This window comes from Saccopteryx leptura, chromosome 3 (assembly GCF_036850995.1).
Source record: "Saccopteryx leptura isolate mSacLep1 chromosome 3, mSacLep1_pri_phased_curated, whole genome shotgun sequence".
NCBI classification, from domain to species: domain Eukaryota; kingdom Metazoa; phylum Chordata; class Mammalia; order Chiroptera; family Emballonuridae; genus Saccopteryx; species Saccopteryx leptura.
The window spans coordinates 95172960-95389608 of record NC_089505.1 but is presented as its reverse complement, the minus strand read 5'-3'; the positions used below and the strand labels follow the sequence as shown (position 1 = coordinate 95389608).

The window sequence follows — 216649 nt, the reverse complement described above, 5'->3', positions numbered from 1 at the left end:
ACAAAGTGTGGCCTTGGGAGGCTCCACAGAGCCCCCGGCGCATAGAGGACACGCGGGACACATGCCATGGATGCTTGGCAGTCCAGGCTTTGACTCTGCCCCTGACTCCCTGAGTGACCTTCAGCAAGTTGAGCAGCCTCTCTGGGCCTCCCCCCACCATCTGCTCAAGGAAGAGTATAGACAAGATGAGGGGTTTTCAGCACCTGTTCCTCCGCACACTATGGGGTTCCCTGGATTGGCCTCGGGACATGTTGAAAGGGCGGAAAAGAAAGTGGAGCTCTGCCCCCCTCCCCCCACTGCCACCAGACCAGACCCACTTTTATCTGCTTAACGTGCTGGGAGTCCGTGTAAGATGCCATTTCAACAAAGATGTTCACAATTTTCAAGGAATCTGTTGAAAGCCTAGAACAGATGAGCCATGAAGACCATTTTGGGAGTCGAAGGGAGCCAGGATCAGAAGGGGGGGGAGACAAGAATGAAAGCTACGTGATGGGGGAGGGGTGTTAGCACCAAGAAGCATGCAGCCCCCCTCTGGCAGAGCTTCGGTATCTGTGCATGTGCATTCTCCACCTCCTTCTAGCTCAGTATCTGCCCCGTGGCTCCCGCTGCTGTCAATTTCACCGCACGCCTCCCACACGGTGCTCTGGCCCCAGCACAGGGAGGACGGGGCCAGGGGGAGGCACGCTGGCCCGGAAGGCTGAGCTGCAGAGGCCGGGAGTGCGAGCCAGCAATGACTGGGTGCAGCAGGGAGAAGGTCTGGCTGTCAGCCCCAACCCCACTCTTCCCAGCTGTGTGAGCCCGGGCCTGGGTCTTCACCTCTCTGAACCTCCATCTCCTCCCCTATAAAACGGGGAAGGTAGCAGTGCCTCCCCTATAGAATTGTGAGGATCAAATGCAATGTTCAAATGCTTAGCAGGGGGCCTGGAACAGAACAGGAGCACATTGAGAAAGATACAAAATAACGGAAGCCCAGCCATGATCTTTAACTCTGGACCAGGAAAGTTTAGACCCCTGGAGCTACCACAGCCACTAGGGGACAGGAGTGGATGAGGAAGTGCTTCTTCCTCTGTCCCCCAGGGACAGTTCACAGATGCATTTCCTAACTCTTCCCAGAAGGCTGCAGTCCAGCGGAACAGCGGTCCCCAGTGCTAAAGGATAACGTGATAACACATCCATCTCTACTCCCCTGGTCCTTGGGATCAGATCCCAAATAAACTACCTGTATCCAGCCTCTTTTTCAGCAGCTGCTTTCAGAATTGGGGCCAAGGGGCGGGACTTCAACTAAGACAGATATACTCCGGGAGGTGAGTCTTGGCAGTAATGAGGCTGGGCAGGCTTTTGGGGGTCTCCTGAGGTTACTACGTGGTGGGGAGCTGAGCTGGGAGCTCTGATGGGATGTCTCCCCAAGTTCGTTTCCCGGCAGACTCCTGAAGAGCCCCGTGGCCTCTGCAGGGAAGACTCTACAGGCTCGGAGGAGGCTGGGAGAACAAAGATTCGAGGCAGTGGTTGTTTATGTCTCAGGCAGAAGCACGAGGACTCACGCCCTCGCTCCCCTCGCTGCCCGAGCTCACCAGGAAAAAGTGGTAGTGGATGGTCACTTCCTGCAAACACTGAATCAGGTTTCCTCTCGAGGCACTGCATGGGCTCACAAGTACCAGGGCCACAGCCCAGGGCAATGGGGACACAGAAAGAGAAGGGCAGGGGGAGCTCTGGGCATGTGAGTGAGGCCAGCTGAGTCCTGGCTCTGCCACCCCCAGGTCGTGAGACCTCGAGCAGGTGCCTCAACTCTCCAAGCATCCGCTCCATTGGGCTGGAATGAGAGTCAAAGAAGTTAAGGGTGTGAAAGGTTAGGATGGTGCTGAGTACATAGTAAGCGCCCGATGAACCTGGCTAAGGTTACATGTGGACTTTGTACATTGCTATCCCTACAGGATCAGGAAAGGCATTATTATACCCATTTTTGAGATATAAAGCCCCCAAATTAAAAAGAATAAAGAACTGGGCCCAAACCACACACCTGGTAGCAAGTAGAGCTCACGCGAACCCAGAGCCCATCACCGGAATCTCAAAGCAGGCTTATGCGTGTCTCCAGTCCCCCTCACTCACACAGGTCCTTTAAGAGCATCTCCACAGGACGTTCTCCTGGATGCATCAGACAACAGCACACAGGTTCCTCGGCTGGGAGCTCACAGAGCCTCTGCCCAAAGCCAGCCCCACGCCCCACAGGGCCCAGTCAGGTCTAGAACTTAAAGGTGAGGACCACATCTCCTATTTGCATCCCTGATGGAATGTAATGAGCATAAGCCAAGCTGTCCCCTTCTGGCCTTGTTACCTGGGGTAGGTGACTTCCCCTATCTGAGCCTCCATTTCCTCATTCGTAAAAGGTGAACCATAACATAGGGCTGATGTGAAGTCCAGTGAGACAGTGGATAGAGAGAGCTCACAATAGATTCTTAGAACTGCACCCCCAGCTCAGACAGCAGGTTTGAATGTGAGCATGGGAGGAGGCTGCATTTCCTGGGACCACCACAGGAGGATCTAGCCTCCAAAGCTCCCATGCAAAATTTATCCACTACCGGGAGCCTTAAGATGTGGCTCATATGGTGATCAAACAGGCAGAGCTGAGGTCAAGGCCAAGGTCACCACCAGAGGACACTGGTCCACGCACATCCCGGTGCGGGGTTCAGCCCTTCCCAGGGGAAGGGTGGTTCATGGCAGCAGGGGGTGGGAAAGAGACCCGGTCTTGAACTTCTTACTCCCCTTGATTATCCCTGAGGACTCAATCCACCTCAGCCCCCCACTCACCACTATCACCCCTTCTAGCCCCTGCTGGCTACAGGGGGAACGATTGGTAGCAGGAATTTGGAAATTGGATTGCCTGGGTTCAAAGCCACATCCTAACCAATCCCTACTGTGTGATCTTGAGTAAATTACTTCCCTTATCTGTGCCTGTTTCCTCAACAATCAAAGTAGGTGTTAAGTTAAATAAATGAGCTGGGGTCCTCCTTACACACCAGCCCCCCTCAACCCCACAACCAATCCAGGCAACTGTGCTATCTTGGCTTCTGATATGAGGCAGATGATGCAGAAGAAGGCAGGAGAATATAAAAGCAAGGATTCCCACCCAGATTGACTAGGAATGCCCTGGGCTAAGCACAAGGGTATTAGAGAGGGCAAGAAGGTACTTAGAATGTGGTGGAACCTCCATAAAAGTGTGGGATCTAAGACAGAGAGGCAAGAGGACCCCAAGTTTCCTGCATCAACACAGGAAATGAGAGCAGGAGAAATGTCCTCCTGCAGGGTCCAGGCCGAGGGCCTGTGCTTGCTGTTCGCCAGGTTACCACACCCCAGAGCCGGAATGTTCCGCACAGAGAACCACCAGATCAGGATCACAGGCAGTGACTATACAGATTAGGAATGAACAACCACACCACACCAAGAATATCCCCGCTATACAATGTTGCAGTGGGTAGACTTGGGTGTGTGCCAAAGACAAAGGCAGGGAAAAACTTGAGATCATGATGTTCCCAGATTTCTCCTGCTGCAGGTAACACAACCCTGGGCAACTTTATGTATCAATATTGAACCCAACTCCATCATGTAAGAAGGATTCCTGGAAGTAAAATTGCTGGCTGGGAGTCCAAGGCTCCTGACTGCTCAAAGCTCTTACAAGATAGAAGCCCTCTCGCCCTGGCCGGTTGGCTCAGCGGTAGAGCGTCGGCCTGGTGTGCGGGGAACCTGGGTTCGATTCCCGGCCAGGGCACATAGGAGAAGCGCCCACTTGCTTCTCCACCCCCCCCTCCTTCCTCTCTGTCTCTCTCTTCCCCTCCCACAGCCAAGGCTCCATTGGAGCAACGATGGCCCGGGCGCTGGGGATGGCTCCTTGGCCTCTGCCCCAGGTGCCAGAGTGGCTCTGGTCGTGGCAGAGCGACGCCCCGGAGGGGCAGAGCATCGCCCCCTGGTGGGCAGAGCGTAGCCCCTGGTGGGCGTGCCGAGTGGATCCCGGTCAGGCGCATGCGTCTCTCCCCGTTTCCGGCTTCAGAAAAATACAAAAAAAAAAAAAAAAAAAAATAGAAGCCCTCTCTATCAGAAAGCTCATATCAATTTCTACTCCACCAGCCAAGGGTGAATAACCTCCCCCCCATATTTGGGAAAAATTAAGGTCTCACAGTTTCCACCTGCATTCTTTGGTTAGTAGAACAAGTTGTTACGCTGTGCTTTGGGAAAGTCAGAAGCGTTAGGATTACAAGAACCTTGTGAAGCACATGTGTGTGTGCAGGATTTTTGGTGTGAGCAGCCACAATGGCGAGCTGTATGTTCCTCTTTCGAGCAGTCCCTCCCTCGTCGGAGCATCATCCTATCCTGTGGCTGCTCTGATCCTCAGCTGCCTCACCCACTAAATGGGGAGAATAACATCTAAGGTGTAAGAAAGGCTAGTGGATATTTATTTGTAGTTAGCTTCCTTGGTGTGTTCTTTCTTGCCTCTCCCTCCCGTTGCCCTAAATTTCCTTGCCCTGTGATTTGGCCGTGGGAGGGCTTGCCTGGTTTAGACCAATCAGAGTCTGCCTTTTCCCTGGCCACAGTGATTGATTCAGGAATGGGCACATGATCCAAATCTGGCCAACCACAGGCCAAATTCTGGGACTTAGCTTGAGCTGTTCGGTGATGTGGACTAGCGTTTTACTCACAGCTGTGAAAGAGAAGCTGCTGGAGGCAGGAGGGGCGGGTCTGCTGTGAGTGACACCACACTGGGGGAGTGGAGCCGGAGCCAAGAGATGGATAAAGGGAAAATGCACATATCCATACCAATCAGGGCATAGAGGCTGGATCAATCCTTGCCTGAAGCAAGACATGCCTCTTTTTTCAGTTATATAAACGAGAGTCCCCTTTATTACTTAAACTAGCTTGAGGTGGGGTTTTGGTTACTTGCAACCCTAGTTGCAGTATGGAAGATGGGTAGTACTGCAGGGGCAGTGTCTGAGTTGGCACATAGAGGGCACTCGGGAGACCACAGCCTGGTGCGCAGAGGCACAGAACAGAAACATCTGCGTTAAATCACAGCTCCAGCCCCTCTGAGCTCCGCTGCGGAACCCTGAGATTGCTCTGTGGAGGATAATATCTGCTTTCTCAGGTTTTTGTGAGAATTAAAATAAAACCCATGTAAAGCAATTTATAGTTCCCAGCCCATAATAAATACTCAACAAATTATCATTATTATTTATTGACTGTCTTGTTGTTACAGACATTTTATTATCACCTGTCTCCCAGGCTTCAGATTGAGCTCCTTGGGAGCCGGGCTGAGTTTGTGTTGCCTTGTCAATCCCAACGATCTGAATTCCCACGTAATTGTTGATTTCGTATTGTACATCGCCTCCTTGAACCTGGTAGCAAGCTCCCCATGGGCAGGAGCTAGGACTCCCCTGTGTTCTGCGGAGGGTGGATGGGTGAACCACGTGTCCTAAACCCCTCATCGGTGCTAAGTGAACCAATCATAAGAACAGCTGTGTCTAAGAATCAGGACGCACTGCAGGACATCCTCACCATTCTCCACTCTGGATGGATGAGGACACTGAGGTTCACCACACTGATGGGGAGGGCAAAGGCCGCCAGGCCACACTGGCCATGGTGGAGCCCACATTTGATCCAAGATTTGATCCAGGGTCCTGTGACACACTCCAGGGGTAAAGCGAGGAAGACAGAACCCAGAGCAGACTGCACTGTGCTTGGAAGGAGCAAACGGCAGAGAGGATTAGTGGGGAGGGGTCGGCAGGGCAGATGGGAGAGACTGGGGTGCAGAGACCTCCTGTTTGGGGGCTCGGGGGCTCTGGTAGGTGAACAGGCAGGTGAGGAGCTTGAGCTCACTGCCCCCCACCCCCAAGGCTGCTCATTCAGAACCAGCAAGAACCCCTTCCTCCAATGCAGGCTGTGAACACACAGACAGGGCAGTGGCCTGAGAAGCCCTAGAAGGACCTCAGTGGGAGATTGGAGAGATCCCCTACCCTTATAAGCCAGAAAAATAGGCATCACAACAGCTCTGGCGATTGAGCGGGGACACTGGAGAAACTGAGGCTCAGAGAGGTTGAGCAGCTGGGCTTTGAAAGGGCATTAGACTTGGAGCTGTGCTGTTTCCTAGCACCAGGAGTGTCCCTCTCAGGGTCCCCAGTCAGAACAGGAGACACGGGCAGGCAGGTACCCCTCTTGCTCCCGCTCCCTCGCAGGCCCGCCCGGGGCTGCCTGCCCTGAAGCAGCCAGCGTTTGGTTCCCACATCTGTCTGTAAGTCCTCAGTCAGGAAGTCCCGCCCCCTCTGCAAGGCTACGGCAGGCCTGAGGGACTTAGGACGCCCATTGTATAGATGAGGACACCGAGGCTCAGAGAGGACCACAACGTGCCTGGCTGACAGGAGGCAGCGGAGATGTTAGAACCTGTCTGTCCCCACCTCCGCGGTTCCTCCTGGGTGACCTTCTCTGCAAAGAGGAGGGGGCAGCCGCCTTCCCGCAGGGCCTGCGTGTCTGACCGGCCGGGAAAGGCCCAGAGCTTCCGCAGGCGCAGGCAGCCGAGTTCCCCAGGATGTGGCAACACCAAGGGGTGAGGCCAGACACTCTCCCCCCTCCTCCGAGGCCTACGGAGGCAGAGGTGACAGTTTACGAGCACCTTGGGATGATGGGAGAACCGTCTCTATCGACATCCAGGACCTCTAAAAGCAGTTTATTTCCTCCCTCTCCGCAGCCTTCCTCTCTCCGGACACACCATTGATCCACCGCCGTCCCCTCGGTTCCTCCCATCCCCACACGCACAGCCTCTCTGCTCCCAAACTGCTGGGCTGCCTGGGCAGCAGCACCTCCAGGTCTCTGAACCCGGGTCTCCTCATCTCAAACTGCAGGGGACAATGAGCATGCCCACAGGGCTGGTTTCTGGAGGGCTCCTTGCACTTCGTGAGCGCTTAGGGGGGTTTCCATCCTGAGGAAAGCAGCCAAAAGCTCAGGCCCGGCCACACACCGGCCTCTGAGTCCCTCGGCCTCCTCATCCCAGGCTCTGGGGACACCCTCACTGCCCTTTGCCTCTTGTCTTCCTCTCCCTCCCTTCCCAGAACCTGGAGGCAGGAACATCAGCTTCCTCAGCATGATTTCCCCCATCTTGTTTCCCGTTGTCGTCCAGGGGCCTAGAGCAGAACCGGGAGTGTTCTGAGCGCAGGGAATAACTGCTGAATTAACATGGAAAACTAGGGACCTGGGCTACCAAGAGCCCCCTCCTCCAGGAAGACTTCCCTGACCCAGCACCCAGGCTGTGTAAGAACTCTTCAGATGAGCTCCCTTGAAGCCCAGAATTTTTTTTAAGTATGGGTTCTGGGGTTCAAGCCTTGGCTCTGCACTCACTAGCTGTGTGCCTCTGGGCAAGTGACATAACCTCTCTGGGCTTCCATATCCTCGCCTATAAATTGAGGATAACAATAGCTTCTGCTGTGGAGAATTGCTCCGAGGTGTCCTGAGACAGGTACCACACACAACATGGCACCAGGTACATCATGAGCGCTCACAGGTGTGAGTTGTGTTTATCAGCGGTCATGAGCACCACACAGTATTGTCTCATTCACCTGTCTTTTACCACCTGTGAACCCATCAACACCTATAGCCAAGACTGTCTGGTGCTTTCCCTGGGTATTGTGTCCCGACCTGTGGACGGAAATAATGACAGTACCTGGCTGGGAGAGTCCCTGGAAGGGTGCGATGAGGCAGGGCATGGCACACAGTCAGCCTGCAGAGCATGCTCTGCTCTGGCTTCTGCCTCTAATGCCTCCCCCACACACACACACCTGTCTCCCACCCCGCCTGTCTTCCCTCAATCCCTCACACCCAAATCCTCGTCTCCCAGCCACCTAAGATGGGCTGATGTCCTGCTAACCCCCCATGCTAGCACAGTGCCCAGACACGGGGCACTGGCCAGTGTGGGTGAACTGTTCAACTTAGTGCCAATAAGAAAAAGATGTTGCGAGTCAGACGAGGGAAGCCTGGGAGAGAGAGAAGGCGAGGCTGAGAGCCCACCGTCACCCTGGGACCCACCAAGGCCTGTTGGCATGCAGCCCCTCGCCTGCCCACACTGAGAGCCACCTGCGGCCATAAATGTTCAATGGACCATAGGGTCATTAGTGCCTGGGCCTTGAGCTGTGCAAACAAGGTCATAAAACTTAAAGGCAAATCAGGCTGGGATCCCAGGGGCAGCTACACTGATGTCACAGCATGAGCAGGACTTGCTCGGAGGAGTAGGAGGAGGCTCTCGACAGCATCACGTCTGGCGTGGGAAGGACAGGCGACTTGGCCCTGACCAGTGGTTGCTTTTGTTTGTTTTGCAACTGTTAGACCTGAAATGATGGGAAGTTAGCCCCACATCTAGATTATCCTACACTCAAGGGGGTTAGTGTTTTGTTTCTTCCGAGGAAAACCCATCCTCGTTTCTGCAGATGAACAACAAACCCAACACTGGACCATAGGTGTTGGGTCTTCAGCCTTATTCAAATAAGATGAGCCTTTGTCCCCCAGAGATTACATTCTGGGGGGGGAGGGGAATGACAAGTAAGTCATAGCAATTTTAGATACTGATCTATAGTTCTATAAAAATAATTTTGGGAGCAAGCCTACTTTAGATTGGGGGGGCTCACAAGCGGAAGATACATGTTTATCTGGGTGAGGAGGTGGCATGGGCCAGTCTTTGCTGCTGACCACAGGCTGGCTGCTCCCTCACAGCCGTTCCCACCGTCTTCCCTGCCCCCACCCCTCACTGCAAACTAGGCAGCTGTTTCCGATCAGATCCGTCTTATGTGAGCTTGCCCCCGGGGGTTTCTCACCCAGCTCCCCAGCCCTGCACAACACTGGCGAGGAGTGTGGGCTCGGCAGCCACAGTCCTGGGTTCAGATTCCAGCTCTGGACTTGCTCACTGTGTGGCCCTGGGCCTCGTGTCCTGATCTTCAGAATGGACACAATGACAGTGCCTGCCTGGTGGGGCCCTTGGAAGGGTACGATGAGGAGGGGCATGGCACACAGCCCGCCATGAGGGCCAGTGACTTTTGCTGTTTTTGTCATTATCAACTGCCTCCTGACTGTGTCCGAGATGGCTCTACAGTCAACGAAGCAGACTCCGCAGGTTGGGAGTAGGGGTGAAGCAAGGAGCAGGGCCGCAGGAAGCCTACGGCAAGGCTCTGACTGAGACGGGGAGAGAAACAGCCCATCCACTGGAAACAGAAGAAGCTGGGGTCGGAGAGAGGGGCCCGAGCCTGTGGGGAGGGGCCTTGAGGACTCACAGGTCAAGACAAGAAAGAACATGGAGCCAAGCAGGGGCTGCACGACCTCACTCAAGACATGCCACAGAGGGACTCTGATCGGGACCGAGGAGGCTTGAACCCACCTGTTGGAAGTTACCACAATGTCAGAGATGAGGGAGGTCTTGATCAAGTCCTTGCTTCAGCCACCTGGAGGCAATGTGACCCTAGCACTCCCTACGCCTCGGTGGCCTCATCTGTAAAATGGGGACAACCCTAGACTCCACCTCTCAGGGTCGTTGCAAGGATTGAATGAGGTGGTGCATGAAGTCCACTCACTTAACGGACATTAATATGTAGGATTATAGTCTCTGGTAGTAAGATTCAGTGACTCCGAGGCTCAAGGTTTTAAGACTCTTAAGCATATATGAGTTTAAGACTAAATCTTACTAGAGTGTTGGCTCAATGAGGACAGAGAATTGGTTGACCTGTTTTGTTCAAGGTTTTATCCCCAGTAACTGGTTCCCAGGGCTTGGCATATAGATAAGCAATATGTGTACATGTGTGATTGTGTGTACTGGATGAATGAGCGAATGAATGAATAAGTGAATTGTCAAGACTGACCACTATCTCTCCAGCTGCCCAAACCAGAAACAAGGATGTCACCCCTGACCCTCCATCAGCTCCCAGCCATCACGCCAAAGGAGCAGCTCTCCTGCCAGCCCCCGCCTCTCCTCTCGTGTTGGCAGCCCCTCGCTCATCGGGAGTGACCTGCCGCAGCCCCGTAACTGGCCCCCTTGCCTATCCTCCCCTCCTGTCTCAAACATCTCATTTACAGAAAAAGTTCATTAACCAAATCAGGGGCATTCTGCCGCAGGGCTGAGCCATTATCTGACACAACAGAAAGTCTTATCTGTGTCACTTACAAAATTAACTACGAGGAGCCCGGGCACTGCAGGCCACAGCACACCTCCTTCCCAGAAAGCCCCGGAGGGCTGAGCGGGCACCGTGGCAGGCAGATGGAGAAAATGACAGGTGCTGGTCACTCACAGCCCTGGACTGGGGCTGAGAGAGAACCCACAGCAGTCAGGTCACGCTCAACACCTCCTCCCCTCCTCGCCCCGTGACACTCTGAACCTGAGTCCAGCCGCTCCTGCCTCATTAAGCAGCCTGCACAGGGCCCTGGAAAACATCTTAATTAGGTGGCCACACTGGCTCGCGTAAATTAATTTGATAAAGCTAATGAAGTTCAGCAGAGCAAAGCTGACCATGCTTCCGAGAGCAGCTGCCCTGAGGCCTGAGCTCGACAAATTAGGATCTGGTGAGGGGTACAGGCTTGCGGACAGCGCCTCCCAGGCACACGGTCCCTCCCCTGTCCATGCATTCCATCCCCCGGAGGCCAGAGGACCCAGGCGACCAATCTTGTTCTAAAGATCTCTGGAAACAGGCTGGGTTTCCATGGGAGCCAGGCCATCCGATCCCTGATGCCTCAGTTTTCTCAGTCCTGCCTACCAGCACAGATTAAATGAGATAATACACATGAAGTATTTAAACACACCTGGAGTATACAGTGGGTCCTCAGTAAGCAGTAGCAACTATATTTATTACTAAAATAAAATAATTGACCCCCCCCCCCATTTACCTCATGTGTCCTTTTGGAGAAATGTTTCTTTTGAATAAACCATTAACTCCTGATTTTCATGAGCCCTCCCTCATTCTGAGCCTTCTGTTCCCTTTAAGGCTCAAAGGGTGAAAGAATTTGATCAAAGTCACACAGTGGGTAAGTGGTAGGTATAGGATTCAAACCTAGTTTTTCTGACCGAGGAGCAAAGCCCTTCCCACCACACCCTGTGCTGAGGGAGGGCCGCTGTGCCAACGCCAGCCTGCGGACGCGTGGGTTGCACCGGGTCTCGAACACCTTCCGTGACTCTGTTTTCCTTCTGACCCATATGTGCTTCCCCATCCAGCCGGTTGCCCTGGAGACTCAAACACGCTGAGTTAGCAGCGGCCATGAGTGGTGAGGGAAAAGACTGTTGAATAGGAAAATCAGGAGACCTGGGGTTCAGGCACAGCTCTGCCACAAAACCCTCTAGTGGCACCTCTGCCAGGTCACGCCCCTCTCTGAGCTTCCTTCCCCCTCTGCAAGGGGGAAGAAAGATTTCTGAATGACCCCTTCCAGCTCAATTCATTCCACAGATCCTCCTGGGAGCCACCCGCCCTTTGGCTTGGGGGTGCCTGAGATTTGCAGCCTCGCACAGCGCATAGGGGCTGAGCACACTGGAGCCACCTCACTCTGCTACCTCAGCAGCAAGAAGGACTGAGGATAGATGTCAGGGGTTCCAGCAGTACCCGGGGGACAAAAGATCCCCAAAACAGAAGTCCTCCTTGGGATGTAAAATCCCCGAGCTGCGCACATGACAGAGATAGTGCGAAGGTTTTGTGTCCCTTGTTGTAAACCAGAGAGATGCATTGGGTGTCTCATTAGCAAAATATTAGATAATTGGTGTAATCTGGTACTAGTCCCTTTTTGGCAGCCTCCACTGTGCTGTCCCATTTCAAGCTTGAGCTGCCAGTAATATCAGCTGATAATTGTAATAGTGAAAATGAAAAATCAGATCAGAGTCATCGGAGGCTCCCATTAAATTGATTTAGGACTGGAAGAATTAATGGGATTCCCCTGCCTCCCTCTTCCTCCCCCCGTGCCCGGTCTCTGCCTCGCTCTGCCCCAGAGCTGCGCTGCCACATGGAGAGAGGAGGGTGACTCTGCCACTCGGCCTCTGACCTGCTCCCCCACCCAGCGAACCAGCCAGGGGCCACCTCCTTTGAAGTCAGAACAGGGTAAAGCACCCAGCGGAGCTTCAGACAGAGTGAATCTAACTCCTTTCCCAGGAAAACGGAGCTTCTGAGAGAGAACAGCACAATCCCTGCTGTTTCTAGGTTTGATAAGACAGAGATATGATGTGTGTCACATCAGTTCAAGTGACAGTAACCAACTCAACCAGCTTAAAAGGAAGAAGAAAACATTTATGGGCTCATGAAATTGGGATGTCCAGAGGGAGAGCTGGCCCGGAGACTCCAAAAGCCCCAAGGTGTCAGCACACCGGCTCTTCCATCCCTGCCGTAGCCTCCTTCTCGCCGTGGCGGGCTGGGCTTGCTCCACGCTGAGCTGGCGTAGGGACAGGGTGGGGAACGTGACCACAGACAGCTTCCGGGTTTACATCATCCCTGTTTAGTAACCCCAGAAGTAACAGAGTTTCTGTTGCCCAGCATCAATATATAGAGCCCAGGGTAGGGCCCTGATTGGTTCATCCTGGGTCACATGTCCATCTCTGGGCTAAGCACTATTGCCAGGGAGTGAGACGTTAGCCTGGGTACCACACCGACTCCTGTGACTGAAGGAAGAAAGTATTATTATGATTGGCACCTTTACTGCGTAAGCAGGTGAGGGGGCATCCCAGAGGATGCATTTAGTACTGGAAGAGGTGGAGGCATGGGGTTGTAGGACACAAGCCACCCCAAACTTAGCATCTTAAAGCATACACTCTCTTTGTTTCGATCTCTCTTGATTCTGTGGGTTGACTGGGTTTGGTTAGTTGGTTCTTCTGCTGGATGTGACGTCATCTGGATCTGTAGTCCTCTGGGGACTCAGCCCCAGGCAGCAGTGTCCAAGATGATGGGTGCATGTGCGCCCACAGCTGGGACTCTGTCTCAGGGCCTGTCTCCATGCTTCTGTCCCTGACATCCCTCCATCAGGGTAGCTGGACTTCTCACTTGGCGCCTCGGGGCTCCCAAAAGCATGACAGCAGAGGCTGGCACAGTGTCACTGCCGTCATATTTCATTGTCAAAGTATATAGTTCAAGGCTGAGTCTGATTCAAAAGAATGGAAATGAACGCCACTTCTCAGTGGAGGGAGCTGACCAAGAATCTTCACCCAGGAGGGCTGTGCCAACTGACGTCCATTCATCTATGCGTTAATTTAGGAAGCACTCACGGAGGCCCTGCTCAGTGCCAGGCTCGTGCCAGCGGCTGGGGCTGAGGTTCCTTCCCTCAGGGAAGCCACTCTCCCACCCCTCCCTGGGATTGGCCTGCCACTGGACTGTGTGTTTGTTGTCATGGAGACCAGGCCATCCTGGAGTCATAGGTGATCCTATGGTTCCTTCTTCATGAGGTAGTGCAGCAAAACTCAGGAAAAGAAGAGAGGGTCTTCCCCTGGGAGAGAGATGCTCAGGGGACCCCAAGGTTGGGTTTCTCCTTTCCCTAATCAGTCAGAAAGGTCTGGAGCCAAATTGGCTTGTGTTTGAGGCCAGGGTCTCTAAACACCAGTCATGTGGCCTGGGATGGGTCGCCTCAGCTCTCTGCACATGTTTTCTCATCTCTAACCTGGAGTTAGTAACCCACCTCCTAAGGCTCCAAGGAGAAAATGTACTAGCACGGGGAAGGAGTCCAGCACGGCGCCTGGCACACAGTGGATGCTGAACGAGGACCATCAGAAAGGTCACCACCACTCCCCCTGCCCATGTCTATTCTGTCGAGGACAGCCTGCCCTGTGGATTCATCTGTGTCTTTATTTTCTCTGTACCCAGTTGCCCAAAGCTCTTCTTCCCTTCTCCGTCCTGAGCAGCCCTGGGGAGAGCAGGCCCCAGAGCCCTGCCTTGGTCCAACCCCCTACCCTCTGCGGAGACCATCAGCCCCGCTGAGTTCCTTCATCCCCACCTATGGGGTTCGAGCCAGCTGAGGGGGGAAGAGTGAGCTCAATACACTGATTCCACGTCATACACATTAAATGTTGGTCTCTTAAACTTTACATCCAGCAAAACATGCAAATGAATGCAAATGAATTCCTGGTTTATGCAAAACAGCATAAAAATGCATGTCCCTAGATTTGCCAAAGAAAAAGGCCTGGTCACCTAATTCAGCAGAAATAATGCTGAGTGAGGAAAGATCATGTCTGTCTGTCAGAGTTAAGTTCAGGCTGACAAGAACTCAGACCTTCTGGAATGGAGCTAGGGGATCCCCAACCTCCCTGAGCCACAGACCCCCAATCTCCAGAACCAGGAGCCCACAGCCCTAGGTCTGCCAGCATAGTCCAATGTCACAATGGACTTCCCTTCCCTTCAGAGGGGGCCCTGGAAGAAAATGCTCCCCCCCTCATAAAGCCACGCGCTCACTGCCAGGCGGGCCCATTATTAACATCATCACTATTAAAAAGTCCTAACAGCCTGACCAGGCAGTGGTGCAGTGGAAAGAGTGTCAGACTGGGATGCAGAAGACCCAGGTTCGAGACCCTGAGGTCACCAGCTTGAGTGCGGGCTCATCTGGTTTGAGCAAAAGCCCACCAGCTTGAACCCAAGGTCGCTGGCTCCAGCAAGGGGTTACTCAGTCTGCTGAAGGCCCGCGGTCAAGGCACATATGAGAAAGCAATCAATGAACAACTAAGGTGTTGCAACGCACAATAAAAAACTAATGATTGATGCTTCTCATCTCTCTCCATTCCTGTCTATCTGTCCCTGTCTATCCCTCTCTCTGACTCACTCTCTGTCTCTGTAAAAAATAAATAAAATTAAAAAGCCCTAACATCGAGTGAGCAGGCCAGGGTAAGCAACTGTTATCACTGTCTTACAGCAGGAGAAACTGAGGCCAACAAGTGGAAGACTCCACATCTGTAAGCCCCCCCCCCCAAATGTTCTCATCCCTGCATGTTGAGCCTTCATGAAACTTCTCTTTTCAAACCCGTGTTGCCCATGAAGCTGGGGGCGCTGCTCCAGGAAGGCAGAGGCACCGTCTGCCCATTTACTGTCCTGACCTCAGAACCCCACCTTAAACCTGGACACAGCAACCAGTGGTAGACATCTGCTGAATGAATGAATGAATGAACAAATGCATGCATGCATGAGTGAGTGAGTGAATGAATGAAGCAATACATGAAAGCTACCCTGGGATATCGCTTGCTCAAACACAAGAATGTTTTCTGCAAACATATACCATCTATTTTCCCAACCCAACAAACAGCCCAAGTTGGAATGTCTATCTGTCACGATGATGTTCACGGCACATTGCCCTTATTTCTCAAAGTGTTTGGTGAGTGATGCCAGCGTCAGTGAGTCCTAAGCCAGCAGAATTATTAGAGGCTTCTGCACAAACCGCTGGGTTCTCCAAGCTGGCTGAAGCACAGCTATACCTCTGTAAAGGTGCTGGTTGTTTTCGCAACATGCCTGGCGTTTAACGCTCTGCCGGGAGCATCCTGAGTGCAGACACTGGGCAGGGCTTCTGCTTGAGATGGTAATCAAGTTAATGAGGACTCGCTCTGGGCCAGGCACGCTCTGAGTATTTAACATAAATTAACTTCTTTTGTCCTCAAGTCAACTCAGGCAGTCAATGCTGTTAATACCCCCCCCCCCCCCCCAGTTCTAGAAGAGTAGACCCATGCTGAGGGTTTTGCAAGCATTCTGTGGTTTGTATTGGCTTCAGGGCACCTGTCCTCACACAGGGTCCTCGGGTGGCAGAGTAGAAGAGGGTGGCACTGGGAAATGAGACAAAGAGAGGACAGCAGGGTTAAGACCCACAGCTTTGGGATCTTATTCTGTGCTGTGTGACATTGGGCAAGTGACTTTACCTCCCTAAGCCTCAGTTCCTTCATCTGTAACATAGGGATAATAATGGAACCTTCCCTAGGGGTGGTTGTGACAATTCAGTGAGGTCAGGGGTGTATAATGCACTAATTATCATCCTTGGGCCCAACAAGACCTTGGCATGTTTGGGCAAGATGTGGGTTCACAGAGGTGCAGAAACCTGTGCATCACCTTCGAACTGGTGCCAAACCTTGAACCCATGTCACCTGACTCCAGGCCCAGGCACCCTCTCACCGCACAGTCTGGCCCATCTGTCGGGGCGGGCTGGCTTCCAGCACTCGCTTGCGCGGGGCACCTGTAAGAATCTGTCCCCTGCAGAGAAGGCACCAGCTGTCTGCCTGGAGGAAAGAGCCCGTAATGACGGCGCTTCTTCCCAGGAAAGGTTTGTGGTTTCTGTTGGTACTGAAGAGATGACAAGAAATAGCTCAGGTAATTATATTAATTTTCCTCAACTTACACATTCTTGCTCTTTGCCTGTCCAGGGGAAAGTGTAAATGAGGAGTTTAGAGTAGTTTGGCAGCACTGTAATTAGGTCTGCGTTGTTAAAAAGTTCCTGTTGTGCCTCTTATTATTAAGTCACTTACACGGTTGAGGGTCCTGTCTCCCCTTTCGGACCAGGAGCCCCAAGGGCAAAGCGTTCATCTCCCGCTTCAGCCTGGAGGACTCTACCATCAAACTAGGGTGTTCTCCGGGCAGAAACTATATTTTTCCCATCACACTGGCAAGTCCCTGAGAGTTAAGCTAGGTGCTCCCCCATCAGATTTGGGGGCTTTAGGGGCAGGCCCATGTCTCCCCATCCAACTCGCAGCTCCCCCGTCAAACTAGGTGAGAGGGGCTTGAGTCCTCCACCAGACTGGGAGGTTCCTGAGAACACGGACCTCTCCCCTATCAGACTGGGAGATTCCTGAGAACACGGACCTCTCCCCTATCAGACTGGGAGCGTTCCACGTCGTGGCTCTGTCTCCCCCATCAGACTGGGAGATTCCTGAGAACACGGACCTCTCCCCTATCAGACTGGGAGCGTTCCACGTCGTGGCTCTGTCTCCCCCATCAGACTGGTAGGGTCAGCGTTGTGAGCATCCCCAAATTCAGTGGCTGAAGCTCAGACTCTATCCCCACGTGACCACCACCCACATGAACACACATGCATGTGCTTTGCTATCTGAAGAAAGTAGGCATCGGGCCTGCAAGAAAGCAGGCGTCAGAGGCTGTTACCCTCACGAAACGGTAAGGCAGCTCCTGGGCTTCTATGTGTGTGTCCTCGACTTTTACAGAGTGGCACAAACATTTTGGTGGCCTGAGGGTGGGTTCCCCTCTGACAAGGCAAGAGGGCTATGTCCAGGAGCCTGACACAGTCCTGGCCCCAGGGAGGGAGAGCAGGGGTCTCCGCCTGAGCCCAGGGTTTGGAAACAGGCCAGCAAAGCTCAGGCCAGAACACAGTCCCAACCCCCACTTTGACCCCAGTCCCTTCCAGAACTGCAGACCCTCCCACCCTGCCCTCGTCCCCACCCCAGGCCGTGGGCACTGCAAGTTACTGCATCCTCTCAGCCTCCATATTTTGAGGTTTCACTGGAGTCCTGCTTGTAGGAGTAGCAGCAGGATGAGAAGTCATAGCAATAGTGATAGCCAGTGCCTAAGGCCAACTGGGTGCTCACAGCCGCCCCACAGGGAAGGCGTTGTTGACCCATTCATTCAGCAGAGAACATGACAGCACAGATGGTCACTTGTCTAAGGCCACACAGTAAACACATGATGGAGCCAAGATTCAAACCCAAATCTGCGTTCCTCCGAAGCCCACCTTTATTATACCACACTTCACTGCCTCCAGGGAGCCTGCCTCAATTGAATCTCCTTGGCACGGGTGTCCTGCTTGCTGGACTGTTTGTCTTGTGAGCAAAGGGACGGTGAGGACAGGGACAACAGGGCAGAGGAGAAGCTGGGAATGCCCCAGGTGGTGAGTGTCCTGGGTGGAGTGGGGAAGGGCAGCAGGGAAGGGACAGCAGGCTGGGTCACCCATGGGTGGCATCAGCCTGAGTTCCCAGTCAACAGGTGTACAGAATCCCAGCTGGGAGCCAGGCTGGCTCGAGGCTGCCTCTTGACAGGAGACTTGTCTCAAGTCTGCGCCCGCTCATCAGAGGGGAAGAAAGCCTGGTTTTCCCTCTCAGGCGAGGGCGAGGGGACAAAAGCATGTGGACTAATAAACTCTGGGCGCTCTGAGCTGTGGCATCCACATCTGTCACTCCCTCCACCCCAATCACAGGGGCCCCGAGAACCACGCAGCCCCCCTCGGCCTCAGAGCCTCAAGCCAGGCCCCTGCTGCTCCCATGCCCTACCCTAGCCCCAGACCAAGCGGTTCTTCACCTCCCGGTAGCATGAGCTCACTCCCATCAGGCCGTTCCCACCACTCTGCCCAAACCCTCCTTCAAGGTCACTAACGGCCTCCATGTGGCTCGATCCAAGGTCAGTTCTCAGGCCTCATCTTACTGTCCCCACAGCATTTGACACAGAAGATGGCTCCCTCCTGCTCCAATGTTCTCCATGTGGCTTCTGGGACAGCACACGCTCTTGGTTCTCCACCCTCATCCCAGGTCACACACTTCCTGTTCATCTCCAGGCCTCCCACCTCCGGCTTCCCCTGTGCTCAGACCACACCTCCTCCATCCCTCCCGCTTCCTCTCACTGTCCTTCTTGCCCGTCCACCCATATGTTCGGTGGCGTGCCCCAAATCCAATTCCTGATCTTCCCCTAGAACAGTGGTCCCCAACCTTTTTTGGGCCACGGACCGGTATAATGTCAGAAAATATTTTCATGGACTGGCCTTTAGGGTGGGACGGATAAATGTATCATGTGACCAAGACAAGCGTCAAGAGTGAGTCTTAGATGGATGTAACAGAGGGAATCTGGGCATTTTTAAAAAATAAAACATCATTCAGACTTAAATATAAATAAAACGGAAATAATATAAGTTATTTATTCTTTCTCTATGGACCGGTACCAAATGGCCCACGGACCGGTACCAGTCCGCGGCCTGGGAGTTGGGGACCACTGCCCTAGAACACCTGCCTTCCCGCCCCAGTAAATGGAAGTGCTTCCTTACCATTGCTCGGGTCAAACTTGGGGTCACCCTGGACCCCCCTTTCCCTCCCAGCACATCCATCGGCAAACCCCATGGGCTCTAGCATCAGAATCCACCTGGAACCTGAGCTTTCCCATCACCTCCATCACACCCACCTCGGTCCCAGCCACCAGCCTCTTGAGCCCGGATTACAGCAACAGCTCCCACGGTCGGTCGTCTCCAGCTCCACACTGTGGCCCCTGCTCCCTAAGGATTATCCTCAACTTCATAGCCAAAGTGAGTGTTTGAAACCCAAAGACAGGTGCTGAAAACCCTCCAATGACTCCCCATGTCACTGAGGGAAAGGCAAAGTCCCTCCACGATCCGACCCGGTGACTTTACAACCATCTGCCAAGGGGCCCCTCACTCCCTCCGCTCCTGCTGCGCTCCTGCTTCAGCACTTTGCACTCACTGTTCCCCCTGCCTGGAATGATGTTCCACATCCGGTGTCTGCTCCTCCTCCAGGTCTTTTTTCAAACGTCACCTTCTCAGGAAGCCTCCCCGGACACACCATGTGCCAGCACTATCTACCACCCCCACCACTGCGCCATTGTCTCCAGAGCACCAACACCGTCCGACACATTTGACTTCTTGTCTGTTCCCTCTGCCCCTGTGGGTACCATGGGGCGGCAGGCTGTGTACAGTATTCATCTTGTTCACGGTCTCCCCAGTGCCTACCTGGATCCAGGTCCCGGCACATAGTAGGCTTTCAATAAATACTGAATGAACGATGCTCTGTTCCTGTGGCAGGGACAGTTTCTTATCCCTTCTCTGAGACACAGAGAGGTGATGACGCCTGCCTGACGTCACAGAGCTATCATAGTACGTGGAGAGAGCATAGTTGGAACTCGGGTGTGTTTGTGTCCACAGTTTTGCTCTGGGAGGTGGAGTCGCCCAGTGGCTAAGAGTCTGGCTCCGGTGGCTGACAGACCTCAGGCTTGGCCCGGATGCTTACTTGGGAATTTGCTTCCCTGGGCCTCAGATTCTCCACCTGCGAAAGGAGGCGAGGAGAGTGAGTGGTTGGAATGAGCTCACGCGCCCAAAGCGCCACGGGTCTCATTATTGCGATCAATGTCTAAAGCGGGGCCTCCTCTCCGACCCACGTCCCGGAACCGCGTCCGACACCCTCCATCCTCCTTTGCTGCTGTCAGAGACTCGGAGATGAGTGTTGACTGATGTGATAATTCCCCTATAGTAGCAAAGTTGTCATTTTCTCAGTGACGGATTTCACGGGCCCATTGATCTTCCAGGTCCCCTTCCGCTGAGCGATCTACAGATCTGGGATCTAACAGACCCACAGAGCTCTCAGGTGCCAACTTCTGCACAAAAGGGGGGGCTTCTTAGCAAAAACAGTCTGTCTCAAATACTAGTTTGGAACGAGGCAGGCTGTGATGATATAAGGAATAATCACAGAGCTGCCATTGGAGGGCCGTTCCAGGCGTGTTCTGCGGAATTGTTACAACTTGTCCTCAGCAATTGTGCCAGGTGCCGTGGCCCCCATTTTAGGGATGAGAAAACCGAGGCTGGGAGCCACACAGCAGGTCTTCGGCGGAGCTGGACTTGACCGCAGGCTTGGCGGATCCTAGACTTCAGGCTTGCTTGTCATCCCAAGCAGCCTCAACTCACTAGTCATTATTCTGGGAAAAGTCTGGATGGGCATTTGATGACCGGTATGAAGGCAACTGCTGGGAGCCCCACCCAGGCAATTAACCTGAACAGTACAGTTTGTCCCATGCGAGGTGGGCAGGATAGTAGTGAGTCTCCCTTTGACACAAAGTGGGAAACTGAGGCCCAGAGAAAATGGATTCAGCTGGAATGGACTGTCAGTGGTCAGTGTCATGGCCATGGTTCCTCCATATACGGCTTCCCACCCCCTCCTGGGGACTCACAACTTGCATTCTAGCAATAACTCCAACCACTACACACCCCGCTTTTGCATAGGCTGCCCGCCCTGAGAGGCCTCCCCCTTTCTCTCCGCCCCGCCCCCTCCCCCAAGCCCACACCTGTTGGCACCTATGCCTGCCCTGCCCTCTAGCCATGCACTTCCTGGGGGCAGCAGTGACCACTGCCTTGATCACCTCCAAGGCCCCAGCAACGAACACAGTGCCTGAGTCTAGCAGAAGTTCGAGGGGTTTTCAAAGAGGTGAGTACATGACTCCTCCGGTGGGTACAATCCCACCAGGTGGTTAGGACCCAGCTGAACGTCCTCTCCATGGTGGCTCTTCTCGCGTGTTCCCAGAGCGTCATCGAGCTTCGTGGCCGGGTCCAGGTGAGAGGTTTGCCTCCCATCTCCGCTGAGCCTTGCTTCCTTCTCCCTGCGCCCTGGCTGCTGCTGTCAGCGAGTATGGAAGGAAGAACAGATGGATGGGTGGGTGGACAGACACGCAGACAGATGACAGAGGGGTGGATGGGTGGGCAGGTGGAAAAAACACTTCCCTTTTGGGTGGTGGGTTTGGGTTTTGTTTTATTCCTGTAGGCAGCTCTAGAAATATAAGGATGGAGACGGAGCCAGAAGAGGAAAGCCAGAGCCCCAGGCAGCCCTACCTGCCAGCCTGGGCTCCGCTCCCACCACCCAGAGCTCACCCCACCCCCCTCACACCCAGGGCCCTCAGCTGCCTCCTTGCCTTGCTCTGTTGCCCATAGCAACAGCTCCAGACCCCACCTTCCACAGTGAAGCTTCCTTCCCGCCCAGGTTGGCAGAGCTGAGGCCTCCTGCCTCCATACCACTCCGGAGCTGGGGGCCCAGACATTTTTTTTCAAAAAATATTCAGAAAAGAAGCTCCCAAGAGCCTCCTCTCAAGTAGAAGGGACCTGTCTGGGACGATGGAGACAGTCAACTCAGTGCTGTCCAATGCAGTTGGCTGTCACATTGTGGGGCTCTCCAAGCCACGCTAGAAATGTGGTTAATGGGACTGAGAAACAGAAATTGTCATTTAATTTAAATTAATTAATTTTAAAAATTGAATAGCCGTTTTGTGGCCCATGGCGACCACATCGAACAGCACAGGTCTGGGGCCTGCTCTTGTGGCAGGGTCTTCCCGGTGCCTGGCCTGGGCCACTCCTGCTGACAGTGTCACACCTGGCTCCAGAACAATCCCTGTCCAGCAACAGTAGCTCTGTCCCTGTTCCGACCTCATCTCAAAAAGAACCCCTCAATTCAAGTACTGTCATTATTCTCGCCTTTTATTCCAGCATCTCCCAGAGCTCCAATATGTACAGACTTGATTTATACACAGATAATATACACCATATATACGTATTTATATATATATTCACACACCAGCCCACACGCTCTCATACACACACACGCCCCTCCCTGGAGGGGCGCGTGGCCACCTCTGAGCCCCGCTCGGCCCCTACTAGAGGCGCTGGGCTTGCCAGGCGTTTGTGAGGTTTTGAGTTTTGTTTTTAAAAAGGCCATTTCTTCCAGAGGAGTCTTCCCTCTCCACAAACCCAAACCCCTCCCCCAAACACTCTAAATTTTATTTTTTTAAAAAACAAGGAAGAGGTTTTCCTCTGCTCTGTCAATATAGCTACTAGAGACCCAGGCCCGTGCGCCTGGGTGGTTCCTAGAGACCTGGGGCTGTCCGCATGCCCCACACGGAGCCCTGGAAGGAGATTCCTCCCGCACTCCTGGGGGACCCTGGACCGCCGAAGGGCCATGGCCAGGGAGGGCCCGGCATGGCTGCAGCTGTGCACCCTGGGGGGCGGGGAGCGGAAGGCTATAGCGTCAATGGCACCTGCCAGATGAGGAGGGTGCTGTCCATCTCCCCACACGGGGCCGGCCTCCCGCCCACACCCGAGGCACTGCCAAAGTTCCGGTAGCCCTGCCCGCCAGAGATGATGGCCATGGAGCAGATCTCCTTGCGATGGGCATCGCGGGCGCAGGGCCGGCTGCGCACCCAGACGTCGGGGTCGTCGGCCATCTCATAGATGGAGCCGTCCTCCTCGCTGTGCTCCAGGGCGGAGCCGTCGGCAGCCGCGGGCTCCCGCACAGAGAGCAGCGGGCCGGGGAGGTGGGCCGTGGAGCGCAGGCGGTACTGCAGGAGAATGCCCTTCTTGCGCGTCAGCTCTCGGCCCACGTGACTGGGGGGCGCGGGTGCCGGCTCAGGAGCCTGCCCGTCTGGCTTGTCCTCCTCGGCTCTGGGGCCCTCAGCCTCTTCTGGCTCACTCCGCAGGATGTCGAGGGCCAAGATGCTGGTGGCCACTGCCAGGAAGGTCACAGGCCCGCAGTGACCGTTAAGGGAGACCATGCCTTTCCCTGCAGGAATGGGGCAGAAAGAAGGGGCCCAAAGGTCCCAAACATTAAGTGAGGCACCCATACAGGTCTCTGGGAGAACTTTCTGCTTATTGGTTTTTGCTGGGGTTTTGTGTTTGTTTCTTTTGGTAACTGTAATCTACGTTGGCACCTTGCCAGGGGGCCATGGGTCTGGGGTAGGGCTCTCCCGTGCTCCAGGTCTACTGTCTTTGGAGGGGTGGATGAAGCAGCACAGGAGTGACCCTATAAGCCACTTGGGGAGCCTCAGTGTGAAAGTGCCGCAGCTCCCTGCCCAAGCCACCCTCACTGAGGCTGTGCCTTGCCCGAGCCATTGCCTCCACCTGGAGAGCCCTTCCCGCCCACCCGATTCTGTAACTCATCCTGGAAGCCCAGCGCAAGCTCCGCCACACCACGTCCTTCGGGAATTCACCCGCAGAGAGCGGATCGCTTGGGTCTCTGTGCCCTCAGTCCTAGGCTTCCCACCATCTCAGACCTCACCTGTGATCTTAGGGATGCCTTCCAGCCGAGGCACAGGCAGCAGGACGATGACACCCTGGTCGGTGCCCACCCAGAGCAGACCCTGGCAGATCAGGAGGCTGGTGATGCAGAGCTGCTTCTGGCCTGCAGAGACGGAGAGGCCAGCATGAGCAGCACACTCTCCTTGGGGGACAGCAGTGGGTTCTGGGGAGCCACCTCAAATTGAGGAAATGGTACAATCCAGGCTTCTCCAGGGAAACAAAGGAGAAGCTGGGAGGGGCGTGGTTAAGAGCTGGGGCTCAGGAGGCTGACCTGGCTGGCGTCCAGCCCCGAGACCCTGAGCTGAGTGCCCCCTTCACCCAGCCTCCTTTTCCTCCCGAGTAACGTGGGGCTGCCGCGAGGCTGCAATGAGGCAACGCCACAGAGAACCGTGCGGACCCACGTCAGCTCCCTGCACGCACTGGCCGGGTTCTCAGACATAATGGGTACGCCCAGGCCAGCCCACATCGGGGTCACAACCAGCCACCTGGGGAGTGACGCCAGGGAGGCCTGTGAAGGTGCGGGTTTGAGGGTGAGGAGGATGTTGGTGCAGGCGGGATGCATGGGGAGGGGGCCAAGGTGGATACGAGAAGCAGGGCAAACTGGTGAATGGTTTAGGCGGCAGCCCCTAAATTTCTAGCCCAGGCTTGACATTTTGCCCACGTGGGCCCTTCCTCCAGGGAGGATGTCAGCCCCCGTTAGTTCTTGTTGCCCATTCCCTGGGTGTGGCCTCTTCATTTTAGCCAAAAGCGATGGCAGGGAGGGTCCCACTGCTCTTCACAGGGAGGAAGGACAGTATGGGCTGCATGGCACACAAGGCTCCGGGGCCAGACGCTGGGTTCAAACCCCAGCTCTGCCACTTCCTGGCTATGCGACCTAGGGCCAGTCTAGTCTCTAAACCTCTCTGGCTGTCATTTCCACATTTGCAAGAGCAGACATTGATGACATTACATAGCCTTGTCCTGAGGATGGAATGAGTCAATGACTACATCACAGAGGCCAGTGCCGGGCACGTGGTGTGCACGGGCAGGCGCCGTCTGCCATTATCACGACTGTTCCATCGCGAACGGTTCTGGTCAATGAGATGGGTGTGAGGGGGAGACTGGGAGCAGACCCCTGCCTTTCCGGAGGGCTGCCTCGCTTCTGGCCTGAATCCTCCTGCCCTGCTGAGAGGGGCCTATTCTCCCCTCAAAGGAAATTCCAACTCATGCCACATATCTCGGCAGTAACAATGCCACAGCACAGGTGGTATGATGCTGAGAGCAGTGGTCCTCAACCCAGGCATGCACCAGCACCCCAGGGGGGCTCACAAGCCAGGGGCCAATCCCAAGAGGTGAGGCCCCGAACCGCATTTCTAGCAAGTTCCCAGGTGGCACCGAGGCTGCCGGTCCAGGGACCGCACTTTGAGAAACACTGCTTTGCAGTGTGGACAGCACTCACGTGCTTGCTCTAGTGTGACGGAAGCCTTGCAACCACTGAGAGGCAGTAGTCGGCAAACTGCGGCTCGCGAGCCACACGTGGCTCTTTGGCCCCTTGAGTGTGGCTCTTCCACAAAATACCACGTGTGGGCGCTACCTCGATAAGGAATGTACCTACCTATATAGTTTAAGTTTTAAAAATTTGGCTCTCAAAAGAAATTTCAATTGTTGTACTGTTGATATTTGGCTCTGTTGATTAATGAGTTTGCTGACCACTGGATGTTATGCCCATTTTTCAGATGAGGATATATATATATATATATTTTTGTATTTTTCTGAAGCTGGAAACGGAGAGAGACAGTCAGACAGACTCCCGCATGCGCGGGATCCACCCAGCACGCCCACCAGGGGCGACACTCTGCCCACCAGGGGGCGATGCTCTGCCCCTCTGGGGCGTCACTCTGCCGCAACCAGAGCCACTCTAGCACCTGGGGCAGAGGCCAAGGAGCCATCCCCAGCACCCAGGCCATCTTTGCTCCAATGGAGCCTTGGCTGCGGGAGGGGAAGAGAGAGACAGAGAGGAAAGGGGGGTAGAGAAGCAGATGGGCGCTTTTCCTGTGTGCCCTGGCCGGGAATCGAACCCGGGTCCCCTGCACGCCAGACCGACGCTCTACGGCTGAGCCAACCGGCCAGGGCCCAGATGAGGATATTAAGGTCTGAAGAGTTCTCCCAGCTGGTGAGTGCCAGGTCAGAGCCAAGCTCAGGCGTCTGCTTACTACAGCCAGGTGCTCCCACTGCCTCTGCTCTTGAGCAAACTGCCTCAGGTCCCTACATATCAGTGTTCGGGCCTCTTCTGCAGGGCAGGCAGTCTCAGAGGTGGATGGTAGGGCTGCACAGTCACCCCAGAAGCAGGGTTTCCATCTTGGGGCTCACATCGCTCATCTAATGCAGTGTGCTGTATCGTCGCCAACCCGTCCACTCTGCACCCAGAACATCCTGGGTACCTACACTGTGCGGGATTCTACACTCGGTGCTGGAGGCGCAGCAGGAAGGAACTACACACACACACACAAAGTTCTGCTCTTGAGGAGCAAACACTCTAGAACTTTCTGGTTTGATGCTCATGTTCTCTACTAAGCTGTCCAGTTATGTAGCCATTACCCATCTGTGACTACTGGTCACTTAAAATGTGGCTAGTGGGGGCCCTGGCCGGTTGGCTCAGTGGTAGAGCATCAGTCTGGCGTGCAGAAGTCCCGGGTTCGATTCCTGGCCAGGGCACACAGGAGAAGCGCCCATCTGCTTCTCCACCCCTCCCCCTCTCCTTCCTCTCTCTCTCTTCTCCTCCCGCAGCTGAGGCTCCATTGGAGCAAAGATGGCCCGGGCGCTGGGGATGGCTCCTTGGCCTCTGCCCCAGGCGCTAGAGTGGCTCTGGTCGCAACAGAGCGACGCCCCGGAGGGGCAGAGCGTCGCCCCCTGGTGGGCAGAGTGTTGCCCCTGGTGGGCGTGCCGGGTGGATCCTGGTCGGGAGCATGCGGGAGTCTGTCTGACTGTCTCTCCCCATTTCCAGCTTCAGGAAAAATACAAAAAAAAAAAAAAAATGTGGCTAGTGGGACAGAGAGACTGAATTTTTAATTTCATTGAATTTTAATAGTGGCTACCCCATCAGCGCAGCCCTGTGGAGAGGAAAAGAGGACGTGAAAACATAAACAAGAAACATAAATACTAGGCAGAAGATTCCCATGGGGTGACAGGGCAGAGTGAGGGAAGGATTTCTAAGTCTTCATGCCTCAGTCTGCCTCCAGGAAGGATGGGGAGGCTGGTGTGAGGATGTGAGATCAGGATGACAAGGAAGAGGCAGCCACACCAGGACCTGAACAAAAAGCCCTGGAGACAGCATGTGCAAAAGCCCTGTGACAGATATGTGTTCAGCAGGTCAGTGGAACAGACTGAAGCCGGCGCAGCTCGGGGACAAAGGCAAACCAAGATGGCTGGATGGAGGTTAGGAGAGTAGATAGGTGAGGGGTATGGACTATGACTCTTAATTCTGAGCGTGATCAGAAGCTACCAGGTGAGTGATAGACCTGATCTTGGAGGAGTGTTTTAGCAGTGTGACAGAGGACTGGAGGGAGAAGGGGGTGTGCAAGATGGAGGCAGCCAAGACACAGTGATGTCAGGGAGATAATGAGAAGCCAACAGGTTCAAGATCTGTTTTGGAGCAGAATCCCAGACCTGTTGACAGACTAGAGTGGGAGGGGAGAAAAGGAGAGGAATCAGGGACAATTCCGAGAGTTTTTGTCTCTAGCAGCTGGGTTCACGGCAGTGCCATCGACTGAGATGGGGGAGAAGCAGGCCTGGGGGGGGGGGGGGTAGTCAAAGCTTCCTACCAGATGTGTTGTTTGAGATGCACACTAGAAAGCCAAGTGGAGCTGTCAGCACACAGTGGGATATATGAGTCAGGCGATATGATGCAAACTCAAAAAGTCATATTCACGTTATTGATTCAATGTGGAAATGCAAACCACACTGAAAAAAAAAGCCTGTTCATCACCTGACAACAGGGACTATTTCATAAACAGTATCTGGGGGTGGGTGAAGCTGGGGCTCTGCCTCACACCTGCGTCAACCCAGAAAGTGTGGGCTCCAAACTACTAGGACACCTCCCGTCCCAGAGTGGCACTACCACCCCCAGGAAATCAGAGCAAGAAGCTCCGGCTTTCTCTCGCCACCAGCCATCTTCCCTTCTCGCCCCAGCCAGGGTCTATAACTACCCTCTTTTCCCCTTTGCTTATTTACTATTCGCCGATCCAAATGCAAGCCTCCTGAGGGCAGAGGTTTATCTGGGCGCTCAACACCGATTCCCTAGTACGCTGGCCCACGGCAGACACTCAAAACGTATCTGAGCAAATGGGTGAATGAATGAACGAGAGAGGTGAAAAAGGACAGGGGTGTTGATGTCACTTACTCCCTGTATGAATTAACAAGTACTCCCATTGATCAATGAATATTACAAACCCACCTTGCTCCATTTTATGATTATTAGAAATATACATCTATATCCAGAGAGAAATAATATAGATACACAGTTGAGCACAGCTCTTAGCCCTACTATACAATCAATAAATGGAAGCTATTAGGATAACAGCTGTAATTATTAAAAGGACCTAGACTCTTACGTCTTAAGATCAGTTCCACCAGAGCCATAAACCTGCCAAAACGATACAGCCAAGAGAGGGAACAGTGGCCAATGTTTCATTTCGTGTGTCTCACCTCCTTTTTCCCCGGGGCCCCCGGGGCCCTGGGAGACCAGGAGGAGACCATTTCCAGATGTCCGTGCATCCTCGTGGCTCAGCCCCCCCCCCAACACCTCCCCATCCCCCAGACAGCCGAAACCCGGCCTGCCAGCGAAAGGAAGGCAGCGAGAAATGAAAGAGATGCCGGAATTGAGAAATGACTTCATCATCAGACCTCATTCCGGGGCCCTTCCTCCTCCCCGCTCCGCCTGGAGGAAAAGAGCTAGGCACTTCACAAACAGTCCGAAAGGGAAAAAAAAAAAATTCTAATGGTGGATAAATATTTTATCACAGAGACTTTAATGCAGCAGTATTCAACTCACCCAAGCCATCTATCTGGAGATATACAACTTTAAAAAGCTCAGGCTCTCGGAGAACATTTTATTAATGACCTGTCTAGTTTAAGAGGAGGAGGGAGTTTAGGTTCAAAAATGCATTAATACCAGTCGGGTACACGAGTGGAAGACAGGGGTCGGGGGAGGGAAGGAAGCCTGATAAATTTTTAACGTTCCCTTAAAAAAAAATCCACGCTTAAAGGAGGAACAAATTTATTACTAGTTATGCAATTATTTCATTTGCTGGTGCGGGGGGAAGAGAAAATAGTTAAAAAGCCTTTTAAAATATTTCTAATAAAGAATTTAAGAGTCCTGCTCTGTGGTTCTTTGGCAGGGGCACAGGGTGGGGTGGGTTTGAAGGCCCCCTGTGGCCCAGCTTCCCTCGGGGTTGGAGGGCCCTGGCCTGGCAGGCCCTGGGCTCCCTGGTGCTGTGATGAGGACTGGTCAGGCCTGGGGGAGCAGGCCAAAGGCTGTAAGTCCAGGAACCTCGGCCTCCGCCCCAGACGTGCCCAGCAAGCAGAGCAGTGGCTTCTGTCTGCTCCGATGTACCGGAGGGAAGGGCGTGGACTCGGAGGGTGGGGAGTGAGCAAGGAGCCCCTCTAATGCATGGCTGACGGGGCCCAGTGTGACGGGGGGCAGGGATGGCCCAGAAGACATGATGGAGACGATGGCAGTGAACAGTAGCACTGGGGACTGAGGCTTACGCAAGCCCGGGATTGCACGGTCTCAGGCCCACACCCACCTCCCCGAGGGGCAGGGACGAAGGGTCAGAGAGGTTCCCCATGGGCTCCCAGTCACAGGGCTGAAAGGCGGCAGAGCCAGGACCCCAGCAGGACCTGTCCAACTCCGGGCTCTCTCTGGTCTGCCGAATGCGGCTTTGGTCAGGTTCTGACTCAAATCTCGGCCCCTCGTTGTACAGATGGGGAAACTGAGGCCCGGGAAGGGGGACGCTGCACAGTAAGTATGCAACCTGCGTCCTGGCTCCGGCCACATTAGCAGTGTGACCTTAGGCCAGTCACTCGCCCTCCTTGGCCTCAGTTTACCTGGCTCTGAGAAAACTCCACAGGGATAAACGCTCTTTCCATCTTTAAAGGGTAACTGCAAAGGACAAGTCAGACTGTGGCTGAGAGAACACGTTTAAACCCACATGGCGGGTCAGCCGCGTGGTGGGAGCCCCCTCTGGCCACGTGATAATTGCCACGCTTCCTCCCTGTCTCCTCCGTGCCCACGAATGACACTGAAAAGATTAGGAAGGCCCATAAGATTATCCATTTTTCTCCTTGTTCTACTAACTTGAAATAATTTAGCTATCAGCATGAATGTGGAAATATTTTTGCGATATAGAGACACATTTATCGCAGTTAAAATTGATTTACTTTGTATAATGACTAAATCCTAAGAAATACAATAAAACTAAAACTGCAAAAAAAAAAAAAAAAAAAAAAAAAAAAAAAAAAAAAAGATAGATAGAAAAAGAAAAGACCCATTACACGAGTTGCACAAGTCCCTACCATACCCCAGGGAACATTCCGCACCCGAGGGAAACTGTTAGGGAGGTATTTCTTCTCCTGGTGTACCTACCAAACCCCAGATCTGGGGAAGGTGTCTGCCCAGCCTGATGGCATTTACCCAGAGCCAGGAACCACCTCCAGTGCCACGAGGGGCCAGAGGCTCCAGGGGGCGAAGCGACCAGCCGGAGGCCCAACAGCGGTGGAGCAGGGACTCTGGCCACCTCTGATGTCATGCCTTCCCTATTACACACAGCGGGGCTCTGAAGTGAGTCTGACCTTTTGTAACTTCTAGTCCTGCCTCTGACTGGCTGTGTGACCACACAGCAGCCTCTCGACCTGCCGAACAAACCCTTAGTTTCCACATCTGTGCAATGGAGACAACCCCCACCTCCAGGGGTTCAGATGAAATGAGATCCTGTAGGTAAAGCGCTTGAGACCTAGCTCACTGTAGGGCTCATGGCTGGGTGGTAGTTAGAGACTACTGCTCTTTGTTGTTGATCTGGTTGTTAGTAACCAGCAGATGCTGTGACCACAAGTCCAGACTCGAGGACAGTCGTGACTAGCCGGGAGGAAGCAGGAGCCAGAGTGATTTCCAGGCACCCTATCTGAAGTTAGGGACCAGGCCTCTGGTATAAGACAGAGCCCCACGGCCCCCAGGTGCTGGCTGGCCTGCCTGCCCTTGGCCCAGCCTCACAAGACAGGGAGGTCAGTCTCCTGGCTCAGCACACACCCAGCCCACCTGTCGAGTCCTGGTATGGTTAGCTTTGGGCCCCCAGCCTGCCATGCCTGCTCTGTGTCCCTGGCCCCAGCACCCTTCCAGGGCTAAACCAGCCCACCCTGCAGTGTTCGCATAAGACAAAGTTTCTAGATCCTCCCAGACCAGCCATGGGTCAGTCTGTCTGTCTGGAGGAAGATGGGCCAAGGGAGGAGGCAAGGTAAACTGATGCCTGCTGGCTCTGTGGACTGCTCTAAGCAGGACTGGGCCTTGAGCAGTGTCCACTCTGCCCCCCACCCCAGCGCAACCTGCGGGGGTCTGGGCGGTGGCCTGAGCAGCACATGGGAAGGGTAATGCCTGGAGCCGATTCCATCCAGGCCTCAGACAGATGGAGGGTGCAGGGGTGGACAGGTAAGTGCCCTCCAACCCTAACCCTCTCCACCACGCCTCACAAACAGCTGTGCAGGAGGACGCTCAGGCCCCAGGGGGACGCTATTCAAGCCTTAGGCCCTCCCCCGACCTCCAAACCCCAGCCAGTGATCGGAAAGGGACAGCTGCCTTCCTTAGCAAAACCTCTAAGGAAAGAGCCCCTTGCTCGGCCTTCTCTCCCCCTTCGCCTCATCCTGTAAGTGACTTGAGGCAGAACTGGGTTTTTTGTCCACCTGAGGAGTGGCAGATGCAGACAGGCCTGACTTGGGAGACCCTGCTGAGCTGGGAGCCTCACTTCCTGTGAGCTGGAGCCCACTGTGCTGCAGGGAGGGGACACCTGATGTCAGCAACAGGGCTTTAGCATGACAGGCCTGGGTTCACATTCTAAACCTGCCACGTTCCCCCTTGGAAGCCCAGTTTCCAAGGCTGACCCAAGGCTACTGCGGGGGGTTAATGAGATGGGCTGGACCAAATGCTCCCCTGCCTGCCCGGCCATGGAAAGTGCTCCTCCAATGTCAGCTGCCTCCCTCCCTTCACAGGCCCAGGACAGCCGGGACAAAGCCCCCCACCCCACCCCCCACCCCGACCCCTTGATGCCTCACCCGGCAGGAGGAAGGTGGTCCTGGTGGCGATGTTGATCTCCTGCAGGTGCTCCAGCGTCTCCGTGTGGAAGAGGCGGATGGAGGAGCCGGAGGAGAAGGCCATCCAGACGCCGCTGCCCGCCTTCACCATGTGGGTCACGCTCACGGCCTCATCCTGGTGCGCCTCGAAGCTTTGCTGCGACAGAGTGGCAGGTGTTGGTGCTGGGCCAGGCTTGCCAGCCAAACACCTGGGGGCCAAGCTAGTCCAGCCTCTGCCTGAACAGTCGAGGCCAGAAGGAAACCTCAGAAGCCCGGCAGTGGCGTTTGGTAACTTTCACAGGCAGGGGCATCCTGGTATGTCATGTCTGCCAGTTCCCGTGGTGTAAATACTTCTAACAGGGCCAGTCTCAAGCTACCTACACAATAGCACTAAACAAAGAGCAGGGAGAAATTCACCCACACTCAACCCTTGGGAGTTGACAGGACCAGGCTTTAGCACATCACCATGACACGGGAGGACGACAGCCGAAAGTCAACGGGAAGAAGTAGCTGCCTACGTCTTATCTAAGTTACGAAGGCAACCAACACGACTACTGGGAAGGGAGGCAGGTGCTGTGAGCCAAATCCTCATCTTTGACAGCGGGGAAGCAGCACAGAATGTCCAAATCGATAAATCAGGAGCCAGTGGAGAGACAAGGAAGAGACATATGGAAAGCACCAGGTGAATTAAAACAGAAACAGGCCCTGGCCGGTTGGCTCAGCGGTAGAGCGTCGGCCTAGCGTGCGGAGGACCCGGGTTCGATTCCCGGCCAGGGCACACAGGAGAAGCGCCCATTTGCTTCTCCACCCCTCCGCCGCGCTTTCCTCTCTGTCTCTCTCTTCCCCTCCCGCAGCCAAGGCTCCATGGGAGCAAGGATGGCCCGGGCGCTGGGGATGGCTCTGTGGCCTCTGCCTCAGGTGCTAGAGTGGCTCTGGTCGCAATATGGCGACGCCCAGGATGGGCAGAGCATCGCCCCCTGGTGGGCAGAGCGTCGCCCCATGGTGGGCGTGCCGGGTGGATCCCGGTCGGGCGCATGCGGGAGTCTGTCTGACTGTCTCTCCCCGTTTCCAGCTTCAGAAAAAAAAAACAAAAAAAAAAACAAAAAAAAAAAAACAGAAACAGGTGAAAAGTATTTTCTCCCAGGAAAGGAGATGGGATGAACCAATCTATGCTCTTTGATTTTTTTAAAATAGGTTTATGTACAATTTTGATCTCCAAGAAAAAGACCTCTTTTTTAAAGAGAGAAGACAGTCCGCGTTCCCGCCCACTGAGGACGAAGTCCCAGCTCTGACTCGGCATTGCGGGCCCGCCTTGGCCTCAGCTCTCTCCGGTCAGCCTGCCCACACTCCAGGCCAGCCAAGGCCTGTGCCGGACGGATGCTCAGGACAAGCCGTGGGGCTGCCCCTCCACCTATGTGCCACGTACATCACCCACTGCCCTCCCAGGTACAGCTTTTCACAGCATCTCAAGACTCCCCTCGGGGTGACATCTCTCTTCCATGAGGCACCCCCAGCCATGTCCTTCTGCACGCCATCCTCCACTGTCTGTCCTGCCCGGTGACACCTACACTATGTGTGGCTCTGCTCAGCCCCTCCCACCCGGACTGTGAACTGCAACGACAGACAGCGAGCCACGGGCCCTCCAGTACCCCCTGCTCAGCGCAGGGACCAGCGCACACTAAAATCTGGTCACAGAGGGAATGGGTGGACACTTGTGTTCCATCTACAACGTCTGGCTGGTACTCAGATATGGACAAGTCCAGGACAGCAGGCTGGCAACAACCTCAGTGTCCCGCCACTGGGGACAGTCAGGGAACTCTGACGCATCCACGGGGTGGACTGTTCCACATCCGTTCATGGACAGCGGCTGGGTAAAGAACACAGGAGAATGTGAATGCCATAGAAGCTAAGTGGGGGAAGAAGTGAGTGCCAGGGAGGAGAAACCTGAACACTGAGGACTAGTCCAGGGCAGCACCCAGTGCGTTTCCTCCTCCCCAGTTTTCCGTTGTTGCCATCTTATCTATAAAGATCATAGAACCCGAAACTGCAGGAAGACATTGGACAGAACGTGCATGTATTTGATATCAGATCTGCTGTTAAATCTCATTTCCTCGATAACTTTACAAGCCTGTGCCTCAGTTTCCCAGTTGTAAGTGGAAGCTGCCATGAGGATTATAGGCACCTGGGTGAAGAGGAGCTCAGTGCAGGCCCAGTTCCTATTATGGTCTAATTCAGCTAACAGATGTCCTTGCGCTCCTACTATGTGCCTGGCGTGAGTCTAGGTGCTGGAAAGGTAGTGATGAATGAGATAACCAAGGGGCCTGTTCTCAGCTCATGAAGGGTGTGTTCCCAGTGAGGAGACGATCAAAACAAATAAACAGATAAAGATTACTCCAGCCCTGGCTGGTTGGCTCAGCGGTAGAGCGTTGGCCCGGCGTGCAGGAGTCCCGGGTTTGATTCCCGGCCAGGGCACACAGGAGAGGCGCCCATTTGCTTCTCCACCCCTCCCCCTCTCCTTCCTCTCTGTCTCTCTCTTCCCCTCCCGCAGCCGAGGCTCCACTGGAGCAAAGATGGTCCGGGCGCTGGGGATGGCTCTGTGGCCTCTGCCTCAGGCACTAGAATGGCTCTGGACACAACAGAGCGACGCCCCAGAGGGGCAGAGCATCGCCCCCTGGTGGGCATGCCGGGTGGATCCCGGTTGGGCACATGCGGGAGTCTGTCTGACTGCCTCCCCGTTTCCAGCTTTGGAAAAATGAAAAAAAAAAAAAAAAGATTACTCCAAATAATGATAACCGCTGCACAGGAAAATAATGTTGGGAGCCACTGAGATTGGGTGGCCAGGGAAGGTCTCTCTAAGAGGTAGCATTTAACTAGAGTCATAAAAAAATATAAAGGAATCAGGCCTGGGATAATAGGAGTGGTGAGGGGGAGAGCATTCCAGGCAGAGGGGCACAGCAGGTACAAAGGCCCTGGGGCAGGAATGAGCTTGCCATACTTGAGAAACAGAAAGGTGGTCAGTATACAGAGCATGGTGGTTAAGACAAAGCAGGGAGAGGTTGTCAGGGCCAGGTGACACCAAGCCACCTTGAAATCCACAGTGAAGAGTCTGATTGTATGTAAGGGCTGGAGGGGGCTGAGGGGGTAAGTGACATGACTAGGTATACCTTTGAAAGAAGGTCAGTTCATCAGCTGTGTATGGCAGGAGGCTGGAATGATGGGCCTCAAATGAGCTTAGTGAACAAGTGGTGGCAGTAACATGACTCGGTTTGTTTTGCTGTAGATCTAGCCAGTCCTTCAGCCCTGACTCCATCCTGACTCAAAGCACCAAGAGGTTTCCCAAGGAGATAAAGAAGCTGGTGAGGGCTAGGGGGTCGTCCGTGGGGAGCTTGGTTAATGAACTTAAAGCTTATTTCTACTCTGAATGCAGGGCCCAGGAGACCAAGACTTTGAGATGGCCAACAAAATTGCTTTTTCTAAGCTCATCCCTGATGGCTGAGCTCTGAGGCCCAGGACGGCGTGGCCCGAGGGCTGTGGGAACAGGAAAGCCAAGGATCCCAGAGGAGGGGTGGGGAAGAGGCGGAAAGAGGTCCTGCTGTCGGGAGGTGGGGCTCTACAGCTCCCCTACTGGGGGGACCCTGAGAGAAGCAGCTTAGCTCCCTCCCAGACAGGAAGTTCCTCATCTGTGACTGGGGTGGGGGGCACATGTGTCCATCGAAGTGGGGGATCCCCAGGGGCGAGAAGGGGGTCTCATCAGGCTGGGCATGCTCAGAGGCCAGGGAGCTGTTTCCTCCCTCAGATTGGGGGCTCCTTGGGGGCCAGCTCTGTCCCTCTTTCCTTGGTGCCCGACCCCCACCCCAGCGAGGGCCCGGGTGCTGGGAGGCTCAGCCAGGGAGCCTCTGGAATCTGAGGGAGGACAAACCCCTCCCAGCCGCCGCCACAAAGCCGGGCCCCGTCCATTGAAGTATGGGGCTGGTGGAATTTCCATTTCTCTGGCCTTCTCCTCAAATTTGCTGCCCAGAGCCCTGGCAGTGCTGCCTCCTAGTTCCTTTCCGGTTTTTAATTAAATTTATCGGGGTAACCTTGGTTAACAAAATTATATAGGTTTCGGGTGTACAATTCTATAACACATCACCTGTACATAGTATTGTGTGCGCACCGCCCCTGGTCAGGTCTCCTCCATCACCGTCTGGCCCCCCCCCCCTCTTCTCCCTCCCCCACCCCCTCTCCCTCTGGCTGTCACCACACTGTTGTCTGTGTCTGAGTTTTTGTTTGTCGGTTTGTTTTGCTTAATCCCGTCCCCTTTCTCACCCAGCCGCCACAGTCCTCTTTTCTTGAGAGGCTCATCCTTCGGGGGAACCCTGGTGGGGGGATGTTACCTTCCTGGACCAGCCGGCACTGCAGACAACCTTCCCGAAGGCCCACGCACCGGCAGAACACCTGGTTCACCTGGTTCTAACAGGACACCCCCCCCCCCGAGGGGCCCTGCTGAGAAAGGGCCACCGAGGAACCCCCAACCCCAATCACAGGTGAGACACTCGAGTCCAACCTGACCTCCCATAGTAGCGCCCGCCCTCAGCGAACAGCTGGGCAAGCGGATGGGGACCAGGATGGAAGGGGGTGCCCAACACGCCTTGTCCAGGCTTCTGCAAAGGCAGCTCGCACACACTCGTACACGAATGTGCCGACACACGCACCATCAGGAAGGCGATGCGCGCCCACACGTGTGCAGCGAGACTCCTGCCCGGCTCCTGCGGACAAGTGAGCACTTCCTGCCTCTGAAAAAAGCCGAACCGAGAGGCCTGGAACCACAGAAAGCTGCACCTGAACTTGCAGCCAGCCAGCCCTGCATGCTGCTGTCAGAATCTAATTAAAAGAGAAGTCAGCAGTAGAAATCCAGGCTCATTTCTCCAGAGGCGTAACAAGTCTGTCTCCGAGCCCAGAGGGCTTTGCATGAGTAGGGCGGGTGGGGAAGGGCAAAAGCACATATGAACAGCAGTGCCGTGGCCCCAGCCCCCTGTACCCGAGTTCTCTCTGCGGTCCCCAGCACCCCTCCCCGTGCCAGGAGCCTGCTCACAGGAGCCAGGTCTCCAGAGTCCTGGCTGGGGCTCCTGGGCACACAGGACAGGAGCAGTGACATGCCAGCATCACAGGTGCCCAACAAGGGGGGCTGAGGAAGCCGAGCACAGCATCCGGGGGTGGGGGGCGGCACGAGGCCCAGCCCTGGCTTCCCCCGGGCTCGGTGCTGACAAGCCACACAGCTTATTTTGTCTCCCAGCTGGGTATTCACTTGCCCAGAAAGGAGCTCAGAAATTGCCAAGGGAGGCTGCCTGCCCAGCCAGCTCTGCTGTCCTCCTGACCGGGGCCAGGTGAGACACTGCCCACCTGTCACCCCAACCCAGCTCGTGGCTGCCTATTTCTCACCTCCAGACCCCTCCTCTAATCTTTGGCCAGTCTTGGGGACCCAAGAGTGGGGGGGCCACCTTACCCTCCATGTGGCCTCTATCCTGCTTGTCCCTGAGAAAGGCCTACCACCATCAGCCCAATCGTGCCCCTCCTCTGGGTTCCGAAGGCCCGGCACCTCCTGGCCACTCGGCCCCTACGGTCCTGGTATGGCTAGTCACCACCTGCTCACCCTGTGCCAGGAACTGCTGATGCTCTGGGCCAGAGGGCTGCCAACAACGACCCTCGGGCGACGCCAACCAGCCGCCTCTTTCGGTGAATCAAATTTTATTGGAACATGGTCACATCCACATAGAAAAAAGTTGATTCAAGTGGCCCGGTGACTCAGCGCTTGGAAGATACACCCTTCGTCCTTGTTTAAGGACAACAAAGTCTGCAAAGAAATCCTGAACTCTGCTCAGTGGGCTTGGGAAGGGAGGGAGACAGGCACAGCTACTCTAAATCCACGAGGGGTGACTGAAGTACGCTGGTGTTACTGTCGGGCTACACAGGGAGAAAGGAGCCACGTGTGGAACGACAGGGGTCAGGGTGAAGTCCTACAGTCTCGGTACGGACTTCTGATTTTCCTCCTGGCTCTGTGCACTGAAAGGGTCTGGACGCAGTGTCTCACCAGCAGCAGTGAGCACCAAATCTTGATTTATACACCCCATCCCCGCAGACGGGAACCGGTCAGGGTACTCCGTAGAAATGGATGATGAGGACAGGGTGGATACAGTGGAGCCCAGAATTGCTCCCCATGCAGCAAAGCAGGGAAGAGCTCAGGGAATGACAGGGAGTGTCCAAAGGACCAGCAGCCAGAACCAAGGGGTTCCTACTGGTCAAATTTGAGACAATTTGAACATCAAAAATAATAGTGACAAGGCCCTGGCCAGTTTGCTCAGTGGTAGAGCATCAGCCTGGCATGTGGATGTCCTGGGTTTGAATCCTGGTCAGGGCACACAAGAGAGGCACCCATCTGTTTCTCCTGCCTTCCCCCTCTCATTTCTCTCTCTCTTTCTCTCTCTCTCTTCCCCTCCTGCAGCCATGGCTTGATTGGAGTGAGTTGGCCCCGGGCGCTGAGGATGGCTCCATGGCCTCCGCCTCAGGCACTGAGACGAGCTCAGTTGCTGAGCAACAGAGCAATGCCCCAGATGGGCAGAGCATCGCCCCCTAGTGGGCTTGCCAGGTGGATCCGAATTGGGATGCATGCAGGAGTCTGTCTCTGCCTCCCATTCTCTCGCTGAATAAAAAAATAATAATAATAATAGTGAGTGCCTTAGACTATAACACACAAGACTTTTAAAAGATCCTACTCATCTATAGTACAAATAGTTAAAGGGGGTGGGGGATAAAGTGGTTGAGTGGGAGAAAAGAGAACTCTTTAAACAATGAAAGTTTGGGGTGACTGCTGAGAAACAGGATGTTCACAGATTCTCCAAGAACCACCTGCAGGTGACCTAGTAATTACAAAGGGAGTCTGGGTACCTTTATGATGGGGAGACCTGGCGGACCCACCATAACCCCGTGACCAAGGACGGGGCCATGCTGCACGTCCCGCCTCCTTGGGTGATGCAACAGGAAGTGGCATCTGTCCAAGAATCTGGCCAAGCATTCAAATCTCATCAGGAAGAAACAATCAGGCCATATTCCAGATCATGGTACTTTTTAGAAGACGCTGGTTTGGACGTCTCACAAAAGTCCACATCATGGATGCACACACACACAAGCAGAGGGATTATTCTAGATCAAAGGGAGACTAAAGAAACATGACAACCAAATGCAATGTGCGGTCCCAGCTGGATCCTGGGTGGGGCTGGGGGAGAAGCTACGAAAGCTATTTTGGGGACAACTGAGAAAACGTGCATATGGACAGCACATTGATGTTAAATCTCTCAGGATGGTAAATGCTACTGAAGTTATGGAAGAGAGCCATGCGCAAGTGTTCGAGTGTGAAGGGCAATGATGTCTACAACTGACTTTTAAATGGTTTACCCGAAAAGAAGGGTGTGTGCGTAGGTATAATATGGGGGTGGGGGCAGGAATTACAGCAAAATGTTAACAGTTGGTTTACGAGGTGAAGAATGTATGTCTGCTCATTGTACTATTCTTTCAACTTTCCTGTAGTTTTAAATTTTTTTATTTTTCAAATAAAACATTGGGATAGGGGAGTAGGCAATGTTATTAAAATATAATAATTAAAAGCTGGCAGCCAGCAGGGGAAGGGGGAGGGGGAGGGGCACAAAGAAGACTAGATAGAAGGTGACGGAGGACAATCTGATTTTGCAACATAATTGATTGACAAGATAAGCTAGACATGGTTTTTTTGAACACATGTACCCTGATTTATTGATGTCACCCCATTAAAATTAATAAAAATTTTTAAAAAGTCAGGGTAAATTATAAGTATATACAGCATAACTGTTCTAAAATGTATGCACTGGAAAAATGTCTAGAAGGAAATAAACCAAAATTGCAATGTGAATAATAAAAAAAAAAAGCTGGCAGCCAGCAGGGAGGGGCTGGGTGTGCTTCCCAGTACCCGCTCATCTCTGGCCAGGTGGCTGGTCTCCCCTCTCATCCGTCCAGGGACGGAGCACACACCACGAGTGCTGCAGGCATGCTGGCTGAGGTCGGGGCTGGTGGGCGGAGCCCGGGAGAAACCAGGGGTCCCGCGCCCACACCGTCCCCTGTCCCCTCCGCCTCCTCCCTGCAGCCTCACGGCAGCCCCTCTGCAGGCGTCTGCACAGAGGGCTTCGGGTGAGCGATACCGCCCCAAATAGTGCTGACACAGCCCAACCTCCTGTTCGTACAATATTTATGTGCCTCCAGGTGACACTTCTGTGCTTGGTTTCTATAAATTCCCAGGTGAGCGGCTCAGAATTCAAAGTCATTAGAGCTAAGATGACACCAAGGAGCCGGGGAAGAATGTTGTGGCTTTCGGGGTGGGGGTGGGGCTGCCGAGGCAACGGCAGAGAGCTGGCAGCTGCTGCTTGCTGGGCACCTACTGTGCGCCGGGCCCTTCCCAGGCTGCAGTATCCCATACTCGCAGAGACTCCTATGAAAGACGAGGAACACACCCAGGAAAGGGACGCCATGAGCCCAGGAGGCCCACTAGGCAGAGGACGAGCTAGGCACGGGCCTGACCTGCAGAACCTAAGCTCAGTGCTCACGCCTGGCACTCTCCGGCCGAGCGCCCAGACGGGGTGTGTGGTGAGCAGGGGCTCTTGCCTCCCACCCTCTGCTCAGTCAGAACACGCTGGCCTAGGAGGCCCCAGCGCGGACCCTGAGATCAGCCCCAGAACACCCGCCAGCCGCTCAACACCTCTGCCTCCACTTGTCGCCACTGCACCAGCATTCCAGCCTCACCTAATGGGCAGGACACTGAAGCTTCCAGAAATCAGCAGTGTGGGGTCACTCCGTCAGCCAGAGGCCGGGCTGGGGACTGAGACCCAGAGGTCACGCTCCGGCGGCTGCACTGAGCAGGCACGGTCCAGCTTTAAAGACAATTAGCACAACAACCTCCTTCCCTTTATCTGCCTTATTCTTGTCAACATTTCACAGCCGAGGGGACAGAATGAGAGGGTAAATGACAGTCACAATGTCACCGTGCTTAGCCAATGTGGGGGGGGGAGCCAGTGTTTCAGCTTAGGGTGACCGACTCATCGCAGTTTGCCCAGGGAGACCCCGGTTGTAGCACCTGGACATCCAGCCCCTCTTCCTGGGCAAACCTGGACAGCTGGTCACCCTACTGGGACTCCAAAGCTCACAGCCCATCTGAACCATGCACCAACACCTTCACGTGGGTCCCATCTGGTGCCTAAACACTCTGCCTTCAGAACCCGGTCAAGGTCAAGGGGCTTGGTGTCCAGAGCAGATCCGTCCTTCCTTGTGCATTTCTGATGGAGGCACCACCTCCCCCCTCCCCGCGGTCAGTTACATCTCTGGATCTCAGTTGACTCATCTGCAAAGCGGCGGTAAGGTCATTCCTGACAAATAAGAAACTTCACCGAATGCTGGGCTCTCCTAACTCAGGGCCACCACAGAAATCAAGAAGGGACAGAAGGATAGACGTCCCCATCAGCTCCAAGCCTGAGAGCCAGTCCCAAACTTTCAACATCCCATTCTGAAATTGATTGTGCAAACTTTAGTGTCTCTGGTGTCTTTTCCTAGAAAGATGGCCAAGCAGCCATCCCAAAGTTAAACTTTCCTGCGTTAAAGCCTATTTGTCACATAGCACATAAGAAAGGTAGGTACAGAGGTTGGGGTTGACCCCTGGCTACCTAACCATGGCCCTGACCAAGGCACAGAAAGTGCCACTCCAGGGAGGCTGTCCTGCTGCGGCCACATGGGCCACGCTGACCTTCTGCCTTTAAAAACAAAACAAACTGAGAAGGAAAGCGGACAGAGGGGAAGGGGGTGACAGGCTGATAGGATGGGATGAGAGCAGAAAAGCAAATCCTGGAGGGAAGGGGGGAGGGTGCTACGGGGAGGGAGACAGGGGGGGATGTGCTGGGGCACACGGGGGAGGGGAGGATGAATTCGGGGGGGGGCACTAGAATCTATGTAAACACAATAAATTAATTAAAAAAACAAAAACTGAAATCCTCCTGCGCACCCGGCTGTTCAGGAGGAAGTGGAAAATAAAAGCATCTCAGAACCTGGGCTATTGATATTCTACTCGTTAGTACTATTTAATCTCCTTTTGTTTCCTTCAATTATGTAAGCCAGCGTAGCGGTCCCTCTCCATGGACACCTGAGGAGGGAGGCTGGGCCGGCGGCCACCAGGGCCACCGAGCATCTTGGCATGATCTTGTGTGGCAGCCGCTCCAGCCTTGCCCCGTACAAGTAGGTGCCCAGGCTGAACTGGTTGGTGGTCCGCCAGGTGCCTGCCCCTGGCCCAGCCACTGCGGGGACTCCGTGAAGGCCAAGCAGTAGAGACAGGACGTACATCTCCGGCACCTGTCTGTGCCCGGGTGGCAGTCACACAGCTCAGCTCACCTCACAGGGTCTGCAACCCCCACAAGGAGGAGGGAGCCCTGAGCCCCCGCCCAGGTGAGACAGCTAGGCTCAGAGCCAGAGCGAACGGTCCTGGACACAGCAGGCCGAGCGCAGTGTGCCCAGTCCGCCTTCTGGATAACTCTCACTGCGGCCTGAGAGCAGTGCTTCCTGCTTGGGAGAGGCAGTGAGGCCACAGGCTCAGAGCCAGACTATCAGGGTTCAAGTCCCGGCTCCACCACCTCCTGCCTCAGTTTCCTCAACTTTAAAATGGGCGTAATGAGATGACTACCGCAGAAGGATACTGTAAAGGTTACATGAGTTGCTGCTTGCTAAGAGCCTGGAACAGCCACGGAGACGAGTGAGTTTCAATAAGGGTTAACTCACTAGGAATGGGGGTGGTCTCTGCCAACCCTGGGACCTCCCCACCACACCCACCCCAGAGGGGCAGGTTCCTCAGGACAGGGACCACAGCTGGAGCCCAATGCCAGGACCAGGGACTGAAGTTCTGCTCAGTTCCCACCCCTGGGCCAGGAGCAGGAAGAGGCGTGGCTGGGTCTTGGCTCTGGAGAGAGCCGCAGCAGCAGGCCTCAGAACATGATCCTTAGTGTCTACCTGTGGCTGCTCTGTGCTCTGTTAGCTCCCCAGCTCCGAGGGGCAGACCCAGCTGCACGTGTAGACCTAGCCTGGGTCCTTTGCCTCTGGCCATCAGAGCACAGTGGCATGCAAAGGCCAACAGGTGATGGGGCTGGGTAGCTGGGAGCAGCTCAGAGCATATGCAGAGGGAAGAGCTGGTACAGGAGCGAGGGAGGGAGCAACGAAGGGAGGAAGGGAGGAGGGCCGCCGGAGGAGAAGGAAAACAAAAGAGAAGTCAGCTCAACACCTGCACTTGCACCATAGAAAAATATGGAGGGAACCAGACAGTGTCTCTGCTCACAAATAATCTGCAATCCTATGGAAAGGTGAAGGCAGACTCACATCTGCCAAACACCATGGACCGACCACAGGCCTCGGGCCGGGGCACGGGAGTCATAAACACCGAGATCCTGGCTCCACCACCTGCTGGGTGTTCCCTGTGACCTTGACCAAGTCCTGTAATCACCATGGAATGGTTGCTAGCACCTACTCTGTGCTCTACATACATCAAGCTTAGTCCTGGGGTAGGTTCTATAATTAATCCCATTTCACAGGTGGGGAAACTGAGGCAATCAGTGGTAGAGCCAGGGGCCGAAGCTAGCCAGCTCAGGTCCCGAGCTCACAAAGACCACCACCCAAGCCAGCTCAGACAAGGCAGCAGGGGAAATCAGAAATTCTTCTCCAGCAGGTCCCCACCAGGCACATCTTCCCCCAGCCCGGATGCCAGCCTGCAATGACAGCACCAAACGGCTTGCGTGAGCACTAAGCACCGGACGGCCCGAACCTCTGCCCGTGTGACTGTATCCAGTCCGTGATTACACCCACGGCCCAGCTCTGGCTCGCGACCTCAGCCTCCACTGTGTCGAGGCCCAGCACAGGGCCGGACATCCAGCGGGTCTGTCCATGGCCCTGTGTCCTTGCCAAGTCCCAGGGGGTCGGGCAGCTGCTCCTTGGGTGTCTGTCCGCCCCGACCGCTGCAGCAGTGGTCAGAAGGCAGAATGACAGCAAAGGGGTGGGGAGACGTGGAGGAGTGGTGTGGAGAGAAGAACAGACAGACCCTGACAGCCAGAAACACTGAGGAGGCAGGGGCCCAGGAGGACTGCCATCGTCTGCCCCCACTCACCTCCGGCTCCACCCCTGCCCATTCTCTCCATGAGGTCCCCTCTCATCTGCCTTCCCCCTGCTGTCTCCCTTTTCTCCTCCATGGCTTCACAGAACTTGTTCCTGAGTGAACAGCTTCAAACCACTTTTCTTTTCAACCACGAAATCCTTTAACCAACTAAACCTTCCAGGACTGGTGGTGGGAGGGACCTAATACAGGGTACAAGAAAGACCTGAGCTCTTCCAGATGAGGAGAGAAGAGGCCTGGAGCCCTGTACTTAGACATCCCCAGCCCCACCACACATGCCCTGAGATACTTCCTCACAACCTCAGACTGGGGAGCAGAGTCAGCAACCATGGTCCTGAGCCCCCCTACCCCCGGCTCTCCCAGGGGCCCCAAACCCACCCCCACACGCTGTCCTTCACAAGCGACCTGAAAGGAAGTTCTTCTTAACATCTAACTTCAATCTTTCATGCTGCCAGAAAAATGCTCACCCTCCTGGAACTTGTTACTGGCGGAGCCTCCAGGGAAGTCTCCACAACCTTTGGAAAAATCGATTTCTCAAGTTTCACCTGCCAACTTGTAATTTGAAAAAAAAAAAGGATGACAGCAGTAACCATCACACACACACACACACACACACACACACACACACACACACACACACAAATTAAGGCAAGACTCTTGAACTGAGATGCCTGCGTGGAGTGATGTGACCCTAACCTGCAGGCTTCGTGGCCCGAACATGGGGCCCCGCCTTGGCAGCTCCCCCTGACCAGAGAACTTGGTGAATCTTTCCGCCCTCGTGCTAATTTGCATACCATTACCCAAGAAGCCCTGCGCCTGGATTTCGCTTTTGCAAATTCCCACCCGTTTTGTGTCATAAATAAGATAGGAGACAGAAAACTAATACAGCCCAGTGATGCATTATTCATGCCGCATCACACTGTTATGATAGATTTACAACAGCTAATACATGCAAACTAAGTTTGGGCACTAAACATGAAAATTAAGGGTGGGGAAGGCGCGTCTGTGGGGGGCAGGGGGAAATCTGAGGGCCGCTGGTGTCCTCGGCTGATGTGCTTAGTGACAAAAGGCATCAGCGTCGGTATCAGAGGCAGGTGCTCAGGAGACGATGGGAGGCGCGCGTTAGGTGGGCTCGGAAACCAGTTAAAACCAAGCCCTGGGTCAACTGCTCTGCCTGCATCTCCCTCCCGCCCTTAGCTGACCCACCACAGCAGCCCATTTCCCAGAGGTGAGAGCCCTCTGTCCTCCACAGCCTCTCACTGAGCACCTACTGTGCGTCAGCCTGGTCTCGGCACCAGGGCACCTCGAGGCAGTGAGAGCAAACCAGGCGTGTCCTGATCTACAGAGCGGACACCAGGTTAACCTGGTGATTGTCCCCAAAATGTCAAAGTGCTACTGTAGCCACTGATGCGAAAGGGAACGGAGGGTGCTGCAGCAGCCGGTGGGTCACAGGGGTGTGACCCAGGGCGTGCGGAGGAGGGGCGGTGGTCCCAACAGGCTTCTCCAAGGGTGGGGAGCCGGGTCTTAGGGAAGAAGAGGGTTGCCTCGATTCACCCCGGGAACAGCCCCGACGGCAGGAACCAGGCCTGGTACCCAAACATGGGCACAGCTTGTCTATGTTCTGGCACTTTCCAGGCAGAGCCGGAGCACCAAGGGGGCTCTGGGAGAAAACGGATTGCCATGGAAACATCTCAAGGCTCTCTGGGGAGGACACAGGTCAGAGGAGGGACCCCTGTGTGACACAGCTGTCCCACCCACATATGTCCCCCCTGCCCAAATCACTCTGCCCTGTGGTAGTGACTGCCCTCGGGCACAAGACCCTCTGGCCAGCTCTTTACCAAAGTCCCTCCCGCCTTCTCCAGGTGTGACCTGTCTGCCCTGCTTCTTCGAAGGCACAGTCCCTCCCAGGACACCTCTCTAGCTGACCGAGGTGCCTTGAGCCCCCTCCTGCCCAGATTTTCAACCTCCCACCCAGAAAGAGTACGGTGTCACAGCACATTCCCCCAGCTCCTCCTGGGGACCTGCCCTACCGGGGAAGGACATCCTCGTGCTCTGCCACCAGCACGGGCGGAGAGGCGGCGCTGGGCCTGTCCCCGAGGCACACCCGCGGACAAGACCGACCAGGCCCGGTGGTGGGAAGGAGCTTAATATGTTCAGAGGCCAACAGAGGGATCAGCATGGCTGAGTGTGACAGTGTGACAGAGGCCGCAGACCGTGAGTCCAAAGGCCTGCCTCCTGGTCCACTTCCCCGTCTATAAAATGGGTCCAGCTGTTCTCTCTGCAGTGACAGAAGGCTCCAATCACATAGAGCACACTCACAGCCCAGCCCCCATCCTATGATGGGCATCCACTCATGCCTATGAGCAGGAGTGAGGCAGAGACCCCAGCCCAAGCCATATCAGGGAGCAAGCCTTGCCCGGTGTCCAGACCCCCAGCTGGCAGAGTATACCCCACACCCCTCCTTTCAGGCTGTCCCCAGTAAGTTTTCTTTAATAAAGATGCCACAATCATCCCACAGCCGGTTTTCCCCTCCAGCAATCGGTTAAAATGAACTCCAGACGACTGGATTAGACTTTGAAGGTGGCCGCCGATCTCGATAATGAACACGGAGGATGCGGTGTTGACACAGGCCCGGGCGAGCTACATTATTATTTAACAGCCTCGCTGCTGCCTCCGCTGGGATCAAGGAGCTGAACAAGCAGTTGGTGGGCAAGTGTCAAACCCGGAGACAGACTGCAGGCGCTGCTCCACGGGAGACAGGCTCAGCAAGGTCAGGGACAGCCAGCAGGGGCCAAGCGGGCCTAACGGAGACAGCCCAAGGTGGGCCCACCTGGGAAGCCCCTCCCCCAGGGGGCCATCCACACCACCCCGAGTGCCACACACCCCGGCTGACCTCTGGCCCCGGCTTGGCCCACGGGGCTTTCTCTGCCCAGAGCATCCTCCCTGCCTCCTCTCTCCCTGCACCCTCGGTGCCCAGCGTCCTCGGGGATTCTGTCCTCCAGAACCTCCCCTGCTCCCATCCCTGCCCAGCTGGGCTCCCCATGGGCCTCCTCATCCCGGCTGACACTGACCATCCCACGCTGGACTCTGATCTCCCGAGGGACAGCGGCCAGGTCCCATTCGTGTCTATCCCTCCAGCACCCGACATGAGGGCCTGGACAGCAGGACACCACCTGTCCGTCCTCCACGACCCGCCACGTGAGCTACATGAGCTAGACAGATGCTGGGAAAAGATGTGAACAGGATGCAACCCCAGGTCTGGAAGACACGTTGGTGGAAAAAGCAGGTGCATAAACAAGTGGGCATTCCCAAGAGTTACCATAAGACGAGACAGACACCGCAGGGGACGATGCAGCCCAAAAGAGACCGAGCCTGCAGCTTCCCGGGGTGGCCGGCACAGAGATTAAGAGCACAGGTGTGGGATGCCTGTGCTCAGAGCCCAAATCAGCCTCCCTCTAGCTGTGTGACCTTGGGCAAGTCACTTAACCTCTCTGTGCCTCTGTTTCCTCACCTGTAAGGTGGGAATAATAATAGCACTCATCTCAGAGTGGTTTGAGGATCAAATGAGGTTATTCACGCAAAGTACTGAAACCCATACCTGGTCCACATTAAGTACTCAATACGTGTTGGTTATTATTACTTCCTGGACATGAGAGAAACCAAGGAGCACTCCTTGGAGGTAACACGGTCCCCGGATTAACCCCCTATGTCTTGGAATTTGGGCCAGAGCCACACCAGCTACACCCTCAGTCCGTAATACACTTCCCCAGGCTTGGAGCCCTGAGCAGCTCCAAGTATCTCAAATCCCCAGGCGGACTTTTCCGGGCCATGGGGGGATCTGCAGTAAGCAGGTCCTCCCTCTGAAGAGAGGCAGGCATTCTGCTGCAAAGACCGCCCGGTGCCCTTCCCTGCAGGGGCTGAGCCCTAGGCACACGTGCCCAGCCGCAGTAGCCCCATCTCCAGGCCCCCTCCGAGCCTGTCTGGCCGTGCAAGGCACCGAGAGCAGACAAACGTGGAGCGGCCATGCAGATCGGGAGGTCATTAGCGGCAGCCAGACCAAGCTGTTTCCAGAGCCAGGGCACTAGGGCGGGAGGCTTTCTCTCCCTTCTAAGCAGCAGCGGAGAGCGGCTTTATTAAATATGCATGGCGACCACCTCGTTACCGTGCCCAAGGATTGTGTGTGCGGAAGGCGAGCTGCCCACACAAACCCTCCCATTTCCCTGGCTGCAGCCCGGGTGCCTGCTCCCTCTGGCCCCCTTCGCAGCCTCCCTCACCCCCTCTCCTCCATCCGCCCTCCCCCTCCCGCACCCAGCACTTTCCGGCACCCTCCATGGTGTGCAAGGCAGGTGAAAGGCCATATTGATCCCCGTCGTAGGAGCAGCTGGTCCAGAACTAATCTTAAATCACTGCAGCCTCAAGTTGGAGCCTGGTGGCTGCTCAGCCCCAGGGACAGTACGGCCAGAGCTGAGGCGCGGCACTGGGGCAGGACTGCTCGGTGGCTGGCAAGGGGAAGACTCCACGAAGGTGGGCAGGGCCCGGCCAGGCCCCTGTGCTTCCCTGCGTCCGTCTGTCTCCGCTCCTAGGACGGCTGTCGGCGGGAGGAAGCACTCCTGCCCGTGCGGGGAGAAGATGCAGACCCACAGTGAGCTGTGGACACATGCCCAACAACACGGAATCTGAGGAAGCAGCTAGATTTTCCAAGTAAACCACATAATACAGCAACAAGGACTCAAATTAGGCAAATAATTATAATGATCGCCAGTGTTCATTGAAAACTTACTTTGTGTCAGGCGATGTGTGAAATAGTCCTTTCACGTAAACATTCTCACCCACTCCCCCAGGTCCCCTTCTACAGATGGAGTCACTGAGGCCCAGGAAGGCTCGGTTGGTGCCTTGTCCATGGGCTGAAAGCCTGGCAGGGGCAAGGCCAGGGTCCCAACTGAAGCGGCCACTGGCAAACACACACCTCCAAGGGCAGGGTGCCCAGCGGACCCAAGGTGGGCACAGGCAGGAAAGAGATGGAGGCTGAGCCTTTGATGGTGCCTCCCACATCCGCCCCCTCCGGAGTCTTGTGGCCTGGGAGAGGCCACATGGGCCCGGCTTTCCCCAGCTCCTCAGACCCTGCTGCCTACACCCCTCCCCAGCCGTCCACGGCCAACTTCTCTGCTCCCTCAGGACTGTGGTTCCCAGGTCCGCCAGACCTTCCTCGGAAGATCCTTCCAGAAACACCTGTCAGTTCCCAGTCTGCCTCACAGTTTCTTTGGCTGCCTCCTCCCCCTTCTGTCTAACTCCCCCTGACGGCAGAGCACAGGAGAATGTCCCCTGAGAGCCAGTGCTGTCCCATCCAGTCCTCTCTGCTCCCCATTCTCCGCGTCTCTGGGCTCAACGGTGTCTCCTCCACCGGTCTGGGGAACGGGCAAGGGCACACTGCGTCTCCCTCATTAGACTGGAGGCCCCCTGTGGGCAGGATGCCTCTCCGCCATCACAGTGGTGGCCTCTGAAAGTACCCCCTGCCGCCACTGCCCTAACCTGGGCCCTAGCGTTTAGCTGGGCTCCCCTCCCGGGCTGGGTCAGAGCCTGTGCAGGGGGCCAGCAGGAGGAAGCTGGGCGGACACACCTGGGCCTGGCGTGAGGTCGATGCGGGGACGCGCAGGGAAGGGTTGCAGGCCAAGGCGCTGGAGACGGGCCCCGAATGCCTGAGCCCGAGGTGGGCCCAGGACCCCAAAGGCCCTGGGAGAGCCAGCCTTCCGGCTCAGCTTCCTCTCCAGAGGCTGAGGAGGTAAGAGGCCCTTGGAGACAAGTGATGGGGTGGGCATGAGGGTAGCAGGGAAGCCACACAAAGTGAACCAGGGGCTGTTGCAATACTTCCTGGTGCTGGTCAGGACTGTGGCTCCCAAGCACCAGCTCACTCTGTGGGCAGGAGGACCCCAGGAAGAGATGCTCACGCTCCTTTTACAGACAGGAAAACTCGTGTTCCCAAATGGGTGCACACAGGCCCCCACCGGTGAGAGGCAGACCCGGGACGCAGAGCCCGGCATGCACTGCACTGAAGACCGCGCTGCGTGCTTCAATCAAGATGAGGCTCAACCCGGATCCTGGGGCTCACCCACTGCAACCTGAGCCTGTTTCCCCCACCTGCCGCCAAACCAGGACTGTACCATCCAGGATCTGCTCTGGTCACCTGGGATCCCACAAGGGCCCGACTCCACTAGCGTTCTAGCCTGGCTGCTGAGTAGCTGATTTGTAGCGGCACGAGCGACGACCATGTGGGTGACGGAAGCTGGCCCTCGAGTGGAAGCTTGCCCGGGGGGCCTGTCTGTTCTGATGGCCAGCCTATACCCAGAGCTCCACTCGGGGCTTGGTGGCATTCCAAACTGATAATGCAAACAAATTAAATGACTGCAATGTTGCCAGAACACCACTGGGGAGCCATGCCCATGTCTCCTGTCAGCCTCCCAGGATGGGCCCTGGGGTGCAGAGAGGCAAGGTGAGCAACGCTGTTGGTCAAGGATAGGCGTGGGCCCCACTGAGCCAGGACCGAGACCAGGGACCACCTCTCACCTCGGGGACCAAGGCAAGGGCAGTGCTCGCCACAGGGCAAGGCAGGTCCTAGCAGCCTCCTCCACCACACTGTCTGAAAGAGCCCAGCCTCCAGGATGGCTGGGTCCACACTGACTGTCCCCTCCGCACAGCTGAGGCCCAGGCACCAGTGTGAGGACAGCCACCTCCACTGGCAGCGACAGAGCTCAGGACACGGGTCACAGTGTAGGCGGGACCCTTCCGCTCACGGCAGCCCTGGGGATGCGGGTGGGGGCAGAGACACGGCCCGGCAGGGGTTGTGGGACCCCCCTGCTCTCTGACAGAGTCTGACCGATCCCTGGGACCCAGATGGGAGCTGAGAGCAGTGGCAGGAAGAAGGGAAGAAGGGTCAGCATAGGTGTGTCCTGCTGATGGCCCCATGCGCAGGGGCCAGAACCACGAGGAAAGGCCAGTACCTGAGTCTGCAAGCTAGTGGCATCCAGGACGGTGACCTGAGGCCCGCAGCTGGCCCACACGGCGTCCTCCAGGCTCAGCAGGGTGCGGATGGGCCCTGGTCCCACCGTCAGGCACACGGGAGGGCTCTCCAGGTCCCAGGGAACATCTCCTGTTGGGAGAAGAAGGAAGCAGGTCAGGGCCCAGGGCTCCACAACCCTCGGGGACGTCCACCTACAGCAGTGGGCCTGGCCTGGCTCCACATGACCTGCCTGCCCATTTCTGTGGCTCCTCCCCCTCCTCCCAGGGGGACGGTGGCTCTTCCCATCTGCCTTCATTAATGTCCCACCCCGCAGGGGCTGTACTCCCCCGGACTCTTCCCTCTTTCCCTCTCTCCCTCTCTCTCCTGTCCGCTCCTGCCACACACACTTGCCTTCTCACAGGTCTGCTCGCCTACCACAAGGCACTCCGCCACCTCTGCCACAATCTCTGATGACCCTTCTCCTCCAGAGACGCCACCGCCCCCAGGTGTGGAAGGAGGAAGTCTCAAGAAGAAACCAGTCCTAGTCCGCCACCCCTGAAGATGGAGCAAACCAAGGGACCTGCCTGGCACTGCACACGGCTCTCCCCTGCCCACCCCTAGGGTGCTCGCTCAGCTCACCCACCAGCCCAAGAATCTTCCCTGGCCTGCGAGCAGTGTTCGCTAAGGTTGATTTTTCTCTCAAGTCACACAGAGCCCCAGTGGCCGTGCTGTCTTGCCAGGGTGCCCAGTGGGAAAGGGAGGTTGATGAGGTGGAAGTGGGGCACCCCCCCAGAAAGACAGGAAGAAGTGCTTGGGCCTGGTGGGCAGCATGGAGCCCGCTGTGGACTTGCCAGTGCCTGGCCACCCCACAGTCCCTCCACTGGGTCCTTGCCCTCCGAGCCAGCCGCTGGTGACATGATTGGGCACAGTGGACTGCTGTCTGCCGAGCTGGAGGGGCTGCCAGGGTATATGGTGGGAGCCGCTGCCTGGGGTGTGGCAGGAACAGCCCTTTGAGGGGAGACCAGGTCCCCCACCACGACCACACCCCCCTCCACACCCCATCCCCCACCTGTAAAGCAGGTTTGCCTCCCCCTCTCTGTCCTACCTAGAATCGCCCTGGCTGAGTAGCTCTGCTGGTTAGAGGTCCTCTTGATACACAAAGGTTGCATGTTTGATCTCTGGGCAGGGCCCAGACAGAGATGAATGTTTGTTTCGCTCTCTCCTCGCTCCCTCCCTGCTTCTCTCTCTAAAATCAACTTTAATTAAAAATTTTTAATAAAAGATTCAATGAAATTGGCAGACTCCCAGCTCAGCTAAGAGCTGAGGAATAGGGACCCTCCTCCCAACATACACCCGGGTCTCTCCAGCCCAGGCACATGAGAGGCGGCTGGGCCAGAATCCTAGCTGCAGCCTCTAAACTTCCACACAAACTAGGACAGGTTACTTCACCTCCCTGAGCCTCAGTTTCCTCATCTGTAAAATGGGCATGATCACCATGCCTACACCTGGCCTGTTGCTGCCGGGATCAAATGAAGAGTGTTAGCACAGGGTTGGCACACAGTGGGGAGCGGTGACAGCTGTTGCCACATACCGTTGTGTATCTGCACACCAGGCACTGTTTTCATGAGCTATTTCCTTAACTCCCAGCCTGTGCATTCTATTCTTATCCCTGTTTTACAACTGAGGAAGCGGAGACACAGCTTAAATAGCCAGCCCAAGTCACACAGCTAGAAAGTACCCGGTGCTCGTTAGCTCAGAGGGCTTGGTGCCATTTGCCATAACATAACAGTCTGTGGAAACAGGTGTTGACTGTATCTGACTAATGTGACAATGACAATAGGGACCAGAGTGGTGAGAATTTGCCCAAAGTAGGGAGAGGCCAAGCAGGATTGAAATTTAACTGACTCTGGACACAGCTATCCTCTCCACCCCCTGCTTCTCTCTTAAGTTTCCAGAGCTTCCAAAGGGCTCTGGGGCCACACACACCTGGGGCCAAGGAGCAGTGAGTGAGCACAATGCAACCAGGCCTCCACGAGGCACACCTGACCCTCACCTGAACGCCAGAGCCACAAAATGCAAAGCTTTGGGCGCCCTCCAGTGGCCACAGATGAGTAGTGCTGGCAGCCAGACGTTGGCGATCCCCCACTATAGCTAAGGTGGGGACTGCGACCTCCGCCTTAGGACCACCCACAAACTAGGAAATGGGGGCACAGTGGTGATGGCTTCCAGAACCCTCGCAACCTCTACCCTGCACTTTCCTGGAACAGCATGGCTGTGGCTGCCTGGGGTAAGGGCTAGGTAGGGTCTGAGACCCCTAAGGGTCACATGCACACTGGCCACACCACCACTTGCTGGGTGTGGGGAAAACAGCTGTGTTTGGCTTGCTGGCTGGTTTGCCAGCTGCAAGCACTTTGCCTGATTAGTAGTGAGCATGTTGCAGCACCATGTGTGTATAGTCCACATGAGGCTCCTGGTGCTTCCCTCAGGGGCGATGCTCCCAGGTTGCTCTCCAGCCACTGCGAGGCGCAGTGTTCCTGATCCCTGCCCTCCACTGCGAATAGCGGTTTTCCTTTGTTTATTCGCTCGCCTGTCTTTGTGAGCCTCGGATAAAGGGGTAATGGCCCGACGCTTTCCGCTTTCTGGCTCCGCAGTTCCCCTTCCGTCCGTCTGAGTGCAATGCGAAACCGCCTGGCCTCGACCATCAGCTTCACACTGGGCTTTTCCAGGAATCTCTAGCAGGGGTCGTCAAACTTTTTATAAAATCCACCCACTTTTGCAGTGCTGGTCAACCTAGTCCCTACCGCCCACTAGTGGGCATTTCAGCTTTCCATGGTGGGCGTAGCAGAGCAACCAAACAGCGCTGCGATTGGCCCACCATGAAAGCTGGAACGCCCACTAGTGGGCGGTAGGGACCAGGTTGACCAGCACTGCAAAAGTGGGCGGTTTTTATAAAAAGTTTGACAACCCCTACAAGGTGTCCTACCTCCAGCACAGAATGATAAACTGTGATAAAGTTTACTACTAATATTGTTATATCAAAAAGAACTCTGGACAGGAGTCCCTGATTAGAGGGCCCACAGTGGGACCATGAACAAGAGGCTGCCCCTTGCTGGGACTCAGTTTCCCCACCTGCACCTCAAGGGGACAGGACTCTGATCTCCCCGGTTCCTCCCCGTCCTCACGGGCCACAGTTCTAAGATTTTTTTTTTTTTTCATTTTTCCGAAGCTGGAAACGGGGAGGCAGTCAGACAGACTCCCGCATGTGCCCGACCAGGATCCACCCGGCATGCCCACCAGGGGGCGATGCTCTGCCCCTCCGGGGCGTCGCTCTGTCGGACCAGAGCCACTCTAGCGCCTGGGGCAGAGGCCAAGGAGCCATCCTCAGCGCCCGGGCCATCTTTGCTCCAATGGAGCCTCTGCTACAGGAGGGGAAGAGAGAGACAGAGAGGAAGGAGAGGGGGCAGGGTGGAGAAGCAAATGGGCGCCTCTCCTGTGTGCCCTGGCCAGGAATCGAACCCGGGACTCCTGCACGCCAGGCCGACGCTCTACCGCTGAGCCAACCGGCCAGGGCCAGTTCTAAGATTTTATACACAATCACTGAGGTCTGTGCAGAGCGAGCCCTCTGCAGCCTGGCAGGGGATCCACCCTCCACCCCGCTCCCTGCCCTCCGGGCTTGAGGAGCACACGCACATGCTCCAGAACACGCATGAGCACTCATACGCGCGCGTGCGTGCGCACACACACCCACTCCCTGCGTGACAGCCTATTTGTCTGGGCCTGTCACCAGCTCTCACGCTGCCAGGCGTAGAGAGATGAAGGCCTTGTCTCAGCAAAGGCACCTTCAAGAGGCTGTAGCCCCTCCTCCCCCAGGGGAGAAAGCCCAGACAGTTTTCTTCGGGGGCCCAGACCCAGCCAGGAGGCCGGACACAGAGTAAAAGCCACTGAGACCGAGAGGGACCCAAAGGGGAGCCCGTGTCTGGTAGTCAGTCATATGGACGGTAACAACCAGTGAGATGGAAGGTCACAAGCACAAGCCCACACTCCAGGCTCCATCCGGGCACCTGTGTAACTGACCGCACTGGCCTCCACAGCCAGCCTGTGCCATGGGGCTGCCTCTGTCCCCATTTTACAGGTAAGGAAACTCAGACTCCAAGAGGTGACGCAGCAAGCCCAGTCACAGAGCGGGGTGCAACCCCAGGCCACCTGCCTCCCCAGCCCAGCCCCCTACCCATTCCATCATCCGGCTCCTGCAGGGGGGGGGGGGCCTGGCCCATACCAGCATCTAATCAGGGACACCCCACCCCTGCACCCCACCCTGGTGATGCTTCTGTGCCTCCGCAGAGATGAGGGGACAAAGGGACCCAGGGAGCTCTGCTTAAACGCAGGACTGGGCAGTGATAGTGGCCACCTGGCTCCTCTCTGGGTCCTGGGTCCTGGGTCCTGCTCAGTGCTCGACACCTCAGGGCACTGAATATGTGTTTGATGAGTGAGTAAATGAATAACTACCATGGTGTTGGGAAAACAGCTGTGTTAGGCTTGCTCACCCGTACTTTGCCTGATTGGTGTATGAGCATGGGGCAGCACCATGTGTGTATAGTCTATGTAAGGCTATGGGTGCTTGCCCTCAGGGCGGTGGATCGGGGATTGCGGATTGCCTGCACGCCACTCTGAGGGGCCATTTTGTCCGTTTGTCTGACAAGTGGTTTCCTCTGTTTGTTTGCTCGGCTGCTGTTGCAAGACTTGATTAAACAGGAATGACCCAGTGCTTTCCAGCTCTGCAGTTTCTCTACCGTCTGCCCAAATCCAATGTGGACCTGCCTGGCCTCGGCCACCGGCATTGCACAGGGCCACACTGGTCTTGACCTCAGTTTCCCCATCTGTCAGCTGGAGGTTGAACTCTGACGCCCCTCCAGCTCAGACAGACCAGGACTCCAAGTGACCTGGTGGCCTTGGATTCCTCACAGTCACTTCCAAGCTGCTGGTTCCACAGGTCCTCCAGGACTTGGACAAATCCGAGGTTAATATTTCTAGTCCTGCTTGCTTGGATTGAGCCAGAGTGTGGGCCAGGAATGTCAGTTTTATCCAGCCTTGGTCTCCACCAAACCCAGGCAGGACGGTAACCTCTGATCCTATACCAGCTCCAAGTCCAAGATAAGGGTCTGGATCATTCACAACCCCCGGACCCTCCCGGCCACCAGGGGGCACCAGAGGTGGGTTCAGCAGGCACAGGGCTCCAGGGCTGGGATTGAACTGGGGTGTCTGAGGGTTATCCAGGGCCTTGGTGAGTCTGCAGGAGGTTCCACAGCTTGGTCATGGGTCAGGCTGGTGACCCCAGTCCCAGCCTCAGGCAGCCCAGGTGAAAGGCAATAGAGAGGAATCCCCCGCCCCTGACTCTGTGCATCATGTTCTGAGAGCCTCCCTTCCTGCCCCGCCACCTCTGAAGGGCACCACAGGAGGGGGAAGCACCAGGCAAGCCTCTCCCATAGGCTTTCCTGGACAAAACAAACCAAAGGCGCCGAGGGTGGGCGCACGAGGACAAGGACGGGGTGACCCAGACTCGCCGCCCAGCTGGCTGTGGCTGCCCAACCTCCCAGCTGGTCTCCCTGCCTCTACTCCTGCCCCCTAGCCAGAGGGGGCACAGTGCCTACCACTTCCAACACCTCCCTCCGCTCCCCACAGACAGAGGCAACCCCAAGGCCCATAGGACCCAGTATCTGCTCCCAGGCCTCGCCTCACACCACTGTCCCCTCTGGTTACTGCCCAGCAAGACGGCCCCCTCTCCGGGTCCTCCCACCAAACCAACCCCTCTCCTGCCTCCAGGCCTTTGCACATGCTGGTCCCTCTGCTGAGAACACCATTCCCTCAACTCTCCACGTGCCTGGCCACCTCCTCTTCAGGACTCATCTCCGGGATCCTGCTCCTTGGAGAGGCCTTTGCCGACCGGCTCAGAAGGATCAGGCTCCAGCCTGACACCCTGTTTCTTCCTTAAGGACCCCCGGCATGGTACACAAGTGTCACCTCCCCTTGTGTTCACTTGACGACTGCCATCTCCCTCTATAAACTCTGCGAAGGCAGAGTCATATCGGTTCTGCTGGCCACCATATCCGTGGCACATAGTAGGTACCCAGTGAACAAATGTTTGCAAGGTGGGAAGGGCGCCTCAGCCTTCTCCTCCAGGCCCCGCGGCCGTTGGCTCTGCTCAGGGAGGTCCCGGCCCCCTTCCGTGTGGAGGGGGCTCTAGCCCCAGACAGAGGACATGTGGGTTCAGGTCTCAGTTCACCTCTGAGACTTTGGGAAGTCCCTTTCCACCTAGAAAATGAGAGTGTGGAGTTCAGTGGTGTCCGGTGGCCGGGCTGAAAGCCAGTGGTTAAATCCGAAACCCCCTATGGGTTGAAATGTGTCCCCTAAAAATGTATGTGTTCAACTTCCAACCCCGAGTACCTCAGCATGTGACCTTATTTGGAGATAGGGTTATTGCAGATATAATTAGTTAAGATGAGGTCATACCAGGGTAGGGTGGGCCCCTAATCCAATGTGACGGGTGTTATTATAGAAAGGGGAAATTTGGACACAGACTCGCACTCAAGGAGAACATCGTGGGAAGACTGGAGTCATGTGCCACAAGCCAAGGAACTGCAGAAGCTGGGGACAGCCCTGGAACGGTCCTTCCTTGTGCCTTCCTAGGTAGCGTGGCCCTGACAACCCCTGACCTTGGACTTCTAGCCTCCAGACCGTGAGACAACAAATTTACGTGGTTTAAACCCCTCGGTCTGTGGTCCTTGTCAGGGCAGCCCCAGCAAACCCATATGCCCCCCTCCTCCTAACCTGGGCACCCCGACTGATGGGTCAGGAACTGGGAGGAGAAGGGGCAAATGCAGCCCACACTGGGGACCAAGAGGACCAGAGTGGGGCCAGGTGTGTGTGGCTCACCGTGTTCAGTGGGGGCCACAGGCTGGGGGTCCCTCTGGAACCCCTGTGTCATCTCCCAAGATCTGAGCTCATATTCATATTTGCATTCACATGCATACTCTGACGGTGAGAGGAGTTTTTTTCCCTCCCTCTTCCCCCTTTAATTAAAAACTATAAATGCCTTATCAAAAGCTAATTAAAAATACCAACACAGTGCCAAGTGGCAAAAAAAAAAATAGCTCAGTACAAATATCCGTTTATAACCCCGCAACAGGCTGTGATGACGCAGCAATTAGAGGCTCGTGGGAGAGAGATGGAGGGAGATGGAGGGAGGAGGAGGGAGGGGGAGGAAGGGAGGGCTGGACAGCCACAGAGCTTCAGACCTGTCAGCCCTCTCTGGGGGGCACAGGGGGCACAGGGGGCAGCTACCCTCTCCACCCAGCCCGTCATCATCAGACTGGGCGCTGAACAAACCACAGGGGACAGGGGACCACAGCACCTGTGTGGCTGCGGACAAGCCCCACCCCCTCCCTTAGCCTCAGCATTTGGGCCTATAAAGAGGAGGCAATTCTCAAGGGCCCTGGCAACAATTAAGATAACGCGCAAACAGGAAGCACTTTACTGGGTTTCTAGAACACAGCAGCTCAGACACCGTTAGCCCTGTGCTCCGGTCGTCATAACCTGTGCCCCAGTCGTCATAACCTGTGCTGTCGGCGGCTTGGTAAAATCAGAGAGACTAAGATGCTCGACCCCACTGGGCACTCACTGTGCCAGGCCTGTGCTTGGCCTTCACTGGGTGGTTTAGTCTGCCGGTACCCATACGTGGCAGGTTTGTGTTAAAAATGGGGGACGAGGCATGAGGAGGAGAAGCCGCTCACCCGTGGACACAGCTGTCATCAGGGCAGAGCCAGGCCCAGAAGCCAGGCCTATCAGAGCCCAGAATCCCTGCTCTTATCCACAAAGTCTCCCACCGATGGGCTGAGCTACATGTGTAGTAGTGAGCACCCCGTTCCTGCGGGCGCCCCCCCATGGGGATCAGGGGTCTCCAGTCCCCCCAGCTCTGAGACACCCTGATTGGTTTCTGAGCTTCCTCCCTGGCCTGCCTCCCACAACCATTCCGGTACAGGACCTGGCTCCCGGCCGGTGCCCAGGGCCGCCCCCACCACGCCCAGCCCCGCGTCCTCACCGCTGGTCCGAGGGTAGGCGGCGAGGGTCCCGTCCTGCAGGCCGGCGAGCAGGTGGAAGGGGCTGTGCCGCAGGCAGAGCACGGGCTGCAGGCCGGGGCTCCTGCAGGTCGCCAGGCACTGGGTGCCCGTGTCCACGCTGCTGTAAACCAGGATGCTGCAGGGAGAGGCCCGAGTGACTGGCTGACCCGCCACACGCCCGCCAGGGGAGAAGGCCTGGGGCTCCCTTCTGCCAGCGAGGTCCCCTGCTGTGTGACCAGCCCTTCTGTCCACCTTTGGGGAGCTCATGGGTGGCCTTCTGAGGATGGTTCTCCCGGGCCTCTGTCTTGTGGAAGACTTAGGGGGCTGCTCCAGAGGCAGCACAGTAAAGGTGCTGACCTGGGTTTTTAGGGTCACACAGACCTGGGTGCAAATCCAGCCAAGCCACCGCCCACCTGATCGACCCCGGACCACCGAGCTCAGTCCTCTCCAAAAACGGGGTGACGGTGCCTACCCCGCACCATAAAGAGGCAGGAGGCACGGACACGTGCACGTGAATGAACTGGACAGCGTGACGCTGAGCGAGACGCCGGCGTGAAGGCCGCACACTGAGTCCACGTGGAGGAAACGTGCAGGAGAGACAAGTTCACAGGGACAGGAAGCGGAGGGTGGTTCCCGGGGGGAAATGGGCGTGACTGCTTAACCAGGACAGGCTTTCTTTTGGGGATGCTGAGAATGTTCTAGAACTGTAGAGTGGTGATGGTTGTACATCATGAACGTACTGGAAGCCACTGAACTGTATGCTTTAAAACCGTGACGTTTACGTTATATGAATTTTATCTCAGTAAGAACAAAAAAAGGTGTTATTCCGGGCCCCTCCTCGGCACTGGGCTGCCCACCTAGACCCGGACTTCCTGGAGCCTCAAGTCTCCAGGTTGGTTCTACATGTGTTAGCCATTTGCTTCTCCCCGAGTTTCTTCTGCAGGAAACAGAGGAACCGTTCACAGCGGGGCTGCTGTGAGGCTCACAGGCCCTGGCCCAGGGAGCAGCACACAGTAGGTGCTCAGGAAACCTCCCCCTCCCCATGTCCTCCCACTGGAGGACAGGAGCAGACAGCACAGAACTGCAGGGAGGACGAGGAGTGTGGCCCATCTCAGGGTCCTCATGAATCTCCACCTTCACCTGCCAAGTATCCGGATGGAGGTTCATTCTCCACCCGCACCACTGGACGTGGCCATGGATCCCAGCGGGCTAGAGCTCTGGCTGGGGCTCCCCTTACTGCACGGACGTGTTTGCTGACTCAGCAGCTCGGGGGACGTCTAATGGGGAAGCCACTCCGCCCACGGATGCATGCCCGGGACCCTCACCTGAGCAGGGAGGTGGACGCCATCAATAACAGCTCAGTGAACTGAAGGCTCACGTGTCCCACCTCTTGGACTCTCACAGTGGCCCTGCGTGGAGGAATTCTAATCCCCACTTTACAGAGGGGAAACTGAGGCTCAGGGTAGTTAAATGGTGAGCCCCAAGATCGCAGCAAGGAAAGGGTGGACTCAAGCCCAGCTCCAGCTGATACGAATGCCAGAGCTCACCCCACGGTTCCCCTGCCCCGGAGGGAGCCAGTGTGCAGGAAGCAGTCCAGGAAGGGTCTCGGCTAACGTGACAAGGATTCCTGACACTTCGGCTCCCACATCGGGCAGCCCTAGTCCCCCCCTCCTTCTCCCAGGAATATGGGTGGGCAACAAGCTGACCAGAACAGCCGGCCCTGCCCGCCCGCCCTGCCATCTCAGCCCTCTCCACCCTAGGCCACTCACCTGCCGTCCTGGAGCCCCAGGCAGATGGTCGGATGCACAGCAGCCGAGGGGTCAGCAGCCGTGTGGCTCTCCTCACTGTCTCCGTTTCCACTCTCCCCCTCGTCCGGCTCCGGGATGTACTCCATGCAGAGCACCGGGGCCACCAGTGGGAAGGACTTGACCGTGCGGGGCGAGGGCCGGTTCAGGGAAAAGATCTCGACCTGGCCTCCTGCACCCTCCTGCCCACCTCCGACCTGGGGCAGAGACAGACCCAAAGAAGCCGTCAGGAGGAACCGTGAGAGCAGAGGCGGAGCTTAACTGCTGCCCTCCCAGTGACCTGTCTCAAACTTCTACTTGCCGCTGATAATTGAGAGGAGCATACCCCTCCTGCCCACATGCACCCTGCTGTCACTGAAGGCCACTTGTCCCCAGCTTCCATGGCAGCAAGTTAGATTCAGGGCCCAAAGGAAGACAGGTAAGAAGTTCAGGTGGACTAGTTACCCAGTCAGCTTTCTAGTTCCTTGTCTTGAGGGTAAATTTCAATCAACAAATAGTGAATATACACTCTGCCCCTTTTAAATGTCCTCTGCCTGTTCATTGTTTTACTTCAGTGTCTAGCACATGTTGGTACTCAACATATACTTGCTGAATGGATGGAGGAATGGATGAGTGGATGGATGGATGGATGGATGGATGGATGGATGGATGGATGGATGGATGAGTAGATAGATAAATAGATGGGTGGATGGTTGGATGGTTGGATGGGTAAATGATTGATTGGGTGGATGGTTGGATAGGTGGGTGGGTGGATGGATGGATGGATGGATGGATGGATGGATGGATGGATGGATGGATGGATGGATGAGTGGATGGATGGATGGATGAGTGGATGGATGGATGGATGAGTGGATGGATGGATGGATGGATGGATGGATGGATGGATGAATGGATGGATGGGAAGGAAGAAGGGAAGGAAGAGGGAGGAGGGAGGAAGGAATGGAGGGAGGTAGGAAGGATATATGGATGGGTAGGTGGATGGATGGATGGATGAATGGATGAGTGGATGGATGAATGGATGGATGGATACTTGGATGGGTAGATGGATGTAAGAAAGAGGAAAGGAGGGAGGGAGGGATGGATGGATGCAGGGAAGAAGGAAGGAAGAAGGAAGGAAGGAAGGAAGGAAGGAAGGAAGGAAGGAAGGAAGGAAGGAAGGAAGGAAGGAAGGAAGGAAAGAAGGAAGGAAGGAAGGAAGAATATATGGATGAATGGATGGATGGGTGGGTGGGTGGATTGGTGGATGGATGTATATACCATATGCTAGATATTGGAGAAACGGTGAAGAACAAATCACCCTCAGAAGGGACATTTGAATTGAACTCTGAAGGGTAGGCCAGAGTTTTCCTGCCAATTGCCTGCTTATTCCAAGACAGGAATAAGCAGGAAACTTAAGAGGCTGGCTAGAGGGGTGGTGAGGCTGGAACCTCAGGGTGTCCACAGGAGGGCACCACAGGAAGCATGGGGGTTATCAATTTGAATCAAGGGAGGCTCTGCCAGGAACCCCGAGGACAGAAAGGTGGGCTGGGATCCCTATGGGAGAGGGCAGCACCGGCCCTGCGTCCCGGCCCTGGGAGAGGAGAGGGCAGCACCGGCCCTGCATCCCAGCCCTGGGAGAGGAGAGGGCAGCACCGGCCCTGCATCCCGGTCCTGGGAGAGGAGAGGGCAGCACCGGCCCTGCGTCCCGGCCCTGGGAGAGGAGAGGGCAGCACCGGCCCTGCATCCCGGCCCTGGGAGAGGAGAGGGCAGCACCGGCCCTGCATCCCGGCCCTGGGAGAGGAGAGGGCAGCACCGGCCCTGCATCCTGGTCCTGGGAGAGGGGAGGGCAGCACCGGCCCTGTGTCCCGGCCCTGGGAGAAGGCCCCACCGCCCGGCACTCTGCACAGCTCCCATTCATGTCCATCCTGGGACTACAGCCATTTGCAAGAGTCATGCTCCCTTATATATGTTGTGCCTGGTGAGGCTGCACCTGCCAACTCCACGCACAGAGCCTGGGACAGAGGTTCCCAGGAAGACCTTGCCGGGTAAAGTATACAAAATGGGAGCTTTCTCCAGCACCCCCTCCCAGGTGCTACCCTCCCTGTTCCTGTCCTGAGGCCAGAACTCCTGGCTGGGGACAGGGGTTACTCACCCAGAGGTAGCCCTGTGGGAGGGAGGTGCTGACTGCCGAGAAGCCCAGCAGGGGACAGCTGACAGGACTGTGGACCAGAGCCCCAAGCTGTGGAGACAGAGACGGACACGTGCAGGGTTAAAGGTCAGGCTGCCCTTATCTGGACCATCTGCAGGGGTTGGGAGCTGTTAGAGCTACAGATTCCTGGGCTCCCCTTTGGCCCCAAATGAGAATCCCTGAGGGCGGGCCGGCGGAGGGGGTAGTTTCCCAGGATCTCTGGGAGGTGCCTGTGCACCCGCATTGGACCATCACCCCCCTAGAACCTTCTGGCTAGAGGGAGCCTGAAGGATACCCCGGGAACCCCAAGGATTTCTCATACTGACCAGCCTCCAGTTAAGGTTCCCACCCCACCCCCCTTTATTTTACAGATGGGGACAATGAGGTCCACAGGGGACCCGCAGCTGCCCTGGACCACAGGGAAGGTGAGTAACAGGGCCTGGCCCGTGCCCACCTCCCTCCTTGACCTTCCTGCATGCCTCCAGAGCAGCACAATGGAGGGACCCCCAGGTCATCAGAACCACTCTGCAGACCAGCCCGACAGGACAGAGGGCTAGGTGGCTTGTGCAGGCTTCCCACAGGGGCCGGGGGCTCCATCCATCTGTGACAGGCTGTCACCGAGAGCCACCAGCTGCTTGCTCCCCCTGTAACCGCGTCCCCCAAATCCACGCCAGGGGGCTCTCTGGGGCCTGTTTCCTGAACTAGATCCTGCCAGTCTGTCTCTCTGGCTGAGACAGCAATAGGAAGAGCTGACCTGGCCCTTTCAAGGGCTTTGCTAGAAAACCCGGGCTGATGGCAGGGGAAGGAGGCAGAGGGGGCACTGCTCGAAGGTGCCCCTCTGAGGAATGCGGCCACCACTGGACCCTTCGCCTGGCAGGTGCTGCCCTCTGCTGGTGCTGAAGGCCCAGGCAGCACCAGCCCGGTTGGAATCCTCTCACAAAATTTCTAATGGCCATAGGCGAGGGGCCCCAAAGAGGTTACCTCTAGCGCCTCATTTAGGAGTCAGCAACCTTGAAAGGAGGGGAACGTGACTGGCTCCCCGTCACACAGCAAGTCGGTGGAAGAGTCGGGGCTGGAATTCAGTTTCAGCTCGCACCCCAGGGCCCCTTCTGATTGAATTCTACCCAGAGGCCATGCTGGAGGCCTGGGTCCTCTGGGGTCCCACCTCTGCCCAGCTGGCTGCCAGGTCTCCTGGGCACCCCAGGCCTCTGCTCCCCATAATTCTGCTTCTTGGCCACCTCCAGCTGGGTGCCCAGCCCCTCCTGCAGGGCTGCTCCCGTCCTCTCAGGTGGGGAGGGAGTACCTGCAGCCCTGGCTCAAGCGTTCCCATGGCAACGCCAGTGGGCCTGGATGTCAACAGAGCCCAGGTCCAAGATGATGGCTAAAACTCAAATGGCTCCTGGACCCAGAAGTCCCATCCGTGCCAGGAAGCGGACTCCCCCAAATCCAGGAGCCCGGGCAGTACAGAGGGAGCGGCAGGGGCTGGTGAAAGGAGCAGGCTGTGGAGGCAGCCAGCCCGTGCCAGGCCCAGCTCAGCTGCTACCGGCTGGGTGACCCACAAAACAGTTCTCAGGGTCACAGGGACTGGGGGCAGCAGGGGTAAAGCACTTGGCACAGGGCTGGGCCCCTGGCGGCAGCTGCTGCTTACCGAGGACTTTGGCAGAGTACTCTCGCACTTTACCTACAGTAGCTCACTTAATCGGCACAACGCTGTGAGGGGAGGGGCTGTTACAGGTGAGCAATGGTCACAGTCAGGAGACAGGGACCCCGCAGCTAGCTGGATGGCAGTCAGGACGGAGGCCATTCAGGTCACGTGCTGACTCCTGAGCAGTCCTGGCTAGATTCTCCGTGGGTGTCAGATACAGCGAGAGCCCCCAGTCCCCACCCCTACGCTCGCCCTCCCTCTCCCCAAGGTGCTTGCATTTAAAGCGCCCCAGAGCAGGTGGTCCCCCATCCCCTTCCCCAAGCCCATCCCCGGGCAGGCCTGTTGGCCGGATCTCAGCCCCCCCAGGGAGATGGGTCTGTGATGGGCCCTCCCCTGGCCCTCCAGGGCGAGGCCCCCAGTCTGGATAGAGCTGGGGGTCCAGCCAGTCTCCCGACACCTCAGCAGTCAGGCCTTCAGAAATCCCCGGAAACAAACACCAGCGGCCTCTCCTTCCTGGGGACCAAAATGCCCTTAGACATTCGCTCCCGTTCCTTGAACTCCGAGTGCAGACCACGCAGCAGGTGCGTTTGACACGAGTCGTATCATTTATAATCCAGTCCAGAAGGCTCTGTGGCCACCTCTGCTGTGACACCAAGGGCTGAGGTAACATTCCTCGTGTCGCTGAGCTGGACATGCAGAGCAGGGTCAGACCCGGGGCAGGTGACTCCCGGCGACGCTCTCTCCCTCTCCCAACCAAGCCCCTTCCGTCAGAAGACCCAGCGTGGGCCCCGCGTGGGCACCAGCCACCTTCAGCGCTGAGAAGAGAAACACTCCTTCCTTCAGCCCCATGTCCTCGTTGCCTGGAGGGAAAACCCAGAACACACCCTCACCCAGCCGGTGTACGAGAGCGCTGGTCACGTCTACACTATGCCAGGGGCTGGGGCCGTGAGCTTTTTGGAGGACAGACTTGGTCATCGGTTCCCTAGGGGGCCAGCTGCCAGAGTTGGTGTCCTGGACGCCTGGGCCTGGGGAGAGGCGGAGGGCTGGGAGGGAGGCCCGGGCAGTGGCTAACACACTCACATCTGTTCTTAAGGTGACTGGACAAGGAGCCGGCACTCCAAGTCCCTAATCCACCTGCTGCCAGCCCAGAATGGAGGGGGCACATCTGTCTGGTCTGGCCTGGGAGGCAGGCGCCGGCAGCGTGATGGTGTCCCGGGCCCAGCAAACGGGGACGTGCACGAAGCAGCAGGTGGCTCCACACCTGGGTGGGGCACGCCCCTGGAGGCGTGTCCTGTGTGTGACTCCACCACTCAGGCGTGACCTGTCAGGGAACCACCCAAGTCCTGCAGTCCTAAGAAACCCAAGGCTGAGGGGAAATGAAGACCACTCACTCCCCCCATCCGGCCAGCCTTCTCCACAGGGCTCCCTACGGCCAGGTGAGCCACGCACAGGGCGGACCCCGAACAATGCCCACTCCACAGCCCACGGACCCCATCCCCACCCCAAGCCCCACCACGAGGGCAGCTGGGAGGACACACAGGTTAAGCCCTGGGAAGGGGCTCATAGAACAGGGCCTGGCACACAGACACCTCGGGGAAGGGCTCGCCACCACGTCCTCAAGGTGAGAGAATCTGAAGTGCTAATGGACACTGTTCACAGGGGTCAGGCTCGGTGCCGGGAAGCCGGCCGCTCTCTCTCGCTGAACCCCCAAGTCACGCCATGGCGCCAGGAACGCTGTCCCCACCTTCTGGTGCCACGTCCCGGGTGTGCACACCGAACGCCGAGGCACAGCCTTTCTTTCCCTCACTCTCAGCCCCCGTCTAACCCTCTCACACTCCCCAAATGTGTCCCCATGTCCCCCACCTACTGCCTCCACCAGGGCCAGGACCAGGGTGAGGACAGGTGAAACTCCTCGGGGTGGGGGTGGGCGGTGTCAGAACACTCAGACATGAAGAAAAATATTTCAATGCAATTTTTTAAAATCGAAATTAATGCAAAAGAAAAAAAAAAAAACCCTGATGAACAAAATACCAAAAGTTTAAATAAAAACAGGACTGGATCCTGTACTTGCATGCCTCTGCCCCACTCTGATCTCTTCTTCACATTAAAAAAAAAAAAAAAAGGCAGCTAGAATAGAACAAGGTCACAATTTGCTGATTTGATCTTTTTTATATATTGCATCAAAATATGACTTATTAGGATGACTGAGATTGTGGGCGCCCGAGGAGAGTGCCTCACTCGCCTCACCTAGTCCCCGCCCCGCCTCTGCCACACCTCCACCTGCATCTGCCCCTGCCCCTGCCCCTGCTCCAGTCCTGCCCCTGCCCCTGCCCCTGTTCCTGCCCCTGCCCCTGCCCCTGTCCCTGTCCCTGCCCCTGTTCCTGCCCCTGCCCCTGTTCCTGCCCCTGCCCCTGTTCCTGCCCCTGCCCCTGTCCCTGCCCCTGCCCCTGTTCCTGCCCCTGCCCCTGTCCCTGCCCCTGCCCCTGTCCCTGCCCCTGCCCCTGCCCCTGCCCCTTCCCCTGCCCCTGCCCCTGCCCCTGCCCCTGTCCCTGCCCCTGTTCCTGCCCCTGCCCCTGCCCCTGTCCCTGTCCCTGCCCCTGTTCCTGCCCCTGCCCCTGTTCCTGCCCCTGCCCCTGTCCCTGCCCCTGCCCCTGCCCCTGCCCCTGCCCCTTCCCCTGCCCCTGCCCCTTCCCCTGCCCCTGCCCCTGCCCCTGCCCCTGTCCCTGCCCCTGTTCCTGCCCCTGCCCCTGCCTCTGCCCCTGGCCCTGTCCCTGTCCTTGCCCCTGCCCCTGCCCCTGCTGGGTCTCAGGCCTCCACCGCGCAGCTCTGTGCTGGCCTCAGTCTCAGCTCACACTCACACAACAGCCAGAAGGATCCGATGACTCTTCTGAAAGCTAAGTCAGACAGGCCAGTCCTCTGCTTGGGCCTGCCCTGGCTCTTCAGTGCTCTCAGAATAAAACCCAAACCTGACCCAGCCTGCGAGGCCGGCATGACCCAGCCTGCGAGGCCGGCGTGGCCCAGCCTGCGAGGCCGGTGTGGCCCAGCCTGCGAGGCCGGCATGACCCAGCCTGCGAGGCCGGTGTGGCCCAGCTCACCCACCCTCGGATCTCACTGCCCAGCCGCTCCTCCTGGCTCCCTGAGCCACAGCCGCACTGGCTTCTCTGACTGCACCTTGGGTGGGCCTCTGTGTTGCTCTATTTGGAATTCTTCTCCTGGGCCTCATGGGGTTGCAACCTTCTTGCCATTCAGGTCCCAGTTTATTTATTTACTTATTTATTTACTTGCTGATTTTCTTTTTAAGTGAGAAGAGGGAAGATAGTGAGACAAAGTTCCACATGCACCCGGACCAGGATCTACCCAGCACCCCCCCCCATGAGGCTGATGCTCAAGTCAACCAAGCTATTTTAAGTACCTGAGGCCAACACTTGGACCAACACAGCTCCCTTCAGCACCCAGGGCTGACACTCAAACCAACTGAACCACTGGCTGCAGGAGGGGAAGAGGGAGAGAGGGGGAGAGAAAAGGGGAGAGAAGCAGATGCTTGCCCTGACCAGGAATTGAACCCAGGATGTCCAAATGCCGATGCTCTGTCTACTAAACCAACTGGCCAGAGCCTCGGGTCTCAATTTAAATGCCACCTCCTTCAAGAGGCCCTCTCTGACCCCCCAATTACGCTAGTCCCATCTCTTTATCTATTATATCTGATTTACTTTCTTTATAACACACGTCGCCCTTTTCTATCTCCTCTTGTCCGCCAGGGTCTTTCCTGTCTCAGTCTAGACTGAAAGCTGCACGAGGGTATGTTGTATGTTCTGGTCACCACTATATTCCCAGAGCCAGCGCAGGGCCTGGCACACAGTAGGTGCTCAACGATTATCTGCAGAATGGATGAACGCACGGATAAATGAATGAACTAATGGACAAAATAATGGATGAGTGAATAAACTAATAAATAAACTGACAGCTCAAGAGCATGTTCTCTTAGCTACTTAGAGCCCCAATCAACTCATCTCTTGGGACTTCTTTATCTAGGTCTAGGTCCCAAGCTTGTTCTCCCGTCCCCGGAGCTTAGAGGACCTCATCTCCCTGGGAAGACAATTGACAGCAGTTGTTCCAGATAAAGAGGTGAGGTTGGCCAGGACACTGGGGACAGATGACCAGTGGAGATTAAGACCACAGGTGTTGGAATCAGATAGAGCAAGGTTACAATTCCTGGACCCGTCCTTACTGTCTGTGTCATTTTTAGAAAGTCATGTCAACTGTCTGAGCCTTTGGTGGTCTTTACCTGTAAAATATATCTAGAAACATCTCCTTATAGGGTTCTCATAAATATTCAAACAAGAGAGTGGCAGCAGAGCAGCGGGGGAGGGGGCACAGTGGGTGCCTGACTAATCGGAGGCCCGACATGCCCCGCCCCGCCCGCAGCCAAGCTGGCTTCTGCCTGGCTCCAGTCCGCCAAGGGTCCCACCCACAGCGTCTGGCACAGCCACTTGGGCATATTTCTGCCTATCTTCTGGGCTGGAGTCATGCCATCCACTGATGAGATCATCGCTATTTGTTAGCTCAAAATAATGGAATTTTCCGTGCACTTGACCCATGGAGGGCATCTACCCCCACCCTGGTGGTAAGAAAGCTGACTCCTAGAGCAATAAAGAGGCCTGGCCAACTCCATCAGTCAGAAGCTGAGGAGCTGGTTCTGGAGCCCGGGCCTCTCCTGCTGTGGGTACGGCCTAGAAACACCGGTTCTCCCAGACGTGAGCTCAGCACAGTCTGCTCCACTCACCTGCAGGCTGAGGCCCCGGGAGGAGAAGGCGGGGATGCAGCAGGCCAGGGTTGGGCACCAGAATGGGGCTTTACTCTTCTTGTCCTCGTCCGGACATCGCCAGCCCGGCTGGTTCTCCTCTCCTACAGCAAAAGGAAGATGGTGAGTGAAGCTGGTCAGAGTCCAAGGACCAAGAGGGCAGGGAGCAGCCCTGGGAGCCCAGGGAGCCACTGCGGGCCCCAGAGGCCCGGCCTGCATGGTGGCCTCGGCGGAACCAGCCACTCACCACCCCCCAGCCCCACTCAGCACATCTGAGATGAAATCCAGCCCCAACCTGTGGTCCGGCTGTGGGTCCCCAGCAAGGAGCCGGGACACCTAAGGTCTGAGTGAGCCCCAGCTTGACCAGCCTTTTGCTTAGCAATCTTATGGAAATCACCCCAACTCTCTGAGCCTCCATTTCTCCACCTGTGAAATGGGGACAATAAAAATGCCTTTTTCCTAGGTGTAAGCATGCAGGGAAACTGAACTCAGTCCAGGCCCAGTGGCCTTCCCCCTTACTTTCTAGAGATGGGAGAACAGTCATAAACCAGCAAGCAGACAAGATGATTTTGGTTTGTGGTGATAATGTAAATTCAGGCTGCTTTCATACCTGATGGTGATGATGATGGTGAAATGGAAGGCTCTTTCTCCTGCTTCCTTTAAAGCTATCCTGAAACCTTCCAATCCCCCACTCCAGCTGGGCATAGAAGCCCCCGGGGACCTGTTACAAGCACACACACCCAAGCCCAAGCCCAGACTCCAGACTCACATTTGAAGATGTCTGCACTCAAGATCACCAGCTAAACCACCTTCTCTGCAGTGTGGCTCCCTCACAAGCTACCTCCTCCAAGAAGTTCTCCCTGACCACCCTAGCTACAGAAGCCCCTTCTCTCAGGGGAAAGGCCCTGATTCTAAAGACCCTGTTTGATTTCTCACGTAGCCTTCACCACAGTCTAAAATCGTTGTGTCTACTCTCTTGTTTATAATCCGTCTCTATATGTCTCTAGAATGTAAGTTCAGAGCAGCAGGATCTGGGCTACCTCGTTGGTCACTGTCTCCCTGGCACTCAGCACACTGCCGGTACAGAGTTAGTGCTCAGCCAACACGGGGTGAAAAAATGAATGAATGGAGTGAAGCGAGTGAGTGGGTGAGCAAATCCCCAATTCTTTCAAAGAGTTCTCCTCTCTAAGGAGCCCAACCTTTACGCTCCACATGGTGACCCTCCATATGCCTTCCTGGGACCCTGACAGCAGGGGCTCAATGTAGCTAAGACACGCCTACTGTGTGTCCATGCATCAGGCACACACTGCGTGCTCTCCACGTGTCCCCTGGCTTCATTTTCACTATAACCAAGCACCGTCAGATAACGATGTTCACTTTACGGATGATGAGATTGACTCTCGGGGATTAGGCTGACCAGGTCACGCGCAAGCCCAGACAACCGAGCCCAGATGGAGACCAAAGTCTGCCTGACTCAAAGCCCAGGTTCTTTGCACTAAACCAGGCAGTCTTCTAGCACCCCAGCGCCCCCTACTGACAGCCATGGGCATGACCCCTGGACATGGTGAAGCTGGACCACTAGGAGGCAGCTCTGCCCCAAAGAACCAGAGGTGCTGGGACACTCCGAGAGGGGCCACTTAGCACAGTGACACCAAGCAGAGGGGAGCTGAGAGCTTTGGAGCTGGGAGGAGAGGCCATCGACTGAATTATCATGTGAGTGGCCTTCCCGCCCGGCACAGAGCACGCACTGGAGAGACGCCGTCACTGGGGAGGGAGAACGAGGGACACCGATAGCACAAAGTGTGGCTTACACAGGGTGACCGAGTCCTAGACCGTCCGTGCGGCACAGTGCCTGTAGCTAGCAGTTCTGTGTTATGTACTGAAATTTTTGCTGAGAGGGCAGATCTTACATTAATTGCGCTTATCACAAAAGATAAGAACTAAGCAGGCAGGAGGAACGTGTGGAAGGGATGGATTTGTCATGGCCCAGACAGCGGTGCTGGGTTCACGGGCACACACAAATCTCCAAGCTCGTCAGGCTGCGCACATTAAATATGCACGGCGGTCTGTATGCCGGTCACACCTCAATAAAATGGCTTTTTAAAGAAAATGCCACTGCCACCAGAGGAAGGTGGCACCGGAGTGTCAGTCACAGCCACAGGAGCCGGAATGAGAAGGAAGGCAGTTGTGGGTGTTCTTTGAGAAGTCAGAGGTGGTCATGAACGTCAGGCCTTCCTACGTGAACAACGGGCTTCAGCAGAGGCTCCAGCTCTTCCCCCCTGGGTGACACGGTGCCTGGCGCGTCCGCCCCACAAGGAGTGGAGTCCCTGGGTGACCGAGGAGAAGCCAGCAAGGAAAGGACAACTACGGCACAGGGCGGCGTCACCGGTCCCAGAATGACGGCGTGCACCACCCGTCACAGCTCACAGAGCTGACCCCCGCGCTGTCTCATGTCGTCCTTAGCGCCACCAGGGGAGGCCCGTGTTTCCATCCCCATTCCACCCCGAGCAGACAGGTTGGGGGGAGCCAAAGGCAGGGCCCAGGAGCAAAGGAACTGAGTCCTAAGGGCACGTCCCACAGCGCCCGCAAAGCAGGGCGATCGCCGAGACGGCCCACCCACGTGGGCAGGAACAAAGATGGGCGAGATCTGAGCATGCCCCGGCTCTCAAGGGGCTTACGGTCACTCAGACCCTCACCTCCGCCAGCCGGACAGGCACCCAGCAGAGCACCGGAACCCCCACTCCTCACCAGGAGGCCTCCCGGAGCTCAGTCCCTGAACATAACTCCCACCAACGCCCCCCACCGTCACCCTGAGCTCCACTCCTCCCCCCCACCCCCCCACAGCCCATCAAGTCCTAGCAACTGATTAGTATATATTTTTTTAATGATCTGACCTTCTCCTTCCAGATGGTGCCTTCCCTGCCTGCGCTTGGGAACGTTAAAAGAAAATGGAGTGGTTGCTTCCCATCTGCCGCTGCCATCGTCCCCGTCGCTACACCAGAGCGGCTGAGACTGAATGGGGCTGTAGCTGCTGAAAACTGAAGGCCCGCCTGGGATAAGTGACATTAAGGACTGGCACCGACAGCAAAGCTGTGATTTCCAAATGACATTAAGTGGGGGCTTATTTAGCACCCAGCTCTGCAGCACCCACTGAACGCAAGAGCATGGGGCAGCGGGAGCAACTCGGGGCTGGGGGCCGTGACGTCCCCTTCTGCAGGCTGTGGGAGGCTGGCCTGGGTGGATTCCGACTCAGCCTCCAGCTCCGTGTAACACTGGGCTGGACACTTCACCCCACTGGGGCTGCTGCCTCATCTAGAAAATGGGGAAATAATTCCAGCCATTTGGATCTGTTGTGAGCACAGGAAAGAATGGATGTAATGCACTCAAGAAATTGTGCCCGTTATGGTCATTGTCCTTGAGGTCAAGAATGTTGCCTATGACCGTGTTGGAGGGTGCTGCCCACAGGGCTCCCCCACCAGCACCAGCTGACCTGTCCTGTTTCCCCAGCCCCAACCTGCCTCCCACCCTTCCCTTGTGCTATGACTTCTGTCACACTGTCCTGTGGACAGCCGACTGTCCTTCTCTACCTTCCTTCTTACACCTCTCAGCACCGACGTCATCCTGGCAGGACCCCGGCACAAGTCTCCTCCAAGCACCCCTCCCCTGCAGGTGGATACTGGTGTCCGGGGTGGTCAGGTCAGTGGCCACGTCACCCCGCTAGGATAAAACTCAAGTCACGCCCCAAAGCCACCTCAGCCCCCTCCTGGAGGGCAGACTCTCTACTTTTGGCCGAGGGCTCAGGGGTGGTTGAAGGTCAAAAGGGGATGAGGTGAGAGTGCTTCCGGCTTGCAGCCGGGCCATGTGTGCTCAGGCCTCCATATCTGGACCTGTCACAAGGAGGAGCAATGGTGTGGCTGTGGGAACTGAGGGCTGGAATAACCAACCAAGTCACAGGCAGCGAGGGAAGGCACCCTAGGCTGAGCCTGTGAGGAGATGCCCCTGTGAGCTTGGGACAGCCCCGGCATGGCCTGCCCTGCCCTGCTGGGGTCCTCTGAGGAGGCAGGAACAGAGGGCAGTGGTGGGGGAGGATCCGGGGCCCCTGGGCCAGCGATGCTGAGCTGTGAGAGCTGCAGCTGGGGAGACACAGGAAGGGAGCATCGGAAACCCCGACCTCACCTCCTTCTCTAGCACCTTCCACCCGCAACCCTTTTCTGGGTTGAGACTAATGGGCAGAGAGAGGTGGGAAGCTGGCCTGGCCTGGCTCTGTCTAAGTCACATGTGGCCTAGGACTGTGAGATGCAGACACCCCTGTCCAGGGAGCTCCCCCCACATGCCAGGGGCTGGCTGCCCGAGGCACCCTCCAGGCACCGTCTCCCCGTACGCTCCAAGAGACCTGTGGGGGGGACACTGGCATCAGCCCCATTTTCTGATGGTGAATCCAAGGCATTTAGAAGTTAAATCATTGGCCTGCGATCCCAGAGCTGGTCAGCGGCAGGGTGGGGAACTGAGCCCAGGCAGGCTGGCTCCACTTCCCACAGAGCTAAGATCCCAAAACACAACAGGGGACAGGGCCCCGGGAAGCCTGCCTTACCCCAGGACCACATGGCAAGGCTGCAGCCAAGACAGGTTGTGAACTGGGTCCCCAGATTCCCCAGGACCCCCTGCCTTTCCAAAGGGCAGAACTGACGCCCCCTCCCGGACCCCAGGTACCCCCAACCAGCCCTCTCCTTTCTCAGCCTTCTGTGGATTATGGTCTTGGCCCATAGTCAGGGGAGAGAGGACAATACAGAAAGAGAAAAAAAAATTAAGGAAATGACATCCTGTGTGAATAAATTTTTTTTAACGTATTCTAAGGGGCTCACGTTATTTTCCACTCACCACCAGGCACTGCAGATAAAAAAAACAAACTAGCAAAATAAAAGGAACGAATTATTCAAGCCCCAGGGGAACCCAGCCTTTCAAATAAGATTTCAAATGACTCTGGTTGGGTGAAAACTTTGTGCCGCAGTGAAGCCGAGTGGAGACAGGGCAGCTGAGCTGCTTCTCAGGTGGCTGAGAACGAAGATGCTCACATGGGCCAGCTCCTCCCCTCCCATGCCCAGCCCCATTCAGCAGCATCTGGGGTTCAAACAGGAGATCTACCTGCCTTTGTTTATTTATTTTTTTGACAGAGACAGAGAAAGAGACAGAGAGGGACTATGAGACAGACAGAAGCATCAATTCTTTGTTGCAGCACCTTAGTTGTTCATTGATTGCTTTCTGTTATGCCTTGACCAGGGGGGTTACAGCAGAGTGAGTGACCCCTTGCTCAAGCCAGAGATCTTGGGCTTCAAGCCAGCAACCTTTGGGCTCAAGCCAGTGACCATGGGGTCATGTCTACGATCTCATGGTCAAGCCAGCAACCTCGCACTCAAGCTGGTGAGCCAGGCTCAAGCCAGATGAGCCCACGCTCAAGCCAGAGACCTTGGGGTTTTGAACCTGGGTCCTCCGCATCCCATCCAGCGCTCTATCCACTGCGCCACCGCCTGGTCAGGCTCCCTGCCTTTAAAGCAAGTGTACAAACAGGGCTTAGAGATCTGTCCAAGATGCAATTGCTGCACAGGTGGAATGGTGTGGCCTGAGGCCCAGCAGATGGGGGGTCAACTTAGCCTGTCCTCGAGCCAGAATTCCCACAGTCCTCCACCAGGGCTGGGAACAGCTTCTGCTTAAAATCCTTCCTCCACACTCCTAGTCACCGAGAAACATCCAACAGATGCCTAGGCAACAGAAGCCTCTGATTCTAGCTCCTCTGAAGCCACAGCCTCCTCCCCACTCTGTTCCTGACCTCCACACGCCCTCTGTGCACAGCACCAGGACGATTCCCTTAAATAGAAACCAGGTCATGCTGGCCACTGTCCGGCTCTCAGTACAACAACAAATAGCTTCCCTCCACATCCTGAACCAGTTCCATGCACCTGACCCTGGCTTTCTGGAAAACCTGCCCTCCCCCACTTCCATCTGCTTAATTCACCAGCTCTGGCCATCTCAGGCCATTTGCACGTGCTGTTTTCAAACCTGGATCATTTTTCCTAAACCTCTGCATGGCTTCCAATGCCACCTCCTCAGAGGCCCTCTGTGACAGCACTCCAGACCCCCAGGCTTGGTGCCAGTCTCGTCACCCAGGTCTATAGCCCTCACAGCATGAGGGGATCCCCTCCTGTCCCTTATTGACTTGTTCTTTGTATAAAGTCTGCCTGCCCCTCATAAATTGTGAGTTCCTTGAGAGCTGGCATCTTTCTGTTTTTTGTCATTGCTCTTTTCCCCTATGCCTAAAATTACTGTACAGACTCAGTAAGTCATTTCTTTTTTTTTTTTTTTTTTTTTTGTATTTTTCTGAAGCTGGAAACGGGGAGAGACAGTCAGACAGACTCCCGTATGCGCCCGACCGGGATCCACCCGGCACGCCCACCAGGGGCGACGCTCTGCCCACCAGGGGGCGATGCTCTGCCCATCCAGGGCATCGCTCTGCCCATCCGGGGCATCGCTCTGCCGCGACCAGAGCCACTCTAGCGCCTGGGGCAGTGGCCAAGGAGCCATCCCCAGCGCCCGGGCCATCTTTGCTCCAATGGAGCCTTGGCTGCGGGAGGGGAAGAGAGAGACAGAGAGGAAGGAGGGGGGGTGGAGAAGCAGATGGGTGCTTCTCCTGTGTGCCCTGGCCGGGAATCGAACCCGGGTCCCCCGCACGCCAGGCCGACGCTCTACCACTGAGCCAACCGGCCAGGACCCAATAAGTCATTTCTTAATTGAGGAAAGCCATTGACGAAAGTCCTAAGTTCTTTCCGGAAATGTTTCAAGCCTGTCGGAAATATATACTTATCCATCAAAAGATCACAGCAGAAGCAAAAATAAAAAAATCACAACTATTGTCTGGAATCAGCAAATGAGAATTCCAGTACATCACAGGAAATAACAGCTCTGATTGGCAAGGACCCGGGCCTTTTGTCAATGCACAAGAAACACAAATAAAGGAATTATACCTAAATGAATGTGGCTGGGCAGACAGAAACTCGCCAGCTTGAGGATGCAGAAGGGGCAAGGATTGAGAGTGGGCTCTAGAAGAGATAGCCCAGTGTCTGCCCCTTCCTGCTGTGTGAGCTCAGGCAAGTCACTGCACCTCTCTGGGCCTCAGAGCCCTTCCCTGTTAGAAAGGGCTCACAACAGACCTACTTCTTAGGGACACTGTGAATGTGACATGAAGAGAATGTATGAAATGCTCAGAAAAGCACTCTGTAAATACAGATGTCCATCGTTCTCTGGCTCTTATTAGGGGCTCAGTGCACAGGAGAAAGCAGTCATAAAGAGGTCCTTGTTTGAATATTAGTTCAGTCTAACCTACATCACTTTTTGATCACAGCTTTGTTGAGATAATAATTCAGCTACCATAAAACCCACCCTTTTAAAGTGTACACTTCACTGGTTTCTAATATATTAAGAGTTGGGCAACCATCTCCCTAAAATAGAGAGCATTTTGGTCATTCCCACAAAAAAAAAAAAAAAGAGAGAGAGAGAGAGAGAGAGAGAGAGAGAGAAAACCTCTTAGCAGTCCCTCTCCATTTTCTCCTTGAGAACCACTAATTTACCATCTCTCACCTCCTATTGCTTTATAGTAGGGAAATTTGAGGCTTGGAGAGAGAAGGTGACTTGTCCAAGGTCACCAAGCAGAGTCTCAGGACTCAGAACGCTTGCTCCAGCTGTTTCTCCACTGCACCAGCTCCCCCAACTCGGGAGCCTCCTTCCCCCAGGCGCCTGGACGCCCCCGACCCACACATACATGCACAACCCAAACCTCCCCTGCCCCACTCCCCCTGAGGTATACTCTTTGAGGCTTTACTTACGGAGTCCGATCTTGGCCAAGTGCAACCTGTTGACCCAGGAGATCTTGCTCAGGGGGTTGGGGGTGATGAAAACCACCATGAAGCTGATGGGGCGGCCAGACCTTCGGTGAGAAGGGCGAGGAGTGTGAGTGCTCGGAACAAGGGCCAGGCTCCCCCTGGGCAAGCACCCAGCTGTCCATTCAACCCTCGTGCCCTGAAGATAGAGCAAGGTCTGCTCAGAGCGTCAAAGTGTGGCCAGAGAGGCCGATGGCCCACCCAGCAAAGACTCAGTCCCCTGAGGGAGGAGTCCCTCCACCCCCATGGCCTCAGGAGCAAGGCGCCTCCCCCAGAGTGGCCAGGCCACACTGTCCAGCCTAGCCCCAGGCGCCTCGCCTTGGGTGCCTAGCAAAGCCAGAGGTGTCTGACCCTCTGGAAGCTGTGGCTCAAGAGGTCCTTCCGGGGCTCCACCTGGTCAGCTCTCCACGGCCTTATCAGACACCTGTACGTGTCTGACCCAGAGCCTCCACAAGGAGGGAAAGTCTCACTCGGGTCTGCTCCTGCACCTGGCATGGGCAGTTGCCTGGTCAATGTCTGCCGAATGGACATATGAACAAATAAAGGAATAAATGGACGGAGTTAGGCACAGACTTGGGGCAGCCAGAGTTCACTGTTGTCACCACACTTTCGTCTCACCTTGGAGCATCAGGGGCCCCTCAGTATTCTGTGGGGCCTACTCTCCATCATGGGCCGTCCCAGCCCCCCGGAGGTGAACAGTGTCACTAACCCTCTCTGTTGCATGAGGAGGAAGGAGCACAGAGAGGAGTAGGGAGGCCGCTCAGCAGGGCAGTAACAGATTTGGTTAGAGCTCAAAGTTGCTGACCCTTAGCCTCGAGCCCCCAGCCTTGCATCCTGGGTTCACAGCCCTGCCTCAAACAGCCGTGCTCCGCTCTGCCACCCCTTGTAGCTACTTGGCTTATAACACTGTCTCCCACTGCCCCACCCAGGAGGTCAAACCTAGGCTCTGAGCCCCTCGCTGCACCATCCAAGGCCTCACAGCCAGACCCCTTGGGCCCTAGCTCTACCTCTTACTCTGTGGCCTTGGGTCCGTCACAAAACTCTCTGAGCCTCACTTTCCTCATCTGTAAAATGGGGTAACAACACCCACATTTACTAAGCTGAGGAAGGATCATAGATAATACCTTTACCTATCTCTGCCAGACTGTCGTCAATTCCACAAACATCAGCTGAGGGTCTACTGAGCACAACTGCCGTGGGGGCATTAGGACACAGGGGCGGTGTTGGGGGGAGGCAAGAGGGCCTCTGAGAGGAGACCCTGAGCCTGGCTCCAGGAGCCTGCACAGTCTGACGTGAGAAAGAAGGAGCACAGACAGAACCAACCAAGAGCAGAGTGTCCGAGGACCCAGCAGAGGACAGGCTGACCCCAGGTATGAAAGGTGATCCTCCATTCATTCATTCACTTACTCATTCAACTATTAGCACCTCCTCCACGCCAAACGCTGTGCTGGACATGGCCCACAGTGTGAACACCCGCACTGCCATCACGGCCATACTGACAACAGAGCAGCTCCGGTGCCCCCGCCACACACCCCCGCCCTGTTGCTGAGCCCCCTTCCTCTCACTTGTCAGGTTTCCCGGGGAGCAGAAGCCTGAGCCGGCACTTGTTGGCCGAGTGGATCTCCTCCTCCTTCACCCGCATCAGCCTCTGCAGGGCCAGGCACCAGTCTTGAGCCACGGTCATGTTCAGGTTCTGGGGTTGAGAAGGCCAACAAAGTCACCACACAGCCCACCAGCTTCCCAAAAGCCACACCAGATCCCACAGTAGTTAGGGCGCCCCAGGGCAGAGAAACTGGAGAGAAAGTCACGGCACGCCCAGCTCCCCTGTGCTCTGGGCTGTGGACAGGCTGTCCGGCCTTTGGTTCAGACCCCACCCTCCTAGCCGGCCTCCTCTCCAGCCTGGGGCAGAGTTGGGAAGGGGATATAAGACTGACTGACCAGCATGCCGAAAACAACAAGAAAAAATGTCTGGCCACCAGGCCCCATCAGTCTAAACCCGAGCTTCAACCTGAACCAGAGGCCACAGGGGGCACAGCCACGCCTGCTGTTTGTAGGAACTCACAGCCAAAGCCACATCGGGAATGGGGCCCGGAGAACTGCTCCCCACTCTGTCTGCTGTGTCTGGGCACTGCCCACAGGGAGGAGCCTGGAGCCCCACAAGGCCAGGTCAGCACTGCATACCTGATAGGTGCCGTGCAGTGTGCTGATGAGAAGGGTAATCTGCTCCACCACGGCCAGGTCCTTCTGCAGGTCCTGCAGCTCCTGGAAGAGTCGCGGGGGACCAAAGTACACCTTATCTGGGCAGAGAGAGACCACACTCAGCCTCAGGAATGGGAAGACGCGGAGAACCCAAGCATTCACTGTGAAACAGAAGGGCTGTCGCCTTGGGGATACGGCACTAGAGATGCAGAAAGAAACATTACCAGGCTCTTCTCTACTGGCAGGCACAGAACCAATCACAGGTAAGTCTAGCACCTATGACCCAGGACACACTCAGTCTGTACAAAGGGTCAGAGGAGACCAGAAGACTGAGAACCAACTGGGCCTGTGAGAGAAGAGGAGCCTGGATCCAGGAGAGTGGTGGGCACTTCCAAAGAGTAGAACAGCATGTGCAAAGGCACTGTGGCTTGAGGAAGCCCATGAACAGCAAGTTGTTCAAAATCATACTGAGGACCTACTATATAAACAAGACAGACAGAGTCCCCACTCTTATGGAGCTTATGACTTGGAGGGAGAAGAAGAAGTATGAGAAAGTTGTCAATTATAACCACAGTTGGTGGAGGGTACTGGGAGAATGATATCAGAGCAATAGACAGTGATGGGAGGTGAGGATGCCCAGATCTTTGTTGATGATAAAAATGAAGTGTCGGGGGCATGGGAGATAAGCAATAGGGACCAGCCAGACTGGATGGGGAAGTCCTTGAATGCCATGCTAGGGAATGTGGGCTGTATTCTCTAGGCCAGTGGTCCCCAACCTTTTTTGGGCCATGGACCGGTTTAATGTCAAAAAATATTTTCACAGACTGGCCTTTAGGGTGGGATGGATAAATGTATCATGTGACCGAGACAAGCGTCAAGAGTGAGTCTTAGATGGATGTAACAGAAGGAATCTGGTCATTTTTTAAAAAATAAAACATCGTTCAGACTTAAATATAAATAAAATGGGAATATTGTAAGTTATTTATTTTTTCTCTGCGGACTGGTACCAAATGGCCCACGGACCAGTACCGGTCCACAGCCCGGGGGTTGGGGACCACTGCTCTAGGCCATTGTTTCTCAGGCTGAGATCTAATAGAATTCCAGGGAGGGGAGTTATTTGGGGTTTTCAATTAGATGATTATCTGAAAAACAGATGTGCATCCTGAGTCACCTGGACATAATGACTGTAAAGGCACATTCTGCCGCATGGAGTCAGGGCTCCTGTGGACTCTGGTACTGAGCAGGGTGCCTTGAATGGTCACCAGTAAGGAGCACGGACAGGGGAGACAAGTGACCAAGTCACAGCTCACACCAAGCAAAGGGCAAGACGGGCTCTGCAGGGACCCCAACAGGTAAGGTGGTGGGAAATGCAGGTCACCCTAAGGCACCCCGTGTTACAGGTGCAGAGGACTGAAAATAACCTGCCCCGTAAGAGGCTACCTCCATACTGTGGGCAATTTGGTTCCAGCAAAACAACACCATCCGTCACATGGAATGAATGCTGTTCATTTGAATTTTATTATTTTGTAGCTTCATTTTTTTTTTTTTTTTTTTTGTATTTTTCTGAAGCTGGAAACGGGGAGACAGTCAGACAGACTCCCGCATGCGCCCGACCAGGATCCACCCGGCACGCCCACCAGGGGGCGATGCTCTGCCCCTCCGGGGCGTCGCTCTGCTGCAACCAGAGCCACTCTAGCGCCTGGGGCAGAGGCCAAGGAGCCATCCCCAGCGCCCGGGCCATCTGCTCCAATGGAGCCTCGCTGTGGGAGGGGAAGAGAGAGACAGAGAGGAAGGAGAGGAGGAGGGGTGGAGAAGCAGATGGGCGCTTCTCCTGTGTGCCCTGACCGGGAATCGAATCCGGGACCTCTGCACGCCAGGCCGACGCTCTACCACTGAGCCAACCAGCCAGGGCCTGTAGCTTCATTTTTATCCCACTTGACTTTTGTTTCGACTTGACGGTTGTTCAAGAGGTATAAGCAGAAGGTGTCTATTATACCTAGTCTTACATCTGCACACATTTGAATAACAATATAATAAAAAATCGTTCATGGCCAACTGGGGTTCAACAAGACTTTCTTTTTCTCCCTTAAAGGGGGTCCGGCAGCATATTACTCTCATCTCAGGAATGCAGCCGCTGACAAAGCCCTCATTGAAGGACGGTCCCCGAGTGAGGGCAGAGCGGTGGGGGTGGGGGGGAGGGAATAGAGCTTGGGCTGAAGGTGGCCCCAGAGCCCTCCCCAGGGAGGCTCCTGCGAACAGACAGCCCTTCCAGCCTCACAGACCAGTGGAAAAGAAACGCAGCAGCCGGACGGAAGTGGGCGCGGCTGTCCCGCCCAGCCCTTCAAAGGCGAGAGTGTGGGATGCAATCACCCCCTCCGTTTTCAGAACTGCCGACAGCCCCGTGGGGCAACCTCCATGGTCACGTGATGGATGAAGCCCGAGCCTCAGCCTCAGCCCAGCTGGTGGGGAAAGACAGTGTAGCCAAGTGCCACTCCAGCCTGTGGAAGGTGCTCCCGGCTCAGTGATCCTTTCTGAGGGCCAGCATCCTTCATTCATTCAACAAACATTGGTTAGAACCACCTGGAACAGGCTCCAGGCAGGGCCACAGTCACACTAAGGGGCAACCAACATGATGGGCTTTGAGAGCACTGGGGGGGGGAGGGGTCGGGACCTGGTCTGGTCCAAAGGAATTAGAAAAGGCTTCCTGAGAAAGTGCCACCAAAGCTCGAATGAGTCAGGCAGACAAAAGCAAGACAACAGGACCACAATCTGGGAAAGGGCAGAAGTAGGGGAAGGACCTGGGGCAGGAGGAGGCTTACTCCCCCTCAGGAACCGAGTGTCCAGTGTGGGCAAGCCCAGGGACCGAGAGGGCTGAGTGGGCTAAGGAAGGGCGATGGGTGGGCACCTCCAGGCCGGGCGTGCGGCCCGAGTTAGGACCCGGGATACGCTTGCAGAGTGCAGATGGAGGGTGGCTCACACAGATCTGATCTGCATTTTGAAGGGTCGGCTCCGGGGACAGGTACTGCATGGACAGGAAAGGGACAGAGGTGGAGAGCAGGACAGCCGCCAGAAAGCTAGCGCAGCAGTGCTGAGCACAGTGGTCACGGCCACCACGCAGGGGGAGAGAAGTAGACAACACAGAGACAGGCCACCAAGCGTGTCACCCCCGAGATGCCATTCTCCTTGTGTCCCAAAGAGCCTGAAGGGACGGTCAGGACAGGGGGAGGGGGACCCAGGCAGGGCCAGGCAGCCCTGAGCCCAGTCCCTGAGGGTATAGGGGCAGGGTGAGTGTCACCTGGGCCCCTCACTGTCTAGAGGGGCCACCTGAGGCACAAAGAAGAGGTGGCACCAGCCCACGTCACACAGGGAGGCAGGCAATGGCTGGGCAGGGACTGGAAGTCACGCTTTCTGACTCAGAAGTCGTTGCCTGTGCGCACACATGTGTGTACATGTGTGTACATGTGTGTGCACAAAGGGATATGAAACTGGAGTGGGCAGGGACCAGGGGCACCTGTCCAGTGTGTGGGGTGGAGGTGTGACCGCAAGATGTGCGTGTGCACACGAGGCTGGTTGTAGGTATGTGTCTGTGCACAGTGCGGGGCCGAAAACTAGCAAGAGCCTCGGGCCCGGTGGCCCGGTGGCGTGGGGGTCCCCAGCTGGGCCCTTGAGCCTGGGCGGGTGCTCCCCGGACAGGTACTCACTCTGGGCCAGGCCCGAGGCAGAGGCCTTCTTGGCGCCGGCATGCTGGATGAGCACGTTGTCCTTGTCATAGGAGCCGCCGTCCTGGCCCACCTCCACCACCTGCACCTGGGGCAGCGCCGTGTTCCACTTCACCACATACTTGGGCCCCAGGGGCACCAGGCTGCTGATCTCCAGCTGGCCCCTGCCGGGACAGAGGGAACGAGGCCTGTGGGGCGAGCCGCACCCCAGCCCCAGCGCCGGCCACAGTGCCGCCTCCCAGCGCACCAGCTCAGCCAGGCACCTCACAGCCCAAGCACAACACCTCAGGCCAGAACCAAGCCAGGCAGGGCAGGGAGCTGTCGGTGAGGCTAAAGCACCAGGCGCCCGGTCCCCAGCCCCAGATCCAGAATCACGTGCTGCCCCCAAATGCCCCCAAGCCCCTACCTGTGGTTGGCAGGCCTGAGGAAAAAGACAAGAAGGAGGAAAACTTGTTACTGCTACTGAGGGCTAGTGATGGGGGGTGGGGGTGGGTGGAGGGGTGAGACTGCTGGGGACCGGCCAATGGGATGGGCCAGGTGTGAGCAGAGGGGACCTCATGGAGGGCCTTCCTCCTGGGCTGGACACTGGCCTTCTGTCACCTGTTCCCACAGCAGCCCTGCTAGGGAGCTTATATTATTCTGGTCAAGGACACTGATGTTCAGACAGGTCACGCAACTCACCCCAAACCACCCAAAGAAAGCCACTAGCATCCCCATCTCCCTTGGCAGACAGAGCGGGTGCTGGTGAGATATGATGCCTCGGACACCAGTGGGACTTAAAATGTACAGCCTGTGAGTGCGTGCGTGAATAAATGAGCCAGCCACGAGTACTGACTACCACACTGATCTGGGACGGGGTGTCCTTGCCAGAGCCCCCCTCACCAGGGCTGGGTCTTGTCCAGACCCGTGAACTTGCACCAAGTAAGGGTTCAATAAAGAGTTGATGGATTAACAGTGTCCAAGTCCTCAAACTACCCTACTTGCTCCCCTTCTAGGACACAGGACCCACAACCACGGACCACCCTCCACTCCGGGAGGAAGCTAAGTCAGGCTACGCAGGTTCCCTGACGTGTTCCAGGCGGGGGTGGGAGGGTCAGGCTGGGATGAACGCTAGGACTCCACATGACTGCTTCCCCTCCTGGAGCTCGGTTACTGCGGCCATACTGTTGTTTCCCTGAGGTTTTCTAACTGAGAGCAGACTCTCCACAAGCAGCTGAGAGCCCGCTGGGAAGTCCCAGCTGCAGTTCCTGCGGTATAGGGTCATACTGCACCGCCTGCCGGGCCACGCCACGGACGCAGGTGAGTGAACCCGCCAATGGGGACAGTGAAGAACAGCAGAGCATGAGCCCCAATAGAGAGGACACGTGGCCCAGCCCCAGGCCCATGTGGCCCCGGACAATGTGGGTCCAGAATGTGGAATCTGCACATTTTCAAGAGGAGTCAAATATCTCCATCTTTGTGTGAACTTCTGTGCGCTGAACAAAATATTCCTGGGGGCCTGATGCGACCCACGGGCCACAAGTCTGCAGACTCCAATGTAAAAAATCACCCTGACCCCGTCCAGGACTCCAACTCCTTCGGACACAGCCCGGCGGCCTGGTGGCCTGGATCTGGGCACTTCTACAACCTCTGACCCAGAACCAAGAAGACAGTCTGGGCAGTGAGGAGAAAGGCAGACTCATGCTGAGAAGCAGAGACGGGGCGGAGGGGAAGCTGTGTGGACTGAAGCAGCTGGAGTTTGGGCTGGACACAAGGGAGACTCTCCTGAATTTCAAAGTGGTCGAAACTCAGGAGGCTGTTCAGTTATCAACGCCAGAGTTCCAGAGCAGACCACACTGTAAACGGACAGCTATGTGCCCAAAGGCCGGGGGTGGCCCCCGGTCACCTCTCCGGATGCTTCCTAGCTCCAGGGACCAGGAACAGAGCAGGCCAAGAAGGATGGGAGACGAAGCCTGTATATCATAGACCTAAGCTGAGCTCAATGGGACCCTGCCACAGAAAGGCCAGCCGAGAGACCAGGCCAGGACAGGACTGGGTCCCCAAGGAGGGGGCGACGGCCCGGGCCCACTTACTTGAAGTTGATGTTGGCACAGACCAGCATGTCATTGAGCAGGAAGACCCTGCGCTCCTTGGACTTGATCAGTTGCCCGCGGTCACCGTATACAGTCTCTGTCAGCGTCTCACAGAGGAGCAGCTGCCTCTGGCCCGAGGTCAACAGCTGGGAGAAAGAGGACAGGACAGGATCAACACCAACAAGCCTGCAGACTGTTACACAGACATCACCGTGCCAAAGACCCAGAATTCTCCAGCCATAGGGAGGCCGAGGCTGAGAGAGACGAAGGAAAAGGCGGGGCCACGCCCTCCACCTCCAGGGTGACCAGCGGCCCTCAGGAGGACCACACGCTGGGTTCTCTGACCACCCGCCCTGCCCAGCAGCCAGCATCTTTCTCAGATGAGCCAGCCATTGGCTGCCCGTCCCTATGGCTCCCCCACATGACCAGCACTGCCAGGGACGCAGCTCTGGAATCACAGACGTGTGTCCATCCCTGGCTCCCCGAGCACCTGCTGCGAAGCCGTCTGGCAGGTAAGTCGTTTCACCTCTCCGAACCTCAGCTGTCAAGTGGGGCGACAACTTCCACCGCTCAGGTCACCGAGGTAACTCATGAGCAGACCTGGCTACATAACTTACCAAGCCGAGAGCCAGATGCAAATGCAGCCCTCCTTCAAAAGTTGTTGGGAATTTCAAGACGGTGACAAGAGCAGGGCATTACACCCAGTGGGTGGCCCTTCTGAGCGCCGGCCCTGTGTGACATTACAGATCACACAGCCAAGAAGCTGGCCCAGCACATGGCACACAGTGGACACTGCGTAGATGGCAGCTGTCCCTGCTGCTGCTGCTGTCCCTGACAGTCCCTGACAGAGCTCACTGTAAAGAGGTGTAGCCTCACGCAGGAAGACGCCTGGCCTAGAAGTCAGACCTGTCCCTGCACCCTGATCCGCTGAACAGCCTTGGCCAGTCTCGCCCCTTAGGAGGGCTTCCGACGGGTTTGGGCAGATCTGCTGGTCAGTGAGGCGAACCTCGGAGATGGCCAAGGACTTCAACCCTCAGGCATCTTGGCAGGCATTTGCCAGTCTCAGGCTGAACACCAAGAACCCCTGTCCAGCACCACCGTCTGACCCAGGGCCCCACTGGTAAAATACCTTTTAATCAATCCTGGGCGGGGGGTTTGAGAAGGTCAGCAAAATCCATTCCCAAAACCCATGACTCTGAGAACAACAGTTATCCTCCTTTTCCTCCCCATCCTCCCTTGGAAAAGGACAAAGTACCCCAAAACCTCTCCTGGAAAGAATAACCTGTCAACATCCGAAAACGCATGTGTATCACGTCAACACAGAAATCCTAATGGTACAAAACCCCAGTGTGCCAGGTGCTGTGCTCTGCGCTAAATATTCTGCTTCTCATTTCATTGGCTCAGCAGTCCCAGGGCTGCCCCATCCCCCAGTGAGGACACCGAGATTCCAGAAGTGAAGTGACTCACTGAGAACCAGCTCGACGGAGCCAGGCCCTATGAGCTGTCCTTCTATCTCCTGGCTGGGCAATCGGAGTCAGGGGAGGCCCCACTGCTCCCAACACAAGAAAAAGACTTGGGGTTACTCAGGTTCCCCTATAACTGCTCAGCCCAAGTGCCTACACCCCACTACTTCTACCAATAAGCTGACCACCGGCTAACAAAAACATGACTAGGACCCTGAAGACAGCAGGTCCTGCGGAAGACTGCCAAGTATTCTGTGACTCAAAACTTGGAAGAGGAAAGTCCCTGGACTTCTGGCAAATCCTCCCCACCACCCTTAGGCTGACTTTAAAAAAAAACTCAGATATTGCACAAACATCCCCCTGAAGGGTCCTGAGCAGGCACATTTTGAAATAGCTGCACGGTTCCGTTTGGGGCACACCCAGTTTCATTTCTGCTTTCCCGGGGGATGGACAAGAGGAAAATCACTGGCCTGGCCTCAGAACTGGTTGAGACCACCCAAGGGGGCCTGTCAGGGGGAAGGCATGGTGGCGGCCGCCACCACGCTCTTCACAACATGCACACACATCAAACACGCCTCCACTTGACAAGTGGATAAAGAGGCTCAGAGCCCAACGCTAACAGGTTTTCCTGACCTCCAGCCAGTGACCGCCATTCCTTACTGCCCAGGACCCCATGGGGGACACAGCAGAAGACAACAGATGGCTCTTCCCAGAGTAACTGCTATAAACGAGGGCTTCCTTCTCCTGATAATCTCTTCCCACTGTGGCTGCACACGTGTGTGAGCAGAGGCAAGACAAACCCTCCTGGTCATAGAAAAAAGAGCTAAAGGAGAAGACAGAAGAAGATACTCCAAAATGCAAAGACCTTTAAATACCAGCACAGGTGGCCGTGGCTGGGCTGAAGTCTTTTGCTCAAGAGACATTCCAAAGTAGAAGGCTTGTGTGCTACCAGCTGAGGGCATCCTGCCTGGACGTGGGGAGGGGGCGGGAGATGACCCCCAGCCTTCATGCCCACCTTGAGCAATCCCGGATAGGGACATCCCCCCAGGAGGAGACTCTGCTTCTACCCCATATTTTTTTCCTATATCCTTCCTCCTGAAATAAGTGAAATGAATCCAGATGCCTGTGGGGACAGCAGGTATCCTCACGGAAAAGACGTGGGTAAGGCTGAAGGGAGTGGGCAGCCATCGCTCAGGTGACCGGTGTCATGCAGGAAGGTGGGCCAGCATGCCAGCTCTTCCAATCCTCCAAGAAGGTCCACAAGTCTGCCTGACCAGTGGTGGTGCAGTAGATAGAATGTCGACCTGGGATGCTGAGGTCCCAGATTCGAAATCCCAAGGTTGCCAGCTTGGGTGTAGGGTCATCAACATGATCCCATGATCGCTGGCTTGAGCCCAAAGGTCACTGGCTTGAGCAAGGGGTCACTGGCTCAGCTGGAGCCCCCCGGTCAAAGCACATATGAGAAGCAATCAATGAACAACTAAAGTGATGCAACTACAAGTTGATGCTTCTCATCTCTCTCCTTTCCTGTCTGTCTGTCTATTTCTCTCTTTCTCACTAAAAAGAAAAGAAAAACAATGGAAGAAGACAAAGAAGATCCACAAGTCTGAATTTTATAGAATATCCCTCCATTTTCAAATGTTGGCAACTAATTCCAAAATCTAGTGGGTGGGCCCCAAAACACAGATGCAGTCTAAATTCGTAATGAGGTGGGGAGAGTCTTAAGATAAGGGCCACTGCCTGACCTGTGGTGGTACAGTGGATAACGCATTGACCTGGAAATGCTGAGGTCGCCAGTTCAAAACCCTGGGCTTGCCTGGTCAAGGCACATATGGGAGTTGATGCTTCCAGCTCCTCCCCCCTTCTCTCTCTCCCTCTCTCTCTCTCTCCCTCTCTCTCTCTCCTCTCTAAAAATGAATAAAGAAAAAAAATAAAGAAAAAAAAAGATTTTAAAAAGATAAGGGCCACTGAAGCTTCACACTGCAAGGGACCCTGTGGTTGTCTTGTCCCAGCCCAGCTTCACAGGCTGTGATGAAGACCAAAAAATGGCAATGTGGGTTAGACAGCATTATATATATACTGTAAAGTGCAGTTCATGTGGAAAGGGCTGCTGGCTTCCTGGTAACTCTTTCTGTACTACTAGAAAATTCCACCTGACCAGGCAGTGGCACAGTGGATAGAGTGTTGGCCTGGGATGCTAAGGACCCAGGTTCGAAACCCCAAGGTCGCTGGCTTGAGCGCAGGCTCATCCAGCTTGAGTACAGGGCCGCCGGCTTGAACGTGGGGTCGCGACTTGAGCATGGGATCATAGACATGACCCCATGGTCTCTGGCTTGAGCCCAGAGGTCCCTGGCTTGAGCAAGGGGTCACTGGCTTGGCTGGAGCCCCCTTGTCAAGGCACATATGAGAAAGCAAAGCAATCAATGAACAACTAAAGTGGCGCAACTATGAGTTGATGCTTCTCATCTCTCTTCCTTCCTCTCTCTGTCTGTCTGTGGCTTTAATCACTGGCCTTAGTTCTGCTTTCGGGCCCACAGAGCCAGAGGCTCCCAGTTTTCCCCCTGAGAATCTAAACACCTCCCTATGACCTCACATGATGTCTTTTCCACAAAGAATAACCTCTGTTCTTGCCCACGTGCCCTGGGGTGGGGTTGCCTCACCCTGAACCATCTGGGCGACCTCCACCCTCTAGCGCAGTAGTTCTCAAACTTTTTGAAGTTGAAGCACATTTAAAATCCTACAAATAATTGTAGGCACACTATATACAAATTTCTGAGAAATATGTTATAATAATTAAGCCAAGTATTAAAGAAAAAATATAAAGCCCAAACATGCTTTTATGGTATTTAAATGAAATAAATACAATAAAATTAAATTTATTCTGACATTAAAAAACATTTTTATGTTACGTTTTTTGAGTTATGCTTTTTTAGAATTCGTAAAAAAGAGGGGTTAAAAAATAAAAAATAAAACGACAAAAAAGTTATCTTTTTATATATATAGATACATTCTTAGTAAGATTTAGTAAATTCGGCAGGTCCCAGTGCGAATGTGTTAAGTTTTTTCATTCTTGTGTTTATGAGAAACATGAGCCTGATGTGTCCTAGTGATTTCTTCAATGTTTGGGGGATATATTTGAAAGGCAAACTCTCATTTCCTCGTCAATACATTGAAGAATTCCTCTCTTTTTACTATTGTGTTGAGTGCAGAAAACCCTCACCATACATATCATCTTAATTTTACACCAAACAAAAGATAGAAGAAACTTGCCTCTAGTTTTTCTGAGGAACATGGGGGGTAGTGTAAACAATCCAGCACCACAGCTTAACAGCCTTTTGCAACCTAATCAGGCAAGTGAGGTGGGGGGTTGGGCAGACTGTCAGCTTACAGCCAATTCCCCACACCTCTGTCCCCCCAAAATCTAAACTCCAAAAACCCTGTTGGTTTTTTGGTCCCCAACAGGCACATATTTCTCTGGAATACCATAGGGTGCACCTGGAAATCTTCTAGGGCGCAGCAGTGCTCCCTGGCGCACACTTTGAGAACCACTGCACTAGTGGGTGAAAGAAGGCAGAGCCCAGGCTGCTGATCTGGGTACAGTTGCAGGCAGCTCATGTCATGTGCCACTGGGGACACAGAGGACTGAGGTTTGCCAACAGGTGACACCAGGAGGTGACTATTTTTCTATGGACTGGCTTTGTATTTTAAAAACAAGGATCTCTAACAGGCTCATTTGAAAGTTTTTCCAAGATTTTTGTGGTAGAATATTCTTAAATTGCAATTGCAAAACATAGCAAGGGTTTTCCATCTTTCCTCTTCTTTCAAGATGACACTGATAATGACAACAGCCACCCTGCATTAAGGACACCGGCCCTGCTGCTTTGTCAACTCCCTCATTTGCCCCTGGGGCTCAGGCGCCACTGAATTCTCCTTCCAGTGGGAGCAAGTTAAGGTTCAGAGAGGTTGTGTGATTCCCCTGAGGCCACACGGTGAACAGCAGGGACAAAATCCGGAATCACACCCGAACTCTGGCCCCAGACACCACTCTTTAAGCATAATACTAGGCTATCATTTCTGATATCTTTACTGGCAATTACAAGGGTGAACAAGATGAGCTTTTATCCTAAAGGAACATAAACAGTAATGAATGTAGGGGTCCAGTTGAGACTAATCCTCTAGATAAGGTCTGTGGGCTCAGAGAAGCAAGGAAGCCCCTCCCGCAGAGAACAGTAACTCCGAGTGGTGGCCCCGGGGCCGGAGGCGCAGAGAAACAGGTGACAAAGGCTGTGGAACAGGTGCGGGCAGGCAGGAGCGGAGGCCCCGGAACTCACCTTGTTGAGGCTGCTGCGGTCGCTGACGCTCTTGGTCAGCTGCTGGATCTCGGCCACCTGGTCAGCCAGCCGCTTCTGCTCATTGAGCTTCTCGGCCAGCGTCTCCAGTTCCGTGAGGGCCAGCTGCAGCGAGAGCCTGTCCGGGTGGCCCCTGGGGGTATTCTTCAGCATGTCCTGCCAGGGTGCAGAGAGAGCCAGAGCTGAGAACTCCCACCTTCGCAGACCCTCCCCTGGCTGGAGTCAAAGCCTCAGCCTCCACACGCCCTACGGAGATCGACTCTGAGAGCCTCGGCTTGTGGCCAGGGCAGGTGGTACTTGACATGGAGCATGGCCTCAAGAAACAGCTAATGAGTGAAAAAAAAAAATGTGTGGACCAATCCCTGAGTCACTGACCAGCAATGTGCTGACAGCCCACGGCCGCAGAGCTCTTAGGACAGAAAGACGTTGCTGGGCCCTAGGCTGGCGCCACCCCTCCCAGCTGAGTGGCAGGGGCTCAGCCCTGATAGAGCTGTCCCAAGCTCTCAGGACCCTTTGTGGGGTGGGGGAGGCCTCATACTCCCTGGGAAGCCTGAAGTGTCCTGAGTCAGCTCATTCCCTAAGCACCCCCCCTCCCGAGCCCGCAGGTCCTGGGATTCCATGTGCCTTCAGTCCCTTCCAGCATCCTGGGCTCACCCACTACCAGCCGCTCAGCATTCCGCACCGGGAGGTGGGGTGGGGGCACACTGTCTGATCTGATCGGCTCCCCTCCAGGAGTGAAGAAGGAGGGGGCCCGCGGGGCAGCCAAGGCCCTGCCCACCGTCCACAGCAGGCACACGGGGTACGGATGAAAGGTGAGAAGCCCCACCCCACGAGACTCGCACCCTGCGGGTTGGCGGCTGCCGGAATCCTGGGTGGTACCTGAAGAAGGAGGATGAACTGCGGGAACCTCTGGATGGGCTTCACCATCAGCCCGTAGAGCGTGACGCGGTCGGGGCTACACACCTGCCGCCGCTGTTGAAGACGAGGTGGAATCATTCGCTGACCCTCTGCAGCGAGGCCCCCGCGCCCCAGGGTGCAGCGCCGCCCGGGCCCAGGACTCTGCTCAGCCTCGGGCCTGAGAGAAGAGCCAGTGGGGGGGGGGGGGTGTCTGGTCTCGCGGCCAGGGCTCCCTGCCACCACGCGGGTCCCCACACAGCCCCCCACCCTGGAGAAACTGAAGCAGTCATGCTAACATCTTCAGACTAAAAGCGTAATTGGGAAATTCAGCAATTTATTGCATAGGTCAAACCTCTAGAAGTAGCCGAGACAACCATTCCCTCCCTTAAACTGAAGCAGCCGGGCCTGGGCCAGGATGAGGGGTGGGCACAAGGGTCTTACTGTCCTGTCTCTTGCATGTTTCCACCACTCCATCCACACACCTGTCACCTAGATCCTGGCCCTCATCCCTGGCAACCCAGGCTGCTGCCACTGGCTCCGCTTCCGTCCGTCCTGGCCCGACACTCTGCCACAGCTCCCCACTGCCTGAAGCCCAAGGTCCTGACCCGCCCACACCGAGCGCAGCTGCCTCTGGGCCTTCCCTCCCGGGACTCCCCAACAGGCACCCGCTGCTTCCGGGGCCCAACCAGACCCCATCTTCGCCTGACCCCATCCTCCCGCCTCCGACCTTTGCCCATGTCCCTGCACCTGCGCCACCCCTCCTCCATCTCCACTCGTTATAACCCCAACGTCCCCCCAGGAACCCTGTCAAATGCCCTCTGGGATCGGGGTTACGGGGCCCTCGGCTGAGGCCCCGGCTCCCGGTCCACCTGCCCCCTCCACCTGCTCCCTACAGGCAGAGGCTCCGGCTATCTCACCCGACTGCGCACCCAAGGAAATGGGGGAGCCCGGCCACAGCTACACGAGGCCTTTGGTCCTTTCCCCTCTGATCTCCCACGGGAGCCCCAAGACACCCCTTTGAGAAATCCTCCCTGGCCTTTTACAAATAAGGATAAGGGACGGCCCAGCGACCCCCGGAGCTGCACCGGGAGACCCACCCGAGGAACGGGCCCCAGCATTGCTGGGTCTCCCCACGGCAGACCCACCGTCGTCTCACCCAGCCTCGCGGTGTCACAGGCCTCCCCTTCCACCCGGCAGAGCCCAGGAACCCCCGAGGCTAATGGACACTGTATCTCTTTATCGCTCTCCTGTTGGGGGTCAGAGGAACCCACTGTCTGCCCACGGCGCTGGGAGTGCCCCCCAGGAAAGAAGAGGTGTCCAGACCAAAGCGGTGTGATATCTGAAGCTGGGCTGTAATGCCCCCGCCCTCCTGAGAAGCCCTCCTGCTCCACCCCTGCCAGCGCCCGTTGAGAGGGGCCCCGCACCACCGCCAGGCCCACCTTGAGGAACTCGAGGAAGGCGGGCTTGGTGAGGCAGGCCTTCTTGATGATGGACATGGCGTTGGTGAAGTTATTCACGTAGTCGCTGTACACGTCTAGCACCATGGACTTCGAGAACTGAAACAGGCACGGGCGTGGCGAAGGCGGGTCACATCGACACCAGGGGAGTGCCAGCACCCCCCACTCACCTCACTGCCACCACAGCCATTCTGACGGCCCACCTGGAGGAGCTCAACCAGGCTGAGGTCGGGAAATCTGTCACCCCACTGAGGGGAGGAAAGTGGACTCAGAGAGGCTGAGGGACACCAAGGTGCACGGAGGAAAAGGTGGCAGCCAGAGGGCCGGGATGCTCGTCATGCCTCACACGGCAGCCTGGGCCGCAGGTAAAGGGGGGTGCGGTGTGACACCCCTCTTCTCCGTGCACTTCCTCACCACGCCCAGGAAGTACAATGCCCCTGGCCCTCCACCATCAAGGATGGTGCTCCTGACCCCAAACTTCCTGGACACACTGACCAGGGTGTCAGATCTACTGGGCACTCAGGTTTTCAAAACAATACTTTTTCTTTTAGCAGAACAAAATTATCTAAAACAGGCCAAAGCAGAGTCCCATTGACTTCACCCTCCTTAGCTCCGTAAGTTGCTCAGGGGCCCATGGATTTCAGCTTGAAAAACCACAAACCCAATGCACCTCTCATTGCACAGAGGGAACCTGGGTCTGAGAGGGCTCTAGAGCCATAGGACATGGCCACACTGGCCTGGGACCAGGCCAGGACCCTGGAGCATGATGCAGTGCAGTGGTGGGCCCCGACACCCTCCCTGGGGCATCCCCTGGGGGCCAAGGCGTGGTCTGTTCAAGCATCGCAAACAGTGGTCACCCCGGGAGTGCTCGGCAGGGATCTTTCAGACCCCCGGGTGGATGTCCACAGTGGCCAGTCTCCTGGAGGTCACCAGCACCACACCTACAGACACCTCCAAGGACATACTTGGCAGTAGAAGGTGCCATGCCTGCCCCTAGCTTAGACCACAGGGCAGATTCAGGTCCTGCTTATTCTCTGAGCCCCCTGACTTGAACCGGGTGAGCAGGCAGAGAGGCAGGAGGCCGGCCCAAATGACCTCAAGGTCAGGCAGGCTGTGGTTTCTCCCCTGGTGGGCCAGGGAGAGAGAGTTTGGGGACACCTACCGAAGCCACGAAGAGGTCCCCGATCTTCTCGGTGGAGTCCCACTCGGCCACGCGGGAGGACAGGGCGATCTGGAACATGGAGTGGCAGTGCAGGATCTCCTTCACGCGGAAGAACACCACCTGGCACTTGCGGACGCTCAGCACCTTGGGCTCCATCTCCATCAGGGGGTTGCGGTAATCCTGCCGGGGCGGCCGGGGGTGAGCGTCCCAAGGCCAGGCCGCAGCCCCTCCGCCCACCCCGGGCGAGGCCAGTGAGCGGCCATGGGTGGACCTTCCTGCCGTGGGGAGCACGTATCCTTCCCTCCTCACTCACCCGTCTTCTAGAAGGATCTCCACGCAAACAACTTCCCTGCCCCTTTGTGCCCACCCACAACCCGCCCCACTGGGTTGGGAGGAAGACACCTGCCTGGAGGGGCTCCGTGGAGTCAGCCCCCCAGGCCAGGCGGCCCTGTCGGCTCTGCCCGTGCCTGAGCCAGCCTGTCGGATGCGGCAGTGGCAGCTGTGTCCCAGCCAGCTCCCCGGGCCCCCAGACCTAGAGCCACACTCTCCAATCAGCTCTGTCAGAAACACGGGGTGTTTCCATCTCCACCTGCCTCGGGCTGGCCTCCCCTCTGTGGCTCCCACTCCGACAATCCCCTTCCCTGTTGGACTTGCTCCGAGACAACATCCCAGCAGAGTCACCGTTCCAGGAATGGAAATGACAGACCAGGAGGGGACACTTTAATCAAGGCACGTGACCATTGAGCATTCCCTGAGCCCCTGACGCGTGAGAGGGTGCGCCCTGCTCCCCGCCTCGGGGAGCTCCAGGATGGAGGGAAGACACGGCCCTGTCCCGGGGACTCCCAGAGTGGCGAGGAAGACATGGTCCCTTTCAGGCATGAAAAAAAACCACACGCCCCGGACTGTCCAGAACAGCCCCCATGTCATAGAACCCCAACTCTGTTTCAGAAAACGCAGTCCTCTCGTGAACACCAAGGCATCGGGAATCCTTAGTGTCCCCCATTTGCAAGTCCCACTGTCCCCCATAAAAGTTCTGGACTTTGGCTCCCAACCCTTAAAACTGCCCATAGTCCCCAAACACTCCTTGCAAAGTGTCCCCGTGGGGCCTCCCTGCCCTCCCCCCAGGGGCCCGGGGTCGTACCTGGAGCACCCGCTTCAAAGACTCCACGTAGCTGCCTTCACTCTGCACAATGGAGCCCAGGATGTGCCTCCGGACCACCTGCTCGGGCCGGAGAGCATAGTCAGCGCCTGCGCCAACCTCGGCACGAGGCCGGCACCTGCTCTGTGCAGAGTCCCAGGTGAGGGGAAGAGGAGTCACAATGACCAGAGGGTGTCACAACTGAGGGACCAAAGAGATCCGTCCCTCTGGGGCCTGCAGGTCCGGCATCTCCTTCCAGAGCCGGAGGTCCGGCATCTCCTTCCAGAGCCGGAGGTCCGGCATCTCCTTCCAGAGCCCTTGCCCCCCACAAAGAAACACCCGTGCTCCCCAGACTGTAGAATAGAGTAGAGGGCATAGGGACTCAAGTCCTGGCCTCTGCTCACACACTTCCAAAGACGGGGGAGTCACCACCTCTCTTCCAAGGGGATGGGCCTCCTCCATCTCTGGACAACTTTAGTAGAAAAGTCCTCCTTAGATGGTACTGAAATTCAGCTCCCACAACTTGTAGATCCAATCCTCAATTAATCCTCCCCCCACGTGACAATCCTTGGGGTGCTCCCCCACCCCACCGAGGGGGCTCCACCTCAGGCTAAACATCCTGGTCCCCTCCCCGTTCCCTCTCATCGTCCCCATCTCTCCTCTCCTCAAATAAATGGGCCCCTCAGGTACACCCTGAGCAGCACCAAGCCAGATACATGTGACCTGCATCCCTTCCACCTGGATACGGGGGGGGGGGAGAGGGGGAAGAGGGGCCACAAATCTTGCTACACAAAGGAATCACAGGGGCGTCTTTGAAAGATGCTGTCACCTGGCTCCCGTGCCAGACATTCTCACTGAGTTGGTACAGGGTACAACCTGGGTGTCGGGGGTGTGCAAGCTTTCCGAGTGATTCCATTGTGCAGCGAAGCCAGGTCAGAGTTCAGGTGTGAGACATACCCAAGGGGGGAGTCTGCCCACCTTGGTCCAGGGCTGGGATGGTAACTGACCCTCACTGTGTCCTCACAGCCGTCCTGTGAGTGTCATTCCAGGCGCCCTCCTCCACCTCCTCTGCTTCCCGCGGCCGCCTCCCTCCTGCCACGAGCACCCCTTCTCATCTCTTCCCACCGCCTCGCGTGCGGCCCAGGTCTATCCACAGCCCACACTGCACACGACTGTGTGACAAGCCAGGCCACTGTCCTGCAAGCTGTCCCACGGTTGGATGCACTGTCAAGGATGCCCAGGTGCCCAAGCTGTTCCCAGCGCAGTTCCCCACCCCGGCACGCCGACGTCTGAGGCCAGGTGATCCTCTGCTGGGGGCCAGCCTGTGCACTGTAAGATGCTTAGCAGTATCCCTGGCCCTTACCCCCTAGGTTCCAGTAGCATCTCCCCGTGTGACAACCAAAGATGTCACCAGACATTGCCAACTGTCCCCTGGGGCACAAAATTGTCTATTTGAGAGCCACTGAGCTAGAGCAATTTCTCTTGCCTGATCCCAGAAACGCAAAGGCTCCTGGGCAGGAAGGCCAGCCAACACCAGGAAGAGGAGCCCTGGGTTACGAGCTGGGGGCCTGGGATGGTGACTGACCCTCACTGGGTCTGCCCGGCTCTGACCGTTCTGAGAGCGACTCGCTGCACTGGGGCAGGGGAAGGGGGGGCACCATCTCAATGCCGTTCAGGGGCCAGGTGGGTAACAGAAGTAAAGGGAGCAGGTAGATGTATTCCCAAGGTGAGAGGTGTGGCCATATCTCCCTGACTTGTCAAAGAGGCCAAACATCAGGATTTTCTGCCACCTTAAAAAAGGTGACAAATCCCTCCTTGGAGCTTGGTGCCCCTCACACGTCTTGTTCGGTGTCCTCACAACCAGAGGACAGCAGGGGCCTCTCCCTCTGCTTGGGGCTGGGAAAGCCCGGGTTGGGAGGGAATCAAATGTGACAGTCAAGGTCCCGGGGCAAAGCCACCCCATCTCAGTGTGACGCTGAGACAAGGAAGACGTCGCCTGAGGAGCCCCAGCTCCTAGGGGAGGCCCGTGGTGACTCTGAGGCCCCAGCTTGGGTACAGGTGGACCGCGGGTGGCACTGGGCACCCCGCCCACCTCCAGAGTGCTCTCTGAGTTGGGTTAGTTCAGTGCTTCTCAGCCCCCCCTTGAATTGTAACCCCTCTCTTCAAACACCACCTTCCTTTAAAACAGTTGAACCGGAGCTGCTCTGGTTGCCGTGGGCGTGGGAAGCAAAGCTGCAGATGCTGGGGGCCCCACTGCCCACGCTCACAGCCCGGAACACGCCGGGCCCAGCTTGGACGCCTGCGCAGGTGGCCGAGAAGAGAGGCCAAGGGGCCCCCACCGGGTTCTGCCAAGAGCCCCGACCACTGCTTCCCCTTCAAGACCTTGTGGCCCCAGGTGGTAGGCTGGGACCCCAACCAGTCCTTACCCTGGAGAAGCCCACCCCCCCTTGCACCTCCCACAGACCTGCTGAGGGCTCAGGCCGTCCGGCATGGGGCCCAGCTCCGGGGCTGGGGGCTTGATGTCTGTAACGCTGACCTCCAGGAGCCCCATATCCTCCTCCTCTGAGTCACCTGGAAAGTCAGAGGGGCCGGTGACACGTGTGAGGCAAGGACAACACACCCTGTGCAAGCTCCCAGAGCTGAGAACCCCCCCTAGCCCAGGGTCCTGGTGATGAGCAGCTCTGAGGGCCACGCAGGGTCAGAGCCCAGTCGCTGTATCCAGGGCCACACTCTGTTACAACAGTCTGTCCCTAAATAAACGTGAGCGAGGGAGGGAGGAAGAACAGAGCGGCAGGCGGCGGGGACCCGGCTCTCAGAACCCGCTCCGCCAGCGGTCACTGTCCCCGCTCACCCTCGCCCGCTGCTGGCCTGGCAGGGCCGCGGGCGCCTGTGTCTCCATCGCTAGGCACTAAAAATAGTTTTCTTCCGGATGCCTAAAACTGGGAAGAAAGCCCCCAAAAGAACAAGCTTTGTGTTTGGCTTTGTGTTTTCATCTTTCAAAAAACTAGGCAAAGACGGACAAAGGAAAAAGTTGGGGTGCTATCCTTCGGGCAGCGCGGGCGAGAGCCGGGGTGGGTCTCAGACAGAGGGCAGAGGGAGGTGGAGGCTCAGGCACAGAGAGAGAGGGGAGCCGGGCAGCGGGCAGGGGTCTGGCCTTGGAGGTCCGGCCCCCACGAGAGAGCCGCGGGCACAGGGAGACGGGACCCTGGCTGCCCGTGGCTCTGCAGCCAGTGGCGGTGGCCGCGGGCAGCAGGAAGTGGGTGCTGTGGGGAAGCTGGGAAAAAAGAAGAAGTGGCAGCGACTCCGGGGGCCGAGAGATCGGGCACAGCCAGGCGGGCCCTTACCTGAGCAGGAGACAGAAGAGGAAGAGGAGGAGGGGCAGCGAACGACCGTGTGGGGGTGGGGGTGGTGAAGGCCCTCCTGCCTGGCCCACATGGCCCCCCGGGCATCACTCCGCACCCACCGCAGCCGCCGGCCCTGCGGCTTCCTCTTCCCCCATGTGCCACTGGGTAACATTCTTGGCCAGTGATTTGAGCCCGGCCTCGGCTATTAATAACGCCTCTGGTGGGAGGGTCACTTTAGGAAAGGCTCTGGGCTAACAGGTCAGTGGGGAGGGCCTGGCCGGCCTGGGGGTGGGGAGAGTGACCAGAAACAGCTCCGAGCCAGCCGGCCTCTCTCTCCTGCCCTTTCTCCAGGCCACTCCACTAAGTTTGGAATGACTGCTGGGCCCGTCCTCTTCCTCACTGGGGGCCGGGGCTCCCCCAAAGGCTTAGCACTGCATGGGGATTAGCTATGCAGCGTCACAGGGCAGGGAGGCCATGGAGGAGATCTGAACTCAGGACAGCGAGATTCGGTCCTGGCACGAGACACCCCCACTTACTGCCCACCCACTGAGAATAATGCCTATCACACAGGCGCTGAGGGCTGGGCCAGTCTCTTTCCAGGCACTGCCTCCATCATACGCACCACAGCTCCCTGAGCCAGATGCCGTATTAGCCCACTGTCCAGATGAGCAAACTGAGGCACAGAGAGGGCCAAATACCTAACTTCTAAATAGGGTGCAGAGCCTCAAAGTTCTCCCTGACTTAAACACCTAACCTGGACCCAAACTCTCGCCCCTCCCCTCACTCCAGCCAGAGGGAGAGGCCTCCCCATCCCTTCCATGCCTGTGCGCCCCCAGGCAAGTCACTGAACCACTCTGTGGCTGTTCTCCCATCTCTGAATGGGAACAGGACAGCCCTCTGTAGCTGTTTGGGGTTTATAAGCAGCAAGTGGGGAGCTGTAACGCTCTCAGGAGTGCCTAGCATGCAAGAAATCCTTGATACATGTGAACTATCACGAAAATCATTTCTCAGACATCCTATGTCCCTGCCCCCTGGCCTTTGTACATGCTCAACCCTGCACCCACAGCACCTGTTCCTCTCCCGTTCCGCGCTGCAGACTGACCTGGCCTTCTTCTCCTGCTTGCAGCCCTTCCCTGACCTTTCATTCCCACATTCCATGCCCATTTTCTCCACCCCTCGCCATGGTACCCCACCACGCTGCCAGGCCACCTGTCATCTGTATTGTCATTTCTGTCATTTCCCGTCCACATGCCTGTCTCCCCCACTGCGCCAGGAGCTCCTGGAGGAAATGCTGTTCAATTCATCTTGGTGGCACTTAGTAAGTGTTCAGTAAATACTGGCTGGGGGGAGGTGGGTGGATGGATAAAGGAAGGAAGGAGCAACAGCACTCAAAGATGAGGCCAGGTGAGCCAGACAGCACAGGTGGTTGGAGTCCAAGGGCAAGGTCAGGGACACTGAAGGGAGAGGCCCCACCCCTCCTGGAGGAGCAGGCCACGCCTCCAAGAGAAGTAGGAAATAGGGTGAAACAGCCACCGGAAACGGTCCCCGAGCCCCACAGCCAGAGAAGCCCAGACACTGGTGACCTCGCCCACCAGTCCCTGCTGTCACAGAGCTGAGCGCCAGCCCCCTCCCAACCCGGTCCACAGCGCCTCACCGAGGACGTCTTTCCTGTGCAGAAAGGACACTTTGCGCAAGACAGCGATCCTCGTCTTCTCCAGCCCGTCCTTGGTCCCGCTCTTGGCAGCCTTCATGAACTGAGTCATCTGGGCAAAGGCAGAGGGGCTCATCAGAGAAGCTGGGGAGGCCCTGGGACACCTGCCACCAGGGCCACCAGCCCCAGCCAGGCCTCCAGGCCAGGACTACCAACACCAGGACCCCAGAGCCCATTCCCTCCCAGAGAGGTGGCAGCAGAGGCCGAGAGGGACAGTGGGTCAGTGCTGCCCTGAGCCCTCCCAGGACGAGGTGAGAAGAGGCATCCGTGTCCTGGGGGATTTCCTTGGGAGGACCCTCTTCGTGGGTAAGGGGAAGTCCTAACTTGATTTTTTTTTCTCTTTGGGACAAATCACACAGTACCTACTCAAATCAAATTAAGAAGAAGGTGTAATACGGGGGGGAAAGGCTCGAGGCCTGGAGTCCTAGCCTGGGTTCAAACCCCAGCTCCGCCGCTCCCCAGCGACCTCTGTTTCTCACTGAGACTCACCAGGGTCTGTGAGGACCAAACAGACCGGGTCTGAGAAAGCACAGGGGACAGAATGGTGAGCTGTGCAAACGCCAGTAGTTACTGAAGGGGCGACTAAAAGGAGGTGCGTGCACACCCTCCCTCTGCTGAACCCGTCAGGGACCCCGTCCCTTGCCCCCCAAATAGCCAGTTTTCTTACTGAGCCACTGTCCGGGAAAGGGGAGAAGGCTGGAGTTGCCACCGAGCAGGGTGCAGCTTCCCCTGGGCGGGGAGGGCCCCGTGGACACAGGCGCAGCAAGCTAAGCAGCACGCGGGCACGAGAGGAGGCGTGCCCAGGAGCAGAAGCGGGCACCCTGGGCACGGCGGGAACCCCAGGCCTGCAAACAGAGCTGCTGTCCCCTAACTCATTCCTTTGTCCCCTCCGCTCCCAGCCCGGCCCTGGCATCTTCCCCGACACACAGTCAGAGCTGTTGGAGGAAAGTTTCTACAAGGATGGAAATGCTTCCTCCCTGTGCTGTCCAATATAATAGTAATCGGATGTTTGAAAAGTGGCTGATGTGACTGAGGACCCAAATTCCTCATTGTATTTCATTTTAACTGCTTTAGATTTAAATAACCGCATGGCTATTGTAACGGACAGTGCAGTTCTAGGAAAACCCTCTCCTTCCGGAAGCTCTCTGCTGAAGGAGGGGGAGCCCTTGTCTGGGGGTCCCCGGTCTCTGCTCTTACTGTCACCTTCCTCCAAACACCTCCTGCGTCCCCAGCATAAGGGTTGGGGCACTTCTTGGGGGTCCAGGAGAGGAAAGCTTCCTGAAAACCCAGGAGGTGCTGAGGCCGGGGGGAAGGGGGAGGGAGGCGGCTTTTCAGGAACAAGGCCTACTTTCTAGAAACAACCAACAGTGGGGAAGGGAAGTCCCTAGTCCCTTCCTGTACCTACAAGGACAATTCTAGAGTAGCAATTCTTGGCCTTTGGGGCAGGGAGGGTCATAAACACCTTTGAGAACTAACAAGAGGGGCAGCTGTCAACCCCAAACTGCACAAAGATGCTAACTCTCTTCTGATGGGGTCACGCCCCCCCACCCCCAGATGGGAAACCCCTGTCCTGAAGCCCAGTTCCTGTCCCGGCAGAGAGCCGTCAGGAGGGGCTGTCCTAACAAGTGGTCTTTGGGGGATCCACCTGAAACCCTTCTGTTGGCATTTTCCTGGGCAAAGAAAAGAACAGGTGAATACCCCAAAGGTGTCCCTGAGTTCACTTGCCACCCCCACCCATCTTCACAGTGCAGAGGCCGAGGTCACGGAGTGCACCCTGCTCTTGACCTCTTGTCTGCTCCCCTCTGAGCCTCCTCCTCCTGCCCTGACCCCAGGTCCCAGGCCTCTCGTGCGGTCTGTAAAAGGGCCTCAGACTGTGAAGCGCCTCTTCCTGGGAGGCCTCAGGTTCTGATGAAAAGGACAGTGCTACAGGCCAGAGAACACGCAGGCTTGACACCCCGCTCTGCTGCTGACCGCTGGCGTGACCCTCAGTGTCCTCACCTACGCTCAATGACAGCAGTTAGACAGCTGCCCCTCAGGGTGCCCTGGGGACAGAACAGTCAGGCACACAGATAATAACGCCCCATCCATGGAGCTCTCAGGTTGTGTCAAGCACAGGACTGAGCTCATCTAACCCTTACAACCATCTCACAGGCAAGGACACTGAGGTCAGAGAGGTCGAGAGACCTGCCAGGATCACACAGAGAGAAAGGGGTGGGACAGGGATCCAAACCCAGGCCTACAGGCCTTCAAAGCCCATATAGCACACGGCAGGGGCCCAGTTAATGGAAGCAGCGTCATTACCCAGAAGTGTGAGTGCCCAGGCTGAGAAGAAGGTACCCTGAATCTCTCTGAACAGCTAGGAGGAGGCGGGATGTCCAATGTCACCAACACTCACATTTTTCCAAGTGGAACCCAAACCCATCCACCATAGTCATTAAATACGCAGATTCTGGGGCCTTGGTCCAGACCCACAGGGTCCGCATCTCTGGGGGTGAAGCTCGGGAATCTACATGTTTCAGAGCACCCCAGGTGATCCTGAGGACCCTCCGTTTGAAGTCCCACTCAGGAATCCCTGTAGACGGTTAGGGTTTCCCTTGATTGGGGGGGGGGGGAGAGGCGAGGCCACGGGAAGAAACAAGCCCGCGAAGGCAGCCACCAGGTCCAGCGCAGACGCGAGATGCGGCCAGTTCCGGGTCTCGGGGGGCAGCCCAGGACTCAGGCCCACCCTCTGCGGCCCCGGGACTTGGGAGGGACAGACAAACAATACCTTACAATCGTACTTGTGCTTCAGCTCCTGCATGTCTCTCCCCCCAACTCTTAAAGCCAAGATGTCTCTCTTAGTCCTGGAGCACCTCTCCTTTAGCCTAGTCAGGTCTGGAGAAAGCTGGAGCCCCCAAGCGGCCAGGCAGAAGGAGAGCAGGTGACAGGAGCAGGCAGGACAGGGAGGAGACAAAACAGGGACAACAGAGGAGAAAGGAGACTCAGGTAAGGTGGCGGACGGACACCTCGGGGCAGGCAGGGTTGGGGACCTGGGGAGGACCAGGGCCCGAGCAGCAGTCCAGCCAGGCTCCTGCCCGAAACTGACTCCAGCATCGCCCAACCCCAACGTGTCAGGAAGCTGGCGCTGGGTCTCTGCAGCAGGGGAGGGATGGGGGGAAACAGCCCAGACCCCCTCTCAGGGAAGGGGGACAATGCTGGGAGGACAAGGACTGTGCCTTTGTCATCTCCCCATCCTGGGGGCTGGTGATATAAGAGGTTCTTGGCAATATTGTGAGATGGATGGATGGCAGGTGGATGGATGGATGGAATGGGTGAGCAAGGGGATAAACAGATGAGTAGGCAAATGCACAGAAAGATGGGTGATGGATAGAGGGATGGTTGGGCAGATGGATGGAAAACTGACGGAATAGGTAGATGGACAGGCTCATGGATGGATGGATGGATGGATGGATGGATGGAGAGATAAATGGACAGGTGAGCAGATGGACAAATTTAGTTAAGTGACTGTATTAACAGGACAAATGGATGGAGGAATGAAAAGATAAAAGGATGAACGGACTGGTAAGTGGATAGGACAGTGCTGTGCTGATAAACATTTAACAACTGGCTCTCTAGGAAGAAGAGCTCTGCTCTGTAGCATTGCCGTGGTGCGGATGCTCCCGCCTAACCAACTTCAGGCTATCAACCTGATGCCACTGGATGCAGAACTGCAGAGAGATACACACAATTGGTTCTTGGGTTCTTACAAGCTAGGACAAGCTGGCTCTAGCACACCACTAGTGGAAGGCAGGGATAAACAGAGGGAGGGAGGCAGGGAGGGGTGGACAACTGGATGTAAGGATGGATGGGTGACCAGCTTACATACCATCTGGGAAGATGGATGGATGGACACATGAACAGATAGACATTCAAATGCATGAAATGCATAAGCAACAGTGATATTTGGTAAAGTACACAGATGACCAAGACAGGCATGTCTTCTAGAGAAGTAGACACGCAGAGAGATCGAGAGCACGAGGTCTGGAGGCAGGCGAGCCTGCATTCAAATCACCACTCCCCGCCTACTGGCCGGGAAAGCCTCTTCAGCTGAGTTGCAGCTCCCTCACTGGTAAGCTGACCTAATAATAACTACTTCATAGAGTTGTTGAGAGTTAAATGAATGATACATGGAAAGCCCAAAGTATGATAAGTACTCAAAAAAGGGAAGTTATTACCGTAATATCTTATTCAAATAAGTGCTCAATATCTGTTGATGGATGGATAGTTGATGAGACTGATGGACAGACAGACAGACGGATGAATAGATGGATGTATGGATAGATGGATGGATGGATGAACAGATGAGGTATTTTCTTTCAAGTCATAGGTAGTAAGTTGTGACTCTACCACCTACTGGCTGTGTGACCTTAACCACATCATCTAACCTCTCTGAGCTTCAGTCCCTTAGGTTCTCTGGTGAACAACAGGAGACTCTTAATGCCAAAAATATCAACCACTCTAGGGTATTAGGAAAAAACACGTGAAACTGCTTTGTAAGCTGCCCACACCGGGCAAAGGTACGTGATAGTTCTATAAGAAGTGACAGGACAGGGATCCTTCTGGGAGTTACTCAGACTTCTCAAACACCGGGAAGTTCGGAACACGCACTGAGTCCTGTTTCCTCCGTGAATAAGATGGGCACAATCAGTTCATAAAGCCCGCGCGGGCCGTCCCGTGCCCTCCACCTCTCTAAGGATCAGAGGAGCCAGGACCGGAAGTCACCTGCAGAACTGGCCAGATCAGAGCAGGGGAGTCAACAAGGCTGAAGTCAGAGCTGGCATTTCTGCCCCACCCCCTGACCAGCTGGGTCACAGTGACTTTGATTATGAAGAGGTCACAATCAGAAAGAGGAAAAGTTCAGTGCAGCCCATTCCACCACTAGAAAAATAATAATATAATAACTGCCACTGACCACTGGGTGGTGACCAGCAGGTTCTTATTAACATGAGCACCAGGCTCCTGCTACATCTGGGTCAGCTGCTTCCACGGAGGGCCCTCCGCAGACCGCTCCATCACTTTCTTTGGCTAAAAATCCACCCACCGAGAGCTGACCTCTTGAGACATCTGGAGAAGAAATTCTATTCGTTCTCTTGCAGCTGGGCAGGGTGCCAGGCCCCGCTCTGTCTCCGAGGACAGGAACAAAACACTTCCCCAGATCTCTGCTGACCAGTGCCCCACAACCACACAACACACAGCCAAGCAGCGGCAGCCACTGCATTGCCAGGCACGGGAGCAGGTGCGCCCCAAGAAGCTCAGGAGGGCAGAGCACTGCAGGCATGGCTTGGAGCAGGGGGCGGTTCCCGGGCAGGGTGGGCACCAGAGGAGGGCCCCTCCACAATTCCGTCCTCCTGGGAGCCCACGGGTCAAGGAGCAGGAGGGTCTTGGCCCATGGCCAGAGAAAAAGTCCTCGTGGTTAGAAATTCCAAGAACTCTGTCACATTATTTGTCTGCTGAGGAAGAGTCCAAAGCCCCAGCCAGCCTCAGGGTGTGAGGGACATGAGCTCAGGGCAGCAGCCAGAGACCTCGCCCTGGAGCCAGGCTCTGGAAGGGCCAGCCCAACATTTTCAGAGTGCCCCTGGGGGCAGAGTACTGGTTAAAAGGCAGATTGCCCTGCCACACCCAATCTCTGAACCAGAGTCTCTGAGGGAGTGAGGCCCTCGAATCTGTGATTTCAAGCAGCTACCATGTGATCCTGATGTCTGTGCAAGCCTGAGCGCCACCGCCGGAGCCCGGGTTCAGTGTCTTCATGCCTCCCGCCCTCCGAGAGGTGCCTGTGGTGCCCTCCCAGTCCCCAGCAAGAAGGCAGGGGCTGGGAAGATGGCTATAGGGGACCAGGAGGGACAGCCAGAGACTGAGACAATGGCTGCCCAGGCATCGGGCCCACTTGCTCCTGTGACCCAGAGCAGGGCTGAGACGTACCCATCCTGCCCTCCTGTACACAGGCTGCCCGGGGCACATGGTAGCTTCAGAACTAAAGTCTCCTTTCTCCCTTAAAGCAGTGCACACTGCTCCTTCTGAGGACAGCAGCAGGAGGGGCCCATTCCTGGGTTTTCTCCAGGCCGTTCCTTCAGCCTAAGACCCCCTCCATCTCCTCTGGCTCCTGCACCTCAGCCCTCAGCTCGCCTCTCTTCAAAGCCTCCCCTGACCCATCCCCCACATCCCACCCATGTCAGGCCGGCAACCACAGGTGCAAGAGTTCAAGTTTACAGAAAGGCATTTTGTCTAGATTTTTCACCAATTATTTTATAGCCAGTGTCTCCTCGTAGGCCACAAAAGTTTCCCAAGCCCAGTTGGCTCTTCCTGTTTCCGTGTACCCCAGCCCACACCCCCTAAGGTATTGACTGGGAACACAGCAGTGTCACAGATGCTTAACTTTTTTGCTAGCAAGACATCAAGGCCATTTTGCGTGGCCCAGCCCACGGAGGCCCAGCCACCAGAAGACCAGGGTTCAGGAGAAACCTGCTCAGCTCCCAGTCTTCCCGAGGATTTGGGGAGCCCTTCTTGATCTGAGGAAAGTCTGTGTGAAGACTCTTAAATGCGGGTGCTGCTTTGACCAGCACTCCTCTCTCAGAGGGGTCCCCAAACTTAGAAAGGGGCCGGAGGCACCAGGAAAGACTTGAAGGCCTCCAAAGTCCCCAGCTCGGGCCTGGGACCCCAGTCTTGTTCCTGCCCCACCTTCAGGCAGGACTGGCCAGCAGGTTGAGCTCACCTGCCTGGTTAGTGTCTTTTCAAAAAGAGCCTGAGAGGAGACTGACTCAGTCTCCACAGGTCAGTCAGGGCCCGCCTGGAAGAAGCTGCTCACACTAAATCCCTAACCTCGGCCTGGAGAGACTCTGCCTTCTGGAGGCTTCTATAGAATAAATGGGGAAAGGGAGGCCGTCACAGGAAAGGAGAAACCAGACAATCCGCCCTCCTCTCGGCCGCTGTGGCTCCCTTCCCGAAACCAGCAGAATGAACCCTGTTCCGGGCAGAAACATCAGAAGAAACCAATGCACGGATGGCACTTTGAAAGGGCGGGGAAGGAAGCCTTCCGGCAGCTCTGTCTTAGCCACAGCAGCCCCCCCAGCCCCCCCCCCACTTGTTCTCCTCCCCAGGCAGAGGGCTGTGCAGGTCTCAGATTAGTCTGAGGCCACAGAACAACGCAGGGCAGGACGATCAAACTGATTTGATCCGAGCACCAACCCTGATCAGCTGGCTCGGCTGCCCGGAGCTCTGTGTTGAAAAGGGCTCTGAAGCCAGATCTGAGCCCGCGAGCCTCATGATCAATGCCGGGATCTGCCAGAGACATGGAGCGGGGCGAGCACCGTGCCCGGTAGGAACCACGCCCACCCCAGGGTTAGGGCTCTCCACAGCCAGACAGCAACGCCTGCCGGCCGGTCCTCTCCTGTCTCAGGGCACTTGGGCCACTTCCTCTCTCAGACATTCCTGGGAATCCCCGTTTAGAAGCGAGTCTCAGGCCCACATTATCCCCCTCCCTGAGGGGGTCTCGGTGCCCTGGCCAGGGTGAGAGATGTCCCCCACCTCCTCACCTTGGGCTGGAAGGACACTCGGTGCTTGGCGGGCTCTGCCTCCGGCTTGGCCTCCTCCCCTGAGTCCTCGCTGTAGCTCTCAAACTCGCTGGAGCTCCAGCCTAGGTCGTCCGCCTCCCTGGGCGCCCCGTCCCGGTGCACATCCTCGTACAGCAGGTTCCTCTCAGCCCCTGCTGGCCAAGGGACAGGGCTGGTGAGCGGAGGACAGGTGCGGGGTGGGTAGGGGTGCCTGTGCTTTGGCCCCTGAGCCCCACCTCCGCTTCCCTGTCCATAAAGCAGAGGTGATGACAACACCACATCCACCCGGTAGAGTGAGGGGGACGCGAGAACACGTATAAAAGCCCAGAAATGTGCCAGGCACACAATAGGCTCGAGCATTTCCTCTCATTGTCAGCATTAGTTTCTGGGGTCCGAGTGCCTGTCCTGGGCCTCCTTGGCATTTTTTAAGTGGAAAAGAGAAGACTTAGGACCAAGTTCTGACTCAGGCTCTCAGCTCTGGCCTCAGCATCCTGGGGGTAAAACAGGGATGGTCGGTCGGGCATTAAACGCGTCAGGATCCCTTACCCCAAACCTGAGTTTCCCACATAGGTCCAGGATGGTCAGTAGTGGACGCACCTGGTCCAGTGTCCAGGAGCAGTCCCTTTGCTTCCAAGGCCCCACATGAAATGCCTGGAACCAAAAGCTTGGGGACAAAGACCTGAGAGTCCACTAGCCTAGACAGACAAGTGCCACCCGGGCCTGAGCAATCTTGGGGGGGAGGTCTCCGTCAAATCGGGTGTGCCATGCTGCATCCAGACTGAGGTCCCAGCCCAGCCCCAGCTCCACCACGGGGAGATCTCAGGCATCACCTTCACCCCTCGGGGCTTCACTTCCAGACCTGTTACCTGCAGAGCTGAACTGCAAACCTCGCACAAGTGAGACCAGGCTCCAAAAATATGCAGATGAAAATGCTGTTGTCAACACAGAAAAAATACAGCAATGGAAAGAGTTTTAAAAAATCTGCTCAGAGGCCCTGGCCGGTTGGCTCAGTGGTAGAGCGTCGGCCTGGCGTGCTGAAGTCCCGGTTTCGATTCCCGGCCAGGGCACATAGGAGAAGCGCCCATCTGCTTCTCCACCCCTCCCCCTCTCCTTCCTTTCTGTCTCTCTCTTCCCCTCCCGCAGCCGAGGCTCCATTGGAGCAAAGATGGCCCGGGCGCTGGGGATGGCTCCTTGGCCTCTGCCCCAGGTGCTAGAGTGGCTCTGGTCACGGCAGAGTGACGTCCCGGAGGGGCAGAGCATCGCCCCCTGGTGGGCAGAGCGTTGCCCCTGGAGGGCGTGCCGGGTGGATCCTGGTCGGGCGCTTGCGGGAGTCTGTCTGACTGTCTCTCCCCGTTTCCAGCTTCAGAAAAATACAAAAAAAAATACAAAAAAATCTGCTCAGAGCCTGACCAGGCCGTGGCACAGTGGATAAAGCGCCAGACTGGAACACAGAGGACCCAGGTTCGAGATCCCAAGGTTTGAGCGCGGGCTCACCAGCTTGAACACGGGGTCGCAGGCTTGAGCATGGGATCATAGACATGACCCCATGGTCACTGGCTTGAAGCTCAAGGTCTCCAGCTTAAGCCCAAGTTCCTGGCTTGAGCAAGGGGTTACTCAGTTTGCTGTAGCCTCCCGGTCAAGGTACATATGAGAAAGCAATCATTCAACAAATAAGGTGCCACCATGAAGAATTACTGCCTGTCTGTCTGTCCCTATCTGTCCCTCTCTCTGTTTTTCTATCTCTGTCAAAAAAAAAAAAATCTACTCAGAAAGCACATGGCCTGAAGAATGGGGCACTTTGGCTTTCGGAGACCTCTCTGCAAAATGGGGGTGATAATAAGCTGAAACGTGGGGGGAGTAAAACATGTGCGTGAAGCTCTGGCAAAGAGCAGCTGGTCCTCATTTGTGGGGGCTCTAGTGGGCTCAGCATCACCGCACTGACCTGGAGCCCCCACCTATACCTCACGGGAGAGCTGGGGCGGGGGTTCCGGAGGAGTGTCAGCCAAAGCACAAAACAGAACACTGAGCCTTAGCTGGAAACTCGGGTCCCAGGTTCAGGAGGGAGCATGAGGTTATTTTTAAGCAAAAAAATAATAGTGACTAATGTTTCCAGGGAGTGGAGCAGCTGGTGACTAGGCTGTGACCTTTACAAGGCTGGGTTGATTGTCCCATTATGGTAGTGGAGGCCCCACCGATTCTTGGGGCTGCCCCTGAGGAAGAACCACGATGCATGGCAAATATCTCCCTCCCCTTGCTTCCAAGGGCCAGCAGTGTGTGCGTGTGTCCGCGCGCACACACACACACACACACGCGCGCGCGCACCCCCATCTATTTACATGCCACGTCTCTTGGTGGATTCTCCCAAGCTGCCCTGCGGGATCAGCAGAGTGCAAATTATCACTCCTTCGATTAGATTAGAAAACGGGGACCCAGAGAAGAAATGTGAGATGGCCAAGGTCAGGCAGTAAACGGGGAGGGAGCTGCAGACTCCTAGGCTGGGCTCCATTCATTAATCGCACTGCTTTCTACCAAAGCCCCGCCCTCCTGATGACCACCCTAGGCTCATTTAGAAATACTCTAAAAAAAATTTAATTAATTAATTAATTAAAATAAATAAATAAATACTCTAACCAGCGGACACAGTGGTACCAGATTCCTGAGCCTGTGCCAAATCCTGTCTTTGGGGAGCCTCACAGCAGTCCTGGTCCCCGCTTTCCACTGCCTGGGGTCCCCGCCTTTCACTGCCTCAGGCTCCACTAGTGCTCAAGATCACGGCCCCCTTCCCAAAACACTTACCAGAATTTTATTTATTTATTTATTTTACCACCTGCTCATCCTCACAACAACTCAAGGATGTGGCTCTACTGCCCCAATTTTACAGATGCATTGACTGAGTCCCAGAGAATTTAAGCATTAGTTTTCTGGTGTGACCCTCGCCACAGTCCTGTCAGGTCAGGATGACATTCTGATTTCCTATGAAGAAACCAAGGCTCACAGGCACAGATCCCTGCGCCCTAATCAATGGTAGAGCCGAGATTTACACCCAGGGCTGTGAGTGTCCATTGGCGTGTGTGTCCGGCACCTCAGCTGAAAACCTCCTTTCCTAGTGCCCACTGAACCCACGTCAGTCCACACGGATCCATGAGTGTCCCTGTGCAGCGGTCCAACTGAGGGTGGGCCAGTCTTGCCTCACTCAGTGCTTTCACAGCCCTGCAGGTGGGGGTTTTGGGGTGGGTGGTTCTCACTCTGCAAGCTCAGAGCTGGGATACAAATGCAGGTTGTCTGACACCTACCTGAACCTCCTCAGGGTAAACTGCAGGATGGCAGGAACATGGATTTCCCTGTACCCTGGGGACACCATAGTGCTCAGGGCAGACTAGAGACCACATAATTACCTGCTTGATTTGATTCAGGTGGCAGAACAGCCCCAGGAGGTTAAATAACAGCCTTAGGCCACTCAGATCTCCTGGGTTGGGACTGTCCTACTAGACCCCACTGCCTCCCTACACAATGCACCCTCCCCCCACCTCTGCTGGAATCAATGAGCTGCAAGCAGAGATGTTAGGCACCTCCTGGGCTTGTAAAGGGATGCACCTGTCCTGAGCCCATTTGTCCCTGTTGCTGGGACAGGAGTCAGGAGTGTATCTCTGGGGGCCCTCAGGTCTTGTCATGTCTGTGTGTCTCCCCCATTGGTCTGTGCATAGCCCAAGCATGGTAAAGACCATCCTTGTCAGACTAGGAGCTCCTCAAAAGCAGGGGCTATGTTTCCCCAACAGGGGGAGCCCCTGAAAGCGGGCAGAATTGTGCAGCAGAAAAAGCAGAGTCAGGCAGATGTCCATAAAATTCTGGCTGTGCGATCTGGAGTTAGTGGCTTAACCTCTCTGATGCTCTGTCAACTGGAGCCATAGGCCCGGCCCTGCCGACCTCCTGAGGCTAACTGAACAGTGGGGACAAATGTGCTTCATCTGTCATAAGATGATGCCCAAGTCCTTCCAGGGTAGGGAACAGAGCACTGGACTCAGAGTCAGAATGACTCGGGTTCAAATCCCAACCTTGCCTCAGCAATTTCTTTGTAGAATGAGGACACAATATGCCCCAAATTAAAATTTCAAAGCGGAGTACAGGAGACAAACATGAGTTGCTGGCCTAATTATTCAAAGATGGATTGAAAATAAATGCTCCTCCCTGCTGGGTGAGTAGTCGGGCCCAGTTCCAGCAGGACTCGCCCCTCTCCGCGGCCACAATCTCCCTGCCTTCCAGGCCCACTGAGGGCCTCCCTCAACCCAGAGCAGGGCGCAGGCTTTCCGGGAGTCCCCTGCTTCACCATTCAGCCTTAACTTTCCCTGCCGGCCTGGGGAGCCCAGATGATTAGGAGGCTTGGAGAGAGCTGAAATGACTCGCCCGGGGTCCCTCCGCCAGAGTGCGCCCCGCCCCTGGCCCTAAGCGCTCCCCGCCCCAGCCTGGCCCCACCCTCAGCCGTCTGCTGACTCTTCCTGGATGGCTGCCTCTCCCCGGATGACAGCAGCAATTTTTAAACGCAGAAAGGAGGGGCAATGGGCTGGGTGAAGGAAATGGACGGAGAAGACCCTCCCCGGTCCCCGCCCCTCGCACCGCATCTGGAGTGAAGCAAGGGAGCGCGGAAGAGGCCCTACCGGGTTGATGGGCATCCAGGTTCTCACACGGGACGTCGTCGTAAATCACATCTTCTTCCAGGGCGGGGAAAGTGAACCGGTCGACTGGGAGTGAACGAGGAGAAGGAAGAGCGAATGAGGCTGTGGTGGCCCAGGCGGAGGCGGCTGCCAGACTGACATCAGGACTGCCCTGGCTGGCAGCTCCCTCCCTGCATCACGCACCGGGCCCTGGGGAGCCCCTGCCCACTCAGCTGGCTCTCAGAGGGCCTGGTTCTGCTCCTCCTCCCCACCCCCCAGCCCCTCCAAGGCACCCTCCCAGTGACCAGAGCAGACCCCACGGGCCTCCCTGCCACCCACAGGTGGGCCCATCTGGCTGCCCGGCACCTGCAGAGGGCATGCAGCAGAGCCAGCACCTGGGACCGGCCGGGAGCACCTGCAGTCTCCCAGGCCCCCAGCACTCCCCCAGAAGGAGCCACCTCCCACCCAGAGGCATGAAGGGCAAAGGCCCTAGGGAGTAGTGGAAAGAGTGGGAGGGGGGTGGGTATGGAGAGTGGGAGTAAGAAGAGTAACTAACTGGTGAAAAATTCAGCCAAAGGCCACATCCCTTCCGGAACATTTCACTGGGAGGTCTATAAGCAGGGCAGGCATGCAACCTGCCCATGTCAGCAGCCCCGCAGATACAAAATTTAAGGAGGTATCCCCCCAAAAAGATTGTGTGCCCACTCTCTGCCCTCTTTAGGGGCATAGGGCCCCTGGAGAGCAAGAGTTTCCAAAGCCAGTCCCCATCCCAGATGGGAGCCTGTCCTAGCCCCAGAGCCCCCCAGGAAGACACAGAACTCTTAAGTCCCCACCATCCTAACTGTGATGTTTCCGGTTGTCCTGGGGCCGCAGAGTGCTGGTGGAGCCTCAGTCCCCTCCACCTCCCCCCACAGACTGCCTCCCACATGGCTTCAGACCTGCCCACCTCTGAACAGGTTCCTAGCACCAGACCCTCATCCCCCCCCCCCACAGCCTCCTTACTGGGCTCCAGCCACCCGCCCCCTGTGTCTCATGTCTCTGCAGCTACACCCAAACCCCACAGTGACTGAACTGAAATGCAGATGTGGCTTCATCACCGGCCTCTCCTGGCTCCCAGTTGCTCCCAGTTGCCTTGAAAATGTATGGCCCCTGAGGCCCAGGAGGAGCTGGGGAGATGGCAGCCTCAATCTGCCCCCCCCCCGCCCCATCGCCCCTTCAATGAGACCATCTGTCACATAGAGGCTTACTGCTCCCAGGTGCCAGGTGTCCCCTCCACCTCAGGCTCCTGCACAAGCTGCCCCTCTACGGGGACACTCTTTCCCTGACCCCTGGTCCCTGGCTCTCCGCGGTCAGGACGCGGTGAGTCGTCTCCCCGCCCAGGGCCGCTGCGGCACCTGCCCACTTCCTGAGCTGCCTGCCTGTGTGTCAGGCTCTGCTGGGGGGGGGGGGGCTCGTCCTGGTCATGGGGTGCACCCACCACCTGCTTCAGAAGTGGTTGGGGAACTTATGAACAGCTGAAATGGGTGTTCACTCCTGGACCATGGCTCTTGGGGCAAATGAGGGTGACTGTCAAGCATGGACAGTGGCCAGCCAGTGCACCTCAGAACTGCCACCCGGCCCATAGCAGCCCACCCAGTGAGGACAACCCCTCAGCTCACATGGGCCCACGTCAGCTGTCTCTGCTCAGAGTAGGGGACTCTGAGGTTAACATGGCACCAGCCTCCTGGGGCGAAGACCCGGGGTGGGGTGGGGGAACTTACTTCGACGGGAGCTCTTCCGCTTCCAGCTGGAACGCCGGACCCCGGACAAAGCTGTGTCCACGGCATCTCCGTTGCTCACCACAGCCGGTACCCTGCGGGCCGAGACACAGGACCAGTGAGCCGACAGGGAGTGGACAGAGCTTCTGATGGCAGGAGAGGAGAGAGCCTTGAAGCCTCTTGAAGCCTCCAGCAGCCCCTTGCTGGAACAGGAGGGCACGTGATGGGCAGGGCCAGGCTGAGGACAGGAGCCACTGGCCCCCAGGCCATCATCAGGAGGCTAAGGGGGCTTTGCACGAGCCCCTTCCTCATCCTTAAAAGGCACCATAGGCCACCCTGCTGCTTTAAGAGCATCAAGATCCGTGTGTCCCCGTGACAAGGACCAAGCGTTCTCCAGGCACGGGTACCATCTTCCCTCTGGCACAGGCTCAGTGGGAGCCTCCATCTCCCCGTTGTTCTCCCACATGGAGCTGGAGACGAGGCCAGGGGGACTTGACTCCTGGGAGAATCGAAACTTGCAAAGGTTCACAAATCCACGCAAGGGAGACAGAGCTTAACCCCCATATACCTGAAGACGGGCTAGACTCAGACACCCGCCTCCCAGGAGCAGACAGACAAAGGGAAACAGCGGGGAAACAGCAGACCCCACCTGAACCAAGTGACCATGTGACCATCTCCAATGATGTCACTCGGACTTCCTGTGCCCCTGATATGATGTGATATGAGGAGGGCACCTACCTCTGCAGCTTTCTTACCCAAGCCCTTAACCCCAGTCTAATCATGAGAAAAATGCCCAACAAACCCAGATTAGGGGACATTTTACAAAATACCTGCCCATTACTCCTCAGTGCTGTCAGGATCATAAAAACCAAGAGAAGACTGATACTGTCACAGACCAGAGCCAGCTAAATGACAATTAAATGCAACCTGGGGTCCCAGATGGGATGCTGGGACAAGAAAAGGACGTAAGTACAAAAATGGGCTGAATTCGAACAAGGTCTGGAGTTTAGTGAATGCTTTGTTAGTTCTGACACATGTTCCCTGGGCACATAAGACACTGACGGCGAAAAAACAGGGTGAGGGGGTATGCGGAACTCTGTGTGCTACCGTGACAACTTTTCTGTAAGTCTGGAACTGTTCCCAGTGAAAGTTTTCTGTTTGTTTTGTTTTTTAAAACCCAGGCTTATAAAACAAAGGCCACATCTGCCAATCCAGAGGATAGAGGCCTCCAGCTGTCCAAGACGGCAGCCACTGTTGCCAAGAATTGACTTGAACTTCCCAGTATCTGAGCCCTTAGCCCTTCGTGGAGGACAGGAGGGGGAGATGAAGACCAGGACAGACAGTGAGAAGGGAGGGAGGAGATCAGTCTCCCGTGAGGGGCGCGTTGCCTTCACCCTCCCAGCTCGGCAGGCAGCAGGCTGAGGAACCTGTTCAAGACTGCACTGCCCAGGAGGGGCAGAGCCAGACCGTGGAGGCCACTTGCCTGGACCCAAAGCTGGGCTTTTATACCTGCATCTCAGGTAACAGAGCCCGGACAGCTGTGATAAAAGAAACATTCTGCCTGACCAGGCGGTGGCGCAGTGGAGAGAGCATTGAAATGGGATGCGGAGGGCCCAGGTTCGAGACCCCGGGGTCACCAGCTTGAGCGCAGGCTCATCTGGTTTGAGCAAAAAGCTCACCAGCTTGGACTCAAGGTCGCTGGCTTGAGCAAGGGGTTACTCGGTCTGCTGTAGCCCCACAGTCAAGGCACATATGAGAAAGCAATCAATGAACAACCAAGGTGTTGCAACAAAAAACTGATGATTGATGCTTCTCATCTCTCTCCATTCCTGTCTGTCCCTATCTATCCCTCTCTCTGACTCTCTCTCTCTGTCTCTGTTTAATAAAAAAAAAAAAGAAACATTCTATCTCTGTGCTATCTATGTCTCACGTGGCGACTGAGCACTTGGAATGTGGCTAGTGGAACTAATGTGACTAAGGAACTTAGTTTTATTTTCAATAGTGACATGGTGGCTAGTGGCCACTCTGTGGCACCACAGGTCTAAGCCACCTATAGGAGAAGCTAGTCTCAGCTCAAATTTCACTGCCAGAAAGTCAGCAGTGTCACCCACCCTGGGGTGAGGGACACAGTCCTGGGGGAAGGCTTTCCCCCGACAGGAAGTAAATGCCGAGGGGAGACAGAGCTGGTTCGCACCAGTGGGGGGGTGCTGGGATGAAGGGAGCGGCCAGAGCCCACGTCTCTACCAGCTGCTTCTGTGAGCCATGACCTGCTCCAATAAGAGGCATCTTGAAGGTGCCAGATCCATCCGCTCTGATACGCTCAGACAGAACCAAAGCGTTCCAGCCGGAGTCGACGCGAGGGCTTGGCAGAGTCTGGGTGGAAGGTTGCTCTGACCCACTCACCGTGACAGTTGGTGGCCATTAGGACAGACCTATGAGGAGCAGCTTGCTCTGCTTTGCCTAGATTTGCACCTTACATTTCAGAAGAGGGCATGTGAGGTAGGCACCTTTCAACCAGACCTCTGGGAAGTAGGGGACTTGCATTTAAATACTCACTTGACATCACAGGTACGTGGTGACATGAGGTCACCGAACCTCACTAAACTATTTGGCCATCGTCTTTTGGTTTTATTTTGTTTTTCACAAGAAAGGAAAGAAATAGTGCTCAGCATAGAGTCTGAAATACAAGTTCCAGTCTTTGTCCGAAAGAAATCGTAATGGTTCTAGGTATTTTTGTGGTAGACATTTGCCCACAAACATTTTCGACCACATAACTAATTAGCTGTAAGGTCATGCTGCCGTTAAAAAAAAAAAAAAAAAGATAAAAATAAGTTTGTTTGTTTTGTTGCTGTTTTTGTGTTGTCTGTTTGGTTACATCTCTCCATGGATAAGTCCACCGCCTTTGGCCAAGTTAAAATGTATTTAAGCTGTTTGTCTGGCTTTATGTCTGCCTTGACAAACTAGGGGAGAACATAGTTAAAAAGGTCTGGTCTTAAAATAGTTTAGCATTTCTCCCAGATGAGGACGACTGGCCCAGGAGTTGGTTGCTTATTTTGAAACACACTACATCGGGAGGAGGGAGAAAGGAACGCCGAGGGTCACCCTCTTTGAGGGCACAGGACGAACCCGCGTTTCCCCCAGGACGAAGCGCTTAGGCACAATCCGCAAAGTAAAATCAGTTACTTGCACAGGATCGCTATAAATCTACACATGCTTTAAATATAGTCAAATATTTCGTAGGGGACAGTCACCCTTTTAATTCTGTTGCTCATTTTTTAATGTCCCTCTTTTATTTGCCATGATTTTATCTTTTAGCTCTTTTATGGCAAAAAAAAAAAAAAAAAAGTTAGCTCTTTTATGGCAAAATTACCTTATAGTCCATTGGTTTTGTGGCAAAAATGTCACTGGCAAAGATACTATGACCAAAATACTGGACACACATCGTGACACCTTCTAGGCTGCAGGGCAGCTCAGCCAGAGAGCCCCTGAGCAGACCCTGGGCAAACTCCAAAGGAGGCATCAGGGAATGGGGGGATGAGGTCAGGCGGCTCTAGAAGGGATGTGGAAATATTTATGACGTACTAAAAGCCAGATGGGGCTACAGATATGAGCACATTACCAAAACACAAACTTAATTTTTTATTTTAATTAATTTAATTTGAAATAGCCACATGTGGCTTTTGGCCACCATACAAGGCAAGGCAGATCGAAGTCACCTAGCACTTATTGGAGAAGCTAGTCCGGGCTCATTTATTAGAAGCTAGCCCAGGTGCTGGTCCTGGCTTCCTGGGCTGCGAGGGGGAGGGTCACCCGGCATTGAGAAGTCACCTTCATGTCCACCCCCACTGCCTCCATGGCTGAGGCAAGTAGAGACTGGCAGCCCCATGGGCGGACAGGTCTTCCTGGGCTTGCCAGAGACCCTGACCCATCCCTGCCCTATACTTTGCTGATATCGACTCTGTGCCTAGGGTATGTTAAATGCTTGAGGACAAGTGCATGTCTTTTTTAGAGAAAGAGGGAGAGAGGGATAGACAGGGACAGACAGAAAGGAACAGAGAGAGATGAGAAGCATCAATCATTACTTTTTCATTGTGCGTTGCAACACCTTAGTTCTTCATTGATTGCTTTCTCATACGTGCCTTGACCGTGGGCCTTCAGCAGACCGAGTAACCCCTTGCTGGAGCCAGCGACCTTGAGTTCAAGCTGGTGGGCTTTTTGCTCAAACCAGATGAGCCCACGCTCAAGCTGGCGACCTCGGGGTCTCGAACCTGGGTCCTCTGCATCCCAGTCCGACACTCTATCCACTGCGCCACCACCTGGTCAGGCAACAAGTGCATGTCTTATGACAACCATTTCCCAGATGAAGAAACTGAGGGTCAGAACAGGCAAGTAACTAGCCCCAAGTCACCTGGCCAGCAAGCAACGGAGCTAAAGTTTGCCTGCAAAGCCTTGCTCTGATACAAGCTTGCTGCCCCCAGACTTGGGTTCCCCAGGCAGATGCGGAGGAAAGGGCCTCCCATGTGAGGGAAGAAGAGGGCGAGGCAAGAAATGAGGCTGAGCTGCCTCCTCCCTCCTTGCCCCTTTCTGCCAGGGCCGCTGACCCACCCTGCACCCACCCAGGGGACAGCCTCTCCCCGCTGCTGCCTGGCTGGGAAGTCTAATTCTCCCTGTGAGCAAACACGCCTTCTGGGGCCTCCTCAGGTAATAAAAGAGTCATAAAAAGCAATAAGAGGCCAATTAACTCACACTTATCTGAGCTTCCTATACTTCTAACACCTCTCAGCTTGCATGGGAGAAAAAGGCCAGCGACTAAGGTGACAGCAATCTTACAAGGTGAGGCCACCGCCACCGGATACAAAGGAAAGGAGCCAGTCCGGGGAGAGGAACTGAGCATGAGAAGCTCGACAAAGAAGAAGAGGCAGGAAGGAGACAGACAAAAGGAGCTCTCCCAGGCGCCCAGCGACAGTGTTCAGGGATCGGACTTCGGTCAAATACACCAGGAGGCCCCACGGAGCTCCGTGCACTTTCTGTGACCACCGCCTCTCTCTCCGGGAACAAGCCAGGGGCAAGAGGGGAGTGAGTGCCCTGGGACAGCAAGGACCACTCTGTCCTGGTCACCCCGTTCCATCAGCCCTGGCCCACAGTGGATGCTCAGTGATGACCGATGTCCTCCCTGGCCTATTGTAATGACAATAAGCCCCACTGTAGAGAATGGCGGGGCCCCTGCACTGGCTGCTGCAGGTACAGCCTCCAGGTTCTCAGCGAATCTCAATGACAACAGATTCCACAGGATCCCTCCCCAGATCCTACAGAGTACGCGTGGTCAAGGAGAAGACCCCCAAACCCAGAGCGCTCTAAGGATTCCTAGCTAGGCCTCCCCGCCACACACAGGGCATTCCCAGGGGGCCTTTTCCAGGACAACGTATGACTAATAAGGGGGAAAGAATTCCACCTCTGGTGAACAGAAAGGACCAGAATAACCCTTGCCTTAATAAGGCCTTGAGTAAAATCCAATCTGCAGCCCACTCGGGCTGTGACAGCAGGCCTTGCCCAGGACAGCGCTACTCAGAGCATCACTGCCCCCCAAAGAAAATTCCCCACCATTTTTACCATCCCTAAATCCAAGAGACACAAAAGAAAAACAAACACGTTAAGCCCAGATTGTGCCTGCTGCCAGATTTCTTTTCAGCTCTGGCCACTTTCTCGTTCCTAGAACATGTTAAAGCCAGACAGACCTTAAAGATCACCCGCTGGGATGATTCCAAACAGCTGCCCATCGCGGATATCCAGAGCCCCTGCCCCAGCGATTCTGACCCGCTGGTCCAGAGGGGCCCTGGCATTGGTGTCTTTAAAGCTCCCGCTGGGTCGTGTGCAGAGAACCAGGACTCATGGGCTCGGAGTGTGAGAACACACTGCAGCAAACAGCCCCAGACAGAACCACAACTCTGCCACTTGGCTCTGCGCACAGGGACAGTCACTGAAGGTCCATGTCCAGAAGCCGCTGTAGAACAGAGTGAATAGTCAATTCCACTCCCTACTGTGAGGATGAAATGAGATAGCGCAGGCAAAGCCCTTAGCACCTCTCTGTGCCTCAGTTTCCACATCTGAGAAATGGGGCAACAATACCTCTCTCTCAGGGTTCTGCTAAGGAGTAAATAAAGAAGGTGTATAAAATACTTAGCACAGGGTCTAGGACATGACGAATCCTCCTGGTGTGCTATGTCTGTCCTCATCCTGCCGCCCACCCTCCTCTAGTTACTGGGTCCCTGTATGCCTTCAACCTCCTCACGCTGCAGCCTGGCCATCCCTCAGGGTTCCAGGACCCGGTCTGCTTGTCCTGTGCCACCCCACACACAGTCACACACCCGCTTACTGAATAAGTAGGAGCAGTGAGGAGCACCAGGAACAAACCTGGAAGAGGCCCCTCACACAGTCTCCGTAACACAGTCCCCGAGAGAGAGCGAGCACCAAGGTCTCCGGGGGAACCGTCTCAACACAGAAGCCTGGCCACAACGCAGCACGGCCGACCCAGCCCGCACCCCTGGCCTTCTGCTCTGACATGCGCACATCTTCCTCCCCAACATTTCGAGGGCCCTGCGCTTGGCGGTCATGGCACCCCCAGCCATCACTGACCAAGAACCACGTGGGGTTTTGAAGAAGAACAGAGGCTCCCATGGGAAAATGCTCACACTATGTAATTAGGTCAAAGTGAGCCATGAAACAGTATGTGTAATAAAAACCACAGTTCTATAAATATATGTGTGTGTACTTACATATGTGCACAGCAAAGCAGCTGGGCAGAAACACACAGTGGTAGAGTCAGTGTGCTCTTAGTCTATCATTTTCTGTACTTCCCAACTTTTCTACAATAAGCATGTATAACTATTACTAGGAAAGAAAAAGAGAGAGACAGAAAGAAAACACATCTAACATAATGGTAAGCAATGCATTGGCCAGCATGGGTCCCGTGTGCCCTGGAGTTTACCCCAGAGACATGCACCCTTTGGGGACAATGGATAAAGAGCATCTATCCTGACATCTCACTTAATCCTCCCGTCAGGTGGGTCTGTTGTTCCACTTTCCAAAGAGCAAATGCCACAGAGCTGCTACCAAGGGCGGGTGGGGTCTAAACCAGGTCTGTGTGGGAGGTGGCAGGGCAGAGGGTTAAATACTGGTTTGGAAGCTGACTGGGTTCTGTCTCATCTCAGCTCTGTGACCTTAAGCTGGTGACAGGTCCTCTCAGCACCTGTTCTCGAATATGTAAAATGGGGATTAAGATAGGGCACGCCTATGAGAGCCTGTGAGAGGATTAATGAGATAAGGCAGATAAAGCCCTTAGAACTGGGTACAGCTAAGTGCTGATTACATGCAGGCCATTATTATCTGGCTCTAGAGCAAATACACACACCCGGGCGCATGAAAACAACCCTGCACAGAATGTCAGTCGTCCCCCTACCCCGCAAGGGCAAGGACTGTTTGCCTGGGTCGCTGCAGTGCCTGCGACATCACAGGTGCTCAGTAAAGATGTGAACAACAGGAGGATAGGGGATGGAAGTCGGGCTGGGAGGACACCAGCCCACCAGCAGAACACTGGCCGAGGGCAGCCCCAGCCCCGCCCTGGGGGGCAGGGCGATCTGCAGATGCAGAGCCGACAGACACCCTGACCTCGGGCTTTGAGCCCAAATGGTAGCACCTGCCAACCCAGCCCCCTGAACCAGCGACTGCACCCCTCGGGGTCTGCACAGTGGGCCCCATAAAAAGCCCCTCTTTCCACCAGCTTAGTGACTTAATCCCTGTTACCATCAGTTTAGTGACTTAAATAACAGAGATGTGTTATCTTACAGTTGTGAAGGTGGGATGTCCAAGATGGGTTTCACTGCACTAAAAGTCAGGTATTGGCAGGTCTGGGCTCCTTCTGGGGGCTCGAGGGGAGAATCTATTCCCTTGTCTTTTGCCAGCCCCTGGAAGCAGCCTGCAATCCTTGGCTTGTGGCCCCCTCCTCCATCTTCAAAGCCAACAGCAAGGCATCTTTCCGTCTCTCTGTGACTCTACCCTCTTATAGGCCTCCCTATTATAAGGACCCTTGCAATTCCATTGGGTGGACCAGAATAACCCAGAAAAACCTCCCCATCTCAAGACCCTTAATGTTATCACATCTGGAAAGTCCCTTTGCCATATAAGGTAATATTTCACAGGCTCTGGATATTAGAACACAGACATCTTTGGGGAAGGGGAGCAGTACTCTGCCCACCATAGCTGTGAGAATCAAAACGACATGTGTGTGGGAAGGTTACATAAACTGCAAAGTACGTGCATGTGCAAACTAACACTATTGCAGCCTCCTTGTGCCAGGCGCCGGGGATAAAAGCTGAAGAAGGCAGGGTCCTATTGCTACAGGGATCTAGGGATGGAGCTCACAAGATTCCTGAAAGGGTCCTCAATGTCACCAATGATCAGAGCGTACCTTGTTCAGGGGAGAGAGAGTGCAGCTCTTATACTGGGTTCTCAAAGGGTCAGTGATCGAAAGGCCATAGCTCTGAGGTGGAAATCCATTTAACCAGAGTGGGAAATAGGAAAGAACAAGAATACAGCTGTTCCAATTCTGGGACTGGCAAGGGACCAGAGAGGGTCTTCAATGGCAAAGGGGGCCCCATAACCCTCCCATGAGGGACTCCACCGGGGGAGCTGGTCCCTGCCAGGCCTCAGGTCCCACGTGGACCTTGAAGAACAGGACACAAAGGCTGCAAATACTTGGGATTTTAGAAAACAGCAAGTTTAAGGCCAAGCCCTGGGCTCCAAACAACTCCAGGTTGGGTCCGCAGGAATCTGGAAAACCTTGGGTGATAGCTCCACGCCTGGCCTCCCCAGCGAGACTGTCCTCTAGGCGCAGCGGGCTACCCCCGCCTTGTCCGGCTGCTCTCCATCCACCCCGCCCACAGGCCTCAGAAGCCACAAGACCACAGCCGGGCTGTAGGCAGGCCATCCAGCCTCTTCTCCCATTCTGTCCAAAGGCTGCTTCCCCGAGCCCAGCCTCCTCCTGGCCTGACCCTATCAGCACCTGATACGTCCAGGGAGGATGGACTCTGTGGCCCTTCCAGGAATCCAGCTGACCAGTTGCTGCCCTCAGGGTCCAGATCCAGGTGAGAGATGCTGGCCAGTGGGCGGCACAGTCCATCTTGTCTGGATAAACCCAGGAAGGGGCAGGACTGGAACTTCCAGGGAGCCACCGCGAGTCCCTGCAGCCGGGCCAGGAGCCAAAGGCCTGACCCAACAGGAAACGCTGAGACTGCAGGGGCCCCTCTGGGATGGCAGCGAACTGGGCAGGAAAAGCAAACCACTCCCCAGGGGGCCGGAGTCCATGGCCAGTGCACTGAGTGAGGGGTGGGAGGTGGGGCCTGCGTCTGGGAAAACACAGGAAGCCAGTGGCTGCTGGGGCCCAGGGCAGCTCTTTTAGCCATGGCTTCCCCAGCGAGAGCTCGGGCTGGTCGTGCACAGGCTGCAGAGTCCGCCAGGAAAGGCCAACCCTGCCCACTCCAGGGGACGGCTGTGGGGTCAGAGAGGCCGAGCTCCAGCCCTGCCATTCACTCGCCCTATGAGATCTCAGGCAAACTACATCAACTCTCTAAGCCTCAGCTCCGAATCTGCAAAATGGAAGTTCAGCAGTCCCTGTCTCCAGGGCTGCAGTGCCCAGGAGATGAGACAATGTGCAGGAAGCACAGACAGCCGACACCACCATCAGCATCAGTGGGGTCAGGGCACTCTGACCACTCAGGTCACTCAACCACTCCGAGCCTTCCTTCCTGCTGGCCTCTGTCCTGGCCCCTGCCAGTGGCTGGAGTCAGGGAGCCCAGGTGCAGAGATTCCATTTCCACGCTGTTTGTGTTCTATGCAGTTTCACAGAGGCACCAAAAGTCTCCTTTCAGACCCCACGCACCCATCCTTCTACCCATCGGCACCCACTGTTCATTCAACAGGGATGTCGTCAGCACGCTCCCTGCGCCCAGCACCATGTGGAGCTGTGAGGATGAGGATACAACAGCAAGCGGTCCCCACAGGGCTGGCCCGCAGGAGGGGGACACTTCCTCACCCCCACTGCCATCACAAGACCTCAGTGCGGGCCAGAGGGGCAGGGGCTGCTTTTACTGTGCTCCCATGTCAAGAGAGGGCCCCCTCGGAATCACATGCAGGCAGTGCTGAGGCCGCCCTGCTTGGCTCCCCAGTCGGGGTCCTCGAAACACCCCAACTGCTCAGAAACCACTCTCCCAAAAGCTATGGAGCACTCCTCACAGGCACAGTTCTTCCTCCAATAAACACACACACAATCGGATCATTCATACGGAGCCAGCGCACCCCCCACCGTGAGCCACAGTCTGAGGCTCTGGGCGGGGACCTGAGGCTCCAATGCAGCCCCAGAGGGTGGCACAGTGGTCAGACCCCAGGCCTCCAGGCGGAGAGGCCCCAGTTCCAGTCTCCACTCTGAATGAACACACACTATCTAAGTGTAACCCTGGCCACCCAACTTCCCTGAGCCTCGGTTTCCCCACCTGTGCCATGGGGAATGACAGTGTCCACTTCCTAGAGACAACAGGTTAGCTCAGTGCCTGGTACATAGTAAACAGGATCATTATTACAACTATTATCATTTGCTGCTATTTTATTACTATCATCATCATCATCACCTGACATCATCTTCATCATCATCATCATCATCTGACAACATATGTGTCCTGTCAAGGAAAGACAGAGTGCTACCAGTTAGCTGAGCACTTTGAAGGCTGCTTTTACCCAGTAGCAGGGCTGACGGGATCCCAGTCGTCCTCACCCTGTGGGACTGTTGAGCAGGGCAGCCCAACTCCAACACTTACCCCACGGGCCTCAGCATAACACACACCAGCAATGCCAGCAGCTGAGCAGCTGAGCTGTTTACCCCATAGCAGCCTAGCTTCCTCCTCTGGGCAACCCAGCCAAGCAGGCAAAGGGACCAGGAAGTCCATGGGCCTCAGTGAGAGACAGACCCAACACCCCTGACCTGGACTGCTAGTCAGCCTCAATTGTCCTTATAACCGCTGGGGCAGCTACTCAGTGAGCGCTGGATCAAACCCAGGTCTGTCTGACTCCCAGGGGACAGAGCCCACCAGCTCCCTCTAAAACCAGATCTAAACCAGGACCCAGAATAACAACAGCAAATACGTTTGGAGCAGCCAGTACATGACAGCCAGACAAAGCACTGGATACATGTTAACTGACGTACACCTCATAGAGCCCCGCAAGCAACTAGATTTATCATCCTCATTTTACTAATTAAGAAAGTAAGGCTCGGTGCCTAACCAGTGGTGGTGCAGTGGATAGAGCATTGACCTGGGATGCTGAAGTCCCAGGTTCAAAACCCCCACCGGCTTGAGCACAGGCTCAGCGGCTTGAGCATGGGATTGCTGGCTTGAGTGTAGGATTACTGACAAGATCCCATGGTCACTTGGTTGAGGCCAAAGTCTCTGGCTTGGAGCCCAAGGTCATGGCTTGAGCACGGGGTCACTGGCTTGGCTGTAGCACCCCGGTCAAGGCACATATGAGAAGAAATCAATGAACAACTAAAGTGCCACAACTACGAGTTGATGCTTCTCATCTTTCTCCCTGTCTGTCTGTCTGTCTCACACAAATGAAGGAAGGAAGGAAGGAAGGAAGGAAGGAAGGAAGGAAGGAAGGAAGGAAGGAAGGAAGGAAGGGAGGGAGGAAGGAAGGGAGGGAGGGAGGGAAGGAGGGGAGAAGAAGAGAGAGAGAGAGAGAGAAAGAGAGAAAGAGAGAAAAAGAAAGAAAGAAAGAAAGAAAGAAAGAAAGAAAGAAAGAAAGAAAGAAAGAAAGAAAGAAGAAAGAAAGAAAGAAAGAAAGAAAGAAAGAAAGAAAGAAAGAAAGAAAGAAAGAAAGAAAGAAAGAGAAAGAAAGGCAATGAATAGAGCATCATCCCAGAGCACCAAGGTCCCTGGGGTCACCAGCTCGATCTCTGGTCAAGGCACATAGGATGAGAACCAACCAATGGGTACACAACAAAGCAGAACAAGGAGTTGATGCTTCTTTCTCTCTCTGTCTCTCTCTCTCTCATTCTCTCTCTCTCTGCCCCAACCCCTCAAAAATCAATAGAAAAATTAAAAAATTAGAAATATAAAAAAGAAAATGAGGCTCAGGACAGGAAGTCACTTGCCCAGTAACGTACAGGTAGTGAGCATCAGAGCAAGACTTGAAGCCAGCTCTGTGGCTCAAAGGCTGAGCTCCCAGGCTCTCGAAGACCGGGCCCCCAGCCCTCACTTTACCCACCAGGCTCCTGTCACCAGCGGGGAAGTGGGGCTTAGGACTGACCCTGCCCCCTGTCCTCCAAGAACCCTGATCAGAGTGAGGCCCCTTGAGGCTGCAGGTCTGCCAGGACCTAGGCGGTTACCCTAACTGTCCATCAGGGGCTTCTCTGGAGGCCAGGTGGGCAGCCAGGCAAAGCCCAAGACCATATCCAAACTCGAGCAGAGACCCTGGAGGAAATGCAGTAACAAGAGCTGAAATGTCCTCCACTTCAGGATTTGTTTTTCCAAAGCAGTGTTTGCTCAGTGACTACCTTTAGGGAAGTTTAGAAAGAAAATTAAGATTTTTTTGTTTTCCTTTCTCTTGGGTAACAAGGAGGAGGAACTTGATCTGCATGGATTCACCCCCCAGAGGACTCCAGAGTGGAAAATCACTGCCCAGGGAAGGAGTTGGACCCCAAGGAAACAGAGACCTGGAAGGAAAGGAGAGAAAGCGGGGAGGTGGGTGGAGGCAAAGGCAGATTTAATGGTGTGCCCTGAGCCCCGACTTCTGAAGGGCCCCCCAAAACTCCAACTTTACACTTTTTTCTAATGATAACAAGTTTGGTTTCATATGTGCAATTTTAACATTAATAGTACATAATATCTTTTATTTATTTAAAAATATGGCTATCATGTATTTTTATTTTCCCTGTCTCTCTTCTTTTTAAGGAGCCCAATATTTTCTTCTGTGCCCGGGGCCTCAACCGACCTTAATCCACCTTCTGGGTGGAGGGCACTGGACAGAGTCAGGAGGCCGCCCGCATCTCAGGGTGTGACCTGGGGCAAGTCCCGCCCCTCAGTCTCCCCATCTGTAAAATTAAGGGGCTGGAATGGAGGCTGCTTAGGACTCCTGTTGTGACCAATGCTCTGCAGGGCTTGTGTCCCACAAATGTCAGTCCCATGAAGGGGACCCAAGTATGATCTTTATTGCTGCCTGCTGTTGACGAGACTCCAGCCTGGCAATCCAGGTCAGCCCAGGAGTCCAAGGCCCTGGGCACCCCGTCTCTGCCCCTCCAGCCTCACCACACTGGAAACATCCCCACGGGACAGGACGCGGGAGCAGCAGCGGACTCGATGCGTGCATCTCGTGCTTTCCACAATCGGCCTCACTATTCCTCAGGATGCTTCGAGGCAGATACTATTATTTTCACCTTATCCATGGGGAAACTGGGGCTCAGAGAGGCTCACAGGCAGCGCAAAGCCGCCCAGCCATCGAGCGGCTGAGTGGGGATTTGAACCTCCAGGGCTCTGACCCTGGTGCCTCCTGGAGATGGTGTTTAAGGGGGCTGGGGCTGCTCCAGGGCAGGTTGTAGGACGAGGGGCGGAGCTGCGGGGGGGGGGGGCAGGCAGAGGACGAAAGGCAGCCGGGGCCTGTCTTTCAGAAACGCCTGACCCACCCTGAGCTGTCCTGACCAGTGGGCTGAGGAAACAACGCACTAGGCAGCAGCTCTGGGGACCACTGGGTCACGGCCTCAGTGTGGCACCCACACCAGCCAGACACACAATCTGCTGCAGAGTCCTCATGTCTCTGGGACACGCAGAGAGAAGGCGGGCGGGGATGGGCCAGGCTGCTATATCCTGACCCTGAGGTTGGGAATGGGGATCTCTGGGTGGGGGGCCTGAAAGAACTAAGACTGCCGGAGGGGGGGGGGGTACTTGCTGGTTGCCCACACCCCCACCTCTGTGAATTTACAATCACTTACTCAGCCAAGTTGCAGTTCCCTGGGCACCGTTCTCTGTCTCACTGTGAAGTGCCTGCCTCCCCCACCAGACTGTGAGTTTCCAGGCAGCAACATTCCCAGCCCACCTGGGACATCACAGCCATCTCGGAACTCCCTCGGTCCGGGTACTGAACTGCAGATTCATTTCGGATCCCTAATCAGGGAGGACAAGCTGTCTCCCACTTGGGGCCTTAATTACACAGGGTCCGCCCACTCCAAGCTACAAGTGAGCACATACAAGGACTTGTGCAGACAGACATCCGAATCCAGGACTGCCTTCTGCTCCAGGGGCTGGGGCACAGGATTCATGGGGGGGGGGGGGGCGGGCAACTGCATCTCTAAGACCTCCCACTGGGCAACACCTGCCTGAGAATCAGTCCTCCCCCCACTCACACCTGGAAGACAAAGGGAGTCTCAAGCACCCCTCCCCCCACCAGGGTGGCTGCCCTGGCCATAACCCTGGCCGAGACCCACCACTGACACGTCCCTTAGGAGGGCTCCCTAAGCACCCATGTCCCCCAGAGCTAAGCAGTGAGCAGCAGTGAGCAAAACTCCAAGAGGCCTCAGCTTTCACAGTCCCCAAGTGCTAACTGCACCAAGCAACCCGGAGCTGACTTTCTGAAGACCCCAGAGGGGCAATAAAAGGAACCACACTGATCCTTTTTACAGATGCGAAAACCAAAATCCAGAGGACTGTCACTTATACAAAGACACACAGCCAGTGCTGGGGCCGGAGTCAGACGCAGGGAGTCACTCCAAAATCCGGGCTTTTAACCCTGGGGCTGCCCTGCCCCAGACAGGCTCCCAAGTAGAAAAGGGCAGAGATCCTGACAACAGTCACAAGAATGGGAACAGTACTGGCAAAACACATGGCGATGGAAGGTCCTGGGCCAGGCACTGCGCTGAACACCAGAGGGCCGGTCAATCCTCAGCCACAACCCAATGGGGTGCGGACCTCGCTGTTTCCATTTTGCACAGGAACAGACTTATATTTGGAGAATTCACATGACATCTTCAAGCCACACAGGTAGCCAGGGGCAGAGCCAGGGTTTGCAGCCAGGTCTGCCCTCTGCTATTTCCCAGGTTTGTGGGCCAAATAAAGAAAAATAAATGAGTTGTAAGGACTGACCTCTCCCCTCAGGCCCAGGGATCTTGAAATGGGTTCCTCCTTGGCCAAAGACCTGTCCAGAACTATCTTGGCTGCTGCTCCACCCGTTCCCACACATCCTGCCCAGTCTTCCCTCATTTTCCAGACACACACACACACACACACACACACACACACACACAGGAAGGAGGCTCACTTACTGTGTCTGGGGTGGTAGTGCGGCCGCGGGGTCTGGGTCTGCGGAGGAGAGCAGGAGAGCCCGTCAGGCCGGAGGCCAGCCTGCTGGACTCCCCGGGGTGCAGGAGACAGGGACTGGCCAGCCTGGGTGCCCGCAGTGTCTGCCTCCCTTCCCCCGGCCTCCGCTCTGTCATCAAGTTCCCCTACCTGTCCTGCCTGCCCTGCCCCCGCCTCCACCCCCATGCCCCATGTCCTGACTCCAACCAGAACCAGAGGCCCTGCCTGCTCTGGGCCTGCCCCCACCCCCAGCTCCTCAAGGAGTCCCTTGTCCCCAAGCCTGCAGGAAGTTCCTGCTAGTCCAGTCCCCAATCTCTCCCAGATTACAGAATCAAGAGCCCAGCAGCTGCCATTTAACACGAGCCTTATCAGGGCCTTCCCGCCCCGAGAGCCCCCGGCTCTCCCACCCCGGCGGCAGGGGGGAACCTCCTGGGAGGCTGCTCCCCTGGCTGGTGTGGTTCCCTGGGAGAAGCTGCGGGGAGGGGGCGCCTTCAGAGATGGGAGCTGGGTCGACCACGTCCATTTACTCCTTGCCAAAGCGCACCAGATGCTGCAGGAATGCTAGGAATCCCAGTTCCCAGAGGAGGCAGGGGAATGCAGCTTCTTCCCAATGGCTTCTCCCTTCCCGCGCTCTGGGGATAGCAGAGGGACCAGCGGCATCACTGGGAGCCTGGAGCATCCACCCCCACCCAGAGGCCTGGAAATGGGACGACCCAGGGCTCCCAGAGCACCTTACCAGTGACAGGGGCAGAGTCCAAATCGATCAGTGGGGCGTCTGCGTCCTTCTCTGGAGCGACGCCTGGGACACCCAGGCAGGCACTGGTGTCTTCATCATCGTCACTGTAGTCAAATTCAAAGGCCACTCCAGGGTCTTCCTCCGCCTCTGGGGAGGGGCCTGGGCCTCCTCCAGGAACCAGCTGATCTCCTGAGAGGGAGAAGGAGGAGTTGTTAGTGGGGTTGTGGGGTCCCAGGGTTTGGCCAAGGGAGAGATGGCTGGAAATGGGTGAGCAGTTCCACAGGCCTGAGTAAGGGAACAAGGGCAGTTCCCAGAGCCTAGATTAAACCCCTGTGCAGGCCAGATGGCCCTCCTGTGCCCCTGAGGTGTCCTGTGGTTGGGTTAGACCTCTAAGCCAGGGGTCCCCAAACTACGGGCCCACGGGCTGCATGTGGCCCCCTGAGGCCATTTATCTGGCCCCCGCCGCACTTCCGGAAGGGGCACCTCTTTCATTGGTGGTCAGTGAGAGGAGCACATTGACCATCTCATTAGCCAAAAGCAGGCCCATAGTTCCCATTGAAATACTGGTCAGTTTGTTGATTTAAATTTACTTGTTCTTTATTTTAAATATTGTATTTGTTCCCGTTTTGTTTTTTTACTTTAAAATAAGATATGTGCAGTGTGCATAGGGATTTGTTCATAATTTTTTTGATAGTCCGGCCCTCCAACGGTCTGAGGGACAGTGAACTGGATCCCTGTGTAAAAAGTTTGGGGACCCCTGCTAAGCAGTTGGGCAGCGGACGGAGAGGAAGAGGGAGGAAGCCGCCATGATGCATGTGTGCACATCTGTACTCGAACGCATGTCTTTCAAAATCTTGTTCTCTACTTTCCTATTTTGTAAGCAAGGGGGCTTTTTAAATACATCTGCACATGTGTAAGCACACATATGTGTATTTGCATATGTGTACACAGGGCTGTGCATTTTGCATGTATGCGAAGGAGCACGTGCAGGCTTGTACTGCACGCGGCGCTTGATATGGCATGCATGGTGGCATAGAACACAGCTGCCTGAAGGTACCAGCTCTCGGGTGCCAGGGTGCAGACTGGCTGGGGTAGGGCTTGGGGGCCATACTCCCAGCATGCAGGTCTACCCTGCTCCTCACTCTACCCCCTTCATGGCCATGTCCTCCTGTTGTCCCTCAAACCTCAACTCAAGCAGAGACACCCCCCACCACCACTGCTCTAACTAAAGGAGGTCCTCTTCATCCGTTCCTGTAAAACATGTAAGGATATGTTTTGTGCCCATGTGTACTCCCCTACTGATCTGGGGTCCCTATAAGAGGACATGTCCTGGCCTGGCCCCGGTCAGAACCCAGCAACTTTCGTAAACAAGTGAGGGAACAGATTCTCTATCCTGAAGCACAGAAAGCCCTTGCCTTTCCACGCACTGTGCCCAGCCGCGGTCCCGTCTTCTTCCCCAGCATCTGAGACACGACCCAACCTCGAGCGTTCACTAAGCCCGGCCCCCTACCTCATGCAAACCTGCTCCCAGACCAAAGGGCAGTGTGGTCTGCTTTTAAAAGTCCACAAGACTGACCACCCGTCCTCGGGCTGCCCTGAGCGGTCCTGCTGCAGCTCGGGCCACATGATCGAGAGCGAGCTTTGGGCTCAGCGTGTCCTGTCAGGGCCCCCTTCCAGCTGTGTGGTCCTGAACAAGTCACTTTACCTTGGTTTCCTCCTCTGTAAACTGGCAAATAAAAACAGCCCCTACCCCTTGAGGCCAATGTGCACATGAACTGAGATGTAGGTTGGGGCTTCCCGGCCTCACCACTGTTGACACGGGGGCTGCATGGTCTTCGTCGTGGGGGACACTACAGGTTGTATAGTAGCATTCCTGACCTCTGCCCACTAGAAGCCAATAGTACCCTCTAACTCTGACAACCAAAAATGTCTCCAGATATTGCCAGGTGTCCCCCGGATGCAAAATTGCCCCTACTTGACAAGTGCCTGGTAGAGATGGAGGCTTGGCCTAATGCCTGGTATTTATGTTACATAATATCCCCTGCTGTTGTAACAACCCCACCTCCTAGCCTGAGATCCTTGAGGACAGGATTGTCTGGTCCATGCTTGCTCACAGGTGGATGACGAGTGAACAAGCAGGGAGGTGGATGGAGCAGAGAGATGGGTGGACGGACAAGCAGAGATGGACTGGTGGATGGATGCAATTCCCACCGACTCTCTGACCAGAAAAATCCAATCCCTCCCCCACAGTGGCCTGGGGGGGGGGCAGGAATCCCCAGAGCAGAACATTTTAGGTGTGAATGTATCCAACTAAAGAAGCCTCATCCCCCGGCTGCTTTCCTGTGGCAGAAACCCAGCGCTCACCCTCCCTCCCCAATGTCCTCCCAAGATGACGACGCAATGGAGGCCACTGAGTCGGGGACCCAGCCCCTCCTGGGAGCTTTGGGGACCCCGTGGACCAACATCAGCAGGTGGACTCTCCTGGGTGGTGCTGTGCTTGTGGCACGAACTCCTTCCCCAGGTGTGGAGAAATGCCCCGTGGAGCTCCCCACTTCAGCCTTATAGCCACCCCCATTTCAAGTGAGGCCACAGAGATTCCCAGAGCTAGAGTGATGTGGCCACAGTCACACACTAGGAAGAGGGAACCACATTTGAACCCAGATCTGGCTTCACTCACATCCCACACTCATTTCACTAAGCCCTGCTGCCTCCCGGAAGCCGCGTGAGCCCCTGAACACCTGGCCCCGTGGTGGCACACCAACAAAGAATGCAAGGGCTGAGTGGGGGCCAGGTCAGTGGCTTTTGAGCGCCAGTTCTGCACCCACTGGTGGGTCATAAAATCAGTCAGGGGGTTCCCAGGCAGCACTTGGATTTGTTCGTAAACTGCCTATTTCAGATATTCTTAAATATTGTAATATTCATAAAATCACATTTAGTATTACTTTTGATATTATTTTTTTCACTTCTGTTTAGTTAATGTATAAAACTTTCCTTTTCACCCAACAAGGCAGTGGCACAGTGGTTAAAGTGTCGGACTGGAACGTGGAGGACCCAGGTTCAAAACCCCAAGATTGCTGGCTCGAGCATGGGATCATAGACATGACCCCATGGTCACTGGCTTGAGCCCAAAGGTTGCTGGCTTGAAGCCCAAGGTCGCTGGCTTAAGTCAGAGGTCGCTGGCTTAAGCAAGGGGTCATTCGCTCTGCTGTAGCCCCCCAATCAAGGCACATACGAGAAAGCAATCAATGAACAACTAAGAAGCTATACCAAAGAATTGATGCTTCTCATCTCTCTCTCTTCCTGTCTGTCTGTCCCTCTCTCTGACTCTCTGTCAAAAAAAAACTTTCCATTTATGTAATTGGTGTGTGCGTCCCTACTCATGTATATGCATGTGTGTATGTGTGTGGGCATGTGTGCATTGACATGTGCACGTGTGTGTGTGTCGAACCTCCTTCTGCTCTCAAACACTCCATTCTGACCACACTGGTCTCCTTGCTGCACCGCAAATGTGCCACACGTGCTGCTGCCTCGGAGTCTGCCCTTTCTGTTGTAGGGTCCAGGATGTCCTTCCCCAGGTGTCCCTTCCTGCTCTGACCACCTGCAGGTCTCCTCTGCACATCCCCTTCTGGCAAGACCGCCTGCAGCGAGGCAGGGCTCCCTGCTCGCCCTGTCATTTTATTGGTCTCTGTGGCCCTCGGAGAGCACAATGTGCTATAAGTGTCATTTATTTCATTGTCTCCTCAGTGAGAAGACAGCTTCATGAGGGCAGGTACCTTGTCCGCCTCACTCACTGCTTTCCTCCAGCATCTGGCACAGTGCCCAGTGCATGGCAGGCTCCTAATAAGGATTTGTTGAATTCACACACACACTCACACACACACACACACACACACACACACACACACACACACACACCTCTTGTCATGCCTATGGGTTGTGGATTTAAAAGTTTAAAAAATATTGAGACAAATGGTCCTGACCAAGGGGGCCGAGGGCACTGAGGCCCCTGCCTGCTGAAATCTAGGGAGGCAGTGGTGGGGAGGGTTTTCCTTTACACCCGGCTGGCACTGTTGTGGTGACTACGGTTTCACAGTCAGACCACCGGGTTGCGCCCCCAGCTCTCCCATATACTGGCTGGGTGAGCCTCAGGTTAGCTTACCCTCCAGCCTGCAGTTCCCTGATCTGTAGAATGAGGGTAACAATGGTAACTGCCTTACAGCGTTGTTGGAAGGATGGACTGAACTAACACATGCAAAACACCTGGTGCCAGGTATGCACTCACTAGATGTGAGCCATTCTTACCAGGATGGTGCCATTTATCGTCACTGTCATGGCATCATCATGACCATCGGCAGCATCGTCATTATAACTATTATTATTATTATTATTATTATTATTACTATTGCCTGAGTCATAGCCCAGCCCTTGACCCTGGGTGAGATGGGCAGGCCTTACCCACTCACGGGGGCCAGGCCCAGACCGTGTCCGGGGATTCAGGTCATTTCTGTACCTTCTCCTTTGAAGAGTACAAATGGCCTCATCAATCAACACAGTCATGCCCTTATCCACTGAACTGTTCCCAGCAGCCCCTGAGCCAGGAAGTTCACAGAAAAGTAAGACGGGACCCGTCAATGTCAAGGAGCTCACTGCGGGGTGAAGCAGGCAGACGGGACAAGACAAAACCCCTGAGACTGAGCTGGTGCTGAACGAGAGGAGGGGGCTACACTTGCCAGGGTCTCGGGCACAGGCTGCCCTGCACAGAGCCTGGCAGGATGAGCGAGGGTCTGACAGGACTGGGTGGGGAGAGGTGTGCCAGGCTGAGGCCACAGCAGGTGCCAGGAACAAACATCGAGGGACCCGGTGGAGCAGAACACGTGAGCAGGAATGAAGGGGCTGTCAGATCTCTGAAGAGGTGTTTCAGAAAATCTGCATTTTATTTGGTAAGATGATAGGAAGCCGTCCAAGAGTCAGAAAACGGCCAAGAGCCTGGCTCAACCAGATGACACTAGCCAGCCAGCAATGTTGGGGAGAGCTAGAACAATAAATGTCCATCCAATGTTCCTTGAATAGAACTGAATGGATTTAGTCACTGAATTATTTTATTCTCACTTTCCATGTCTGGTCCCCTTGGTAGGTAGGAGAAAGGATGCAAGCTGACCAGGGCGGCAGGGGCCAGAGTAGGGACATCCTGGGACCCAAAGTCACCGTCATGAATCAGGAGATGCCTTTGACCCCAGTGCTGCTCCCAGGCTCCTGAAACCCAGGCAATCAGACGTCACCCCTTAATCAGAAGGAAAAATCAAGAAACCCGTCCCTGGATAATTAAGAGCTGACCTGAGCCCTTCCCTCCCATCTCGACAGGTGGCACAGACGGAGCTGGCCACACACACCTATGATGTTCCTGGACACTCCTCGTCCTCAGAAGAGCCAACCCCAGTGAATCCAGGAGGTTGGGACAGGGAAGCCACCCCCTATCGCAGAGAAGGCAGATCCACTATGCCGACCCCCGACCTTCGGAGAAGAACACGGCTCAGTGAGGGGTGCACGCAGCGCCCTGCCCACACCCCACAGTGATAACAGCTTCCCACTCATTGAGTGAGCGATCGATTACTACATACCAGAGCCTTACCTGTATTTAAGCCTTGCAACAGCACAGAGGAGGCTGTGGCTATTACCCCCGTGTCAATCGGTGATGACACAGAGCCATAGAGACACCCAGTCATTCAAGTGGCAGGGGCAGGGGCAGTCTCGTTACCATTGGACCTCCTACCTTCCCCGATGGGGGCAAGAGGACAGAAGCCAGGCCCAGTGGACGACACGGTCTGTGTCCAGCTCCCCCGGGGTGGGGCCTGGATTCCATCTGCCGTGTCTGAAGCCCCACTACCCGGGTTCAAAATAAAATAAAGTAAGATAAAATTTAAATAAAATACAGGACATCGAATGGAATTTCGGATGAAGAACAAATCATTTTTTTAACCTACAGTATTATTTTATTTACTTTTTGGGTTTTGTTTTGGTGGGGATTTTTGGTGTGTTTTTTTTGTTTTTGTTTGTTTGTTTGTGTGTCTTGTCAATCCTGAAGCGTTACCACTGCTAGATGGCCTGACCTTAGCACCTTTGCCGATGGCTCAGCCCCTTCCCCGCACGCCTTGGGTCCTCACCCTCGATCCACAGCTTTGTCCCCCAGCACACCTCAGTCCCCAAGTGGCCTCTGCCCGCCTTGTCCGGAGCCCACGCTGTGAGGAGAAAATTGATTTTCCCTGTTGCAGACAAGGAAACCGAGGCAGAGGGGTACGGTCACTTGCCCAAGGGCACCCCTCCCTGGGGGTCAGCCTGCTCCCAAGCTAGTGGCCCTCTGCCAGCCACCACAGCCCCGCTCAGACGGGCAGTGAGCGCGAAGCCCAGGGCACGTACCTGCGGCAGCCTGTGGAGGAGGTTTGGAGGAAGCCATCAGACAAAGTCCAGATCAGACCAGCCCTGCCCCAGCCGGTCGCCTGTGAAAACAAAGCCGGAAATCCAATGAGATGACGTTCAAGGCTGAAACTCCAGGAACAGAGAGGGGTCACGGGCTCACGATCTGTGCCCCCCAGCCTGCTGGCTCTCACATTCCCTCCCCAGCAGCTCCAGGAGCACAGGACAGCCCGGAAAGGGCCCAGCCCCCACCCGTCATCAATCATTAACCCCGAAAACCCAGCAGCTGCAAAACTGTAACCCTGTCTTCCCAGAACCCCCTGCCGCCCCGAGCTTCCTTTTGCCCAATGCCAGTGACCCTCGGGAGCCTGGGGGTTCCAGCCAGACTCCCCCTCCGTCCCTTCCGACTTATGGGTGAAGCTCCAGCCACAGAGACCAGGCTCATCATGCTCATCCCTCATGTTCCAGAAACTGTATCGCGCCTGAACGTCCTGGAGCGGCGGGACACGTCCTCCTCCTGGCTGCCCGGTAGCCACGGGCTCCTCTGAACACGGCCGCTCTCACCAGCCCCCACCTAGAGTCCTGCTGAAGGCCATCCACTCTCTGTCTCTCCTTGTCCTGCCCCATGGGGCTGGCCAGCTGGCAAGGGGCACATGGGTATAAGGAAAGTAAAGGACTACAGAGGCAGATGGTGCAAGATGGGGCAGAATCCTAACTGCTCGGAGCGGGGAGCAGGGTGTCTGCTGGCCTGGCTGTGGGGATTCATGCATCCAAGGAGCCAGTGCTACTAGTGGGCTTCCTACGCCTTGCGGCCAACCTTGCCAGATGTCCCCCACCGAACAGTGAGGGAAAGAGTTCTCCCCGCTCCTTAATGGCACTCTGAGTCAGTATTAGACGCTGTCCTTCTAGACTTCCCTGAGGAGGAGGGAAGCACCATGGAGAGACAGCACCTGCCCTTCCGTCTGATCTGCTCGCCTGCTTTCCGTTCCACTGTTCCACTCCTACAGCCCGCACTCCTTAACTGGCTCCCGCAACAAAAACAGAATGCATGTGAATGGCAGTTAATTAACAACAGCAAACATTCATGTAGCGTCTACGCTATCTCAGCCGTTAAGCACTTTACAAATGCTAACATATAAGAATCCACATTATATATGAGAACATGAGGCCCAGAGTAATTAAGTTTAAGTTGCCCAAGATCACACAGCTGGTAAGTGGCAGAGCCAGGGTGTGACCCCAGGCCATGGGCCCCAGGTTCTGTGCTCCTTAATTTACCACCGCGCTCTAGTGCACCCCAAAGTCCAAACAAAGTGCCGGTGCACAATGAAGAGTAAGTCTCCCCACCAACACCCATCACCCTGCTCCCCCAGCAGTGACCTCTATTACAGGTTCCTTAGGAAGCCTCTGGAACTATCCCTCGCATGCAGCGGCCTGCACACCTGGACAGATGCCTTGTTTTGCCCAGAAGGAAGCACACTGCACCGGCTGTGCCACACCCACATCTTTTGCTTAAGAACAGGGGTCCCCAAACTTTTTACACAGGGGGCCAGTTCACTGTCCCTCAGACAGTTGGAGGGCCAGACTATAAAAAAAAACTATGAACAAATCCCTATGCACACTGCACATATCTTATTTTAAAGTAAAAAAACAAAACGGGAACAAATACAATATTTAGAATAAAGAACAAGTAAATTTAAATCAACAAACTGACCAGTATTTCAATGGGAACTATGCTCCTCTCACTGACCACCAATGAAAGAGGTGCCTCTTCTGGAAGTGCGGTGGGGGCCGGATAAATGGCCTCGGGGGCCGCATGCGGCCCGTGGGCCGTAGTTTGGGGACCCCTGCTTAAGAACCTCAGTGATCCTTTCAGGACAGTACCTAGAAATGACTTTCACTATTTTTACTGGCTGTATAATATTTTTTTTAATGTACCACAATTGACCAATGTACTAGTCACTTGCAACAGACAGGGAGGTCGTTTCCAGGCTTTTGCTGTTATAAACAATGCAGCAACTAACATCCTCCACACAGACAACCTGGACCAAAGGGATGCGAGAACCCAGGACTCGTTCCTACAAATGCACCTGCTGGGTCTATTTTGATTGAATGCAAATTGCTGTGCACTGAGTGTGTGACTGTGCCTTTTAGCCCCACCCCTACCCTGAAGACTCTCAAGATTAAAATTTTATCTCCAGCAAAGGGCCTGGGAAAGCAAACCGAAACATCTGCATGCCCCTTTGCACGCTGCAAAGTCAGACAGCGGCTGCCCAGCAGTCCTCCTGCAGGCGCCTCCCCACCGTGGGTTCATTCGGAACCACTCAGGGCGGAGCAGAGAGACATCCAGCCCAGGCTCGTATGCAAACTGCCCCTTAAGTGCAATTTCCTGATGATGCAGAAACCCAAGCTCTTCCCTCCAGGCCAGGGAGTCCGATGTCCTCCCCTTCCTCCTCACTCTTCTGAGCCGATTCCCCCTATGCTCCTAGACCAAGGATTTCCCCAGCAAGGAAGAGAGACACTAATATTTACAAAGCTGACCTTTATTTGCATTATTCCACTTACACTGAGAAAGGAAATCAAGGCTTGGAAGAGTCAGGCTTTGCCCCGGGTCACAGAGGCAAGGGAACAAGGTGACAACACTAGGAATCAATCAGAGGGCACTCACCGTGAACCCTACTCTCTACTTTAATTACACTATCTCCCTGGACTCTGGGCTGGAATGGGAGGGGGGGTCTGTTATAAACTATTCTGGGTCAGTGAGGTCCCCAGGCAAGGACACAGACCTGCAAGCCCCATGCACGCCCATAGGCCCTGTAGCCACCATTGTGCAAACATGTGCCCTTAGTCTAACAGGATGTGGGCAAGGGTGTAGGAATGGCCCAGAGTAGCCTATTGTCACCACTAGAGACACTCATGGTACAGTAGTAGGAGAGTTCAGGCTACCTGATACCACCTGGATCCCAACACTCAGTAGCTATGACACCCTGAATGAGTTCTTAACCCCATTGCTGGGCTTCAGTTTGCTCACCTGCGAAGTGGAGATTACAAAGGTATCTACCTCAAAGGGTTATTGAGGAAGCTGAGAGTAAAAGTGCATAAAGCTCTTGGAAGGGTCCCTGGACACACTGGTCTGTGGCTGGCATTAGCACTCAGGGCATGGGCTGTGATGACCACAGCTCCGCCTTGGGAGTCAGGACCCTGGCTGAGGTCTCAGTTCCACTGGCAGGCAAGCTGAGCCTCAGTGTCTTCATCTGTAAAATGGGGGTCCTACTACCTGTCCCACGGGACTTCTAGCACCATGCCTGAAGCCAACCAGCAAGCACAGGGCAGGCTCAGACAGCACCAAGATGCCCATCCTTAAAGCTGTCACCACCAAAATGGGGAAAAGTAAATGGGACTCTGTGTCTGAATTCCACACCCCCAGGAGTGTAAGGGACCCTACGGGTGGCTCACAGAGGGACCCTGAGATTCCAGTGTTTCAAGCTGTGGGGTCCACCTGCAGACGGGGCTCTGCTTCGTCCTTTCAGTGACCTTGACCTCCCCTTGGCTTCTCAAGCCCTCGGGCTTTGTCTCTGTAAAGTGGGGAGGGACCGCACCTGCCCAGACAGTCCTATGGGCTGTGACAGGCACGGAGCCAGGTCATTGGTTTGAAAGTGCCAGGCTGATGGGAAGCTATTTCCTTTTTCTCTTTTACATCTTCCTGGAGCTAGGCATGGTCTGAAAGCTGTCAAGGTAGGTGTCTGAGCCGAAAGAAACGTGTTGGGAAGCTCCTTCGAAATAAGCCTCTCTCAGAAAAACGATCCAGAGCCCTTCGGCCATGACCATCTCTGACAATAGGGGCAGCTGGCTGAAAGCCAAAAATGGCCCAGCAAACAGAGGGCCTCTGACTCTGGTGTAAGAGTGCGTGGGACCACACCCAAGGATGGATAAAGTTAAAGGAGTAAATCTCATTTTGGTTCATCAACGTGAAGCTGATGAATATTCTATTGAGATCCTTCTCTAAGACCTCCCCTGAACTCCCAGCCTTTAAAACCCTCAAGTCCAGAGACCCACAGTGGGCTCTGCCCCCCAGGAGCAAGCCCACGCCTTTCCCTCCTCCTTTTCACCCCTAGGCCTGTTACCTGGGCCTTTCTCTCTCCTAAACTCCAAGGGCCCTTCTTCTGCCTCTGTAACTTTCTAAACAAACTTTCCCTTATAGTTTGAAGAAAAAAAAAAAGTGCCCAGAGGAAAAGAACTGAAAGGAAATTCACTACGATATAGGTGGGGTTATGCTCAATGGTCAGGTAATAGGGGATTTTCTGTTTACTTTGTGTTTTTTTAAATTGCCCAGATATTCCACAGTGAGCATTAGAAGAGAAATTACAAATAACTATCCTCATTTTTAAAAATAGGATTGGGCCCTGGCAGGTTTGCTCAGTGATAGAGCCTCAGCACAGTGTGCGGATGTCCTGGGTTCGATTTCCGGTCAAGGTGCACAGGAGAAGCACCCATCTGCTTATCCACACCTCCCCTTCTTGCTTCTCTCTCTCTCTCTCTCTCTCTCTTTCCCTCCTGCAGCCATGACTTGATTGAAATAAGTTGGCCCTGGGTACTGATGATGGCTCCATGGCCTCTGCCTCAAGTGCTAAGAAGAGCTCGGTTGCTGAGCAACAGAGCAATGCCCAAGATGGGCAGAGCATCGCCCCCTAGTAGACTTGCCAGGTGGACCCTGGTTGGGTGCATGCAGGAGTCTGTCTCTGGTTCCCCTCCTCTCATTGAATAAAATTAAAATAAAATTTAAAAAAAAAAGAGGATTGGCACAAGACTCTCATAGCAGGTCGGAACCAGAAAGCAGCTCCAAGAAGGTGTTGTTCTCACTTTACAGATATGGAAACTGAGTCCAAGGAGGGCAGGGACTTGCCCACATCATGGGTGCACTAGGCAGGCAGAGACGTGACCACAGTGGTTAAAAAGATGAGATTCGTTGCTAGATCTCAGTTCAAATCCCAGTGTGCACGTGCCAGCAGTACAGTGACTGCCTTTCTCACCCGTACCTGCCATGCAGAGTTCCCGTGGTGATAAAACGAGGACTGGGGGAGGGGGTGCGAGGTGCGAAGTATTTCCCACAGAGTAAGCTCTCCTACAAGCTGGCCACTGTTATCATCATGACGGTAACGGTGTGATGCTTAGGTGGTAGGGAAGAGTTTCTTCTCTTGGAGGGGGAGGTGAAGGGGGGGTCATCTCTAAAATGACTGCCAATACTGGCTGGGCAGGCAGACCCCCTGAACGGTGCCCTTCCCTGCTCCACTATGCAGAATGGCCACATTCAGACAGGGCGAGATGTAGAGGAGGCCAGGGAGGAAGCCCCCAGCCCTGGGCTGCAGGAAGTCAAGCCCAGGGACCCGGACCACCAGAGAGCAGCCAGCATTAGCACTCCCTCCACCCTCAGCAGCTCTGCTCACCACAGCGGTGTCTCGCTGACTCTAATTTAACCAAAGTGCTTATCAGTTCCTCTTACCTCTAGAGTTCAAAGTCCATCCAGCCCAAAGACCCATTTTAGAAAACAGCTCCTCCAGCCTGCACCTGCCGCCCTTCGCTAGCCTGTGCGATCCACCTCTCCCTGGGCTATCTCCCACCCCTATTCAGTTGAGTGACCCCATCACCTATCCTCCTGAATGAGACCTCGAGAAATACACCTGGACAGCTCCTGAAAGTCAGGCAGGCTGCAGAAGTCCCACCAGGAGTTTGAGGACAGGGAAGGCTGGCCACTGGAAGGGGAACCCAGTCAGGGAGGAGGGGGTGGGTAGGGGTCCCGGCAGGCAGAAGTCAGTCCCGGAAGCCGGGAAAGCCGCAGATGCGGACCCCCCTGAGTCAGCCGCCTTGCTGGAAGAAGGGTGGCTGACACCCAACCTTGCACAGAGGGAAACAAGGAGTAGGGTCTGGTCCAGGCACGCGTCTCCAACTCTGGCCTCAGACGCACCCGGGTCTCTCTTCTGGAAGCCAGGGTGAAAGGTGGGGGACAGGGGAGCGGGAGCAGGCGCTCGGGCTGGTCGGGACCAACACTCCTCCACACGACTGCACCTTGGAGAAGTCTGTCTGGCATTTGGCCCTTGTCAGACATGCACTTGGCTGACCTACTCCCCACAATGACTGTTCCACAACACACACGCTCTGACTTCCTCATCACCGTCAGGATGAAGTCCAGGCCCTAAGCAAGGCCCCAGAGGGCGCCGGCCACCCCCTCCCACTGACCTCGCGGCCTCAGCAGCCCCACCCCCGGCCTGACGGGGACTCCCGCTCCAGCCCTCATCAACCCCATGACCGGGCCAACCTGTTTTATGTTCCTGGGCCTTTTTTTCAGGCTATTAGCTCCCTCCACGTAGAGTTCTCTTTCACAACTAGCAAGCAAACTACTATCAACCTTCAATACCCAGACTTGGTTTCTCTTCTGTGAGGCCCCCCCCAGACCCATCTCACGTGGGTTCCCAAGCTTGGTTGTGGAACTTGAAACAAAAAAAACAACAACAAAAAACTGTCCCAGGCTCAAGATTCATGAGCTCACAGGTGCAGCCAGAAAAAGTGTATTATCAAAGAGCACAGTGATTCTGGGATGCACAGAGCCCCTATTATAACTGTCTCCCTCACTAGACTCTGACCATTTCATCTCAGTGTCTGCAGCACGGGCACCCATGCTAGACCCGTGTGTGTCCACGGGGCAGTCTGCCAGTCATTTCATGCCAGTTTGCAAAAGAGTTAAACACCCTGATATATGAAGATTATAGACCCAATGATCTTAGTGGAATTCGCTTAGCTCAGGATGATTGCCACTTATCAGCCTATATCATCGATGCAAATAGTATTGAGGTTGTCTCAGATACCTTTGGAACTTGTGGGCTCGTTTGAACAACCTCTTGCACCAGCCAGAGCATTTACAAGTCACATGCAATGGGACAAAAAGCATTCAGACAAACGTACATAGTGTTCAATGTAGAGTTCATGTGGCATTCAGAAACCAAGTACCAGCTTGCAATGCAATGCACCATCAAGCGCAGTATAATAAAACTCTATCTGTTGCGTGTTTGTTTCTGGCCCCCTCCCTCTCTCAGCAGTACATTTTTTTCACATTTGCACAAATAGCTGTGCATGTACTCCCCTGTTCAGAATGTGTCCATATTGTTTGCAAATAAATTATTGTGTTTTAATGCCATTGTGGTGTAAATATTTTTAAGTGAAAGACAGATAGACAGGAAGGGAGATGAGAAGCGTCAACTCATAGTTGCAGCACTTTAGTTATTCACTGATTGCTTCTCATACGTGCCTTGACCAGGGGCTCAAGCCAACCCAGTGCCCCGCTGTTCAAGCCAGCGACCTTTGGGCTCATACCAGCAACCATGGGCTCATGTCTATGATCCCACGATCAAGCCAGCAACACTACACTCAAACTGGTGAGCCTGCACTCAAGCCAGATAAGCCTGTGCTCAAGCAGGCAACCTCAGGGTTTCAAACCTGGGACCTCAGCATTCCAGGTCAACACTCTATCCACTGTGCCACCACTGATCAGGCTGTGGTATAAATTCTAAACCCTACAAAATAGAAGAAACAACAAAAGTGAAAACAATAGTCAAAAGAAAAGCGGTGATGACACCAAAAGGAAACCAAGCACTAGCGCTTCAAGTTTAAAAGACACAGTGAAAGCTTGACCAGGCGGTGGCGCAGTGGATAGAGCATCGGACTGGGATGTGGAGGACCCAGGTTCTAGACCCCAAGGTCGCCGGCTTGAGCAGGGGCTCATCTGCTTTAAGTAAAGCTCACCAGCTTGAGCCCAAGGTCGCTGGCTTGAGCAAGGGGTCACTCTGTCTGTTATAGCCCTCTGGTCAAGGCACATATGAGAAAGCAATCAATGAACAACTAAGGTGCCGCAATGAAGAGTTGATGCTTCCCATCTCTCTCCTTTCCTGTTTGTCCCTATCTCTGTCTCTCTCTGTACCTGTCACATACATACATACATACATACATACATACATAAATAAATAAAATTTAAAAGACAGTAAGAAAGAAATGCGTTATTTGGAAGGTGCAACAGAAACCAAAAAAAAAAAAATTTTGCTAGGCAGTATGATAAGGAGTATTTAAAACCTAGTTTCACTGTAGCACCTGGTAGTGAATCATCTCATGGCCTTTGTGTGTATTACATTCTGAAATTCTGTCAAATGGTGCAATGAAACCTTTCATGCTTACTCATCATTTGCATTCGAAGCATGGCGATCTTATTGAGAAGCCACTGGAGTTTTTTCCGAAAAGTTACACAACCAAATGAAAAGTCAGAAAATTCAAGTGAAGAAAACAATGACTAGTGACAAACTGCTGCTTCGAGCATCTTATTAAGCTGCCCTTTGAATACTGAAAATGAAAAAACCATCCACTGTTGCTGCAGAATTAGTAAAACCTTGCATCTTTAATGTCACTTGGGAAATTTTGGGTCCTCAAGCTGCCCCAAAACTTTGAAGCTCTACTGCTTTCAGACAATATCGTTCAGAGAAGAATCCAACAATATTGAAGAGAAAATTGTAGAGGGGATAAAGAAACTGAAATGTTTTTCCATTCAACTTGATAAATCAACTGGCATGAGTAAGCATGCTATTCTACTTTGCTCTGTGATCTACAGTGATGATCAAGACTTCAGGGAAGCCTGACCAGGCGGTGGTGCAGTGAATAGAGCTTTGGACTGGGCCGTGGAAGACCCAGGTTTGAAACTCCAAGGTCGCCCTGGCCAGTTGGCTCAGTGGTAGAGCATCGGCCTGGCATGCGGGAGTCCTGGGTTCGATTCCTGGCCAGGGCACACAGGAGAAGTGCCCATCTGCTTCTTCACCCCTCCCCCTCTCCTTCCTTTCTGTCTCTCTCTTCCCCTCCCGCAGCCAAGGCTCCATTGGAGCAAAGTTGGCCTGGGCGCTGAGGATGGCTCCATGGCCTCTGCCTCAGGCACTAGAATGGCTCTGATTGCGGCAGAGCGACGCCCCAGATGGGCAGAGCATCGCCCCCTGGTGGGCGTGCCGGGTGGATCCCAGTGGGACACATGCAGGAGTCTGTCTGAGTGCTTCCCCATTTCCAACTTCAGAAAAGTACAAAAAAAAAAAAGAAAAGAAAGAAAGAAACTCCAAGGTCGCCAGCTTGAGCGCGGGGTCACTGGCTTGAGCATGGGATCATAGACATGACCCCAAGGTCACTGGCTTGAGCCCAAAGGTCGTTGGCTTGAGCAAGAGCTCACTCGCTCTGCTGTAGCCACCCCCTCCACCCCAGTCAAGGCACATGTAAGAAAGCAATCAATGAACAACTAAGGTGCTGCAATGAAGAATTGATGCTTCTCATCTCTCTCTCTTCCTGCCTATCAATCCCTATCTGTCCCTCTCTCTGACTCTGTCTCCATAAAAAAAAAAAAAGAAAGACTTTAGGGAAGCCTGACCAGGCTGTGGTGCAGTGGATAGAACATTGGCCTGGGACGCAGAGGACCCAGGTTCAAAACCCCGTCGAAACCCCAAGGTCGCTGGCTTGACCGTAGGCTCACCAGCTTGAGCATGGAGTCACTGGCTTGAGCATGGGATCATAGACATGACCCCATGGTCACTGGCTTGAGCCCAAGGTCGTCAGCTTGAGCAAGTAGTCACTTGCTCTACTGTAGCTCCTCCCACCCGCCATCAAGGCACATATGAGAAAGAATCAATGAACAGCTAAGGTGCTGCAATGAATAATTGATGCTTCTCATCTCTCTCTCTTCCTGTCTGTCTGTCCCTATCTGTCCTCACTGTCTCTCTCTCACACACACACAAAATAAGACTTTAGGGAAGAACCACTCTGTTGTCTTGATCTACCTTGTCAGATCACTCGTGCAGAGATATTTAATGCTCTTCATGAGTGCTTCAAGTGAAGGGCTTAGACTGGGAAAAGTGCGTCGGAGAGTGTACGAACAATGGAGAGCATTACTGGACATCACTCAGGCACAGTCGCGAAAATAAAAGACACTGCGCACCCAGGTATGTTGTCCACATACTGTAGACAACATTTAGTTGCAAAGAAGCTTTCCCCGGAGTTGAACACAGGGATGAACGACGTAGTGAAGATCATTAATGATATTCGTAGTTGAGGTTTGAGCTCCAGACTGTTGACAGCACTGTGTGAAAGCATGGGTTCATAACACCAGCGCCTCCCTCTCTACAGGGAGGTGAGGGGGCTCACTGTGTGAAAGCATGGGTTCACAACACCAGCGCCTCCTTCTCTACAGGGAGGTGAGGGGGCTCACTGTGTGAAAGCATGGGTTCACAACACCAGCGCCTCCTTCTCTACAGGGAGGTGAGGGGGCTCACTGTGTGAAAGCATGGGTTCACAACACCAGCGCCTCCCTCTCTACAGGGAGGTGAGGGGGCTCACTGTGTGAAAGCATGGGTTCACAACACCAGCGCCTCCTTCTCTACAGGGAGGTGAGGGGGCTCACTGTGTGAAAGCATGGGTTCACAACACCAGCGCCTCCTTCTCTACAGGGAGGTGAGGGGGCTCACTGTGTGAAAGCATGGGTTCACAACACCAGCGCCTCCCTCTCTACAGGGAGGTGAGGGGGCTCTCAAGAGGAAGGGGGTCTTTCACACCTTTTTGAGCTGAGAAAAGTGAAACAGTTTCTGCAAACTGCATTAGTACAGCAATGGCTAAATGAAGAATGGATGGCTAAGCTCACACATATTGTGGCTATAATTAGCCTCTTCAAAGAACTAAATATTTCCCTTAGGGGTTTAATACAAACATTTTTACATTAATAAGATGGGTGCATTCAAAAAGAAACTTGTTCTTTGGGAAAGTCTCATAGAGAAAGAAGGCGTAGAAATGTTTCCATTTTTCCAAGACTTTTTGATTGATGCAGACATCAACCAGACATTCATCTTTAATATAATAAGTCAACATTTAAGAGCATTAGCTCAAAACTGTGACCATTATTACCCTGAAAATGAGAATCCTCATAAAGGCAACCTCTGGATCAATAACCCATTCATGGAAGGTATCAGCTCCTGCTCCGTCAATCATGGTGAAAAAGAAAAGCAGATAGATTTCTCTTCTGATGTCGTTCTGGTGTCCAAACATAAAATGCAATCACTGTCACAATGCTGGGATATCACTAGAAGAATATCCAGCTCTTAGTGACAACACTATTAAATTTTTTAATCGTACTTTTTACTACCTACTTGTGTGAGCAGACTTTTCAGCCCTATCACTAATAAAAAAACAAACAGAAAACAAACAGATGTCAATGCAGCCACTTCATCTCTGGGAAACAAAACTGCAGCCTCAGTTATCAAGCGTTCTTGCAAAGAGGCAACAGCAGCTTTCACACTAGCTTTATTTGCATTCACTGCTCTCTAGAAATTTCAGTTGTATTCTATTAAAAGTACTTTTGTTACTGTCTGGTTATTTTAGAGAATCTTCATTTCACAGCATACTTAAAAGAAAATGTGGGCCTGACCTGTGGTGGCACAGTGGATAAAGCGTCGACCTGGAAATGCTGAGGTTGCCGGTTCGAAACACTGGGCTTGCCTGGTCAAGGCACATATGGGAGTTGATGCTTCCAGCTTCTCTCCTCTCTCTCTCTCTCTCTCTCTCTCCCTCTCCTCTCAAAAAAAAAAAAATGAATAAATAAAAAAAAAAAAGATTTAAAAAAAAAAAGAAAATGTACAAAATACTAATAATAGTTGGTATTTCTGCCTTAGCAGTCCCCAAAATAACTCTCCTATTTTTATCAGTCCCCAAGCGTAAAAAGGTTGAAAACCGCTGTGCTAGACAACAGCTGCTGAGCTACACCGACTTGAGCCCGGAGGCCAAGTCCCGAAAAGCCTGAAAATCTTGCCCTGCTTGGGATCTACCCACTGTGGAGTCCCGTGAGGCTGGGGCGTGCCTGGGTCTGGCACAGCTGCAGGTGTGGGACTTCCAGACCAATGGAAAGGGGAGCACAGGTCCAGGTGAGAACTTCAGCCCCCCAGGTATCTTCTGCTCAGTCCAGAAAGACCAGAGACAAGAAGAAGAGGTCGGGCCTGACCAGGCAGTAGCGCAGTGGACAGAGTGTCAGACTGGAACGCGGAAGACCCAGGTTCAAAACCCTGAGGTCACCAGCTTGAGCGCGGGCTCATCTGGTTTGAGCAAGGCTCACCAGCTTGGACCCAAGGTCACTGGCTTGAGCAAGGGGTCACTTGGCCTGCTGTAGGCCCCCCCCATCAAGGCACATATGAGAAAGCAATCAATGAACAACTAAGGTGCCGCAACGCAGAACTGATGCTTCTCATCTCTCTCCCTTTCTGTCTGTGTGTCCCTGTCTCTTTCTGTCTCTATCATACACAAAAAAAAAAAAGAAAGAAAGAAAGAAAAGAAGAAAAAGAAAGGGGGGGGGTCGGGATGCTAGCTGCAGAGTATGAAGAGAAGAAGAGGTCAGGATGCCCCCAGAGTTTGCAGGGTGGCAGGACACCCAAAGCTCTGCCCTGGGAGCCCCAGCACCAACGGCCAACTCCTGCAAAGCCTGGAGGCAGATGGCACCTGGGGGCTCTAGAGAGCCGAGGTGCCTGCTGCAAGACAGCAGCAGAGGGGCCAGAGCAAGAGGAACAGGACCAGAACTCGGGGCCCTGGGCAGAGAGGTGTGGGAGGGCTCGGGCTGGGGTCCGGGAGACCCAGCTTCACACCCTGCTCTCCAGTGGCGAGACCTCGGGAAGTTATTCACCCTCTGTGTCTCCTGTCCTCATTGGTCAGAGGCAAATGTAAATGAAATGATGTTTGACAATGCTGGTAGGTTCTGTGTGTGTGTGTGTACCATATTTTGTTTTATTTTTTTATTGAATTTATTGGGGTGACATTGGTTCACAATACCACAAGTTTCAAGTGTACACCTCAATAAAACATCTTCTGCACACTGCATTGTGCGCCCGTCGCCCCAAGCAAAGTCTCTTTCCACCCCCATTTATCCCCCTTTGCCCACCTCCCCCAATGCTAATAGGCTCTTAATAAATGTTAGTTCCCTTCCCAGAGGCCGTGCCACTCCTTGAGGACACTCCGCGTTTTCCCATTCTACAGACTGCTCAGTTGAGTCCAGGCCAGCTGTGGACCAGAATGCGTGCCCTGCCCTTCGTGACCCTCTTCACCCTTGAGCTCACAAAATACTCGTCTTCAAAAGGATAGCAGCTGACACCCGGGCATTGCCACGCACCAGGCCACACGCTGAACACTTTTCGGTTTCTGTCTAATTTAACTCCCATAAGAGATGAGGAAAAGGAAGCGGAGTGCCTGCAGGACGTCCCCAAGGCCACGCAGCTACTGAGAGAGCCGTCACTGGGGTCCGCTGTGCCGTGAGGGCGACAGCCAGGTCAGAACCCTCAGACTACAAGTGCTGGGCAGATGCGTGGGTAAAGGGGGAAGACCCTCTAGGCCTCCCCAGCCCAATGGCTGGAGGCTCCAAATGCCAGAGTGACAAGAGGGCCAGCTCCTGCCCTCGCCCACTAAGCGCCAGGCCACTCAATGGGCTTCCCGCAGCTGGAAGGGGGAGGGAACGCTCTGAGAGGAGCACCCTCATGGCTACGGGCAGGGGTGAGGCTTGGTCAATGGCTGAAGCCTCGAACAATGGAGGCTCTGTCCTTGCCAGAGTAGGCAGCCCCAACCCCACCATTCCTCCATTGATTTCCTTGGCTAATTGTGCCCCTGGTCAATGATCCCAGCAGGAGAGGTGGGAGCGGCCCCTGGAGGAGGCCTGTGGGCAGAAGAGCCCCCCTCCTGCCACCCCATACCCCTCCAGAAGGGGGAGCCCTAACTGCTGTTGCCTAGGAACCCAGAGCCAGCCAGAAGCTGCAAGACTCTGTGTGTGCATGGTGGGGGTGTGGTGCTGTCGCCAAGCTGGTCCCCAGCCCTTCCTCCTCCTCACAGCCCCCAGGCATATTAACCCTTTTGCTCCCAGCTTATCCAGCCCAGACAGGAGGTGCCAGGCTGAAGGGCCAGGTGAAAAGGCTCCTAATATGGTCTGAACTATCCTGACCACATCACCTGCCCTCATTCCCAGAGGGTCCCAGATCCTTAGCCGCGTCCTAGGTGGCTCACGTGGTAGGGCCCTACAGCACTCACACTTGGAGGCTAGAAGGGGACAGCTGGACTTTGCACTACCCCTTCTTCACCTTTCTGAGCCTCAGTTTCCCCATCTGAAGCCACCTCCCAAGCGATTCGGTGCCACATGGCTCTGGACACTCATTCTAGCAACAGAGTATTACCATGCCAGAACCACACCCAAGAGGCGGGCTTCACTCCCTCCGTTCACAGGCAGGGAAAGCTGCGGCCCGGATGAGCTGGGACCAGAACACGAAGGTGTGTCTGACTCCATGCAATTTGACAGAGCGGATGCAGGAGCAGGATGGATGGTCCGGGCTGCAGAAATGGCCCAGACAAAGGCAGAGAGCTGAAGAGAGCTGGGGAGGGGCACTGCAAGTGCTGGGTGTTCTCCCCACCACATCGCCGGCGGCTCACCGGAATCACCAGCGACCACCATGACGCCAAATACGGCAGACGTGCCTTGGCCGCACCTCAACCTCCCCACCACCTGGCTGCTCCCTTCTCTAATGGCTCCCTCTGCTCTCCTTCCTGGTCGGCTCCTGCTCTGTCCCATTCCTCCATGCCATCTTCAGGACCTCCCAATGCTGGGCCCCTCCCAGGCTCACGACCTCATCTCCACCTGTGCCTTCCTGGGTGACCTCACCCATTCCCTGGTTTTTAAAACCATCTCCACATTGTCTTTTTCTTGACTCTAGATTGACTTTCCCTTGAACTCCAGACTTCCGTCTGGGAACAAGCCTGCTCAGTATGCCTGCCCATGGTCTGCTGGGCATCTTGAACTTTTTTTAAAATTTGTTTATTCATTTCATCAAGAGAGGGAGAGAGAAAGAGAGAAGGAACATCGAGCTGTTCCTGTATGTGCCCTGATCGGGGACAGAACCAACAACCCCAGCGCTCTGGGACAATGCCGTGACCAACCAAGCTATCTGGCCAGGGCAGGCATCTTGAACCTAACATCCACCCAAACTTCTGATCACCATTCCTGCTCCTCCCAGTCTTCCCAGCTCACCTGATGGCAGCTCCAGCCCACCAGGTACTCAAATTAAAAACCTCAGATGGGCCCGGTTAGTTCAGTGGTAGAATGTTGGCCCAGTGTATGGATGTCCTGGGTTCAATTCCTGACCAGAGCACACAGGAGAAGCGCCCATCTGCTTCTCCACCCCTCCCCCTCTCCTTTCTCTCTATCTCTCTCTTCCCCTCCCACAGCCAAGGCTCCACTGGAGCAAAGTTGGCCCAAAGCACTAAGAATGGCTCCATGGCCTCCGCTTCAGGGGCTAGAATGGCTCCAGCTGCAACAGAGCAATGCCCCAGAGGGGCCGAGCATCGCCCCCTGGTGGGCATGCCAGGTGGATCCTGATTGGATGCATGTGGGAGTCTGTCTGCCTGCCATCCTCCACCCCATTTCTCACTTTGGAACAATACAAGGAAAAAAAACCCTCAGACGCACCCTTGCCTTCCCCGTTCTCTCACACCTAATAGCCTACCCATCAGCATAATCAGCCTACCTTGTGGGCTCTCTCTTCCAAATATGTCCAGAATCTGACCGCTTCTCGCCACCCTCCCCACTGCTGCCACCTGGCCCAAACTGCCATCATCTCTTACTGGGACCATTAAAATGACCTTTTGATTGATCTCCTGCTTCTTTTGTTTTCAGTACTACAGCCAAGTTACTCCCCTGCTCAGACCCTCAAATGCTTTCCTACCTCTTTCAGGTGGAAGCCAGAGTCCTCACCTTAACCTACAAGGTCCTACAGGATGCCTCCCCCACCCCATTACCTCTCTGACTTCAGATCCTACCTGTCCCTCAATAGCTTACTCTACCCCAGTCACAACCACTGTGCAGGTCCTCAAACACCCCATGCAGGCTCCAGCCTCAGGACCTTTGCACTTGCTGCTCCCTCCATCTGAACATACACATGGATGCTCCCTCACCTCCTCAGGGTTCTGCTCAAGGTCACCATTTCAGAGAGGCTTTCCCACCACCCTCTTTAAAACAACACAGACACCTCCCTATCAGGCTCCTTCCCCATACCCGGCTTCCCTGTCTTCATGGTATTTAACACCTCCGGGCATCTGTATATTTTAGTTGTTTATAACAGCCTCCTCCTACGAGAATGTGGACTTGACAGAGGCCAGGGCATTACTGTTTCTGTTTATGGCTCTATCCACTGCCCTGGGACAGTGCCGGGCCAGCACTAGGCCTCAACACACACCTGCTAACTGATGAAGGAACTCCTTGGTCTGGGTCAGTCCCACCACCACCATCAGGGGAGGGGATAAGGCGGCCAAGGCCCCCTGGGACTGTGCCTCCTCCCATCTGAAATCAGCCTGCAGCCAAGACAGCTCCTCCCAGGAGAGCTTCATAAACAGATTCACTGCCAACTATGCAAGGGGCAGCTCCCCAAACCAGTATGGGAAGAAGTCTGGGGCCAAAGCGAGGGTGTGATCAGAAGAGAGAGAGGGGCGGGGCAGATGGATTTGGACTAATTTTAAGCACTTGCTTCAAAAAAACGATCACATTTCTGCTCTGGTAAGTCAGAAGCACGCGGCCAGGAGAGGGGATAGGACTCCAAAGCTCCAACGGCTGCCACCGTCAACCACTCTAGAAGGAGGTATACACATCAGTCCTCCCCACACAGACAGGTGAGGGACCTGCCAGATGTCCAGCTGCCCAGGGACAGAGTGCAGGAGTGCAGAGTCAAGGCTGGGCACTGGAGCCCCTGGCGGGCAGGCCATGGAGAGTGGAGGAGGCCTCCCTTTCAAAGCCCACGAGGGTCTAGTCTGGCTCCCATCTCTTTCTTCAGACCCACCCTCTGCTCTCTCAGGGAGGGGGCACTTCACTTTGCCCCACAAGAGAGTTCTGGTCAGGAAGAAACAACCTTTGTAAAACTCAAGAGCTAAAAATAACTCAGCCCACCCAACCACAGCCAGGCTAGCTGGCCAGGCAGCATCTGAGGTCTGCAGAAAGGCAAGCCCTGCCTGGAGCCCCAGGGGGCCGGAGGCCTCAGCCTCAAGGCCCAGGTCAGCTCTGGCTGAACCGAAGGCAGCCAGTACTTACACTCAAAACCACTCCCCAGGAGAGCCCAGGACCCGTAGCTCAGCTGCTTGGAGCATCACCCTGATACTCCAAGGTTGTACGTTCCATCCCTGGTCAGGGCACATACAAGAATCAACCAATGAATGCATAAATAAGAGGAACAACAAATAAGTTTCTGCCTCTCTCCTCTCTCTCTCTCTCTCTCTCTCCCAACCTTACAAATTAAAAAAAAAAAAAGAAAAGAAAAAAATACACTCCCCAAGACGGGCATGTTATTCCAGCTGTTGTTTGTCCTCTAAACCTGCGAGGAGGCACAGACATGCATGTCTTCCTGCCTGCCCCACAAGCAGAGGACCATCACACAACTGTGAAGAATCAACCCCGTGTTACAAAGGAGGAAACTGAAGCTCACGGAGGTAGAGAGATTAACTAAAGTCAAGTTCACCAGAGGCGGATCCCTGATCAGATGGAGGTCTGTCCCCACCTGTAGGGGCGCCTCTCCCTCCGCAGTGACCCCACCCTACCTCCCTGGCTGTTAACTCCACCCCTCTGAGAAGATGCTGCCGGGGCTGGGAAATGCAACTCGATGAGGAGCCTGGGCTGGAGGGGTTGGGGGCAGAGAGAGTGGAGGGTGGTTTCAACCACAAAATGGGTTTGTCCTGAGTTCTGCTGTCCTGGAACGGAGTCAAATCCAGGACCATGACCCCAGTTCCAAACACTGCTCCTCTTTCCTTTTTTTTTTTTTAATGTTTATTTTATTGATTTTAGAGAGAGAAGAAAGGTGGGAGAGGAAAGAGATACAGGAACATAGATCTGTTCCTGTGTGTGCCCTGAGCGGGGGATCGAACCAGCAACTTCCGTGCTTCAGGATGATGCTCTAACCAACTGAGCCATCCAGCCAGGGCACAAGTCATCTTTCATAATCAACTTAAACAAGAACCTAAGTGGTACCCACCAACCCAGTAATGGGGACACGTGAGGAACTAGATAGCTCAGACGATGCCGCCCACACACTGGTCCTACAGAATTCCTGAACTTCCTTATTTTCCTGCTGCCCTTGTCACTGAAACCATGCTGGGTGCTACGAGCTGGGAGCCGACCCCTGCCTACAGCCCACTGCCAGAGGTGCGGCACTTGTGTGATGGGAGACCTGGGCCCACTGCACTCGGGGTGGCTCCGGCTCTGCAGCAGTCCCTGGTCCCACAGGGGCCCCTTGGGTGCCCTTTCTGCCACCATCATGTCCTGGGAATGGTTTTTAGGAAAGTGAGCTCTGCAATCAAACTGGGCTTTCCACATACTCGCTGTGACACTAAGATGCTGTTTCATCCCTGACCGGGCAGTGGCGCAGTGGATAGAGCGTCGGACTAGAATGTGGAGGACCCAGGTTCAAAACCCTGAGGTCGCCGGCTTGAACACAGGCTCATCTAGTTTGAGCGAGGCTCACCAGCTTGAGTCCAAGGGCGCTGGCTTGAGCAAGGGGTCACTCAGTTTGATGTAGCCCCCCATTCAAGGCACATATGAGAAAGCAATCAATAAACTAAAGGAGCTGCAACAAAGAATTGATGCTTCTTGTCTCCCTTCCTGCCTGTCTGTTCCTATCTGTAGCTCTCTCTCTGTCTCTCTCTGTCTCTGTCACATACACAGACACACACACACACACACACACATACACACCCAAAAGATGCTGTTTCACTGGTCTGATCCCTGGGTCCCTCTCTGCCCAAGAACTGTAAGAATTCCTACCACATAGGGCTGTCATGAGAATTAAATAAGATAATTCACCAAAAGCACCTCACCAAGAGCCTAGAACACATTTGGTGCTCCATCAATGTTTGCTGAATGAATGAATGAGCCACCACCTCCTTTTAACTGAATAGCTGCCCTGGCCAACAAGAAAAGTGCTGTCCGGGTAGAGCTGAGAGATCCCACAGCCCCCCCATCACTGCCTTCCAAGCAAGAGCAAGCTTAGAGGGTGGCAGCCTCTCACGCACCATCTGACCCTGCAGCCCTCTTCTCCGAGGGCAAGGGGTGCCCACCGACATGCTCTGGGACAGCCCCCAGCTTGACCTGGCCCGGAGGCTAACACTCAGCTGTGTAAGCTCCCCCAAAGCCTCCCCCTGCCTTCAACCCCTTTTAAAGTCAAGATTCCAGGGAAGGGGATCACAGTGAGGAAGGGGGAAACTCCCCAAAGAGACAGTGAGTTCCTTTCATTGGTGTGAAACACAGCGACGAGCTAAGCTCAGAGCACGGTGCCAGGCAGACCATCCACTCCCCTGGGTGCGTGTGGCCAGGCAGAGGGCGCCTCAGAGCTGGCTGCAGGTGCACCCTTTGTGCAAAGCACCCTGCCTGCAGAGTCAGCCCGGAAGGGCGGCAAAAGCCAGGGTGCTTCCACTTCCTTGCTCGAGCTCGAACATATTCACCTAAATTCAGGGACAACCCCTCTCCAGCCAGCAAAGGTACAGTGATCCCCCCCCCCCCACACACACACACACACACACACAATAGCCTAAGGCTGTCTGTCACCACCAGGAGCAGCCTAGGGGACCTGCAGAGAGAGAGTAGGCCTGGGCAGGCGGAACTCAGGGCTCTCCTCCCTGCTTGCAGCACACCTAACAGGTGCTCAGTGCTGGACGGAGGGGTGAACGCATGCATAGACTCCTGTGATTCCTGCCAAAGCTGAGCCTTTGCCTGGTTCACGCAAGGTCTGTCCTGTGGCCAGGTTCTTGGTCACAAGATGGAGCGCCATCTCTTTCCACATTAAGGTGCAAACCAGGAAGCGAGTGATGGAGGTCACGTCTTCCACACACATACCATCTGTGTTAGAACTGAGGTATCCAGGCCCTGCTCCCTCTTTCTGGGGACTTTAAAGCTCAACAGTGTTCAAGGGGAGGACAGAAAAGCCAGTTTTCACTCTCTAGATCCTTTTGCCATCCAATAATGCCTCCTAATCATTCCACATATGTATTGAGCACTTCTGTATGCCAGGCACCAGGCAAGGTCTGGGGCTTTGCTGATAACCAGGAGAGCCTTGGTTTCCGCCCTCCTGGATTCCACAGCCCGGGGTGAGGCAGACGCTAAACCATTACACAGATGCATACATCGTTACAAACCAGAATACGCAATAGGAGGCCAGGGACAACACCAGGGCTCAACTGACATTTAGGTGGACAGCTGAACATTGACTCAGCCCTCCCAGGACCGATGCTGGCCCTGCATACTCCGTGTGCTCATCTGCTGACCTGTCCTGCATCATAACTACACAAAGGGGCACAAAAGCCGGGCGACAGTCCAGTTCACCCTGCCAGGGGCTCTGGCTCCGTGCGGCCTGGGCCAAGGCACACACTGCTCAGCCTCCAAGGGCCCCCCCACCGCCCAATGCACGTTCGCACTTTATGCCAAACAAGGTCATGTATGCACCCATGGAATATGGTGTGGGCTCTTTTAACCTCTTTTGCTTTTTTTTGGGGGGGGGGGGGAGGCAGGGTTAAATTTCAAAATTTTTCCATCCCTCTTTGATTTAGGCAGATAGTCATAACTGGTCCATCTAAGGCAGGAGTTCCCAACTGGGGGCGATTTTGTTCCCCCCTGAGACATTTGGCCATGTCTGGAGACATTTTGGTCGTCACAACTGGAAGGACAGGAATGTTAGTGGCATCTAAGGATCTAAGGGACAGGGGACAAGGATGCTGCTCAGCACCCTACAGTGCACAGGACAGCGCCACAGCAGAGAGTCACCGGTTTGAGCGTCACCGGTGCCGGGGTGGAGAACTTTTACTAGGGGCATCTGGTCAAGTCCTAGGAGATTCAGAGCAGATACCGGCCTGTTAACATGGGGTAGAGTTACTGCTATTAGTCACAGGGACACAAAGACCAAAGTCATGACCACTGGTTTCCATAGCAGAGAAATACCAGGCCACAGGACTCTACAGCAACTGCATTATTCCAGTTACTGGTTTTTGTGGCTCTCCCCACTAGACTGGGGCGCAGACCGTGACCCATTTCTCTGTGCCTCTGTACCACCTGACCCAGCATCAGGAATGCAGAAGGTGGGGAGAGAAGGACGGAGGGGAGGGGTAAACTGCAACCTTTCAAGGCAGGGGCCATATGTCATGCCTCTCCTGTCCCCGGCACCCAGGGCCATTTCTGGTACTGAGCAGCTGGTTTTGAATTCTTAAATAGACAACTAGACTATTAGCTCTCTGAGGCCAGGCCCCTTGTGTCCCCGAGCTGAGCCCAGTGTATGGCTCAATTCTCCACACTCATTCGTCGGTCCCTACCCCTCGGACCTCACAGTGCAGTAGGAGCTGTAGAACTGAACGGGCACCAACGATCAAGAGCGGGCAGTGCTTCCGTGGGGGGAATGTCGTGGCTGTAGGCACTCCCGGGAGGTCCCCTGAACCCAGATGGTGGGGGTACCTATCCATCAGTTAATACCCCTAGAAACAGTGAACACAGTGTGAACAGTTCATCTCTGCAAGGCCTGGGACACGGGAGCAATGAGAACATGTGAGCGGGACAGAGACAAGGAGAAGGTAAAAAGGGACTTCCCGTGGGAGTCAGGGCCCTGCATACGGCCACTGCTCCCCTCTCCTGTGACCTGGCCCAGGTATGCCCTCATTGTGCCAAACGGTACTGAGTGGATGGAACCCAGACAAAAAGGCAGCAGCTCCTGGGGTTGCCTAATGCCACCAAGGGGTTAGGGGTGCCCAAACCAGCATCACAACAGCTAACGTTCCTACCTGCCTCCAAGTGCCCAGAACTATTTCAAGCACTTCACTCCTATAATTAACCTTTGCAACAACCCTGTGAGAGAGGAGCTATTGTCGTCTCCATCTGACAGATTAGGAAACAGAGGTACGGAGAGGTGAAGAAAATTGCTCAAGGTCACAGAGTTAATATAGGTAGAGTTGGGATTTGAACCCAGGCCATCTGGGGGCAGGGCTAAACCACAAGAGGATCTGGGTTTTCAATCGTCAGCCACCAGCCCAGCACCACTCAGATGGGCTGTTGTTGTACTGTCTGGGAAACACTCCAGTGAGCAGATGGGACCACAAGGACCCCATTCAAGGGGCCAGGACCCCAGTGGCGAGGCACATCAGGAAGAGAACGTGGGAGATTAGCAAAGTCCTCATCGGGCCCCGTGGTGCCCAGGAAGAGTTCTAGCTGCACTGTCCCCAACGGAGCCTCAACAAGCAGCCCCCTCTGTCCGGGGCCCAGTTCTGGGCTCTAGGGGCAGCCAAACGTAAACACATTAGGTCTCACTTAGTATGCTGGCCTGGTATCAGCGGGGGCTTGGGGCGGGGGGGGGGGGGGGCAGGCAAGGGGGATGGGGAGGCAGGTCATGGTCCTGTGAATCAGGATTCCCCCAGTGCCATCCAGCCACTACTCTGGAGAAGGCTCCTGGGCAGGGACAGCCTGAGGTTCAGGCCCCACTGTGCCTATCTGAGCGGGCACGGCCTGAGCCAGCGCCCTCCCCCTGTTATGACTGAAGACAACCATGATGTCAGACCGAGCCTGGCAGGGCCCCCTTTACTGCTAGCAGCATCAAATCCCCTTCTAACCTGGCCCCTTAAAAGGGCGCCCCTTGATCTGAGCAGGAGTTAATGGTGGGGGTATCTTGTGTTAGTCACTATACTGACCCTGCCATTATTTCTGAGTCCTGCCTTTGGTATTTTCCCACAACCAGTCACTCTCGGAAGGGAGGAGTCTTTAAGAGGCTGAAATCCAACCTGTCCCCCAGGGCAAGAATTCCTCTTGCCTGACCAGGCGGTGGCGCAGGGGATAGAGCGTCGGACTGAGATGTGGAGGACTCAGGTTCGAGACCCAAAGGTTGCCAGCTTGAGCGCAGGCTCATCTGGTTTGAGCAAGGCTCACCAGCTTGAGCCCAAGGTCGCTGGCTCGAGCAAGGGGTCACTCAGTCTGCTGTAGCCCCTGGTCAAGGCACATATGAGAAATCAATCAATGAACAACTAAGGAACTGCAACGAAGAATTGTTGTTTCTCATCTCTCTCCCTTCCTTGTCTGTCTGTCCCTATCTGTCCCTCTCTCGACTCTTTCTCTGTCTCTCCCACAAAAAAAAAAAAAAAAAAAGAATTCCTCCTTAATCTTAGCAGATGGGTGGGTCAGGGCTTTGAAATCAGGCAGCCTTTATACCTGAAACCTACATAATTTTATCAATCAATACCACCCCAATAAATTCAATTAAAAAGAAAGAAAGAAAGAAATCTGGCAGCCCTGACTCCAAATTTCAGCCCCACAACTAAGCAAATGCATGACTTGACCTCCCTAAGCCTCAGTTTACTCATCTGCAGACTGGGTGTAATGACACTTCTGAAACCTAATTAAGCAATACGCTCATTTGTTTATTCAGCCCATATGGATTAAGTGCTCCCACGAGCCAAGTACCATATTAAGTGTTTAGGACTCGTCAGTGAACAATGGGGAAATGGCTCCCTGCCCCAACGGACTTCCTGAGCCTCGCCCTGTGACGGGCACAGAGTGGGTATTCCATCAATGCCCCACCTCACCCCAAGCCTGACTCACTGTCCCACATCACACTCTCGTATTTTAATTCCTCCTTTGGCAAAAAGACTCATAAGAACAGTCTACACCTGCCCTCGTTTCATCTTCTGGAGTTTCTCAGAACAAGGCTCCTGCTCCCTGCACTGGATGCCCATCAGCTGTCCCTACTTCCCCGTGTCAATTGCATGGGGAACCCGTTCCAGGCTGTCATGGCCCCTCTTATTAGTTCAACAAACACCTCTTGGGTGCCCGCTATGTGCCCAGGGTGAGTGACCCTAGGACGTCAGCTGGGATGCATTTCCTCTTTGCAAAACTCAGGGCGCGCCTGGGAACATGGCAGTCTCGGGTCACAACCTCCAGCCCTAACTCACACGGGCAGTGCACGTGGAAAATCCACAGCCTTCCTCCAGAAGTAGCCCCCACATTCTTCTGCTAACAAGTGGCATCAAAGTGACAGGAACTCACATGGAAAGCCCAGTGACTTCTCTCACTGGCTGCAAACAAAACCAAAGCTCACTATCATTTCTGAGTTTCTGTTACAACCAGGAGGTGTGTGTGGCGTTTCACATGTCACCTCACAAGCTCCTCGACACTTCCAGGCAGAGACCCAGGTCCCCACTTGACTCCTCGCTCAATCTCGAGGCTCCCAGAGGACAGTGGCTGAGCCTACCCAAAATGCCTAGCATCCTACCTGGCATCTAAGTGGTCTTCAATAAATACTGGTTGATTGACTTGAGTAAAAGTGGGGCTCAGAGAAGTAAAGTGACTTTCCAAGGTCACATAGCTGTAGTGGGCCCACCCGTCCGTGGGCCAGGTCTGTGCAACTCCCATGCCTCCGCTTAGCCGCTCTTTGACCTCCCCAATGTTGGAGCACCTGCAGTCCAGCAGCGAACAGGCGCTCTCCCAGGGCAGGCATCTGGGGCAAAAAGCACCATCCCTTCAGGGCCCAAGGAAGGAGAGGTGAGCACCAGAGAGCCCTTATTAGGGAAAAGTAAAAGAAAGGAAAACAAAAAGTGCTCTGGTGGACGAAAGACCCGCCTGTGAGTCACGTGCCCCAGAGTATTCTGTTCATGGCTCTCCCCGGGCAGGCCAGCATGGCCAAGGAGCCCGACAGCCCAGGGACCCACCCAGGTGGCTAAACGTGCACCGTCAGGGTCTGGTTGGCCTCAGGCTGGAGGTCAGCTTGGCTCTGCCACCGGCTCCTACCAGCATTGGACAAGTCACTTCCTCTCCCGGGGTTCTGATGCTCCCCACCTGTGAGAATGGCCACGGGCCTTGCTGAGGCTGCCATTACCTGCAGGGCTTGTGGGGCAGGAGCATGGATGAGGTGAGCGGGGCAAGGCCAGGTAGAAGCCAGCATCTCCCTCTCTCCCAGGCAGACTCAGTCCCTGACTCCCTGGCGTGGAGCTGACACCCCTTGTGCCCCGCCTCCAGCTGCCCGCCAGGAAGCAGTCTGCGCTCACCTTTCCGACCCGCTGGTCCCGTTCAGCTGTGGAAGACTGTCATCTGAGGGCCTGAGAAGGGAAGTCAACTTACTTCCTACCTACTCACAACCTCCTATAGGCTCGGAGCTACGTCCCTGCCTCCCCGCACAAATCCTCTGACTTGCAGTTATCACTCCTCTGCCACAGGGAGCCACTCAGGCTGAGCCAGACAAAGGTGCCTGCCCACGACCACACAGCTAACAAGACTCAGGACTCAGACCTAGATCCTGAAGTCCCCAAACCTGTGTTCTCGTTCCTGCTCATGTGTCAGCTCCCAGAAGGCAGAGACTGTGGCTAGACCCCAGGTGTCCCCGTGATGTCTTGTACATGGTCTTCAAGCAAAGGCTTGTTTGATCAGCCAGGTGGTCACTCCCAAACCCCCGTCTAGGCCCCAGGAGGGCCTCCCACATCACAAGCAGGCCCAGATTCCCGTGGTCCTGGGCCAGTCCTGCATGCCGGAGACCCCAACCAGCCTCTGCCCACTTTGCAAAAGAGGAATCTGAACCCAAGGCCCAGAGGAGCCAGAAAGCAAACCTCAGCCCCAGTGACACACGGAGCATCCTGGCCCAAATAGCAGCAGGGAGACTGCTGGGAGCCCACGGCAGGAAAGCGAGGGCTTTGCAGGGAGGACCTGCTGGCTCCAGCCCCAGGCCCGCCCTATTAGCTGTGCAAAGCTGAGCAGGCCTCCGGCCCTGCCTATGCCTCCTTCTCCGCCTCTGCTAAAACAGGAACAGCAGCCCCCGACACTGGACCCTGATGAGGACTAAATGTCATCACCTGGCATGAAGCAGGTGCCCCATGTTCCCCTAGAGGGTGCCTGCTTATCCTGGCCATCAGCTAGACAGGGGGTTCAGAACCTGGCAGTGTCCCCCAGGTGGCCAGCCCAAACAGGTTTACATTCAGAGCTCGATTTGTGGAGTTAATATTTATCTGTTTGTGACTCAAATCTGAAATCTGGGGCATCAGGCATGCCTGAATTACTCAGCACTGAGAATTCAAATCAAGCGGGACATGTGGTGGGGGAGGGGTACTGAATCTAGGACAGGTGTCAGGAACCCTGGGCTCTCCAGTATACCCAGATCCAGGCTGGCCAGGAGAGAACAGTCCCTTCCCCATGTCTCTGCAGACTAAGTGTCACGCTCCACCCTGTAGCACCTGCTCTGAAGACCCCACACCCCAGTCATCCAATAGCCCATTTCCATAGCATCCCAGAAACCAGTGAGGACATGGAGGGTGAAGGCTAATAAGGCCCTATGGACATTGAGACTGAGCTCAGCGACTGTGGGTGGTGGAGATTTCACCCGAGCTGTTCAGACTCAAGTTTCCTGACTTCATTAACAAGCCCAAAGAAAAAAAGGAACCGCCAGACTCAGTGCCCCTCCCAGCAACTGTCTGGAGCATCAATCCCCATTCCACAGATGAGAAACCTCCGCTTAGCCTGAGTCAGCCTGCCAAGGTCTCTAATTAGTTAGAGGTACAGGGGGAATTCGAACCAGGTCTGCTGTCTCCAAGACTAATAAACATCCTGCCTCCAAAGCCCCACAGTTCAGCTACTGTGGAGCAGATGTTCTCCAGGTACCAGGCATAGCTCTATGTGCTTTACACATGACAACTGCCTCTATCGATCCAGGAACCGGGTGAGGGAGAGGCTGTTACTATCTGACAAGCTGAGAAACTGGACTGGAACACAGACAGGTTGAGACACTTGTCCCAGGACACACAGCTGACCGGAGGCAGAATGAGAATCAAAACCAAGCAGTCTGACTCCAGAGACCACCACTGTAGGTACTACCCCCCATCCTGTGTGACTCTGTCCCCCTCATCCCACCACCACCACGCAGGCAGAGCCTTTGAGCTGCAGGAGAGACCCTCCGCTGGGAAGGAATCACAGGCTCACCAAGGTTTCATGAACACAATGGCTCTGATCCGCACAAGCAAAGAGCTGAAGGCCCAGGAGGCTCCCTTGCTCACCCCCCCCCCATTCTCCCCGCTCAGCCAAGGGAGCCTGGTGATGGTGTCATTCCCTGCCTGCACCCTGTCCAGGACCCCACAGAGCCAGAAGCTCCTCGGTGTGGCCCCCCGCACACTGCCATCCTTTCGGACAGATCATCCCCATCTCCCTGTTCGCCAATGATGAACGTTTGCTGAGCACCTGCTGTGGAACAGGCCTCACGGGGAAACATACATGGGAGACAGAGCCTGGAATCTGGGAGCAGAAGAGGGTCCCCCACCTGCCCTGCCACGGAACCTGCCTTCCCAGGGGCAAGATCCTTCCTTGGCCTGGAAACCATGTCCCACCTGGGCTGCTTGGGACACTCCCACCTACATTTTGAATCTTAACACAAGATGGCCTTAGGGAAGTCTTCCATGAGGCGGGGACGGGGCAGGGATGGCCAAGGCCATGGCCCCTCACCCCTCTGAGTACCTAACACTCTGGCCTGGAATCATCTGCTTTGTTCTCTGACTCCCCAATGAAACTGTGAGTCCCTTGAGGACAGAGACAACGCCTTTCATTCCTGTCTCTCCAACACTGGCACAGTACTCAGCACGTGGTAGAGATTCAAGAGTTGATGGATGGCTGGCTGGGTGGGTAGGTATGTGGGTAGATGGCTGGGTGGGTGGGTAGGTATATGGGTGAATGGATGAGTGGGTGGGTGGATGGATGGGTGGGTGGGTGGATGGATGGGTGGGTGGGTGGATGGATGAATCAGCAGATGGTTAGATGAATAGAAGGATGGGTGGGTGTGTGAGTGGGTGGATGGGTAAACAGATGACTAAATGAATAAACAAGTAATAGAATCCCACAAGTAATAACCAGAGGCCGCTGGGCTCAGCGCTCTAATTCAATCTGGAATATTTACCAGAGCTCAGCTGCCTAGGAATCCCACTTTGTCCCAGGTATTTAGTGTGACCCAACCATTTTCTAAACCCGTTTCCCCAGCTTGGCGGAGTATCCCTATGTAATCACTGTCTATCTCCCTCACCAGGCTGTAGTACAGGTGACACTGTATCCAAGACTGTGTCTGTCCTACAGTTACATCCTCAAGGGCCTCCCCTGGGCTTAGGCCCCTGTGGCCTCAGTGAATACTTGTTGAATAAATGACAAATGAACAAAAGACGTAGAAAGCTTTTTCAACATAGAGATTTCTAGGTCCTGGCCAAGAGCTGCTGGTTCCAAATCACTAAGGATGAAACTCAAGAATGTCTGGTTTGCTCAAAAGCTTTCTGGCAAGTCCAGCAATTAGCCAGGTCTGGGAAACACTAGCTTATAGGGAAGAGGAGTCCCCAACTACTGAAGGCTGTGACCATGAATAAAGGTGCTTCAGCGCAGGCTAGACAGAGCTGTCACCAACGCCAGCAAATCAGCCCTCTCCTAAGCATTCTTAAGTTAAAAGAGAGTCAAACGGCATTTTTCATAGTGTGGTCCTGAACCACTGACTTCAGAACCCCCTGAGTAAGAAGAAGCCTTTTTAAAAATATAGATTCTAAGGTCTCACCCCAACCTACAAACTTAGAGTCTCTTGGGGGGAGGCCACAGGAACCTGCCTCCGTAGATGGTTGTCTGGGCCATCCTGGCACACCGGAATGTACTAGAATTACTGGCTTGCGGGTTTCCCAGGTGCTAAGACCACCTGATGTGCCTGGCACCCACATCTTGCCCTCTGATAGAGAAAGTTCCTGATGGGACATCTTGGATGACTCCAAGAAACACAGCAAACTAGGTGAGAGGCCACAAGGCAGCAAACGTGCCCATTCCTCAGGACCTGAGCCCTGACGGGAACAACAAGTCATGGAGCCCTGCCTCTCATCTTACAGATGAGGAAACCGAGGCCCAGAGAGGGCTGTGTCTTGCCTGAGGTCATGAAACAGCAAGCACCAGAGCCAAGCTCAAAGCCAGGCGGCCGTGTAACAGGTCCACTCCATGGCCCCAGGCTGCCCTGGCCTGTGTGGGGGGCTCTCTCCACCTCACATTCTCCAAACCTGCTCCCAGGTGATCACGGTCCCCGGGAAGAGCCTCGAGCAGGGTAACAGCTGTCAGCCTGGACATCTCAGCCAGTCTTGCTGCCACAGGAAGCCTGGTGGCTCCGATTACGGAAGGTTCCGGCTGTCTCCACCACAGACAGTGATAAACCAACTCCGACTCCAGGGAAGAGGGAGCATGGAAGAGTGAGAGGAGCCTAAACAGTCTGGACGGTAACGGTTCTGCTGAGTCCCGGGATATGGTGGGAGGTGGGAGAGGGTCTGACTGTCAAAGCTCACTAGAGAATGTCTCCTCACAACTCCACAATCAGGCCCCAGGGTCTAAATCTAACAGTTTAAACAGTCCTGAGGAACCACTGACATTCGTGTTTCTCCATCTGCCTATTTGGGAGAAACTTGTGTCCTGAAATATGCTAATGGATGTTCAGTGGGGGAAAAAAAACATGTTCAGTGGGCAGTTTACGGAAGAAGCAGAGCAGAGGTCTCTCTCCTGGTGATTAACAGCATGGGCGGGTTCAAGGCTCTGTGAAGTCCTGCAGCTTCCGAATCTGCTGACGTCATGATACCCATGAAGAAAGCTGGAGACTAAGACAGGTCATGTACCCAAAACCATTGACCAGGAAGTGGGGACAGTGGGGACTTGAGCAAGACAGTGTGCCTCGAGCCTGTACTGCAGACCAACGTGCTTAGTGTTCAGTGAGATGACTCCTTTTGGCTATTTTTATTGTTGCTGTTCTTGTTCTGAGGGGGGAGCAAGGGCACGCAGCCGCGGGGCCTGGGCAGGAAGTCATGCCCATGACAGTGGCCGAGGTGAAGCCAAGGATCCAGATTCCCAAATCTTCTTCCGTTCCTGGTACTTCTGCCATCGGCTGTGTGACCTGGTGCAAGTCACCACCCCTCTCCAGACGAAGATGTCCTCATGCATAAAATTAGGACCTTGGCCGCGATGATCCCAGAAGGCCCTTCCAGCTCTAAATGAGTCTCTGACTCCATCGTCCCATCCTCAGCTTCTGTTTCTCCCTCCACCAGCCGCAACCTCTCCCTGGTCCCGAGTCCCCTTCCCTGTAAGAAGCTGAGGCCTGCCCTCCAGGGCCAGGCTGCAGGCTGGGCTGAGCTCTGCCCAGCGGTGGCCTAAGCACTGTTTTTGCTCGCCCTGCCACGGTCCCTTCACCATCCTACCCGGAACCTAGGCGCGTGGTTCCCTGTCTGGTGCTCTCCCCGAGGCCCTGGGGTAGTGAAAAGAGCAGAGGCCAGGGGTCGGGGATGCTGGAATTCACATTCAGATCCCATCCCAGGATGTTAAATGATGAACAAAGGGCCTTAGGCCCACCAGAGCTCCAAGGCTCATGACAGAACTTAAGGCACTGGCCTGCCTGACCAGGCGGTGGCGCAGTGGATAGAGCGTCGGACTGGGACGCAGAGGACCCAGGTTTGAGACACCAAGGTCGCCAGCTTGAGTACGGGTTCATCTGGTTTGAGCAAAGCTCACCAGCTTGAGCCCAAGGACGCTGGCTAGAGCAAGGGGTCACTCAGTCTGCTGTAGCCCCCTGGTCAAGGTACATATGAGAAAGCAATCAATGAACAACTAAGGTGTCGCAACAAAAAACTAATGATTGATGCTTCTCATCTCTCTCCATTCCTGTCTGTCTGTCCCTATCAATTCCTCTCTGACTCTCTCTATGTCTCTGTCAAAAATAAATTAATTAAAAAAAAAAACAAAAAAACCTTAAGGGACTGAACTAAATCAGATATCCCAAAGCAGGGCAGGCTGAATGCTAGAGCCTCACAAGGCTCTCTCGGGGAATTTGCTCAGCTGCACAAAGGGTTTCAAGGGAAGTCTCCAGAGTCAGATGGGTTAGGGTTCCAATTCTGCCATTTACTAGCTGTGTGACTTTGGGAAAACTACTTATCCTCTCTGTTCCTCAGCTGCCATATCTGTGAAATGAAGATAATAAGCACACATACCTCACAAGATCACCACCAAGAACTGAGAGAAAATAGCAATGCCTGGTGCCTGGCACACTCTAGGCCGCAGTAAACACGGGTTATTTTCTCAGTCCTTTGGGATCACATTTCATATCACCCGTTCTTTAGATCAGATGACCAACACTGCAGAGCTGCCCAAAAAGATGGGGCTCAGAAGGGGCAGGTCCCTGGGAACTGCTCCCCACCTCTCCGGACCCCCGAAAATGAGGCCTCTTTGTAAAATACAGTTGCTGTCCCCAGCGGAGATCGCCTCCCTCTCTGGCCTCACATGACCCATGTCCAGGATCAAATCCTGGCCCAGCCCCAGGAAGTTTTCCAATCACTTAGTAGGGAGGAAGCCAAGGCCCAGGAAAATGCTAAAACAACTCCTGGAGCCCTGGCTCCAGGAAGAGTCGACTCTCCCCTCCCAGCAGCAGCCTAACTCCCCCTGCCCAGGGGCACTGCCCGTTCTCTGAGACTGCAACAGGGCAGCAGTTAAAACCACAAGAGGACCTGAGGATGGTGGGACGGTGGTGTTCACCGGGAGCCTCCAGTGAGCCCCTCCCTGGGGTTACTCACCATCTACTTCTCCCCTTGAGACTTAGGTTGCTTCACTCAAGGGAACAGTCCCAGCCCAGAATGCCCTGTTGTGCTGTGTGACCTCAAGCAAGTTGCTTAACTTCTCTGAGTCTCAAGAATGTTTTTAGAAAAGAGAAATGAGCAGAGTTTAGGAAGCACTAAGGAAGCGGCAGAGTTTGCAGAATGACCTAGGAATCAGAGCTTCTAAAGGTCACCCTGAAGTCTCCCCTTCCTTCTAACCCTGTCTCCACAGAGAACAAAAGATTGTGATCTTGTCCCTACCTATCTGGAAACACTTGACCGGCTTCCTGTGGTCCTCAAGATAAAGTGAGAGCTCCTAGTGAAATGTTCAGAGCCCTTCAGAGACACCCCCCAAAGGTCTGGCCCTGACAGGACTGGGTCCTAGGACATGCTCACCCCCAGCCTTCACACCCATGTGCAGTGCTTCCCTCTCCCTGAACTGACTTCCCCTTAATTGGCTGCTTTGCCAGACACTCCCCTAGGAAGCTTATCCTTTTCTCCTCTATGCATCGGCCCCATCTCCTCAATGGCTACCCAACTGCCTCCCCCTGCAGAAAGAAAGCACGCGCATCTCATTCAATCGCTAAGCTCCTAGCCTGGGGTGAACTCCAAAAGGAAATACGTGTTGGGAAGAAAGAAACGCTAGAACCAACAAAAATAAATGACTACTCTGTGGGCCCCGGTCTCCTCTGCCCAACAGAACTGCTGTGGGAGAAGTAGCTGGACCGCCCAGGTGGGGACGCCCACCCCCCTTTCATGGTGGCCGTGCTGGCAGGGTGGCCTCCACCCTCTGTAAGGTGAGGACAGTAACAGCACCTGCACTTATTGCGAGGATGCAACGAGCAAGTCCTCCCAGAGTGCTCAGCGCAGTGCCTGGCATGTGAAGGTGATTTCCTTGCACTTCCCGTCTGAGAAGAAGAGTAGAAGGGAAGAGTGACACGGGGCCCAGAGCCGTCGGACCCGGCCAGCGAAAGTGGCCTCTGCCTCAGGGACCGAGTTCTCCGGACAACCAGGTTCCAGCTGGCTCAGATGCTCATCCCGCCTGCCAGCATGGGCCCCACACCCCAGCAGCCCAGCGCCCTGCAGACTGTGGGCCCCACTGTGCCATCTCAGACACACCACTGAGCTCCCTGATCCCGTCCCCTCCTCTATAGAAAGGAGGGCTAAGAAGCACCTGCTTACATCACCTTAGAGACCCAGCAATCTCGGCTCATTCTCACAGGGGCTGCAAATGACTTCTCCCGGTGTGGGCAGTCTTGGTTGGACTGTACACACACACCACCACCACCACCACCACCCCCCCCCCGCCCGGGTCAAGGTGTCACTGAGAAGCATGAAGCTATCAAAGGGGACTGTCTCGAACCTCAACCCAACTTCTCCCGTTCCCTAAGAAGCACTCCTGCTCCCCTAACCCACTCACCCCCCACCCCCCGCATCATCAGACTGGGGACCACTTCCCCTCTCCTTCGCCTAAAGATCCGACTCCTGTAGCTGCCCCATGGGTCTCGGCCCCTCACGGCACAGCCTTGGTCACCAGCATAAATCATCCTCCTGGGTCCCCCTGCTTCCCCTCCAACCGAGGCCTCTTCTTCAGTCCCCTCATTGTCCAGCATCTCAGAGCTGTCCCCACGCTGCCTGTCCTTCCTCACCTCCCATCAGCTCAATCCACTTCAGAGAGCAGCCCCATCGCTCCTCCCAAACTGCTCTCACAAGGAGGCCCAACCTGCCTCCATGTTGCCTAAACCAGGGGCCCCTTTTCTGTCTCATCGCCCTGGGACTCTCGTCGGCCTGTGGCCCTGCTGACTTCTAGCTCTTTTCTGAAGCAGAACCCCGTGTGGGCTTCCCAGAGACCCCACGCTCCTTTCCCCTCCCAGCACCCCTCCCACCGCCGCGCCACCTTTGACTCCCATGACTGCTCCTCTCCCAGCTCCTCCCCCTTCCCCCACCCCCTGGGAGGCCCCTCCTACCCCATCCAGGTGCTGACAATGGCCATGTTTGAATCTGAGCCCAGAGGCCCCCAGTTAGGCCCATCACAACACATCAGGACTTATTAATTACGTGACATTGTGAAGGAAAGGGATGACATAGTGGACCTGACAAGCTCAGGGGCCCACACGGCAGGCCTGGCAAGCTCCATGACAGAACGTGACCACACAGGACGGTCTGACCATCAATTCCTAACCGGGCGGGTCGTAGCGCTAAGTCACGTCCCAGGCCTACACCGACCTTAGCAAAGGTCAACCTTCACCTAAAGTGAGCACTGTCCGCGTTCACACACATCTAGGATAACAAACATCTGGAATGGCAAAGCCACTTTCTTTTCCAGACCCCTGGGAGGCACAAGATCACCAAACTCCTCCCGGTCGCCTTGTCGCCCGCACATCAGCCGTATTTGCCGTTGATGCTAAATGTTCACTATCCTGTACCCATCAATGTCAAAGAAGGATGTGTTTCCATGTTGCTTTTTAACCAGTCCTAGAGATGTCCCCATCTTGCTCTCTCCCACGACCCGTATCCACCACCCGTGGATTCCACGGGACCTTCCCTTCCCTCCTTCCCTCCTTTGATTCCAAATGCACAGAAGGAACTACCAAGCTCCATTCTCCTGAACATTTTCTCAATCCGTGGAGATCCTCTGTCCTCGAAGTTTTGGCTCAAATGAACTCTCAGAAAACTTTTCTACCAGTTAGACATTCTTTCATTGATGACATGCAGTTGTCTTACAATGTGAGTGATCTGTTGGGTTTCTGTCTCCCCCGCGATCACATAAGAGCCAGCAGACAAGGCTACTGGGGGTCAGCCCGCCCCGCAGGATCACACGGTGACGATGCTAAGCTCTTCCACGGGCCGGGCATTGTCCGGAGCAGCCTATTTGCACTTTCTTGTCAAATCCACACAATTCATGGTAGAGCTACTGGAATTATCCCCATCAATATTATCTATTACAGATGAGAAAACTGAGATACAGAGGAATCAAGTGAGTTGTCCAAAGCCCAACAAAGAAAGAGGCCCAGCAAGGAGCAGGGATCCACTTAACCCCCCAAACCTAACACAGGTCTGGCCCTCTGTGGATCCTAGATACTTGCCAAATGAGCAAATCAATCACCAGATGCATGACGTATATACACCACAATGTTGAGAGAGGCAGCCTTTGGATGGTGGGATAAATGGTGGTTTTAATATTCTTTTCTCTGTATTTTCCAAGTTTTCTCCAAGGGTCATGTAACACATAATTTAAAGTACTACAATAAACTGTTCTTTTTAGAAGAAATTCTAAGGTTCTGGGTAATTCATGTCTTAGTCCAGGAGTATTTGCTCGTCAATTTTCAGAGACGATTCTTCCTCTGCTTAATTTAAACCATTGTTTTTCCAGCGAAACTGAACAACAAGCTGCGTGTGTAGAGCTCTCTCCAAGTCTGCCCACTTCAAACAATGAAGAGAGGGAGGTAGCGAGAGCTGGTTCCCGCCTGAGCGCTGATGGCTGGGATGCAGGGATGCATACCAATCAGGCCGCTGCTGGCAGGGGAGTCTTCTAGAGGCCGAAAGGCCCAGGCTCTCAAAGAGAAGGGAGGGGTCCAGACCCAGAAATGCCATCTTGCCTAGGGCCCTATGTGCCCGATGTGGGCAGGGGCCACCCCAAACCACCTGTACCTACCGGGCTGGGAGTGTCCCTGCAAAGAAGGTAGTGCTGGGGCCTGGGCCAAGACCACGGCCACCCTCTCGGCAGTCAGGCCGGTGGGAAGATGGATTGCTGGAAGCCCTTGGCATGGGGCTCAGCGCCAGGCTCTAACCAAGAGGTAGGCACAACCTGTGCTTCTGGCCAAATGGTCAACTGTCCTTTCCTGTTTCCCACCACATGTAGCCAACTGCTGCAGGGGATATGAAAGGCACAGTGAGGCCTGGTCCTGAAAAGGGTGGCACTGCCCTAGGACACAGGGCAAACAGAACAAGGTGAAGCCATGCTGCTGCCTCCACCCATCACAGGTGCGTGACCTAGACAAGCAAGATGACTGACCCGGGCCTCCACCTCATCGGGGGCAAAATTGAGGTGATGATACCTCCCATGGGTCAGGATGGCTGAGGACTGAACACACTCCCATGAGCCCAGTGCCTGCCAACGTGCCTGCCACTCTGTAAACAAGAGCTATTAGTACAGCTCTCTCCATAAATATGAGCCATTATTATTAGCGCTCTCCTGACAGCAGGCTTGGGGGCCCATTTGGGCGCTAGGGTTCTATTCTAGGCTTTGACCCTAAACCACAGGGCAATGAACCCAGCTGGGTGGGTGAAGAAACACACATCCATGTCAAACAAAGAATGACAAAGTATGCTGAAAATACACACCAGTGGTGAATCTCCATCCCCCGCCGAAAATGGAATAAAGGAGGGAAATAAGATGATAAAAAGAACTCACTATGCAGCCTGAATCCGGCCACTTACAAACATTGTGACCTTGGAAAAGTCACCCAACCTCTCTAAGACTCCATTTCCTCGTGATGAAACAACAGCACCTATCTACAGGACCGGCATGGGAATCAAATGAATAGCGTGAAAAGCATATGGCTCGTATACAGTGAATGGGAGTTGTCTTTACAGAAATAAGCTCACAAGCATTAAATGAAGAGCAGAGGTAGCAGAAATAACCAGAAACACAGGATAACCTCAATACCAGTTACTTTTATCTTTGCTTTTCTGGTATTATTGGGAATGGCGGGGGGCAGCAGACCCCTCTTCCTGATTCTGTTTTGTTTAGTCTAATATTAAAACGGAAATCTCTTTTGAGAATCTACCAGCCACTGATACCAGGGCTGAAACAGCAGAAAGCTTGGGGAATAACAAGAAATTACCAAGAAATATGAAAGATGTGCAGAGGAGGGGTAACCCACACAACACGATGCCCCTAGCAGGTGAGGTCTGGCGGGATTCCTTTGCTGGTACCCGAATGATACTGGAGCCTCTGATTTGAGGAAGGTTCCACACTTGCTCTGACACCTGAGCCAGACTAAACTCCCAACGGCTCATGCCTCTGAGCCTTTGCACATGCTGTTCCTTTGATCCAGACCCTTCCCCACTCCTCCCCATCCTATTCTCCTGCTCTCACACCTCCACTGCATGTCACTGCGCACATGTCCACTCCCAACAGAGCTCACACACTGGACAAGAGCTAAGGCTCTTAGAAAGAGCTGTCCACTCAACAGTCTGGCTCTACTCTCTTACGCTGTCCGGGAATCCCGACGGATAGGTCATGCCCACTGTTGCCTAAACCTCCCCCAGACAGCTCCAGTCACCCAGGTCCTGGACATCACACCTTCACTAGCCCTGAGCTATATTTACCTTGTCCATAGTCTGTCCTCAGATGCCACCACCACTTTGCCTCCCAGATGCCTGGGTCCCTTGAGTGTGGTTATTCGATCAATGGCAAAGCAGGCTCTCAATTAACTGAGTCTTATCCTCAACCCATTTCCCCTCTTCTTGGTGCATGGTAATATCATAACTCAGTTTCCAGAGGTCATCTGAGGGCAATCTACAACGCCAGCCACCACAGCAGGCCCAGCCTCGCAGCTGCCCCTCTCGCTCTGTACCTATGAGGACCCTAAACCAGCCCTGGAGTGGTGTCACACCAGAATAAAAGCTCCAGGGAGGGGCTGTGCCTGAGTTGCTCACTGCTGGATCTCCATGGTGAGCTTATAAATATTTAACAACTGGCTAGGGTTGCGGTGGGGGAGCTTGATTTGCAATGTTTGCCAATTTCCATGGTGTAAATACTCTCACTATGGTCAATTTCAAGCTACCAAGGTGACACCACCAAACACACAATTGGGAAGAAAAGTGTAATAGCCACTAGTATGTACATTACACAGCAATGCCTCGTTTAAGGATGAGAAATGCATCATTAGGCTACTTCATCGTAGTATGACCATCACAGAGTGTACTTGCGCAACCTTAGATGATACAGCCTGCTACATGCTTAGGCTCTGTGGTATAGTGTATTGATTCCAGGCTACAAGCCTGTACATGTTACTGTATTGAATACGTACCCAAACATATCTAAACACTAAAAAGGTACAGTAAAAATGCAAGTAAGAGATGACAAATGATACACCTGTACAGGGCGCTTACTGTGAACGGAGCTTGCAGGACTGGAAGCTGCTCGAGGGACTCAGTGAGTGAGTGGAGTGGTGAGTGGCTGTGAAGCCCCAGGACACTCCTGGACACAGCCGTAGACATCATAAACACTGTCCCACAAGCCCTGCCCCTGCTTCTTCCGGACAGCAAAGAGAAATAAAACACCGAAGCTGTCAACGCTGCTCCAGGAACAGGGGTGCGGGCTGGACTGACCGGAAAGACCGAGGAGAAGCTGGCGGGTGAGACGCAGATCACCATCGCCGTGACTGCTGGGAGGGAGGGAGAGTGGCCGAGGATCAACAGGAACAAGAAATCGGGACGGAAGGGTAAGGAACACGGGGGACTGTCATGGCCATGGGGTTTGGCTATCGCCTGTCGGAGCAGTGGTCAGTTTAAGGAACTTAGTGGTATTAAGAAAAATAGAAGGTGTTTAGCATGGAGAGGTATAGAACTGAGGACTCAGTATTTTGATGTTGGAAATTTGTTTTGGTTCCGTTGATCCTATCTGGCATAAAAGACTCTCTCTCTGGCATTGAACTGATGGAAGAAATAAAACTTATCTATGCTTGACATCATTACAACCTGCCAATATTTCCAAAGTCCAGGGACAGGCTGGCCCCACACGACCGCAGGAAGTTTTTTTAAAGTGACAGTGGCACTTAGTCCTTGTTAACCTGTGGACCTGTGTCCTTGTGCACAATCTTAGGTCCTACAGCAAGGTACTCCAGGCTAGGTCTGGGAGGCTGCAGCGCCCTCTGAATACGGAGCGCTTGGAGGGGGGGGGGGGGGGCTCCTCAGTGCAGAACCAGGTTCGTGGCCGACAGAAGGACGGGGATGTAACCTGTGCCCTCACCGCGAGGGGCAGGGAGCAAGAGGAGATCTACCACCGAGCCCCACAGGCACTGCTCCCGTCAGGAAAAAAATCCCCCTGAACCACATTTCCTCCCGTTTCTTACAAGAAATTCAGTTCCTTTATGATCTGATGGGACTACTAAGCCCTGGCCCAGTAGTTCAGTACTGTGCTCGGCAAACTGCGGCTTGAGAGCCACATGCAGCTCTTTGGCCCCTTGAATGCAGCTCTTCCAGAAAATACCACGTGTGGGTGCTACCTCGATGAATGTACCTACCTAAATAGTTTAAGTTTAAAAAATTTGGTTCTCAAAAGAAGTTTCAATTGTTGTACTGTTGAGATTTGGCTCTGTTGATTAATGAGTTTGCCAACCACATTGTCCCAGTATGCTAAGGTTGTGGGTTCAATCCCCAGTCAGGGCACATACAAGAATCAACAGATAAATGCATAAAAGAGTAACAACAAATTAATGTTTCTCTATTCCCTTCCTCTCTCTCTCTCTAAAAATTAATTTTAAATAGACAAAAATAATCTCATGGGATCACCATCATACATTGTTACACAGCACATGACTATGTATACATAATATACAGACATACACATAAAAGACACAAAAAACTACAAATATATAGGTAATAATGAAATACAGTGAAGTAATTAGGAAGTACTGTATTTTGAGTATTTATTACCCTTACTTCTAGTATAATTTATTTAATTGTAAGTTTATATATAGTACTTACCTTTTTTTATATATATAAAGGCTGTGTTTATCAGCCAGCTCACAAAATTCCTAAAATTGAGTGATCAGCTCTCATGCTTTGGTACAAACTGGCCCCGGCACACCACTGCCCAGGGCCCACCACAGCCTTTGTAAGGATGGCCCCTCCTGGGAGCTCTAGCAGACCAGGACCCCAAAGGAAGTTGGCTCTGATGCCCTCCAGTGAAGCAGAGAGACCAAGGAACTCTCTACGGACACGGGGCCAGGAAAGGGCTGAGAGCTGGGGCCCAGGCGGCACAGAGGCGTGGACGGAGAACCCACGGGGCCCACTCTGCTGTTTATGATTCTCCCTCCTAGACTTCAGACCTCTTGAGGGCAAGGACAGTGGCCCATTCACCACTGTCCAGCCGCGTGACAAGAATATCAAGGTAGTGAAGAGAAGCCTTCACAAAATACAAGGACTGGGCAGACAGGAAGACGTAGGCTTGAGTCCTTCACTCACTAACCATGATCTTAGGCAGTCACTTAAGGCTGTGGTTCATTTTCCTCATCTGTGAAATGGATATGAACCCATCTCCCCTGCCTAATTATCCAGGCTATTATAGAAACAAAGAGATAGCAACCTGAAAGGGTGATATGAATCTAAGTTATTATCATATATACACATCACCCCCTTATCTAAACTTATCGGACTGAGAAAATTATATGCTTTGTACTCCGCTCCTTCCCTCGTTCAAGAGGCCACACATGTGAAGCAGCTAGTCCAGCATCTGGCAAGTGCCGGATACTATAAATATCTGTTCATTCATTTACTATTTATCTAATTAACAGTAGGCTTTGCTTGTACACTAGCCTGGTACCTGGGCCCCTGAGGAGTTCACCTGCTCTACCCTCTCCCCAGACACCTACCAAGTTAAAACTTGAAACAGCAGCATTTAGGAACCATTCAATCCTGGACATCCACTTAATCAGCAACTATTTCTCAAACACCTACTATGTGTCAGGCACTGTTACCGGATGGTGATCAGGACAGACATGGTCCCTGCTCTCAAAAGCTTACGATCCCCTAGGGGTGTAACAAGCCACCCCCTACCACAGGGAAAGCTGGAACAGCATTGTGAACAAGAATTCATGAGCCTGCCGGGCTAACGGGAAGGAAAAGTTCCCAGGTGAGAAGTGAAGAGGTGAAGGGTGAGACCAGCTTTCTACAGAGGGAACAGCCAGGGTGAAGGGTCTGTGGTGGAGAGAAGGGGCAGGGACCTCAGGAAGGCAAGGAGTGAGAATCAGACCCCAGCACAACCTTAGGCCTCACAAACCACGAGGAGGATTCTGAGTGTCACCATGGAGCCTGAGGAAGGGGCAGGACAGCCCCCACCCACAGTCCCAGGGAGTCTGGAGATTTCCAGATTGCGTCCTCCTTTCTAGTCTGTGTCAGAGAACTGGACACTGTGGGGTGCAGTGCTGGGTGGATGAATGGATGGATGGATAAACAGATGGGTGCTGTAGCTGATGGTCATGCAGCCAGGGCTGCAGGGAAGGGCTGAGCATTCTAATGAGCATGCACAACCTGTCCCCTCTCCCCAGCATCAGAAGAGGAGCAGATGGTGCTTCAGGCAGGCAGGGCGGGGCTTCCTCTGGTTGAATCCCTCAGGAAGGCCAAGGACTTTGAGGCAAGGTCTCAGCTCCAAAGTGAAGGAAGTGCCGCCCACTACTACCACCTCCCTGCTATGGCCTGAGCCAAAGTCCTCAGGCTAAAAGAAGAATCCTGACCCTTGACCCAGGCCCCCACCCCGAAAGAAGGAGGAGGAACTCTCCTCACATTCTTCTATATCAGGCCTGGGCTCCCATCTCGGAGACCACCCTGGAGGCCAGGGGCTGGCCTTCATCCTCAGCAGGGCCCACCCCAGACACACCTCCCTGCCTCAGGGAGTGTCCAAGCCTGACCCGGTTCTGCAGCCATGACCTTCCCACTGACCTCCTCCCACCAGCCCCCTCCTCCATAAAGCCGCCCCTGTTCCATCTCTGAGCAATGTCCAGGCTGGGAGAGGTAGCCCAACACAGCGCGCCAGGAGCATTCCCTGACTTCATGTAATCCCAGGGACAGGGAGGTCAGGGCAGGGAGAGGTGAAGCACAGTGACAGCAGAACCTGAAAGTCCCGTCAACTGTTGGGAAAGTGAGGCACAGAGTCACACACATACACACACATCAGTCAGAATTCATGCAGAGGGACGGGACACCCAAGGGACACAGACTGCTGTGGGGGAGGGGGTACTCACACTCAAGCAGTACACATACACACTCCCACCCAAATGACACAAGTAGAGACCCACATTCACTGAGCGGACCCAGGCTCAGGGAACTGACACCCAGAAACAGGTCCGCAACCCACAAGCTCCCGGGACACTCCAGCAGAGATGCCAGCTCCTGGAAACACTCACACCCAGGAACGCAGGGAAGGTCGGGGCTTGCACGCTCACACCCAGAGGCACAGAGATACACACTCCCAGACACACCCAGGAAAACCCAGGGAAGACGCCAGACTCACACTGGGACAATCAGGGACACACAAACATCCCGCACAATCAGAGACACTCAGAGGGGTCGGGATGACCCGGGCAACGGGGCCCCTGGACTCAGCAACCCCGGCACAGAGACGGCCCCGGCCCTGGAGCCACTGGGACCACACACCCCCGCGCGGAGTCCCGGGCCGCCGGCGCCCCGACCCCCGCGCGACCCCCGCCCGGCCCCGTCCGCGGGCCGCACTCACCCGCTCCGGCCGCCCCACCGCGCCTTTGTTGTCCGCGCCGCTCACAAAGGCGCCGGCGGCCGGCTCCGAGCCTCAGCCGCCCGGCCGCCGCGGGCACCCATGGCCGGGCCGGCCCAGCCCCGCGCCCCGCGCCTGGCCGCCGCCACCACCGAGCCAATGGCGCGCCGCGCGCCGCCCGCGAGGTCGCAGCCCCGCCGGGAGTGCGCCCGCCTCGGAGCGGCCTGGTCCGGCCGCCGGGCTCCGTGCGCGGCACCGCCCCCGCTCGCCCGGCCCGCCGCTGCTGAAGTCACCGCTTAACCCCTGGTGGCCGGCCGCCGCTGCCGCCGCGCCCCTGCCTGCGCGGGCGCCCCCGGAGGACGGAACAGGGTGAGGGACACCCCCAGCCACCGGTGGCAGGAGGGCTTCGCCCTCTCTCCGGCTCTGCCCTGATCAGCTTGATCCAACCTCCCACAACACAGTTGGGGAAACTGAGGCCTGCAGTGGGTGGGGCCTTGCCCCCCCCCACACACACACAGGGACCCCCTCACTTCTTGCCTCCCAGCGTCCCCTCCCACTTCTCCCTTTCTCTCATCAGAAGCTCCCACACACCATCCTGTTCCCCAGAGTCACACAAGCTGACTGCCTGCTTCTTCCTCACTTTCAAGAGTGTGCCCAGGTGTTTCTCAAAAGGGTGAGAGAGCCTCCTGGGTTGACCCAGCGGAAAATCCAGGCATGTGACAGCCCCCCACAGTCTCAGCAGATAGGAAGCCCTCCAGTCCCTCTGGCCTTACACTCTGGCCCCTGACAACAACCTCAGCAACCACGACCCTAGCTGCTGCAGGCATTAACGGTTTGCTGTGCTGAGTGACAACATCTCACTGACCTGGCAATAGCCCTGCGTTGTAGTCCCATCCTCCTGATGAGGAAACTGAGTCTCAGAGCCATAACTTGCCAGAGCTCATTCAGCAAAGAAGCCGTGTAAGGGAGATCCTAGCACCTCCTTCCTTCCAGCCTCTAAAGCTGCCAAACACTAGTTAATCCCTCCCAGAATTCCAAAGAGGGCCTCCGGATATGATGCAATTAATTATAGTTATCAGGTCATTAATTAAGATTACCCCTGTAGTTATTAAACACTGCCCTGCTACCTCTTCAATTTGCAATGAAATTCACACTCAGGCTTATCAGCAATTACTCCTGGGTTGATAATAATAAGTTCTGTAGACTCCGAAGGGCACAGGTATATGTGGGCTGGCATCTTTGTCAGCCTGTGTTCATTGATTCAGTGCAGCCAGCAAAAACACTTTTTCTAAGCTACTCCCTCTTTGTCAGGCACCACCCGGCCTCAGGGGCTAGGAATGAAACAAAGAATCAGACAGACCCCAGCCCTGCCCCCTCAGTTTCAGAGGCCAGGAGAAGACACAAATAAACAGGCCACTATAGTATACTGAGACACTCGGGCCACACTCTGAAATCATCTTATTCATAGGTTTGTTTGTTTGTTTATTGTATAGTTCCACACAAGAACATAAGCTCCATAGAGCTTGTCATAAGACTTGTGCAAAGGAATTATCCAAAGCTCCAGGCCTATGGCAACAGTAGGCTCATGGTAATCAGCCAGTATATATTTGTTGAGCATTTACTATGTTCCAGACATCATTCTTGGTACATAGCAGACATCAGTGTACAGACCAGGCATGCTCCTTGCCCTACTGGAGCTTCTCTTCCAGGGGTGAATAAACGGTGGCCATGACAACAGAGAGGAACGTTTCTGGAATGCTAGCAAAGCAGCAAGAACATCTTCAGAGGCTCATCAAGTGACCCGAGGCTCACAGCATTAAGCCTGGGATCAGAATTCAGATGTTCTGAACCTGCTCCGACCTGCTCTTTCTAGCTATCTTGTTTTCCTCCTGGGCCTGAGCCCCCCTGAGCCCTCCAGGCTGAATACCTGCCCCTCTCTGTTGCACTTGGCTTACCCTCCCTCGCAGAAGCATCGGAAGGCCCAGGATACCCACCAAGCCTCCCCACATGGACTTCGTTCCCTGACCACCTCTCCTCTGAGCTCTTCAGGACTCTGAGCATCGGTTAACTGCTTTTGTTGTTTTGTTAAGTTGGCTCTGGGCACATACAGATTTGAACTATCTCTAGTTTGAGAGCAGCTATGATCCAGGCTTGAGGGCAAGGGCCATACCTCAGCCCCCCATCATGTCCCCGAGCCCAGCACAGATTGGGATCATTAGAGGGTTATAAAAGATTTCAGTGGACACCCTCAAACCCTCATCAGCAGAACCCTCTGGATCTGAGGCTGCATTCCACCAGCTCATAGAACAAATGGAGCCTGCAGAAGCATTTTGTTTCGCCTGTAATGGTTTTGTTGTCGTTGCTAATTAGTTACCAACATTTAACAATTGGGAGATTTCCCATAAAAAGCCAGATTGCTGGCTCCTCTTCATAAATCTGAAGCTCTGATCACGCCAGGCCTCCGTTCCCCCATGGCCGCACTCTGCAGGCCCCGCGGAGCCATGGCTAGGCCCTCCACTCGCCTCCGTCCCTCCCAGACCTATGTCACCCCTCTGACTTGGAGGCCTCTCTTCTGTGAATGAGTGTTTTCATTTCATTTCCCCCTCCACATTGTACTTTTATGAGAAAGAAACACATGCCTGAGAATAAAGGAACCTGCGGCCCTCACCTTCCAGCTAGCCAGGCCCCAGGCCAGGCCACATTCTCCTACATTCTTGATCTCTTCGCCACCTCCCTCCCCTGACACACACACACACCTCCTCTCTGGACTCCCCAACTTCACATCCTATACTCCACAGCACAAATGAATATGCAAGGTGCTTCGCTGGGCCTTTGCTCATGCTGTTCCCTCTGTCTCCACAACCCCCCCCCCCCGGACCCTATAGCTAACTGCCTTTTGATGCTTTCAAAGTAAATAATAACTTCTCAAGGATCTCTTCTCTAGTGCCCCCAGATGCCACCCCGGGGCTCCCATGGGTCCTGTGCTCCCCACATCAGTGTGTCCATTCGTGTTGTATGCTGTATCTGCCCCATGTCTTCCCCCAGGCTGTGAGTCCTCAACAGCTGGGATCCTGCTGGGGCATTCATGCTGGAATCCCAACACCTGGGACACAGCCTGGTAGGGCACAGGCAGGCGACAAATATTTGCTAAATAGATGAATGGATGGGTTTCAATAGCCACAAAGGAACAAAAGGAATTTCTGGGAACGTTTCCATGTTCCAGAACATTCAATTAACCAGAATTTCCCACTCACTGTGAGGACAGGATTTACTGTGTAAGCATAGTCGTTAATGATATATCCGAATGGGACTGGGACTCTGCTCTGCCTGTGTCCCCCCTCCCCCCCCCCTCCCCCGCCACTGACCTGGAAAAGAGGGAGGGAGTGCAGGGGGTGGTACTTCCCATTGGCCAGAGGGGCTAAGTGACTTGCCCAAGATGGCCTAGCAAACTGGTGGGAAAGTCAAGGTGGAAACCCAGGGCTTCTGCCTCTGCCTCCCAGCCCGACCCCCTTCTACCAGCCCATGCCTATAGTAGGTCAAAAAGGAAGTGGGTGGACGGGATAGCAGGTTTCCCAAGCCCAAATGCCACCCTCATACAGGCAGTAGTAGGAAGGGAGAGCATGCAAGAAAGTGTCAGTCCTCAATATGTACTATATCATCAAACCAATCATAAATGGGTTTTTATCAAAGAGAGGCTGGACCACATTTTGATTATAAATGAGGATGATGGAGTCTGTCCTACCAAGATGAAACCCTCTTCCCATACACTCCTACCCCTGTTCAGTAGGATGGGCATTTTGAAGGGGGCTGGGATGCACTGAGCAACCCCCTAAGCCTCTCAGATTCCTTACAACCCAAGAACTGCATTTAAGGAAGCAAGCTGAGCTCATGGCACAGCCATAGGTGGAGGTGGTCGCAGGGGCTCAGGTGGGGAGAGAAACTTGGTTTCTGTGAGCTACTATTTTCTGGGCCTTGGTGTCAAGAAGAGGCCAGACTGAGCAGTTCATTTTCTTGGGGATGGAGTCTCAAAGTTCTCCCAAGACAACCATGGGGTAGGTGGACAGTTCATGTCCAGTGGGCTGGACATGGACACAGTACAGGGCTCTGGGCCTGATTCCACCATGAGTTCTCTGTAGCACTCTGAGAACAGCCCTTCAACCTCTTTCACTTTGTCCCACTGCCTGTAAGGTGGGAACAATAATTATTTCGTCCTCTTCTATTTCACTAGATTTTGAAGGATCAATCGAGTATATAGTTTAACAGAGATTTTTCAACTTCTTGCTGACAAAATTAAGTGAATATGGTATTTGATACTATATTATTATCAATATAAACAGCCATAACTATTATATGTGAGAGGCAGCCCTGTAGAGTTGTGGTCAAGAGTTCAAACTCTTGGGATTCTCAATGTTAGAGAAGGGAATGATACATATGGAAAGGGAGGAGGACAGAATAAACCTTGTGGTGTTGGAAGTACGGGTATTGGAAGTATTGGTGTGAGCTCATAGCTCTGGCCACCAAGAGGACCTGGGAGCAGGAACTACCCAACAGCAATGGAACACACTTAGCCGCTAGATCAATGGTTTCTAAATACCATTCTCTACTAAAAGGAACCAGAGCTCCATGGAGAAATGACTGACTCCAGGGGAAAAACAAGTTGAGCCTGAAACATACTGTGCCAGAAATTAATAAATTGCTCGAGACGTGATGAGAACATACCAAAAAGACAGAGAAAGCAGCTCCAAGAGGCTCCGAATAGCCAAACAGGGCAACTTGAGCATCAAAATAAATAATAATTTTAAGGATTCGCCAACACCTCAGAGGAATAAAAGCTGTCCTTGCAACTTTTCTGTAAGTCTGAAGTTATTTCTAAAGCCAGGTGCCTGTGCTAATCTAAAACAAGTTGCTTACTTCTCTGAGCCTCAGTTTTAGCATCGGTATAGTATGGGTGAAAGGAATAATACCTACTTCATCGTGGTTGTTTGGAGAATTAAATGGGATAATATCTGATAATATTTGGCACAGGACTGGGCTCATAGTCCAAAATTTTGAAGAGTTACGCCAGGGGTCCCCAAACTTTTTACACAGGGGGCCAGTTCACTGTCCCTCAGACCATTGGAGGGCCGGACTATAAAAAAAACTATGAACAAATCCCTATGCACACTGCACATATCTTATTTTAAAGTAAAAAAACAAAACGGGAACAAATACAATATTTAAAATAAAGAACAAGTAAATTTAAATTAATAAATTGACCAGTATTTCAATGGGAACTATGCTCCCCTCACTGATCACCAATGAAAGAGGTGCCCCTTCTGGAAGTGCGGTGGGGGCTGGATAAATGGCCTCAGGGGGCCGCATGCGGCCCGCGGGCGGCAGTTTGGGGACCCCTGAGTTATGCAGTTTTTCTTTTCCTTCATGCAGTTACCATCCCCAGGCAAAGTGCCAGGGTTTATAGTATATTGGCACACTCCAGTGCCCAGAGGGACCAGGGAGGGGATGAAAATAGGAAAAGCAGGATGAGTGTGGGTGACAAGTGACACTAGGTTTCAAGACTGGGGACACCACAGGGAGAGGGGGCGCCCCCCAAAGCGTGGAAAGCACACAGCCCTGGAGAAGGGGGCAGTCACCACTCAGTCCTAATGGATGCATCACTATGGCCAGTGTCTCCAGAGATTTCTCTCTTTCCCAAGAGAAACCAGAAATCCAGATTTCTCTATGAAATCTCCTGAGTTTTAGTATTGACAACTATTTCAAATTTTAATCAGCTAGTCATTTGCGAGCCAAACAGGCTGCAAGTGTCAGAACCAGAAAGAGTTCTGAAAGCTTATCCTGAATGTGGCTTGACAGAAAAAGCACCAAACCACAGTCCACAGTTCTTCCGCTGCTCTGATAGGGCCTCTGATGCGGCAGGCGTGAACATGCCAGGATGTGTACAACCCCATGTGCCCTAGCAGCCCACTCCTCCCCAGCACAGCTGATTGGACAACAGGGTGAACATCTGACTGAAACAGAGCCAATCAGCTTGCTTCTCCCAAGAACTTGGGGTGGGAGAGCTTAAGAGGCTGAGTTAGTCAAATAACCGTGGACACTGAGCCTGAAAGTGCAGAGCTGGGGCCAGCGTTCACGCTGCAACAAACCACAGCCAAGTTCAAGCTGAGGTTCTGGGAAATCTGAAACAGCAGGGGAAAGAAAAAATAAAAAGCAGGAATGCAGAGTAAAGAGGAGGAAAAGACAGTGAGGCAGAGAGCATGCAGCCCTGGAAGACAGTCACAGTAATAGTAATAGCAAACTTCCAAAGCACCCTCTCCATACTAGGCTCTGTCTCATTGCTATGCATGTGCTTTGTTTGTTTGTTTGTTTAGATTTTACTTATTCATTTTTTGAGGGAGAAGAGAGAAAGAGAAAGAAGGGAGGAGGAGTAGGAAGCATCAACTCCCATATTTGCCTTGACCAGGCAAGCCCAGGGTTTTGAACCGGCCACCTCAGCATTCCAGGTCAACACTTTATCTACTGCGCCACCACAGGTCAGGGCCGCTATGCAGGTATTAACTCATTTACTCTTCATAGCAACCCTATAAAGTAGGTACTTTTATCACGTTTTACAGATGAGGTAACTGAGGCACAAAGACATTTTGTCCTAGCCTTGAATGTCCATCAGCGTGTCCTCATGTGTCTTTTACCTGTACTCATTTGAGTGGATTTTTATTCCTGTGACGAGAGGAAGAGTTAAATAATCTTCACGTAGTACCCACTGCCCATGGCTACTGTCTCTGTGCAGGATGAGGGGAGATTCTGGGACCAGTGAAGGCATCCCCAAACATCCTGCTCTCGCCTTCCTGTATCTCCCCAAATGGAAAATGGAAAGGGGGCAAAGGGGTGGGGTCTCACAGCCTGGGCATCAAAGGCAGCTGCACCCACACACCCCACAGGCCCCAGGTGCCAACCCCACCCGCACGAGCAAGCAGGCCTCATCCTTGCGTGTCTGCAGCCTCCACTGGGGAAAGCAGGCAGAGGGCTAGCAGCTGTCTGTGAGCCAAGGGAGGTTGGGTTTTTCTGCTTGGGGCCCAGCCAAGGAACCAGAAAGGACAAGGAGACAAGGGCTTCGCTTCCTAGCATCAGGTTACTGCCCGGGGTGCCAGGAGAGGCTCCCAGGCGTGAGGGTTGCTGGTCAGCTGATAGCAAACAAGGCCCAAGGCCTCTTCTAGAAGCTGCCATTAAGATGAAGAGAATGTGGCACAGGCCGCTGAGGAGGGGGTGCAGGGAGGGAGCTTGGGGGACGGGCTGAGCCTCCAGCCTTGCCAAGCAGACCAGGCTGGGGACTGGGGTCAAACAGAAGGTGTCCAGGAGGGAAGGACCTGGGCCTGGGGAAGGGAGGGGCTCCAGCTGCCTGGTCTGGGACTGCCGTGACAGTCCAGGGGGACCTCCACCCCCTCGCCCTCTCACCCCGGCTGTAGCACAAGGGCATGGCCCGGGCTGCAGCCTGGCACCAGCCCCAGAACCTTCAGCATTTCCCAGTTTCACCGCCCAGGGCTGGAAGGTTCCATCAGCTCCCTGGTCTTCCAGATGAAAGACGCTTTCTAAGAGTCATAAAACCATCTCTACTTGGAACAATGGGCCCTTATCCCGCTGTGTCCTTCACATAAACTCCCATTAGCAATGCACCAGAAGCTGCAGGCAGGAGTTTTATAGACTGGATTTCTGGACTGGCCCCAGCGTTCATTAACGCCGACTCCCTCGCCCTCTATGGAGCCTGCAAAATCACTCCTGATTACAGAGGCCCACAGTGTGCTAGGCCCACCGGCAGTCCTGCAAGGAGGGGGCCTTTCTCCCGGGTTATGAAGAAAGAAGCGGGCCCAGAGAGGTTAGGTGGCTTGCCCAGGATCACACCGCAGGAATTGGGATTAAAAACAAACTCGGGGCTCCTCCCCCCCATACCATGTGGCCTCTGGTTATGGTCACTCAAGTCCTGCCCCCGTGGAATCCAAGAGGTTAAGCTGAATGGTTTCGTTGTGTTTTCTCCTGGAACTAAGCATCTTCTGAGAACTCAATGCCTTCACGTGGATGGTCCTGTGGACCTACCAGTGTGTCAGCGGAGATAGAGTGGGGCGGGCCACTTCAAGCAGGAGAGCACAGCAGGCATGAACACAAAGGACCACGCCCCTTCCTGCGGCTGAAATCGGGGTCCTTCACCGTGTCTCACATTCACGCTCTCAGTGCTTGCTCACCCCGATCCTCCTCTGAAGGCCGCCGTTGATGCGGACAGCCCCCCTTTACTGAGCATCTACAGCACGCCAGGCCCCGCGCTCTTCACGCGTGAGCGTCTCACGCGGACCCTCACCTTCTCAGACCTCACGCGTGCTGATCATCGACTTGAGCCAGCCACCCGACTCTGGGGTCAGGTCAGTGTGAAGCGGGCTGTCCTCCTCCCCATTCATCCCTGCAGAGCCCTGGGCTTCCAGCAAGGTGCTGGGACAGAGAAACCCAGCAGTCCCGGGAGAGTGGCCACCGCAGCAGGGAGCCAGTCTTGTAGTTTTAAGAAAGAGAAAGAGGAAAAATTATAAAGCCCAGTATCATTCTGACCACCTGGAGACATCTGCTTATCTGCATGGACATGGCATTGAGGTCCAGGACAGCAGGGTGAGGCGTCCTGTCATCCTGGAACCTCGTCTCCTTGCCAGAAGCGAGGGGTTGGGATGGCACCGGGGCCAAAGGAAAGGATGTGCCCTTCCTTTTTCTGGGCACTTACTATGTGCCAGGTCAGGTGCTCCGTCCGGGACAATGCATAACGCTCATCACATCTCCGTGAGTTCGGTACTACTATCTTTCTTTTCAGTTACACAAACCAAGACCAAGTTCACATCATCAGAGAGAGACAGGGCTGGGGTTTGAACCCAAGTCTTACTCCCAAGTCCCTACTTTTCCCACTAAGAACAAGGTGAAAAGGGCCTCAGGAGGGCTCTCCTGAGTTGTTGGACAAACATGGGCATCTGGGTTTCTTCCCAGTTGGCCAGACAGAGGAGGAGCGGTTTGTATGGAGAGCAGTCCAGTCCTTGCCAGTTCCCATGCAGCAGAAGCCGACACAGCCTCCCCCACATTCCTGCGCTCCTCGGCTTTGTGGGAAGGAGGGAGGGATGGCAGGGAGCCCAAAGGGCACCTCAGAGTCATCCGTTTGAGCGATTCAGAGACTTTCAGAGACAGGCGGGCCCTTAGGAATGAACTAAGTCAACCCCTCCTTTCACAGAGAGAGCAACTGAGGCCTCGAGAGGGCAAAGGGTTTGCTCAAGGTCACGCAGGGTGAGGAATGGAGTGGGAGCAGAGGCAGCCTCCTGGCTCCCAGCCCGGGGTCCCCTCCCTCACCCCAGCCTGTCTCATACAAGCCATGACATTGGAGCCCCTTCTATCAGATAGAATGAACAGTTATCAGATTTAATTATGACATTGCTCAGCAGGAGAAGCAGGGGGTGGAGTAAGATGGGGAGGGAGGAGGTGTGCAGAGCTGCTACCCAGCCCTGCTGCCTCGCTCCCTCTGCTGTGAGGTCGGCTGCACCAGGAGAAGGAGTCAGGGTTACCTGCGGAGCAGGCCCCTCCCCCCCATGGCCAGGAGAGTTCCCTATTTCCTGGCCCCTTTGGAACAAGGACTGCCTCTGTCCCTGAGACAAAGAAGGATGAGGGAGGGGGTCTCTCTCATTTTCCCAAAGGGCAAAGTGGGACACGGCCTGATTGGGGGAGTGAGGCCACTCTGCGGCCACACTCCACCTTCTTGGACCTACCTAAGCTCCTGGAAACTTGCTCCAGTGAGATTGACTACCTTGAATCCAAGGAATGGGTGTCCCTAAAGCCAGTCACTGGTCTGAGCCTGGGGACCCTGGGAGACCCCCATCCCAGGGAGCTGTCTTGTCTCGGTGAGGAGTACTCACTTCTGGGGACACACAGACCGGGTTCAAATCCCTGCTTCAGCACCCACTAGTTCTGTGACCTCACCTCTCTGAGTCTCAGCTTCCTGCTACAAAGCCGGCTTGTACTCGTACCTCCCAAGGTGGTTGTGGGGATTAAATATGTCAAGGCTGTCCCAGGCACAGAGGGGACAAGACACTGCTTGGGGAATTAACCCTCTTCATACTAATTCAGAAAGGGTGACTCGGGCCCTAAGAGGTTGAATGGCTCGCCCAAGGCAGAACACAACCGGCCCCACAGTTCTCCAGTCCCGCGGCAGCTCAGCCCAGCACAGAAGCACCAAATGGGAATAGCTTAAAATCTGGAGTCAACCAAGCTGTGGGCCCTGGTCTTTGGCTGCGAATGAACTAACTCAGCATGTGGCCTAGGATGGTGACTTCAGGTGAAGTTAACTTTGAACTTTCTGCCTGATGGTTTGGGCGTCCTTGACCAGCTGTGTGACCCTGGACAAGAGATTTCACCTCTCCGAGCCTTAGCTTACTCATCTGTGAAATGAGGATTGTCAGGAGGACTGAAGAGGCTATGGCATGCTGGACACCTGACACAGAGCTTAGCGTATGGTGAGTGCCAGTGAATGGAAATGTACTAATGGTAGCAGAGCCAATAGGCTATATTGCCGTTGTATTGTTATTCGGAGAGGGAGGGAACGGAACGGAACCAGGTCCCAGGAGGAGATACCAGGGACTTTTCTTGTGTGTCAGACCAGTCACTCCCGTGAAGACCCCAAAGTCTCACTAACTGAGGAGACTCAGGCAGGAGGACTGCTGACGTACTCCCAGAGGACCTCAGCCTTTGGGGAACAGAAGATAGGTGGTGGCCCCGGGGGACCCTGCTGATCCTGGGGCTCCCAGCTGGGAGGGCATCCTCACCTCAGACACCTCTGTCCCAGATGTGCCAGGATCCTCTAGAGGAAAAGTCATCAAAAACAGGGGCCAGCCTGGTGTGGAGCACACTCTGTTAGGAACCGGGAGGGAGAGCCTGGCTCTCTGCCACCTCTTAGCTGTGTGACCTCAAGTGGGTCACCTCCCCTCTCTGAGCCTCCATCCCTTAATGATGAGGATCATCGCTGTGGGGATCGCAGCTCCTGCCCTGCCCAGACGCTCAGGCTGGTATGAGACCCAGCAGGACAACAGACATGCTCTACAAACTGTCCAGCACATTAAGCCAAGTCCCTGCCCTTGTCAATCAACAAGGGACCCTTCCTAGCCTGGCACGGCGAGGTGCAGCACCACAGAGGCAATTCCGGAAGCTGACAATGGGGAGGAGAGAGCCCAGGACCAGGCCCCTCTTGCTCCCCCTGCCACGCCCACCCACACCTGCCTCCTTTGCCTGGTTGGAGTTCATGGAAACCCCTGACTCTGGTGTTTGGGATCGAAGTTCTGGGCCACTTGCTTTTAACCCTCACTCTGTCACTTACCACAGACCACCCTGGAAGTCATTAACCATGTGTCCCCGACCTGCAGCCGGAGGGCTGCGTGAGGCAGAGAATGATCTGCCATGGAGCTGAAAAGCAGGTGAGAGGAGAAAAGCTTCCAAGGTGACATTTGTGCCCTCAGGACCCTGGGAGGCTAGCCAGAGGGACATGCAATCATCTAAACATCCCCCTTACAACCTCGGCCTTGCTGTGCCCAGCCGGACCCCCACCCTGGTAAGCCTCATCATCTCATAGCCTCAGTTAAGGGAGGAAGGGGGTGAAGGATATGGCCAGACTCCAGGACCAGGCTGGTCTGACGTCAGATCTCAGCTCCCCCTGTTCAAGCTGTGAAATCCTGAGTCAGTTACTTAACCTCTCTGTGCCTCTTTCCTTGGCTATAAACAAGAATGATAATAATAACTCATGGGGATGCTGGGAGGATTCAGTGAGTTAATACATGGAAATGTGCTCCGTCAGCAAAATGCCTGGCACAAAGTAAAGTGAGCGTCAGCAAGCATGATATTCACCAGACATCGGCCACGCAAATGAAAAAGACTGTCCCCAAAAGCAGTGAGCTCACCATCACCAGAGACACCCAAGCTATGGCTAAGCAGCCACCTGTCGGGAATTCACGGAGCCGAGACTGCCTGGGTGATCTTTAAAATGCTTCTAGTTGTGAGCCCATAAAGTCACGCCAGTGGCATTGTGCACGTTGAATTCCTCCTTCCTCACACGGCCGGGAGAGGGCTACCAGGGTGGCCGGGGAGCAGGAACAGTGGAGCAGGCCCAGAGAAGGTAGGAATCTGGGTGGGGAGGCAGCAGCCGGCACCGGCTTCCAGTGCCTGCTCGGTCACCCGTTTACTCTGTGATAGCGAGTTACTCCCCAGACTCGGAGCCTCACTTTTCCCAGCTGTAAAATGATGCCATTGAACTCGGTGCTCTTCGAGGTCATATCAAGGTCAATCATCAAACTCTGTGACTCTAAGAAGAAAGTAGGGCCTGACCAGGCAGTGGCGCAGTGGACAGAGTATCAGCCTGGGATGCTGAGGACCCAGGTTTGAAACGCCGAGGTTGTTGGCTTGAGCACAGGCTCACCAGTTTAAGCACAGGATTGCCAGCTTGAGTGTGCGATCATGGTTGCAGGCTTGAAGCTCAAGGTCACTGACTGGAGCCCAAGGTCGCTGGCTTGAGCAAAGGGTCACTGGCTCAGCTGGAGCCCCCAGTCAAGGCACATATGAGAAAGCAATCAATGAACAACTAACTGTGAGTTGATGCTTCTCATCTCTCTCCCTTCCTGTCTGTCTGTTCCTGTCTGTCTGTCTGTCTCTCTAAATAAGAAAAAGAAAAGGCAAGCCCCTTATGAGGCTCCCTCTGCATCCTCACCCCCACTTTGCCTTAACCTCCCCCACAAGGTGGCCGCGAGGGTCAGGGTCACACCCACTGAGGTTCCCAGCAGAGTTCCCCTCACCAAGCCCCAGCCCCACCTGGGAGGGGGCAGGGTGTCCCTGGGCCTGAACCCAAGGACGTCAACAACAGAGAGACCAACCCACAAACCCAGTGAGCTCCAAGGGATCCTCCTCCTTGGCAAAGTACAGAGATATGTAAAAATCAAAAATCTGACCTGGATTCTGTGTGGTCCAATTCCAGCCCTTGGGGACAGAAGTGCCAGTGACAGGGGCAGGTCCCACTATCAGGGAAGGGTCCCAGCTGGCGCAGTATTGGCGGAGCTGGAAGGGTCAGATACACCTGTTTCCTACGCCCAGGTGTGAGTCACTCACCTGCTAGACCTGCCGGGCAACCAAGGATAGGAGGAAACCCTGGCAGTCCCTTAGGCTGGGTTGGACTTAGCAATGACGAAAAAAGGAGCGTGAATAAAGGTGGAGACCTCTGAAGGGGGCACAACTGGCAGCTGCCTGCTGGCCCAGCACCTGAGCACGGGGAGGGCCGGAAGTTCACCCGCGGACTGGCACCGTGAGGTGGAAACCCGGTGACACCAGAGCAGTTCAGGTTTGAATCCCTGCCCTTTCTGGCTGCACAACCTCATCTCTCATGTTTCCCTCTTGTTCCCCTGGAGTCATCCCGATATGACGAGGTTCTCGTGAGAATTACATGAGACTGTGTAGGAAAATGGCTCTGGGATCCCAGTTCCTAGGGGGTAGACAATAATCGTGGCCCCGACTATAAGACACCTGCCCAAGAAAGCAGAATGGCACGTGCAGGACAGGCCTGTTGGCATTCTTATTGTCAGTGTTAGTGGCCCCCAGATGTTAGCCAAACATCTGTTGCACTGATTAAGAGCATGAGTGTCTAGAAATCAGGGTAAAGTCACTCAACCCCAAACACTTACTTTGCCCTTACTGTGTGTTCCCCAAAGAACCCAGGATGGGGGTCCCAAAGGTGGATCAGCCCCTGCCCTCACAACCCCCTCCCCCCCGAGAGGTGTAAACCCAGGTTTACACATGGGTGCTGGCATTTCACACAAAGCCTGGTGACGGCCCTGCTCCACTTTCTGCTACAGGAAACCAGCAATCAAGCTAAGGTCTTAGATCAGGGGTTGGCAAACTATGGCCCTCGGGCCAAAGCCAGCCCATCGCCTGTTTTCGTAAATAAAGTTTTATTGAAACACAGCCACATCCATTTGCTTCTTGTCCATGGCTGCTTTGGAGAGAGAAGGGCAAAGTTGAGTAGCGGCAGAAACTGCAGAGTCTGCAAAGACAAAATTATTTGGTGCCTGGACTTACAGAGAAAGTTTGCTGATCCCTGACGATGATAATATGATGATGATGGTGGTGGTGGTGGTGGTGGTGGTGGTGGTGATGATAATCTGGGTCTTTATCTTCCATGTTTTATCTACTAAAATCTCTCCATCCATACCTCCATATAAGCCTCACAACAAACTGTTCCTCTTTTTCGCAGAGAGGGAAACTGAGGCTTCTGGGAGAGAAGTGACTTGCCCAGGGTCACACTGAGAGGTGGTAGCAGACGGATATTTTGAATTAAGGGCAGATGAAAACGAAAGCCTCTGGCTCCACGTGTTACCAAGTGAGCGCACAGGCCAAGGGCACGCAGCATTTAGCCAGCCCAGGTAGGAACGAACAGTTCCTCGCCGTGGGAGAGACTCCCCAGTCCCCTTCTGGGAGGCTGCCTCGGTTTGAGTCCTGGCCCCACCACCAGCTACCTGTAAGGCGGGAACACAGAGTGTACGAGGATGAATTGCGATCACGTATGCAAAGCACCTAGGTCGGAGGCTCAGGCAGAAACCTTCCGTCATTGCTACAGCTTCCCCGTCATCCTTAGTAGAGCGTGAGCGTGAAGGGTGAGCAAGGAGGAAGGGAGGGGAGAAGCGGCCCCTCCACCTGCAGAAGTAACAGTGAGGTGAGCTGTCCCTTTAAGAGGACCTGGCCCGAGTTAGGAGGGATGCTTCCTGGTTCCAGTTTGGGGGGGGAGGGGGGGCTTTGAAAGGAGAGATGCTTCCACTACTGCCTCCCATCTTCCTGCCAGCACCTTCCTGTAACCCTGGCCATGGGAGAGACTGCTATTGTTGGGAGGCTGCACCCTGGTTCCCAGAGCCCCGCCCCAAAGGGCCACTGCCTTGCTCACCTCCCCCACCCAGAAGGGCCAGCCTGGGCCTTCCACTCCCAGAAGAAGTGGCCCCAAAGGTCATGGCAAGAGCACGGGAGGGGCCAGAGTCAGCCTTGGTCTCTTCTTTGGGAAACCTGGGCCAGACCCCCTTTTTCCCCCGAACAGTATAAAGGCCTGGGGGGGGCCCTGCCTGCTCTCTGGGGGGCTTCTCTCTCTCCTTCTCTCCCCACCCCACCCTCAAGGCCTGATGGCAGTGCAGAGGCTGAGTATTTGTTGAGAAGGAGCCATGAGTCCAGAACGAAATCAATGAATCCGCCTCCACTTCCTCTTCCCGAACTATTGGTCACTCCGAAGGGTTAGGGGAGCTTGTGTCTCCCGAACAATGACCGGCGGTCTGAGCAACCCTCTGCCTGGGTTGGGGGGCAGGCTGCCGGCACAGGTCCACCGAGCATTGGGGAAGCACCTGTTTGCCAACAGAGGCTACGCTCACCCACAGCCACTCATTAGTCACTGAGCCAGCGCCCCAGAGAGCCCCACTCACCCAGCCTTCCCCGGCCTAGTTGACCCAGGGCCTTCACATGACAACTGCGGCCTTCCTGCTTCCTGCTGAGGTTAAACTTGGTATATATATTTCAGTGCACACTATATGCCAGACCCTCTGCCCCCTCCCCACTATGCAAAGGGCTGGGTCCTTTCTACCCTGTATCCCTACCAGCCTCTCCCTTCCCTCCACACCCAGCATCAGAAGATGCTTCATTAAACTTTGTGAAAGGGCCCTGGCTGGATAGCTCGGTTGGTTAGAACATCATCTTGATATGCCAAGGTTGTGGGTTGGATCCCCGGTCAGGGCACATAGAAGAATCAACTAATGAGTGCATAAGTAAGTAGAGCAGCAAATCAATGGGTTTTATTTTTCCTCTCATTCTCTTTTCCTTCCTTTCTCTAAAATCAACATATTTTTAAAATGTTTATGAAGAGGGAGAGACACAATAGTGTCTTACACGGATAAGTACTTGTGCAGCTAGAATAAAATCAGCAAAAGAACATATGTGGCCTGACCAGGCGGTGGCGCAGTGGATAGAGCGTCGGACTGGGATGCAGAGGACCCAGGTTCGAGACCCCAAGGTTGCCAGCTTCAGCGTGAGCTCATCTGGTTTGAGCAAAAAGCCTACCAGCTTGAACCAAAGGTCGCTAGGTCCAACAAGGGGTTACTCAGTCTGCTGAAGGCCCGTGGTCAAGGCACATGTGAGAGAGCAATCAATGAACAACTAAGGTGTTGCAACGCGCAATGGAAAACTAATGATTGATGCTTCTCATCTCTCTCCGTTCCTGTCTGTCTGTCCCTGTCTATCTCTCTCTCTGACTCACTCTCTGTCTCTGTAAAAAAGATATATAAATAAATAAATAACAAAATAAATTAAAAAAAAAAAAAAAAGAACATATGTGGGTCACATCCTGTTTAGCAAACTCCACGTCGGTTGGAGAGAAGCTGCAGACAGACCAGATTCCCGGAAGGAAAAGATGTGATTTTGTGTTTATCAACCAAGATTATACGACCTTCCAGGAACTTGATGACATACTTTATGTAAATGATCTTATTTTCATCTCCCGAATAAATGGGCAGATCTTATTATGCCCCTTTGAAAGATGAGGAAACCAAGGCTCAGAGAAGTGAGGTAACTTGCAAAAAAAATTAAACAGCTACAAAGTGGAAGAGCTGGAATTTGAAGTGGGTCTTGTCGACGTGAGAAACGCCCAAACCTGCAGAGAATTTTTATGAGTTTGTTTGAGCCAAACTGACGACAACCGCCAGGAAGCAAAGTCTCGAGGGACTGAGGAAGCGCTCCGGAGAACGGCAGTTTGACAGTTTATCTCATACATTGCGATCCAAAGCGGAGGAATAAGGAGGGTTAGATGAAATACACTGGCGGTAGATTAGGGAGGCCAGAGAAAGCAAAGTGAGGAAAACTCTGGGATTGGATAAAGAGTGAAACGAAGAGAGAAACACTTCACTTGCAATGGTAAGTACAAAATAGTTCACAATGAACATCTATAGCACATAGAGATTGTACTCGGGGAACAAGACCACCACGAGGGTATCGTGGTCTCATGCTCTGCTGGGACTCTGTCCCGAGGGGTCTGGAAAACAGATTACTCTGACATTTGAAAGGTATGTAGTCATAGATGCAAAAAGACCATAGATGGACTCAGTTAAGGTAAACATTGACCTTTGTCAGGGAAGATACCAGGCTAGGATATGACTAGCTGCCCTGACTCACTTTTAGTGAGGAAGTTTATATTTCAGACCACCCTATGGGGTGACTTTAGGTCTCTGAGTTCGTAAGGCCACCATGCAGGCCTCCCCTGAGCTTGTTGGGTTTGTATGTGGCCTCTTTTCCATCCACAGTCCTTTCCATCTCCAGGGCCCAGGCTCTTAACCACAGGGAGAACAGTATTGGGGCGGCCGACAGTCAACGGTACTGGAAGCCAGGAGGCCAAACTCGGAGTGTGGGGGCCTCTAAATTGGCTGCCAGCGCCCTAAGCCACCTACCTGCCTACAGCCCTGACAGCATGAACAGTCAAGGGCACGAGACACGCTGGCCAAAATGGACGCAGAGTCGGGGCTCTCTGCCCACCCCACCATCCTCACCCAGTGTTGGCGGCCAAGGTATAGGCCACAGGCCCTTTTCCAGGTGGGCCTGCCAGTGCGTCTTGGGGACAGAGCCCGTGGGCTCCCATTTGTTATAAGACAAGCTCCTGGACTAGACCTTGACAGTAGCAACCACCAGCCTCAGCCTCAGAGCACGCCCATCCGCTGTTCCTGCTCAGAGGGGAAGCCGGAACCCCAGGTGCAGGGACATTCCCCACCAGTCACTCTGCTTCCATGGCTTTCTCCCAGCCCTCCAGCCAGGCGGCTTTAAGAGCGCCCCTGCCAGGGTTTTAACAACAAATTCAAAGCAAATAGTGTAGCCCGAGCCCAGCCAGCACTGCACGGACAAGGTCTGTAATTGCAGCGGTACGGATCCATCCAACCAGAGTCTGAACCTGGCTCCATCACCAAGCCAGGTGACCTCGGTCAAATTCTAGGTGAGCATCTGTAATAAAATGGGGGTAAGGCATTCAACTCTGAGGGCTATTGTAAGGAAGGAAACGAGCTTGCTTATATAAAGCATTCATTTACATATGTAGCCTTCGCAGGCCATATTGATATCTAATTTTATTACAATATCCCAGAAAGACCTTGGGATTCCATGGGCTAGGCTGAAACTTAACCTTTGTATCATTTAAGCATTAATAAGTAAATTCGATTGTTTCTTCCAAAGCATTTATGCAATTTGTAATCGTGTAACAGGTCGTGTGTTTGCTTGGATTTTATCTGTGTCCTCAACTGTATAACAAAGTCTTCGCAGGCAGGAGCCCACCCGCCTGCTGCACCCAAGTCCTCAGTGCCTGACCCAGTGCCCGGCTCACAGTAGGGGTTTAATTAATATTTAGTGAGCAGATAAGTAAGTTTAAGAAATTGAAGAAAGCAAAGGGGTATACCACAGAAGCCCTTTTTACATTAATGATGGCCAAGCTTAATGGGAAATAATTCTTATCTGTCACTTAAATAGATTCACTAAGAACTCTAGCAGGCCAAGTCCATTCATGAAAAATCCCCATGGAGTTCAGGATTTCAGCGGCCCTGGCTATATATACTGACTGTCCTGGTTGAGTTAACCTCCAAATGAAAGGCCAAAGAGAATGGTGACTAAGCGTTCACTTGAGATCCAAAGTAATAACTATTTGAGGAAACACTGACTGAGACAGACACCCAAATGGTGTTCTGACTAGGAGGTGATGGCAAGAGCATATATGACTTGCCATGTATGGGAAGGGGAATAATGGGAGGAAGGAATCTCTATGGGTGCAGATAAGCTTCTTCGAAGACTTCCAAACAGGCCTCAGGATCACAGAGCAAACCTTGGAGGAAGAAATGTATTCAAAAGATAAGTGATTTCTGTTGCCAAGAACGTTTATGGGTTGGGGCTCCAGGACACTCCACCCCTCAACTGGTGCGCCGCGAGATTTTTTTTTTTTTTTAATTCATTTTAGAGAGGAGAGGGAGACAGAGGAGAGACAGAAGGGGGGGAGGAGCTGGAAGCATGAACTCCCATATGTGCCTTGACCAGGCAAGCCCAGGGTTTCGAACCGGCGACCTCAGCGTTTCCAGGTCAACATTTTATCCACTGCGCCACCACATGTCTGGCTCCGCGAGAATTTTTAAAACATGTAACACCTGACTACTTAGTCAGGGGCACTGACCTCTTTTCTCTTAGGTTGTCAAATAGAAAAAAAATGACAACAGCCAACACAACAATAGCTGTCTGGTGTGAATGAATCAAAATTATATCTATTTTTTTCTTTCTTGTCAGATTGGCAAAAAATACATTTTTTTGGTGACCCACAGAATTTTAGTCATTGGTTTATATGTGTGCCATGAGATGAAAAAGGTTGAAAACCACTGCTCTAGACAAATGCCAGCCAGCCCATGACAAGAAGTCACTGCTACTTGGGTTGTGCTGGCCATGACTGGGGTGTGAAGAGAGAGGTCAAGGGAGGGCGGGAAGGAGAGGAGGAGAGCGAGCAGGTCATTTTGTAAAGACAAGGATATTTTCAGAGACCTCCTTCAGTTCCCTTCTCTAGGCACCGGACAGCAGCCCCAGGAGGGCCTGCCCCCGGGACTCTGTACCTGGGAGCTGTGATGAACTGCACTCAACCACCCATGGTCTCCCCAAGCCCCCAGGAGACCCAAGGGGACCAGTGACTCGTGAACCCACCTCCATGGGTTCAGGAAGCGCCCGTGTCAAAGTAGGAAGGCAAGAAGCTGTCCTTGACCAAGTGTTTTCATAAGTCTCTCTACCTCCCAACACAACAACCCCCCCCCCAAGGCAGGTGTTACTGGCACCCCCATTTCCTAGACGGGGAGACTGAGGCCCAGGGTGGGGGAAGAGCCTTGCCCAGTCAAGAACACGTAGTCTGCCCTCCAAGAGCTTGCCGTCCACCTTGGGAGGTGCAGCTTTCACTAGATAACAAATTCAGGCCCTCACTGAAATTCTGGGAACTGGAGGATCCTGTACCCCAACCCACTCTTGCATCTGGGATTTCTGTACTCCAGACCAAGGACATGATATTCCCAAACTCACAATCTGCCCCGCTGCAAAGCCAGTGCTAGACCACGTGCCCACAATGCTCCCCCACGTGGTGCTGTGGGGTTGGGCCGCTCTGCTCCTTCACCTGCAGGAAAAGCCATCAACAGCCTGTTGTAGAGTTTGTGGGGAGGGCCTGACACAGTGTGGACACAGCTGGAGTCCCCTGGAGGGCTCCTTGCAGAGCATTCGATGATTATGTGGGGAGAAGCCACCAGTGCTGTCCTTCCTTGCCCCCTCCTAACCTGTGGACTCAACGAGGTATTGGGCGCCCTCTGCTGGCCACCAGGAGGAGGACACAGACACCCAAGATTCAGAGTTTCACCAAAAGGAGTGGTGAGGTCCTGGAGGTCCATGCTAATCCAAACTTCTGTACCATCCTATTAGGGTTCCACACTCTGTCCCAGCTTTTTATGGTCCTGAAGAAAGTCAGGTATTGATGCTACCCCCTGGAGCAGTGTTTAAACACGTCCACAGATTCTTTGATTCCCCTCTCATGGAAGGATAAGGTCTGTGCTTGAATCTGGGCAAGCTCATGCCTGGTTGTAGTGGATGCAGCGTGGCAGAAGTGATGCTGATAGGTCAGAAAAGGCCACGTGATCTGGTCTTATTAGCTGGGATATTCACCTTTGGAGCTGCTCTGTAAGACACCAGGATCCTGAGGCTGCCATGACGTGAGGAAGCCCAAGCTACACAAAGAAGTCCTGTGTAGGGGCTCTGGTCCCAGACACACCTCATACCAACTGCCAGACACGTGAGAGAGGATGCTTCCAGATGGTCCCGGTGCCCAGCTGTCTAGTTACCCCCAGACTTTCCGTCATCCAGCTGCAGCCCAGGACATTGAGAGCAGAAACTGGCTGTCCCCACTGCACCTTGTCCAAATCTCTGTCCCATGCCATGAAGCTTTGGGGTGGTTTCTTATACAGGAATAGATGACAAGGACACCGCCACTCCCACTGTGACCTCCCTGAGCCCCTAAGTGTAGAAAGGACACTGTTCTTGAAATCCAGTGACCAGTCCTGTGACCTTGACATTTGTAGAGTTGGAGGAACAGGGCCTGTTTTGCCATCTCTCAGGTTTAGTGCTAGCGGTGTGTGATCAGATCAGATGAACTCAAGGATGCACAAACCTTGCAGCGGTTCTCAACCTGTGTTTTCCGATGGCTTTAGGCGACCCCTGTGTTTTGGTCGTTCGACCCCTGCCGGGGTCACGACCCACAGGTTGAGAACCGCTGCTTTAGAGCATAGTGGTTAAAAGTGAATACCAGGGGCCAGGCTGCCTAAGCTCCAATCCCAGCTTCTCATCAGCTGTGTGACCTTGGGCAGGACACTTAACCTCTCTGCGTATCCATTCCCACCTGTATAAAATGAAGAAGATAACAGAGGGCTCTAGAGCAGTTTCAGTAAGAAAAGGCCTATAAAGGACTTAGTTCATGTGGGTAAACAACGAGAATGCAAGAAAGGATGGGGACTGTTGTGAACGGCTTTGCAAAGGGGCCGAGCCTGCGTCCAGTCTGACGGAGGTAAGAGAACCTTGAGTCTCTTGACTCCCCTCAGACCACACTGGATGTCCTCTGAGGAGAGACGCGCTAGGAAACTGAAAGGGGCATTGGGAATAAACGTGCAAAGCAAAAAACTTTACTGATTTAGGGTCCTAACGGATAGGAGTCCAGGGACAGCTTTGACTGGCTGACCCTGCTTATGGAAAGCCTGGTCTGACCTTTGCTTTAACTCTGGGAACCCTCCCCAAAGCCCCCTGGTCAGCCTTTGGGAGCTTTGAAAAGGGGCCACATATTCTACTAGAGAGAAAGTGAGCTTTTGAGTCCTGAACCCAAACTCTGACTCTGCCACCAACCTGATAACACTAAGCAGGTGCCCCAGCTCTCTGAGCCACATCCTCTGTCAAGTGGAGATAAGATGAGGACTCAGCATGACACATCTAAAGGCCTCTTGCTGGGCCTGTCACATAGTAGGTACTCATGGCACATACTAGGTGCTCACAAATGAATGGAGTTGTGATCATTCCTCCTATTAGCATTGCTTCTATTATGGTTGCTTTTCTACTCTGGTTTTGAGGGCAAAAGCAGAAAACAATAGCTAATTTTTATAAATGCTGCTCACCAAATAGTTCAGACTCTTTCCTGGTACAAAGGACGGCACTTCCTGCCCCATGGGTGGATGGGGCAATGAGTTGTCAATAGAAGGGCCTTGTGTCACTTCCGGCTGAGTGTTCAATTGTCACAGCAAGACCCTGCCCAGTCTCTTTTCTCTCTGATACAGTGTCCAGCACAGCACCACTCAGGACAGGAAAGGTCACCAGCCCATGGCTCTACACAACCATGATGAGCTAAGACCCTGGCCCACCTGCCATCGACCTTTGCTGTTTCAGTCATAAACAATTTGAGGCTGTTTCTTATAGCAGCACAACAGGGCTTGTTCCAGCTGATTCTCTCCACGTCAGGCATGTGCTAAGTACTTTATGTACACTTCGTTTTCTCCTCATGTCAATCCTCTGGGACGTTGACTATTATCATGCCCATCTCACAGATAAAGAAATTGAGGTTTGTCTGACCAGTGGTGGCACAGTGGATAGAGTGTCTGTCTGGGACACTGAGGTTCCAGGTTTGAAACCCCGAGGCCACTGGCTTGAGTGCAGGCTCATCCAGCTTGAGTGCAGGGTCACTGTCATGAGCATGGGATCATCGACATGACCTCACGGTCGCTAGTTTGAAGCCCAAGGTTTCTGGCTTGAGCCCAAGGTCACTGGCATAAGCAAGCGGTCACTGGCTCAGCTGGACCCCCACCCACCTCATCAAGGCACCATGAGAAGCAATACATGAACAACTAAAAAGTGCTTCAGCCTGACCAGGTGGTGGCGCAGTGGATAGGGCGTCGGACTGGGATGCGGAGGACCCAGGTTCAAGACCCCGAGGTTGCCAGCTTGAGTGTGGGCTCATCTGGTTTGAGCAAAGCTCACCAGCTTGGACCCAAGGTCACTGGCTCGAGCAAGGGGTTACTCAGTCTGCTGAAGGCCCACGGTCAAGGCACATATGAGAAAGCAATCAATGAACAACTAAGGTGTCTCAACGAAAAACTGATGATTGATGCTTCTCATCTCTCTCCCTTCCTGTCTGTCTGTCCCTATCTATCCCTCTCTCTGACTCTCTCTCTGTCCCTGTAAAAAAAAAAAAAAGTGCTGCAACTACAAGTTGATGCTTCTCATCTCTCTCCTATCTGTCTGTCTGTCTCTCTCTCACTAAAAAAGAAAAGAAGGAAAAGAAAAGATAAAAGAAATTGAGGCTTAGAGATGGCCAGCGATTTGACCATGACCAATTAACTGTACGTGGTTGTATAAGTTATAAACTATTTCTACATAATAAACAAATTCAAACTTAATGGCCCTAAACAGTAAGCATCTACTCTAGTTCATGGTCATCTGTTCTTCTGGCTGGGACCAAACTGAGTTGATCTCAACTGAGCTTGGCTTACTCATTGGTCAGCTGGTCTAGGGTGGCCTTGCTTGGGACCCTGTCCTCCACGTGCTCTCTCATCCCCCAGCACTCGAGCACAAACTCATGTCCCATGATGGCTACAAAGGTCCAAGAGAGAGCATAGTGGGCAAGGCCTCTGAGACCCTGGCTTGGAAGTCACAAGTCTTCACTTCCACCACTTACCATTGATCAAAGCAAGGAATGGAAAAATAGACCCCACAATGGGAGAAACAAAGCATGGTGGCCCTATTTGTCACTTATGCAGTGGTTGGGCCAGAATTTGAACGAAGTTCATCACTTTCGACTATGGCGTCCTGTCTCCAGAGACAGCTCGGGTCCCCAATGCTCTCCGCGTTTGGTATTGAACTTGAGCCTCTTCCCCTTCCAGCTCCAGCCCTTACACAGCATTCTAAGGATGTTACCCCTCTCAGAGGTTCACAGGCACAACTTATTTACATCTGTTTGCCTGGCAGGCCACGCATTTATTAGATTCCTATTGTGTCTATCTTCTGCCAAGCTCAGGGCCATCGTGGGAATTGAATTGACAGCACAAAGAGCAGAGCCACGCTCAAGACACTGCAGAAGCGGAAAGCAAGTCGGAGGGGGCACTGAAGCCAGTGGCTTGGAGGGGACCCAGTTCCCAAGAGGCCGGTGATGGGCATAATCGGTCATTACCAGCTACAGTGCTGTCCTCCCAGAACTGTCTTCACTGAAGTCAGCAGTCAGCCTCAGCCACAGGTCAGAGGGACAGCCCCGGACTGGGATCTGCAGTGGGGTCCGCACCGCACATGGTACCCTCTGGCGTGAGCGCTGAGCCCTACAGATAGTTCTGAAGGCAGGGACTGTGCTCAGGTTCTCACACACACCCTTACTCTAGACACAGCCTCTGGGCCCCCTGGTCTTGCAGATGTGGATCTGGAGCAAGTCTCTCCACCTCCTGGAGCCTCAGTTTGCTCCCCTGTAAGTCGGGATAATGACTTCTCACTGCTGCGATGATGAATCAGTGAAGTCTCGTAGAGGAAGGGCGAGTGCCTAGTGGGTGTTCCGAGGAGCAGCTCCCCTCCTTCCCGAAGATAGCAGCTCCACCTCCCCACGCAGAGACGCAGAGATGGGCGCATGAACGTCAACTGACAGGAAGCTCAAGGTCAAGCCCACTGCTCCTGTCAAGGCACTGGCCCAGAGGACATCATCTTGCATTGTTGAACTGAAAATGACACAGAAACCCACTTGGCTTCTAACATAAATAACAACAGCAAAAGTAAAACAGCACTAACACATAATATGTATATAACATGTTCAGTCCTCACAGCACCGCTGTGAGGAAACTGAGGTTCAGAGAGGTTCAGTCACTTGTCCAATGTCACACAGCTGGTAGGAAGTAGACTTGAGGCTCCAAATATGGGCTTCCCTCCACCCCCATCTAACTCCACTGGATGAAGGTGCTCTTCCAACCTGCCCTGAGAGGGAGAGAGGGGACAGGCCTTTTTCTCCCCATTGTGTGGATGGAGAAACAGAGAAACTGGCTAAGCTCCACCCTTGACCCCTGACCCCCTGACCCGACCTTGACTTTGGCTATAAGGCTGACCCAGCCACTAACCCCAGGGCTGCCTGCTGCCTCTCCTCTCCCTCAGAAAGCGGTGACTGCTCAGAGACCCAGGGCAGCCTTGGTTTCTGTGGGGTGGGTGTGAGGGCATCCGGGGGCACCCCAGACCCGCATGTCTGCCCTGAGCTGCAGCCAGTTTGAAGAAAGCCAAGCTTCCAGATGCCACCAGGCACCCTAGCTCAGGCCAAAAGTCTCAACCCACTGTTCTGGACAAAAACTGGAGCACAGACCTGCTTGCACCAGGAGCAACAGCTCTGGGGGGAGGGGCAGCCGGGAACGCAGGGTGGGGCAGCCTCAACTCTGCATCCCTAACCAGCCGGGATGGATGTGACGGGGACACCGGAGCTGGGTCGCTGTCATCATCGTCAGGTCATAAGAACAAAGGGAAGTGACAATCAGCACAGACCATGTGCCCGCCGCAGTTCTTAGCGTTTTATATGTATTAACTCAGTTTTCACAACAGCCCGGTGAGGAGTTAAACTCATCTCTGTTTTACAGATGAGGAAACTGAGGCACGGGGCGGCAAAATCTCCAGTCTGTGGTCACTCAGCTACTGCATGGCGGACGTGTTCCTCCTGAGCCTGGCTGGGCTGAGCACCTCACTTGGTCGTTTTATTAAATACTTGCAAACCCTCAAGAGACGTTGTTATAGCCGATTTATAGAAGAGAAAAATTGATGGTTGGATGGGCAAGTCACAAAGCCCCAATATCAGGCAGTTAGGAATTCCTAGGCTCAAGTCCTGGGCTCTTAACCACAGGTGGCCTGGTTCTCAAAGGACAAGGGAAGCCTCACCTTTCTCCCAGGCCTTCTGAGAATGGGAAGTTCTGGGCTATTCACCCCAAACTAAAAGAACCCAGTTGGGCAGAATCGTGGTGCTGAGGCGCCCTCTGCTGGTTATAGTGAAAATAACACCAAGAGGACAGGCGAAGCTGAGCATCATCCCTGCCTTGATGTGCTCACAGTCCCCTCACAGGAAATGACCCATTTATGAGACAAGTAAGGACAGGGCTCAGAAGAAACATCCAATCGAGCCTAGGAAGTCTGGGAAGGCTTCCTAGAGGAGGTGACCTGCAGTGAGTGATGGGGATCCTGATGCAGGAGTTCACCGAGGCTAAAACAATTTAGATTGAACTGGCTAGAGTAATTGGCATTGGCCACCCCGCCTGTGATAAGAAAAGCCAAGAATGTTGTGTGAGCTGTACCTCAGTGTTTTTCAACCAGTGTGCTACGGCACAGTAGTGTGCCGTGAGACATGGTCAGGTGTGCCGTGGGGAAATTAAACATGGGTCCCCAAACTACGGCCCATATGCCGGATATGGCCCGCGGAGGCTATTTATCTGGCCCGCCGCCAGCCGCCTCCATCCGAACATAAACATTCCCCTCATAATCCCTCCAGCTATCAGCGACAGGAAGAGTGGAGGCACAGGGAACGCTCACTGACCAATCAGATTCATCCCGACCACTAGCGTTGAACCAATAGTAGGCCGCCTCTCATCCACACCCAGGAAGGTCCTTGCTCCGGTTGCCGCACTCTTGTCATTGTGTGGCCGTGGCCAGTAGTTGAAGCTGCTATTCCTCCCCATGGTCCCGATTTCTAATCCTGATCAGGACTGGAGGTAAATGTTGCCACCACTAGATGAAGCCTCAGCCTCAGCTGGTTATGTCTATCCTGATGGTGTATATAGATATTTGACCTTTTTCTTTTTAAAAGAGGCCCCCGCAGAGGGTGATATACAATGCATCACAATGTTATCTAACTTTAAAGCTAAAGTTTGCTGATCTTCCTTTGGACAGTTTTTGGTTATCTGTTGCCAAGGAGTTCCCCATTCTGGCCAACAAAGCTATTTTGACATTGCTCCCGTTTTCAACCACATATCTATGTGAGCTGAGCTTCTCAAGCCTGACTGCGATAAAAACTAAAAACAGAGAGAGACTGAGAACTGTTGAGGAAGAGCTTCGTGTGTGTCTTTCTACCATTCCTGCCAGGATATCCCTTTTGTGTTCATCGAAACAGGCCCAGGTTTCACACTAAGTGAGTATAAATACATTTAGAAACTATATTATTAACTATATGTATAATATGTACTGTGTTAGAGTGTCATTTTGTGTTGTTTCGGTAGGTGGTGTGCCCCAGGATTTTGTAAATGTAAAAAATGTGCCGTGGCTCAAAAAAGGTTGAAAATCACTGCCTTAGAGAATGAGAAGGCGTTAGCGGGGCCAGGAGGGTGAGAAGAACCACCCGTGTACAGTTGCATGCAGACAGAAGATGAAATCGCAGGTCAGGTTGGGGAGGGTGAAGGAAGGGCAGGGAGCCGGGCTGAGCAGGCAGGACCTGACGCCACAGCTTTGCAGTGGACTCAGCCAAGGTGGAGGAGAAATAGCGCTGGGCCGGGAGCCAGGATGGCGGGTGGCGTCTTGTCACCTGGGAACTTGTTAGCAATGCAGATTATCGAACAAGCCCCTCCTGGCAAGACTCAAACCTGAGCACCGCTGTTCTAAGCAGTTCCTGAGGGTCCTGCTCTCCAATTCAAACTTCAAAATATCAATTCCCGGCTGCCCTTCTAACTTCCTTCAAAACCTGGGTGAACTCCAGAGAACCGGCTGGCCTGCCTTTTGAGACACCACATGGCTAATGTCACGGTTTTGTGGGTTCCTGGGAACATGCTGACTGGGCTATGACGCTCAGAAGTTCACCGACATCTTTTCAACAAGTGTTAGCAGCACCTCCTTTTTAAAGAGGAGGATGCTGCCTCCCTGGCTGGTTAGCAGAGCGCCATCCTGCAAACAACGAGGGCTGCAGGTTTGGTCCCCAGTCAAATGGGAAGTGACCAATGAAGGCACTAAGTGGAACAACAAATGAATGCCTCCCTCTCTCTCTCTCTCAAATCAATCAATAACTAACGTTGAGGACAAGGTGAAGGAACCTGGCCTTGGGTCACATCATGAGAACTGAGCCCAGCAGCAGGTTCTGGGAGCACAAGCCTCACCAGTACACCCCACTGCCGGGCCCTGAGCTAGACCCACTGCCGGGTCCTGAGTGAGACCCACTGCCGGTCCCTGAGTGAGACCCACTGCCGGGCCCTGAGCGAGACCCACTGCACAGTCTTGGCAAGCTCTTCCCTCTCCTGCTCCTAGTTTCCTTGTCCTTAAAATAACAGGGTGTCAGAAAGATCTTAAGCCCACTTCTAGTTCTAAAAATAATGTAAATTCTTACTGCCTGGGACCTAGCAGTCTTGGGGACAGGTGGCAGTGGTTGTTTTGTCTGGGCCTCCCTGACAAGGTGACCTCTGAGCAGAGACCTGAGCAAGACAAGGGCTCTGAAGAGCCAGGGCTATCTGGGGACAGCACATTCCCAGCAGACGGCACAGCAGGGGCAAAAGCTCTGGGGACAGGAGCTCAGCCTGCTTCAGGGACAGCAAGGAGGCCTTGCGGCTGGAGCAGAGTGAGCAGGGAAAGGGGAAGGCAGAGGGCAGGAGGAGTGGAGGGAAAGTTGGGGAAGACCCAAGGTGTGGGGGAGGCGTCCCGACCGGCTCCCCTATCTTCACTTTTACCAGTCTTTAAACTAACTTACACTCTGTAAATTACAGAAAACTGAGAGTGATGCAGATAATTCTTACATTAAAATGTAAATTGTGTCCTGGGAATGAAATTGATTTAAAGATTCATCTGCATAGAGATGCCTGGGTGAGACACCCTAGGGTTGCATTTAACTAGATTTAACTAGAGTTAGGGATTAGCATTGGATGGATAGAATAGAACAGAAAGGAAGGGGAGGGGAGGAAGGGGAGGGGAAGAAAGGGAGGGGAGGAAGGGGAGGAAGGGGAGGAAGGGGAGGGGAGGGGAAAGGAGAAAAGGGGAGGGGAGGGGAGGGGAGGGGAGGAGAAGGGAGGGGAGAAGGGGAGAAGGGAAGAAGGAAGGAAGGAAAGGAGGGGGGAGGGAGGGAGAAGGGAAGGATCTGACACATTCAGATCTCCAAATCCTGGACTTGCAAGAACAAACAAAACATTGGGCCAGCCAATCAGAACCCAAAGAGGAATAGCAGCTCAAAGAGATCAGCCCCAGGCAGCTAACTGCTTGGTGGGTCAGGCTCCCGTCTTTCCTTCCCTTCGATATTGGTCAAGAGAGACCTAACTTGCGATTTCTCCCTTTAGTACCCGTTCAAAGCAACTTCCTCTCTTTCTATAGTCCTCACACCACTCGCAAATCTGTGCGACCCCCTCCCCACCCCATTCTGACATGGGAGCATCAAACTTTCTAGGAATCTTTGAGCCGGTTCAGCATGGAAGAAGTCATTAACTGGCCCCTCAGACTTCCTTCTAACCCTTTGAGTCTTCTTTCTAGAAATAGGCATGTCTTGGCTCTCCGACTGCTTGCACAGCCGAATTACGAAATATTAACTTGCCCCCACATCTGCTTCTGTGTGGATGATCTTTACATTTATTTGGTTTTGTTTTTCCAGAGTTCAACCTCATGAGGCTATTAGGAAACTTCTGCTGCAGCCACGCCCAGCCTCGCCATTCAGAGTTAACACGGGGAACTTGCATTTCTGGGGCAGGCTGATGTCAGGTCACATACTCCTCTGGGCACCTCCCACCCCTGGGTGCACTGGGTCCTCGCCACCCAGAGAGGTTGGGTGATGAGCCTGACGTCACACAGCCATCTAGAGCCGAGCCAGGACCAAATCCCAAACGCGTGCCCTCAGTCCCCTTCCCTTCGTAGAACTGGATATTTCTTCATTAACCAAGACATCACTTACATGTCATCACCTTTCAATGTACTGAGGGAGCCTGGTATTTCTCAGAACCCTCCCCCACCCCCAGGAGTTTATTACAGTGAAAGAATCAGTCTCTGAGGCCCCCTCTAGATATGAAACACGTGGCCGTAAAGTGGGCTTCAGTGTAATGATCAAAGCCCTACATCTGGTTCTGGTCACTGCGCCCTGTAGGGGCCCCCCTCCGGCCCCCCTTTCCTGCTGCCACAGCTGAGAACAATCTTCCCAGTAACTCAGTGGTTTTCTACTTGGGGGGCGGGGTGGGCAGTCTTGCTCCCAGGGCACATCTGGCAGTGTCTGCAGAGCATTTGGTTGTCATAACTGGGAGAAGGGTGCTTGCTACTGGCATCGAGGAGGTGGAGGTCACGATGCTGCTAACCCTCCTACTGTGCGCAGGACGCCCCCCGGCAGACCCACCTGGCCCCAAATGTCAGCAGTGTCTGAAAACCCTGCATCAGCACAAGCCCGTGAGTAAGGGCTATTTGCAGACCCAGGAAAGACGGCGATTTCAGGAGCCAAGTGGGGAGGAAAATTCTTTAGCCAAGAGACTGATCCTGCCCTGGCCAGGTAGCTCAGTCGGTTAGAGCATTGTCTTGATATGCCAAAGTTGAGGGTTCAATCCCCAGTCAGACACATATAAGAATTAACCAGTGAATGCATCTCTCTCTCTCATTCTTCCTCTCTCTCTCCATCCCTCCCCCTCTCTCTCTAAAATCAAGATACACACACACACACACACACACACACACACACACACACACACACACACATTTCAAAGAAAAGGTCCTGAGGGGGAAAAATCTTACCCATAATGAAAAGCAAAAATCCCCACCCTCTCGCCCAAGCCTTGCCTTTGGGATGGGGAAGCCACCAGACATTCCTCCTTACCACTGGCCACAGACGTGTCTCCTCTGAGGCATGAGGGTCCAGCCACTTGTCCATCACCTTCCACACCTTCTCTGGGTCATTTACACATCCCTGGTATAGTTTACAGAGCTGGCAAAGCCCCGGGCTCCCACCCCCAATAGAGGTTACTCCTACAAGCAGAGGGTCACAGACAACCTCCGGCAAGGTGGCTTCTACTATCAAGAACAATGACTCACGGCCCTTGGTAAAGAACAATAAGGCAGACTTTACTCAAGGGGATTAGTGCGAGAGATGTAAGGGCCACTACAGTGGGGTTTTGCAGTAATAGAGAGATTGGGCTCAACTCCTCATACGACAGGAAAAAACTGGGAATTTATAGCCAAGGATCAGTGGTTATAAAATTACTAAGAGGAGGCCCTGGCCGGTTGGCTCAGCGGTAGAGCGTCGGCCTGGCGTGCGGGGGACCCAGGTTCGATTCCCGGCCAGGGCACATAGGAGAAGCGCCCATTTGCTTCTCCACCCCCACCCCCTCCTTCCTCTCTGTCTCTCTCTTCCCCTCCCGCAGCCAAGGCTCCATTGGAGCAAGGATGGCCCGGGCGCTGGGGATGGCTCCTTGGTCTCTGCCCCAGGCGCTAGAGTGGCTCTGGTTGCGGCAGAGCGATGCCCCTGAGGGGCAGAGCATCACCCCCTGGTGGGCAGAGCATCGCCCCTGGTGGTCGTGCCGGGTGGATCCCGGTCGGCGCATGCTGGAGGCTGTCTGACTGTCTCTCCGTTTCCAGCTTCAGAAAAAAAATACAAAAAAAAAAAAAAAATTACTAAGAGGAGCTGTCAGGGAGAAGGCAGGATTCTAACTAAACCTCCCTACCTACCAGGATTCCTGCTGAAGCCAAGGCAGGGTGATCAGACACGGGGGTGGAGTTTGCTGAAAAGATGAGAAACCCCATCAGATATCCAGGGTGACCTAACTTTGCCATCAGCTGGCTGTGTGACCTTGGACCAGTAATCTCCCCTCTCTGGGCCTCATTCTTTCCCTGTAAAATGGGAGCACTGGATTGGTGGAGCTGTGAGGGGCTTCTTAGTGCTATTATCCAAGGTTCTATTTCTTTGAAGAGCCTATGTAGTGTCTAGGCTTTGAATAGTATGTCTACACTGAAGCAGTTGACTCATATATTTACATCTCTGGACCAGACCTCCCCCTGACTCCAGACTCTGAGAGCCAACTGCCTCACTTGGATGTGTTTTAAAAAAAGAAAAAAAAAAAAAAAACAGAATAAAAAACAATAGGCCAAAATAGAGTCGCTTTTGCTAAGCCATGTCACCAAACCAAAACCAAACACCTACCCGATTTGCAGTTTCAGCCTCTGCCAGGAGTGGGAATTTTAAACCAATTAGCTTGTCAGTTACTGATCAATACTAAGGAGGTAATCTGCATGATAAAACCCCAGCCATTCCTTTTTTCTTGAAAGAAGATAAACTGGCCTAAAAGTAATCTTTTCTTTCCTTTTACTAACCCCCCCCCCCCCCCGCCCCACCCTCTGCCTATAGAAATCTTTAATTTTTTTCAACCCTCAGAACCCTTCAAGCTCCCGGAGAGCATGCTGCCCGATACTTGAACTAATAAAGCCAATTAGATCTTCAAATTTACTCAATTGAATTTTGTTCTTTTAACAGATGTCCAGTGGCACCTCATGTCAACATAGACCAAATGGGTCCCCTCTTCTGTCTCCTCCCCACCCCACCCCATCCCTCTCCAACGTGCTTCTAGGTGGGTCTTCCCCTCTCCTTCCCCTTTTCTTTGATGGCTTCCAGTTGCTGAGGCTAAAATCGTGGAACCATCTTGTTTTTCTCCCATACCCACAATCAGTGAATACTTACGGCCCTTCCTTAAAAATTTACCTCCAATATGCAGGTTGGTGCCCTAACTGGTCTCCTTGCTGCCTCCCTTGCCCCCTTCCCAGCATTGCAAATTAAGTGGTCCATTTTTAAAAATGATTTTATTTATTTATTTTAGAGAGAAGAGAGCAAGAGAGAGAAGGATGGGAGGAGCAGGAAGCATCAACTCCCACATGTGCCTTGACCAGGCAAGCCCAGGGTTTCAAACTGGTGACCTTGGTGTTCCAGGTCGACACTATCCACTGTGCCACCACAGGTCAGGCCAAGTGGTCCATTTATCAAAAAGTGAGAAGATCGTGCTGCTCTACACAGTGCCCTGGGGCTCCAGTCCAAGCCCTGTGACCCAGCAGACACCCCCTCACCACGCCCTTCCTCTGCTCTGCCACATCAGCCTCCTTGCCTGGGAGCCTCAACACCCCAGTGTAGTGTTCAGGACAAGTCCCCCTAAGATAGGCCACCCTGGCCTATAATGCTGATTATTTCCAGCTGAAAACAGTCAAGATCCAGAAGGCTCCAGAAGGACCCGGGACCTTCCCCCTTATAGCCGAAAAGAACTCAACTTGCCCCAGGAAGGGGGCTAGCTATCATCATAGATGACTACATGTTAATAAGAACAAGGTGAGGTATGATTGACAGGGAGGAACCTGGCAGGGTTTGACCAGAGTCCGTCCTTCCTTCCTTCCTTCCGTCCTTCCTTCCTTCCTTCCTTCCTTCCTTCCTTCCTTCCTTCCTTCCTCCCTCCCTCCCTCCCTCCCTTTCTTCCTTCCTTCCTTCCTTCCTTCCTTCCTTCCCTCCTCCCTCCCTCCCTTCCCTCCCTTCCTTTTTTTCTTTTGACAGAGACAGAGAGAGGGACAGATAGGGATAGACAGACAGGAAGGGACAGAGATGAGAAGCATCAATTCTTTGTTGCAGCACCTTAGTTGTTCATTAATTGTGTTCTCATATGTGCCTTGACCAGGGGGCTATCGCAGAGTGAGTGACTCCTTGCTCAAGCTAGCGACCTTACGCTTCTAGCCAGCGACCATGGGGTCATGTCTATGATCCCACGCTCAGGCCAGCGACCCCACACTCAAGCTGGTGAGCCCGCACTCAAACCGGTGACCTCGAGATTTCAAACCTGGAACCTCCGTGTCCCAGTCCGATGCTCTATCCACTGTGCCACCTCCTGGTCAGGCCGTGTTCCATTGTTTCAAGATGGCCCAATATAGTACATTTGTTCCCTCCCTGTGCATTGCCTTACTTCCCCTGCCTTAGTCCTGAATGACATATGCCCCTCATTTTAACTTACTTTGGAATTTCTGTTCATGTGAACTCCTCATGAACAGGGATTAAAACTTGATTTTTCTCCTGCTATAAGTCATTTGAATTATCCAACCAGCCTAAGAACCAGGAGGGGAAAGGGGAAGTTTCCTCATCTCCAACAGTAGACACAAGCTTGCCTCAGGGCCTTTGCACCTGCTTCTCTCTCTGCCCAGTGTTTTCCCCCAAGCATACTCCTGTCTCCTAGATAGCTTCCTAGCCAGAATGTCCCCTTTCCAGTGAAATCTTCAAAGCCCACTCCGTTTCCTAATGCCAACCAGCCAATGTGACATTCTTTCTCCCCTTCCCTAACAGAACCACCACAATTACTTTTTTGTTGTTGTTGTTTTAAGAGAGGAAGGGAGAGAGCAAGAGAGAGAGACAGGAACATCAATCTGTTCCTATATGTGCCCCGACTGGGGATCACACTGGTAACCTCTGCGCTTCCAGGCGATGCTCTAAGAAATGGAGCTACCTGGCCAGGGCCATAATTGTTTATCTTGGTTAATGTCTGTCTCCCCTCTACCCCCTGGGTTTTATACAGAGGAATGGAAGCCGCAGTAAGGAAGGATTTTTGTTCTTATTGGCTTTTGCTGTATCCCCAGTGCCAGGAACAGTGTCTGATTAAGTCAGTGCTCAGTGAATATTTGTAAAAGAAACACTCAAAAGGTGGCTCTTTGAAAGAATGGACCGCTAGGACAAGTATCTAAAGGAAAGTGAGGTCTGATTAACACTGAGATAGTCACCTTAACTCTGGCCAATGCTTACCTTTATTATTTTTTTTAAAGATTTCATTTATTGATTTTAGAGAGAGAGAGAAAGCGGATGGGGAGGAGCAGGGAGCATCAATTCATAATTGCTTCTTGTGTGTTAAGGTGACCAATCGTCCTCCTTTAGGGAGGACAGTCCTTCTTTTGTAAGTTCCGTCCTCCCTTGAAAAGTGTCCTCCATGTCCTCCTTTTTGATATTGGAAGACTAATCTGTAAATGTCTGTATTTGATGGATGCAGAGTCGATCCATTGCATGTGATATGATGTATTTGTATCTAAATGAGTAATTTTTCTTACAATTATTAGTAAAAATTAATAGGCATGTAAGCATAATTGCAATATAAAATATTACAAATGTTTTTATTATGCAGTTATCATATTATAGTGTATTATTGTTGCAATGAATAAAATGTTTTTTATTTATGATATTGTTTTCTTCAATTTATTTTTGTCCTCCTTTTCATTGTAAAAAGTTGGTCACCTTATGTATGTGCCCTGACCTGGGCAAGCCTGGGGCTTCGAACTGATGACCTCAGCATTCCAAGTCAATGCTTTTTATCCACTGTGCCACAGGTCAGGCCTGCTTACCTTTTTTTTTTTTTTTTTTTTTTTGTATTTTTCTGAAGCTGGAAACGGGGAGAGACAAGTCAGACAGACTCCCGCATGCGCCTGACCGGGATCCACCCGGCACGCCCACCAGGGGGCCATGCTCTGCCCACCAGGGGGCGATGCTCTGCCCCGACCAGAGCCACTCCAGCGCCTGGGGCAGCCTGGGCCATCTTTGCTCCAATGGAGCCTCGGCTGCGGGAGAGGAAGAGAGAGACAGAGAGGAAGGAGAGGGGGAGGGGTAGAGAAGCAGATGGGCGCTTCTCCTGTGTGCCCTGGCTGGGAATCGAACCCGGGACTTCTGCACGCCAGGCCGATGCTCTACCACTGAGCCAACCGGCCAGGGCCCCTGCTTACCTTTTAAGTTTTCCTTCCACTGTCTCCACAGCCCAGCTTCACCTCCTCCCCCAAAGCATTTACGAAAGGGGCCACGCCCTTCTTAATTTGAAAAAATGTGCTAGATCTGTCTCCCTGATCTGGGCCTGGGGCAAATAAACGTCAAAAGTAAATCAAGTGAGCTCCACCTCCTGACAGGGGCACTGGTAAAAAGAAATTACTTACCCTCACACTGCTCCTCACTATAAATCTCCCGCTGTCTGGGAGGTTTCTGGAGTTGTGTTCAGTCTCTCCACTGTTATAACGGTTTCTCCCCTATTTTAATAGACTTGGGTAATTTTCATTGCAGATTTTAACAAGCATCTAGTGCGTTTTTCTTCTCTAACTGCCCCCATCACCACACACACACACACACACACACACACACACACACACACACACAAATTTAGCTAGACGGGCTTTCTAGTACCTCAACTTGCTATAGCTGCAAAGGCCCTCTGCTGGGTTGTTTCTTTCTTTATTCCTTTCTTTTTTAAAATTGATTGATTGAGAGAGATTGATTGATTTTTTGTTCCACTTGTTCATGCACTCATTGGTTGATTCTCATATGTGCCCTGACCGGGGATCCAATCAGCAACCTTGGCGTATCCAAACAACGCTCTATCCAATGGGCCAACTGGCTAGGGCCTGGGCTATTTCTGTATCTCACATCAGCCTCTCATTACCTGGGTCCCCACCCAGTGGAATCACCTGTTCCCTCTTTGGCTCCTCCCTTAGTGACTCAGTTCTGTGAAGGCTAAGATGGGGTGTCCTTCTGCCCCCATCCCAGAGACCCGTAGCTCAGCCCAGGACCAGGCACTGAGCTGCCCGGTGATTTGGTTTGGCATCTGGTGGGGCTGAGGAAACTTTCTGGAGCGACAGGAATGTTCAGCATCCTGATGAGGGTGTG

The 216649-nt window shown here is 54.3% G+C and overlaps 1 protein-coding gene across 13 annotated transcripts; it reads right to left on the bottom strand.

The window, feature by feature from the left end:
• Positions 1-22161: 22161 nt before the first annotated feature.
• On the bottom strand, positions 22162-193049 carry ARHGEF10L (Rho guanine nucleotide exchange factor 10 like). Of its 13 annotated transcripts, none has more exons than XM_066375213.1 (29): positions 192915-193049; positions 137784-137863; positions 131370-131558; positions 130600-130636; positions 115248-115339; positions 113491-113574; positions 108821-108993; positions 104020-104136; positions 101196-101304; positions 98662-98768; positions 96201-96278; positions 95060-95239; positions 93880-93996; positions 92423-92515; positions 91526-91699; positions 85732-85877; positions 84066-84080; positions 83642-83823; positions 79923-80038; positions 79307-79434; positions 77688-77788; positions 69796-69917; positions 63332-63418; positions 61165-61397; positions 59377-59531; positions 51283-51431; positions 32071-32245; positions 23753-23875; positions 22162-23257 (listed from the first exon to the last, which is right to left on the bottom strand). In XM_066375213.1, the coding sequence occupies exons 2-29, from the start codon at positions 137818-137820 to the stop codon at positions 22719-22721; spliced, it is 3858 nt and encodes a 1285-aa protein (XP_066231310.1). In that variant the 5' UTR covers positions 137821-137863; positions 192915-193049; the 3' UTR covers positions 22162-22718. The 13 variants fall into 13 exon arrangements, with proteins under 13 accessions (XP_066231310.1, XP_066231312.1, XP_066231308.1 ...); XM_066375215.1 differs by lacking the exon at positions 192915-193049 and adding an exon at positions 180788-180827; XM_066375211.1 differs by lacking the exon at positions 192915-193049 and adding an exon at positions 179926-180152.
• Between the last annotated feature and the right edge of the window lie 23600 nt (positions 193050-216649).

What these genes read in the sequence shown, in the direction of transcription:
- ARHGEF10L (XM_066375213.1), bottom strand. Translation starts at nt 137,820, where the DNA reads ATGGCTTCCTCCAAACCTCCTCCACAGGCTGCCGCAG. An exon ending in GGACTCTGCCCCTGTCACTG is followed by an intron (nt 130,637 to 131,369) that starts GTAAGGTGCTCT and finishes TCTCCTCCGCAG; the next exon opens with ACCCAGACCCCGCGGCCGCA. An exon ending in CTTGGCCAAGATCGGACTCC is followed by an intron (nt 69,918 to 77,687) that starts GTAAGTAAAGCC and finishes CTTTTGCTGTAG; the next exon opens with GAGAGGAGAACCAGCCGGGC.